General features: G+C 37.0%; 9 protein-coding genes, 6 long non-coding RNA genes and 2 pseudogenes across 23 annotated transcripts; 6 read left to right on the top strand and 11 right to left on the bottom strand.

Annotated features, from left to right (window-relative positions):
* Positions 1-8,808: 8,808 nt before the first annotated feature.
* On the bottom strand, positions 8,809-10,997 carry LOC129440975 (interferon-induced protein 44-like; annotated as a pseudogene).
* Positions 10,998-21,014: 10,017 nt separating this feature from the next.
* Positions 21,015-21,827, bottom strand: LOC141358968 (uncharacterized). Its single transcript, XR_012365546.1, has 2 exons — positions 21,588-21,827; positions 21,015-21,414 (listed from the first exon to the last, which is right to left on the bottom strand). It is a non-coding gene; the product is annotated as an uncharacterized lncRNA (long non-coding RNA).
* Positions 21,828-21,830: 3 nt separating this feature from the next.
* LOC141358965 (uncharacterized) lies at positions 21,831-22,852 on the bottom strand. The gene is made up of 3 exons (XR_012365544.1): positions 22,803-22,852; positions 22,593-22,692; positions 21,831-22,506 (listed from the first exon to the last, which is right to left on the bottom strand). It is a non-coding gene; the product is annotated as an uncharacterized lncRNA (long non-coding RNA).
* An 843-nt stretch (positions 22,853-23,695) lies between these two features.
* On the bottom strand, positions 23,696-32,467 carry LOC129440978 (uncharacterized). The gene is made up of 36 exons (XM_073860383.1): positions 32,464-32,467; positions 32,098-32,221; positions 31,891-32,006; positions 31,700-31,800; positions 31,450-31,543; positions 31,007-31,130; positions 30,770-30,894; positions 30,582-30,679; positions 30,332-30,425; positions 29,886-30,003; positions 29,664-29,788; positions 29,473-29,576; positions 29,212-29,318; positions 28,915-29,067; positions 28,175-28,627; positions 27,993-28,062; positions 27,535-27,590; positions 27,318-27,387; positions 27,176-27,231; positions 26,937-27,024; positions 26,797-26,852; positions 26,530-26,647; positions 26,390-26,445; positions 26,157-26,244; positions 26,003-26,058; positions 25,782-25,851; positions 25,586-25,656; positions 25,225-25,486; positions 25,030-25,100; positions 24,879-24,929; positions 24,640-24,724; positions 24,469-24,561; positions 24,331-24,377; positions 24,127-24,220; positions 23,981-24,048; positions 23,696-23,880 (listed from the first exon to the last, which is right to left on the bottom strand). The coding sequence occupies exons 1-36, from the start codon at positions 32,465-32,467 to the stop codon at positions 23,826-23,828; spliced, it is 3,621 nt and encodes a 1,206-aa protein (XP_073716484.1). The 3' UTR covers positions 23,696-23,825.
* Positions 31,897-54,317, bottom strand: LOC141349177 (interferon-induced protein 44-like; annotated as a pseudogene).
* LOC141358967 (uncharacterized) lies at positions 33,783-35,571 on the bottom strand. Its single transcript, XR_012365545.1, has 2 exons — positions 35,437-35,571; positions 33,783-34,289 (listed from the first exon to the last, which is right to left on the bottom strand). It is a non-coding gene; the product is annotated as an uncharacterized lncRNA (long non-coding RNA).
* Positions 44,879-48,928, bottom strand: LOC141358964 (uncharacterized). Its single transcript, XM_073861030.1, has 12 exons — positions 47,936-48,928; positions 47,302-47,425; positions 47,109-47,175; positions 46,761-46,845; positions 46,389-46,441; positions 46,264-46,304; positions 46,050-46,119; positions 45,903-45,958; positions 45,680-45,767; positions 45,259-45,601; positions 45,096-45,146; positions 44,879-44,949 (listed from the first exon to the last, which is right to left on the bottom strand). The coding sequence occupies exons 1-10, from the start codon at positions 48,207-48,209 to the stop codon at positions 45,365-45,367; spliced, it is 1,095 nt and encodes a 364-aa protein (XP_073717131.1). The 5' UTR covers positions 48,210-48,928; the 3' UTR covers positions 44,879-44,949; positions 45,096-45,146; positions 45,259-45,364.
* Positions 54,318-55,366: 1,049 nt separating the features above from the next.
* On the top strand, positions 55,367-65,393 carry ciz1b (cdkn1a interacting zinc finger protein 1b). Of its 2 annotated transcripts, none has more exons than XM_055200600.2 (12): positions 55,367-55,515; positions 57,039-57,196; positions 57,618-57,703; positions 57,854-57,915; positions 60,231-60,410; positions 60,513-60,637; positions 62,150-62,243; positions 62,413-62,526; positions 62,619-62,741; positions 62,813-62,885; positions 64,091-64,212; positions 64,754-65,393. In XM_055200600.2, exons 2-12 carry the CDS (start codon positions 57,099-57,101, stop codon positions 65,111-65,113), a joined length of 1,437 nt encoding a protein of 478 aa, XP_055056575.2. In that variant the 5' UTR covers positions 55,367-55,515; positions 57,039-57,098; the 3' UTR covers positions 65,114-65,393. The 2 variants fall into 2 exon arrangements, with proteins under 2 accessions (XP_055056575.2, XP_055056576.2); XM_055200601.2 differs by having other exon boundaries at positions 55,476-55,630.
* A 566-nt stretch (positions 65,394-65,959) lies between these two features.
* surf4l (surfeit 4, like) lies at positions 65,960-76,347 on the top strand. Its single transcript, XM_055200598.2, has 6 exons — positions 65,960-66,177; positions 70,682-70,868; positions 70,946-71,022; positions 71,789-71,832; positions 72,303-72,489; positions 75,140-76,347. The coding sequence occupies exons 1-6, from the start codon at positions 66,130-66,132 to the stop codon at positions 75,404-75,406; spliced, it is 810 nt and encodes a 269-aa protein (XP_055056573.1). The 5' UTR covers positions 65,960-66,129; the 3' UTR covers positions 75,407-76,347.
* A 25,527-nt stretch (positions 76,348-101,874) lies between these two features.
* Positions 101,875-157,472, bottom strand: LOC141358927 (uncharacterized). 2 transcript variants are annotated; one of them, XR_012365464.1, is made up of 6 exons: positions 157,340-157,472; positions 156,023-156,121; positions 139,700-139,848; positions 127,070-127,181; positions 114,427-114,538; positions 101,875-101,989 (listed from the first exon to the last, which is right to left on the bottom strand). It is a non-coding gene; the product is annotated as an uncharacterized lncRNA (long non-coding RNA). The 2 variants fall into 2 exon arrangements; XR_012365465.1 differs by lacking the exon at positions 139,700-139,848.
* On the top strand, positions 156,717-160,798 carry prdm12b (PR domain containing 12b). Its single transcript, XM_055200596.2, has 5 exons — positions 156,717-157,560; positions 158,765-158,955; positions 159,058-159,213; positions 159,374-159,488; positions 159,630-160,798. The coding sequence occupies exons 1-5, from the start codon at positions 157,341-157,343 to the stop codon at positions 160,052-160,054; spliced, it is 1,107 nt and encodes a 368-aa protein (XP_055056571.1). The 5' UTR covers positions 156,717-157,340; the 3' UTR covers positions 160,055-160,798.
* A 483-nt stretch (positions 160,799-161,281) lies between these two features.
* On the top strand, positions 161,282-198,664 carry c5 (complement component 5). Its single transcript, XM_073860899.1, has 41 exons — positions 161,282-161,439; positions 163,346-163,534; positions 163,615-163,778; positions 164,846-164,916; positions 164,995-165,089; positions 165,253-165,335; positions 165,435-165,525; positions 167,391-167,496; positions 167,595-167,730; positions 170,115-170,230; positions 170,344-170,544; positions 170,721-170,915; positions 173,273-173,479; positions 174,141-174,305; positions 176,967-177,093; positions 177,190-177,258; positions 177,356-177,577; positions 177,677-177,761; positions 177,896-177,978; positions 180,478-180,617; positions 181,485-181,733; positions 182,678-182,738; positions 182,827-182,916; positions 185,923-186,135; positions 187,185-187,263; positions 187,352-187,517; positions 188,094-188,192; positions 191,451-191,622; positions 191,697-191,902; positions 191,980-192,132; positions 192,219-192,281; positions 192,996-193,089; positions 193,170-193,209; positions 194,321-194,423; positions 194,511-194,585; positions 194,834-194,939; positions 195,034-195,114; positions 197,424-197,513; positions 197,826-197,909; positions 198,070-198,211; positions 198,330-198,664. The coding sequence occupies exons 1-41, from the start codon at positions 161,375-161,377 to the stop codon at positions 198,466-198,468; spliced, it is 5,115 nt and encodes a 1,704-aa protein (XP_073717000.1). The 5' UTR covers positions 161,282-161,374; the 3' UTR covers positions 198,469-198,664.
* On the bottom strand, positions 194,837-205,795 carry LOC129440969 (uncharacterized). Its single transcript, XR_008643304.2, has 3 exons — positions 205,697-205,795; positions 198,036-198,063; positions 194,837-195,145 (listed from the first exon to the last, which is right to left on the bottom strand). It is a non-coding gene; the product is annotated as an uncharacterized lncRNA (long non-coding RNA).
* Positions 199,137-200,246, top strand: LOC141358926 (P2X purinoceptor 7-like). The gene is made up of 3 exons (XM_073860898.1): positions 199,137-199,369; positions 199,653-199,880; positions 200,075-200,246. Exons 1-3 carry the CDS (start codon positions 199,167-199,169, stop codon positions 200,244-200,246), a joined length of 603 nt encoding a protein of 200 aa, XP_073716999.1. The 5' UTR covers positions 199,137-199,166.
* On the bottom strand, positions 200,317-205,687 carry LOC129445809 (uncharacterized). Its single transcript, XM_073860897.1, has 12 exons — positions 204,954-205,687; positions 204,399-204,549; positions 203,932-204,133; positions 203,721-203,847; positions 203,303-203,601; positions 203,128-203,218; positions 202,930-203,046; positions 202,757-202,832; positions 202,415-202,672; positions 202,026-202,197; positions 201,225-201,373; positions 200,317-201,132 (listed from the first exon to the last, which is right to left on the bottom strand). Exons 1-12 carry the CDS (start codon positions 205,365-205,367, stop codon positions 200,945-200,947), a joined length of 2,244 nt encoding a protein of 747 aa, XP_073716998.1. The 5' UTR covers positions 205,368-205,687; the 3' UTR covers positions 200,317-200,944.
* Positions 205,796-206,101: 306 nt separating the features above from the next.
* Positions 206,102-246,393, top strand: cntrl (centriolin). 7 transcript variants are annotated; one of them, XM_073860892.1, is made up of 35 exons: positions 206,102-206,595; positions 208,636-208,766; positions 209,307-209,437; positions 209,573-209,714; positions 210,447-210,633; positions 212,200-212,393; positions 215,498-215,617; positions 215,702-215,873; positions 216,415-216,524; positions 216,681-216,875; positions 225,864-226,017; positions 226,319-226,539; positions 226,636-226,812; positions 230,713-230,847; positions 230,961-231,106; positions 231,213-231,393; positions 231,466-231,624; positions 233,251-233,409; positions 237,362-237,469; positions 238,589-238,730; positions 238,812-238,954; positions 239,031-239,202; positions 239,275-239,564; positions 239,665-239,822; positions 239,915-240,077; positions 240,167-240,297; positions 243,203-243,343; positions 243,649-243,775; positions 244,799-244,963; positions 245,039-245,198; positions 245,275-245,390; positions 245,494-245,711; positions 245,797-245,945; positions 246,020-246,084; positions 246,163-246,393. In XM_073860892.1, exons 1-35 carry the CDS (start codon positions 206,448-206,450, stop codon positions 246,367-246,369), a joined length of 5,517 nt encoding a protein of 1,838 aa, XP_073716993.1. In that variant the 5' UTR covers positions 206,102-206,447; the 3' UTR covers positions 246,370-246,393. The 7 variants fall into 7 exon arrangements, with proteins under 7 accessions (XP_073716993.1, XP_073716995.1, XP_073716992.1 ...); XM_073860894.1 differs by having other exon boundaries at positions 215,699-215,873; positions 231,213-231,342; XM_073860891.1 differs by having other exon boundaries at positions 215,699-215,873; positions 231,469-231,624.
* Positions 216,409-217,240, bottom strand: LOC129440970 (uncharacterized). Its single transcript, XR_012365463.1, has 4 exons — positions 217,173-217,240; positions 217,012-217,048; positions 216,679-216,767; positions 216,409-216,586 (listed from the first exon to the last, which is right to left on the bottom strand). It is a non-coding gene; the product is annotated as an uncharacterized lncRNA (long non-coding RNA).
* Positions 246,394-247,540: the final 1,147 nt, after the last annotated feature.

Here is a 247,540-nt window from a genome sequence, read left to right as displayed (position 1 = left end):
ATGGGTCACAAAAGGTCACAAAAACACTGGTATTCCTATCTTTGTGTGGACAATTGCTCCCCATTTCACTCAGTGTTTTTTTTGAACATCAGTCACAGATAATGTTGAACTTATACAGATTACAGGTGAAAATGTATGAACTTACAGGCTTCCTCTGCTGTCGAATCTGGAGGAGGTGGCGTGATCACACTGGATCTCACCGAAGCCTCCGCATCCTGATGCGGACTGCTCGGTTCAATGAGCGCCTCCTCCACGGAGGGCTCGGTGAACTGAGGAGCAGAAACGGCTCTACTGATTGTAACGACGGGCCGATTCTCCTTGAAAAACAGGAGAGTCGACCCGTTGTCCAACTCAGCAAGAAACTCGTCCGCTGAAATACAGCTCCGCGATCCTCGTTGAATAACGATAACGGGATTCATGACAAACACAAAATCCACACGACAAACAACAAACAAACACGCAGAACAAACACCACACAAAAAAGCACGAAAAACGCTGAAAATAGCCTTGGACTTGAAAGTACCAAAACACGCCGAACTGTAAACCCACGAAATAATGAAGGGCTCGCTGACTTTTATAGCCTCTGAAACTCTACGTAATAATCACAGTATTACAGCGTCACCCTTGCGAAAATTAACCATTGTTACTGTAGCGAAACCATGGCAACCACAATAAAAACATATACATTATATATTTTCATTATAATTTTTTGATAATTGCTTTATAAATATTAGTTTTATTATTTAATTGTCTATCTTTTCTATGTCAGATAAAAAGTCTTCAACGGTAAAATTTCTTTCAGTCCATTGATAAGTTTAGTAAACACGAGAATTTAAAGAAGTAATATTTTGAATGCAGCGCCCTTATGTTGATGTAACATTTGAAAAAAAAAAGTATTACATCTTTTAAAATATTATCTTATTTATGTTTAATATTTACACGCCATAAATAACACGCCATGTCATTTATGTGTTTAATATTTACACGCCATGTCAGTTTTATTTGTTGTACTGCTTGCTATTTGTGTTGATTTTAATAAATAAATCGCCATATTTTGTTCGGAAAATTGATGTTTATTAATGTATTAGTGTGCTTGGTTTAAACTTTGAATAAAAATTCGATTCTTAAGAGTTTAAATGTAACATCTTTTAAGGCAAATTTAATTCTCTGGCATTTCATTCATAACAAACTGTGTTAGACATTAACATTTGTTTTTTTCTCAAAGACAAATCCATTTGCAAACTTTAAGTTTAAAATGTTTCGAAATTAATTAAAGGTAAACATAGAGACAAATATTCAAAAGATTTAAACGGGGATCATTGTATATTTTAGTCTGAGCTTTTAAGAAGAATACTTAAAATGTATGTAAAGTTGTCACCAGCTTTTAAATAACTGTAAGTGTTTTAGATGACATACGTGTAATAATATGTACATTACCACCTCATTTAATGCTTGTTTATTATTACACAAAATAACATTTTAAACATTTTTTCTTTTGTGATAATACACAGCGCACACACACACACGATTAAAAACACAAAATCGCATGAACAGAATCAATGAGTAACATTCATTTATTTACATTAAAATAAATAAATACACTTATATTCACATATTTCATTTCAAGCCCTACAAACCGCACTTAATATACAAGTAATTATTAAAAAAAATAAATTAAAACCACAAAAGAAAAGAAGATTAAAATAATAGAAATGATAATAACAACAACAACATATGATAATCATCATAATAAGTAAATAAATAAATTAAGAGGGTGTTATTAAACAGTTTTGGTGTAACCAGTAGGCTACATGTTTTCTGCATTTTCTATTTCACAAAAAGAAATAACACATTCTTTTTTTATATCCTTCGGAGCCGATGGTGTTATTAGTGGACAGCGCTTAGACATGTGGTGCTTTTGCACTTTCGGCGACCCGAGTTCGATTCCTGACTCGTGGTCATTTGCCGTTTCCATACCCCCCTCTCCTCTCTGCCCTCTCCTCTATCATTGTTTAAATAAAAGGTAAAATGGGCAAAAAAAAAATATATATATAAAAAAGAAATGATATCTTTAATATTATTTTTGGTAAATTTTATTTCAGATCACTATTCCTCGTATTAAACATGAACCTTAAGAAATTTAGTAAGTTTGGTGCGATATTGTCTCCTGAACAGACATCATAGCAGTCTCACATAGCTGCCTGCCTGCAGAATTAAGTGACGCCATAGCTTGTAAACCAATCAGAAATGCGGAGCGGAGCCAAAAAGTATTTGCATAAAAGCGGACCTAGTTGAGCACACGCTCATGCAGCGCTGCCAACTTACGTCACTGTTATGAAGTACATGGCAAAAGGCTGAAGATGTGATGATGTTATTTAATAAATATAATTAGATACAACAACTTTAATATTTATTAAATATATTAAATATATTTATTAAAATAATTAAATAAATGTTTAATTTAAACGATGTGCTTTGTACATTTACTAAGAAGTTTATCCATATTTCAGTGTCTACTGTATTAGCATCTGTTTCAAGTTTAAGTTGCATAATTAATAAGAAGTGGTTAAATAAATAATTAACATATAATATTGACGCACATCGACATATAATAGGCCGTGGCCTACACGGTTTTTCACAACTTTATAAATCCAGTTTAATCTAAATTAATTAGCCTATTGTTTCACTTTTATCAACAAGTCTAGTGACAATTATTGATGTTGATGTAATTTGTGAAGTTTTGTTCAAGAGAGAGTAGGCTTGTTCGACTTTCATGCGGCACCGCAAGAACCGACAGCCGGATGACGTCAAAGTTCCGCGAGAGCGATACTCCTCCGTATGATTTCACTAATCGCTCTCGCGGTACTTTGACGTCATCCGGCTGTCGTGACACTTTGAAAATCTTAAAATAAAATCTCACAGCACAAAGAGTTAAACTAAACACAATCATTTAAACGTAACCCGCACCGGCCAGTGGGCGTGCGCATATTGAGCATATCTATGGGTTTCTGTACTTTATGTTTATGTTCTGATCTTGTTTTTGCAATCAATACACTGGAGTGGATTAAATGATGCAGACGGACCGAATAATATTAATATGAACGGCAGTAACGTTACTTACATATCATCTCATAGGTTCTGATTATTTCAGACGAATCCAAGAAACACCAAGGGTCCACTCGTCTAAATGCATCCCACGTTTTAACAAAAAATTGGGGGGGAAATCCCGAACGATCCACCTTTGTTTACATGCGTGCTTCCGGTTAGTATGATCAATCGTGTTGATTTCCAATAAAATATCAATTCTCATCACTGAAAAGTCATGTCTTCCTGCTCCGTTAATTTCTTCCGAGCAAAATAATGACGCCTTTTTCTGTTCTGTCCAATCAGATAAGGTTTAAGAAATTTAAATGTCCAGGGAGCGATTCATTGGGTAGGCTAAAACTAAAAAATGCATTATCGCATTCAACAAATGTAGGTATGAACGGACTTCCGGCCAAGATGGCGCTGCGTTAACAACAATCTAATCGCGCTCTTAATCATTTAATGTGCGGCGCTTAAAGCTTTAAACTTCTATGTTCATTTGTTTTATATAAGTATTTATGGAAGTTCAGCATATTCTTTAATATTGATTTTAACAAGTTTGGGACCCGTTTTCTAGCCTTTTTTAAGTTTTTTTTAAGCCCTGTAAAGCTAGGCTGCTACAAACATGGAGGATGATTATGATGCTGGGTTTGCCGAGGCTTCTGCAAACAACGAAAATCTAAAGGGGCATAATTATGCAAGACGTCTGGAAAATGCATTTGCGGGGTCTCCGGACTCTCCTTGTAAGGCCCCAGCGCAGAAGAAAGCTAAAGCTAACAACCCCGACTCGGTTTCTAATTCCGTGCTACTGTCGGCTATCGAAAAAGTTGGGAAATTACAAGAAGAGTCATTGCTGAAATTGCAGTCTGTTGAAGCATCGGTAAAAGAAAACACATCTTCAATCTGCAAGCTTACCTGCTCACTTGAAGTCATGAACAGACAGGTGGAAGACGTGACTGTGAAGGTACTTTCCCTACAATCAAAAGTTGAATCGTTGGAAAAGGAAAACATAACCCTCAAGGAGAAATGCAGTGGTTTGGATAGCTACAAACGCAGATGGAACCTCCGTGTGGCCGGGATACCTGAACACGAAGGGGAAAACGTCAAAATGGTTGTCATTGATCTATTTAGAAGCCTTTCTCCACTTTCTCCAGAGAAACTTCAGGACATGGTCGACATCGCGCATCGGCTTGGTCCTAAGTCAGGATCCTCCTCAAACCCGAGACGGATCATCGTCCAATTCCTATCCCGTACATGTCGTGATGCAATATGGGCAGCAGCCAAGAGATCTGAACTTTTAAAACAGAAAAAGATTCGGATTCTTGAAGATCTGACGCAGGAAGACAAGGAGGCGAGAAACAAACTCTGGCCACTCGTTGAAAAGGCAAGAAGGGAAGGAAAAAAAGCTGGGTTTGATGGGCCAACTGCCTTCATTAACGGGAAGAAAATCTCCATTTATGACATTTAATATGTCTCTCATCATCATTCCTTTTTCCGTTCCTTTTCTGGGTCCATGACAAATGTGCTGACCTTCCTAAATTTATTTGAGAGGTTTGAGCTTTATGCTCCGCATATCTTCTAAGAAGCCTTTCATTTATTACATCTGTTTTTTTTTCTAGTTGCATTTACCAGTGAGTTCTAATTCTATGTTCAGTTCACAATTTTCTTGTTTTTCTTTGAATGTTCGGGGGCTACGTGACTTAAGCAAACGAAAAGCTGTTTTTTTGTTTTGTAAATCAATGAAAAGGGACGTCTATTTTTTGCAGGAGACACATTCTTGTAAAAACGATGAAAAATTCTGGCGCAACCAATGGGGAAGTTCTATTTCTTTCTGTCATAATTCTAATTCGTCAGGTGGGGTCGCTATCCTACTAAATAGTGGCTTTCAGGGAAAAACTGTAGATACGCTCGTTTCAGGGATAGGAAGATGGATTATCTCAGTTGTTCATTTGGATAGTAATTTCTTTATAATGGTTAACATATACGGATTTAACAATTCTTCAAAAAATGCAATTCTATTTGATGATATAATCTCTAATATAAGACATTTTAAACTTAAATATCCCTCTGCTTTTGTTTTATTTGGTGGTGATTTTAATGAGGCCCCAGATTTTATTGTTGATAGGTTTCCACCCAGAAATGTATCTAATAGCATTAACCCTCTAATAGGAAAGCTTTGTCATCAACTGAACCTGATTGATGCATATAGATATTTAAACCCCGATAGCAACATGTTCACTTGGTTTAAATCAGATTTTTCTCATAAGTCAAGAATAGACCTGTGGCTAATTTCAGACTCCTTAATCTCTTATTTGACATCAGCAAAAATTTCTCCCTCACCTTTAACAGATCATTCAGTAATTGATATTATTTTATCTGATGCTAAGGCGAAGCAAAGAAAAGTAAACCCTGGTTATTGGAAATTAAATTGCTCCTTCCTACTTTGTGACTCATATTGTCAGGAAATTAGAAAAATCGCAGAGAATGTGAGTTCTCAGACTAATAGCTCAGCCATTTCTAAATGGGAACTATTTAAATATGAATGCAGAAAATTTTCTGTTAAATTTGGACGAAATAGAATGTCTTTAAAAAAAAAGGAAATCGCAGATTTAATTATAAAGATTAATCAAATTTTACAGAATCCTAACCTTAAAGAGGATGATATAGAAACACTATATACCTTACAAAGTAATCTGGATGATATGTTTCTAGAGAAAGCAAGGGGGGCGTTTATCAGATCGAGAGTAAAATGGCTTGAATTTGGGGAAAAAAATTCTGCTTATTTTTTCAACCTAGAGAAAAAACGTAGTGGTAATAAAAAAAATTTCCTCCCTATATATTAACAAAAATGTATCTAATGACCCGTCTTCAATCTCTGCTTATGTTTTTAAATTTTATCAAAATTTATACACTTCTTCTTTTGATTTTAATGCCTCATCCTTATTTTTTCACAAGATTCAGTCAGTTATACCTAAAATTGATGACCACAACAGGGAACTTTGCGAGGAACATTTTAGTATAGATGATCTTTATAATGTACTAAAAAGAATGCCATGTAATAAATCACCAGGGCCGGATGGCTTACCCTTTGAATTTTTTAAAGTTTTTTGGGACTCCATTAAGCATCTCCTTTATGAAGCCCTTATTGAGTGTGTAAACAATGGTGAATTGGCTGAATCAATGAAACAGGGTCTTATTTGTCTCATACCTAAGCCTAATAAAGATTCGAAACTTTTGGATAATTGGCGCCCAATTAGCCTTTTAAATTCTGATTATAAATTATTAGCGTCTGTTTACGCAGACAAACTCAAACCCTGTTTAGCAGACATAATTTCAAACTCTCAATCTGGTTTTATAAAAGGTAGACACATATCTAATAACATTAGGTTAATTATAGATATGTTAGATTATTCTGAATTCATAAATAAAGAGGCTTTAATTTTGTTCATCGACTTTTACAAAGCTTTCGATACAGTGGAGCATTCTTTTATCTTTGAAGCCCTCACTCATTTTGGTTTTGGTAGTTCCTTTATCAGTGCCATTCGTACTCTTTATAATGGAATCAATAGTTGTGTCTCCTTAGCTTACGGCACTTCTCCCAGGTTTCAGATGGGCCGGGGCATTCGTCAGGGTTGTCCCATTTCTCCTTTTCTTTTTATACTGGCTGCTGAGTTACTAAGTCTGCATATAAAGCACTCAGGTATTGAAGGCATAAATATTGGGGAGAACTCTTTACTAATTAGTCAATTAGCTGACGATACATGTCTTTTTCTTAAAAATGAGTCACAAGTTTCCTTTGCCTTAAATGAATTGAACACTTTCTCTACAGCTTCAGGTTTGGTAGTAAACCCAAAGAAAAGTGAAATCTTGTATATACACGATTCAGATAAAATTTCTGTTAATGGTATTGATGTTAAAAAGTGTGTCAAATATTTAGGAGTTGATATTTGCAGATCAAATTCAGACCGTCTTCATTACAACTTTCAACCAAGGTTAGATAACATTAAAAATGTTCTATGTTGCTGGCTGCAGAGAGACTTAACAATCTATGGGAGGGTTCTGCTGACTAAGGCTGAAGGTATTTCACGCCTAGTTTATCCTGCTCTCTCCTTATATATTGATCAAAAAACTATTAAATCTATTGACTCTCTGCTTTTCCGCTTCATTTGGAAAAATAAAACAGAAAGAGTTCAGAGGAAATCTCTGGTAAATAGCTACAAGGAGGGTGGTCTTAATGCTTTAGATTTTCAGAACATTAACCAAACATTCAAAATTAATTGGATTAAAAAGTGTTTATCCAGCACGGATTTGCCCTGGTTTTGGATACCCAATCTAATCTTTAAGCATTGTGGTGGTCTTAAATTTTTATTGTCATGTAATTTCAAATGTAATAAATTGCCTATCAAACTCTCAAATTTCCATAAACAGGCTCTAGAATCCTGGAAAATGGCCTTTAAACATAATTTCTCCCCACACACTTGTATTATTTGGAATAATGTAAATATACTGTCTGGTAACAAATCTCTCTTCTTCAAAGAATGGGTAAATCAAAATATTCTTTTTGTTTCTGATTTATTTAATGCTCAAGGGAACCTTTTTTCTTTTCCTGACTTTGTGACTTTAAAAGGTGCAACAATTTCCCAAAAAGATTTTAACAAAGTTATTAAAAGTATCCCTGTTGGTTTAAAAACTTTGTTGAAAGCACATTTAAGTTATGGTGTTTTAAATAATTACATTCCCACCCTTGCAATAAATGGTGTTAATATTTTAGATAAAAAATGCAATAATTTCTTTATTAGAAATGTTCTTTCTTCATCTTCAAGTAGCGGGTGCAAAGCTCAATCTAAATGGAGTTTCTGTTATCCAAATTCTGATGTCAAAAACTTATGGAATTTTTCATACAAGCTTGTTATACCAAACAAAATTAAGGAACTCCAGTTCAAGATTGTACACCGATATTACCCTTGCAATTTACTCTTAAGCAAATTTTTTAACAATGTATCTTCTTTATGTACATTTTGTAATATAGAGGATGAATCTATTTTACACTTGTTTTTTCATTGCCCATTCTCAAAATCCTTTTGGTCAGATGTTACTTTTTTGGTTTTTCTATGCTGTAAAAAAATTGTTGAATTTTCAGAGACTATTATCTTTCTTTCAGATTTTTATTCTAAGGACATTAATCTTGATAACACTATTTTTCTGATTTCTCTTCTTGGAAAATTTCATATTCATAAAGCCAGATCCATTCATTCTAAACCTAATTTTAGAATGTTTGCTACAGACATTAAGTCCCTATACAAAACTTTTGACAATATGACAAAGCCGTTAAATTCAAAAGCTCAAAAAACTTTTAATATCCTTTATTTCTGTTATAAAGTATATTTGATTGTATTGTATGTTTTGTAAATTGTGATGTCCGTCTACCCCCTGTTATCTGTTCATTGTTGTCTTAATTCTGTTAATAAAAAAAAAAAAAAAAAAAAAAACAAAAAAAATGTAGGTATGAACATGCTGATTATTTGATGCCTGCTGTATGATGTTATTATGAATATTCAGTAACAGGATATTAAACTACCTAGATCCATTTACACGTCTTCTTTACAATGCATATGCTGGAGCTTTAGTGTTTAATCTATGTATTATTTGTTACATTTAATAAATCAATAAAAGCAAGTGTTACCTTAAAAATTAACAAGCGGAACGTGTTTTTTGTAAACAATTTTAATTAGTGATTTTGTTTGAGTAATACCACCAATAAAACAATTTGAATCCTGTAATGGATATTATTGAAATGTGATATTAATAAGCACTTAATGATATTGGCATCCATAGTTTGCTTTACCCAGTACCCACGTTAAGTTTATTTTCATTACTTAAATATAATAAAACAAATGAAATACACATTTATAGGTGCCATTTCAGACACATATTCTGGAAATAACATATTTATCGGTCATTCACAACTTACAGCACTTAAATTATATACAATTTTAATTATGTATCTTTAAATTACAATTTGACAGTGAATCTTTTTGTCTTCTAAAACTGAAATGAAGGCATTGAAATGTAATTTAATGAACTATCAGCTTTCTGTTGAAGCAAACTCAAGTTCACAGGTGATCTGGGCATTGTGTCTGAATGGCAATGATGTACCTGGACAGTAATGGTATTACAAAAATAATAATGATTACATTACAAAGTCCTGTAAATGTACAATACAAGTTAACAACAAAAAAATTTACATACATTTAACTTTATAACTTTAAGCAACATTGGCATCAACATCATCCAAATAATCTTCAGCATAGTTGAGCATCTGCTGTGAGAAGCAGGAGATCACAACTGAGGTTCAGTTCAAGCTCCTGACTGTAGTTCTTCACAGGTAACTTTACAGGTAACACACAAGACACAGGAACACCCAGTCGAGAGCTGACCTCCTGTACCTGTAGAGTCAATACAAATCTCTCAGTCCATCTGTCACACTTTCAGCTCCATATGACACAGTTTCAGCTCTGTAAGATCTCACCTTTGTCTTAATGTAGGAACTGACATAAACCTTTAGAAGATCTTTCTCCACCAGAGGACACGCCTCATCTACTTAAGTCATCAAGACGATCTGAGGAGCACCTGAAAATTGATCAGTAAAGCAATATTGAGATATGTATCAACAGCTTTATATGCAACACACATTTTGAAGATGCTTAAAGATCTTCCTATGATACAACAAATCCAGAATCATGTGTTTTATAAACAAACTTACTCAGCGAGTTCACTTTTTTGCGTATGGCTGCAAGTTTGTCCTCCAGTTTGCTGGACCTGAGGGAGATTTTTGTGGCGTCTATCACAAACACCACCAATGGATCCTCTCCTGTAGAGATGAAGGTCTGTAGGACTTTTGCTCGTCAGGATGAAATGTTGCTAGGGGCTTGAACTTAGGCAATGTAAATAATGATTAAGTACATAAAAACATATATTTCAGCTAGTTCGTTTGGATACAACCGTATCATCTTAATGTTCATCTCTTACTTGATCTGTTCTAGATGTATGTGTGTAAGATGCTGATGTGTTAACACTTGTCCTCAACCTCGATCAGAATGTTATTGTATGATGCAATAATAAATTGTCCACGACATCTATAGCTCAAACTGCCTTATTTATTCTAGCAAAATCCACTTGAATCATGTTCAGTCATTTACATTCTTTTCTGTGTGGTTTCTGAAATACAACAAATAATAGATGCATTTAACATAAATTTACAATGAATACACTAAAGTATACATTTAGACATTGCATACATATAATGAAACAAACCGTCAAATGAAACATATGTAGAACTGGGTGAAATATTCACAGATGGCCGCTAGACAACGCTATTACCTCAGCAATAACCCAAATACCATCTAACACAGATTATTGCGATACATCCAATTAAACAGTATAAGTAAATAACGTTTATATGCTTAAATGCTAACATACTAATTTAGCAACAACATATACAAAGGATTGAATATTATGCTATTATTATGGGCGATTGCAACAATAAGCTAACTTAAAACAGTTATGCTTGTCATTACACATGACCGTAGATTAGTACACATATAAACGTGATGCACAATTCTTAATGAACGTAAACAATAGTATAGTGTATCTCCAACATAAAGAAATATAACTTACAGTCTCAAGGACGCACACATCAGAACAAACAATATACTGTCTCGTCCATAGCGACCGAACTATTCAGAACATGTCCGAACTTGCCTGGGCAGGTCCATAACTCCGCCCACATATTACGTCACCCATAAACTAGCAGGGTATTTTATACAATATCGATCTGGTATGAGACCCTAAGGAATGCTGCAGCTGATGTCCTCAATATTCAAACCTGCACCTGTCTGCTCCTCCAGTCCCATAGTGTCACACAACACAAATGGCAATGACTTTCCCTCATGACAATCTTTAAGTGGATATGTGCGAAACTTAAAGAAAACATGTCTCCTCTGGCCGTTTTGCGCTCAGAAAAAGTGGGGACGCTTTGGGTTGCTCGAGACCAATAGGGTCTGTCCGGCAACGAAGATAGTTAGCGAGGGTGCTTATTGTGTGTAGTTATATATGCTGCCATATGCTGGGGGGAATTTAGGAGCGCTGGCCACTTATTCATGTGCATGAGAGCTCCGACGCGCATGGACATTATTATTCGATAACGCGCAGAGCAAAAGACATTCGGTATACTGTGCCCTGTTATGGGGTTATTAAAACATTGATCAGCTAACTCCCACCTGAAGCGTGAACATCTATTCTGTGAACTTGAGAACTGACGATTAACTGTTCCTGAATAACGGAGCCTCTCGGATTAAACCCAATCCTTACCAGGAAGAGTCCATCTGTCCGGTTGACGACCGGCTTGACTGTGCTTCCCATATAAATGTGATCTTTAACTTAATGCATATATTTAAATAAGAGTTTTCTATTTATCTATTTTGGGATTGTTAATAAAGTGATATATATATATATTTTGCGAAAGTTCTGTTGTGTGCAGTGTGTACCTTCTTGTTCTCCATTACTTCTAGTGAACCTCTGTAATATTTAAAATAGAAGGTTCACTACACTGGTGGCAGCGGTTGGATTTAAGTTAGAAAAATGGAGAACGAGGGTATGCCTGCTTCACAATCAGGGGCACATTCATCAGTCCCAAATAGTGATTTGGTAAATGCTCCTTCGAATAGGCTTCAAGTGTCTCGGCCTCTGTTTATGCCTGAAACATTTACTGGGGTGGGACGTGAATGGTCTGATTGGTCCGAACAATTTGAGATGGCAGCACAGGTGAATGGGTGGGACAATGAGCTCAAGTTAAAGTTTATGTCCTTACTATTGTCTGGTCGCGCTAGAGATATTTATGGTGGACTTCCTTGTGAAGCCAAAAATAATGATATGCTTTTGAAAGATGCGATGGGCAAGTGTTTAGAGCCCTGTGAGAGTGCAGATTGGAGTCGTGTGAGTTTTTCCTCCCGAGTTAGGCTCCCTAATAAGACAGCCCGAGAATTTGGAAATGCCTTAAGGCGGTTGATCTATAAAGCATATCCCTCTGCTGATGTTGCGACACAAGATTTATTGGCTCGTGATCATTTTGTTGCACATGTAGGTAATGGTGATATGCGTATACATCTTCATGGTGGAGGAGTTGCGCCAGGAGGTTAAGGCTTTACAAGTTAGTGTAAAGGAGATGCAGACAACGCAGATAAAGAATAGGTCGTCCCCCGCACCAATTGCTCCCAAATTAAGTTTAACAGAACCACCAGTCCGTGCTCGGACTGATGCATGTTGGGAGTGTGGATGCACTAGGCACCTGCGCAGGAATTGTCCATATTTGCAGGGAAAATAGAGGCGGCAGGCACAGTGGGCCAAATGCCTGCCCCCATGTTGACGACTGGGAAATTGGCCTCGGTTTCTGCAAAAGGTGCTGGAGTGTTTGTGACAGGTAAAGTGGGGGGATGTGAAACACGATTATTAATTGACACAGGAGCACAGGTATCTATTGTGCCCAAACAGTTTTGGTTAAATGTAACGAAGGGGGGGTCCAGCTTAGATGGGTATCAAGGCAAAGTAGCTGTCGCCAATGGTGGGGAAATGTCCATTCTGGGCCGTTGGCAGACTGTATGTCAGTTTGAGTCTTTGGCTGTGACGTTACCCCACAAGAATTATTGCTGGGAACAGATTTTTTTATCAAAATTTGGGGCTGTTATTGACTTGGGTGATAATTGTTGCCGGTTAATGGATAAAAAGCTGCCCCTGTTCAGTGAAGATGCTAGTGTCCAGCCTAAAGTTGTAAGGGTACAGAAGGATATCATGCTTCCCCCCCGTACTGAATCCATTTTACCTGGTAAAGTGGATGGGCTCTTCCCACAACATTATGAAGGCATGTTAGAGCCTATTTCCATTATGCTCCCAAATTGTGAGGTGTTGGTAGCTCGAGTGGTGTGTAAGGTGGAGGAGGGAGTAGTGCCTGTGCGAGTGATTAATGTGTCAGAGGATAATTGTTTGCTGAAGCAAAATATGAAGATTGGTACTTTTTACCCTGATGTAGAGGTGAGCGATAGCGCACCGACCACAGATAGTAATGACACGGCTCCTCCTTTTCCTTTGACTGTAGACTGTTTGGTGTCACAGTTTGGGTTAAAGGACCGAGGGTTTGATTCCATCCAAATGCAGGCAGTTGAGGAGTTGCTTTCTCGTAATGCATCTGTGTTTAGTAAAGGTGATACTGATTTGGGGAGAACTCATCTTGCTTTGCATAAGATAGACACAGGGTCTGCCCAACCCATCAAATTGCCTCCTCGTCGTGTCCCTTTGCACCTCCAGCAGGAGGTTACTGAGCATATAAAACAGATGCAAGATAACAACATTATACGCCCCTCATGCAGTCCGTGGGCGGCACCGGTGGTTTTAGTCAGAAAGAAAGACGGTAGTCTTCGGTTTTGCGTAGATTATCGAAAGCTTAATGAGGTTACCAGGAAGGACGCTTATCCACTTCCTAGGATTGATGATGCACTTGATAGCTTAACTAATGCTTGTTGGTTTTCTACCTTGGACTTGGCGAGTGGCTATTGGCAGGTGGAAGTTGATCCTCAGGATAGACCAAAAACTGCCTTTATTACTTGTCAGGGTTTATTTGAATTTAATGTCTTAAGCTTTGGGCTATGTAACTCGCCAAGTACCTTTCAACGCTTAATGGATGTTGTGTTGGCTAATTTGCAATGGACCACTTGTTTAGTGTATCTGGATGATATAATTGTGTTTGGGCGGACATTTCAAGAACATCTGCAGAGACTGGACGAGGTCCTTTGCAAATTGCGTTATGTTAACCTTAAAGTTAAGCCTTCTAAATGTACTTTGTTTGCCTCCCAAGTGAAATATCTGGGCCATGTGATCTCCGCTGATGGAGTGACAGCTGATCCATCTAAAGTAGAGGCCATACGTACCTGGCCTGTCCCTAAAACTCAGACAGAAGTCAGAAGTTTTTTAGGTCTGGCGTCCTATTATAGGAGATTTATTCAAGGGTTTGCTGAGATAGCCCGCCCCTTACATCGTCTGACGGAAAAAGGAAGGAGATTTTGTTGGGGGGAAGAGTGTCAGGAGGCCTTTCAACAGTTAAAAACTAGGCTTATTGTTGCCCCGGTTTTGGCCTACCCAGATCCTAAAAAGCTTTTTATTTTAGACACTGATGCTAGCGATGTAGGAATAGGGGTGGTATTATCCCAAGAGTGTGATGGTTTGGAGCGTGTAGTAGCATATGTCAGCAGAGCATTGACCAAACAGGAGAGGAAATATGCCACCACAAAGAAAGAGCTTCTGAGTATGGTAACCTTTACTAAGCATTTTAAGCATTACTTGCTGGGGAGGGAGTTTTTGCTGCGAACCGATCATAATTCATTGCGTTGGCTACATAATTTTGGTGGGCTGGAAGGACAGTTAGCTCGGTGTGTAGAGCAGCTGGCAAATTTTCAATATAAAATTATTCACAGACCAGGAAAACAGCATGCTAATGCTGATGCTCTTTCGAGGCTCCCAGGAGCTCTGCCTAAAGATGTTGAGGAGGATGGTGATGAGGTTCCAAAGCGGTGTAGCCATGTAACAACTGTTCGAGCAGTAAGTGAGGCTGAAAGACCAGGGAATCCCCTAGAAGGCAGGGCAGATATTGAGGATGAGCTAGTGAAGGCTCAGCAGGGGGATCCAGTTATTCAGGAGCTCATCCAGTTGAAGAGTAGTGAGGTAGGTGGGATAAGCCACACTGATTTGAATCCTGCTCTTGTTAAATATTTGCCAGTGTGGGACCAGTTGCAGGTTCAGAATCAACGTTTGGTGAGGGTACCTCCAGTTAATACTGATGCTGCTGCTGCAATACAGGTGGTTCTACCTAGAAGCTTGATTCCTGAGGTGCTGTCCACGTTGCATAATACACAAACGGGGGGGCATTTGGGTATTCAGAAATTACAAGCTAAGGTGAAGGATCGCTTTTACTGGCCTGGATGGTTTGGGGATGTAAAACAATGGTGTAGAGAATGTCATGACTGTGCATCACGTAAGAGTGGGGGAAAAGCTCCATGTGCCCCACTTCAGATGTCTATTGTGTCTCGCCCATATGAGCGTGTGGCCGTAGACATAATGGGGCCTTTGCCAGAGACGTTAGGCAAAAATTGGTATATTCTAGTTATTGGGGACTATTTTTCAAAATGGACTGAAGCATTTCCTCTTCCTAATCAGGAGGCTCAGTCGGTGGCTAGAGTGTTGGTGGAGGAGTGGGTGTGCCGGTATGGAGTACCTCGGAGCTTGCATTCTGACCAAGGAAGGAATTTTGAGTCCCTTTTGTTTAAGGAATTATGTAGGTTGTTGCAAATAAATAAGTCTCGTACATCGCCTTATCATCCCCAGTCCGATGGGTTGATAGAAAGGTTTAATAGTACATTATTATCAATGCTTTCATTGTTTGTCGATAACAATCAGACAAATTGGGATAAGTTGCTGCCATATGTGATGATGGCTTACCGCAGCAGTCTGCATGCAAGCACTGGGTTTACACCGTATAAGGTATTATTTGGGCAGGAAATGGTTCTCCCTGTGGACATTATGCTGGGGATAGATAATGGGCAAAAGTTTCAGTCAGTAAATGATTATGTGGCTGGACTAGCGGAAAGTCTATCCACAGTAGTAGAAGCAGTGAAAAGGCATCAAAATCAAGCTTCTAATCAACAGAAGACATGTGCTGATTTCCATTACTATGTAGTTGGGGAATTAGTTTGGATTCACAATAAGGCTCGGAAACGGGGTGTGTGCCCCAAGTTGCAGAGGCGCTTTAAAGGGCCCTTTAAAATCCTAGAAAGGGTGTCGGATGTGCTATATAAAGTGCAGCCATCAGAGGGGGGCCCTGAGAGTGTTGTGCATTTTAACCGAATGAAACCTTATGTGGCTTGTTCTGTTTCAGAGCCGGTGGGAGACATTGGAAGTCCTATCCTCCAAGACCAGGTTTTGCCTCAGCCCCGTATAAACAAGGCATACAAGTTTGGATGGGGAGGTCATCAGCCTGCTGAGTCGGAGGCTGCCCAGATGTGGGAGAGAGCTGCTGGTTCTGTTATGGAAGAAAGGAATCAGACACCAGAGCCTGTTATGCTGGATGGTGGGGATAAAGGACCCTTCAGGGAAAATTCATCTTCGGTTGTGGTGGACACTAGATCGAGTCCTACGCAGCAGGTGGCCATGGGCCAGGATGTGGCAGTTAAAGAGTCTGCTTCAGGGAACTCTTCACAAGTGAGCCGGCCTGCACGTGCTCGGAGACCACCAGTTTGGTCTGAGGACTATAACTTGCTGTGACTCGAGGACGAGTCCTTTTTGTCCGACGGAGGGAATAGTGTAATGAACTATAAGGTTTTCTTTGTGTCGGCTGAGAAGTGTGTTGCTGACATTGATCTAGACCTGCGAGTTTGACAGTCTCTGTCTCCTCCCTCAGACTAAATGAGGATGATTGGTGTCACCTGGAGGAGAGGAGATTTAAGAGACCTGATGCAAGGTAAGCGTGTGGGAGAGGACTAAATGTGAATGGCCGTTTTGCGCTCAGAAAGAGTGGGGACGCTTTGGGTTGCTCGAGACCAATAGGGTCTGTCCGGCAACGAAGATAGTTAGCGAGGGTGCTTATTGTGTGTAGTTATATATGCTGGGGGGAATTTAGGAGCGCTGGCCACTTATTCATGTGCATGAGAGCTCCGACGCGCATGAACATTATTTTTCGATAACGCGCAGAGCAAAAGACATTCGGTACTGTGCCCTGTTATGGGGTTATTAAAACATTGATCAGCTAACTCCCACCTGAAGCGTGAACATCTATTCTGTGAACTTGAGAACTGACGATTAACTGTTCCTGAATAACGGAGCCTCTCGGATTAAACCCAATCCTTACCAGGAAGAGTCCATCTGTCCGGTTGACGATGTTGTGGCAAAAAGTCTTAGCTTGAATCTTCATAAGAAAAATACTCAGGAGACAAAGGTTCCAGGTGCCAAACAAAAATTACTTTATTCGCTCGAGCCAACAAAGTGAGACAATCAATACCCCTCAAAGAGGTGCTCAAAGATCATCTGCCCTCCCAACATCTGACTCCATTTTTATACACTAAGATCAAACACTTCTTATCTGAGATGACGTACATTCTTTTCATTGGTCTCGGTCTGCCACAATTAATTTTATTTGTTTGATGTGCAGCTGAATCCTTCTTCATATCTAAAATGATGTATTCTGCTTATTGGTTCTCATGGCCTTGGCCTAGCTTACACAGATACCTTATTGTTAATGTAGCGAAGTACAGCTGGACGAATTCTCTAATCTTAAAATGACGTACTCTGTTTGTCGGTTGTTTCGACCTTGTTTCTCAAAATAATTGTGGGGAGAAAAATCGGGGTATAGTCGTAGGATCGCACCTGGTCTCTTTTAATTAGGAAACTGAGAAAACGAAAGTGAACTAATCTAGAATGACGTCCTCTTGTTTATCGGTTATGTCGACCTTTTCTCATGGCATAATGTAAAAGCAACAGGCCTTAGGCCTAATATAATATTAATATAGTATATGATAAAAAATATACCCAACAAAAACCACTATAACGACCGGCTTGACTGTGCTTCCCTGAGACCCCGGGGCGGGGTCTTGTTGCCTGGAGACAGGGAAGTGTCTTTTAAACATTTGTTTCAATTGTTTGTATGAATGCATGTATGAGTGTATATTGTTATGTGTCATTTTAAAAGTTATATGTAAAGTGAATAGCATTAATGTATGTGCGATCTTGGGGGAAATGCCAGATCTATCACTGTAAAAATTGTGTGTGTCACAATTTTAGTATTGCGGTGGAGTTTTGCAGTGCGAGGTCTTGAGTAACCACTAGAGTGCAGTGTTGTGTGCCATATAAATGTGATCTTTAACTTAATGCATATATTTAAATAAGAGTTTTCTATTTATCTATTTTGGGATTGTTAATAAAGTGATATATATATATATATATTTTGCGAAAGTTCTGTTGTGTGCAGTGTTTACCTTCTTGTTCTCCATTACTTCTAGTGAACCTCTGTAATATTTAAAATAGAAGGTTCATTACAATATGAATCTGATGGATAGAACATAAAAACTAAAAACAAGAAAATAAGATATGTGGGAGAAATATGAGTATTATCAGCAATGCTGAGCATTATAAGCATGAGTTATTTAGCAAACATAAGGCATTTGTAATTATAAATATATATATATGTTCATGTATATTACATCATAGTTTCTAATACAAATAGTTGTATGTCTCTAACTTTTGACTCAAACTAAAATCTTTTTTTGCTGTGTGTGTTATCTTCTCGTGATGTAAAAAGGGCTTCAGCTGACATAGATGAGGACTGCAATCTGGAGTCCATTCCTGAGCGAACACATTCAAAATAAACAAGTATTTTGTTATAATCGGCAAATGTTTTTTTCTGAAATAGTTTCTTCTACATGCTTTGGTGGGCAGAGTAACTTAGTTTTGAATCGATATTGGGCAAAAACGGGATATGCTGTGTCAGGCGCAGCGCAGCACATGAGGGGGATGCAAATTAACTGTGCAAAGATCTTTAAACTTTTTGGAACTTCTTTAACACAGTTATAAATAATGAAAAGTTTTCAAAAACATCATTTGTTAATTATTTTAACTTTCACATGAATCTGAAGTGGAAGTTGTCTGGTCTGGTTGATTTTTTTTTGTGTGTGTGTGGGGGGGGTCGTTTTACCACAAAATTCTGTATGTAATATTGCAGGGGTCTTCAACTACTTTTCTTCAGGGGCCAGATTTTAAAATTATAAATATGACGCGGGCCAAACTTTTACCCCTATTTTTACTTTTGATATATTTTTTACTTTTACCATATATGTGTAAGTTGTTGTCATTTTTGTTACTTTTGTTATAGTATATTTGAAAAAAAAAACATATTACAAACATGCATTTTCAAAAAAATTTGAAATTTGAAAGCCTTTTAATTACTGAAAACTCATATTTTCTTTATTAATATTTTAAAAACAATTGCAGTTTAACATGTAAGAGCCAAATGTTAATAGTAAAAGTGTAAGAGATCAACACTCCTAAAAATATTTTGTTCATAACTGTTTACTTTCATTAATTGTTACATGTCAAGTACCCACAACATATAACCAGTCTTCTCCTAATGACTAAAATTGCACTACATGTTTTCTTTTTTAATATTTTATAGATATGGTAAACAGCCTTTCCATTGTACATTATACAGATATAAATGTCGGGAGTTCGCCCCCTAGTGGCAGTCGTAAAGAAAATGTAGTTTAATCGTAAATCTGTCATAGGAGAGAACCTTTAATCTACGAATATATAGTTAATAATTTACTTACCAGTAATTAGAGTATTCCAGTGTTACTGATAAAGTAAAACAAACAATAATTAATCATTTTAACTTTGCACACAGTTTTGATTAGAACACACTGAAATACATCACTTCCGGTCGCCACGTCACATGCGGTGTAGTCGCATAAGTTTATTTTCTTTAATGCAATTTAATATTTTAATTAATATTTAATATTTTATTTTTTCATGCGCGTCACAGTTATTACGCCACCGTTACGCGCTTGATTCAATCCGGGTGAGGTTTGTTTTTTAAGCCTGATGCAAATGTGCAATTTTACCGATCTTATAAGATTGTGACAGTTTTTTTCTGAATTTGGATTATTGTCACTATTTTTGATAATATAATGAGTGATGTATAAATGAGTGTTAACTGTATCCATCTTTCACCAATGCACATTACTGCTGCTGTGAGGAGGAAGTGCCACATTTAGCCTATATTTAAAAACGTATACACATGTAAATACTTTTTAAATATATAATACATGTATGTGTGTGTATTTATATTATCCATAGTACACACACATAAAAATGATAACAGACTTTAAACTCAGTAAAAGCTTTTAATTCAATTTAATTTAAAAAATGTAATTGCATTTGTAATGCAAACCTTTTTTGCAACAATTCCATGGAGAAAGAGCAAAAAATCCACACTATTATCAAATAAGTTGTTTGGCAAATGGTTATTTTAGTAAAGATCACACATAATGATTTTATTATTTAATAATCAATTAGTGAAATATAATTGTAATAAATAATTTAATAACCACCCCAAGATGCCAACCCTCTATAAACCCTCAAACACCCTCTCCCCCCATTAAATCTCACTCCAAGATAAACTCAAACGTTGTCAGCCCTGTGATATTAGCAGGTTCAGATGTGTTTGATTGGGGTTGAGACTGATTTCTGCCCTCCAGGAACAGAAATGGGAGACCTATGGTTTTTTAAAGTAACTGTACACTTTACAGTCCTTACAGATTTTCAATAATTTTGTGTAATGCTTTTTCAGTACACTACACTAATAATAATTCATTTGCATTGAATAATCTGCTGTGACAGAAGTGAAGAATGGAAATGTTACATTAGTGTCCATAGTAACATAATATGTCATTAATCACTTAATATATCCACATATCTCCATTTCCATTTGGCTCAAAAATGATAGCTCAGGAAAGTAGCTGCAAAAGGCCCATTTCTAAAGAAAAAGACCAATTATAGATCAAATGTACAGAGGACAAGTATAGGTTAAAGTTTCTGGCTCAGTATTGACAATGTATTTACACACACATTTATTATAAATTGAGATCTCATAATATCTAATAAGTAAAAGAGAGCGATGAGTTTGTTTTGAATTGATGTGTAAATGTACTTTATTGTAACATTCAGTAACTGATTGAATTGTAACTTGTGTTTAATTTATGTATCCACTGATATTTGGAGATATATTAATAATAAACATATGTATGTGTATAGTATTCAGTCCAATCACAAACAACAATCCATTTTATTAAAAAATATTTTATTTTCAAAAAGAAAACAGACAGAGATAGACAGCAATTAATATTTGCATCTGTAAATGTAATAAAAGTGCTTTAACATTATAATATAGCACTGCTGAACGCTCATCATAAGTGCACGCATGCGCAGACGTCCTCTGAAGATAAATATCATTAACTAAAATAAACCCTGAAACAGAGTAACAGTGAAGTTGTGTGTGTGTGTTTGTTTAAAGCTGAATTCATGAATTAATCATTGATATGAACATGTAGTGAATTATAAGTTATCAAGAGATAGTGAGATAATGTTTTGTGTGTGTTGCTTGTTCTTGACTCACTCCTCCCGCGGTTCACCTCCAGAGTTAAAGCTGATCTCTCTTTTATAAATCTGATCAAACTAAAGACTCTTCGGGATGAAATATTACTCTATAAATACTCAAGAATAACATGAGATGAACAGAAACACTGTGTGTTCAATAAATCTCAGTTCATTCAGAGCATCACTGGATATTTATCATTTTAAATGACTTTAATAAAACAGTGACTTTATAAAGTAACATTTGTAATAAAATAACTTACCTCTGAAACAGATGAATAAAATGTTGTGCTGCTTTATAGGTCACCTCCTTTATGTGGCCATCAAGATCCCTGAATGCAGTGTGATAAAGAAAACAATGTGAATCATGTGCTATATACAAACATTAACAGTTAACAGCTCGTATACAGATCTCTCTTACAGATGTTTTCACCTTTAGATATTAAATAAAAGATTATTTACTGTATTTATTCAAAACAAACTCTTCAGAAATGATTTATGTTTTCATTGGTCGTCCACGTCATAACCAATCAACTTCAATGTTTGCTTATGATAATAAAAGTTTTTGCTGCAGTCAGAAATCTCTCATATATTATATGTCATAAGCTGTAGAGAGACGTTTGAAAACCTTTTTGATCTTTTAACCTCATAATCAGATTGTTAGAAGGTGTAAAGACCTTGAATTGATTTTAAGTTAGTTAACTGTTTGAACTCATCTGTGATCTGTCTGTTTAGTGTTACTAAAGGAGTTAAAGGAGAACAGAGAAACTTTAGACTAAGTTAACTTTCTCTCTCAGTGATTTCAACCTAACTTGGTTCTTTGTCTTATTAGGTTTACAGTAAGTTTGGCTGTAAGTGCTTTCTAGTGGATGATGGAAATGTTGGTAAAACCTGATCATGATTTTTCCTCTTTTCATTTGATGCGGCTGATAATCGCATTACATTTAAGTTTGACACAATAAATGAACATAATGAATGCGTCACAAACAATCTTTCTCTTTTTTGTTTTTTTCCACTACTCTACTCTGTTTAATATCAAAATATTTTTATTTATTTTCTGCTCATAGGGGTGGGGTTTGAGGAGGTGAAGTTGGGTCTCTTCTTCTTCTTCTTTTTTTTTTTTTAAAGTAACCCATCAAGTCTGGGTCTCTTGGCGTCTGATACCATGCCTTCAGATGCTTCCTGCAAATAAAACAAACAGAGATTTAAGACATCAAATAACTTTTTTAATTGAATTTGTTTTGTTTAGGGCTCTGGTATAAATCTACCTGTGAAGTGGATGGAGCGGGACGCTTAAGAGCACGACGTTTAGGAAGAGAGGCGGGAGGAGACACTTGCCGGATTGGCCGACTGTTATTAGTTGAAGGTCTATAAACATATAAAAGCACTGTGAGAATTCAAACATTCAAGCACTAAAACATCTCAAATAAAAAACTAAATGTAATATAACAAAGGTTAAGGCTGAAATAAAGACTTACTGAGAAACTGAAGAACAGTCGGCCACGGCAGTGTCTGCTTTATTTTGCTGTAAATAAAACAATCAATGATTTAATCAATGAAATGAAATTCTCAATGAAATTGTCACAAATAACATTTAAGTCTTTGGTTAAATCTACCTGAGCGGATGAGGGCGTCTGGGCCGGAGGAGGCGTGACACCAGCCGACAGCCTGTTAAGTTTGGCCCTCTTTGGCGTCGGCTCCATCTCATCCTGAAGATTAAATACACGTATATTAAAACAAAATAAAATGAATATTTAGTTCTGTTAAAGCCTTCGCTTTAAATCTACCTGTGAAGACGGAGCCGGACGCCAAAGACGGCGACAAGAGGCGGGAGGAGGCATATGTCTCTGAGGAGGTGAAAGCCTATAAACACATATAAAAGTACTGTGAGAATTCAAACATTCAAGCGCTAAAACATCTTAAATAAAAAACTAAATGTAGTTTAACAAAGGTTAATGCTGAAATAAAGACTTACTGAGACACAGAAGAGCACTCGACCTCCCCAGCGTCTGCTTTATTTTGCTGTAAATAAAACAATCAAAGATTTAATAAATTAAATTAAATTCTCAATGAAATTGTCACTTAATAACGTTTAGGTCTAAACGGTTAAATTTACCTGAGAGGATGATGGCGTCTGGGCCGGAGGAGGCGTGACCTCAGTCGACAGCCCATTTCGCCTCTCCCTCTTCGGCGTCGGCTCCATCTCCTCCGGATCATCCTGAAGATTAAATACATGTATATTAAAACAAATTAAAATGATCATTAAGTTCTGCTAAAGACTTCAGTTTTAATCTACCTGTAAAGACGCCGGACGCTTGACAGCACGACGCTGAGGAGGTGAGGCGGGAGGAGGCGCTTGTCTGTGAGGAGGTGAAAGTCTACACATACAAATAAAGATACTGTAAGAACTGTTTCTGATAACTTTACTGTAAAAAATGTAAAAACACAGCTAAACGTAATACCAACTGGTTAGGGATGAATTTAAAGAGATTTTGATAAACTTACTGGGCCTGAGGTGGCGTGACATCAGTCAACAGCCTGTGAGGAGATGAATGTCTATAAATACATATAAATATATCGTTAAGAACTGTTTCTGTTAACATTTGTGCAAATAAAAAATGTAAAGTCTAAAACAGACAGACTATGATAAACTTACTGAGCTTTAATATCGGTATTGCACAGCCTGGGCCTCTTTGGCGTCGGCTCCATCTCATCCGGATCATCCTGAAGATTAAATACACGTATATTAAAACAAATTAAAATGATCATTGAGTTCTGCTAAAGACTTCAGTTTTAATCTACCTGTAAAGACGCCGGACGCTTAGGAGCCGGACGCTTACGAGGAGAGGCAGGAGGAGACACTTGCCGGATTGGCCGACTGTTATTAGTTGAAGGTCTATAAACATATAAAAGCACTGTGAGAATTCAAACATTCAAGCGCTAAAATATCTCAAATAAAAAACTAAATGTAATATAACAAAGGTTCATGCTGAAATAAAGACTTACTGAGAAACTGAAGAACAGTCGGCCACGGCAGTGTCTGCTTTATTTTGCTGTAAATAAAACAATCAAAGATTTAATAAAAGAAATGAAATTCTCAATTTAATTGTCACAAATAACATTTAGGTCTTTGGTTAAATCTACCTGAGCAGACGATGGTGTCTGGGCCGGAGGCGGCGTGACCTCAGCCGACAGCCTATTCCGACTGTCCGTCTTTGGCGTCGGCTTCATCTCATCCTGAAGATTAAATACACGTATATTAAAACAAATTAAAATGAATATTGAGTTCTGCTGAAGGCTTCGGCTTAAATCTACCTGTGACGGAGGAGGCGGACGCTTAAAAGCGCGACACTGTGGAGATGAGGCGGGAGGAGGCGCTTGTCTGTGAGGAGGTGAAAGTCTACACATACAAATAAAGATACTGTAAGTTTCTGATAACATTTAACTTTACTGTAAAAAATAAAGTATGTAATATATAAGCATTAATCATTTTAATATAAGTAATACTAGACTGGTTACAGATGAATTTAAAGAGACTTTGACTTTGAACTTACATGGCCTGAGGTGGCGTGACCTCCGCCAACAGCCCGTGAGGAGATGAATGTCTATAAATACATATACATATATTGTTAAGAACTGTTTCTGTAAACATTTGTGCAAATAAAAAATGTAAAGTCTAAAACAGACAGACTATGATAAACTTACTGAGCTTTAATATCAGTTTCTGTGAGCCAGAGTCTGGCCATAATTGACGTCAGCTCCATCTCATTACTTTGCTGTAATTTTAGATTTAAAACACATTTATTAAAACAAATTAAAATTAACACAAGTTCTGCTGAAGACTAATTTACATGAAACAATTTAACATTAAAATTGACACTAATAATGTTCACAATCTACCTGAGAGGATGAAGACGTCTGGGGCTGAGGAGGCGTTTGGGGCTGAGGAGGCGTTTGGGGCTGAGGAGGCGTTTGGGGCTGAGGAGGCGTTTGGGGCTGAGGAGGCGTCTGGGGCTGAGGTGGCGTCTGGGGCTGAGGTGGCGTTTGGGGCTGAGGAGGCGTTTGGGGCTGAGGAGGCGTTTGGGGCTGAGGAGGCGTTTGGGGCTGAGGAGGCGTCTGCGGAGACGCAACCGGAGCGGTTGACCCATCCGGAGGTGAAGGTCTAACACACATTTAAATATATTGTTAAGAACTGTTTCTGTAAACATTTGTGCAAATAAAAAATGTAAAGTCTAAAACAGACAGACTATGATAAACTTACTGAGCTTTAATATCAGTTTCTGTGAGACAGAGTCTGGCCATTATTGATGTCAGCTCCATCTCATTACTTTGCTGTAATTTTAGATTTAAAACACATTTATTAAAACAAATTAAAATTAACAGAAGTTCTGCTAAAGACTAATTTACATGAAACTACTTTATCATTAAAATTGGCACTAATAAAGTTCACAATCTACCTGATAGGACGAAGACGGCTGGGGCTGAGGAGGTGCAACCGGAGCGGTTGACCCATCTGGAGGTGGAGGTCTAAAAACACATTTAAATATATTGTTAAGAACTGTTTCTTCAAACATTTGCGCAATAAAATATTAAGTTTACTGAAGAAGATTTAAAAACAAAGCTAAAGGTAATACTAGACTGGTTAAAGATGAATTTAGAGAAACTTTTATAAACTTACGGAGATGGTAAACTAGTCTCCACCTCCATATCCTCCACCTCATCTGCACTAGTTTGCTGTAAGTAAAACAATTAGAGATTTAAAACATTTACATGAAACTACTTTTTCTTTCACTTTTTCATTAATATTAACACTAATAATGTTCACAACCTACCTGAGAGGATGGAGGCATTTGGGGCTGAGGAGGCGTCTGTGGCTGAGGAGATGCAACCGGAGCAGTTGACCCATCTGGAGATGGAGGTCTAAAAACACATTTAAATATATTGTTAAGAACGGTTTCTGCAAACATTCAAACAATAAAATATTAAGTTTACTGAAGAAGACCTAAAAACAAAGCTAAAGGTAATACTAGACTGGTTACATTTAGAGAAACTTTTATAAACTTACAGAGATGGTAAACTAGTCTCCACCTCCATGTCCTCCACCTTGTCTGCACTAGTTTGCTGTAAGTAAAACAATTAGATTTAAAACATTTACAGGAAACTACTTTTTCATTAATATTGGCACTAATAATGTTCACAATCTACCTGAGAGGACAAAGACGGCTGTGGCTGAGGAGGCGTTTGGGGCTGAGGAGGCGTTTGGGGCTGAGGAGGCGTCTGCGGAGACGCAACCTGAACGGTTGAGCCATCTGGAGGTGAAGGTCTAAAAACACATTTATATATTGTTAAGAACTGTGTCTGCAAACATTCAAACAATAAAATATTAAGTTTACTGTTAAAGATTTAAAAACACAGCTAAATGTAATACTAGACTGGTTACAGATGAATGTAGAGAAACTTTTATAAACTTACAGAGCTGGTAAACTAGCCTCCACCTCCATGTCCTCCACCTCATCTGCTTTATTTTGCTGTAAGTAAAACAATCAGATTTAAAACATTTACATGAAACTTCTTTATCATTAATATTGACACTAATAATGTTCACAATCTACCTGAGAGGATGGAGGCGTTTGGGGCTGAGGAGGCGTTTGGGGCTGAGGAGGTGCAACCGGAGCGGTTGACCCATCCGGAGGTGAAGGTCTAAAAACACATTTATATATATTGTTAAGAATTGTTTCTTCAAACATTTGAGCAATAAAATATTAAGTTTACTGAAGAAGATTTAAAAACAAAGCTAAAGGTAATACTATACTGGTTAGAAATGAATTTAGAGAAACTTTTATAAACTTACGGAGCTGGTAAACTAGTCTCCACCTCCATATCCTCCACCTCATCTGCACTAGTTTGCTGTAAGTAAAACAATTAGAGATTTAAAACATTTACATGAAACTACTTTTTCAATAAAATTGGCACTAATAATGTTCACAATCTACCTGAGAGGATGGAGGCGTTTGGGGCTGAGGAGGTGCAACCGGAGCGGTTGACCCATCAGGAGGTGAAGGTCTAAAAACACATTTATATATATTGTTAAGAACTGTTTCTGCAAATATTTAAACAATAAAATATTAAGTTTACTGTTAAAGATTTAAAAACATAAACATAATACTAGATTGGTTACAGATGAACTTAGAGAGACTTTGACAAACTTACGGAGATGGTAAACTAGTCTCCACCTTCTTATCCTCCACCTTGTCTGCACTGGTTTGCTGTATGTAAAACAATAAAAGGTTTAAAACATTTACATGAAACTACTTTTTCATTATTATTAACACCAATTAGCTTCACGGCTCTCCTGATTTTGCCAAGTGGTTGATGTCCTCAGGACAACATTATGTTGACCCTGGGACAACATTTCAATCAACCAATCAGATTTCAGAAATAAGTTTACAGTTTGTTTTAAGTTTAAGTTTACAACCAGGATTAGCTGTTTCTAGACCATTGTTTTTCACTTATCATGTCCCTCTGATTTTAGGGTTTGGTTATGGTTGGGGTTTGGGGTAGGTTTAGGTTTTATTTAGAAAAATGTTGTCCTTGGGTCAACATAATATGATGCCCTGAGGACATCAGCCACTTGGCAAAATCAGTTTGAGCTTATGTTCACAATCTACCTGAGAGGATGGAGGCGTCTGGGGCTGAGGCGTCTCAACCGGAGCAGTCGATCCATCTGGAGGTGAAGGTCTAAAAACACATTTAAATATTTTTAAGAACTGTTTCTGCAAACATTTACCAGCAGCTTATTGTAATATTATAATAGTAACAGATAAAAAGTGACACAATTTGTTTAACTTACTGAGACACACTAGGGGAGGGTGGAACCCCTGCTGGAGGGTCAGCAGGCGCAGGAGGTGGCGAGGGAAGGATCACTGCTGGAGGGTCAGCAGGAGCAGGAGGTGGCGAGGGAAGGATCACTGCTGGAGGGTCAGCAGGAGCAGGAGGTGGCGAGGGAAGGATCACTGCTGGAGGGTCAGCAGGAGCAGGAGGTGGCGAGGGAAGGAGCACTGCTGGAGGGTCAGCAGGAGCAGGTGCAGGAGGAGGAGAGGGAAGGATCACTGCTGGAGGGTCAGCAGGAGCAGGTGCAGGAGGAGGAGAGGGAAGGATCACTGCTGGAGGGTCAGCAGGAGCAGGGGCAGCAGCAGGTACAACCTCATCAGATTCATCCTCTGAAGAGAGGTCTGAATCATAAAGATCCTCGAGGACCCATGAAGAAAGTTGGCACTTCATGCCAACAAATATCATGGGATACCTAGGAACGCATAGGAAAAACTGTGAGTACCGTTTCTGCAATGATTGTAGTGCTTAAGCAATTGCTGTTTATTTTTGCATACAGACAAAACTAACATATTGTAACTAAACCTATAAGAAATGGAAGAATACATTTGACCAAACTGAATAGATTAATAAGATTCTCTTTAAGCGCAGAATTAATCTAAATTGTATGACTTCTAATGTACTGATTCGCTTTTGTTATCATCATTGTTTGCCAACTGAAAAACATTCTTGACAGATGTGGCAGGAGAAAGATCTTCATACCTCTTTATGAACCTGTAAAGGTGAATCAATTTCTGGGGCGAACTCTCTTCTTTACGAAGACGGAGCATCTCCCGGTCCAAAGTCTTCCTCACGAGACTACATGCCTCCTCAGAGGTCAGGGCAAAGTCCACCAGTGTTCGCCCTACCTTAAATCTGCATGGGAGAAAAATTATCATTGTAAACTATCTCGGCTCTCTAACAATTAATTAGGCATCTGATCAGCGTGACTTAATCGCTGGATGTCAAAACACAAAAATGTTACTGCAACAAAACAACTGAATATCTGTGAGTCCTTACCGGAATTCTGCAGAAACATAACCACATCCGGAGAAACGGACCAAATCAAAGACTAAAATCTCCGCCCTTGCCTTGAGATCTTTAGTCTCGTGGTCCTTGATGTTCTCCTAGAAATCATCATCATCATCATCAGTTAGGTTATGTGTTAGTTACTGTTTAACACTCTGGCTGGTATTGAAATGTGATGTTTTACTTTTGTGATTACATTAATTCCTCTCTATAAAAACTCTCTGAAGATGAGACAAACAGACAGAATCTCACCTGATGTGTGCCGCCTGCACTTGTGGATGGTGGTGTGGTGGTCTCCTTACGAGATGCACTGAAGTCCACCGTGTACCAGAGGTCTTTCCACTCTGGAAAACCTTCTGAGAATAAAGCAAAGAGGTTAAATTAAAAAACTTGATGACAACAAAATTATTTTCACAAATATACTAAATCAAGTGCGTTCACACCTTTCACGGTGGCCGGTGGCTTCATTTCATCTCTGGGGACCACCTCACCGATCCACGGCAGAGACAGCACTGGTTCCATGCTGAGGGGCTCAACCCCACTCCAGTCATCAACAACAGAGGAACTCCTGATCCGACAAATATATCAAAACAATAAGTCAGGTTAGACACATGAGTACAGACATCTATTACAAAGAGTTTTATGCTGTGTAAGTCTTATGTTACCCTTCAGTAAGAGAGCTGGTGACAGAGCCTGAACCAGACACTGGAGAAAGCACATGATCAGATGAAGACGCCTCCTCCTCAGTGTCTTCAACCTTGACCATGGCCTTCTCCTCTGGACCTGTAAGAGAAAAGAACAGATAAGAATTAAGGATTCAAGGATCATCCATTAATCCAGCATATCATCCAGGATTGTCAATCTGAGATTCAGTGTCATATGGTGAAGGACAGCAAAACACTTCAAAACTTCAAATAATTATTATTTTCAAGAAATATAAATAAACTGCAAAAAATAATGATCAGGTTAGACATGGGAATAGTATTAATCATTAAAAAGTCCTTTGGCTAATAGTGTCTCTATCTCTCACACATTTCACTCAGTGTTTTTTGTTTAAACATCAGTCACAGATATTGTTGGACATATTACAGGTGAAAATGTCTGAACTTACAGGCTTCCTCTGCTGTTGATAACGCAGGAGATGGGGGAGCGGCGGCTCGATCAGCTGGTGTCAATTCAGACATCACAGAGCTGAGAGCATCGCCCTAGAAATCACATCATCATCAGTTAGGTTATGTGTTAGTTACTGTTAATAACTCTGGCTGGTATTGAAATGTGATGTTTTAATTTTGCGATTACATAATTCCTCTAGAGTCTCTATAAAAACTCTCTGAAGATGAGATAAGCAGACAGAATCTCACCTGATGTGTGTCGGCTGCCTGTGTCGATGGTGGTGTGGTCTCCTCATGAGCGACATGAAGGTCCACCGTGTCCCCTAGGTCTTTCCAAACTGGAAAACCTTATGGGAACAAAGCAAAGAGGTTAAATTAAACAACTTGATGATAACAAAATAATGTTCACAAATATACTAAATCAAGTGCGTTCACACCTTTCGTGGGAGCTGGTGGCTTCATGTCGTCTCTGGGGACCACCTCACCGACCCAAGGCAGCGACAGCACTGGTGCCATGCTAAGGGGCTCAACCTCACTCCAGTCGGCAACAACAGAGGAACTCCTGACAGATATATCAAAACAATAAGTCAGTAAATTAGAGCTAAAAAATAAAATCTTGCAAATGGACACGCGAGTACAAAAAGAGTTTGTATGCTGTGTAAGTCTTATGTTACCCTTCAGTAAGAGAGCTGGTGACAGAGCCTGAACCAGACACTGGAGAAAGCACATGATCAGGAGAAGACTCTGACGCCTCCTCCTCAGTGTCTTCAACCTCGACCATGGCCTTCTCCTCTGGACCTGTAAATGAAAAAAACAGATAAGAATTAAGGATCATCCTTTAATCCAGCATATCATCCAGGATTGTCAATCTGAGATTCAGTGTCATATGGTGAAGGACAGCAAAACACTTCAAAACTTCAAATAATTATTATTTTAAAAAATGTTCATTAACTGCAAAAAATAATGATCAGGTTACACATGGTAATAGTATTAATCATTAAAAAGTCCTTTGGCTAATAGTGTCTCTATCTCTCACACATTTCACTCAGTGTTTTTTGTTTGAACATCAGTCACAGATATTGTTGGACAGATTACAGGTGAAAATGTCTGAACTTACAGGCTTCCTCTGCTGTTGATAACGCAGGAGATGGGGGAGCGGCGGCTCGATCAGCTGGTGTCAATTCAGACATCACAGAGCTGAGAGCATCGCCCTAGAAATCACATCATCATCAGTTAGGTTATGTTTAAGTTTCTGTTAAACACTCTGGCGGGTATTGAAATGTGATGTTTTAATTTAGCAATTACATAATTCCTCTAGAGTCTCTATAAAAACTCTCTGAAGATGAGATAAGCAGACAGAATCTCACCTGATGTGTGTCGGCTGCCTGAGTGGAGGATGGTGGTGTGGTCTCCTCATGAGCGACATGAAGGTCCACCGTGTCCCCTAGGTCTTTCCAAACTGGAAAACCTTATGGGAACAAAGCAAAGAGGTTAAATTAAACAACTTGATGACAACAAAATAATGTTCACAAATATACTAAATCAAGTGCGTTCACACCTTTCGTGGGAGCTGGTGGCTTCATGTCCTCTATGGGGACCACCTCACCGACCCAAGGCAGCGACAGCACTGGTTGGATGCTGAGTGGAGGCTCGTCGTCCACAACAGAGGAACTCCTGATCCGACAAATATATCAAAACAATAAGTCAGGTTAGACACATGACATCTATTACAAAGAGTTTGTATGCTGTGTAAGTCTTATGTTACCCTTCAGTAAGAGAGCTGGTGACAGAGCCTGAACCAGACACTGGAGAAAGCACATGATCAGGAGAAGACTCTGACGCCTCCTCCTCAGTGTCTTCAACCTTGACCATGGCCTTCTCCTCTGGACCTGTATGTGAAAAGAACAGATAAGAATTAAGGATTCAAGGATCATCTATTAATCCAGCATATCATCCAGGATTGTCAATCTGAGATTCAGTGTCATATGGTGGTGAAGGACAGCAAAACACTTTAAAACTTCAAATAATTATTAAAAAAAGTTAATTTACTGAAAATAAAGATCAGTATTCATAAGGGAATAGTAGTATTAATCATTAAAAAGTCCTTTGGCTAACAGTGTCTCTCTCTCACACATTTCACTTAGTGTTTTTTGTTTGTACATCAGTCACAGATATTGTTGGACTATTACAGAGGTGAATATGTATGAACTTACAGGCTTCCTCTGCTGTAGACAACGGCCTCACCGAAACCTCAGCATCCACTGTGTTTCCCTCATGCGGACTGCCCGGTTCACTGAGCGCCTCCTCCTGTGACACAGGGACGGAGGGCTCAGTGAATTCAGGAGCAGATAGAGGTCTGCTGATTGCAACAACGGGCCGATTCTCCTTAACAAACAGGAGAGTCGACCCGTTATTCAAAGCAGAAGACAGCTCTTCCGCTGAAGGGAATCGTCGTGATCCTCTGTCAATAACAAAGACGGGAAACATGACGAACACCAAAAAAAACAACAACGCAAAGACAAACAAACAACCAGGAAAAACACAGAAAATCGCCTTGGACTTGTGAACAAGAACCAAAACACGCCGAACTGAAAACCCACGAAATAATGAAGCGCGCGCTGACTTTTATAGCCTCTGAAACTTGACGTAATAATCACAGCATTAAAGCGTCACCGTATGAACATTAACCATTGTTAACTGTAGTTAAACCATGGAAACCATAAACACACACACACATATATATATTTTTCCCTAATATCATTTTTTATAATTGCTTTATGAATATCGGGAATTGTCTATCTTTTCTATATCAGATAAAAAGTCTTCAACAATAAAATTCTCTTCAGTCCAATAGTAAACACGGACATTAAAATATTTTGCATAAAGCGCCCTTTAGATATTTTGTTATAACATTTGAAAAGTAAATGATAACATCTTTTTAAATATTATCGTATTAATAATTTAATATTTACACGCCCTTTCAGTATTATTTGCTATTTGTGTTGACTTCAATAAATAAATCGCCATATATTTTGTTCGCAAAAAGGAATGTTTAATATTGTAGGCCTATTAGTGTGCTTGGTTTTAACATTAAATAAAAATTGGATTCTTATGAGTTTAAATGTAACACATTTTAAGCAAATGTCCGTCTATGAATAGATTCTCGCATTTCATTCATTCAAACCGATTCAAACTGTTTTAGACATTACATTTGTTTTTATTATAGACAAATCATTTTACAAACTTTAAAGTTTAAAGTGTTTTGAAATTAATTAAGGTAGCAAACACACAGAGAAATATTGAAAGATTTAAACGGATATCATTGTACATTTTAGTCTGAGCTTTTAAAAAGAATAATTAAAATTTAGGTAAAATTGTCACCAGCTATGCATTTAAATAACTGTATAAATGTTGTAAATGACATACGTGTAATAATATGTACATTACACCTCATTTAATGCTTGTTTATTATGACTTTCGATTTAAAACTTTACACAAATTAACATTTAAAAAATATGTCTTGTGATAATACAAAGCGCACACAAAAGATTAAAAAACATAAAAAAGCATCAACAGAATCAACGAGTAACGTACATTTGTACTTACATTTAAAAAAAGAATTAAAACACACTTACACATATTTCAAGCTCTACAACCGGCAATTAATATAAGTAAACAAATAAAAAATAATTACATTAAAACCACAAAAGAAAATAATATAGCCTACTAATAAAATAATAAAAGTGATAAGAAATAAATATATCAATAAATTAAGAGGGAGTGTTATTAAACAGTTTATTTAGTGCTTCATGGTTTCTGTATTTTCTATTTCACAAAAAGAAATAATTTTTTTTATGTCCGTCGGAGCCGATGAAGTTTTTATTGGGCAGCGCTCCGACATGTGGTGCTTTCGCACTTTGGGCGACCCCTCTCTCCTCCCTGTCCTCTCCTCTATCACTGTTTAAATAAAAGGTAAAATGGGCAAAAATACAAACAAAAAGAGATTATCCTAAATATTATTTTGGTAAACTTTAATTCAGATCACTATATTCCTCGTACTAAACATGAACCTTAAGAAATTGTGTAAGTTTGGTGCGATATTGTCTCCTGAACAGACATCATATCAGTCTCACATAGCTGCCTGCAGAATTAAGTGACGCCATAGTTTGTAAACCAATTAGAAATCCGGGAGCAAAAAGTATTTGAAGGCTGAAGGTGATGTGACAGTTAATGATTTAATAAATTTCATTAGATACATTACTTTAATATTTATTAAATATATTTTATATTAAATTAAATTATTAATAAATGTTTAATTTAAACGATGTGCTTTGTACATTTACTTAAAAGTTTATCAATAGCTTTTCAGTGTCTAATGTCATTATTCGCATCTGTTTCAATTTTAAGTTGCATGATTAATAAGAAATGGTTAAATAAATAATTGACACAATATTGACGCACATTGACATATAATACGCTGTGGTCTTTCACAATTTTACAAATCCAGTTTAATCTAAATTAATTATTGTTTCAATTATATCAGCAAGTCTAGTGACAATTATTGGTGTTGATGTAATTTGTGAATTTTTGTTTAAGAGAGATGCAGTTGAGTGCGCGTGTATGTCATCTTCTCGCGATACTATCTGTGTACTTCAACCCATTCCTAAAATGGTGGCGTGTGCAAAAGCAAACGTCAAATAGAGATCAAGCTTATCTCAGAAAATCTTATAAAAATATTAAAACTGCAAATAACACTTAAAACAAAAGTGAGACACACGCTTTCAGGTTTTATCTCAGGCCAGGTTGTTAAGTCAGTGGATAGCCGGGAAATATTATGCCCAGAGACAACCATCCATGTGTCAGACACACTTTAAAAATCTTAAAATAAATGCTCACAGCATAAATAGTTAACTATGAAACTATTCATTCACAATTATTTGAACGTAACCCGCACAGGCCCGTGGGCGGGCCATAAGGGCATAGGCCATCTATGGGTTTCTGTCCTTCATGTTCATGTTCATATCTTGTTTTTTCATAATACACTGGAGTGGAAAGGATTAAATGAAATGCAGACGGACCGCATATTAATATGGACAATACTTACATATCATCTCAACACCAGTAAGTGTCCACTCTTTAAAATGCATCCCGCAATTTTAATCCAAAACAACGAAAAATAGGGACAAATCCCAAAAGATCCGCCTTTGTTTACATGCGCGCTTCTGGTTAGTATGATCGATCATGTTCATTTTCAATTAAAACAAATTTTCATTTTCAATGAAATATTGATTCTTGAAAAGTCATCTTTTTCTACTCCGTTAATTTCTTTCCCGAAAAAATGACACCGCCTTTTTCTGTTTTGTCCAATCATGTAAGGTTTGAGAATTTAAAATGCCCAGGGAGAGCATCATTGGGTAAGCGAGCTGTCATTTAGCGTTCCTTAGGTGTTGACTGGATGAAGCCAAAATAAAGCCAGCCAATGCCTAGCCAACAAAGTTTTGATTGATGGGGATAGTAACCAATCATAAACGATTACAAGGATTCAGTTTGATTGGTTTGTGTCGGTAAAATGTGCGTCTGCGCAGATCTGCGCAAACACACGTACGCTTGCGCAACCAAATGCTGTTATGCTAGCGGCTATGGCTAGTTATACAGAGCTTAAAGAAACGATAAGGTTTAGATATAAATATCTCCGTTACGGATCGTCGATTGCAGATTACTTTTTTGTTTTGGAGAAGGTGATGAGGAGCACGAGCGAGGTGCAAAAAGACCAGACTCTATCAAAATAAAGACGCGTCACCAGAGATGCATTGAGCAGTGGAGCTGCTGCTCAGATACAGTAAGTTTGTCTTGTTATGTTCATCATGCATTTACAGTTTTTGTTTCATGTTAGCTGTTTTTGATTGTAAAATAAATGACTAAGACACGAGATTTACATGTGTTCATTTTTCCATGACATGTTATGTAAATGCACATTTATGGTGATATGAATCTGAGAACAGAAAAACTAAAAACAAGAAAATAAGATATGTGGGAGAAATATGAGTATTATCAGCAATGCTGAGCATTATAAGCATAAGTTATTTAGCAAACATAAGGCATTTGTAATTATAAATAAATAAATATATATATATATGTTCATGTATATTACATCATAGTTTCTAATACAAATAGTTGTATGTCTCTAACTTTTGACTCAAACTAAAATCTTTTTTTGCTGTGTGTGTTTTCTTCTCGTGATGTAAAAAGGGCTTCAGCTGACATAGATGAGGACTGCAATCTGGAGTCCATTCCTGAGCGACCACATTCAAAATAAACAAGTATTTTGGGTAAAATGCTAAATGTTGGGATGTGTAAATATAAACGGCTCACAGTACAAATAATTCAGCACCAATACGAATAGTCAAATAACAAAAGTCAATAACAGGTTGAAAACCAATAAAAACTACTACAAATGAGCATTATGCTGTGTCGTCTCGTCATCAAGTCTTTTCCCGTCGTGCTTTTAGTCAACGCAGTCGGTGCAGAGCAAATAGTAATTTTAACAACATTCTAACGATATAAATCATCACGAAATTTTCAAGGAATTGTAATAAGGCGCTACAAAGGCTACCCATGAGGATTTTTTTCAGGCAATGGAATTACGCGGGGTCCTAGGGGGACAGAATTGCCAGGGGGCACCTTACCAAAGAGTATAGAAGCACTCTTTGACCTTACTGTCTATGGGGGGCACTCAATTGCTCATGACACCTGCTGCAGAATCCGACGAGCCCATGTTGTAAATAATTTGTTGATATTAATTTTTTAATTCATATATGTAAATATTGTAAAACTTCCCCACGTTTTGTGGTGTACAGTAACATTTTAAAGTCGACGGTTTAAAGGCCATTCTGAATAAATAACTGTTGTATATTTATTGTTACTTCTTTCAGATCCTTTTCTTGGTGTGTCTTGATGTTTTCTATTGGCTAAAGAGTAAGTAAGTATTACTTTGTTCATATTTTACAGCCACCAGAATCAGACTCAAGTCAAGTCCCAAAAGGGAAATAGCATGTTGGTCTCTTTAATGCAATGATAAATAAATTAGTTATAACTAATTAAATAGTCAGATCTTACTTTTACTTGATGTACAGTTTGCTCAAGGTCAGAACACAGCTCATTCAAATCAAATAGTGACACTGGCTATATGTCTGCTTTCTTTTTATAGCAATAAAAGCATAGAGATTATATAAAGCAAAGACAACTATAAGATAATCCTTTAGGAGGCAGTGGAACATCTACAGTTACAGCAGTAAACATTAGGGATCGACCAATATGGATTTTTCAGTGCAGATGCCGATACCGATTTTGGTTTCATCAGCCTTAGCTGATGACCGATACAGGCTTCTGATTTTCTTGAGCCAATATTTGGAGCCGATACTGCTTTTGCTCACTCAATTTACATCATAAAAATGACACAATGATGATGCCAAATGTTAAAAGTCTCAATTTTTAATAAACCCACGAGCGAGCTACTTGCAATTAACTTACCGGCAGATCGCGAGCGACGTGTTGGAGACCCCTGCTGTGTGTGTATTTGCGTGCGCTCGCGTCTCATTGATTATTTCATTCTCATTGATTATTTCATTGCTCATTTCATTGATCATTGACGTGCCCCTTCCACGTTTAATGTATAAAAAAATACGGAGGGTGGGGGAGGCTAATTTACTGGTCACACACTCTCAGATTTTGGTCGCAAAATGCGACCATTTGGTCGCAGTCTGGAGCCCTGTATATTTAACAAAAAGTAAAAACAGGTGAGGGTGCCATGGAACCATCTTTCGATGTTTTCATGGAAAGGTTGGTTGTTTTTAGTCACATGACCTGCAATCGCTTGTGGCTTCCAGCACTCTGTCTGTAAATAATGCCGGAAAAAATCGGCGAACACGGCAGCCACATATTGGCCGATGCCGATACACATAAAACTCGCAAATATCGGCCCGATATATCGGTCTATCACTAGTAAACATACTTGTGATGCGGTAAGAAAAACTAGTAGAGTGTAGATATGAATTATGGTATCTTAAGCACTTCTCTTATTATTGCTTCTGTCTTGACATTAACCTTTTGAGCAACTTGTCCTTCGGACAAGTAAATTTGTGTTTCACTTGTCCATGCACAAAAGTCACTTGTCCGGGTAAAGATTGGAGCCAGGGATTTTTCATAGGGGTGGCCAGGCAGGGTCCAGCAGTTACTCTGGGGTGGCATATAAAATCTCTATCATCCAACCTTAAAATACTTTTAAGTAAGACAGCCCATACCAGATTTTGGATTCCATTTCTCTCTCAGAGGCAGCGATCAGCTTACACCCCAGGGGCCGGTTGCACCAGCTAGACATAAAAAGTTGGGTTAAGCACTAAGTCAGGCTTAACTACATACGAAAAAATGTTACGCCCGTTGCAACATCTAATACTACGACCAAGCTCAGCTACGCTCTCCTTCTAGATGCATGTGTAACGTAAAGACACACCAAATGTGCACGTTAACTAAACAAAAGCCTTTCTCGTTTGCACAAAAGGTATTAATTTGGCGATTAATTCTAACAATTCTGAATAAAAACAAAATAAAATGAAGCTTTTAATAAGTTTTATAGTCTGTCTTTGTAAATATTAAGTATTATATGATATATAAGAATTATTGGTGATTTACTTATCACTGCATGCATGAAAGCCCACTGCTCGCCTCTGCATTGTATGCACCAATGTCTCCTCAATTTAAATATTTTTATTTTGCCATAGAAACAAGTCAAGACTTTATACTTAAGCCTACCTTTGACTAGACGTAAGATTTAGTCTCTGACGTATGCTGTGCCTAGATGGTGCAACAGGTGTAAATTCTACATAGGACATAATGCATATTTTAAGTTCAGATTAGTTTAGCAACCGGCCCAAGATAATTTACAAATCAAGAATTACTCTTGGTCAGAGTGCATGACCTGGTCTGGTATTTTATGGGCTGGATCTCATTGCCTTTGAATGCTGTGCTGGTACTTCAGCATGTACCTGAGGCATTGGTGAGGTATTGGTGTTCTGTTCTTCCACCCTTACAGCCGCAGATGTGGGTACATCTTTTGTGGGCTCTTCACATGGCGAAAGTTTCTGCACTACACTTGACCCTCTGAACTGCAAACATGATGGGATTTTTATGTATTGGCATGGTGAACAACGACAGCTAGTTTCCAAAGGCCATGCTATTGTATGCGAATGAGCTGTCCAGTGTGTAGTTGTGACGTGAACAAGCTGAGCGATAATAATACTTTTTCTGATGCTGGTGTTTACTCCATTGTAGCATGCCTCTGTGAAACTGATCTCGGGTAGGAGCTGCTGGTTTGTGGTTGGCAGTATGGATCTCGGTCTGCGACTCATGAGAGCTGGGCTGGAGACATGAAGAGGTTGTCAACAGGTGTGTTCCTATACTGTACCAAAATGAGATAGGGATCAGTCATGAGGGCCAATGTGTGTGAAAATTAATGTTTTTGCAAAGTCTACAAACTCTTTGTGTTGATATTGTGGACCTTTTAATTTCACTGGTATGCCATGTCTCACGAATGTGACTAAGCTTGCTGATGACAGTGGCAGCCGTAGTAGTGTTGAGTTTGTCTAATTGGAAAAAATGTTTATAGTAATCTACAGTAAATGTATTCTTCATTGTTCCAGGTGAAGAGGTCTGAAGCTAATACCTGCCCGGGTCTGATTGGTATTTCATGAGGAATCATGGGTTCCTTGGTATTTGAATTATGTTGCACCAGGCAAGTACTGCATCTTTCGATCATGTGTTCTATCTGCTAACACATTCTTAGCCAGAATAATATTTCGTGCTCTTAGCTTCTCTGCGTGTGCGCATATCTTTTCTGTGTGAGGTCAGATATGACTATTTTCTTATCTTCACTGGTCAATGAAAGTTTGTCTTAGAAGTCAATAATGTATGTGGGAAATTGTCTCCTCTTTGCAGGCCATCCATTCAAGATCATCTATCTGAGCTGCTGAAAACTGCCTCGGTACGGACAGCTTTGTGTCACTGACTGGTAAGTTTTTATAATTAAGTGAATCTGCATGTACATATCTTTGCTGAGATTGTCATGTTTTGTTGCTATGGACTTTCTGGAGAAGGTGTCTGCCACAGGAATCTCCTTTCCTTTTCCGTGTTTTTAATGTCATATTTCTAGGGCTGTAGAATCATTCTTTAAAGGAGCATTTCACCCGTAGAAACATTAATCTTTATATGAAAGTGCGTCATATTTGTATTAAAAATGTAACAAACATTTCGAATTTGGTGCCTATTTGACAGAGAAAAGGCGTGTTTATAGTCTCTCAACAAAGTTATTGGACTTCCTGCTTTCAATGATGCAAAATGATGATTTTTACATCATTGAAAGATGCAAGTGGAACACTGAAATCTGTATTTCTCCTGTCTCAGCGGAAACTGATGAAATGATGCACGACCATTCAAAAACATGATTGGGGTTCTAATGATACAAAGCTTAATGTAAATGGGTGAAGTGTCCCTTTAAAGCCATGGAGGAGCAGCATCTAGTAGGGCCCTATAAAATCCATTTAACTTTTTTCCCAAACTCAGTTTTATTTTTCTCAAATAATCACACCAAACGCGCTTCAAACGCTTGGAAACGCTTGGAAACGCAAGGCGCGATGCACTGCGTTTTTTTAAAAAGAGCAGTGTGACGCGGCTTTTCATATTGCTAGCAACCAACGAGTCAGCTGTCTTGTCAATCAAATATTGAAGTGTGATATTATTTTGCTATTTACTGTCATATTAGCAGAAACTTTAAAAAGAGGGCGCTTGCTCTGACCTTGTTTGAGGGTGAAAGGTGCACAAACACGCAGGAGAGAGTGAGCGAGTGGAATCCGGTTCTTTTAAGCAACTGTAAGGCCCGCCTCTCCCCTTAGTCTCGCCTCAGTCTTAAAATGAGGATAAACCCTTGGAAAGACATATGAAATAATATAGAAATGTAGCCCTTTTTATAGACGTCTTTTCAATGAACATGAAAAGACGTCTTTCACCTTTCAACCAAATTTAGCCTTTTTTAGACGTCGATTTATAGGCGTCTTTTCAACGACATGAAAAACACGTCACTTTTCAACCAGAATTTCACGTCTTTAAGACGTCTGGAGAAGTCGTCATTTCAACGTCTTTTCAACCAGATTTTGCTGGGTGGGTTGTGAGTGTGACAGTCCCTCTATAAGTACCATCAATCGCAAATCATTACTTTATGCTTCTCCTCTTTCTGGGTGGTTTAACAAAATCAAATCTGCTGGCATCTACAGTTATTACAGAGACCAGTCATTACTTTAAAGAACTTTTGTGGCACTTTTATTAGGGGGGAAAGTAATAGGATGGGATAAAATAATAACAGACTAGTAAAAGCTTTTAATTTAATTAGCATTTGTAATGCAAACCTTTTTTCCCCAACAGGAATGGATCAAATAATCAATTATTATTTAGCATCGTGTGTTTCTATCTGTTACACCCATTTACTCTATAACATTATCACTTAAGTATCACATGTTAAAGTTTCTGGCTCAATAATGACAATGTATTTACACACACATTTATTATAAATTGAGATTAATTTCATATTATCTAATAAGTAAAAGAGAGTGATGAGTTTGTTTATGAATAACAGAATTGATGTGGAAATGTACTTTATTGTAACATTCCTTAACTGATAGAATTGTAACTTGTGTTTAATTTATGCATCCACTGATATTTGGAGATATATTAATAATCAACAAAATTAAATGTATAGTATTCAGTCCAATAACAAATAACAATCAAATTTTTTAAAATATTTTATTTTCAAAAAGAAAACATAAATTTTCTAAGACAGAGATAGACAGCAATTTATATTTGCAACTGTAAATGTAATAAAACTGCTTTATCATTATAATATAGCACAAAATATGTGCTTCCAAGGCTTCTGAACGCTCATCATAAGTGCACACATGCGCAGAAGTCCTCTGAAGATAAATGTCATGAACTAAAATAAACCCTGAAACAGAGTAGCAGCGGAGTTGTGCGTGTGTGTTAAAGCTGGATTTCTTTGAAAAGGGGCGGTCCCAACTGCATCAAATGTCTGTGTTTAGTTGGCAATGGTCGATATGAACATGATGTGAATCATAAGTTATCCAGTAATGGTGGGATGTTTTGTGTGTGTTGCTTGCTCTTGACTCACACCGCCCGCGGTATACCTCCATGGGTACAGCTGATCTGCCTTTAATAAATCTGATCAAACTAAAGACTCTTCGGGATGAAATACTACTCTACTCAAGAATAACACAAGATGAACAGAAACACTGTGTGTTCATGTTTTTATGAATAAATCTCAGTTCATTCAGAGCATCACTGGATGTTTATCATTTCAAATGACTTATAATAATCAAACAGTGATTTATAAAGTAACATTTGTAATAAAACGACTTACCTCTGAAACTGATGAATAAAATGTTGTGCTGCTTTATAGGTCACCTCCTTAATGTGGCCATCAAGATCCCTGCATGCAATGTGATAAAGAAAACAATGTGAATCATGTGCTATAGACAAACATTAACAGTCAACAGTTCATATACAGATCTCTCTTACAGTGTAAACCTTACAGACGTTTTCACCTTTAGATATTAAATAAAAGATTATTGACTGTGTTCATTAAAAACAAACTCTTCAGAAATGATTTACGGTCAAGTTTTCATTAGTCGTCCACGTCATAACCGATCAAGTTCAATGTTTGCTTATGAAAATAAAAATAAGTGTTATGTTTTATAAGTTATTGCTGCAGTCAGAAATATCTCATATATTATACGTCAGCTGTAGAGAGACGTTTGAAAACCTTTTTGATCTTTTAACCTCATAATCAGATTGTTAGAAGATGTAAAGACCTTGAATTGATTTGAAGTTAGTTAACTGTTTAAACTCATCTGTGATCTGTCTGTTTAGTGTTACTATAGGAATTAAAGGAGAACTGAGAAACTTTAGTGAAGTTTCTCTCCGAGTGATTTCAACCTAACTTGGGTCTTTGTCTTATTAGGTTTACAGTCATTTTTGCTATTTTCATTTGATGTGACTGATAATCACATTACATTTAAGTTTGTCGCAATAAATGAACATAATGAGTGCGTCACAAACAATCTTTCTCATTTTTGTTTTCTCCACTACTCTGTTTAATAAAAAAAATCTTTATTTTTTTTTCTCCATATGGTGATGGGGTTTGAGGAGGTAAGGTTTCGTCCCCTCTTCTTGTTTTTGTTTTTTTTAAAGTAACCCATCAAGTTTGGGTTTCTTGGCCTCTGACACCATGCCTTCAGATGCTTCCTGCAAATAAAACAAACAGAGATTTAAGACATTAAATAACTTTTTTATTGAATTTGTTTTGTTCAGGGCTCTGGTTTAAATTGACCTGTGAAGTGCATGGTGCCGGACGCTTGCGCGAGCGAGGCTGAGGAGGAGGAAAGGAGGGAGGAGACACTTGCGGGCTTGGCCGACTGTTATTAGATGAAGGTCTATAAACACATATAAAAGTACTGTGAGAATTCAAACATTCAAGCGCTAAAACATCTCAAATAAAAAACTAAATGTAGGTTCACAAAGGCCAAAGCTGAAATAAAGACTTACTGAGAAACTGAAGAACAGTCGGCCACGGCAGTGTCTGCTTTATTTTGCTGTAAATAAAACAATCAAAGATTTAATAAATGAAATGAAATTCTCAATTAAATTGTCACTAATAACGTTTAGGGCTTTGGTTAAATCTACCTGTGAGGATGATGGTGTCTGGACCCGAGGAGGCGTGACCAGAGCGGACATCCTATTTAGTTTGGGTCTCTTTGGCGTCGGCTCCATCTCATACTGAAGATTAAATACACGTATATTAAAACAAAATGAAATAAACATTGAGTTCTGCTAATGGCTTTGGTTTAAATCTACCTGTGATGAAGGAGCCGGACGCCAAAGACGGCGACGGTGAGGTCGAGAGGCAGGAGGAGATGCTTGACTCTGAGGAGGTGAAAGTCTATAAACACATATAAAAGTACTGTGAGATTTGCATCAGCAAACATTCAAGCGCTAAAACATCTTGAATAAAAAAACTAAATGTAATATAACAAAGTTCAAGGCTGAAATAAAGACTTACTGAGAGAAAGAAGAGCAGTCGACCTCCCCAGCGTCTGCTTTATTTTGCTGAAAATAAAACAATCAAAGATTTAATAAATGAAATTGTCACTAATAACGTTTAAGGCAGGGGTCTTTAACCTTTCTGTGAGCAAGGGCGACCACAATGGATAAAACAATCTGGAGGGCTACTTTGTGATATAGTCTACTTTTACACGTTGGAGACCCCTGGTTTAAGGCTTTGGTTAAATCTACCTGAGAGGAGGATGGCATCCTCTGTAGTTTGGCTCTCTTTGCGGCCGGCTCCATCTCATCCTGAAGATTAAATACACATATATTAAAACAAAATGAAATAAACATTGAGTTCTGCTAAAGGCTTCGTTTTAAATCTACCTGTGATGAAGGAGCCGGACGCTTGAGGGCCCGACGCCGAGGAGGAGGAAAGGCGGGAGGAGGTGAAAGTCTACAAATACAAATAAAGATACTTTAAGAACTGTTTCTGCTAACATTTAAAAAAAAATTAAGTTTACTGTAAAAAATGTAAAAACAAAGCTAAACGTAATACTAGACTGGTTACAGATGAATTTAGAGAGACTTTGATAAACTTACTGGGCCGGAGGTGGCGTGACCTCAGCCAACAGCCCGTGAGGAGATGAATGTCTATAAATACATATAAAAGTACTGTGAGAATTCAAACATTCAAGCGCTAAAACATCTCAAATTAAAAACTAAATGTAGTTTAACAAAGGTTGAGGCTGAAATAAAGACTTACTGAGAGACAGGAGAACAGGGGACCTCCTCAGCGTCTGCTTTACTTCGCTATAAATAAAACAATCAAAGATTTAATAAATGAAATGAAATTCTCAATTAAATTGTCACTAATAACGTTTAGGGCAGAGGTCTCCAAACTTTCTGTGAGCAAGGGCGACCACAATGGATAAAACAATCTGGAGGGCTACTTTTTGATATAGTCTACTTTTACACGTTGGAGTCCCCTGGATTAAGGCTTTGGTTAAATCTACCTGAGAGGAGGATGGCGTCTCGACTGGAGGAGGCGTGACTTCATTCGACATCCTCTGTAGTTTGGCTCTCTTTGCGGCCGGCTCCATCTCATCCTGAAGATTAAATACACGTATATTAAAACAAAATGAAATAAACATTGAGTTCTGCTAAAGGCTTCGGTTTAAATCTACCTGTGATGAAGGAGCCGGACGCTTGAGGGCCCGACGCCGAGGAGGAGGAAAGGTGGGAGGAGGTGCAGGACTGTGAGGAGGTGAAAGTCTACAAATACAAATAAAGATACTTTAAGAACTGTTTCTCATAACATTTAACTTTACTGTAAAAAATGTAAAAACACAGCTAAAAGTAATACTAGACTGGTTACAGATGAATTTAGAAAGACTTTAATAAACTTACGTAGATGGTAAACTTGTCTCCACTTTCATGTCCTCCACATCGTCAGCACTAGTTTGCTGTAAGTAAAACAATTAGAGATTTAAAACATTTACATGAAATTACTTTTTCATTAATTTCATTAATATACAAATTCACTAATAATGCTACCTGAGAGGAGGAAGACGGCTGTGGCTGAGGGGGTGCCACCGGAGCGGTCGACCCATCTGGAAGTGAAGGTCTACAAACACATTTAAATATATTGTTAAGAACGGTTTCTGCAAACATTTAAACAATAAAATATTAAGTTTACTGAAGAAGATTTAAAAACACAGCTATACTAGACTGGTTACAGATGAATTTAGAGAGACTTTGATAAACTTACAGAGATGATAAACTAGCCTCCATCTTGTCTGCGTTATTTTGCTGTAAGTAAAACAATCAGAGATTTAATACATTTACATTACTATTTTTTTATTAATATAAACAATAATAATATTCACTATCTACCTGAGAGGACGCAGACGTCTGGGGCTGAGGCGGCGCAACTGAGGCAGACTGACCTGTAAGTGAAAAGAACAGATAAGAATTAATTAAGGATCCCAGGATCATCCTTTAATCCAGCATACTGTCCAGGATTGTCAATCTGAGATTCAGTGTCATATGGTTAAGGACAGCAAAACACTTCTAATAATTATTCTTTAAAAAAAATGTTCATTAACTGCCAAAAATAACGATCAGTATTCATAAGGGAATATTAATCATTAAAAAGTCATTTGGCTAACAGTGTCTCTATCTCACACATTTCACTCAGTGTTTTTTGTTTGAACATCAGTCACAAATATTGTTGGACAGATAACAGGTGACAATGTATGAACTTACAGGCTTCCTCTGCTGTCTGCAACGCAGGAGATGGGGGAGCGGCGCCTCCATCAGCAGGAGTCAGGTCGGAGCTGTGAGCGTCCTCCTAGAAATCACATCATCATCAGTTAGGTTATGTGTAAGTTTCTGTTAAACACTCTGGAATGTGTTTCCCAAAAGCATCGTTAGCAACTTTGTTGGTTGCAATGCAATTTCCCATTGCCAACCAACGAAGTTGCTGACAGGTTAGCAATGATGCTTTTGGGAAACGCACCCCTGGCTGGTATTGAAATGTGATGTTTTACTTTTGTGATTACATATTTCCTCTTTATAAAAACTCTCTGAAGATGAGCCAAGACAGAATCTCACCTGATGTCTGCCGGCTGCCTCTGTGGATGGCTCAACCCCACTGCAACTGTCCACAACAGAGGAACTCCTGATCAGACAAATATATCTAAGTCAGTAAATTAGACCTAAAAACTAAAATCTTGCAAATGGACAGCTCTGATATAAGACACGTGAGTACAGAAAGAGTTTGTATGCTGTGTAAGTCTTATGTTACCCTTCAGTAAGAGAGCTGGAGTCAGAGCCTGAACCAGACACTGGAGAAAGGTCATGGTCGGATGAAGATCCTGATGCCTCCTCCTCAGGGTCTTCAACCTCGACCATGGCCTTCTCCTCTGGACCTGTAAGTGAAAAGAACAGATAAGAATTAATTAAGGATCCCAGGATCATGCTTAAATCCAGCATATTGTCCAGGATTGTCAATCTGAGATTCAGTGTCAGTGTGGTAAAGGACAGCAAAACACTTCAAAGCTTCAAATAATTGTTATTTTCAGAAAATGTTCACTTATTGTTAATCAATCACATTCTGGTTTCCATGTTTTGTGGGGACATTCCATAGGCGTAATGCATTTTATACCATACAAACTGTATATCCTATTCCCCTTACCTACCCCATTCTCTAACCCCAACCATCACAGAAACCCTTCGCCTACTTCACATTTTCAAGAAACATCATTTTGTTTAATTTATAAGCATGTTTCCTCATGGGTCACAAAAGGTCACAAAAACACTGGTATTCCTATCTTTGTGTGGACAATTGCTCCCCATTTCACTCAGTGTTTTTTTTTTTAACATCAGTCACAGATAATGTTGAACTTATACAGATTACAGGTGAAAATGTATGAACTTACAGGCTTCCTCTGCTGTCGAATCTGAAGGAGGTGGCGTGATCACACTGGATCTCACCGAAGCCTCCGCATCCTGATGCGGACTGCTCGGTTCAATGAGCGCCTCCTCCACGGAGGGCTCGGTGAACTGAGGAGCAGAAACGGTTCTACTGATTGTAACGACGGGCCGATTCTCCTTGAAAAACAGGAGAGTCGACCCGTTGTCCAACTCAGCAAGAAACTCGTCCGCTGAAATACATCTCCGCGATCCTCGTTGAATAACGATAACGGGATTCATGACAAACACAAAATCCACACGACAAACAACAAACAAACACGCAGAACAAACACCACACAAAAAAGCACGAAAAACGCTGAAAATAGCCTTGGACTTGAAAGTACCAAAACACGCCGAACTGTAAACCCACGAAATAATGAAGGGCTCGCTGACTTTTATAGCCTCTGAAACTCTACGTAATAATCACAGTATTACAGCGTCACCCTTGCGAAAATTAACCATTGTTACTGTAGCGAAACCATGGCAACCACAATAAAAACATATACATTATATATTTTCATTATCATTTTTTGATAATTGCTTTATAAATATTAGTTGTATTATTTAATTGTCTATCTTTTCTATGTCAGATAAAAAGTCTTCAACGGTAAAATTTCTTTCAGTCCATTGATAAGTTTAGTAAACACCCCTGACCTATTTTGAATGCAGCGCCCTTATGTTGATGTAACATTTGAAAAAAAAAGTATTACATCTTTTAAAATATTATCTTATTTATGTTTAATATTTACACGCCATAAATAACACGCCATGTCATTTATGTGTTTAATATTTACACGCCATGTCAGTATTATTTGTTGTACTGCTTGCTATTTGTGTTGATTTTAATAAATAAATCGCCATATTTTTTTCGGAAAATTGATGTTTATTAATGTATTAGTGTGCTTGGTTTAAACTTTGAATAAAAATTCGATTCTTAAGAGTTTAAATGTAACATCTTTTAAGGCAAATTTAATTCTCTGGCATTTCATTCATAACAAACTGTGTTAGACATTAACATTTGTTTTTTTCTCAAAGACAAATCCATTTGCAAACTGTAAGTTTAAAATGTTTCGAAATTAATTAAAGGTAAACATAGAGACAAATATTCAAAAGATTTAAACGGGGATCATTGTATATTTTAGTCTGAGCTTTTAAGAAGAATACTTAAAATGTATGTAAAGTTGTCACCAGCTTTTAAATAACTGTAAATGTTTTAGATGACATACGTGTAATAATATGTACATTACCACCTCATTTAATGCTTGTTTATTATTACACAAAATAACATTTTAAACATTTTTTCTTTTGTGATAATACACAGCGCACACACACACACGATTAAAAACACAAAATCGCATGAACAGAATCAATGAGTAACATTCATTTATTTACATTAAAATAAATAAATACACTTATATTCACATATTTCATTTCAAGCCCTACAAACCGCACTTAATATACAAGTAATTATTTTAAAAAATAAATTAAAACCACAAAAGAAAAGAAGATTAAAATAATAGAAATGATAATAACAACAACAACATATGATAATCATCATAATAAGTAAATAAATAAATTAAGAGGGTGTTATTAAACAGTTAATTTGGTGTAACCAGTAGGCTACATGTTTTCTGCATTTTCTATTTCACAAAAAGAAATAACACATTCTTTTTTTATATCCTTCGGAGCCGATGGTGTTATTAGTGGACAGCGCTTAGACATGTGGTGCTTTTGCACTTTCGGCGACCCGAGTTCGATTCCTGACTCGTGGTCATTTGCCGTTTCCATACCCCTCTCTCCTCTCTGTCCTCTCCTCTATCATTGTTTAAATAAAAGGTAAAATGGGCAAAAAAAAAAAAAAAAAAATATATATATATATATATATATATATATATATATATATATATATATAAAAAGAAATGATAAAAAGAAATGATATCTTTAATATTATTTTTGGTAAATTTTATTTCAGATCACTATTCCTCGTATTAAACATGAACCTTAAGAAATTTAGTAAGTTTGGTGCGATATTGTCTCCTGAACAGACATCATAGCAGTCACACATAGCTGCCTGCCTGCAGAAAGTGACGCCATAGCTTGTAAACCAATCAGAAATGCGGAGCGGAGCCAAAAAGTATTTGCATAAAAGCGGACCTAGTTGAGCACACGCTCATGCAGCGCTGCCAACTTACGTCACTGTTATGAAGTACATGGCAAAAGGCTGAAGATGTTATGATGTTATTTAATAAATATAATTAGATACAACAACTTTAATATTTATTAAATATATTAAATATATTAATTAAAATAATTAAATAAATGTTTAATTTAAACGATGTGCTTTGTACATTTACTAAGAAGTTTATCCATAGCTTTTCAGTGTCTACTGTATTAGCATCTGTTTCAAGTTTAAGTTGCATAATTAATAAGAAGTGGTTAAATAAATAATTAACATATAATATTGACGCACATCGACATATAATAGGCCGTGGCCTACACGGTTTTTCACAACTTTATAAATCCAGTTTAATCTAAATTAATTAGCCTATTGTTTCACTTATATCAACAAGTCTAGTGACAATTGTTGATGTAATTTGTGAAGTTTTGTTCAAGAGAGAGTAGGCTTGTTCGACTTTCATGCGGCACCGCAAGAACCGACAGCCGGATGACGTCAAAGTTCCGCGAGAGCGATACTCCTCCGTATGATTTCACTAATCGCTCTCGCGGTACTTTGACGTCATCCGGCTGTCGTGACACTTTGAAAATCTTAAAATAAAATCTCACAGCACAAAGAGTTAAACTAAACACAATCATTTAAACGTAACCCGCACCGGCCAGTGGGCGTGCGCATATTGGGCGTATCTATTGGTTTCTGTACTTTATGTTTATGTTCTGATCTTGTTTTTGCAATCAATACACTGGAGTGGATTAAATGATGCAGACGGACCGAATAATATTAATATGAACGGCAGTAACGTTACTTACATATCATCTTATAGGTTCTGATCATTTCAGACGAATCCAAGAAATACCAAGGGTCCACTCGTCTAAATGCATCCCACGTTTTAACAAAAAATTGGGGGGAAAATCCCGAACGATCCACCTTTGTTTACATGCGTGCTTCCGGTTAGTATGATCGGTCATGTTCATTTTCAATAAAATATCAATTCTCATCACTGAAAAGTCATGTCTTCCTGCTCCGTTAATTTCTTCCGAGCAAAATAATGACGCCTTTTTCTGTTCTGTCCAATCAGATAAGGTTTAAGAAATTTAAATGTCCAGGGAGCGATTCATTGGGTAAGCAAAAACTAAAAAATGCATTATCGCATTTAACAAATGTAGGTATGAACATGCTGATTATTTGATGCCTGCTGTATGATGTTATTATGAATATTCAGTAACAGGATATTAAACTACCTAGATCCTTTTACACGTCTTCTTTACAATGCTCTATGCTGGAGCTTTAGTGTTTAATCTATGTATTATTTGTTACATTTAATAAATCAATAAAAGCAAGTGTTACCTTAAAAATTAACAAGCGGAACGTGTTTTTTGTAAACAATTTTAATTAGTGATTTTGTTTGAGTAATACCACCAATAAAACAAATTGAATCCTGTAATGGATATAATTGAAATGTGATATTAATAAGCACTTAATGATATTGGCATCCATAGTTTGCTTTACCCAGTACCCACGTTAAGTTTATTTTCATTACTTAAATATAATAAAACAAATGAAATACACATTTATAGGTGCCATTTCAAACACATATTCTGGAAATAAAATATTTATCGGTCATTCACAACTTACAGCACTTAAATTATATACAATTTTAATTATGTATCTTTAAATTACAATTTGATCAATAGTGAATCTTTTTGTCTTCTAAAACTGAAATGAAGGCATTGAAATGTAATTTAATGAACTATCAGCTTTCTGTTGAAGCAAACTCAAGTTCACAGGTGATCTGGGCATTGTGTCTGAATGGCAATGATGTACCTGGACAGTAATGGTATTACAAAAATAATAATGATTACATTACAAAGTCCTGTAAATGTACAATACACCTTAACAACAAAAAATTTACATAAATTTAACTTTATAACTTTAAGCAACATTGGTATCAACATCATCCAAATAATCTTCAGCATAGTTGAGCATCTGCTGTACAGTGGTGAGAAGCAGGAGATCACAACTGAGGTTCAGTTCAAGCTCCTGACTGTAGTTCTTCACAGGTAACTTTACAGGTAACACACAAGACACAGGAACACCGAGTCGAGAGCTGACCTCCTGTACCTGTAGAGTCAATACCAATCTCTTAGTCCATCTGTCACACTTTCAGCTCCATATGACACAGTTTCAGCTCTGTAAGATCTCACCTTTGTCTTAATGTAGGAACTGACACAAACATTTTGAAGATCCTTCTCCACCAGAGGACACGCCTCATCTACTTAAGCCATCAAGACGATCTGAGGAACACCTGAAAATTGATCAGTAAAGCAATATTGAGATATGTATCAACAGCTTCATATGCAACACACATTTTGAAGATGCTTAAAGATCTTCCTATGATACAAAAAATCCAAAACCATGTGTTTTATAAACGCACTTAATCAGCAAGTTCACTTTTTTTGCATATGGCTGCAAGGTTGTCCTCCACTTTGCTGGACGTGAGGGAGATTATGGTGGTGTCTATCACAAACACCACCAATGGATCCTCTCCTGTAGAGATGAAGGTCTGTAGGACTTTTGCTCGTCAGGATGAAATGTTGCTAGGGGCTTGAACTTAGGCAATGTAAATAATGATTAAGTACATAAAAACATATATTTCAGCTAGTTCGGATACAACCGTATCATCTTAATGTTCATCTCTTACTTGATATCGATCTGGTATGAGACCCTGAAGAATGCTGCTGATGTCCTCAATATTCAGACCTGCACCTGTCTGCTCCTCAAGTGCCATAGTGTCACACAACACAAATGGCAATGGGTTATCCCTCATGGCAATTTTTCACTGGATATGTGCGAAACTTAAAGAAAACATTGACCTGTTACAGGGACCAATTTGAAGCATGAAGAGTAACACTCTTCTTAATAAAGAAAGCTTTTATTGCACCTGTGTAGTGAGACTGGTGTCTGAGGATCCTGCCATGGCTCATGCGACCCATGAAGATGGAGTTGATGGAGTTGAAGAAACTGGATTTTCCAGCACATACAGGACTGATCATTAGGTTTCGAGCTCGGTTCACAGAGGACACAAGGGGTTTATGATCTTTGATACGCTTCAAGAGGTCTTGTTTTTGCCTATGGAAGCAGTTAAATCTTATTATTTACTGGCTTTTAATAGTTGCATAAAATAAGCAGCATGTTAAAAACAACATTTTGTAAAAACATACCCAGGTATCCACAGAATATTTCTCCATGGCTTCTCTTTGACTGGACCTGCAGTGACCTGTGAGACAACTAGAAGACAAATATTGATTGATGATTTAAATGTGCTGTCAAATATAATAAACAATGTTAATGAAGTCCCAAATTTATTGTTAAACCTAGTTATAAAAACTTTATTCTGACTTACTCTTCTTCACTTTGTACACCTCACATTCTCGGAGCTGAGAGTCGCATCCATACATGGTTAAGGGATCAAAATCTCCATTTCCGGATTTCCCTGCCTCACGTATAAGGTAGGTTGTTATCCATAAAGTACAACTCTTTGCCAAAGTTGGGCACTCCAGAGTCATCAAGACGTGCGTGAATCCCATTTCTTATTTTGATGGAGACAGGGACACCACCATAAATAGGAAAGTTGAACAGGAAAGCCCCGTGATCAGCTATAATCCTACCACACTGATTATAATCTTTACTCGTATATCCACCAAAGATGTAGCCTGAAAAGTTGTAGGCTACGAGTAAAGTTGGACCCTGACGGTCACAGCGCTGGTGAAAAACAGCAGCATTTTATCCTTAACAGACGCTTTGAAGAGAAGAGTCAGATCCACATTACCCAACAAGACACAGAGCTGCTGTTTTTGTTTAGTGGTTAATCTAGGTGTGAGGGAAGCCATATGTCCTCCAAATTCACTGTGTTGATGTTTAACCTCCTCTATTTTGTATCTTAAACAGCATCTTGGTCTGATTTGAACACTAACAGTCACATAAGAAGGTCACCTAATCTGACAAAGCCATTTTACATGATACCAAAATCTGTTACCCTCCTATTTTTCATGCAGAATGAACTTAATTTTCTCCAAATTCACTGTGTTGATGTTTAACCTCCTCTATTTTGTATCTTAAACCGTATCTTGGTCTGATTTGAACACTTACAGTCACAGAAGAGGGTCACCTAATCTGACAAAGCCATATTACATGGTCCGTGTAACGCTTTGCATTTCTTTTTTCAATTTGAACCATCAAAATGAATCAATTGAACCAATTGCTTCGAAAATTGATTCAGTTTTTCGAAGCAGTTCGAAACACCACACACGCTGGCGACCCCTGCTGGTCAAAATAGTGTAAAAGCAGTTATGTCCAAACATTTTACAATTTTTTTTTACAAAATAATAGCAAGATTTTTATTAAAATATGTTAAAAAAAATTAAATGAAGAGAGTATCTTCAATTTTATTGAGCGAATCACACTTCATCGAATTCTTTTTTTAATCAAACTACTTTAGCTCATCGATACACCATTATATGAATAGTACATTTAATATTTGTAAAGATAGACTGTAACAAAATTTGAGCAGTTAATGTAACTAATGTTTTTCGCCTTTCCCCCCGAAAATATTTATAGCAAAATAATATAGGTAGCTAACCTAACCATTAACCTTGGACTTTTTGTAGACAAGCCATTGTAAAAATTCGATATAAGAGCTGCCCAAACTAAAAACGACTTGCACTGACATGTCTTAAAATACATCAGTGGCCATTGCTTGCCTCAAAATGTACACAAGTAATGTTTTTATTACAGCATGTTTGTTCAAACTAGTTTTTTTTTATTAAACTAAGGTCCTTGTTGGGGAAACCACCCCAAAATGTGTTAATATCAAAGAATGTCATCATTAATAATTTAATCAGATTTACCGTTTGACCTTTTTTAATTACAGGACCTTTTCTCCTGAAACTATAAATTTAATTAATTAATTAATGCATGAAAAAATATTTTACATTATATAATTTATGTAGACTACTTAAATTAGTTAAAAAAGTAAGTATTAAAATGAATCAATATCAATTTAACTGTGATATAAAATTGTTGCCAGCCATTTACAACTCATACAATTGACTAATAATCAAATTTACTATGCCTTCACTATATATTAACCAGCCTATGGTATTAAGATGTCAGCTAGAATGTGTCATTTGGCCTTTTGTTTGGGTTCCTTGTATGGACTTTGTGGAGTTTATGACAAGCAATTCTTCTTCCGAACAGGATGAGGGCGCACGTCTGATTATTGATCTTAACTTACACATTGACTACAGCACCAGAGGAAGACTCATCTGGCGATTTAAAAGCTTACGGAAATAATGTTATTCATATCAGAAGGCGAGCTGTTTTAAAGTTGTATTTTTAGGAAAACCTGGCTTTAAATGTTTGCTATGTATTATAAACCTTTACACGGTCTAGTTTTTATCTCGCTTTCGTGCTGCCTGTCATTCAGGTAGGATTTCAATTATTTCAATAGTGTAGTAACCACTGTTTTAGCGGATGGATTACTTACTATATATTTCTTGTTTAACTAAATTAGCATGGTTTTACTGTGCTTGCTAAAGTAATACAATAGTGAATTTTGGTTATTATGGTTTACTACCTAAGCTGGTGAGCTGGTTTTAGCTGTGTTTTGGTTACTTTATAAGATGGACTTATGCTGACACAGCAGCTTGACCAGCTTTGCCATGCAGGGAAGACCAGCTTTGCCATGCTGGGAAGACCAGCTTAAACCAGCTAACAGTTACTGCCATGTAAACCAGCTACTAGCCTTTATTTTAGCTGTTTATTTCGGGAGGGAACCAATTTTGTTAAATTGTGTTAAACAGTGTGTACTTGAAAGTTACCATGGGATATTACCATCCCTGCTGAAAAAAACAGCATCAAACCAGCATGGACCAGCATGGGAATTATGCTGGTCTATGCTGGTTTAGCTGATTGTCACAGCATACCAGCACCAAAACACAACATATGCTGGTATGACCAGCATGTGATGCTGGTGCTAATGCTGGTTTAGATGGTGCTAATGCTGGTTTGTTGCTGGTGCTAATGCTGGTGCTGATGCTGGTGCTGATGCTGGTGCTGATGCTGGTGCTGATGCTGGTTTGATGCTGGTTTAGCTGGTGTTCACTAGCAAACCAGCACCAAAACACAGCATATGCTGGTCTTGCTGGTATGCTGGTTTTTTCAGCAGGGATGCTATTTCAATCTAAAGCTATTACTTTACCACAGTACTTCTATTGTTCTTTATTAAATTGGAACAAACCCAAATATATCAGTAGTTGCTCTGTGCACAAGGGGTTTTCAGAATAATCAGTGGACATTTTGCAAGACTTTTTTAAGATGTCAAATAAGTCTTTGGTGTCCCCAGAGTGCGTATGTAAAGTTCTAGCTTAAAATACCATATAGATTATTTATTATAACATGTTAAAATTGCATGTTTGAAGGTGTGAGCAACAATGGTGTGAGCAACTTCTGACATCACAAGGGGAGCCACATTTCAATGACCTATTTTTCACATGCTTGTAGAGAATGGTTTACCAAAACTATGTTACTGGGTTTATCTTTTTCCCATTTTCTAGGTTAATACAACTGGTGACCCAATTATAGCACTTAAACATAGAAAAAGTCAGATTTTCTTTATAATGTCCCCTTTATAGGTCATCATTCATATTACTTTATTGTGCATTTAACTAATATTAACAGGTTGAACATTTGATTTGACATATTTATGAGAAGGCCTATATGATAAAATGAACATGTACTAAAAAAAATGCTTCTTACTGTTGTAGAAGTTGTTCATTGTTAGTCCATATTAACTTATGTAGGTAACTAATGTTAACAAATGTGCTTTTTTTCAGGACAATCCTGTGTCAATTCTAGACAGAAAAGAGGACATAGGTGGGAAAAATAATGAGCAGATGAGAAATCCAGCACAAATTGGAAAAGGTACCATTGGACAGATTCCTTCTTCATTACCAGAACAAAAAGAGCTTCCTTCGATGCAGAGAGTTCAGAGGTAATCTTTATTGGTTCTCATAACAAAATCAAGAGACTATGGTCACACTTTATATTATGTGGCCTTAACTACTATGTACTAACTTTAAATACCAGTAAGACTACTTGTAGTGAAACTACAAGTTGTTTGGAAATTTGCACTATTTACTGAGTTTGAGATGCTGTATGGTTAAATGTAGGTGTAAGGGCATGGTTAGGATTAGGCTTCAAGTTATTGTAGGGAAAGGGTTGGGTTATGGTTAAGTGTAACATTAACAGTGTTACTATACATATTAATTAAGTGCCTGTATCAAATGGCCAAGTACATTGTAGTTAAGACCACCTGATATAAAGTGTGACCAAGACCATCTCTGCAGATAGAGTCGTTGATGCTGAGGTTATATTTAGGGTTTGTGCAAACCTTAATTTCTTGTACTTGACAGAGGAAATGAGCCAGGGGAGGAGTCGGCAAATAGAGATATACAGCAGTCACCTAAAGCAAACTCTGCAATGATATCAGACTGTAAAGGTATACATTACAAATTCTGTATAACACTCAGTGTTTATTCCTTTAGTCTAATGTTTACTTTTGAATTAATTTGACTTCATCTCTGCTAAATATTAGTACTGTGTGATGCACTATAATGTTATGCTTATATTTCCTTTATAAATGATGCAGAGGATGAAAACACCACCATACGGCTTGAAGACGACCGTGAGGATGAGAGCAGAGCAGCAGAGGTGCAGGGTCTCAGCAGCAATATAATCTCTTTTCCCATTTGTGTCTTTAAGCTCAGTATAGGCACCAGTATTTTTCTGATATTAGTTTTAATAGACCCTTTTACTGTTTGTACACAATGATGACGTGGCAGCGTATGCGCACGCATTTAGGCAACGGAAGTATGGCAAGAATCAGCAGTAAAGCAACACAGACAGAGAAAGATATTTAAAAAAGTTGACTTTATCAACTTTTTCAACACCGCTACAGATCCATGTACTATAGTGGAGTGGATAGAAGACGTTAGCAGATGGCCAAAAATTAAGTTGCCAGATACATATATACGTATATTAGTATATTATATTACTGAAACCAAACGCAACAACCAGACATTTTGATGCTGGGAAACCGTTTTAATAAACTTTCTGAGTTGCTAACATGTTAGAACCAATGGGGAATAACACTACTTCTGTTGCCCAAATGTGCGCGCAAGCTATTTGATCACGTGAGCTGTTAAAGGGTCTATAGCAAGATCGAAACATGACTTATGCAGGTTTTCGTATGTGCATGGGTTTGGTCATGAAATACACAAATGCAACACTTGCATACTAGCTTGTTTAAATCCTGCTAGCATTCGTTCATATACTTGTATAGTATAGAGTCTGTTTCGGCCCATAAGCTTCATTCGGAGCATTTTTGTAATGCTGATGTTTATGACAGGAAAGATTTGTGTTATCCCTCAGTTGTTTTCAAAAGCAAAAATCCTTCAGATCAAATAATAGTTTATTATATGCATGCCACATGTGCTATTACTATAATTACCCTGAAATATATACAGTACTGTGCAAAAGTCTTAGGGCTCAGTCACACCAAAAGCGTTTATGGCAGTTGCAGGGGCCTTTTTTGAATGATATTCTATGGGCAGGGCGCGTTTGCGCGTTGTTTATGCGCGCCGAGCGCCTTGCGGTTTTCTGCCGCCTGCCGCGCACGCGTTTTTGAAGGAGCGCTGAGAGCGGAGGAGCGCCTGACGTCATTCGCGTCTTCCATTGTCCAATCGAATGAGGGGAGAGGCGGGCCTTACGTTGTGGCGAGGGAAGTTTACAGTTGCTTTGAAGAACCGGATTCCACTCGCTCACTCTCTCCTGCGTGTTTGTGCTCCTCTTATCCTCAAACAAGGTCAGAGCAAGCGCCCTCTTTTTAAAGTTTCTGCTAATATGACAGTTAACAGCAAAAGAGCGCTCACGCTTCAATATTTGATTGACAAGACAGCTGACTCGGTGGTTGCTTAGCAATATGAAAAGCCGCGCTGCACTGCTCTTTTTTAAAAAAGGCAGTGCATCGCGCCTTGCGTTTGCAAGCGTTTAAAGCGCTTTTGGTGTGACTGAGCCCTTAGGCTGCAGTCACACCAAAAGCGTTTATGGCAGTTGCAGGCGCCTTTTTTGAATGATATTCTATGGGCAGGGCGCGTTTGCGCGCTGTTTATGCGCGCCGAGCGCCTTGCGGTTTTTTGCCGCCTGCCGCGCACGCGTTTTTGAAGGAGCGCTGAGAGCAGAGAAGCGCCTGACGTCATTCGCGTCTTCCATTGTCCAATCGAATCAGGGGAGAGGCGGGCCTTACGTTGTAGTGAGGGAAGTAGACTCGCTCACTCTCTCCTTCGTGTTTGTGCACCTCTCGTCCTCAAACAAGGTCAGAGCAAGCGCCCTCTTTTTAAAGTTTCTGCTAATATGACAGTTAACAGCAAAAGAGCGTTCACGCTTCAATATTTGATTGACAAGACAGCTGACTCGGTGGTTGCTTAGCAATACGAAAAGCCGCGTCGCACTGCTCTTTTTTAAAAAAGGCAGTGCGTCGCGCCTTGCGTTTGCAAGCGTTTAAAGCGCTTTTGGTGTGACTGGCTCCTTAGGCCACCATGCCAGAATTAGATTTGTTGTTTTTGCAATGTTATAGTGGTCATATATTATCGTTTCTTAGTCTCTTTAATAGAATACATCAAAAAAAAAAAAAAGGAAATGTGTATATAGTATTAAAAACAAGTTTTTAGGGTAAACTCCCCTTCCACTTAAGCAATAGCAGGAAACTGCAGGATCTCTTAAACCTAAATAAAATTAAATCCTAATTTTAAAGAAATTTGTCTTTTTACCTTATTCTGCTCAAAAACGCTCAAGATGTCAATCCCTAAAGAAGACATTTAGTCCTGAAAATTTTTATTTTTTGTACATATTTTCTTTATTTTCTGTTTGTATCTTAATAAAATAGATTGAAAAATAAATATGGATGGACATTAAAACTTGTAAAACAACAAAAAGTTTTTTAAGAATTTATATATTATATTGTACAGGTGCAGGGCGTCGGCACCTCTCTTAAAGTGACCATACAGCGCAGCAGTGAGAGTCGAGCCTTCAGCACTACACCTGAGGAATCGGCTGCAGGTGCGAGCCATGACGGCGAGACAGAGAAACGCAAACTCACAGTCAGACTTATCTGTCACATTTGCAATGTCACCTGTCCTGACTGGAAAGTAAGATATAACCGTACACTACTGAGACAATGTATCATTGTCAATATATGCCACAGGATGAAATGTGTTGTTTAAACATAGTGTATGAATTGACCTCGGCAGGCCTTTCGGATGCATATGGTCAGTTTGGATCATCAGCACCGTATTATGGAAATCCAGCAAGCGGGTAACACCCCCTTGGCCACATTGTTACCCCAAAGCCAGGAGTCCCTGCAAGGCATTAACAGGTGAGTTGTATGGTGCGCGTCTCAAATGTTAAACCAAAAAATTTAAATGATCCCATGATTTACTCACCCTCAAGTCATCTGAGATACATATGTGTAGCATCTTTTAGATAAAGAAAGAAAATTTCCTGGCTTTTCCAAGCTTTAGAGTGGGAGACTTCCAAGCCCAAAAAAGTGCATCCATCCTTCACTGAAGTAAACCACATGGCTCCAGGGGGTTAATAAAGGCCTTCTGAGGGTAATCGATGCGATTCTGTAAGAAAAATATCCGTATTTAAAACTTTATAACTAGCCAATTCGCATTCACCAGAGTTTCAGCGTAGATGAACATGGAGAGACCAAAACAATGCCAGTTACAAATAAAAGTAATCTAAACCAAGGATTTTAAAGAAAATGGCGTAGGATTTTGATATAAGACGAGTGTGTTATCCTGATATTGATATTATGATATGATGATATTACGCAGTGCCTAAAAATAGTCCCCATGGTAACTTTCAATAGCAGATGTCCCGATCTTAGTACACGATGTAACTTGACACGAAGAGTCAAGTTTTAAACAGGAAGAAATTGAAACTTTTTGGTTATTTTTAGCGCGGTGCTGGTGGTCTGGTCAGATTCAGTGGATTATGCTAAGCTATGCTAAAAGTGGTAGCGCCAGACCCAAAGATCAGCTGAATGGATTCCAAAACAGTACAAATCAAATTTTTTACTCTAGGGGAGCTGGAAAATCAGCATATTTTCAAAAAAAGTAATGTGTCCCTTTAACCTGATAAGGAACACTGTGCCGTACACGGTACACCCCCTCCCTTGCACGTGAGGCTGCATTACGTCATTGTATCTTTGAAGCATTAAATCTTCAAAATATACGGTCATGCGGCACATCGTTGTAAAGCTTAGACTTTCGGGATTCCATTAAGTGCACACACAAAGCAGTCATAAAACTGTAATCTAGTTGTTAGTTACCTGAACCGGGCGGCGCCGATTTAGGATATTTACTTACCTTCAAAATCTTCCCTTTATCCGCTTCGGTGAAATTGTCCAAAACAAATTGTTCTTAAATAGTCCAAGGAAATGGAATATACAAGCCTTTTAATCCAAAACGATTTGTTCATTTCACTATTTTGACGTTTCTGAACGAATTACGATATAAATAGTGTATACAATTAGTTCACTAACAGACATTCGTTCGAATCTCACTTTTCATTCACGATTTATAATTAATATATTCGGATGTCACGTTTATTGTGCAACGTCTGAGGAACAAATGCGCCCCCTTGTGGAATTTCAGCTGTTCCATAAGAGGCTACAGTTGTGGACCCTGTTTTCCAGTCATAAAAAGCCAGGACATTTTTAAAATAACTCAAATTCTGTTTGTCTGAAAAATGAATGACATATCTCAGATGCCTTAAGGGTGAGTAAATCAAGGGGTCATTTTCATTTTTCGCTGAACTATCGCTTTAACCATGTTGCCCATACAGTAATTCACAGCTCATTACTTCTCTTTGTTTATAACAGAGCGAGGAAGATGGGCCATCAGCGCTGGTGTCCAAACTGCCAGTGTCATTTCTCTGGTGACGTCATAGAGCACAGGCGAACTACAAAACACAAGGTGCTTATCGCAATACAAACTGAAAGAGCAGCCCACTATAGAGAAATATCTGCATAATTATATGAAATACTTAACAAGTACATATGGGTCACTGTCCATATATTGTATGTTTGAAGAATCAAGGTGTTTGAATCCTTTATATAATAACTCTGTTATGTTGGATCTTCAGCTGGCGAAGGTCTCCTCAAGACCTTTCTGTACGCTGTGTGAACGTCACTTCAGAACTCCTCGTAAGTTTGTGGAGCACATGAATTCTCCAGAGCACAAGCGGAGGGTTGAGGAGGTTTGTTGTGTGTCTTTTAGAAATCCTAAAATAAATGTGCAAAGTTACATTAGATGAAGTGATTTACTTGACTATTTAAACATGCATTACAGGTCAGAAACGAAGGCGACCCAGAAGTCATGGAAGAGTTAATAACAGTGGATGCTGTTGGTTGTTTCGAAGGGGAAGATGATTATGAGGAGGAAAGAAATGAAGACGTTCCCACGGTTGAGAAGGTAACTTTGTGCTCTTTTAAACTTGACATCTGTGTGTGATCTTGCAAGAATACTGATTTTTTTGTTAATAGCAACCTGCTCATAAAGAGATTATTCCTGAGGAAACAATTAAATGTGTGGTGTATGATCCAGAAACACAGTATGGTAAGTGCTGATCTTCAACCACATTTGTGACTTTGGACCACAAAACCAGTCTTAAGTCGCACGGGAATATTTATAGCAATAGCCAACAATAAATTATATGGGTTAAATTTGTGCCAAAAATCATTAGGTTATAAAGTAAAGATCATGTTCCTTGAAGATATTTTGTAAATTTCCTACCATAAATATATATCAAAATGACGTATTTTCTGGACTGTAAGTCGTTCCGGAGTATAAGTCGCATCAGTCAAAAATGTGTTTTGAAGAGGAAAAACATGTATATATATCCAAGCCCAGAAACAGACATTTAATCTTGAAAGGCTGAATAGGCTTTATTAACCTGACAAGCCAAATCAAATTCACCAAGCTCCCGAAGTCATTCAGCATCTCTGGATCCATTGAATTACATAAATACAGGAGCAGCATAGAGCGGACTCTCGCGGCAGTAGACGGTAATGGTTTCTCTTGGATCATATGGATCTGTTTCTTTCTCCCTGTCTCGTCCTCGACCCTGAGGACGGTGAGACGGGCAGACCCAGTTCCTGCAGCTGTGGAGGTCATCACACCACTGCTGCCCGTCCTTTGGCGAGATGCCCAGCCGATGCCTGGCCGGGAACCAGTTTAATTTGCTTACCCGTTCACATACCCCGATAGTATTTATATATATATATAAATATTAAATATATATGTATCTCTCTCAGGGGTTTTTCTCCTCCTAGGAGTTTTACTACTTTACTGTATATGTTACATTATTACTACGCTCGCTTGTCTATGCTTTTTCTACATCTACTGTTGTAAATATATACAATTTAATTGAATTGAATATGAATTAATTTTGACATATAAGTCGCACCTGACTATAAGTCGCAGGACCAGTCAAACTATGAAAAAAAGTGCGACTTATAGTCCGAAAAATAAGGTAATGTGTGTTGCTAAGGACTTTATTTGGAGCACTTTAGATGCAATTTTCTCAATATTTTCCTTTTTTTGCCCCCTCAGATTTTCAAATAGTTGTATCTCGGCCAAATATTGTCCTATCCTAACAAACCACACAGTAATAGAAAGCTTATGTATTCAGCATTCAGATGATGTATAAATCTCAATTTCAAAACATTGACCCTTTTGACTGGTTTTGTGGTCCAGGGTCACAGTTGTAGATTTTTAATGAATGTCTTCTGCTTTTTAACTGTTATGTTTTTAACCTTCAGGCACTAATTTTGTGGTCCCTGTTGCTGGCTTCCTGTGTCAGCTGTGCAATAAATTTTACCAATTTGAGTCTACTGCACTGGAAACCCACTGCAGGTCTTTTATGCACTTTCAGAACTTACAGGTGAGGAAAATAAAATAAAATAAAAACTCTTATAGCAAGACTTTATTTTAAGATACAATTGTGTACCCAGTCACTGAAACTCTTTAAACCTGGCCAAATAACTCTTTTCCTGCCAGCTTTTTTTTTAAGTTGCCAGCCAGCGCCAGCATTTTTTTTATGATTTTCACAAACGTTTAATGGCTTTCAGAAAATGTTCTTTTTTAAAATATATAAAGATACAATATATCAAATGAAAGAACAGACCAAAAAAACGTTTCATACTACCTTCATTTGTTGTCTTTTATCACCTCTCAAATATGGGTAGGTTTTTTGAAGGACTTTTGATAGAGATCAGATTCAGAGTGATGATCAAAACATACACAGAGTTTGAACTGTTTGCCCTTAGAGAAAACTTTAGGTTTATAAGTTGGGTAAGAGCGCCAATTTTTGGATACTTGGTGGACAAATGCGTGTGAATAATGTAAGACCAAACATAATTTTGACCAAGCAGAAAGAGATGCTTTGACCTGTAAAATTCCTACATTTTTTCATTAATTTTCAGAAGTACAATGCTCAGAAGACACAGAAGGAGCTTCCTCATGATAAGGACTATGAAAGTGATGTCTCATGCAGCAGTCCCATGCTGGACACCCGAGAACCGGAGCTCATTGCTGGCTGCTCTAAGATTTCTGACGGTACACGATCAGATCCCAACATATCACGCGTCCATCACTCAAAGAAGAGAAAGCGATCTAAAAGACCTCGAAAATCTATGACTTCAAACTTGAAAAACATTGTAGCTCCACAGAACTTCTCAGAGGTAGTATGTACTTCACATTTCGGTTCGGGGTGCAACCAGGAGTCGTACAACCAAGAAAGCAGAGCGCCAGGAGAGTCCATTGATAAAAAAAACAAGCTCTAATGACCCGAACTATCATCTCGAAGTGAACAAAAATGTGAGCACAACAGAGACAAAGTTTGTGCCATGTTTCACAGTTAAACTCTGAGACTTTTATACAATCAATGGAGTTTAAAGAGACAGCCAGCAAAGACCAAACAAAGCAAACTCATGTTCATAAAAGCCCAGGGAGAACTGTGAAGAAAACGTGAAAGGATGGTGTACACCAGTCTTGCAGTGTTACAAAATAATAAGAATGTACATATTATGTTACATAAAGCTCAATAAATGCTTTATAAACATGCTTAGGTTTTTATCCTACTTGCTTTAGGAGCTCTTCTTTACTCTTATACAGGGGTATCTTAAAAACTTTTTTAGTAACATCAGTCAGATACTAGAGACATTTTGGGGTGGTTTCAAAGACAGGGCTTAAGCGTTGTTTTTCATAAGTCTTAGTTTGTTTGATAAGGCAGATATTAGATATCTGTATTTTTCATCACATCATAAATTAATGGTTAAAATTGACCGAAATGTTCCTGGTGATCTTAAAAATCGTTTAATCTGAGTATGTAAGCTTAAATGTTTGGTGTAAATTATTTTATAGAATATAAAATAATTTTATTATTTTAAATAAAAAATAATTGTGCCAAAACACACATTTCGTTTATCAGAATAAAACTAAAATCTAAACAAACCGTCTCCCACCTACTTTATTTATTTACATCAATTAAATAATTATCTTTTTATTTCTCATATAGGAAATTCTAGTGAATATATATTGTCTGTAAGTGCTGCTTGAGCTCTACTATATTCTGGCTGGACAAGTACACGTGGCATGCAGACGCGCTTGTCTCCTGCAGGGGGCGCATGCGCAGAATGCAGGGCATTATGGGGCGGAGATGGCATTCTAGCGTACGCATACAGACGACGCCAAGGCTTCAGGAAACCTGTAACACATTTGGAAGTGCCCAGCTATATCGATAAACATTACGCAAACACTTAGAAGGAGTCCACAGAAAAGTTTCTTGATTTGTGGTGTCATGGCTCCAAATGATATGATGAGTAACGCGGAGGACGTGGCGGATCAGGTAAGAATTACGAGGCCCAGAAAAATCACTGATGGTTCACTTAAAGCAGCTTGTTGTGTTTTACTATGTGCAAAAGTGTGCTTTATGTCTTGCGCGGGTTATGTTTGTGTTGTTGCAAACGCACCTTGTTTGCCTCAAAGTAATTATGAGAGTCGCATGAGAATGAAAACTACTAACAGTTACTTACGTTAGCGCTGCTATGAAGAAATGTAAAGCAAGTGGGTACGTTAACTTCATAATAATGGTCTCAAATGTTTATGACTCTGTTTAAGTAGGACCCAAACCAAATAATTATGCTCTCTTTGGTTGGTTTCAAGTAGTGTAAGCGGTTATGTTTTAATACGAATATAATACCAGCTGCATCTTCAGACATTGACTGGTCTCTGTTACTTCACGCATCACTGCCGATGAAAAGATCGCGTTATGTTGACCGTGAAATGACAACCAGCCAATAAAATACACTAATGTAAGGTATTTCAATATTTAGTTTGGTCGGATCAGGTTTGTGTCGTTTGCAAAGGCCATCAATGCCATAATCTGTGAACAAGTTGCTTTATCAGAGAATTTCATGAATGTTATTTGGGTTTGTTTTTAGGCATGTTAAAATCATCTCTTTGACATCGTTATTTGTATTATTTCACACTTTATTCATATTGCAATAGAAATCATTATCCAAAAAATTGTGGTTGTTATTTCACTTTTCAGTTTTTTTTATCGTGTAACAGATGTCTTTTATCATAAATCTGTTTATAAATCTGTTCATTTCTTTACTGCTTGGAAACAAAGCCCTCCAGACTGAATGATAATAACTAATAATTTGTTGACACACAGGCAGACATTGGCCCTGAGGTCTCTTCCCATTCATTCAGTTTCGCTTGGTACTTGTTGAATGCTGATTGGCTCGTTCTCTTCTTAGTGCTGATGTGGATTGTCTGTGGGCGGGGCTTAACTGAAGCCTGTGTCACAGCTCACATTAAAGTGAGGTGGAGGTGTTATGATGCATGCCTGCTATGCATTTGGAACAATTTAGTTCAAAATAACTAAAAATAAACCTGTTAGTTTACTGTAGGCGTGTTAGTATCATGTGACCCTGTCTGTGACATCAATGATTAGGTCTCATAATCTAATGATGACATTTGGAGCATCAAAGTTTGATTTCAGTACTTGATTTCACATTGATTTCCATCTTTGACATGACCTTGCTCAGTCAATATTCAAGATATCAAGGTTATATTGTTCTTTACATTATGTAGGATGATTTTATGTAGTAAATCGCAAAAAAACGACTTTAGCTGGGTTTTCACAGGCAGTGTCACTCATTAGGCTGTATTGTACTATAGGTGTATTAGTTTATTTACTTTCATTTTCTATTCAAGCTTTAAAACACTTTTCTACCTTAATTTGGCAATGTATCCCACGGGTTAAACGTGTTTTGCATTTCTTCCCTAACTGTACCGATCTGAACCGTGACTTTTGTGTACTGTTACACCCCTAATAAAACCACATTTAAAATGTGTGAAAGAACAGAACCACTGTAGTGTAAAGTTTTTATTATGGATGTGCATGAATGGTTGAATACTCGATCTGCAATAATAATTTGAATAGAAAAAAATGCTATTTGAATGTTTGTTTATTTTTAATGCGCCAGATTATTTTGGAAATTCAGATTCTTATAAAGTTATTTTGAGTCGTTTATAAAATGAATTTGAAAAAACAACACTCATCAAACATAATCATTATACATATTCTTTATTATCATGAAAACACCTGAAAAGGTTTGAAGAACAACAATATAAATATATCCTTAAGCCACAGGGTTTCCGCAGAAAATGTGATTAGTTAAGGTGGTAGGGTTGGGCAGGTGGGCGTTGCAATCAAAGGGGTGGGGCGTATGCGTCTTGATGAAAATATTTTATTAAAAACACTCAAATAAAACTTAATTTTGAAGAAACTATGACAGAAAATGAACACATACTAGATTATTAATGAATTAAATGTTTTTAACATACCTCTAACAGGAATAGCTGCATGATGAAGTGAAACTAAAGGGTTAATAAACAAACTGAAGCAGATTTGTAGAACGTCTGGCGAACGATGATAGATAGCGTGAAGATTGTAAAAACTGATTTTTCCCACTATTAATTACATTATCTTAAAGGAGTGTAACTACTGTAGCATGTAAATAATGCACATAAATAACGTGAGCAAGAGTGCTCAACAGGTACGTGCAACCTAGCTTTTTTTGGACGACCTAGTTAAGGCGGTAAGGTTTTCCAGCTTAGGCGGGCCGCCTGAACTGCAAAGTGTTGCGGGAAACCCTGAGCCATTTTCTGAGCACCCTCTGGCTTTTGGATATAACGGCATTTCACCGTAATTCATTAGGAAGCATAGCAAACATGATCCTTTACAACAACACCATTTTTGGTGTCCAGAAAACATAAAATTTTTAAGATGGTATTATAAATGTATGTTTTCAAGATAATGCCTATGCCTTGTCATCTCCATTGCATGCGCAAATTAAACAAAAACAACAATAGCGGCCTACAGAACTCCGTTGCTGCTGCTCAATGTATTGAGTTTATGAACAGCTCTCCACAGAAGTTCACGAAGTTTGCCGCTATGTAGTCTAGTGTCACTAAAACCTACATTGTCCGTCTAGACCAGTGGTTCTCAATCCTGGTCCTGGAGGCCCACTGCTCTGCACATTTTGTATGTCTCTCTTATCTGACAGACAATGAGATATCTGTTAATGAGCTGATGATTTGAATCAGCTGTGTTAAACAATGGAGACATACAAAATGTGCAGAGCAGTGGGCCTCCAGGACCAGGATTGAGAACCACTGGTCTAGACCGAGGGGGAACCTTCCGATCTCTATGATGAAGCCAATACGGAAGTGACTTAAACTGCAATGCATCGACTGGCCGCTAGAGGCTTGCTCCAAAAGGAAGTCAATTCCCATAGACCTCCATGTTAAAATGCCTAACTTTGCAGCAAAAAAATATTTTACATCCTGGTACAAAAAGTGTTCTTGGTTTATATAGGTATTTTTTCCCTTCATGGCACGTGTTATGTGTGTGAATTATTTTGTAACTCATTCATTTACATTATTTGAAGCCTTAAAGTTCTGCATAATTAAGGGCGTGGCCACTTGAGTGACGGGTAAACTGCCACGCCTGTCAATAGAGTCAAGCTAGGCCGGTGTGGTTTCAGCAACCAGCCACTTCAGCTTCACCCATGTCCCACCTCTTTACCCATTTTCGGTTATTCACAAGTGACCTGCGGTGACGCGATGCTAAGATGGCGACAACAAGGCCCACCAACTATTGGCTTCAAAAAAGCTCTTGGGTGAGGTCAGAACACTTGTTCATATTTTTTACAGTCTGTGGGCTAAAAAAACTGGTTAATGCTTTGCTGTCTTCATTGTTTGTATTTTGTCCCTCTGTAGAAGAGTGAGCACATGCGTTTAGTGTTTCTTTACAAAGTAACGTCGTCATCTACTGGCCGCCATCTTTTCGCGGATCCGTGTAAATGCGGATATTTTTTACCATGTTGTCGTGTGTAAGTTAATCTTTTTCCGTACCAAAGGTATCATGTTACTGATGCATGCTGCCTGTTTTAGAGTTTTATTTACACTAAACAGCTAGTTATAATAAGCAACCTTGTGTTATGTGTTGGTGGTAGCTGTAGAATATTGTCTATGAATATAGCCTGTCATTACAGTGTCCTTATCCACCCTTGTGCGTCTCAGCTTAACACCTGTTGCATGACGCGGTTAAGAGGTGGCAAAGTTTTATTGCTGGTAGATCACATGGTTTACTGTAATTTAGATGCTGGACATGTAGCCCTTGTGCTCAGAAAACATGGAGAAGTGATAGTCAAATGGTTGAACATTAAACAGCCTTCGGTATTTGCTCGATGTGCTGTCCATGCTAACCAAAACATTTACACTAGGAAGGTCTTTCAAGAGCAAAAACCATCACTTTGCTTCAGTTTGTGTAATAATAGCATTAGATAAATGAGGTCAAAAGCGAAATTAATTATAATAGATTCTTAAAGTGTACCCCAGCTATAAATAAAGTTTCAATAAAGTTTAAAAAAAATCTTTGGGTTCCCCGTTAAAATCTGTTGAGTAAATTGAAATTATGTAATATGTTAACAGTATGTGTCTGTGTATACAAAAAATACTAATTTTAATATCTTTGTAACGTAACCGTCATATTAAAGTATGTAAATGCAGTCTTAATTTGATGCATGTACTGGGGGTCCTTGCTTCATCTCTCTACCCATTAAGGGGTTCTTGGCATAAAAAGGTTGAAGACCTCTGATCTAGGCTTAAGATGCAGAACAGCAGTGTCATTCTATTATTACTGCTCAAAAGTGTTTTTCATGCCAAAGTCTACTGGTTCAAGAAGTAATCAAGTATTTTCTTCTGATAAGCGCCGATACACGGCAAATTCTTTATCAGCTGGGTTTCAATGGGTCTCTTGTTTCATATCTCTTCAGTTCCTTCGGGTGACAAAGCAGTACCTGCCTCACATAGCCCGACTCTGTCTGATCAGTACCTTTCTGGAAGATGGCATCCGGATGTGGTTTCAGTGGAGCGAGCAGAGAGAATACATCGAGACGTCGTGGGGATGCGGCTACTTCCTCGCTTCACTTTTCGTCTTAATCAACTTACTCGGACAGCTGGGTAAGAGCGATGCTGTTTGTGTTTGGTGGTATTGTGAATTTTATATATTTGTAACTTTTTTTATATCTCTTATACAGGTGGCTGTATACTGATCCTTAGCAGAAATTTTGTGCAGTATGCCTGCTTTGGATTATTCGGTATCATCGCTTTGCAGGTGTGAGCTGGGGTTTTCAGTTTCTGTCCTATTAACAGACAAATGCCAACCTGGACCACAACACTAGTTTTAAGGGTCATTTTATTTATTTATTTTGATGCATATGGCAATGTTTGTCTGAGACATACGATTTAAAAATCGCCTATAAAGTTGTCCAAATAAAGTATTTAGCAAAACCTTTTACTAAATGAAAAATTTCATGGAACATTAAAGGTGCAGTGTGTAAATTTTAGCGGCATCTAGTGGTGAGGTTGTGAATTGCAACCAACGGCTCAGTCCACTGCTCACCCCTCGCTTTTTAAACACACAAAAAACTACGGTAGCCACCACCGGACAAACATGTCATCGTCTGAGACAACTTAGTAAAAAAGTTTGTCCGTTAAGGGCTTCTGTAGAAACATGGCGGCCAAAAACTTCCATGTAAGGGGACCCTCTGTGTATGTAGCAAAAAACATCTCATTCTAAGGTAATAAACACATAACGGTTCATTATGAAAGGTCTTTATACACACTTGATAATATAGTTTTGTATATTATTTTACATTTCTGTCAAGAGATCCTTCTAAAAATTACACACTGCACCTTTAATATCCTAAAGATTTTTGGCACAAAAACCTAATTTTGACCCATACAGTGTATTGTTGGCTATTGCTACAAATATACCCGTGTGACAAATGACTGGTTTTCTGGTTCAGGGTCACAAATTAATACAAAGTAATTAAACTTGATGTTTGGATAAATTGTTCAATCGTCTTTATCTCCTTCAGACCATTGCGTATAGCATTCTGTGGGACCCAAAGTTTTTGATGAGGTAAGTTAAATCGGTTCAACCTAACGCTTTTTGGTTTTGGCTCAATCATTAAAAAAATTTGAGTTTGATTAATTATATTTTTACACAAGCAACACACACATCTCTGCTACAAATGAACATTTGAAGTTTGTTTTTAGTACTTACCATTCTTGGACAATTACACCAAACGTGACAGAAGTGCAAACGTTACAACTTACATATGATGAAAAAATTTACTTACATGCCACCAAAACGCTCGTTCATCAATAACTCTCTGGAAAAATATTATACATTTCTAATAATGTGCAGGAGATCATCTATTGGCAGCGTGAAAAAAATACCGTAAATACAAAATACTCAACCATGTGCAACAATGTAAACAGTCCGTGTTACAACTAACCCCGCGTTTAGTTTTTGCCCCATGCACCCCTATATTATTGTTACATTTGTAACGCCCTGATGACATCATCACTGTCTTATCTCTCTATCAGGAATTTGGCACTGGGTGGAGGTCTGTTGCTGCTGTTGGCCGAGTCCCGCTCTGAGGGCAGGAGTATGTTCGCCGGAGTTCCCACTATGAGGGAAAGCTCTCCTAAGCAGTACATGCAACTGGGAGGCAGAGTCCTGCTGGTGCTCATGTTTATGACCCTGCTTCACTTCGATACGAGCTTCCTCTCGGTAAGCAAACAGAACAAAGATTTTAACCCGGAAACCTCTTTATTGGCCCCTGGTTTTAGCTGTTTTCCGGGTTGTTGTGTAATACAGATGGTGTCGGGATTTTGTTGCTCAGGATGTGGGCAGATTTTGTCTGTTGTGTCATGTTGCAAAGCAATGTGTCAGCTTTCTCAGATCAGTGGGTTTATCAATTAAAATAATAAAAAAATGTGTCTGCACAACATACTTTGGCCTTTCAAATATAAACTAAAAGCGTGATATTTACTGATTTCTTAAAATGGTGGTCTTTAAATAATGACCATTCAGAGCTTTTTTTGCAATAAGCCATTTTGTCCACTAGAGGTCAGACTTGGATTTTGTATCCTCACAGTTAATTGGTGATCACTGATTACTTTGGTGGCGACTTGCTTTGTTTCGGTGCTTTCACTTTATTTATTAAAGGATTAGTCCATTTTCTTTAAAAAAATCCAGATAATTTACTCACCACCATGTTATCCAAAATGTTGATGTCTGTCTTTGTTCAGTAGAAAAGAAATTATGTTTTTTGAGGAAAACATTCCAGGATTTTTCTCATTTTTAATGGACTTTAATGGACCTCAATACGTAACAGTTTTAATATTGCAGTTTCAAAGGACTCTAAACGATCTCAAACGAGGCATAAGGGTCTTATCTAGCGAAACGATTGTCATTTTTGACAAGAAAAATAAAAAATATGCACTTTTAAACCACAACTTCTCTGACGCGCCAGCGCGACCTCACAAAATAAGTCATTACGTCAAGAGGTCACGTATGACGTATTGAAACTACGCTTACAAGTGTGGAGAAAGAGGACCGTTCCGATGTTGTTGTATGTGAAATGATACTAATTAATGTCTTTGTGTCAGTTTATTGTTTAAAATGGTCCGCAAATATGCGTTACATATATGTAATACGTGACCTTTCGATGTAACTTTACGCAATTACGTGAGGTCACACTGGCTCGTGACACAGCCGGAGGAAGAAGAGAAGTTGTGGTTTAAAAGTGCATATTTTTTATTTTCTTGCCAAAAATGACAATCCTTTCGCTAGATAAGACTCTTATGCCTCGTTTGAGATCGTATAGGGTCCTTTGAAACTGCAATTTTAAACCGCATTAAAACTGTTAAGTGTTGGGGTCCATTAAAGTCCATTAAAATGAGAAAAATCCTGGAATGTTTTCCTCAAAAAACATAATTTCTTATCGACTAACCAAAGAAAGACATCAACATTTTGGATGACAAGGTGGTAAGTAAATTAAAGAAAATTGACTAATCCTTTAAAGTTGCAAAAAATTTGACCCGGGACCACAAAACCATTCTTGTAGTAATAGCCAACAACACATTGTATACCGGTAGGTCAAAATTATTGATATTAAGTAAAGATGATGTTCCATAAAGATATAAATATCCTACCGTAAAAAAATTATTCATCATTAGTAATATGTGCTGCTTACACTGCAAAAAAATTATGATGAAAATTAAGATTTTTTTTTATTTTAAATAACATTTTTAGGTATTTTTGTCTTGTATTCAGTAGATATATCTAAAAATTCTCAAAATTAAGATGCTTTTTCTTGATGGGCAAAACGACCCAAGAAAATAAGTCTAGTTTTTAGACCAAAAATATCAAATTTAAGTGATATTTGTGCATAAAACAAGCAAAAAATCCGCCAATGGGGCAAGCAAAAAATCTTGAAAATTTTTCTTAAACATTAAATTCAAGAAGAAATCAAGAAACAAGCTTACCCCATTGGCAGATTTTTTTGCTTGTTTTATGCACAAAATCATTTAAATTTGATATTTTTGGTCTAAAAACTAGACACATTTCCTTGGGTCGTTTTGCTCAACAAGAAAAAACATCTAAATTTAAGAATTTTTAGATATTTTTACTGAAAACAAGACAAAAATACAAAAATGTATTTTTCTTGAAAACAATTTTTTGCAGTGTAGGATTTCATTTGGACAACCTTAAAAGTGTTTTCTCAATATCGCAATATCGGATTCTTTAAATAGTTTAATCTAAGCCAAATATTGTCATTTTCTAACAAACTTCATACATCAATGGAAAGCTTTTTTGGTGTTTTTGTGGTTGAAGGTGACATTATCATATTGTTATTCTTTTGGTCATCACCTTCACTGCAAAAAATGACTTTCTTACTTATTATTTTTTTCTTGTTTTCAGTAGATATATCTTAATTCTTAAATTAAGATGCGTTTTCTTGATGAGCAAAATGACCTAAGAAAATAAGTCTAGTTTTTAGACCAAAAATATACAATTAAAGTGAATTTGTGCTTAAAACAAGCAAAAATATCTGCCAGTGGGGTGAGAAAAAATCTTGAAATAACACTTAAACACTTAATTCAAGCAAAATTTTCTCACCCCATTGGCAGATAATTTTGCTTGTTTTAAGCACAAACTCACTTAAATTGTATTTTTTTTTCTTACGCCCTTTTGTTCATCAAGAAAATACATCTTGATTTAAGAATTGTTAGATATTTCTACTGAAAACAAACCAAAATACTAAGTAAGAAAGTCATTTTTTTTGCACTGTTATCATGCATATATAGGGTTTGCACATTTGGTTATCACACATACAGTTTACTAAAGCACACACATGTCTCTGTTTATTTTAAAGATCCTGCAGAACCTGGTGGGTACGGCTCTCATTGTCCTCGTGGCTATTGGTTTCAAGACCAAGCTGGCTGCGCTCACCCTGGTCATATGGCTTCTGGCTATCAACGTATACTTCAACGCTTTTTGGACCATACCAGCCTTCAAGCCCATGCACGACTTCCTCAAGTACGACTTTTTCCAGACCACATCCGTGATCGGAGGCCTTCTGCTTGTAGTAGCGTTAGGTCCGGGCGGCGTATCCATGGATGAGAAAAAGAAGGAGTGGTGAGAGCGGACTGAACTCGAAAGGCTCACTTGCTCGTTCTGTAGTTCATCTTTCGACAAAAGTTTTTTCTGTGCAGTTATCATACAAACCAGGTACACTACTTAGGGAAGAAAGAGCCGATTGAGGCGTGGCCTCATTAACGCCCCAGGACCAACCGAAAGATCCACTTTACACCAAACATGCACTGTCTGCGTTTCCATTCTGCCTGCTTGTTGAATGATGTCTACCAGCACTTTTAGACATTAGTTCATCATATTTATATTCTAAAGTTGTGTTATTTGAAAACCCCCTTGAAAGTCTGGTTTATATTTACGTTATATAAGAGTTAATTGCAAGTATTGAAGATTATTCCCTGTCGTTTCTGTCTGCCTTTTTGTCTGGGTGCCAATTGCAGTCAGCTCACCAAAGACGCTAACCCTCAACTTGTTCATGTCGCACAATCTGTCTTCAAATTTGAATTTGAAGTAAAACATCACACAATGGAAAGTGGAAGTCATTCCAACTTGTGTTTCTATATCAGCATTGTCAATTGCCTAAGGTCGATGTATTGAAATTTTCTGCACACTGGTTATTTTATATGGCTCAACGTGTAAATCTCTGATCTCTCCCTATCAACAGGCCAAAAAAATTAAGTCGCAATAGGACATAAAATTGAAAAAATGAATAGTCTTTAAAAGTTAAAAGCATACAGCTGTAAAGATCTTGTGGCATTGTAATAATTGTTAACTGTATGTTTGTTGTATGTTGTCAGGTCACTTTGAAGTTTACAGAAGGTGAATTCTAGTGTTTCTTGAAATAAGCAGAAAAGTGAGATGACAAAAATGAAAACCTGTGATTTGTCAAACTCAGTGTTTTTTCTCTTTGTACAATAAGAAATAACAGAAAAATATTGTTTTTCTAAGTGTTTTAAAATATTTGTTTTGACATATAAAGGGAAAATATTATGTCATTTGTTGTTGTTGTTTTTACACTTTACAGTTAACTTTTAAGCACTAACCAACAATAAAAATGGTAATGTTATTTAATACAGCGAAATTCCTCTGGTCTAGGTGAATACAAATTTTAAAGGAAGGTATACATTTAATTACATAATCATTCATTTTTGATGACTTCACTGTAAAAAGTTAAAAGTTGGTTCAACTTTAAAAGTTATCTGGTTGCCTTAAAATTCAGTTCATTTAGAGGTACATTTTGTAACTTTTCAAAGGATCTCTTGACAGTGAAATGCAATATAATATACATATATTTTCAGTGGTGTATACATAATAAACTGTATTGTTTTTATTACCTTAGAATGAGCCGTTTTTATCTACATACACCGCAGGTCTCCTTCCATGGAAGTTGCGGTCATGTTTCTACAGTAGCCTGAAACGGACAAACTGTTCGACAGAACGCGTTTCGTCCCTACGTTGTCTCACTACATGTTTGTCCTATGGTAGCGTCCCATTGCATATTGAAATTGTGTTTGGTTGCAATTCGCAAATCTCACTACTAGATGGCGCTAAAAGCATAACTAGTTGAGACAACATGTTTTTTGAGTCAGCTACTATTTTTAAGTTAACATGAATTTATTTGAATTTTTACTTAAGTTGAACCAACAAACATTTTTTACAGTGTTAGACTGCAGTTTTGAAAAAACAAGTTCTGTTATCATGTGGCAAATTCTCATGGTTTGCGTATGTTTATAATTGTACAGGCCTTTACACATTTTGGTGTATTTGCATTTACAAATGGCTGTGTCTCAAAAGAGCAGGGGCCTCATTTATAAAGCGCGTGTAGGCCAGATTTGATCCTAAAGTGTGCGGTCTGAGCAGACGTACGCACTTTTGCTTGTCCGATTGCTGCAGGTTTTTGGCAATATTAGCCATTATTGCTGCTCGAAATTGGGTTTAAACATTGACAAGCGCTCTTTTATACGTCTATGACATTAATTTGGCATCGTTTGAAGGCGGAGGTCTGAAACGGCTCAGCTGCGCACAAGTTCAAGATCATTTGCGATTTATAAATTTCACATCTAAAAGAAAGTTTGGTTTATGAATCACACCCATTTTTGATAAATGATCGTAAGATCAAATGTAGGATGGTTTCGGAGCAGCATTTCATAAATGAGGCCCCTGGGCTATATCTAGACCACTATAATTGTTTGACATATGGAATGAGTACAGCAGGAATTTCATGCTATAAATCAGGACTGGTAGATGACCTACAACTGACTTGGATAAACAGTAAAAAAATTGCTGAACTGGAATCTTAAAAAAGGTCACCAATCATCATGGCAACCAGTATAATACTAAAGTCACTGTATTGTTACAGTAAAACTGATAAATTGCTGTTAGCCAAAACTAAAATCCCAACTAGTGATTCTTTTATGTACACTCACCTAAAGGATTATTAGGAACACCTGTTGGTTGGAGGTGGTGTAATGGTGTGGGAGATGTTTTCTTGGCACACTTTAGGCCCCTTAGTGCTAATTGGGCATTGTTTAAATGCCACAGCCTACCTGAGCATTGTTTTTGACCATGTCCAACCCTTTATGACCACCATGTACCCATCCTCTGATCACCATGTCACAAAGCTCGAATCATTTCAAATTGGTTTCTTGAACATGACAATGAGTTCACTGTATTAAAAAATGGCCCCCACAGTCACCAGATCTCAACCCAATAGAGCATCTTTGAGATGCGCTGGAACGGGAGCTTCGTGCCCTGGATGTGCATCCCACAAATCTCCATCAACTGCAAGATGCTATCCTATCAATATGGGCCAACATTTCTAAAGAATGCTTTTAGCACCTTGTTGAATCAATGCTACGTGGAATTAAGGCAGTTTTGAAGCCGAAAGGGGGTCAATCACAGTATTAGTATGGTGTTCCTTATAATCCTTTAGGTGAGTGTATATGGGAGCCTGCCGGTGAAAACCCAGTTTAAGTAATTTTTTGTGATTTTAAGGTTTTCTACATAAAATCATAATATAAAGAACATTCTGTAAAAATATAACCTTCCTTGATATCTTTAATATTGACTGAGTAAGGTCATGTCAAAGATTGAAATAAATGAGAAAATTCAAACTTTGATGCTCCAAATCTTATAAATAGATTGAGACTTTAGACGTGATTTCACAGACAGGGTCACCTATTTTAATAAGTAGTTTTCAGTAGCAACAATAGTGTATAATGACTATTTTGTTGGGAACTGGATATTTATGACGAGTATTAAATGATTGAAAGTTCTCAGTTCAGTCAGCAGATGGCGCCCCAGGAACTGTTAATGCGTCATCGCTTCAAACTATTTTCTTCAGTGGATCATGTACAGGTTATCATTAATGTCATTTCTCTATCCACAGCAATCTTCAAATAAGGTAATACCTATTTTTGTAAATATATAGGCCTATTTGTACTACGATTAAATATCCATACATAAAGTTGATTTTAACAGTTAACAGTTATACACCAAAATCTAATTTTATAGTGTGCAGTTTTGATTATGAAGATAGTATTAAACGGACACCCGATGTGGCTGGACTTCCTGTCAAAAAATATTTCCATGTTTCCAATACAGTTATTCAAATAAGATATAGTGAAATAAGAAGCAACATGATATGAAGTTTATCAACACAATTTTGTGTATTTTTGCTTAAGACAAGTAAAGTTTACGAGTTGGCTAATTCGTCGTAAAAAAACGTAGCCTATGATTAACATAAAAACAATAGCGAAGCCCCGCCCCTAAACCCAACGTCACAGAGACAAAATTAAATCTTAAATAAATTTATTTTTTAGTAAAAAAATCGTAAAAATCCTATTTTTGGGGATACAAATTAACCACCTCGTAAAATACGTACGAAATGCCACGTGTTAATGTTGGGAAAAACAGAATTTGACACATCTTTTATTTCTTGCCTTTGTTTCTTGTTGCAAAACCATAACAAAACTTTTATTAGATTTCTTTGAAAGATTTTTAGTCTCGAGGGAGTATATCTCGTTACAATGATGCAAAAACGGAGAAGATTTTTTTTTTTGTAGTTTACTACATGGTTTAACTATGTTTTTTATTAAAATGGTAATTTAGTGGTAACCATGGTTTTACTACAGTAATCATGTTTTTTAACTGTAGTAAAAGCATGATTAATTTTAAGCGTAATAAATCCTGGAACTACGTTTTATTTAATTTTCCCAAATAATATCAATAATATTAGGCCTATTTTAATGTTGGCCATGGATGCCCAGCAGCATTAAAGCTGAACACATGCTGTAGTTTTCATTGATAAATCCTCTTCAAATTTTGCATTGGATGGATATCTCTCACAGGTTTGTGGTCTTTGAGGTTTTGGCCCTCTGGCAACATAGGCAGTCGTTATTTTCCCCCTCATCTTTTTGTTTCCCTTCCCTTTTGAGTCCACCATCACTTCCTCTGCCTTAAGCCAAGCGGCGCTTGCTCTGTAAAGAAAACATTATTTATAAACAAATACTGCCTGCTTTCCTGGCCACGGCAGCACAGGTTTGAAAAGATGTTGTGGGTACAGCGGAGTTCAGTCACAGGTCGATGGAGACACACATCGCGGTGCTCGGGCATCCGATCCGAAAGCCTCTCGTCGCCACGTGACCAATGAATTACTCTTCCAGTTAAAGGAAGGGAGTTCAATCTTCCCGTTCGCATATCGAAAATCTCGGAAAACTGTTAAAGATCAATGTAGCACTTAAAGAGAGTCAACCTCAGGCCACGCTTTGAGTCGAGCTCCGTGGGTCACCGTTCTGAAGACGAAGGTGAAGAGGTCGGTCTTTGAGTACTATCAAAAAGACGTTTCTTCCCCGTTTCGGCCTCTCCTTTGACGAGCCGGAACACACAGACAACGATTTGTCACCAGAAGCGCCCGTGATAATTTCCAATTTCATGGGAGCCAGAGAAGAGACCGTGATGGTCAGCCGCAGCTGGACGCGTTCGCGTCCTGTGGACCGGGCCATTGTTGAATGCCCAGCCGCAGGCCACTGTGTGTGTGTTTGTGTGTGTGTGTGGGACACTTTTATCCCCAACCCAGTGACAGCCAAATGTCACCATTAAGCATGCGCTGCAAAATCGAAGGCATTCATGAGCGACGCTCCTCATGAGCCATAAAAAGGGTCATTGGTGAGGGTGACTCAAGTTCAGGAAGTCAAGTTGTGCCCGGATTCAATGGTGTCATGCTTGTTCGGCTCTTTGATGTGACGTGTGTGGAAATGTGGCTTCTTTCTCACACTTGTTAGCGCTGTCAATCATCCCGATGGATGCTCGGGTTAAACAGTTGTCTGTTCTCAATGCTGGCGCTGTGAAATCAATGATTTTGTTGACAGATCGTCAGATAATTTAATCAAGAGTTGATTTGCGAGGGCGATCTGAATGTGCTCCGTTGAACAGTTTAGTCCAGGACATTTTTGACCTTTCCCAAACTATAAAACGGCGTAGTAAATGGTACAGAAGAATCCTTTTTGGTTCCCTTTTTTCTTATCTTTTTATAGTCTCTACAACCTTTATCAATTACAAAATACAGATTGTGAAACAGAAAACCTTTACTTTTAGGAGTTTAGTTGCTTGGGCCCTCACAATTCCAGCTTTCTCAGGTCTCGGTGAATGGTTTCAATCCCTGGAGATCTGTCAACATCAGGCACTCCTGGCTCTAAACACACTTCCTACAGCCCTTTATCCCTGACATATGTAACATTTGCTCTTATTGTCAATGTTGGATAAACACAAGAGGATCTTTGATCATGGCAAGGGGAACCTGTTGATGTTGTGCTGGAGGAGAGGAAAGAGAAGGAGGGGTTGATGCTGGGAATCATCGCCTCACAGGGATGCACAGGAAGTCGGGGCGATCTGCCGGTGGCTTCTTTTGTCTTCTGTTGTTTGATTGACGTGAAGCTCTTGCCTGAGGGATGGTGAGATACTCCATCCTCAAATTTCTTTGGAGTTTATGGGTTAAATCAAGGGTTCTTCGCAGAAATTGTGCTATAGAAGACCATTTTTGGTTCCACAAAGTACCTTTTAGTAAAGAAACCTTGTATTCAATATAAAGGTTCTTTATGGAACCACACAGCATGACCTTTTAGGAACCTTTATTTTTTATAGGGGACATATCATGAAAATCTGACTTTTTCCATGTTTAAATGTTGTAATTGGGTCCCCAGTGCTTCTATCAACCTAGAAAATATAAAAAAAGATCAACCCAGTAACTTAGTTTGGGTAAACCATTTTTTGCAAGCATGTGAATAAATAAGCTGGCTCCCCTTGTGATGTCAGAATACTGCCCCTTAATCGGCACTATCCAACCACAGAACTGCCATTTAGTGCAGAGATCAGCTCATTTGCATTTTAAAGGACACACCCAAAAACTGCAAATTTTTGCTCACACCTACAAAGTGACAATTTTAACATGTTATAATAAATTATCTATGTGGTATTTTGAGCTAGAACTTCACAAATGTAATCTGGGGACACCAAAGATTTATTTGACATCTTGAAAAGTCTTGTGAAATGTCCCTTTAAGGACATATATAAAATGTAACATATATACAATTTTTACACAAAGATTTTATTTTTAAGTGGATGTATGAAGTCGGTTCACTCGAATTTACACAGGCGCCTTAACAAATCACATTAACTGTAGATGAGCTTGACAACCTGAAAGTCTACAAATGCTGAGGTTTGCTATTGTTTTAGCACTATAAACTTTAAAGGAATAGTTCACCCAAAAATGAAAATTCTGTCATCAGAGGCCCCATTGACTTATTATTCCATAGCAGGAAATTATAAATATTTTTATATATAAATTTTTTCTATATAGTAGGAAAAAAGAATTCTATGGAAGTCAAGGGGCTTCTGATCGATATGGTTAATTCAATTCAATTCAATTCAATTCAATTCAATTCAATTAAATTCAATTCAATTCAATTCAATTCAATTCAATTCAATTTTATTTATATAGCGCTTTTCACAATAGTTAATTGTTTCAAAGCAGCTTTACATTAATAGAAGCAGTAAAAGCACAAAAAACGACAGATAGCACAACATAATACACAATAGCATAAGCAGTCAAATTTGCTGCGGCTATGACTCGACATTATAAGCGAGCGTATTACTAATGTAACGTCTAGAAGAGGAAGCTAAGTTAAGCCCAAGAAGGCTGCCTCCCCGGGGTAAAAAAAAACCCTAGGAGAAAAAAAACCCTGGGCTGTTTAGCCAAGTAAATAAAAAAAAGTCCTAGGAGGGAAAAACCCTTGGGAGATATATATGTATATACACACATATAAACGGATAAGGAGATTAAGCGGGTTCTGCCAGTGATCGTTGGTCAGGCATCAGCTGATGCCTGACCATTCCTTAAAATACCTTCCTTAAAATACCTTCCTTCATATTCATCAGAACAAAGAAATTTATACAGGTTTGTAACAACATAAGAGTAAGTAAATGATGGTCTGCGCCGATAGCCCCGTGGTTAGTGCACAAAGATATAGCACCAGTGTGCTCACGGTGACCCGAGTTTGATTCCGGTCTTTTGCCGATCCTGCTCCACTATCTCCACCCAAACACTCTCCTATCTATGGTCCACTATACTGTCTAAACAAAAGCCAAAAAGCACAAAAAACATAACAAAATAAAAAAGTAAGGTAAATGATGACAACGTTTAAATTTTTGGGTGAATTTCCTTTAAGGAAATGTTTTGTTCTGATATTCTGTTATGTACTGATACACATTTTTTCAAATGACAAAGCATCCAAATTCATTTAGTTTTTTGTTACCTTACACTGTTAAAAAAATTATGTGATCAAGTCATGGCAACAAATGAGCAATTCCAGCATTATGGATGGGACATTTTCAGTCAAGATTAAATTACAGTATAATTTCTCAGATAATGTAACCTATTTATTACCAATATATTGAATTATATTGTTTATATTTTCTAAAACACCTGATGAAAATTTGTCTTATGTTTTAGATAAGGACACAAGTTTTGGGAGACAACATACTTTGTAGAAATTCTGTGAATTCCAGAAGCAATATTATCCAACAATTGGAGAAGATGGCTCTTCAAAAAACAAAAATATTTGTTTAATTTTTCGTGTTCGCGTTTATAAGTGTGACTCCCCTGCCGGCGGCGACCTGTTGTATGTGTGTGTTGTCTATTTCTGATTGATAGATTAGAAACACCGCTGCACATTCCTATTTAAATAACGTTGGCAGTTTTGCTGGTGTGTCCGTTCTTGCTTGGACTATTATTTGTCAGAAAAAAAATACTTTTGTAATGTATGTCCATCTTCTCTCTTATTTTGTTGTGAAGCTTGCAAACTAAATAAATGGGGGCTCGTCCGGGATATTATGGATGTGACTCAAAAAAGTTATGGATGTGATAATTTTGAAAATTGCACATATATAACTATTGAAAAAAGTGAAAACTTAAACAAAGACCACCAAATATTGACATCTGACGTATCAATATGGTTAAAAACTTTATTTCATGGTAAGGTTAACATTTGCGTAGAACTGTCAAAATAAGGTATTTCAAATTTTTTAAACATTACAGCAAGTCATCTCTAATCAATATTTAAACTGAAATTTGTACAGCCTTCAAACTTGATTTTTTTAAATGAGTGAGGAAAATGTCAATTTAAGTAAGCTACCATTTCAATCTTTACAGTCTTGCAATATATTCAAGTCAATCTCCTTTCTCCTTCGCTCTCCTTTCCATCCTATCTATCCACATTGCTAACTTTTCCAACCAGCTTCTTTCTGTCCTTCCTTCTTTCCCCTGCCACCAGTTTCTTTTCTCTCTGCTCTTTGGGACTCAATTGAAGGGCAATGAGGCAGCTAATGTGCAGAAAGATAGAAATTTACTTGCTTTAAGTTCATGCTGCAGACCTCTCTGAAAGAGAGCATTCAACTGCCCGCCGCTCCACAATGAGAAGCGATTGAATAAAGCCTGCAAGCAGGTTCTTAGCGGCTACATGATGGTTCAGTTCACGGCCCATTTGCCTCCAATACTCTCTTCTTTCTCCCCTGCATATTTTTATCTTTTCGCTTCTCGCCGAATGACATCTTTCGGCCGGACCCCCTGCTGGGGAGGTTTAAATGAAATGCATTGATACGGCCACAAGAAGCAATTTGTCTTTTGAACTGTTTCAAGGATTTAAAGAGAGTCAGAGAGAGGGAAAGTGAGAGAGCGATTGAGAAGGTTGTGCGTGACGTGCCTGCCGTACCAAGAGATAACCGGACATAAAGGATTTGTTGATTTTTTTAAACAAACATTAAGAATGAATATGCTGAACAACAAGTATTGTCATGTGATTTTTTTTTTATAAGGAGTCACGCTTTTGCACAAGTGGCAGGTGCATATACTTGTAAAGAACATCTTTTTTTCAAGATGAAACACTTCACGACAGCTCCAGGGACACGTATCTTGGAGCAGAAAATGAGTTTTTTTTTTATCACTCGCTTTCGTGGTAAATACATTTTGAAATAGAATACTCTTCAATGAAATACAACAATTGCTTTATTAAATGGACAGAAATACATTTCTTACATGTTCTCATCAGATCACGTATAGGTGACCTCACAAACTAAGTGGCACAAAGCAGTATTTAACCTCTATAGACCATCTCTGTCTACATGTCAAGCGTTCTTTCGCTCTCATTTACCCTTTCTCACCCCATCTCTCTCTCTTTCTCACCTCCAGCTGTGAATGTTTGTTCAGGTTGGGTGAAACCATCAAGGCAAGAAAATATCATTGCTCTTCTATGCTTGTTTGATCCCCACCGCCCTGCAATTCGGTTTTCTGTGACTTTTTGTCTTGATCTGCTTTTCAAGAATAGTCTCTGTACATCACACTCACATGCTATCAAACTGTGCAACATTTGGACAGCAAGACCCAAAGTATAGGACCACACAAAAAATCTGGGTTTAAACGGATCAAAGATTGAATTTTTAGTAATTTTTTTAGTCATCCTGTTGTTCTAAACCTGTATGAGTTTCTTTATTCATTTGAAAACAAAAGAAGATATTGTGATAAATGATCGTACCACACAGTTGATTGTACTTATTGACTTCCGTAGTAGGAAAAAATAAGTCGAACATGATGGTGAGTAAATGATGACCGAATTTTAATTTTTGCGTGAAGTATCCCTTTAAATAAGCAAAAGGTAGAAGAGGCTGTGCTGTATTGGAAATAATTCATAACTGAAGGGCGTTGTTAGGCACGACACAATACAGCACAGTCTCAAGTACCTTATTGCTTTTATGCTCACGAAATGCGTAAAAATAGCACGCAGTTGAAAAGTTGTGCAATACATACACCAAATTCCAATTTTGCGTGCATACAGGTATGATACACCAGTCCTTCCTGTTCACTTATATGGCGCATCTTATTGTGTCGTTTTATTTATTGGTTTCTCTTTTTTTTCCACTTTTTTTTACCATTAAAGAGTTCACACTTACAAATAAGTCAGATAGAATTAATGATATGCGTATTTGGCGTGCTGTCCGAGGAGAGGGCTCTGAGCTCGGCATTTGGCCCGAGCCCGGAGCACTCCTCAACAAAGAGAGGGCTCCTGGGTCTGTATTAGGCCCGAACCCAGAACACCCCCCCGTATTCAGGTTAGGAAGTAACCAAGTAAGTGTGAGGAGACGGGGTGGTGGAGGGATGCTAAGAACTATCGAAGAATGTAGGTGAGTTGGCTGCATGTTTATATATGCTTCCACTGATGCCGATCAGGTGGACGCCTGATTGCTGATTGTTGACAGCTGGTCGTAATTACTAGATCGATTGGCAGATTATTTGAACGTGCTCCTCTCTAACTTTGTTAATAAAACATCATTTGTTGCTTGGGTTTGGGGTTAGAGCAAGTTTTTCTTACATAAAATTACATCCTAACCCAAACTCCATAGACAAAACATGAAAAACCTTAAAGGACAAGTTTGGTATTTTACACTTACGTATTTTGCAGCGATTTTTGTGTGAGCATACCAGTGACCACCCCTGACCACTCGGTGAGTTTCACGTCTTTGTAAACGAAAGTTTAATGCATTTTAGGAAGGATTGTTCCAGTGCACCATTAAACACATTGTAGAGGTGGGAGGTGAAACACAAACACCCGAAAATTCTCTGGCCAGCTGCATATGTCGAAATTTCAGTCAAAACCGTTCTATTTCATCATAAACAATCTGAAAATAGGGCTTTAAGTGTAAAATACCGAACTTGTCCTTTAAATTACATCCTAAAGCAAATCCTAAATCTAACCCCAAACCTAAGCGACAATGGTTTAAAACCAGAAAACAAATGAGAAACCAATAAATAAAACGACACAAAAAGATGCGCCATACGGTTTCAGCAGTAACAACATAAACAAATGGCTTTCATGGAACAAACGTAACTTTCAGTAAACTCTGCTAAGAATAAATAACAACAAAGTCCTTTTAGAGTAGTTAATTTTCAAATCAAAAATAGAAAATGCATTTCCGGAGGAACTGCGAAAGTGTGCTTGTTATAAAATCCTTCTAGTAACTTTTGTGAGGCTTGGTCCAAAGATCGTGTACGTCCAGTTTTGTGAAGTTCGGACAAAATTTGTGACCTGTGAATCTTTTTTTGGGTTTTCTGTTCAATCCAATATGGCGGAAGAACGACATGAATCCGTGACATCATGTCCTCGTGCAACTTACACCGGCACTGCCCGAACGTTTTAAAGTTTGAACGGGGTCTCTGTGTCATACGGCCTAGTCGCAGGAGCTGGCAAAAAATTAGGCATAATAGGAATAATAATAATAAGAAAACTTATGAAGAACAATAAGTGTGCTTTTTGAAAGCACACATAATAAACAAGTAGATTACCCTAGTTCAAATTTTCATAACTAAAGCGTATAAAAAAACGACACTGACCTAACGTTGCTGTGTAAAATGTGTACTATATAATGTATACAATTTTAACTACAAACCAGCTGCCAAACCTCCCTCCACATAGTGGTGATCCATGATTGCTGTCTCCCCCTGTCTTTAGGAAAACAAAACATTTGTTATTTTTGATGAGGTATTTGTTGCAGGGTTCATTTTAGCCACTAGTCAGACCATTAAACGAACCAGAAACATAACCGCGACAATGCATGTGCCTCCGATGAAACCGTCTGTAAGTGAACGGGAATGACTGGCGTATCATATGCACGCAAAATTGGAATTTACGTATGTATTGCACAACTTTTCAATTGCGTGCTATTTATACACGTTTCATGAGAATGGGTTGGATACACAGAGTCGTTGGAGCGGTCATATCAGTGTTTCATCATTAAACAAAGCTGTTGCCCAATCAGAATCCAGGACTGAAACTAACCACTTTATAAAGTCTGTTTAAACAAGAAATTAACAAAGTTTTACAATTTAGAGAATTTTAAGATCAATTGTTGTGCACTTGATTTGTCAAAAATGGTCCCAATCTGTCACTGGTGCAGGATCCTTTAAAAAAGTCCTAATATTTAGATACAGATACGTATACATTGGTACCAGTATGTATCGTTGAGTTACTATGTACTCTGAGATACTAAAATGAAGTCTTTAGGTGCAACGGTGTACTTTTTGAAAGGGTACTGGCCCAGTGACCATTTTTCCCATAGATTTTTTGACAGTCAAAGACAACACTCATATTTTATTTTACTACAAATTATACATTGGTTAAAAGCAATCTGGTTGAAAGCAATCTGAGGCGGGCTGTTTTTCAATGGTTTTAGGAAGAACTGTAGACTCAGTCGTAGAGTCATAACCAATCAACACTAGAAAATTTCAGTATTTGTCTGTTTTTATTGGTTGAAAGCAACGTCACCCTACTAGGGCTGCATAACGATTAATCGCGACTAATCGTTTGCAGAATAAAACTTTTTGTTTACATTATATAAGTGTGTGTACTGTGTATAATAATTATGTATATATATAAATACACACACATTTATGTATAACTTTAAGAAAAATATATATTTATATGTAAGGTATTTATATTTATATATAATATTAATTATAAATATAAAAATGTATACTATATACATGTAAATATTTCTTAAATATATACATGCATGTGTGTGTATTTATATATACATTATTATTGTACACAGTACACACACTTATATATTGTAAACAAAAACTTTTATTCTGCAAACGATTAGTCGCGATTAATCGTTATGCAGCCCTACACCCTACACTCACGACTCATGAAGCAGGCGGCCTCTGACTGTAGCCGAGAATCTCTGACTGACGTGACACGAGATTTAAAAGCAGAATTATTTGTGTGCAATGTTTAGCTTTTAGCCTGTTGTTTCCGATGATTCTTAAAAAACTCCACAGCTCCCGTTTTGGAAATAAATCCGTGCTTCTCGGCTCTCCTGATTTTGGCAAGTGGTTGATGTTCTCAGGGCAACATTATGTTGACCCTGGGACAACATTTTAATCAACCAATCAAGATTTCAGAAACAAGTTTAAAGTTTGTTTCAAGTTTAAGCTTACAACTACACTGTAAAAAATACTTTGCCGCCTTAAATTTTTTTTGTTGAATCAACTGGGATTTACAAGTCATTTCAACTTTCTATTATTTATCTTGACTTGAGATGAGTTGTTATACCTATAGGTGAGTTGTTATAACTTATAAAATTAAGTTGACTTTTCTCAACTATATTTTATAAGTTGTGACAACTCACCTCTGTTGACACGACTTGTAAATCTGAGGTGATTCAACAAAAGATTTTAAGGCAGCAAAGTATCTTTTACAGTGTAGGATTAGCTGATTCAAGATCATAATTTCCCCTTAGATCTTAGTGTTCAGTTATGTTTAGGGTTGAGGTTTAGTTTTACAAAAATGTTGCTCTGAAGACATCAACCACTTGGCAAAATCAGGTTGAGCGTATTTCTCCACCTCAATTCCCCAAAATCATGTTACAGGACTTGACTTAAAGGGATAGTTCGGCCAAAAACGATATTAAACCCATGATTTACTCACCCCCAAGCTGTCCGAGTTGCATATGTCCATTGTTTTTCAGACAAACACATTTTCGGATATTTTAGAAAATATTTTAGATCTTTCTGTTGATTAAATGTAATGTTACGGGGTCCAGCAATAGTCCACGACCCCCAAGTCCAAAAAAAGTGCGTCCATCCCCCACAAATCAAATCCAAACGGCTCCAGGATGACAAACAAAGGTCCTCCGAGGGCAATCCGCGCGGTGTTGTTGTAGAAATATCCATATTTAAAATTTTATTAACGTAATTAACTACCTTCCGGTAGCGCCGCCATCTTAGTATCATACGCATTCAGGATGAGCGCTTACGCAGCGTACAGAGGTTTCTCTGCTGCTGCTCTGTCCCCCCGCCCTCCGAATTTGTCATACGTCACTAAGAAAAGTGCGTACACTACGCTAATACTCTCTCCTGAGTCTAAGATGGCGGCGCTACCGGAAGGTAGTTAATTACGTTAATAAAATTTTTGGTGTCCCCAGAGTACGTATGTGAAGTTCTAGCTTTTTGGGTGTGTCCTTTAAAATGCAAATGAGTTGATCTCTGAACTAAATGGCAGTGCCGTGGTTGGATAGTGCAGATTAAGGGGCGGTACTATCCCCTTATGACATCAGAATTTATTTTATCACATGCTTTCAGAGAATGGTTTACCAAAACTAAGTTACTGGGTTGATCTTTTTCACATTTTCTAGTTTGATAGAAGCACTGGGGACCCAATTATATTACTTGAAAAAAGTCAGATTTTCATGATTTGTCCCCTTTAATGTTTGATAGTCTGTTTGCGTCTCATGGTCGGTAATTACTGAGGGCTTTGGGCCAGCATACAACCAAAGGCAATTTCCCCTAAATTCAAGACAAGGGGCAAACATGACCCTTTACAATTAAACAAAAAATGTATTACTGTCATGATCTAAATAAATGTGAAAATATAGACAAGCATCAATGACAACATTACATTTTAATCTATTCACGATGCATCAGGTTACTTTTATGTTATTTTTGCAGTATTATATAACCAATTACAGTTGTGCCAGTTGAGCGGATATGTGTTGGCTTTAAATGAGTTTCAGTGCAATTTGGTTAAAACATGTCGCGCATTCAATAAATTAATCATAAACAATAGTGTGCACATGCAAACAAAGATTCATTGTACTTTAAAGTCCGACTTATTATTATGTAGCAGCAGAAGAGAGTTATAGGCTGTTTCAGTGTTTATTGATCGCTTTTTTATATTTTTTTGGAGTTTGATTAATCATTCATTCATGAAACAGCAATATAACAATTCATAAACTTTCTCAGCTTGTTAATATGCTGTGCATTGTTTTTAAATGTATTCTTGTGCAATTACATTAATCTCAATGGCAAGAACCCTGATCTAAACTCTTTACTACATATTCAATTTGCTTGCTTTAAGTAAAGCACACAAGATGCATTTTGAAGCACAAACTAAGCATAAACTTCTGATTCTGTGTCAGCTCAAATGCAATAAATAAATAAATAAATAATTATCTTCATCCAACTTTTCACTCATGTTGCTATGCTGCCTGTAATTTATACAGAAAAACATTTCAGTTTCTAAGCTGGCTATAGAAACCACTCGATTTCATTTGAAGTTTGAAGGTTTTCCTTTTGATACAAAAAAAATAGTTATGAGAAACATTTGCTGGAATGCATGATAATGTACCAAACATCATCCTTTATAAATAAAAGCAGGAAAGAGATGCATTTTATTCTGAAAAGGCTTATGTATTATTTTCTCTTTTGCGTTTTTGTTTCTCACTTAACCTTACTGTACGTCTCAGCCGTAATGAGCAAACACAGCCCATTTGAATAGGTATTAGAGCCGCCATTTAACCACATAAACGGCTATGCAATTCCCTCGCTCTTCTTTCTTAGAAAGGCCATGAATTCTTCGTGCTGGAACGAAAGGATGCACGGCTATAATATTTCTTCATGGCTGCATCTGTGGCGGCATTGTGCGATCGTGGCGATCCGCATCGAGACAGATTGCATGTAGCCAGACTATGCGTGGCGCATTCACGTCGCCACTTCATTTATTTGAAGTTTTAATCTAATTATTAACTATTTTGGGGGATAATAAGCTTTGCGGCTGTAATAGGCCAATTGTACGCCTGAGCTCTTGTGCCGATGAGAGCGCCGGTACAGAGGCCAATTTGTGGCGAAGGGGGGTGAGCCCGCCGACAAAAGCGCTTGTCCAAAAATATTTTGTCAAGTCTTTTACGCGCCATTCTAACAGGGCTTACATTGGAGCGCTGAATGAGGATGAGAGTAACGCCTTTAGGGGTTTGATTGGCAACTGCAAGCACACTAAATGCTAATGAAGCCCAGATGGATTGAAGATTAGCACCATGGCGTTTTCTGTGTCCACAAAAGTTTCTCTCTGTCTCGGCGAAGCCCCCCTCCCTCGTTCACCTCTGCAGTCTGCCACCCCTGTTCCCACTCCTAAGCCTTTTTATTGCTCATTTCATACTATTAATAACCCGTCCGGTGCCCCCCCTTCGGGCGGAGAGGCGGACAGTAATTAATTCATGGGATCCGGCCCCTTGATCTGGCCAGAGGAGGGGTCTTTGTGGTGGGCCTGAGACTGAGGGCCGAAGTGTGTGCAGGTGGGGAAACTGTCTTGCACCCATAGCTCGGCTAAACTTCAGTTTTTGCTCATCACGCTTACAATCTCGGTTATATAATTCGGACACTTTTAGACCTTACACCAGAACACATTTTTCGGTCGCATGCACGCACACACATCGGGCCTCTCCCTCCTATTCGGACCCTGCTGCTGCATAGAGCTGGTGGGACAGAAGGTGCAGTGTGACGGGACAAAGCAAGGCATGAAATTCAATTAAGAAAGGGTCTGCTCAAGATTTCACAGACTTCACGGAAGAGAATAGCTTTTGATATATTGGTACTCCCATTTACAGCCCATCTAGGCATTGCTCTCATTAGCAATCACCCCACCTCTCTCTCCTTCTCTCTTTATATCTTTCTCGATCTTTCTCTCCTTCTCTTAGACATTTCTGCTGTGCTAGTTGAGATAAAAAAATATTTTTATGTTATAATAAAAGACCCACATGGTATTCAAACTCAAATCGTTTCAAAAACAACCATATTTTATTAATGTTTATGTTAATTATATATATATATATATATATATAAAATTATTAGTAATATTGCGAATTGTGCTTTAATGCTAGGTGCTCGCTCAAGTAGCATTTTTGGGAAGCTGATCCAGAGACAGCGGTTACAATTAAAAGTGGGCGTGTCGACTGGCTAGTTAGTGCTGACAAATGAGTCTCTCTTAAGAAAGCTCTGTGAAGTTATGATCCCCCAGCCCACTCTTTTGTTGTCCAGGGCCCATTGGGTAACTGATGACTGGGAAGTAATTAGTCCAGGCTTGAATGTTGGCAGGTACGGGCAGCTGTCCTTTGTATAGCCGTGCGTGGACGGTAAAGGGAGAGAGTTTGTATACATTTGCTCGTGGGGGGGCTCGTGGAGGGCGAAGGGCAGTCTGAGCCCATCTGTTTGAGCGAAACCCCCGCAGCTGCTGAAAAACCAGAAGGGTGTCGCGGGGTCCCACCTCACGCTTCTGCCCTTATGTGCAAACAGTGAAGTGTAATTGTTACCGATGTAATTGAAATCAAATGGATCAGGGGCTGTGATCTCTTTTGGTCACGGCTTGTAAAGATTTGAATATTAGAAATATGATTTTAGTCATTGTTTCTGTTGTACACTTTTTGTATTAAGGTATGTCAATAGATATAAATGCGTGTTAACATTGTCAGGAAAAAGGTACAAACTGTACCTTTTCTGTCGCTTCTGCTTTGTACCTTTACAACACTGCATAATGCAATGTTTTTGGGTACACTACTTTGCCTTAAGGACCTATTGTGTACCTTTAAGGGTACAGTCAAAAGTTTGTACCGCTAACCAATGGCTGCCGGTGACTTCTTTTTCGAGGGCGCACGATGCAAAGCTCGTCGAAATATTTAAGCCCGTCATGTGTGTGGCTTGTCATGTCAAAATATGTGTTCAGCACATCACGTGAACCTATGTGCATAATAGACTGCAAAAAAGATGGACGACGCCTGTTCGCTCTCTTCCATTGGTGAAAAGTGAAGCCGCCAGTTGCCTGATATGGTGCTGACATCTTGGGTCTTGAGTCTGCGCAATAGCGATTTCGGGACCAGTCATGCGCAGTAGTGAGCAGGAAGGGAAGGCGCGAAGTCAAAACCCCGCCCTCGCTCTCGTAGAATGCGCATATACACCTAACAGTTTTTTCATTGGTGTTTCAAAGGACTATAAACAATTCCAAACGAGGCATCAGGATCTTATCTAGCGAAACAATTGTCATTTTTGACAAGAAAAATAAAAAATATGCTTTTTTAAACCACAACTTTTCATCTAGGTCCGGTCCAGCGCGACCTAACGTAAATGCGTAGTGACGTAGGGAGGTCAAGTGTTACATATATAAAACGCACATTTGCGGACCATTGTAAACAATAAACTGAAACAAAGACATTAATTAGTATCAGTTGACATACAACAACGTAGGAACGGTCCTCTTTCTCAACACTTGTAAACACTGGGGCGTTTCGCGTTCGTCTTCTGTGACCTCTTGACGTCATGACGTATTGCGTGGGGTCACCTGGCGCATCACGACCAGATCTAGACGAGAAGTTGTGCTTAAAAAGTGTATATTTGTTATTTTTCTTGTCAAAAATGACAACCGTTTTGCTAGATAAGACACTTATGCCTCGTTTGGGATTGTTTATAGTCCTTTGAAACTCCGTTGAAAAAACTGTTATGTGTTGAGTTAAGTGTTAAAGTGTTAATTGTTGGTGTCTATTAAAGTCCATTAAAATTAGAAAAATCCTGCAATGTTTTCCTCAAAAAACATAATTTCTTCTCGACTGAACAAAGAAAGACATCAACATTTTGGATGACATGGTGGTGAGTAAATTATCTGGATTTTTCTTTTAAGAAAATGGAATATTCCTTTAAGTCACTTCCGTATTGGCTTCATCAGAGAGATCGTAAGGTTGCCCCTCGATTTCAATGTGTTTTTCCCATAAAAGTACAAAAATGAACCTTTAAGGGTACCACCACCCCAGTGACAGAAAAGTTCTTAAACCTTTTTTCTGACAGAGGCATTGGAAGCTGTACTTGTGGTGTACATTTCTGAAATAAAGTTTTAAATGACATAAAGATGAGTAATTCCTGACAGAAATTAAGCCACTTTTTTAAATTACATAAACATTTAGATTTAGATATTTAGTAGACACTTTTATTCAAAGCGACCTACAACCACAAGGATAATAATAATGTGATTCATCGTAGGAAGACGAAGAAATATGAGAAGTGCAATACAAAGTAATAAAGTTTCAACAAACTAGACAGAATACTTATTAAAGGAGAAAGAGAAAGAAGAAGAAAAGGTATTTATACCACTTTAAGACCTTGCTTGCATGTATTTTCAAAAATAAAGGTTTTTACCAATGCCAGAACATTTGAAGAACATTTTTGTTGCACAAAAGGTTAATTTGTAAAAAAATTAAGAAAGAAATGGTTTTTCTAATATCCTTGACCGAATGGTTCGAGGAACCAAAAATGGTTCTTCTATGTCATCGCTGTGTACCTTTAACCTCCTAAGACCCGAGCTTTGGTTTGGCTTGCATTTTTGATTTCTTTCAGCTATTTGGGGTTAGGAAAAACCAAGAAATATAATAACCAAATATTTTTTTCTTTGAACATGAAGCAGTGTAATTGTCCACGTTTGTGTCCAACAGGTTCCAGATCCACAGAATTAAATATTATGATGCAAACAACAAAATATGTGATGTCCACGTAGGTTAAAGCAACGTTATTTTTTAAAGTGTATGAGGGTCTTCAAAGGCAACGCCTTATTAAAATGAAAAAGCTTAAAGTGAACCTATTTCATTGCTAAGAACAACGTTATTTTGTGTATTTGGTATAATACAATGTGTTTGCGTGATTTATGGTTAAAAAACACATTATTTTCCACATATCGTACATTTTTGTAGCTCCAAATTGCACTCTCTTCCTGAAATGCATGGATTTGAAAAGCTCTGTGTCCCTGATTGGCCAGCTAATCTGTACGTTGTGATTGGCCTGAATACCTCTGACGTCAGATCGAAATGTGACGCTCCTTACCATGTTTGAAAGATTTGGTTGCTAACAGGAGTTAACTTATAGGCTATGAGTCCGAAGCGGGAGGAATTATGATAATGTCGGTCTTGTCCACGTCAACAGGCCCAGGAAGTAAACTGTCGCCTACAATCCGTGTGTTTGTTGTAGTCCAAGAAAAGAGATTTTCGTGGGAGACGATAACTCGCATCATTGTTTACTTTGGGGTTTGTACCTTTTGCATATCGTTAACATGTACTAATACACACTAATACACTAAAGGAAATGTAAAAATGTGAATCGGACAATAGGTGCTCTTTAAAAAAATAAACAAAAACTCTTGGCAGTGTCAACTTTATGTCTCTTTCTTCCCAAAAAATAAAATGGAAAATTTAAAAAGTGCACACATTTTGTGTGTCAAAAAGTGCATTTTATTTGAAGTGCATTTTATGTAAACATATTTGATATTTTTCATTTTAAAAACACATCATTTTTTCTTTCCGGACAATCACTTCGACTTTAAACCTTCCCTATAAAACTCAAGCACATGTGAGAACATCTGATTGAAGCATGTCAAATATCTCTTACTGGCTGTCTTACACTGTCTTTATCCCAGCAGAGCAGTTTGACCTGCAGTAAATGGGTTTGAGTAGTCAGACCCTTAAAGCGCGAGTCAGTTGAAAAGACACTTCTGAGTGACGCTTTGAAAACAGATTGAGTATCGCATATCCAACATTAGATCCATTTAAGCACCGGCGAATATCAATAAGAATCTCAATAAATCTCTGAATTATTTACTTCATATCATGTCTTTCACGTCTTTCACTTATAAAAACAATACATCAGCAAACAATAGATTTCATAAACACTTTTTATGTGCTTTATATTGACAATACAGAATGAATCCTCTCTATTGATAAATGAATTCTTTTCATCTCTTTGTGTGGACTGCATGCGACTGTGTTTGTGTCTGGTTTGGTACAAGCGTGTGTAGAGGACCACTCTTTGAGATAGTGACAATAAAACATCGTCCATTATAAGCAATTACACCCAATTAGATGATGTTTTTTTTTTCAATATCTCACAGATTTGGTCATTAGATGTCCTGACTTTAGTGCATACATTAATGCTGCTACTTTACACACTAAAGCATTTTTGTATTAATTATTTTGAGTCCAATTATTGTAATAAATAGTTTGCATGTCATTTATTTAGTGGTTGAACCGCACAAAAATTAAGAAATCTGTTTTGCATGCTAAAGAAAATCAGTTTGCTTGCCTTACTTGATTCCAATTGGTCAATCACAGCATTGTTGTCCTAGATAAAAATCACACATGAAAAAAGTACTTTAGTATTTATTTACTATAGTAAACTAGCAAAATGTTTAGATACTATGGTGTTTTAGGAGCACATAGGCATTGTAAATTTTGAAGTATACTATAATATTTACTATAATTTTTCAAATCACTATAGTTAATACTACAGAATAGTATAGTATATATTAACAAAGTGATTTGTTACTGTACTTAAGCACAGTTCTAAAGTACAGTATTTACTCAAGTTTATGAATTCACTATATATAGTTTACCACAGTGTCCTACAATTTACTGCAGTTACTATAGTAAATACTAAAGTACACTATAGTATTTACTAAAGTTTATCAATTCACTATCGTTACAGTTGTATACATTAACGAAGGGTAGTAATTTACTACAGTAAATACTAAAGTATACTATAGTATTTACTACAGTTGATCAATTCTATAGTTACAGTTGTATACATTAACAAAGCGTAGTAATAACTATAAAATACTAAAGTGTACTACAATTTACTTCAGTTTACTATAGTAAATACAAACGCATACTAAAGTATTTACTACAGTTTATCAATCCACTACAGTTACAGTTGTATACATTAACAAAGGGTAGTAATTACTTTAAAGGTATAGCAGAGGATTTTCTCGAATTTTAGAAAAGAACCGCCTACTCCACTTTTTTTAAAAATGCAATTGCTCAACACTCCTGATTGACAACTAGGAGGACCAATAGTCTTGATGATCCACCCGGAAAAAGAAAATCCTCCGCAATACCTTTAATATACTACAGTGTACTACAATTTTCTGCAGTTACTATACTAACGTATACTATAGTATTTACTACAGTTTATCAATTCACTATACAGTTGCATACATTAACAAAGGGGAGTAATTAATATAATATACTACAGTGTACTACAATTTACTGCATTTACTATAGTAAATACTAACACATACTATAGTATTTGCTACAATTCATTCATTCACAATAAAGTTGTATACATTAACAAAGGGTAGTAATTACTATAATATACTACAGTGTACTACAATTTACTGCAGTTACTATAGTAAATACTAAAGCATACTATAGTATTTGCTACAGTTTATCCATTTATTATAGTTACAGTTGTATATATTAAAAAAGGGTAGTAATTACTATAATATACTACAGTGTACTACAATTTACTGCAGTTACTATAGTAAATACTAACACATACTATAGTATTTGCTACAATTCATTCATTCACAATAAAGTTGTATACATTAACAAAGGGTAGTAATTACTATAATATACTACAGTGTACTACAATTTACTGCAGTTACTATAGTAAATACTAAAGCATACTATAGTATTTGCTACAGTTTATCCATTTATTATAGTTACAGTTGTATATATTAAAAAAGGGTAGTAATTACTATAATATACTACAGTGTACTACAATTTACTGCAGTTACTATAGTAAATACTAAAGTATACTAAAGTATTTAATACAGTTTATTAATTCAGAATATTTACAGTTGTATACATTAACAAAGGATAGTAATTACTATAATATACTACAGTACTAAAATGTACTGCAGTTACTATAGTAAATACTTAAGTATACTATAGCATTTACTACAGTTTACCAATTCACTATACAGTTTATACATTAACAAAGGATATGAATTACTATAATATACTACAGTGTACTACAATTTACTGCAGATACTATAGTAAATACTGAAATATACTAGAGTATTTACTACATTTTATCAATTCACTGTAGTTACAGTTGTATACATTATCAAAGGATAGTAATTACTATAATATACTACAGTAGTACAATTTACTGCAGATACTATAGTAAATACTGAAGCATACCACAGTACTTACTACAGTTTATCAATTCATTATAGTTACAGTTGTATACATTAACAAAGGGTAGTAATTACTATAATATACTACAGTGTACTACAATTTACTGCAGTTACTATAGTGAATACTAATGTATACTATAGTATTTACTACAGTTCATCAATTCACTACAGTTACAGTTGTATTTATTATCAAAGGATAGTAATTACTATAATATACTACAGTGTCCTACAATTTACTGCAGATATTATAGTAAATACTGAAATATAATAGAGTATTTACTACATTTTATCAATTCACTGTAGTTACAGTTGTATACATTAACAAAGGATAGTAATTACTATAATATACTACAGTAGTACAATTTACTGCAAATACTATAGTAAATACTGAAGCATACTACAGTACTTACTACAGTTTATCAATTCATTATAGTTACAGTTGTATACATTAACAAAGGATAGTAATTACTATAATATACTACAGTGTCCTACAATTTACTGCAGATATTATAGTAAATACTGAAATATACTAGAGTATTTGCTACAATTCATCCATTCACAATACAGTTGTATACATTAACAAAGGATAGTAATTACTATAATATACTACAGTGTACTACGAATATACTGCAGTTACTATAGTAAATACTAACACATACTATAGTATTTACTACATTTTATCAATTCACTGTAGTTACAGTTGTATACATTAACAAAGGGTAGTAATTACTATAATATACTACAGTGTACTACAATTTACTGCAGATACTATAGTAAATACTGAAGCATACCACAGTACTTACTACAGTTTATCAATTCATTATAGTTACAGTTGTATACATTAACAAAGGGTAGTAATTACTATAATATACTACAGTGTACTACAATTTACTGCAGTTACTATAGTGAATACTAAAGTATACTATAGTATTTACTACAGTTCATCAATTCACTACAGTTACAGTTGTATACATTAACAACGGGTAGTATTACTATAATATACTACAGTACTAAAATTTACTGAAGTTACTCAATTAATTCATTAACAATAAAGTTGTATACATTAACAAAGGATAGTAATTACTATAATATACTACAGTGTCCTACAATTTACTGCAGATATTATAGTAAATACTGAAATATACTAGAGTATTTACTACATTTTATCAATTCACTGTACTTACAGTTGTATATATTAACAAAGGGTAGTAAAAACTGTAATATACTACAGTAGTACAATTTACTGCAAATACTATAGTAAATACTGAAGCATACTACAGTATTTACTACAGTTTATCAATTCACTGTAGTTACAGTTGTATACATTAACAAAGGGTAGTAATTACTATAATATACTACAGTGTACTACAAACACATAGAGTACTTATAAAATGTAAAAATTGTAAAGATGTCACCCATTTTAAAGTTAAGCAAGAGTTCTTTAGGTGCACCCTGGTTAACACAGTGCAGAAATGAAGTCCTTTCCCCTTCGTAGATGAGCCGAACCTAATTACTGGTTTAAGTTTCCCTCTCAGGTTCCCTCTATCCCTCCTCTTCTGACAGAGTCTCTCTGTCAGATCCACCCCAGCTGACTGAGCATGTGACGGACGAGGTGCTATTAGGAGAGGTGCAACTCACAGATAATCAGATCAGATTAGGAGCACCTAACACACACACACCTGTGGAAGAACCGGTACCCTCCCTCCTCCTATTCGTCTCTCGGTTTCTTCCCTGTGCTTTTCACGCTACTGCAGCTACGTCGTGTGGCCTGCTGCTATTTCACCATGTAAAGCAAAGCCGGTCCTAGGGTGAGGTCAAAGGTGACCGCAAAGGCCCTGCGCCTCAAGGTTTAGATGTGCCGTCCTGTCCTGAAGTTTTAACTTTGTGGCCCTGAGGTTACGAAGGCTGCTCTCAAAGGCCATAAGGCTGTGCAGTCCATGAGATGAGACATGTAATGAAGTGGATAATGGATCTGAAGTGTCCTGGACAATGCCACCCATTACGACCCTGAGAGCTGATCCTCGTCGCTACGTCGCATAAATGAAGAGCACGTTAGTGCACTTAGCTCAGTAATTGTGGATAAAACGTTAGATCGGCGGTCCAAAAATGACATACGGCTCACGCAGGAGTTTGTTGGCGGATGGAAACTGATTTTTCATTTTGCAGAGACTTTGTAAGTGTGCACTTAATCATTTTTTTCCTCTTTTAAAACGTTTTACCCATAAAGAAATGAAGGATGATTTTGAAAAATATGTTTTAAATCATATAATCGCATGAGATGAAGGGTACAGTCATATTAGTTGCCCAATAAAAGATTATTTATTTTATACTTTATGGCAGCTGACCAGATCTAGAGATCAATTGTACACCAAACGAATGTTGTGTGCTGGTAATTTTACTACGTAAAACAAAATTTTAGTTAAAGTCATCCAGGACTGATATATCAATGTTTAAAGGAATAGTTCACCCAAATAGGAACATTTTGGGCACATTGTTAATGTTGAATCTCAATAATCATATTCAACTTTATGCAACGCTGTGCAGACCCATCTGGTGGCTCGCTTGAAGCAATGCATGTGGATAGAAATTTTGTCCGACTTGAGCTAGCGCTGAAGGGATGTGACTGTGACGTATGGTTGTAAAGTGTGCATATCATGAAAATCTGTCTTTTTCCATGTTTAAGTGCTTTAATTGGGTCCCCAGTGCTTCTATCAATCTAGGCAATGTGAAAAAGAACAACCCAGTAACTTAGTTTTGATAAACAATTCTTTTCAAGCATGTGAAAAATAGGTAATTGAAATTTTGCTCCCCTTGTGATGTCAGAAGGGGATAAAACTGCCCCTTAATCTGCACTATTTAACCACAGCACTGTCATTTAGTGCAGAGATCAGCTCATTTGCATTTAAAGGATACACCCAAAAACGGCACATTTTTGCTCACACAAAGTGGCAATTTTTTATCTATATGATATTTTTTGGCTAGAAGTTCACATACGTACTCTGGGGACACCAAAGATTTATTTGACAACTTTAGAAAGTCTTTTGAAATGTCCCCTTTAAAGTATCGCGAGGTAAAACAGGTAAAACTCTTTAATGTAACCTTAATATGTTATATTGTACCATGTAAAAAAATAACCACGGCAAGCAGCAGGTGTCCGATTTGACGGCTCTGTCTTCAATTTCTCCCTCGACTGCAAGCGCCAAAGCTCGACGATCGGTCTACACAATGCCACATGAATTTGAACACACCTATTGGTGAACGAAACACACACATGAGACAGTCAGAAACCAATCAGATTTGATGTTGCACAGTAAAAAGTGAAAGTTGGATTAACTTAAAAATTACATCATTTGGTAACACATACATTTTTTTTTGCTTTTTTCAACTTGAAAATTTACATTTTCTTACTTAAGTTTAAAAAGTTCTTTTAGGTGCTACAAATTGAAGTAATTTTAAAAAGTTGTTTCACCTTAAATTTTTTTCGTAATTTTTTTAAGCAGATCCAAATTTCACTTTTTACAGTGTATTGGCGTGCCGCCATATTTGAATTTACCATGGTGGTCTTAATGTTTGTGTTTGACTTTATGCAGCGCCATAAGAACCGACAGGTGAATGACATAAAAATACCGTCAGTATATTTTCGTATTTTTATATCATTTACCCCATGAGGTCGAACAAACCTTGTGTTTTCACGGATACATTGCTAATCTCGAAATATTACACCTCGAAATCTCGAAATATTATAGCAATATTAAAAAAAGAAAGAAACAAGAAATATTAAAAGGACAGTATGTAAGAAATGTATATCAATTAATCATAAAATGGCCCTGATGTGTCACTAGACAGTAAATAATAATTTTTATTTCAAATACTTATATCACTGACAACAGTAGTCAAAAAGTGGAGTTGCAGCCCTCAACTGATGTTTATGTTGTCATTTTGTGTATTGGCCACCAGTTGTGTGATTGCAGTACCAGTTTTAGCCACAAGTTGTGTGATTGCAATACCAGTTTTGGCCACAATCCTGCATACTGTTCCTTTAATTCTAGAATCTGCAGACTTTTTTAATTTTTAAAAATGTTTAATAGAGATTTTAAGCTGTAAATAAACTGCATGTAAAAGAATTACTTTTTTATAGGCTTACAATGAAAATAAATACACCAAACCGATGAGTCCTTTAAATTAAACTGTACCAACATGAACCAGATAATGTGCATGTCAAGATAGAATTATATTTTGTATATAAAATTACATATATTATTGTTTATAGTGTTATATTTTATAGCAAAATAAAAAAACGTGTTAATACATTCTCATTATGAATTATTTAGCACGTATCAAGTTAATTTAATCATTTTTACAACGCAATGTAAACTTTACATTGAACATGACAAGAGCATTCGTCTTGTAAACAGATTTAAAATGATCATGCGCTAGGTGCTGACTGTTGCTTCACATACATGACAGAGTCATGTAAGAACTCAGCGTTAAGTTTTATTTAATTTCAAATATCAAATGGTTTGTGCTCTTTATCATTAAAAACGATCACAGCAAACAGCACGCACAGGGTTTATGTATTCATTATCAATGACAGCTCACACACTTGCGGGATGTATGTGTACTTGTTGTCAATGACGGTTACTGGTCACAAACATGTTCAAGCACAGGGTATGTGTGCTTGTCAATGACAGGCATTAAATCCGCGGAATTCCACTGAGTTTTCCGCGGAAATCTGAGGGCGCGGATTCCGTTAGGGCCTGACTTTTGCGCAGCTAACAAACAAAGCTACAATAACACATGTTGAACTTCATATAAGAAGTGAAATGTCTGGGATGATGTGAGGGTGAGTAAATTATGAGAAAATGTTCATATTTGGGTTAACAACTCCAACCCGATCTCACAAGAATTTGTACGTATTTTACGAGTTGGCTAATTCGTATCACACATAGAAAGTGAATCATAAAAAAACAATAACGAAACCCTATCCCCAACGTTACAGGGGCAAAAGCAAATCGTACAAAAATGTACAAATGTGATAGCGTTGACTATTCCTTTAAGGTTGCATTTTAGCTTAGCTCTTCTCAATTGCATTTATTTCTAATAAATAATGCAAAGTCGCAAAAGATACAAAATGACGCTCTGTGCTTCTTTTCTATTCATAAACAAACACGGCTCTTCTCTTACTTATTCTGGTATTGATATCCATCATACAATTACATTTACAAGAGCATGCGCTTTCGTTAGCCGGTACATTAGCATCTTAATATGACCGCCTTTATTTTGGCAGTCGGCTGCTGTATGGACGCACACAGTTGCGTCCACCTTGAAACAAATGCAAAGAATGTTTCTTCTTTGTCTCCTTGTTTTCCTGTCTATTTGTCAAGGAAATAATGATCCCGGTGTCTGTCAAATAAAGGAAAGTAAAATTCGCCTGTGCCGTTTGCATATCGCACGTGGCGTAATCAAAACAAGCGTTACAATCGACCGAATTTAGATAAGCACAAAGACATTAACGCATCAAGGTAACCGAAAGCAGAGAATTGTTTGTCGCTCAAATAAAAAAACATTCATTACGATTTTTTCCGAACGCTCCTCCTTGTGCAACAACACAGAACGTTCAATGAATCAGCCTTAGAAACGTCTCTCTTTTCAGGCCTCTGTATGTGTGCCTAACAAATAAAGCGACAGCGATTTGAAAGAATTGTCATTTTAATGAGGGCGATTAATTATGGCAGATAAAGGAAGGTTTGCTTCACAAACATCAGAGCTGTGGGGATGGGTGAGTTTTTTAGACTCTATACAATATCAAATACATTCATCTGCTGTATTCACAGGAACAATACACCTTATACAGTCTCTTCTTACGCGGGCCGACACCATACGGTGTCTAGTGCTATGAATGATTGAGTTGGTGACCTTGGATAGAATCATAATAAAGGCAACATTAAATACTTGATGTATGGCTTATTTAGCAGCCTACCTCGTATTCACTTATTCATTTGGTAATAATGAAAGAAAAATGTAAGAATAAACATAATTGACCTGCGAGCACAAACGCAGCCAAAGAAAAAAAAATGTCAATGGGTACGAAAAGAAACCGGTGATGTGTCATAAGGTGAAGAGCATTTGTAGATGTTGTTTTATAAAGATATCAGGATAGCATCGGTCTAATCTTCACTACCAGTTTAAAGAAATGCAAGCTGTTGAACTTTATAGAAATGTTTGATAGCTGCAGACCTTTCTATCTTATCCTTTGCTTCCTTTTGGCCCCCCTTCCCTATTAAATGATCCTCTAAGTCCCAGGAGGAGGGCCGATTAGGAGGCTGAATGTCAGACGCATGCACTTCTGCATGGCTGTGTATGAGTGAATAAACATGAAGACATTCCTGCGGGTGCGTGTCTATTACCCTTTAATAAGCTTCAGTGTATCACTTATCAGCTGATCTACTGCTCTGTTAAAATAAAGGTTCTCGTAAAGGTGATCCCATACAGTAGAATAACTATTTTTGGTTCTCCAAAAAACTTTTTAGTGAAAGAAAAGAACTGGTAACACTTTACTTGAAGGGGTGTGCATAAGACTGACACGACACCTTCATATTCATGACATGACACATGAAGGTGATTTTATGCACATTTATTACAACTTATGTAATTTTTAATGCAAAGATGACATTGTCTGAGATGTCTCTTTGTTATGACAACTTGATATAAACTAATACATCATGACTTGTCTTACATCTGTCATAAACATGACATAGCAGAATAATGATCAAACTTAAAAAAAAATACATAGCTTTATGGGTTAACATTACATTAAATTGTCATTAAAATGTCATTAAGTGTTAATACTGTTAACTAGTTTTATAACAGCATCCTGAATATTTTTCTTGACCTCAACTACAGTGGTACAAATTTAATTTAATGTACTGAACTGTTTTCCAGCGATATGGACCCAACGCTGCATGGCTTAACCCATTATTGTACTATTTTCATTTAATTTTAGGTGAATCGGTCTCCAATTGCAATAAAATATAATTTTATCAATTTGAATTGTTATTATTGGGTGATTGATTTTAAACAAAAAAACAACAACAAATGATTATGAAATAAAGAATATTCATGACGCTGTTATAAAACTATATGACAGAGTATTAACACTTAATGAGATTTTAATGATAAATTATATTTGTATCACTGTAGTTGAGGTCAAGAAAAATATTTATGATGCTGTTATAAACCTATATGACAGAGTATTAACACTTAATGACATTTTAATGACAAATTCAATTTGTATCACTGGTAAAAAGTGGTCAGCTATGTTGTCTTGGCAATGTCAAGTTGTCATGACAAGTTATGATGTATTGGTTTATGTCAAGTTGTCTTCATAAAGACATCTCAAACAATATCATCTTTGCATTAAAAGTGACATAAAGACACTTAATGACAGTTGTCATAAACGTGCATAAAATCTCATTCATGTTTGTGGCATGTGTCATGTCATGATTGTGAGGGTGTCATGTCAGTCTTATGAACACCCCTTTATGTAAAGTGTTACCAAATAACCTTTAAAAGAGCCATTTCTTTCTTACCTTTTCATAGTCTGTAGAATATTTTTCACTCTAAAGAACCTTTTTTTGAACCATGCACCTCGACAAAGCTTTTGGGAATCTTTATTTTTATATGTTCACTCTTAAAAATAAAGGCTCACACCGATACCATAGAAGAACCATTTTTTGGTTCCTCAAAGAACCATCAAAGCTTTTTTAAAGACTCTGAAGTACCTTTTTTCACCACAAGGAACCTTTTGGGAAACAGAATGGTACTTTGGATGTTGAAGGTTCTTTATAGAACCAGTTAGACAAAAAAGGTTCTTCTATGGGATTGTGAAGCAATCCATTTAGCTTTAAAGTGTACATTCTTAAAATTAAAGCCTTTTGAACCATTTTGATTCTGCAAAAAAAAAAAAATGGGTACTGTCATAGGTTCTTAAAATAACCATTTTATATACAGAAAGGTTCTATGGATGTTAAAGACCATCCAAAGACCATTTTGTAAAACCGTTATTTGAAAGAGTGCACAGAACCTCTCTTATTCACAAAAGGTTTCTAGACTATTAAAGACTATTCTACAGACTATAAAAAATTTACAAAAGAAATGGAAAGAAAAAGTAATTTTTTACTTAAAAGGTTCTTTGGAGAACTAAAAATGGTTATTATACACTTTTTTTTAATATCAAAAAGCTAAGCCATGCCATAGAGGAACAATGTTGTCTCTATGGTTTTTTAACATAAAAAAATGTTTTATTTCACAAAAGGTTCTTTTATGGTGGAATAGAGTTCTTTAAACTAACAGTTACTGTACGTTCACACCACCGCTGGCGAGAGTGTCAAAAAAACAGTTGGGACGCACATTTAGAAAGAAATGGTTCTTCTAAGAACCTTTTGACCTTAAAGGTTCTCATAGACTCTTAAAAATAAAGGTGCTACACTTGGCCAGAAGAACCATTTTTTGGTTGTACTGTTCCATAAAGAACCTTTAACATCTGAAGAACACTTTTTGTAGTGTGGCTCCTTGTCTTTTTTAGAATGTAAAAAAATAAGAAAGAAATGGACCTTTTGAAAATCTTTGACTTTAAAAGTTCTTTGAAGAACCAAAATGGTTCTCTTACACTTGTACACAAAATAAATGTGCTACACAATACCATAAAAACATTTTTGGCTGCATGTTTTTTTATAACATTTGAAGAAGCTTTCTGTTTCACACAAGGTTATATTATAGTGGAAAACACTCTTTAGAGTATAAAACAGTAAGAAAGAAATGGTTCTTCAAAAACATTTTGAAGTTAAAGGTTCTCCTACTCTATTTTTAGTTGTACGGCTTCATAAAAAACTTTTAACATCTGAAGAACCCATACGTTTCACAAAATGGTATTTTTAGTGAAGAAAAATATTAGTATTGTATTAGGTTGTACAAAAATAAGAAAGAAACTGATTTTTTAAAAGTCTTTGACTTAAAAGGTTCTTTGGAATACCCAAAATGGTTCTCCTACACTTGTACACAAAATAAATGTGCTACCAGTAATTCTTAAAGTGTGGACCCCCCAGTGGTCCGCCAAAAGATGACCTAAACTAGGCAAGTGTTTATACAATCGTCACTTGATATCAGTTCTTGCCATTCTGTTTTAATAACGTAAAAATGGATCGGTGGCTAAACCAAAGAGGAGTCAAAAGAAAAGATCAAGCTGAAAGCATCTAAAATCCACAGATCTATTAGTTTTGTAATGTACTTGTTTTTGTTTCATGTGTAAAATCCCTGTAATTTCAGTGATTTTGGACATTTAAGGGGAATAGTTATAGTTATAGTTACAACCATACACTTCATATACCCACCACCTCAGTTTTAAACTAATGGCTCTTTGGAATGACATTAAGTGGGACCTAGGCTGTTATAGTATGTTTAATTGCAGTTTTTTTCCACATGTGCAGTTTTTGTTCATATTAAGCTGCAACTCATTTTACATTAACTTTTTCAATGAAATAAAATTCATATAATAATTTCTGAACATAGCATTGCATTAGTTTTTGACTTGTAACAGTTGCATATTAAACTTAAATTTAGCTTATCCTTCCTATTTTGTTTTTTTTTGGGGGGGTGTTAGAGTGGGATTCTGTTAGGTGGTCCTCAGAAAATAATTGGAAGATAAAGTGGTCCTTGTGCTGAAAAAGTTTGAGAAACACTGTGCTACACTATGCCACAGAAGAACCATATTGGCTGTGAGTTTTTTTTATACATCTGAATAACCTTTCGGTTTTACAAAAGGTTATTTTATGGTGGAAAAAAGTTCTTTAAAGTACAAAACTGTAAGAAATGATTCTACTAAGAACCTTTGACTTTATAGGTTCTCCTACACTGAAAAATAAAGGTGCTACAAGATACCATAGAACAGTGGTTCTCAATTCCAGTCCTCAGCCCCCCCTCGCAGAACATTTTTGATGTCTCCATATATAAAAACACCTGATTCAGTTCATCAGCTTGTTAGTGTGTTAATTAAGGAGCCTGATGAGTGAAATCAGGTGTTTCATATAAGGAGACATCTAGAACATTCTGGGAGGGGGGGCTTGAGGACTGGAATTGGGAACCACTGCTGAAGAATCATTTTTGGCTGTAAAAACTGTAAAATGTAAGAAAAACTGTTCTTTTAAGAACGTTTGGAGTTCATTTGTCAAAAGCACAATTCTGGCATTCTGTAAATTCGTCATGTAAACTTAAATAAAGACGCATCATTTGTATTTACCAGACGTGTCTTCTTTTTAATCTGTCTATTTGCTGGTTCCATATAACAACTCCTAATGAGGACATTATAGCGCAGTGAATCAGTGCATGTGTGTGTTTAGTTGTTTTGTATAGTGTGTGTCTTTGTGTGTGTGTGTGAGAGAGAGAATCAGAGAAGCATGACAGACTCCCCCTGCGCAACACAACACACTGATTGGCAAATTGCCAAGCATATCCGCTGCAACCTGAGCTGCGAGTGGCAGGTAGAAATTGAAAAATGTGAAGCGTACTTTTCCGCTGATTGCTCGAAAGATTGCCGTCTCTCTCTCTCTGTGGCTCCTTGTCTTGTTCCACATCAGGTTATTTTCCACTCCTTCCTTTCTATATAAACGCAGTAAATACATAACTAGCTGTAAGTAGTGCGAGGTGACAGGCGCTCTATTGAACTTGAAGGCAGAGCAGAGATGCTCGGTGGAGAGCGTGTCATATTTGTCACCGTGTTTTCACGTGTATGATGGGTGGAGAGAATACAGAATGCAGCTGTTGTCATCCGCCGTGTCAGTCTCTAAATCTAGCCATCCACGTCTATCCGACAGACGATCCGTCCCTCCATTGATCTTGTCACTCAAGTGTTGGTTTATTTGTCTCGGTGTGACGTTCAAGCACCTAACGGATTGAAAATCACCCGGGTCTTCATCAGACTCCAGATCTTCACTATTGTGCGGACGGCTGTCAGCCGCTAAGCCCACAGAGGCCTCTGTGGACATTGGCAGCCCCTAATTTACCGAGATGGGCCTGCGAGAGTGCCGGCTTTCTCCGCAGCGGGTCTACCTTTTCTCACTCTATTAAAATTCTCCCCCTAATAAAAGCAAATTTGATAAACGCCTTTTCTACCTGTTCCATTACGGAGTCCCCGCTGTGCAGTCACACAAGAGGCTGAAAAGAGCCGTCTCCCAGTGAGTCAAACCACCAAGAGAGCAATTAAATGAGGTACACTTACCTTACTAGCGCCCTTAAACGCTCATTTCAAAAGCACATGCTGCTATTTCTTAGTTACAGGAATGGAGAGAAAATGTCTGCCCCCGTGTGCAACTTTTCTTAAAGGGGGGCTTTATAACCAGAACCGGGTGAAAATGTTATTGCTCAGTGGTTGCTCTTAGCTCTGGAGATTTGATGAAGTTCTCGGTTGTGGTTCACGATTCTAAGTAAAATAATCTGAATTTGTAGATTATAAAGAGAAAATATGATGTATTTGTAAATTGTATAGGTAAAATATTCTTGATTTGTAGATAATATAGGAAAAATATTCTAAATTTGTAGATTATATGTGTAAAAAATCTGCATTTGTAGATTATAAACAGAAAATATGCTGTATTTGTACATTTGTATAGGTAAAATATTCTGGATTTGTGGATTATATGGGTAAAATATTCTGGATTTGTAGATTATATGGGAAAATATTCTGGATTTGTAGATTTTATAAGTAAAATATTCTGGATTTGTGGATTATATGGGTAAAATATTCTGGATTTGTAGATTATATAGGTAAAATATTCTGGATTTGTAGATTATATAGGAAAAATATTCTGAATTTGTAGATTATATGTGTAAAAAATCTGAATTTGTAGATTATAAGGAGAAATATGCTGTATTTGTACATTTGTATAAGAAAAATATTCTGGATTTGTAGATTATATGTGTAAAAAAATCTGCATTTGTAGATTATAAACAGAAAATATGCTGTATTTGTACATTTGTATAGGTAAAATATTCTGGATTTGTGGATTATATGGGTAAAATATTCTGGATTTGTAGATTATATGGGTAAAATACTCTGGATTTGTAGATTTTATGAGTAAAATATTCTGGATTTGTGGATTATATGGGTCAAATATTCTGGATTTGTAGATTATATAGGAAAAATATTCTGAATTTGTAGATTATATGTGTAAAAAATCTGGATTTGTAGATTATAAGGAGAAATATGCTGTATTTGTACATTTGTATAAGAAAAATATTCTGGATTTGTAGATTATATGAGTAAAATATTCTGGATTTGTAGATTACATGAGTAAAATATTCTGGATTTGTAGATTATATGGGTAAAATATGCTGTATTTGTACATTTGTATAGGAAAAATATTCTGGATTTGTGGATTATATGAGTAGAAATATTCTGGATTTGTAGATTATAAGGAGAAAATATGCTGTATTTGTACATTTGTATAAGAAAAATATTCTGAATTTGTAGATTATATGTGTAAAAAAATCTGGATTTGTAGATTATAAGGAGAAAATATGCTGTATTTGTACATTTGTATAGGTAAAATATTCTGGATTTGAGGAATATATGTTCTGGATTTGTAGATTATATGAGTATAAAATTCTGGATTTGTAGATTATATCAGTGAAAATAATCTGGATTTGTAGATTATATGAGAAAATTATTCTGGATTTGTAGATAATATGGGTAAAAATATTCTGGATTTCTAGATTATATGAGTATACAATTTTGAATTTGAAATATGCTGTATTTGTACATTTGTATAGGTAAAATATTCTGGATTTGAGGAATATATGAGTAAAAATATTGTGAATCTGTAGATTTTATGGGTAAAATATTCTGAATTTGTAGATAATATGGGTAAATTATTCTGGATTTGTAGATTATATGAGTAAAATATTCTGGATTTGTAGATTATATGTGTAAAAATCTGGATTTGTAGATTATAAGGGTAAAATATTCTGTATTTCTGGAATATATGAGTAAAAATATTCTGGATCTGTAGATTTTATGGGTAAAATATTCTGAAGTTGTAGATTAAATTAATCAAATATTATGGTTTTGTAGATTATATGGGTAAAATATTCTGGATTTGTAGATTATATGAGTAAAATATTCTGGATTTGTAGATTATATGTGTAAAAATCTGGATTTGTAGATTATAAGGGTAAAATATTCTGTATTTCTGGAATATATGAGTAAAAATATTCTGGATCTGTAGATTTTATGGGTAAAATATTCTGAAGTTGTAGATTAAATTAATCAAATATTATGGTTTTGTAGATTATACGGGTAAAATATTCTGGATTTGTAGATTATATGAGTAAAAATATTCTGAATTTGTAGATTATATCAGTAAAATATTCTGGATTTGTAGATTATATGGGTAAAATATTCTGGATTTGTAGATTATATGAGTAAAAATATTCTGAATTTGTAGATTATATTATGTAAAGCAAGATATGTAGATTAGGTCAAATAATCTGGATCTGAAGATTGCATAGATCAAATAATCTGGATTTCTAGATTGTATAGGTAAAATATTCTGGATTTGTGTGAATTAGATGAAAAATGTATGAGTTCATGTTGAAATTTTGATTGATTGACTTTTGATTGCTGATCATTTGGCAAATCTGAGCTCAGTTTGTGACATTGTTAAGATCTCTTCTGAAACTCTAATGGAGACATTTGTGAGGTATGTGAATGTTTTTCTCAGTAGAAATATTTGAGTCAAAGAGACTAAATTCCATTTGCTCTACATTTAATCTCATCAATGTCTAGGACAAATAATTGAGATATTAAAGAGGTCTCATCTTTTTTTCTCTAATAATCCTGCAGAATCGATTCAGACATAGTACAATCTGCTAAATTGAACAAGTTAGCTAAACAAGGACAAAATGATACTGAAAGCATCATCAATGACAGACATTTCAATTGTGTTTGAGTTTCCCACAGGCTTTTTCGGGCACAGATTCTATATGGAACAGAGCCAGTATGGGCTTGGTGAAAACACATGGTACATATTGCAAAAGTTTAAATTGTTGACAAGGGTGTAATTGATTTACCTAATGGCCATTAAGACTGGCTAATTGATTGACTGATTCACAGTCCAGCCCTTGATTTATTGGTTTATTACTCTGGTGGCACAATGTTGTCTTGGGTTTTTAAACACACACCTCCAGGTGGACCTCCAGGCGTCACTGTCCATGCCTGTTTCTTATCTCTGGGATCTAATGAGGGTCTCTGTTCTCCTTCATAGACCCTGGGCCCCTGAGAGCAAAACGGATGGATTGTTTGAAGACCCTCCATGTGGAACCAACTAGTGCAGAAATTGTTTGTTTTCTGCTTGGTTTCAAGTGAATCAGTTACTTGTGTGCCACAACAGAGGATATCATTTTTGGAGGTGTGGTGCAGCGAATTGCTCCCCACTCCACCATCTTACACAAACCCTTTACACTCAACACAATGCACCGAATACACAGCACTTACATCACAACCCCACCTCTTTTAAACCCAACACAGCACTTAGCAGTATTTTAGCTCCAAACGTACAACCACACACACGTTGACCCCGTCTGAGACGCCAACTGTCGACACTATTCAGGCTGGGTGTAAGCGTTGTTGGTAAAGGGAATCATGGAAGTGTTTTTTTCGTGTCCTGTTTTTGGACTCTTTGGCGCAGTTAAAATTTCATTTGATTTACTTTCTCTTTGTATCGTTCCCCTCCTTTAACACTACCCCTCCCCTTCCAGCAGGAGAGGTTTAATTGCAGGGTTACGGCAGCGCGATGCCCCGGGATGCCGCGCGGCCGGACGGGGCCCGACCCTGTCCTTTACTCGCGTCAAGCTCGGCTCAGCCACGGGGAAGCTGGAGATTTTCACGGCGGGTCCCGAGAGTAGAGTGGACTTGTCTGCCCCTCAGCGGGGCCATAATGACAGATGCCTTTTAACGGCTGCACGGGGAGAAGAGGAGGGGGCTGCGGGGGCGCCTGTCAATGTGAAGGGGGATCATTTTTGTCGTGTGACGTTTTTAATCTTTTTCCTGATCTGCTCTCTCTTTTATGAGTTCGTTTGCAACATGAGAGTTCATTTGTGTCTCATTTCAAGCGATTTGTCAACGCAGTGGACAGGGATGAAGTCGGTTTATTTTCGTTCGCTAATAACAGATCATGATTAACTTATCACTGTCACAAGTCCGTGTTTGAAGCCTTGAATCTGCAGTGGTGATCTTTAAATGTAAATTATTGCATTTTTAAAAATGTCACATTATTAAAATGACAATTACATTAGCGTGTTAAATAAAAACTTTTAATAATTAAAAAATATATATTATTACTTTAATAAAAATATTACACTATTTAAAATAATAACAATAAGTTTATTTCAACACAGTATGTGGGCTCTCTTGGAGTCTGGGACCTTTGCGCTGCTAACGCAAATATTATATCGCTGTATAATAATTATTAATATACTTGCGATAAATTAAAGGTTTCAAGGTGTTATATTTGTTTTTATTAACATAATTATGAGTAAAAAGAGCAGTCGTTGTTTGCTTAAAGTTGTTCTTCAGTATAAGCGTGTGCTTTAGGTGCTCGGTTCTCCTCAGGCAGTGTTTGTGGGTAAGACTTACAGAACAGAAGGGGACAGATGGACTCAGTGAAAGTCTCCATTGATAAGTCCTGTCCTCAGGCTCCAGCCCAGCTGTCCGAGAGCACCGAGAGGGAGGGAAAGGTGAGATTCACCTATTTGAAAGGCAGACAAGCAACATATGTGTCAGAATTACTAAGCTTACACAGAGGTGAGTCAGTGTTTGATAGCTGGCAGACCTGCCCCTGTGTAAATGATAGGCAGATTAAAGAACTTAATGACCATCTGATGGGCAGGGGATTATCCTGAAAGGGTCACCAGCATAGTGATTCCCAACCAGGGGTATTTCAAAAGATTTTTGATTGTCTGTCAATAGATAAAGTTGAATAATACATGTTTGTGATTAATGTAAGTTTTTCTTATAAGGTATATAGACCTTTTTTGTGGGCGGAGCCCAACTGGTGGCAGAAAGTGAATGCTTCTCAATAGCTGTGTGAAGTGTTTTAGCGTTAAACTGTGATTTTTTATGGACCCGGTGTTCTGTAGAAATCTTTTTCCCCTATATTTCTCTTAAGTGTAATGTTTCTTATAACATTTTCAAGTTACGTTTATTTTTTAAATAAATTAAAAGTTTAAATGGCTTGGCTACTAATTGTGTGCATGTATGTAATGTATATGTATTGTTATTTATTGGTAAATCAATTATTTTTACAGTATGAATCGCTGAAGTACTTATAAGAGCAATACTATCATGTATTCTGTATCATTTATTAAATATTTCATCATTTCCTGTTTTCAATTTCTTCCTTATATTTTTAGCCTACGTGTTTGTTCTAAAACTATTATGTTTACGTAAAAATTAATTTGTAGGCCTGTTTATATATTATTAACACTTTACATTGTGTGTGTGTGTGTGCTATGTTTATATATTTATTAGTAAACATCATAATTTAGAACAAACAGGAAGAAGACATAGGCTAAGATAGAAGGTAAAAAGAAGTAAAAAAATACGAAAACTTTAATAAATGGTAATATTATTGATATTATGAACTCATTCAAATCTTTAATCTTTCTAAATAAATTATACAAATTATTAAAAGGTTTTCAGATGATTTCATCACTCCAGTCTGTCCGGTTGAGGGCTTATTGCAACCATAAACACCTACGTTTATCTTCAAATGGTGTCTTCGACGAGGGTATACTATAAAAATGAAGGTCATCTATTTTGTCATTCCTATTCTGACACTCAACAGCACAACAAAACATTTTCTAGTGAGTTATATTGTTCGTTTCACTCGTGTCTCATTCATTTCCACTGTTTTTCTGCCACCACATGCGTGCGTGACGTAACTGTGACGTCGACTCGCAAAAGATCTATACCGTGTTCATGTAGCTCAGTTGGCAGAGCATGGTGCTACCAACACAAAGGTCATGGGTTTGAACCCAAAGAACATCCATATGTACTGATAAAAAATGCATAGATTGAATTAACTGTAAGTCACTTTGGATCAGACTGATCTCACGGAAAGTCGTGTTATAGTCACACAAAATTTGATTAATTTATTTGTGTCCTTGACACGAAATGTAGCTTTTTTGTCAATGTGTTTTTTTCGTGTCACTCGCACACATTTCGAATAGTTTTTCATGTCAGTTGCACGACTTTATTTTTCGTTTCATTTTATGTATTGTTTTCTCATAGTTTTTTCCAATTTTCTTACCATTGTCGCTTGGGGTTGGGGTTAGAATCACTTCTGTTACATTTTTAGACATCCTAACCCAAACCCCAACACTAACCCCATGCGAGACTAGTTTAAAAGCGGAAAAAAACATGTAGAAACCAATACATAAAAGTACATCCTAACCAAAACCCCAAATCTACAACAATTCATAAAATGACACGGAAAAGAAAGCGGTGCCACAGACATGAAAAACTTTTTATAGAAATTTGTGCAGGTGACACGAAAAAAGCTGAATTTCATGCCATGGACATGAATAAATTAATCATATTTTGCGTGAATATAACACGACTTTCCATGCAACCCTGTATCACGAAATTATGTACCTATAGTCACGTAATTTTGTGAGTCTTTTACGTGACACTGACACGTTTTTCCGCCTTTTTTGCGTGAACATCTCACGTATTTCTGTTTATGTGTCACTGTCACGTATTTGTTACTCAACTGTTTTGTCATATTTTCAAACCATTGATGCTTCGGTTTAAGGTTAGATTTGGTGTTTGCGTTATGATGTCACTAAGTATTGTTTTTTAACCTTTTTCATGATTTATTTTTTTATATTTTATGATTTTTAAACTATTGTCGCCTGGCATTAGGGTTAGAGTTGGGTTTGGGTAAGGATGTCATTTTATGTAAATCTTAACCTAAACCGAAGCGATAATGGTAAGAAAATAGGACAAAATAGTGAAAATAGAACATAGAAATACGTGCATGTTCACGCAAAAAGCCTTAAAAACGTGTCAGTGTCACGGAAAAGACGCAATTTCGTGATACTGGGTTGTTCCATGAGATCATGTTGCTTTGGATACAAGCGTCTGCCAAATGCGTAAATGTAATTTGACTCATTATTGATTTGGTGTTGATGTTGATGTACTTGGGCCTCACTTAAAGCTACAAAGTTTGGCAAACACTTCCGAATGGCATCCTGATTTATCATGCACGAATAAACAGACATTACAAACGGCTCCAAAGTGTGTTTTTACCTTACTCAAGCTAACTTCCTATCTATCTTTTACTTGTTGTGACACAAAATAACAGGTTGGACTTTAGCAGGGATCACGCGGATTGCGTTCCTTCCCGTTCATTTCGAGAAATCGCTCTCGGATGAACACGGAGTGGCGAACACTCCCCGCACCTTGAAAAGCAGCAGGGACCGAGTTTGCGGGGCGCGGAAGGCCGTTGTCAGGTAGCGTTCAGGTTCCCTCTGTGTTTATCACATCTACTCTCTTCTTTGTCCCTCACACTTCATCTCTGTCTTTTGATTTCTGCTCGGCTGCTCTCCAAAGGCTTTGACTGACGGTGTCACATTAGGCATGGGGAGACACGGGCGCTCGGGAGGGGGGGCGGAGGGGTGGGCGCTCTTTGGCGCAGTAGGTAGAAACTACCGTAATTATAGAGCACAGACACAGTGAGGAGGAGAGAAAGAGCCGAACACGCAGCTCGCATTAAAAAAGAAAAGCGCAAAAATAAAAGCAAGTGTGTTTTCATGCTGAAAGAGAAGAAAAAGGGAAATAAGTGGAGAGCGAGGAAAGTAGGGGTTTGTAATGGGGGAAAGAGCTTAAACCAAAGGAGAATTGCCTGTTTTTGGTGGATGCATGCAACTCTTTGTAGGGACTTTGTTGTCTGGATGCGTGTGTTTGTGGTGATGCGCTTCGGTCAATGATTTACTTCTCTAGGAGTGAATGCTTTCGTTTTGTAAGAGTGAATGTTTTACTGATGTTTCCGGTCCTTTCATTTGTTTTGCTTGTTGTATTTCTCAAAAAAGGTTACTTAATGCACTTGCTAACTTGAACTAGCAATGTATTTCTACAGCATTTGAGGAGTTCAGATGCAAACCCTTTAACTGCGTCTGACATGTTTTCTTGCAAGTGAGCAGGCTTTTTGTTTAGGTTTTGTAATTTCATTGGTAGCCTATTTAACAAATTTGATTGTCTTTCACTGCAAAACCCTCTAAGTGCATGCAATGTTTTTAGCAAAAACCTCCACCTGTTTGGACAAGAAATTGTAAACAGTTGCAAAATCACTAAAGATGCACTAGAAACATTGCAAATTATTAATCTGAACCACACATTAGGGGGCGCTGTGATCCATGTGGCTGCCACATTTGGGTTGTAATGAGGTACACACAAGGGATACACGTTTGATTATCCAATATATTTATTTTAGAGAAAGTAAAATTAAAAATCTGTCATCACTTTTTTATCATCAAGTCACGAGTAGAGAAAATAATACTATGGAACTGAATGGTGCCCCAGATCTGTTTGGTTGTTACATTTTTCAAAATTTCACAATTTGTGTTCAGCAAAACAAAGCAATTTTTACAGGTTTGGAACAACTTGAGAGTAAGTAAATGATGACGGTTGAACCCTCAACCGCTGTGCTGCTAACACAATGCTCTATCAACTGAGCTACAGGACCCGAGAGAGACACCATACACAAGTTCGAATCTGGTCTGAATCATGTCTTTACTTTCCTATGCAATAAAAACCGTAATTTTAAACCGTATAACCTTTGCTATCATTTCTGTCTTATAAAGTGCATGAGCAGTAGTTTAATGGGATGTGATGTACACTACATAATTAAATGAGCAGTCACAAAGTCGCTGTCTATTATATATCAACTGTCTTAGTACGCATCAACACCAGGTCACGCAAAACTCAAGGACGCATAAATGTCCACAAAACATCTTTACAGTATTGATTTAGAAAATTGAGTGGATTGCCGCTACAAAAGAAAGATTTTCTTTAAATGGGAATGAAAACACTCCAATCGTGATGGTTATTGGTATTATTATTGGCTTTAAAAGCCACTCTTTCCACTCGATGCTCAAGAAGTTAATGTGAAGGACATTCTGCGTACATTTACTTCTGCTGCTTTTTGTAGCATTGATTTTGGGTGGTTGCAAAGGCATTGCTACGGTATTATGCACATAGTTGGGTTATTATCGGACAAAAACAATTGTTGGGTTTATTTATAATCCAACGAATGGTTTTGTCCAATACTTTTCGATTATCAAAAGAAAAAATAAGCTCTTTGTTTAACAAAAGTTTATGAAACGTACACAATTTTTCCGACAAGATCATCTTCACAGATGAACACAACTTTTATGAATTTTGTTGGCGTTTAAAGTCCCAGAACAAGTCTGTAGTCCCACGCATAGCAACTTGTTAGCAACCACCCTTGAAAAGAAACATTAACACTATAAAAAGTCATGAGTGTGGAATTACTGGTGTGTTTATATCACAAAATAAAACATAAAATATCTCGGGCTTGTGTTCATAAGACTGACATGACACCTTCATAATCATGACATGACACGTGTCGTGAACATGGAGGAGCTTTTATGCACATTTATGACAACTGTCATTAATTGTCATTTGTTCAATTATGTCATTTTTAATGCAAAGATGACATTGTTTGAGATGTCTTTGTTATGACAATTTGACATTAACAAATACATCATAACTTGTCATGACAAATTGATATTACCAAGACAACATAATTGACCACTTTTTACCAGTGATACAAATTGAATTTGTCATTAAAATGTCATTAAGTGTAAATACACTGTCATATAGTTTTATAACAGCATCGTGAATATTTTTCTTGACCTCAACTACAGTGACACAAATTGAATTTGTCATTAAAAACGTTTAGGAAATAAAATCAATTATCCAATAATAATAATAATAACAATTAAAATTGATAAAATAATATTTTATTGTATTTGGAGACTGATTCTCCTAAAATTAAATAAAACAGTACAATAATGGGTTAATCCATGCAGCGTTGGGTCCATATCACTGGAAAAATAAATGTTATTTACATTAAATTATTAATTTAATTTAATGTTTTGTTGGTTTTTTTTTCTATGTCAGAAAATTTCAGATCCCTCTGTGTGAGGAAGAACAAGTTCTGTTATTGTCAGTTTATTGTGCACATACGTAAAGTATAATCTTATATAGTCTGTTGCATTTTGTTAAGGTATTTAAAATTTAAATTTGACAGAATTAATGCTTAATGAAATTTAAATGACAGTTTAATGTAATGTTAAGCCATAAAGTTAAGAAGTTTCTTAGGTTTGATAATTATTATATCAGATTTATGACAAGTTATGATGTATTGGTTTATGTCAAGTTGTCATAACAAAGACAATTCAAACAAAGTCATCTTTGCATTAAAAATGACATAATTGAACAAATGACACTTAATGACAGCTGTCATAAATGTGCATAAAATCTCACGTGTCATGTCATGATTATGAAGGTGTCATGTCAGTCTTATAAACACCCCTTCAAGTAAAGTGTTACCGAAAAATGCATTGAGTTGGGACATTTTAGCACTGGAAGTGCTAAACTGCTACAACTCACTTCGGGATTTGCCTACAGGCCTTTCTATATACGTGTATGTATTCACAGACAGAAACTATTAGAAAAGCCTTGTTATTATCAAGTGGGGCCTGGTCAGGTGTACGCAATAGAAGAACAGGTATTATCTGCCTGGATGTGACTTTAAAATTTCTTCTACGTGACAACCAATTGTTTCTTTAGAGATGGGAATATATGGTTAAACAAAGCATTGAGGAATCCCAAAAGCAATGAAATGTGACCCTGGACCACAAACCCAGTTACAATTCGCACGTGTATATTTGTAGCAATAGCCAACAATACATTGTATGGGTCAAAATGATAGATGTTTTATGCCAAGAATGCCTTGAAGATATTTTGTACTTTGTTATGTATCTACCATAAATATATCAAAACTTGATTTATCATACAATAAGTGTTGTTAAGGACATCAGCTGGACAACTTTAAAGGCGATTTCTCAATATTTAGTTGTTGTTGTTTTTTTGCATCCTAAGATTCCAGCCAGATCAGCCAAATATTGCCCTTTACGTATAAACCATACATCAATCAAAAGCGTATTGGTTGTTTATTTAGCTTTCAGATGATGTATACATTTCAATTTAGTGGTCCAGGGTCACAAATGTTCTAGAGTCTTGAGGGTTCATCATTACATTCAGCAGAAACAGTACATGTTTCTGTCACACTGGAATGATTAAGGCAACATGATCTCACAAATTACGTGAAATAGTCACAAAATATTTTGTAAATTTTTCCGTGTCATTTTTTACATATTTCCGCCATTTTACGTGTCCGTGCCACAACTTCTTTTTCGTGTCAGTTTCACATATTGGTTACTGAACTGTTTTTCCTCTTTCTAAACCATTTTCGCTTCGGTTTGGGGTTAGATTTGCTGTTTTCGCTAGGATGTCACTTTAAGTATTGCTTTACCGTGGGTTCACACCAGCAGCGTTTGAGGCGTCAAATTCGCGTCTACCGCGTCTAGTTTGACGTTTGAACATTTGGAGTTTACTCGCTTCATTCACGTGTGAAATTCTAGTTATAGAAACATTCACGCGGAAATTCGCGTCATGGGAGGGGCTTCTACTCGTTTTTCCACCAAATTTTTCAACTTGCGCAATCCCCGCGGCAACACTTAATTTGCGCCATTCGCGTGAAATAGACGTGCAAATGTGGTGGAATTGCCCCTACCGCGCCGTGCTACACGCCTCATTCGTGCCAACGTGTCAACGCGTCTTTACATTGACTTAACATTGTAATCACTCGCACTTGACGCCTCTACCTCAGCTGGTCTGAATGCAGCATTATACTATACTACTTCGTATGCTGTTTAAATCATTGTCGCCTGATGTTAGTGTTAGAGTTGGGTTTGGGTAAGGATGTCATTTTATGTAACAGAAAGTCGTTCTAATCCCAAACCGAAGCGACATTGGTAAGAAAATAGGAAAAACAGTTGAGTACCAATAAGTGAAACTGACACCAAAAATAAAGTCGTGAAATGCTTGACAATGACACAGAAAAATTTGCTAAATAATTTGTGACTATTTCACGTAATTTGTGAGACCAGGTTGGATTAAGTCATGTGGTGCAGTTTTGATTTAGTCAGAGTGGGTTTTGAATATAAATATGGTAATACTATAAAAATTGTGTAACAAACATTAGCATTAATACTGTATTTTACTGTACCGCACATCTTGCAGTTACCGTTTTTTATTGTTTTCACGCTCGAAGAGGCAATTGACCTTTTCAGATTGGATTGAGTGAGTGTAGCAGCTTCTGTCATGCCGAAGCCTCTGTTTGTCACATGATGGACAAGGACTTCATTTGACACAACAGTTTGTCCACCTCTTTCAGAGCCTCTGCCCATGACCTCTCACATGAGTCTTTTGTCCACATTGAGTGCTTCATCCATCTGTCTATCCCAATCGAGACAAACTGCAAATTCTCACACAGAAATTTTGTACATTTGTGACCCTGTCTGTGAAATCCATGCTAAAGTCTCATAATCTATTGATGAGATTAGGAGCATCAAAGTTTGCATGACCTTACTCAGTCAATATTAAAGATATCAAAGTTATATTTTCACTTATTATGACTTTAGGACATTATGTAGGATGATTTTATGTAAAAAAACAGCAAAATTACTTTCAGCCAGGATCGCATACTGTATATGTTTGGTTATGTGTCATTTGTCACCTGTAATTTAGATGCTCAAACATTAAATAAAACAAGTGTTGATTCATTTTAATAATTGTTATTGTCATTTAATGTTCAAATGGAAGTCTTATTAAATAACGATTTTAAAATCTAGAGATAGGAGTTTGAACATAGTGCCCAACAGTGCTGGGGTAACACATTACAAGTAACGCGCATTACGCAATAATATTACTTTTCTGAAGTAACGAGTAAAGTAACGCATTACTTTATAAATGTACACAATAATATTTAAGTTACTTTTTAAAAAAAGTAATGCAAGTTACTTTTCAATTTAATTAATTCAATTTAAAAATAAAATAATGTGCTGAATTTAACTAAACAAACATATTAACGTAAAATTACGCAATCTGTGCGCCTGAACAGTTTGAGTCAGAAACGGAGATGGCAGGCCAGAGCTTAACATTTTTGCGATCATAAAAACACCTGCAAGGCCTGAAAGAGATCAAGCCTTAGCCAAGTAAGAAAAAGTATCGCAAAAGTAACTTCAAAGTTACATAAGCATTACTTTCCATGAAAAGTAATGCAATTAGTTACTTTTTTGGGGAGTAACTTAATATTGTAATGCGTTACTTTTAAAAGTAACTTTCCCCAACACTGGTGCCCAAGTGATTTTAAAAAGCGTAACAGAAAGTTCAGGCTACAAACATTTCATAGGTACACTGTCCAAAAAAAGGTCAAAATATATGTACCCAAGCTGTCACTGGGGTCGCACATTTTTATAAAGTACAGCTTTGCATCTAAAATCCATATTTATAGTTCATATAAGTATATACATATATATTTACCTAATGTACTTAACCTACTTTTAAAGCTAGGGTACATATTTTGACAATTTTTCTAACATTTTTCTCAACCTATGTTATATTTATGTATATGTCTAAGTTTGATTTACACCCTTTTGTTACAGTTGTGTTTTGTTAAAGACTGTGAATGTAGTGCAATTGTTGGGTCAAAAATATAAAAAGCAGAAATTTGATTGAGGCTGCGCTTTTTTGTGCTATATTGTGGGTGTTATTTTATCTTTCCATCTCGCACGGGTCCGGGTCACGTTTAAAATATCATCAATTACCACTTCAGCTGAGACTGAAGGTCCACCTCACATAAAAATTAAGTGCTTTGAAACCTGCTACTTTTTCCTCGCACAATTATTGAAATCTTGCTCTCAGCCGTAAATAATAACCATCTCACTTTAGTAATTCACTCCGGAGAGACCCTATCTCTCTCTCTCTCTCGATCGAGGGCATACAAGCAGGTGCGACAGTGGGCAGGAGAAAGCATCGTGTTGCATATATCTTTATGTATAAAGATGTGGGGTCAAGTCTGGTCGATAGGCAATCTCTCAGTTCTAGCGGAAGAGATGGGACTATTTGAAGCTGCAATGGCTCTGTTGTAGTGGAAGGAAAGGCTAATGTGTTGCAGATGGGTTTGGAGCCAGCAGGTGTGCTGGTCAGCTGGTCGTGAGACCTGTGTGGACATGAGGACACAGAGAGAGGGGGCAGGAAGAGGTCTAGATTTTGACACACTCTCACAGTGTTTAAGGATGGGGTCTCACACGTGACACGCGCTATTGTTGAATTGTATTGTAGCATGACTGATATTTTCTTCTGCTCAGATGGATGGTTTTCTCTTGTTCACATGCTTACATTTATATCCAGTGTTTTGCTTATAATATATGTTCTGGCATTTCAAACACCTTACGTACGTTTGGTTTACCTGCTATTTATTCTTCTAATATCATCAATTAGTGTAAGCTTTACAGTAAATGCCTATTTATTTTATATTTTGGCAATCAATAAGGTTGATGTGTTTTTTTATTGCGCTTGGTTTTCAGATATTTTAAAGTTTTGTACTAAATATATATAATATTATATTGCTAAATATAGCATTTTCTGGGTTAATTTAATCCAACAGGTTGGTTTAGCCCCTTTTTGACCCAATGCTGGGTTGAAAATAACCCAGCATTGTTTTGAGAGTATACAAGTGAGTGATGCATATATATACAACATAACAATATCTTACACTCTAAAACATACTGGGTTATTGGGTTAAAATGGGACAAACCCAGCTGTTGGGTTAAATTAACCCAGACAATGTTTTGACCAAACAATTGGTAAAAACAGCACAGCATTTTGTGTTGAAACAACCCAGCATACACTGTAAAATTTTAACCGATAGTTAGGTGACATATGGGCAATTTTTAGGGTTCCTTCACTGAAAAAAATGATTTATTTAATTTACTCAATTAACATCAACATTCAAACAAAAAGTTTTTAGCTTTTTTGTTTAAATGTAGCTTAAAAAAATTGATTGCGACCACTTACCTTAAAAAAAATTGTAAATTGAATTAATCATTTTTTTAGTGTTTCAACCCAAATGTAACCCAGATGGGTTAAAACTAACCCAAAACTGTTTGCATTGTAGTGCAAAATTACACCCATCATTGAGTCAGCTGTTGGGTTAAATTTACCCAGAATTGTTTTATGTTTGAAGGGACACTCTTTGGAATCCATTCAGCCGATCTCCGGTTCTGGCGGTAACACTTTTAGCATAGCTTAGCACAATCCATTGAATCTGATTAGACCATTAGCATCACTCTCAAAAATAACAAAAAATAGTCCTTGATTATTACGCCAGAATAACAAAATAGTTCCTAGCCATATCAACCTAAAAAAAATCACAACTTTATTTTTTCCGTTGGTCTTAGTACACAATGTAACTACAGAAGAGTCAAGTTTTAAATAGGATAACTGATATCGAAACTCTTTGGTTACTTTTTAGTGCGATGCTAATGGTCTAATCAGATTCAATGGATTATGCTAAGCTATGCTAAAAGTGGTAGCGCAAGACCTGGAGATCAGCTGAATGGATTTCAAAACGGTAAAAATCAAATGTTTAACTCTAGGGGAGCTGAAAAATTGGTATATTTAAAAAAAACATGTAGTGTCCCTTTAAATTACAACCATTGGATTTGTCCATATTACCCAACCATAAAAACAACCAAGAATGTCTGAGTGTTAAATAACATAATACTTTCAAAAGTAATGAAATGCAAAACAAGTTTTATTTTGATTGCATTATAAGGTAACTATTTACAAGTTTGTATTTGTTAACATTACACTCTTAAAAATCTTAAATAAAATAATGTTAGTTAATACCAATACGATTGTTAGTTCCTTGTGCATTAACTAATGTTACAATTTTGATTTTAAAAATATATGTAAATCCTAAAATTAACATGAACTTATAAATGTTGCAGAATTATTAAAATAGGTTAAATTGATTTGCATAATTAAGTTGTTTTAACTTCCTGCTGCGTTTTTTACACTGTATAGGTTTAAAAAATGACTGCTTGAAAATAATATTTCATTGTTAGGCTGAAAAACAAACCAAACTGATGAAAGATCAACTATTGTTAAATCCATGTTTGTTATTTTTACCACTTAACTGCAGAAGGATTGCAGGTTTGTCCTAAACCTGGCAGATATTTACTGAAGACAGCTCAGTATAAAGTCGAACGTAGAGTCAAACCTTTCATCCCCTGAGGTCTCCCATCTGGCTAATGAAGCTATAATTAGCTGTCTTCTTCAATCACTTTTAAAACGTATCCCTCCATTTAACCAATCTCTCTCACTTACATCAGTACTATGTTGTTATGAAAATCAGTTAAGCCACAACCCTCTAAATTACTGTGCTAATTTATTGAAATGATCTTATCGTGAACCCAATTCATTAATCGTCACACGCAGCGACTATAGGCTGAATTAAAACAATAAAGACGCCTATTAAACATCTAATATAGAGTTTAAAGCTGAACGTCACTTTTAGTAAAACGATGGAGTCTATGAAGCTGAGCTCAAGCGCTTCAGTTCAATTTCACTCTCCGGTTTCATGTTCGTGAAACGCCAGAGGCCGTAAGAGCTACCTGTCAATGGTGGGAGGTCAAATTAATGATGCTTGACTTGCGTCCATTATATCCCATTAATAACAGTACACGGCCCTCTCAGCCTCCTGTGGGAGCCCTTAGACACTCATTAAGATATTAGCTATTGTTTCAGAGGGAAGTACATTTAAGGTGATACATCATCTCAAATGTAAAGAATATCTAATTGTGCCTACTCACAAGCCACAATATGCTTTAATGTAAAGAACTGTGAAAATATAAACTTTATATCTTTAATATTGACTCATTGAAATCAATGATTGAAATCAAACTTTGATGCTCCGAAATCTCATCATTAGATTATGAGAAAGGGTTGCACATATTTATAATTTATTAAAAAAAAATGTCATCATCTGGAAAGGATTTGCGTTATATAACAATTAATTGCAAATAGAATTCATTCTTATTTATATCATTTTCTACATCACCATTCTCTCGCGCTTCCCGTTTGCCTCCATCTTCTGTCATTCAATCTCCGACACTCGGGTATCCAGGTTCTGGTCCGATGGTCTGCCCACTGCCCGTTAGATTCCAGCATGCCTGCAGAACAATACACGCAGGCGCTCAATTACTAAATGAGGGCAGTAAAGTGTTTGTCTAGTGTAACTTAAGACCTGGACCTGTGTCGGTCTTCCTGGTAAAAGCACGGGAGGATTGTGATTTCGAGTTAGACATTAGTCACACTCTCTGCTCTTGTGGAACCAAACCTGGGTTTCACAAATCACAAAACAGTGAAATGCTACAACTGCACTAATGATGTATTTAATGATACGGTCACCAAATTAAGACTCACCTGTCCTCATGTAGCTCAAATAACTCTTATTATATATATATATATATATATATATATATATATTTAAGCAATATCGCTCGAGTAGGAGTGTGATATAGCTCAATATCATCACGGCTGTGATTAGGCCAGAGGCACGAACAACAGTTCGACGGCACACGTTTGAAAAGCGAAAACTAGAAAACAACAACGGAGTTATTTTAAAAGCCTCTTTGTTTGAGAACTACTTCTTCCGCCACGGATTTGAGGGCGGCCAGAATGACATGTAACACTTTCGGCTGCTTTGAATCTCATAACAACTCAATGGACGGAAAAGCCGTTACTTTATATTACCGTTTCTTGGTCACAAAGTGTAGTTTTAAGATTAATTCAGTCGAGAATGTATATGTATTATATTTAAATCTGCAGTCGATTGAACCCTATATCACGAAATTGCTTGACTATTTCACGCATGCACCAGCGTGACAATGTCACGCTTTGCCGCGTTTGAGCGTGAGCATGTCACGCTTTTCTGTTTGTGTCGCTGTCACGTATTGGTTACTTAACTTTTTTGTCCTATTTTCAAACCATTGTCGCTTCGGTTTAGGGTTAGATTTTGTGCTTGTGTTATATGTCACCTTAAGTATTTGTCACTTTAAGTATTGGTTTATAAAAAAAAGATACAATAATTATTCTTTTATATTTTCTAAACTTTAACCAATTGTCACCTGACGTTGGGGTTAGAGTTTGTTTAGGTAAGGGTGTCATTTTATGTAAATCTAACCCGAAACCGAAGCGACAATGGTAAGAAATTAGGACAAAAAAGTTGAGTAACCAATACGTGACAGCGACACAAACAGAAAGCGTGACATGCTCGCGCTCAAACGCGGCAAAGCGTGACATTGTCACGCTGGTCCATGCGTGAAATAGTCACGCAATTTCGTGATACTGGGTTGGTCGATTAGTAAAGATAGCGCCTGTTTGAACGTTTGCTTAGTGAGATTCGGTACAAATGAGAACCAAAGCATGAGCGGACGTCAGTGTTCACTCGCCCCGCTGACCACCGCCCTCTCTGGGCTACATCTCTGACAGGGATTCCCTGACTCTCATGTTGGCCTTGTTTGTTTATGATCGTCAAAATGAGATCAAATCAGCAGTATTTGGTGTCATGATCAAACTACTTGTTTTTTTATTCATATTTAGTGTCTTTTGTGTTGTTATTGTTTTGGCGCGAGGTAAAAGTTAATAAAACTATACTTGTATAACGTTACTATTGCTTTCTCATTTATTCTTAACGCGATACGAGCACTCGATTATTATTATTAAACTTTGTTCTTGTCAGTACTATATAAAACGGTTTTTTATAAGTGCCAGAGAGATGTTTTTGCATGCTGCTTATAAATATATCAGTGGCGATATCTCGTAACATGCTTTAATAGTCACGTCACGATAAAGTAAATGATCAATGTCCACATTTAAAAGCTGCGGTGCTTACCTGCAGTTCCACGGTGTTTTCCCGTTCTGATAAGAGATATAGCTCCAGAAAAAAACGAGTGTTTATATTCCTCTTTCCAAGTGTTAATCGTCCACACGATGTGACAAGACATTACTCCCATTAACTTTAACGTAACATCCAAGAGCGCTGATCTTTGACGGAATAATAACTTCCGATTGGGGATTAACAGACTGATTTATGAGCTAGTTAACTAATGAGACACACGGAGAGTGTTTAAAAACAGGGCGTCTGTGTTTTTCCATTCAGAGATTTTTTTTTTTGTTACAAACCTGTATAAATTTTGTTGTTTTGATGAACACGAAGGAAGGTATGGCAACCAAACCATTCGTGGACCACATTTACCTCCATAGTATTTTTTACCATGGAAGTGAATGGGGTCCACGAACAGTTTGATTACAAACATTTCTCAAAATATCTTCGTGTTTACAAAACAAAGAAATGTATGTGGGTTTGTAACAACGTGAGAGTTAATAAATAATGACAGAATTTTCATTTTTGGGTGAACTATCCCTTTAAGTCACTTTCTTAGTAACACTTTACAATAAGGTTGTATTTGTTAACATTATTTAATGCATTCACTATATGAACTAACAGTGAACAATACTTGAACAACATTTGTTAATTTTAGCATTTATTTGTACCATTATAAAAAGTTAACATTATAGTTAATGCACACTGAACATGAACAAATGTATTGGCATTAACTAACATTTTAGCTAATGCATTTATTAATGTTAACAAATACCTTATTGTAAAGTTTTATCTTTGTTTTCTGAAAGATAAGTGTTTAGACAGCTTCTTTAAAAACTTTTTTCTTTTTTGTTTGTCTCTTTGTTTTGTTTAGGGATGCAGTAATTAAACACTTCAATTATTTATTTTCTACATGTACAGTAATCACATTTTGGCTCAACAAAGAAAAACAATCAATTTCCACCTCGCCAGGAAACTTTAGCAATAAAAGCATGCAGAATGGTTAAAATGGATTAACTGGGGGTTATTGTTACAGGCCATGTTTAGCTTTGCATTTTTACGAAAGGAAGTGCATTACTGTGCATTATCAGATATGATATGATGAATACAAACACTGTCTGTTTAATGGCGCTCCAAGAGTTCCTGAAATATTCATAACTACCAAATTACCAGAAAGGAGAGAAATGTATAAAGTGCTTCATCCTGTGTAAATTATATTTGTTATATAATTTATAGTAGTGCAAAGTCCTTGTTGCACTTAGATTTTTACGTTTTTTTACAGTGTGGCCATAACTGATTTACTGTGGTGGGGGGATTTGTACAATATTTGCCTTTAATGCCCTCTCAGGTTAGATTAAACCATCAAAATATGAAGTGAAGGGTACCAAATGGACAAAACACTAAACCTTTAAGGTATTTATTGGACAAAATAATTTGGAAAAAAGAATCTGGGTTTATTCTTACATACAAAAAAATGCACAGATAAAACAAAATGCTCACAAGTTAAGCATACCTTAACTAAACTTTTATTTGTTATTAATATTTGTAGATACTCTTTTGTGGTAATATTTGTAGTCATTGTCCTGAGACATGTCTTTATAAACTTTATAAAAAAAATTCTCAAGCCATTTTAAAGGGAAAATATTCACAAAGTTGATGGTACCAATTGACTCCCATAGTAGAAAAAACAAATACTATGGGAGTCAATAGGTACTGTCAACTGTGTGCTTAGTTCTTTAAAGGTTGCATACACAACACAACCATAAAAACACATTAAAATACTTAAAATGTGTGTATAATGTGTATATTCAATGTGTATGTATATATGAAGAGTTTGGTTCCAAAATGCAATAAATCCATTTTGACTTATTTGGGTAAAAAAAACACTATTTTCTGTTACAAACTTTCACATAGCATCTTTAGGTTAAAATAACATAAAAAATTCAAATCCATAATTTGATTTTTAAAGATTTCTTATAAAAACTGATTATTTTTTCCGCAAAATGCTATAAATCTATTGAATCAATATAAAAATGTGCATTCATCTTTGCCATGTTATATTCATTTAGTTGACTAGTGGTTATACTGATAAAAAAAATAAACATTAATGGCATTAATCAAAACACTTGCTTTGTCATATTAAGAACACTGTCATTGTTGCTGTCATCCTTAGAACGTCGTCGCTGAACTTTTTTGACAGCGATCAGCTGTAAAATATTTTGGCCCTGCTCGATTTTCATTGACTTCGAGTAAAATAATGGAAAGTTTTTCATAAGATCCCCTGGGGTCAGTGTGTTAACATGATAGAAGCTTGATGCTGTCCTATGAGAACAAGCAACAGACGACATTTTTCCTTATGTTTCTTCCCAGCCACAGAAAACCACCACAGGTTTATCAATGCCATCAAAAGTATAATTTTGTTTTTGTTTGTTTGTTGATCATGAAGTACAAAGTAGATGAAAAAAACTCAGATTCCGTGTGTATTCAAAGCGTCGCCATTGTTGTTTACAATGCGTGGAATGGTGCGCTGTGATTTGTTGAGCGGATTTATTGTGTTCTGCAGAGAAGGAGTGGCGTTTATCGCGTTTTTGGAAAAACGGAGAAAAGATGTCCGAATAACACAGGGATTTGGATTTTGCGTAAAATTAAGAATTTACTTTTTAATAGGGATGCACCATATATCGGCCGACATATTGTTATCGATAACTGTTTATTTTTAATATTATCGGTTATCGGTCTGATAGCAAAATTAGGCCGATAAATGAAAGCCGATAAATGATGGATTATTTTGGTTTGTTGAACCACTTCACTTGCTCATTGCTGGCCATGTGGAGTTTTGATTGGTGCTTTCTGTGCGGGCTTAAGAAGAGTATGCTAGTCTAGCGCAAAGACAAGATGTCCGCGGTCTGCGAGTTTTTCATTGTGAAAAAATATGAATATTTATCGGCCTATAGATATCGGTTATCGGCCCCCAAATTTAAAGAGTTATCGGTTATCGGTATCGGACAAAATTTCCATATCGATGGATCCCTACTTTTTAAAACTGACCTGATACAATACTGATTTTGGTGGTAACTAATTTTTAAAAAATGGCATTTATCGCATTTTGGAACAAAACTATTCATATGTACAGGGATGCAGCAATACAAAATGTTTGTGCCAATACCGATATTCGATTACTTAGAATGACTTCTACCGATACCGATAGATACACTGTAAAAACTTCTTTGATGCCTTAAATGTTTTTTATTTAACTCAGATTTACAAGTCATTTTAACTTAATTTTAGAAGTCATTTTATTTATCTTGACTAGAGATTATTTGTTATAACTTATTAAATATAGTTGAAACTTCATTTTATAAGTTCATTTATCTCTAATCAAGATAAATAATAGTAAGTTTAAATGACTTGTAAATCTGAGTCAGATAAACTTTAAGACCTCAAAGAAGTTTTTACAGCGTTTCGATAGTTTTGCTTTTAACTCCTTGTTTCAAATGATTGTGTCGTAAAACCCTAGAAGTGCCAAGGGTACAAACTGCAATTCTGTTGTCATTGTCACCCAAATTTGGATTCATCTCACTCTTTACATTCAAAACTGCACCGGCGACCTAAATCTCTCTGATTCCAGAGTAATGATCTACTTATCAATCTTATAGGAGACGTTAAAGCTTTAGTCCACACTTTCCCCCCTGCCGGGACTTAATCTCAGCATCGACACGGTCGCAGAGACCCCTTATAAACACCGGAGTGTAAGTCCAGTGTCAAGTATTGACTAGATGGTGAATAGAGATGAGTGCGTGAAGGGTGGCTAACCTTTCACCAGCTGCTTGCCTGTTCAATCGCTTTGGTCTCGGTAACACCGCGGGGTAGCAATAATGCAACAGCAGCTTATCCCGATCAATACATTCATCTGACTTTTGGGGGCTTTACTGCAGATTCCCCAGAGTGCACTCGTATGTTTGCAAGCACAATTGTGAAGATGTTTGATCTGTTTTTGATGTTGTTTGTCCCGCTGAGGGTAAAACGTTTGCAAAACAGTACTTATGTGCACTTGTGTGATCATATATGAATATGTTTATATCCCTACTTGTGTACAGTACTTGAAAATGATTATTAGATCAAGTAAATAAATAGATAGATTTACACTGTAAAAATTGAAAAGTTGGACCAACTTTTTACAATTATTTCAGTTGGTAACACCTAAAAAAGCATTTGTTTTTCAACTTAATTTTTTTACTTGTGTTTTTCATTTAAAGGGGACATTTGAAAAGACTTTTTAAAGATATAAAATAAATCTTTGATGTCCCCAGAGTATGTATATGAAGTTTTAGCTCAAAATACCATAGGGTATAGATAATTTATTATAACATAATTTGTACACTCTAAAAAGGATGTGTTCATTTTAACACATTTCATGTTGATTTTAAGTTCAAATAAATAAAAGGAACAACACAAGATGTGTTAAAACAACACAAAATGTGTAACACAGTCAGAGATGGGTTAAGTTAAGGACAACGCATTAGATGTGTTTTCCTTAACTAGACACAAGATGTGTTATTTTAACACATTTGTTTTAAGAGTGTAGGTGTCAGCAAAAATGTGCCGTTTTTGGGTGTGTCCTTTAAGATGCAAATGAGCTGATCTCTGTACTAAATGGCAGTGCCATAGTTGGATAGTACAGATTAAGGTATGGCATTATTATAATAAGATCCCCTTCTGACATCACAAGGGGAGCCAAATTTCAATGACCTATTTTTTTGCACATGCTTGCAGAGAATGGTTTACCAAAACTAAGTTACTGGGTTGATCTTTTTCACATTTTCTAGGTTGATACAAGCACTGGGCACCCAATTATAGCACTAAAACATAGAAAAAGTCATATTTTCATGATATGTCCCATTTATGTTACCAATTTTTTTAATTGATCCAATATTTCACTTTTTACAGTGTAGGTTTTGTTTGTTTGTTACTAAGTACAAAAAACAATGCATTATTCAAATAATGCAGCTTCATTTCAAAATATGTAAATAGAGGATAAAAGTCATTATTACAATGACATCATTATTATTATTATCAACATTGTTTTTAGGTTTTTCTCAAGGTAAAATGTAACTGTTTTACAAGCGCTGCAATTTTACATGACTTAACAGAAATGTACGATTATTAAAGCCTATACCCAAGATTAATGGAGCGAAGATCGTACTGAAACGTAGATGAGATGTACGAATTACAATAGTTATGAATTCTCGTGATATTGTGTTAAATCTCATGCAGTAAATAAATACTCTGTTTGTTATCTGCCTGAGATATTAAGGATTTACTTATGCTCGCCATCGTTTGTGCAATTGTTTATCTAACCGTGCGAATATACGCCAATGACATATTTCTATGCAAGACTCAATCCGTGACCCCCTGCCCCTCTCCTAATTGTGCCGTTGTGTGTAAAGAGGCCTCGGCAAGTGGAAAAACATGGCCACTGGAGAGCTCTCCACACAAAACACAAGCATAAGAGCGCCTGAGAATGCCACGCAGGTCACATATGACATCAGCCTCGTATCTGCGCTTTACCGTAACCTCTGTTCTCATCGTCTTCCTCGCTGTGGCCTGAAACAATCACGGCCAATAAGAAATGCAAGCGTGTCCTTAATGGCTACAGGCTTTTAAGGATTCATGCATTTCCAGATGGGACTCAAGACCGTCGATCTGCTAAAGTCAAACGGTTTGCCGAGGCCGAGCACGTCAAGTATGCACATTCTCGGGTGCCGGGCATATGTGTAAATATCAGAGATTTCAAAGAGACAATGGTAAGCCAATTACGGCAAACAAACTCTCGAGGCAAAGATGCATAATGACTCCACTAAAACGCCATTTCTTTCGAAAATGGACTGACTGTTGCGGAACATATTGTGAACGCTTAAGTTCAAGGATGAAAAGACCTCCATTAATAGAAACAGATGGGAAAACTAAGGATGTTAATAGTCTGAAAAGAATTAGTTGAGTGTTCAAAATAAGAGATGCAAAGCATTCAAGAATAAATGGAGTATCCACTTGGATTTAATTGCCGAGGAGCAAAACAAATAAAGCAATATGTGACCGGTGCAACACGTAACAGAAAAGTTCAGGAGCAGTTTGATGAGCGTTTATTTTAATTGTGACCATTATTATAAAAAACGGAATATTTTTTGTCATGTCGTTTTTTCTTTTGGTCTCTCTCACTGTGGACTTTATGATCTTTGTGCAGTTTTTGCAACAGATGGAGCAGAGAATAGAGAGGAAAAAGCAGACCCGGAGAGATGGAGTGGGTGGGGGAGGAGTATGGGTACACTAAGGTCTCCTGTGCACCATTCCCAAAAAAGGAAACACAGGGGAAACATATGTAATTTTCACCACAGGGTTCTGTGTAATTGAGTCATTTAAAATACAGATACATAGATGAATAAAAGCTAAGGGGGAGCGTAATAAGACAGAAGAGGACCCTCGGAGATCCAATTGAGGATTTCTTACAAGAACTGAAACTGTTTTCTTTCTTCTCCTCCGCCGAGCTTTTATGTGTTGTCATTTTAGCCGGATACCTACCTGAAGTAATTTTGTTTTCATTTGGATCCTTTTGTAATGCTTTCCTTTAGTAAAAATGAAGGCAATTTGTCTCCGATGGCCTCTTGCCTTTTAAAGACAGATTTCACTTAGTGAATGCAAGTGAGATGTGGATTTTTCTTCTAAAAGGAAATCTCATCTTGGGACGTTTCTCGCCTCGAGATGGTTTGATAATTTACCAAATGAGTCTGCAGACTGGCGTCACTATTGTTGCAGGTTATTTTCGAATAGTAGTTCTTGATTTTATTGTTTTATTTGACCTCCTTTTAAAATCCTTTCGGCACTCACTTTAAAGTTATGTGCGAACCAATCTTTAAGATACAACCATATAACTGATCAAATGGTATAAAAGCCGTTTTTTTAGAAATCAATGTCATCGAGTCTTTTCAACACAATCTGACGACAATTTGTATTTTATGGTGTATTTTAAGCGGTGGCTAATTTGTATGAATTCATACCATCTCATTCGTACATTTTGGTACGATCTGGGATTTCCCAGTGACGTTAAGTTTAGGGGCGGGGCTTCATGCTTGCCTTTTTCCAACAATCGTATATGTTCACATTCGTTTCATATGATTGCACCACTTTGTAAAGTTCCATGAGATCCGGTCTTTCCACCTAGACTACAACATAATAATGTTAAGTTGTTTGTTTGTTTCATATAATTAATATTGTATTTTACGCGGTGGCTAATTTGTATAAATTCAAACGATCTCGAAGTATAGATATATCATCACATCACTGTGAATGGTAAATACAGATGTAAGAATAAATACCGCACAATTTCAATAAAAAATTTGTGGTATTTATTAAGGATGGGACGGTATGAAAATTTCATATCATGATTATAGTGACCTAAATTATCACGGTTATCAATGTTATCATGATTTTGTTAAAATGAGATGGAAATGTTAAAAAAAAACTGATACACACACTGAAAACATATGAACAATTTTTTTTCCGAAAATCACAATTTAATATTTCATGTCCCTGAAATTGTTTCTGTGGTAAAAAAATAAATCTGTCTAATAAGTTTACCGTGAATGAATACAATACATTTTCCCTTAAATGCCTTCTTGTGCAAAAAAACTATGTTGCATGTGCGCGCCTGCGTCAAACTGATTCTGGCTGGACAGGATTTACAGCGAGTTTTTTTAAATCACGATAATCAAACACGGTTGTAATGATAATTAATTTTTAAACGATAATACTAACCGTCAGGACATTTTAATGTGGTTAATCGTGAAACCGGTAATCGTCCCATCCCTAGTATTTATTTTGGTACGATCTGGGTTTCCCCGGTTGGTTTCCCCTAGTGATGTTGAGTTTGAGGTGGGGCTTCAATTCGTGTTTTTTTCCAACAATTGTATGTGCATATTGTATGATTTCATACGAATGAGCCACTTTGTAAATTGCTACGAAATTCCAATGAGATCGCGTTGGCCTTTCCACTTTAGACGACAACATGATAATGTTAAGTTGTTTGTTTATTTCATATAATTAATATCGTATTTTACGCTGTGGCTAATTTGAATAAATTTATACGATCTCAGTTGTACGTTTTGGTACGATCTGTGTTCGCCCAGTGATGTTGAGTTTAGGGGCGGGGCTTCATTCTTGGGTTTTCCAACAAACATACCTTCACGTTGTATGATTTCATAAAAACTAGCCTCATTGTAAATACCTTTGAATTTCCACGAGATCCAGCTGGGCTTTCTACTTTAGACGACAACATGACAATGTTAAGATGTTTGTTTGTTTCATAAAATGAATATAGTTTTTCACGCTGTGGCTAATTTGTATTAATTCATATGATCTCATTCATACATTTTGGTACGATCTGGGTTTCCCCAGTGATGTTGAGTTTAGGGGCGGGGATTCATTCTTGCGTTTTTCAACAAACGTATACATTCACATTGAGTGATTTCATACAAATGAGCCACTTTGTAAATTGCTACGAAATTCCCATGAGATCACATTGGCCTTTCCTAGGGTGACCATACGTGCCATTCTTCCCGGACGCGTCCTGTCCAGGATTTCGGGTGCATCTTCCGGAAGTCGTATTTGTCGACCGCATACATTATAGAGGATTATTATTATTACAGAAAAGCAACCGTTACATTTTAAGGTAAGAATGAAACTACGATTGTATGTCTTATGTTTTTAACTGAATGGCGTACGCGGTCAAAAAAAATCCGACTTCCGGTAGACGCACCGAAATCCTGGATAGGACGTGTCCGGGAAGAATGGCAGGTATGGTCACCCTAGCCTTTCCACTTTAGACGACAACATGATAATGTTAAGTTGTTTGTTTATTTCATATAATTAATATCGTATTTTATGCTGTGGCTAATTTGAATAAATTCATACGATCTCAGTTGTACGTTTTGGTACGATCTGTGTTCGCCCAGTGATGTTGAGTTTAGGGGCGGGGCTTCATTCTTGGCTTTTCCAACAAACATACCTTCACGTTGTATGATTTCATAAAAATTTGCCTCATTGAAAATACCTTTGAATTTCCACGAGATCCAGCTGGGCTTTCTACTTTAGACGACAACATGACAATGTTAAAATGTTTGTTTGTTTCATAAAATTAATATAGTTTTTCACGCTGTGGCTAATTTGTATAAATTCATATGATCTCATTCATACATTTTGGTACGATCTGGGTTTCCCCAGTGATGTTGAGTTAAGGGGCGGGGATTCATATCTGCGTTTTCCAACAATCGTATATGTTCACATTTATGATTTCATACGAATTATCCACTTTCTAAATTGCTACGAAATTCCCATAAGATCGCGTTGGCCTTTCCACCTACACTACAACATGATAATGTTAAGTTGTTCGTTTGTTTCATTTAAGTAATATCGTATTTTACGCAATGGCTAATTTGTATAAATTCATACGATCTCATTTGTACGTTTTGGTACGATCTGTGTTCGCCCAGTGATGTTGAGTTTAGGGGCGGGGCTTCATTCTTGGCTTTTCCAACAAACATACCTTCACGCTGTATGATTTCATACAAATGAGCCACTTTGTAAATTGCTACGAGTTCCCATGAGATCGCGTTGGCTTTTCCACCTAGACTACAACATGATAATGTTCAGTTGTTTGTTTGTTTCATATAATTAATTTTTATTTTACACAGTGGCTGATTTGTATAAATTCTTACGATCTCGCTTTCCACTTTAGACACAAATTGACAATGTTAAGATGTTCGTTTGTTTCAAATAATATTTTTTTACACTGTGGCTAATTTAAATAAATTCATATGATCTCATTCGTTCATTTTGGTACGATCTGTGTTCGCCCAGTGACGTTGAGTTTAGGGGCGGGGATTTATTCTTACGTTTTCCAACATTCGTATACATTCACATTGAGTGATTTCATACAAATGAGCCACTTTGTAAACTGCTACGAATTCCCATAAGATCCAGCTGGCTTTTCCATTTAGACTACTTAGACTTGCGTTATTTGTTTGTTTCGTATAATTAATATCACAGCATTTTATTGAAATTGTCTGGTATTTATTCTCACATCTGTATATACCATTTACAATGATGTGATGATATATCTATACTCATACAACCTAGAGGAACGAAGTTTTAGTGAATCATACTGTAGTGATGGCCCTGATAACATCAGAAGTTGCTTGTTTAAGGTTGCGATTAGCTCAACAGGCCAACCATGAAAACATTTACTTTGATGTTTCCACCTGTAGGTGTGGCCACTGGTGGACGGCTGTGATGTCATAGGGTGTAAGAAAATGCTTGTTTTCACACTGTACGATGTGTTGGTGTAGCTTAAATGCATTTGCAATGCAAAGAGCATGCGTTCAAACCCACAAAGGGATACTGGGACTGATAAATGTATATATTGTGATGCACTTATCTTGAGTCGCTTTGAATAAAAGTAGATCACTTTCATCTAAAATCATCCTTTATAATGTAAAAAAAGATTGAAATTAATGTGATTATAAGGCTTTACCCTGGATTTCACAGACAGGCTCACATATTTGTAAATTTTTGTGAAAACAGCCACACAAGCTCCTGTTTACTCCAGCAATCTCACTCCCACTATATAGATAAGTCATCATCAGCATGCGACAGAGGGTAATGTGGTATTCCACACAACCTCACACATGCCGCTACAGTAAGAATGCATCTCTTATCTATCTTATCGCTCCAATCAGTGCCATCTGGACCTACAGGCCAGGTGTGTGACCAGGGCAGCTCCTGGGTCACCTCTGTCACTCGGAGGGGTCAGCGGAGGAGATGCATTGGCTTCATTCACTTCGGTTCAGGGGTTGGATTTCGGAGCGTTAGGGTGCGAGTCAGGCTTCCTCCTTGAGGATCACCTATCAGACAAGCAGAGAAGGGCATTGTGTAAGTGAAAGTGAATTCCATCCCCCCGAAATAGAAATTAGGAGTACGAACGCAGTGATTATTGAGGAGTTGCTCTGGTATTTAAGCCCGAGGCTAAATGTTTAGGCTTCGTTTTGGTTATGTAGAAATATCAGCCTATACAGTAAAAGCTGATGTATCACAAACTGTCGAGATATAAAATATAAATTGAATTGAATGTCTGGGTTGTTTCGAATCATGGTTAAATATGTAAAAAATTGCAGCATGAAGTTTAAACAACCTAAATATGCAAGTCAATTCAAACGACTTTTTTGAGTTTCGATTTCGAATTAAAACTTAAAAATAAAGTTGAAATTGTTTAACTTAATTTGTTAAGTTAAAGTAACAGAATATGACATCCTTTTTACTGTGTTGGGTTAAATGAAACACAAGGATAAAAATAAAGGTGTTTTAAATGCTCTTCATAGAAGAATCAGTTTTGGTTCCTCAAAGAACCATATAGACCGGTTTATCGGGCGCACGTGCGGTGACACGATAAGCGTCTGGTCCGAATTTTACATCAGGTTTCTGTTTGTTTAATGGTCTGACTAGTTGCTAAAACGGAACTCTTAAACAAATACCTCGCTGAAAATAACAAATATTTTGGGTTCCTATGTAATCTACGTGTTGTTTATTTAGCTTGTTATATAAATAAACTACTTTTAAAGGACTTGTTACTTATTCTTTGCAGAGTTTACCTGATGTTACGTGATGACCACGAAAGCTGCATGTTTATGTTGTTACTGCTGAAACCTGCTATAGTCAAAGACATGGGCGAGGCTAGCCCCTTTTTAGGGGTGCTTCAGCACCCCTAAAAAGGGGCTCAGCACCCCTAAAACTTGAAGTAAGAAATGTTGATATTCTAAAAAAAAAATCGTATTTGAAAAGGTTAAATAATGTCCAAAACTCCGTGGTTTGTGGGTTTTAAATGTATAGGATGAAAATGAAAAATAAAAGTTTTAATTGTGTAGTTTGTTTAGTGTGTTGTGATGCGACAGCATCTTAGCTTAGCAGAGCCGTTTAAGCTTAGCTGGCGACTGACGTATTCCTATGGGCGGAGTTTACTCAAAAACTGTTCTAGTGACATCATTAAAGCAGGAAGTAGAGGGCTGCAGTCCAAACCGGCCGTTCGCTGTAGGCTTTGAAAGGTGAATTCTATTAAAGAAAATATATCACTTGACATTGAACTTTGAGCTTTATCATTTTACAGGTATTATTTATACTTTTATAGCAACATAACACAGTAACTAAAATTTGAAAAATGGGATCAGTGAAAACGGGACGTTTAAATATGAAAACATAGGATGTGAGTCAGAAGCGGACAGAATTATGATAATGACCGTCGTGTCCACGTCAACCGGCCCAGGAAGTAAATTGTTGCCTACAATCCATGTGTCGGATGTAATCCAAGAAAACAGATTAATGTTAAACCGTAACTCCTGTCATTGTTTACTTTGGGATTTGTACCTTTTGCATATCGTTAACATGTACACACTTACACACCAAAGGGAATGTAAAATCGCGAATCGGATAATTGGTGTTCTTTAATGCATCTTTAATAAATTATCCAAATAAAAAGCAATCTCAATTGAGCAAAATTAAAAATCACTTTTTGCCCCTATACTGTATATTCTCAGATAGTGACAATATATATATATATTTATGAGAATGTAATATTCACTTAAATTTAAAGGAGCATCTTTTTCGCATGTGCTTAAATGTCAAGAGCTTTCATTGTGAAGCAGTACGTTTGAAAAGAAAACCGTCATCATTCACCTGGAGGCTGTAAAAGCAACATTCTCTGCCGAACTAAACCCGCAAGACATTGATATAGACAGGTGGAAAGAAGTGTCACAGTTTTAACACAATAAGCCTGACATTATAGCTACAACATTAAATGCAGGGAAAGTTTGAATGGTTTGTCCACTTATTAAATTCCTGCATTTCAACTACTAGTCTTGTGTCCTGCCTCAATAGCTTTGCACATAAATATAATAAATGGAAAACTGGCATAAAACTACTCCACTTAAGTACTTATAAACCACTGGTATTTTCGGCTTACCAGCAATCCAAATATTACACATTCTACGTTAGGCACTCATAGATCAAAAGTAAAACATAAAGGGACAGTCGCTATTCATAAATGGCTTATTTGTCGGCCCATCCATTAAGCCTCAGCCATGCTGGAGTCTTTTCAGCATAGATGCAGAAAGGGACCTTGAAATGGCAAACAGTTGGGGAATGGAGATTTGAGCTGTTTTGGGGAATGCTTTAGCCAGCTCTCCCAGCCTCTCCTGGCTCTTTTGCTTAACGCTAGTCCTGTTGGAGATCTTAACCATCCTTATAGAAATGGAAAGAGGCTTTAGATTTGGCAGTGAGTGGCATACACTATTGTGCGGTGCGATGCCACTGTCCAACTGTTGAGCTAACAGTCATCTTTTCATCTATTATGATCCCCAGGCCTTGAATTATTTCCCATTGTAGGTAAATAGACTCCATGCCCGAGGGAGGTAAATAAGGAGCTGTAATGTGCTTGAATGTTTGGGGAGGAATCTGCTGGATTACCTTTAGCCTCAGCTCAGTTTGAGAACAAAAATTTTAAAGTCGCGACGAGGGAAACACGGCAGGTTTCAAAGGCGAGATTATACATGTCGCCGAATCCTGCGATTCAGAGTCGTCTACTCTTAAACAGCAAGTGTCTTCTGTTAAAAAGTTCTCCTGAAGACATATTTACATATTTTTACAAGCCTTGTTAAAATGAATGTTTAAAGAGTGAAAGCTAAAAAAGCTTTGATACAACTGACTTGCTGTCGCAAAGTAATGCCGACTCGTCCTACGTTTTAACAAGCAAAGTTCATCAATGTTGATGTTTATGCTCTTAAAATGTAGTAATGTATTATTACATATTGCCATCTGGACTTTTATTGCAAGTGGATTTTTATCAACACGTTTGTTTTTACAAACCGTAAACTGTAAAAAAAATCCTTGTTGCACTTTATTTTTTTAAGTTGAATCAATTTGAATTTACAATTTTCTTACAAAATATGCAAAATAGTCACGCATTATTTTGTTCAGTTTTGCGTGGCAATGTCATCTATTTCCACTGTTTTACGTGCCCGTGCCACGCATTTTTTTCCGTGTCAGTTTCACGTACTGTTTATGTGTCATTGTCACGTATTGGTTACTCAACTGCTTTTTCCTATTTTCAAATCATTTTCGCTTTGGTTTAGGGTAAGATTTGGTGTTTGTGTTAGGATGTCACTTTAAGTATTGGTTTATATTATTTTTTATGATTTATTTTTTTATATTTTCTAAATTTTAAAACATTGTCGCCTGGCGTTAGGGTTATGCTGCGTTTACACCAACCGCGTTTGAGGCGTCAAAATCGCATATACCGCGCCTAGTTTGCCGCTTGAACAGTTTGAATGCATTCGCGCGTCTAGATCGAAGTAGGCAAAATCCGCTTCTTGTGGGAGGGGCAAGTGCTATGCGGTTGTCTGTTTGCAAGATGGCTGATGTTGATTGTGCATTTATCTAGAGAGTTGCCGATTTGTATTTGGTCACCTTACTATAGGGGGAAAATAAACGGCGCGGGTCGATAAATGTCACATGACTCAAAAGTGAAATGTGTATTTACAACTTACCAGGTTGCCCAATGTCCTCACTGACACTCTTCCAAGCGAGGTCCTTTTTATTCCTGTCTATATAGAAATAAGAACTTGTGTCGTATAGCTCCGGGTGACTGCTTACGGACAATATCAAGCGTTCCCTCATGTTGAATGAGTGACTCCGGGCAGGGCTGCCGCCACAGCAGCAAGCAGGCTCCTGATAGGTTAACGCGACGCGAAAATCCGCCAAAGTTCAAATGTTTCAACTCGGGCGTCAGCCGCAAATTTGCGTCAAACGCAAAATGCACAAAAAGCACCATTCGCATGTATCGCGTCAGACACTCAATTCACACGAACTAGATGCGCGAATGAGGCGGAAATGCGTGTACTGCGCCAGACGCCTCATCCACGCAGCAAGACCTTCAGACGCGCGTCAATGCGTCTTCACATTGACTTAACATTGAAATCACTCTACCGCGGCTGGTGTAAATGCAGCATTAGAGTTGGGTTTGGGTAAGGATGTCATTTTATGTAAATCTAAGCCTTAACCAAAGCGACAATGGTAAGAAAATAGGACAAAACAGTTGAGTAACCAATACCTGACAATGACACAAACAGAAATTCGTGATACGATCACAAAAATCTGGGAAATTTGTGACAGTATCACGAAAAAGAATAAAAAAATTACGTAACTATAGAAACCAGACTGGGCTGGTTTAAAAATAGGAAAACAGTTAAGTAACCAATATGTCAAACTAACACGGAAAAGAAATGCGTGGCACGGGCATGTAAAATGGTGGAAATAAGTGACAATGACACGCAAAAAGTGATGCGTGACTATTTCAGGGAATTTTGTGAGATCAGGTTGAATTTTTGACTGGCGAGGAGTTGCTTTAAATTATAAAAAATAAAGTTAAATTAGCTTAAGTTTTTTTACTTTATTTTTTTTAATAATTTATAGCAACTCATTACTAGTCAAGAAAGTTGAAATTAATTATAATAACAAATTGAGTCTACACTGTGAATTTTTCACAGTGTAGAGTGACTTAAAATAGTTTTCGACAGCATGCCAGTGATACTGAATTTTTTTTACTGTTAATAAATAATCAATTCACATTATTCTGACATACCGAGGAAAGTATTTCATATTAGGATAATCGTGTTTGTTTTGTTGGCACCTGGTAGCATTTTAATTAATTTTTATGCTAACATTTTCCTTTCACGTGCATCTTTGGCACATTCTCTCGTGTATTGTACGTTGGTTCATTTTAATATGCAAAAAATGTATTACCCGCTACTGAGAATGAAAGACAGGGAGGTTTAATATATTATCAGCTCGGCTCATTGATCTACAAGCCTTGAAGTGTTGGCTCCCACCTTAAAACCTGCGAAGGCCTATCGTGTATTCTGAAGCAATCGCTTCAGCAAGCGCCCAGTCGTGAGTCTGTTATAGAAAGTATTGACGTAGCTATTTCATTCCATTTTCATCAGATCATTACACGTTCAATTTGGTTCCTTAGCCATACATTTGTTTTTGTATTAAATTTTGTAATAGAGATAAAATGTTGGCGATATCTTCCAATCTCTTCACAGTGGGTAACCAGTTTGACTTGATGGTATAACGATAAATGACATCTACTCGGTTTTCGCACTGTGTACAGCGGTTTTGATAATTTTATGAATTCTTATCCCTCGTTCATCCTGCAATGTGTTTTGTACTAAAATTATTTTCTAAGCTGACCCTTAATGTGTTTTTAAAATTCTCATAGCGATGTTTGCACATTCGTCCTTTATCAATATTGTAAGATCGCTGTTTTGGAGGTCAGGCTCTTTCATTTCCAAGTAACATTTTAATAACGTCAACTTTTCTAATATTAAGCACAATGAAAAGGTTTCATTATGTTAATTCTTCCAGTAGTGCTTTAATATTTTCCTAGTTTAGCTTTTAGAAAGGAAGTCATTTTAAGGGTTATAATGGGATCTGTACACCTGGGTGGCCAGTGTGGGAGAGTGTGTGTCTCTTTATCTCTCTCTCTCTCTCTTTCTGACTTTTATTCTTCTTCTCTCCACTCATGTATATATGGCTTTTAAAAGTACCATTTGCTCCCTACGTAAAGTGCTTAATGAAGGGGATAATGCATGTAAAGTAATGTGACATTAATTGTTTGAGGTTGATAATAACAGCACTCAATCATCTGGAAGATTGCTTCGGGCTTTAAATGAAAGCCGTTTTCAAGGCGATGGACTCGAATGAGTGAATGACAGAGTCAAATTAGCTGATTTGCCATTCACGTACACTCTATTGCCTGCTATTTAAAAGTCATTGACCATTTAGGGACGGGCCGTTGGTCGCAGTGAGTGTGCGATGAGCACCGGTGGCCGTGTTTGTGTTGGAGGGCAGGGATGGATGGATGGCCAGCAGCGACTATGATAGTTAAGAAGAAAAAGGCGAGCAATAGAAATGTCAAGTGCCTTGTGTGTGCAAGTGAATGGGACAAATAGACCTGGTTTTTAGAGGGCCCCATCCTTGCATTAACATAAGAAACAGGCCAATATGGCTGGAAGTCAGCCGGTCTGGGCGCTGTCAGGGGATCTTTTTGCCGGGGTGATTAATGTCTTTACGATACCGCACGCACGATACCGCACCGGCGTGCTTCTCGGATACCCTAGCGTAGCATGGGAGATCCTCTGCGACTGGTTTGCAAGAGAAGTTAAGCACATGGTGACGTTTTCGGTGGTTTTACATATGAATGCCATTCTGTTACAGCACCAAGCAGAGCACATCCGACTCATTCAAGTTCTTAAAGTATATTTTGCATCGTTGAGGCAAGCACAACGACAATTTCGCTTCAGCAGCTCAACTGGTATAACATCATGCCAAACAATAATGCCAAGGTCGTTTCGATAATCATTTGAAATAAAAGCACCTGGCAGGTTCACAAAAGCGAACGCTTTCGAAAGTTCTACGGGAATCGGCCGATTTTGCGGCTTAGCCGTTTGTGTGACATTCCTTCACACAGCTGTCCGCCCAGCCTCCCTACTCTTCTGGCACCCCTAACCTGCTTCATTGAGACTCTCTTATTATGTCCTCTTGCCAAGGCCCACTCTATGAATTGAATAGTCAGTGTCTTTATTTCTCTCATTCTCTGACTGTAGACCTCATAATGGCTTCATTAATGCAGAAGTTGCATTTGGTTGACAATGGGTTAATGGCCCGAGGGTAGTCTATTGGCACTGGGAGAAGGCCAACAGGAGGAGGCGGCTTTTTTTACAGCCCTTTCAGTGTAAGTTCACCCCGGGTCAACCGTGTGTCCCCCAAAAGTGAACAAACATGTAATTGATGTTCGGACATCTCTGGCCGGCTCTTTTTGAGCGCGGCCCATAGAAGAGGGTGCTGTCTGGTCTCTGAGGGCATTTTTTCTGCAGAAAGGGGAAACCGATTCGTGAATACGCGCAATCTGCCACGCCGAAGAAAGGGGTGGGAGGGGGTTCTCCTGGATTTTTCCCTTTATAACCCCTGCTGAATCGGGTCTGTTTTGCTTGTTGTTGAAATGCAACCCCCGCACATAGGTCGTGATGGGGGTGGCTGCCGCTGCTGGTGTTCCTCAAATGGTCTTTCTCCTCTTGGCTGGGAGCGCTGTCTGTTTTTGTCTCTGATTTTCATGGATGTTAGCAGAAAATGTCGAGAGGAGTCGCAGGCCTTTTATCGGGCCATGTTGGAGCAGGAACGCTCTGCTGCCTTTTCATATTCACCTTTGCATAACAACCGGCAGCAATTTGTAGAATGGAGGAATACATTCTAATGAATGCCAAAAGGATGTCCAAATGACTCTTTCAGGAAGACTGTTGGGATATAAGAAAAAACGACCAGTGTAACCACTTCTGTGTTTGATTTCACACAAATCAAACACGTTTCCTGAAACACCACCCGCCATCCATTGGCTGAGCAATTTTTTAATAGCGCCACAAAGTCATGTTTACACCTATTATCAGATAAATGGCTTGCTGTCTATATGCAAATATAAACCGTGATTGGTAAAAGTAATTTGACTTAAAAGAATAGTTCATCCAAATATGAAAATTCTCTATGACTTTCTTTCTTCAGTTAAACACAATCATTTATATTAAAGTCCCACTGTTTTTATATGTTTATGTGGTAATTTTGATATTAATTTAAACATGGCTTACATCTTTCTCTCCATAAAATTCTCATTAAAATCACCTTGGTTTCCATGGTCACAAACATGTAATCAATCATATCAAAACTGTTGAATGCGTGGATCAGTAGTTCGAGTTATAGATATATTATGCATGGATGCCACATAGACTCAGCCCTGAAACAACTGCAGCACAACTGCAAATGGTGATTGCTGTAACCGGTTAACATTAGCGCTAAAAACATTAGTGCTGCAAACGCCTCACGTATGCATTGTGTGAAACCGAGCAGTTGTCTGTCTAAAATTGACGAATGTAGCATCTATTTACATATATATCTATGGTCAAAGGTGGTGCAAATGAGTAGAGGCGGAGAGTTGTGTACTAGTGCCTGGAGAAGTGGGTATACTCTTAATTTATGCCCACCCATTTTTTTAAAGTATAAGTGGGTATACCCCATGCCATCTTATAAAGAAGTGGGTACACTTCGTATACCTGCGTATACCCTGCACTACACCACTGGTGGAGACTAATTTGCATATTTATATCTATGGTCCTAGCCTATCATCTTTTGTGCCAAGTGCTGTCAAAATTTTAAATGATAATGGTTAATGTGTTTTTTTCTTCTTTTTTATATCTTATGTGTTGTTCTATTGTGAAGCCAGAGACCAATATCAAGTAAAGTACATTTAAAGTAAAGACCTGTGCGAGGCAGGGGCTAATTTGCATATTCCAACGCTATCTCATGCGAGGTGGCTTATTCGTATTAATTTGTACGACCACATTCGTACATTTTTTAACAATTTGCTTTGACCCTTGTGACGTTGGGGGTAGGGGCGGGGTTAGGGGCAGGGTTTCGGTATTGTTTTTTTTTATGAAAATGTTTGCACTATTAACTTCGTACTAATTCATACGAATTAGCTAACTCATAAAATATGTACAAATTCTCGTGAGATCAGGCTACATATTGTTATATCCGCATATACTAAATGAGACAAGGGTGTAGAGTTACATTCAAGCTGTTTTAAAGGGGACATATAAAAATCGGACTTTTCCATGTTTAAGTGCTATAATGTCCCCAGTGCTTCTATCAACCTAGAAAATGTGACAAAAAACAACCCAGTCATTTAGTTTTGGTAAACCATTATCTGCAAGCATGTAAAAAAATAAGTCAATTACATTTTTTCTCCGCTTGTGATGTCAGAAGGGGATCTTATTATAATAAAACCGCCCCTTAATCTGCACTATCCAACCACGGCACTAACATTTAGTGCAGAGATCAGCTCATTTGCCTTTTAAAGGACACACCCAAAAATTCATACGCATTAGTCAACTCCTAAAATATGTACGAATTCTCGTGAGATCAGGCTGCATATTTAGGTATCCGCATATACTAAATGAGACAAGGGTGTAGAGTTACATTCAAGCTGTTTTAAAGGGGACATATCATAAAAATCTGACTTTTTTCATGTTTAAGTGCTATAATTGGGTCCCCAGTGCTTCTATCAACCTAGAAAATGTGACAAAAACAAGCTAGTAACTTTGTTTTGGTAAACCATTATCTGCAAGCATGTGAAAAAATACGTAATTGAAATTTGGCTCCGCTTGTGCTGTCAGAAGGGGATCTTATTATAATAATACCGCCCCTTAATCTGCACTATCCAACCACGGCACTGCCATTTAGTGCAGAGATCTGCTAATTTACATTTTAAAGGATACACCCCAAAATGGCACATTTTTGCTCACCCCTACAAAGTTTTGCAATTTTAACATGCTATAATAAATTATCTATATGACATTTTGAGCTAAAACTTCACATACGTACCCTGGGGACACCAAAGATGTATTTGACATCTTTAAAAGTCCCTTTAAAGCATGAAGAAAAACTTTTGCATGTGCTATTTTGATGCTCCGATAAAATTCTTGACTACAGGGAGATCCCTTACGAAAATTAACCATGGTTTAATTTTCACAATTTAATCACAATCACAATTTAATATTTCACGTCCCTGAAATTATTTCTGTGGTAAAAAAAAATTAATCTGTCTAATAAGTTTACCGTGAATGAATACAATACATTTTCCCTTAAATGCCTTCTTGTGCAAAAAACTATGTTGCATGTGCGCGCCTGCGTCAAACTGATTCTGGCTGGACAGGATTTACATCGAGTTTTTTTAAAATCACGGTAATCAAACACGGTTGTAAATTCTTTATATTGCAAACATTTTGAAAAAACACGGTGAGAACGCGAGCTTCAATAAATGGCTGAAGCCGTAGCCCATCACACATATACATACGAACCTAGGGACGAGCACGTACGACGGCCTTACGTAAACATATCATCAGAATGATTGACAACTGGGATGACCAATAGTCTTGATGATCCACCCGGAAAAAGAAATCTTCCGCTATACCTTTAATTTACGTAAGGGACTTTAAATAGAGGGTATGCACGTGACGTCACCTTCGGTGAAAGTGACAGCGGTTGAGCCCACTGAGTGGCAAAAGACAGAGCTTCAGCATTTGTGTACAGTGTGAAATCAGCGAAAACATGGGGAAAACACGTCTAAATGGGAAAAAGCTGTTGTGTGATATACTAACAGATTTCACAAGAATTCGGAGCTATTGTTTTACAGACTGCCAAAAAACACCGAAAGGGGAAGTAAATTAATCGTTCATGCCAACGTCCAGACCACAGGTGGGTTGACAAGTTGGTAGGGTCACTATCAAGCAGAGTTTTAACTTTCTACTTAAAAGTGTTTTTTCAAGTATTTGTATTTTATCCGTGTTTTTCTTGGAAAAACATACATTTCAAAGCATATTATCATAATGAAGTAAAAGTACACAATTTTAATGTAATTAGGTGTTAAATAAATTTTAATATGCAATATTAAAGAATACACAGTTTGATGCTTTGTGGTGAAGTAAAGTTTTTCCAAAGACAAACATCCTAAAGCAATGTAACTAAGTATTGTCCACCTCTGCTATCAAGTCCAACTAAATTCAATTTAAGCTGATACACTGTAAAAAAATTCCGTATAAATTACAATGTTATTGCAGCTGGGTTGCCGGTAACCTACCGTAGATTTAAATTTATGTTTATGTTATGTTTACTGGCAAGAGTTTGTTCAAAGTTAAATACATTTTAAATATTAACAAGTCTTTATCTTTACAGAATAAAACTATACAATAACAGCCTCATGCAAAGCATTCTGGGAACCAGAAATCTTCATCAACCTTTTTCTGTTTTTTTTGCTTCAGATTTTGTTTCCCAGAATGTTTTGCTTGATGCTGTTTTTTTGGTTTTGCTCTGTGGAGACAAAGACTTGTGGATGTTTGGTGTTTATTTGGCTTTGAACAAAATGTTGCCAGTAAATAACATAAATTTAAATCTACGGTAAGTTACCGGCAACCAGCTGCAGTTTCTACAGAATGTTTTACAGTGAGTCAGTTTTACTGTCATTTTCGCAGCAGCAGCTATGAAAACCAGCCATTTTGTTGAATGTTTGCCACTCAGCAGGGCGAGTACCGGCGTGGTCACGTGGAAAAGTGACGTCAATGCATACCCTCTATAATGCCAGGTTATCTTGCATGAAAAAGTTCCAAAATCAAATCCATCCATCAATTAAAGTAATCCAAATGACTCCAGTAGGTTAATAAATGTTTTGTGAAACAAATCATGTGTTTGTGAGAGAAAACGATTCTTATTTCGATATTCTTTAGCGATCAGCACGTCACATTTCCATGGCAACATACGCAGCAGCGCGGTAAATTTAAATGTGGCGGCACAACTACACAGTAAAAAAATTCTGTAGAAATTACAGTAGGCTATTTCTGGGTATTACTAGCAACTAGCTGCCAGTAACTTACTGTAGATTTTACATGTAACTAGCTGCCAGTAACTTACTGTAGATTTTACATGTATGTTATTTACTGGCAACAGTTTGTTCAAAGAAACATTTTCACTCTTTGTTTTTTACAGTAAGTTACTGGCAACCAGCTGCATAATTACAGCTATTTTTTTGCGTGCCTCGGGTCTTGTTGTCAAATGCGTGTTTTGAGTTGAGACATTACCAAATTAGAATTTTACACGCCGTATTTGAATATACCACTATTAATAAAAAAATGACACTTCAGATAACAGAATATACATTTTTTTTCTCTGAAGATATTTTGATAGGCTATATATGGTAACGAAAAAAATAAAATTGAAAAGCATCTGACTATATAAGAGTTGGTGAAATGCATCCTTTCAAGCTGCACTAGAGTTATGGAACACACAAGCATCCCATAAACGCAGCCGATTAGCTCATTGTCTACTACGACGCACCTTCTTCTCCTACACCACACCACACTCTCTAATCTGCGGTCAAGCCGACGATGATGTAAGCCATAAGTCTTTACCAGTAATTACACATCAGATGACAACAACTTAAAATTGATGCCCTATACGCGCGAGCTCTAAGTGGCCATTTGAAAAGTTTGAGACAGGAAGCCGTGTTATGGGGGTGTCAGCATGGGAATTGATAGGGCAGCTGTACTGTACGCGCTCCGCAGTAATAGACGCGCGCAGCCCGGTGCCAAAAGCACATTTGGCATCAGTAGCAAATGAGTAATTATTGGGTAATGACCCAGAAGGTGTCCCCTAATTGAATAGTGAATGTAGGGAGAGTGGTGCCACACTGTAATAAAGGCAGATGGATTATTTCAGGAAATATTCTCTTAAGTGGAAGGGTAAATACTGATGAGCCTGCATTTATTTCTCTGACCTTTAGATAGATAACCACTGATTAAAAATTTAGGCTCTAGTGGGAAAAGAGGTTTTTGCTTTTACTTTTTGCCGTTTTTTTCTTTCCGACCATAATAGACCGCTATTCGCATTCAGTCTTAATTCATAAATGCATTAGTCACTCACAAAATTGACTTGTGCCGCGAGAGAGAAAGAAAAAGAAGTTTTGGAAAAGCCGTAAAGTGGACTACTATTGTGCACACTAAGAGGTCTTTTGTTTTGAGATCATTTGATGCGGGCGGTGACGGTTTTCCCCGTAAAATGTCAAGATTGCAAGAGGTTTATGCTACTTTCTCATTTTTTCCTAAATGAAAGGTGAATTATGTAAATGCGAGCATCATATTTACCTTTTACAAGCATTAATCTTTTCTTTTAATGCACTTATCTCTCAAAGGAAATTGCTAGTTGATGCCATCACTTATCTGCAAGAATAATGCGGGTCTTGTTTTATTGCCATCGCATCTACATGTTTCCGATGTCTTCTGCTTTTTACCGCTGCTTATCCTTGTACTCTCACCTTGAGTTTTGTAACTGTGCCAGGGTTCTGTATCAAATGTATCAAATAGATCCTTCAGAATTGAGAACAGTACACGGGGGTTACCTCTATCGTTAATGTTTGGGAGCCCTCTATAACCCGCTATACAATACTTATAAAACAAGCTTTTGCTCCATTATCAGAGGATTGACTTAATAATGGGCATAAATAGACAGATTTTTTCTCTTCTTAACCGCTTCAGTGGCGCATCTGCTAATACGTGCACTTCTTGTTAAGCAACCTGCAGGCCACTCAAATGCTCATTTAAAAAAGAAAGATGTATCATATTTTAAATATTGCAGTGATGCATGATGTGACTAAAAATAAAGTTAATATTGAAGAGACTGTCAATATCCTTCCATGCATTTTTTGCTTTTCTTGCATTTCAACAAGTTTAATATTTCTTCTTTCAAGTCTGCTCCGGTTGGTGTCACACGGATTTGCCAAATCCGATGTGTTTGTATATTGTGGTCTCCACCCACCGGGACACTTGTCTCTGTCTCCCACTGACTCTAACAGCAGCTGTTTTCAAATTTTGCTCCTTTTCCCATCATCCCCTGCTTTGCTGCTATTACAGATGAGCTTCTGAATTCGTGAAGATCAATTATCAAAAAAATTAATTAATAAACTTGATATAACTAGTTAGGACCTATATGATCTTTGCGTGCTTTCACAGAATATGGATCTATAAATGCAAAATGAAATTATGCTTTAGTGGAAAAGTAGGCCTACTGAAAATATTACACAATTTCAAATTTGACTAATTGTCTCTCAGTTTACCCACAAGTAATTAGTGGACATCTATTAAACCAGCTTGACAGAAACTGAGAACTTGAGCTGTAGATTTTTTAAATGCATTGCATGTTTAAGTGAATGCTGCTTGTGTGACTGCAAGCTAAATTTTTTTTAAATAATATAATAATAATAAATGCAATAATTATTTCTGCCACCTGTCTGTCACCTGTGGAACTTACTTAAGAAAACTCTTAAAGCTTCGTGCAGCATTTTGAAGATCATAATCTTAATTATTATCTAAAGATAATAAAAACATTGTTATGTTTGTATTAAATATTTTTCACATTTAAATGTCTCTGAACATATTTATATTTAGTGTCTAATAATTTACAACTTATGCAAATATATGAAATTCAGAAGGCTGATGAACTGTTTACTTGATGCGACTTTAACATGATATGCAGAGACATAAATAAGTGAATATAATATTTGCAGCGCACTCTTCTCAATTTTGAAATGCAATGGTAAGAAAGGCGCATTGAAACGCTTTTATTATTTAAATGCTTGTGCAATTATACTAAAATATAAATAAGTATATTTTCGTATACAACTAATTAATATTCTTAATTGATTGGTTGTATAATTATTGGCAAGTTATGACCAAAAAAAATACATTATATTGTTAGCCCAAATTAGGCTATATACGAGGGGCATAAATATGTTTTTGACTCAAAACAGATATTCCAGCATTTAAATAATGTTTTTGATAAAACACAGTGGTTGTCAATCTACAGTATTCAAACGCTCCAGTCAGGTCGTCTCTTAAATCTCTCCAAATTGCGCACGTGCTGCAGCAAAATCCATAGCGTATTCAAAGCTTTGATCGCATTGAAGTCTCCGTTTCACTGTACTACGAACACAGACGACTAATATGCACAATACTCGCGTGATATTGCTTTCTGCTCTTGGTTTTCTTCCACCATTTGGGCACATTCCCATGAGCACTCGTGTGATGTCGCACCCCTTTCCGACGCGGCTTTTTAGCGTTTTCTGTTCCCCCTCCGGTCTCTCTGCTCTATTCACGTCCCAGTCTCAGCTGGTCTAAGTGGGCCAAACCTGGAGAAACCTCTATTTTTGTTTTGTCCTCTCTTTCTTTCAAATAATCAGCCGTGTGCCAAAAGTGTCCCTCTTGTTTTTACGCGTGCCAGTCACCTGCCGTCTGCCTCGCTCCATCCTTTTCTCAAAGCTTGCTTTTCTCTCTCCAGTTCTTTTGACTTTCTGCGGTCTGGATCCCCAATGAGATTCAGATTGGGTACATATTGAGTCCCCTATTGTCCTTCAAGGGCTGTAGTACGCTAATTAAATTTTATCCAGCCATATAAAAACCATTTCTCTCCTCCACGCTCCCAATTCAGCATTCTAGCCCAACTCTTCTATTTTTCCTAGGCCTAAAAATCCAGTGTTCATTGAGTCAAATCAATAGAAAAACATTTGCAAATCTCTATTATTCTGGGATTTTTGTCTCCTTTCTCTTCTGATAAAAGCACCGCGCAACAGCTTGCAGCTTTGTGCAACCGAGACGCGCGGGACAGACGAAGGCCATGAATGTAAAAGACATTACGCGCGGCAGCCAGTTTCTTTATCATCCTGTTATGCAGCCCGAACTCATATTTGCATCTGATTATTTGATTGAAATTTAATTCATTGTCCGTTAATTAACACTGCGTGGTTTTATTTAAAAAACGCCGCTTCTGATACGCAACTTTTACAGTAGTTGCATAAGACGCAAGAATTCTCTTTCAGTCTAATAATTATGTAACGATTGTTTTTACTGTTTTATAAATCAAAAAGTTATCTTTTGTACACACGCCTTTATATCTATGTAACTTCTAAATATTTAATATTCTATTCGATTTGTTTGTAAACTGTCTTAAAATAGCCTATTTGTTAAAGCCCAGTTATGTTTAACTAATCATATTTAGTAGTTTTTATTTGTTTAAATTTAAATTGAAGTGCTTTATATTATTTTTTTTGTAAAGTATTTATTTTTCTTTTCCGAAATGAATACAGTCTTGCTACAATAAAACCTATCGTCCCCATGTTTTGCTTACATCTATCACCCCAGGCTACAGTTTGCCCCTATTTATGAAACTAATAATAGCGCAATAAAAACAAATCAATCTCTACTTGTGAAAATCCAATTGAAAAGGGAGGGTCAAATCCTAAAGAAAACGAAAACCGAGAAGGGGGGTTATCCCCCAAAGCAGCTGTTGAGTCTTAATCTTTTTTCTTGCCCTATCACTCACCTATATTCTCCTCTGCGCTCTCCTCGCATCTCTCTTTGGAAGTTCTCGCCAGACCCCATCCTTGTCCAGATTTTTTCGGGCCATCCCCTTGTACTTATCCTAAAGAAAAGAAGAGTGCATGGATGTCAAATTGCCCTCAAAAACACCATGAAAGATTGATTTGCGGCACTTTTCATTCAGCCCGCATTATTTTGAAGAGAGCTGAATAGGAAACCCGCAAGCCGGGGAAGGAATAAAGATGTCCTCCCTGTTGGAAAGGGGGGAAACTGCCCATTTTGTCTCAGTCCATCAACCCTGGAGAAAGAGAGGGAAAGGCAAAGGGCTATTCATAAAAAAGCCCATATACACCTCGCACAATACTAAAAGACTTTAAATTAACATCCATGAATATTAAATTACTTCGGCCTGAAAAAGATTGAATAAAAGATATACTTGACCCAGACGACTTTGCATATTTTTGTACTCCATAGCACATCATTAAAACCTATTCAGTTTGTTTATGCGATTTTAATTTCGATATGATCACCGAGTCCTAAATAAATAATTATTTAGGCTAATTCAAAATAAGAAAAAGTTTGTGATATGAAATAAAGCAATCATTAATTATTCAATAGTGCATAACTGTAACAGTTTTATGAAGAATATAGCACAAAATATTTTCTACTAAATTAGTTTTTTTCTTCTGGATAAAAGAAATATACAGGGCAAAATATAACAGACAAAATCCAATGATTGTAAATATTATTTGTCATGATGCGCAATGTGATAAAAGTGACTAACGTGCAATATAACTTGCAGTCTTTATCAAAATTAAATAAATCAGCTGGCATTAATTTTAAACACGATCCTTTACTCGTCTTTATGCTAAAAATTTGTTTTGTTTCAAGTTTGCATAGCTTTTCCATGCCAAAAGCGCCGTGCGCCTCTCAGACGAACAAACCGCTGGAGCGGAGCGCACAGCGGAGATGCACGGGGGCTTGTTATTTTAGCCAAAACGTGGTTGTTGGATCCTGAACGTCAACACACACACATGCTCCCCCTTCTTCCCCCACCCCCCTCAGGAGTAGCCACTCAATAAAGAGTGTGGCGTTTTTTCCTCTGGTTGAACAAATCTAAAGAACACAAGGGGAGGGTCATTAATAACTAATTACCGTGGGTCAGACCTGACGCATATAAAGCCCACCGGGACCGTGGAAAGGAGAACATTCTCTCGACACTTAGCAAAGAAGAGAGTGTTGATATTGCACTTGGCACAGACATTTTGTCTAATTTTAACAGCGAGGGAATATTTGCGTAGGGATAAGAGTTTTGGATCACCATGGGTTCAGTGTTGCCTGCAGATGCTTTGGTTCTGAAGGCTGGATTTAAGCAGCAGAGTTTGGCCCTGTCCGACATCATCACCTCAGACATCCTTCACAGTTTCCTGTACGGCCGCTGGAGGAACGTACTGGGCGAACACCTGTTCGAGGAGAAGACAACCACCGTCAGCCCCAAAACCGCCTTCACCGCAGAGGTCCTGGCGCAGTCCTTTTCTGGAGGTGAGTACACGTGATTTACAACACTGTATTTGTTGTTAATTATTTGTTTGAAAGTGTTTTGGATAACTCATTTTAAAATTGTCAAAATTTGATAACTCTCCAAGACGCATTAATGTATATGAAGCAGGTTTTACGCATTGTGCACTAAAATATATTTTATAATTAATATATGATGGAATAGCGTAGATTCTCAAAAATTGAAGTTTATAAAATGTTCTTAAACAACGTTTATAATCCACAAACCTTTCTGTTGCGCAAAAAGGTTAATTGTAGTAAAAATAGCTTAATGAAAAAGTAAAAAAACAAACGATGCCGTAGAAGTAACTTTTTAAAGTGTTATTTATTTATTTATTATTATTATTATTTAGTGTTAGTATCAGAATTATTTTATTTCTGAAAGCTTTCTATTGCAAACCAAGACTTACCTGCAATTCCTATACAGTGAGTAACTACAGGCTTAGAGTTTATTTAAATAAGGCCAAATAAAATTATGAGGGTAACGTTGTGCTTGACCTGGGAAAGTTGCCAATGAATCCAGTAGGGTTGGATAAAGAAAAGGCTGTCATTCATCAGGCCGGGACAGTCTCCACACCCCCGCTTTGACACTTTTCTTCCCTCGGTCACATTTAAAGTTTCCCGTCCCGCTGTTAATATGCCGTGAAAGCTAATTCGTGCGCTATTCACACCATGTCAAGCAGCTAATCTCCTTTTCTGCGTTTTGTCAGAAATGCCTGGGCCGTTTAAAGAAAAATCTCGTTTCTTTCAGCGCTCATTTTGTGCTACAAAGTTGCTGAAAGGATAATGAATACGGAATAAGCTGTTGCCTATGAATATATAGCTCGTCACATTTAAAGCGTGGAAAATTGCTGGATTCTTAGGCTTGAAAGGCATTTGACATTTATTTGAGTATCGCCATTTGAAGTTATTCTGACGCGCAGACTGCGCATTCCTTTATACGGGCCTTCAGTAAGAGGACAGTTTGAAATATAAAATAAAAAGTCTGAATAAATTGTATTATCATTTATTATTATTATTATTATTTGTTGTGCGTTTTCCCACTTCTCTTTCTTTAAACATTATTTTAAACAAGCTACATTCGTAAAATTATTATTGGTTATTTATTATAATTTGTTTGCAAGTTTTTTAAAAGTTCCAAAACTAAGTCAAGCAGTCCACTTACTTTATTTGCCGCTTTCCCTTTCAGAGGTCCAAAAACTCTCCAGCTTGGTGCTGCCAAGTGAAGTAATCATCGCGCAGAGCTCCATTCCAGGGGAAGGTCTTGGCATCTTTTCCAAAACCTGGATTAAAGCTGGCACCGAGATGGGTCCGTTCACTGGCAGGGTCATTTCACCCGAACATGTGGATCTCTTCAAGAACAACAATCTCATGTGGGAGGTGCGTGCAACAGGTGTCGCGGGTGCAACTGCGCTGTTGTTGATTTTAGCATGTTAGTTATGGCTAATCAGAGATTCACGAAAATACTTTTTTTGTTCTTAGGTTTTCAATGAAGATGGCACGGTGCGCTATTTCATCGATGCCAGTCAAGAGGATCATCGGAGTTGGATGACTTACATCAAATGCGCGCGCAACGAGCAAGAACAAAATCTTGAGGTCGTGCAGATTGGAAGCAGCATATTTTACAAAGCAGTAGAGGTGAGTTAATAAGTAAAGCTATGTTTTTAAAAAGTTTTTAAAAACTGTCAAGGAGGACGTTCCTGTTTCTATGTACGATACATTAAACACATGCAGATATCCAGATTTTATAAAAAAAAAGTAAATGGTTTAGTAAATATTTAATTTATTTAATTGACAGACAATACCTCCAGACCAAGAACTGCTCGTGTGGTATGGAAACTCCCACAATACCTTCCTTGGCATCCCGGGTGTCCCCGGCATAGAGGATGAGCAGCAAAAGAAAGCTAAAACTGGTACGTAATTCATTTGCTTAAGGGCTATGGGTGGGTTTCATACCACTGAGATAAGATAGATCTTTATCTTATCCTTACAATAGCCCTAGTTAAAACTCCATTAGCATGTCTATAAAGTATTTGAACCCTCTCTCCTCACAGATGAATTCCACCTGTGCGAGAGCATCTCCGCCGGCAGCCTCTCCAACGCCAGCCGCATGCGCTGCGTCATTTGCCACCGCGGGTTCAACTCCCGCAGTAACCTGCGCTCCCACATGCGCATCCACACGCTGGACAAACCCTTCGTCTGCCGTTTCTGTAATCGACGTTTCAGTCAGTCTTCCACCCTGCGCAACCACGTGCGCCTCCACACGGGCGAGCGGCCCTACAAGTGCCACGTCTGCCAGAGCGCGTACTCACAGCTGGCAGGCCTACGGGCGCACCAGAAGAGTGCAAGGCACCGGCCACCCAGCACAGGGGCCGTCGTGGGGTTGCAGGCCCACTCACCCCCACCTCCCCCTCCTCAGCTGGCACAGGTTCCTCACCCGGCCTCCCTGGTGCATCACATACCCACCATGGTGCTTTGAGAGCGCATGACAAACTGAGTCTTCTCAGATGTTTGCAGTCTACAGGCTGTTGGCTCATGTGTGTCTACAGTACGCCGGTCCTGTTGAGTACTCTCACTGCTTTGTGGTTTGCCTTCCCGGTCCTCCTGTAAAGAAAAAGCAGTGATCAAACAAGGCGAACAGGGCCTGCACAACTCGGCAGAACTAAAATTGGCCATTGATGGGCCGTTTTTGTACGTTCATGTTGAATATCATCGCCGGAACAACACACAGATGGCTCTTTAGAGATTATTTCCTAGATATTCATATGTGCATGCAACTGTACTGTTTTCTCTCATCTTCTCTCAGATCACCATTTTTGTACACTGTAGCTACAAAGATAAATGCAAAGGCAAATAATAAGGCATACAAGTGAATAAGACACCTGTATGGCATTGGCAACTCCTGATTTGTTTATCACATAACATATCAGGGAATACACTGGGATCGAGCGCCACTTAGTGTCCAATTTGTGTCACCACGTCCCAGTCAGAGAAGTGGAAGCTGAAAGCATGTGATTGTGAATGAACAAAATGAAGTATGTAAAAGAATGTATATATGATTTGAAGATTTACTTCCAAAAATATGAAATAGTCACTTTATCTGAGTATGTATGTAAAGCTTAAAGTATTATTACAAAACTTGGTTCTATTATATTATGTATACTATGTTTACTTATATAAAATTATTTGGGTATTCACTGTGTATGCTCAATAAATCATCAACAAATAAGCGTTGTCACTTTTGTAATTGTTTGGTTGTTTTTGTGAGTTTTATTTTTGGTTGGTTGGTCAGTTATGTAATGATTGGTTATACATATACAAATTGAATGCAAACATGATCTATGAGACTCTCATTTGAATGCGTTTCACCCATAAAGCCCAGAATCAATAACAAAATTCCTGTTTCCCGAAAGAGTCAAACTGCTGTCCAAATGTTAAACTCTCTTGCACAATAACAAAAAACCCCATTGCAAAGCAAATATCTCCAGATTCTTTTTTTTCGTGATAAATAGATCTATAATTGCTTGGACTGCAAGCATTGCCCAATCAAATGTACTTTTCTAACAGAAAATGGAAAGCAAACACAATTATTATAATTTTTCTTTATAATTCTAAGTATTTTTCCCCACTTGCAGTTTTGGTCTGCGTTTGCCTCCTGACAATTTTCAAATGTTGTATGGGTTCATTTTCAAACTTTTTAAGATAGTTGAGCTAATAATTAACTTAAAACAAGCACAGCAGACCGTGATTTGACACAAAAACTACGACCTAGGACTGACTTGTTGTTAAGCAGCAAGCAATGGCACGCTTAATTTTGTTCTGCATATTTCATCTCTTCGTTTGCATTTGTGCTCAGGATAAAGCGTAAGTTGGAATTTTCTTTGCAAATTTGCAATAATATTGAACTGTATTGTTGGGAAGAAAATCTATCGTTTTCAAACGATATTTAACAAGCTTTAGCATTTTACGCATTTGGCCAGTGAATTACAGGCATTACAAGGCACACTTTTTTTATCAGTATGTGCGTTGGTTCGAACCCATTCGCTTTTGTCATGCTAATGCAATGCGCTTTAACCTCAAGACCTGGTGTGTCCACATACGTTGACATTAGATTTTTTGTTGTATAATACTTAATAATTTCTTACCATTTTCGCTTCGGTTTAGAGTTAGATTTACATAAAATGACATCCTTACCCAAATCCAACTCTAACCCTAACAGCAGGCGACAATGGTTTAAAATTTAGAAAATATAAAAAAATAAATCTGAAAAAATAGTATTAACCAATACTTAAAGTGACATCCTAATGCAAACACCAAATCTAACCCTAAACCGAAGCGAAAATGGTTTGAAAATAGGAAAAAAAGTTGAGTAGCCCAATAGGTGACAATGACACATAAACAGAAATTCGTGATAGGAGCACGATAAACGCGGAAATTCGTGACAGTATCACGAAAAAAAATACGTGACTATATACATCATTTTTTGAGACTTAACTGGAACCTGTTGTACACAAACGTGGACAATTACACTGCTTCATGTTCAAAGAAAAACATTTGGTTATTATACACTGAAAAATGACTCAGGTTGCAATCAATTTATTTAAGCTACATTTAAACAAAAGTTATTTATTTTGTTATTTTACTAATTTGTTTTGTTTAAATGCAGCTTAAATAAATTTCATTGCAACCACTTATCTTAAAAAAAATTAAGTAAATTGAATGAATCCTTTTTTTCATTGAATTTATTGGTTGTTCCTAACCATCTAAAATACAAGCCAAACCAAAGCTTGGGTCTTAGGAGGTTAAACAATGAAGTAAACATTACTTAATATTTTGTGTTTTGGACATATACTTAAAAAAACTTTTAAGCGTACAAAATTCACACTGAAAAAATGATTCATTCAATTTACTAAATTTTTAAGGTAATTGGTTGCAATTAATTTATGTAATCTACATTTTAAACAAAAAAAAATTAAAAATAATATAAAAAAACTTTTGTTTAAATGTAGCTTAAATAAATTGATTGCAGCCACTTACCTTAAAAAAAATTAGTAAATTGAATGAATCTTTTTTTTCAGTGCATTAAACTAAAATATTCAAGTGAAATGAACTTAAAATTAGCAGTACATTTAGGAAAGAATACCCTTAATCCTTTGTGCATTAATCTTTTGATTATTTATGCTTTATCACAGAATAAGAACTAGTAAGAACTACTTAAATATTTCTTAATAAAATGTCATCGAGGTTTAAGCTTTTATATTATTAATGCTGTCTTGTAAATTATAATTTTGTGAAATCCCCATTCAGGTGATTTACTTAATGAACCGTGTTAATTTTATTGTAGTTCTTTCCACAGGACAATGATTTTCAAAAAGTTTTGTGTTTTTTTTTGTGGAGAATCAAGTTTATTCTTATAGAATATCATTTATAACACCAACAGTAATATAAATGAATAAAAAATCTAGTGGATATGTTGGACAGAGCAATTGATATTACAATTTATTTCAAGTTAAATTAAATTAGTTTACTGAACTTTCTGAATTATGTTGGAATTACTAGAAATGTTAAGTTAAATGTACTCTTGTTTAAGTTTACATTACTTAATTTTTAGGCAAACAACTTTCCTGCAATTTTTAAGTAAATTCAACTTGTCCGGGTTTACAGTGATACATTTGTCTGAAATCATGCTTTTACAATACATTTAAAATGTTTGTAATTTGTTTTATTTCATGTAAGACTTTCTGGATTCAAGTTTTGTCTTGTTTTTCAGATTTTTAATCACTGCACCGAAACTCCTGCGACTCGATGCTTCAGAAAATGTGATGGTGCAGTTGTTCGGTTATGACCAGGATACCACCGTGGATCTTTACCTTAAGAAATCACTGGCAGCAGGAGACAAAACATATGCATTTCATTCCTTAAAACTGAATTCTCAGAACAATTATCAATCTGTGGCTACTTTACGGGTAAAACTGCAAATTTAGGACCTTACTGGAGAATATTTGTGTATGAATGCTCGGCTTAAACCTCTCTTTTGCTTTTACGGATCATGCCTAATGATTTTCCGAAGGGGGAAACACATGTCTACCTCCAGGCTATATCTACTGGGGGTTTCAGTAAACATGAAAGAATCCCAGTCACTACTGTTAATGGTTTTCTCTTTATCCAGACTGACAAACCACTATACACACCTGATCAGGAAGGTCAGTTCGATAGGAATCATTAAAGGAAAGGTTTACTCAAAAATGTATTTACCCTCATATTATTACAAACTTGTTTAAATGTCTTTGTTCTGCTGAACACAAAGGAAGATATTTAATGTTTGTAACAAAGCAGATCTGGGGCACCATTGACTTTCATAGCAGAAAAAAATCCATGGAAGTCAATGGTGCCCCAGATCTGTTTGGTTACAAACGTTTTTCAAAATATCTTCCTGTGTTCAACAGAATAAATAAACTCATACAAGTTTAGAACAACATGAGGATGAGTAAATAATAGGGATGCACCGATACCACTTTTTTGGAATAAGAGTACGAGTACTTGCATTTCAGTACTTGCCGATACCGATACCGAGTACTTAATAAAAAAACATGATTTAAATTTACAGGTAACAGCTTTAGTCATATAATTTAACAAAAAAAAAAAAAAACAAGGGACTAGTTTGGAATTAAGAACATTTATTTAAAATGAAAAGCATGTTTTATGCAACATATTACAGAATAAATAATTATAAAAAAAAATTAAACAGTGACAGTGCAACTCATGTTTTTTTTTTCAGTTTGTTGTAAACTCTGCCTCTTTGGACAACACGAGGAATTAACCCCTTACACGCTGCTCAAACATAGATATTTCTCAAACCGTGGTATTGATCCCCGGTATCGGGGGACTTTTAACGAGTACTTTAGAAAATGTGGTATCAAGACAGTATCGGTATCGGTGCATCCCTAGTAAATAATGACACATTTTTCATTTTAGGGTGAACTATCTCTTTAAGAATCACTTAATCGTTTTCTAAAACAAAAGTGTGCCTACTAAATCTGACTAAAATGACTTCTGTAGAAATGTGGGATGTAGTGAATCATTTTTGAAAATGCAGTGTTATCTGTTAGGGTTAGTTTTGAAGTCTTAACAATCAGCTGTATGTAAAAGCAATAGAGGTCTATATGGTATGTACCAACTTAATTAGTTACAAGTAACTGATAACAGATAGCTAAATGTATGTGCAAGTAAGTAAATGAAAGAAACACTTTGATCTTCCATTGGTTCACAGTACAAGTCCGTGTTTACTCCTTCAACGAAGAGCTGAGGAAATCTAGACGTACCGTGACCCTTACATTTGTGGTAAGGATCAAAGCCTCATGTTTAAATGAAGCCGCAATATCTATATGTGAACCTTATTGATTCAAGCCTTTTTTTTAGGACCCCAATGGTATCAAGGTAGAAATGATTGATATGACAGACATCAATGGAGCAAAGCCACTTCTACCTCCTTTCAAAATACCCCTTAAGCCAACGTGAGATATATTTATTATATTTAATATATTTTGATTGATCTGAGGTTTTGGTTTAGATTATTTTTACAAGACAGTGAGAAAAGTCCAACATCCAAAACATCCATAATGAAGGCTTGTTTACCAACATAATGTTTCATCTGATTGTTTCTTAAAATGTCACCAGTTTTGGAATCTGGAAAATTGAGGCCACTTATGCAGAGACTTTTGAAACCACTGCCACAGCTGAATTTGAAGTCAAAGAATACGGTAAGACTATGGTTTTAATGGTATTACAAAGTGTTAAAGTATGTAGACATTTGTTTGTTTGTTTATGTATTTAATCATGTTATATTGTATGTGTCTCAGTCCTGCCCAGCATTTTTGTCCACATTGAGCCTGGAGCAAACTACGTCAGTGTCGACAACTTCGACTTTTTTCCACTGAAGATTACGGCCAAGTAGGTTTTCCCTACCTTGGATAAATTTTTGGATCAAAATTACTTCAATTGGTAACACTTAAAAAATGTAATTTAGTTTCAACTTACATTTTTACGGAGCCCCTAAGGGGACATGGAGTAAAAATTAAATACAGTTAATTTCGCATGAGCAAGTGAAACTACAGCGTTTAGTTTTGCGTGCTCACATGAAACTTTAGCGTGTGGCGCGATAGTTTCACGTGCGTGCGCGATAGTTTACGTGAGCATGCAAAACTAAACTTTAAAAAATTCTGCACATGAAGGTTTTGCGTGAGCACATGAAATTTTCACGCGAGCACATGAAACTAAACTTTAGATTTTTTTACTCCAATGTCACCTTAGGGGCTCGGAAAATTTTTCCCTTAATTTTTTTACTTAAAGATGTTGAAAAAAGTACATTTACATAACGTTACCAATTGAAGTAATTTTTTATGTTGATCCAACTTTTCACCTTTTTACAACGTAAAAGGGGTTTGTAAAATCTGAGACCCCATTTCAAATCAGGTTTACAGTAAATGCTTTTGTTATTTAGCTATGGGAACATATTTTGAATAGTGTTGTTATTTATTTAATGCTGAAAATAGGAAGAAAGATTTAAGATTTTGCTAAATGTAAAACAAAGAAAAATAATATTTAAGATTCTGCACTTTCTTTAGATCAATAATCAGAAATGAGTAAAGCCATGTTGACGCCTTTCTGAAGAGATTTTCTATAGCACACAAGATGATCGTGTTTTACACAAATTCATATGCATACTGTCACGAAAAGTAAAGGGGAACATGCCCAATACTTAAAAATTCCATAAGTGCACTTTTTCCTGAAATCATTAAAAATTATTATAATAATTAGCAAATTACAACTATTTTAACTAACACTGTAAAAAATGAAACAGGTCAATTCAACGTACTATTTTAATCTTTGACTCGTAATAATTTGACACAAATTATAAAAACAAGTTGAAATTGATTAACTTAATTTGTTAAGTTGAAGTAACAGAAATATATGTTGATTTGACATCAGTTTTTGCAGTGTACTTGTTATTCCAGATCCTTGGAATCCACTGTCTATATAAAGACTAGTTTCTGCGATTAATCGCATACAAAATAAAGTGAGTTTTGCATAATATATGTGTGTAATTATTATGTTTATTTAACAACACACCCACATAAATGTTTACATTTCAGAAAATACACATGTATTTTACATGTATAAATACACATGTAAATGTTTCTTAAATACATATTTGTATGCGATTAATCTTTGCCCAGCACTAGTTTAAGCATAATTATATATTTAAAGATTTAGTTACAGTTGCAGCTGGTGACTGCTCTTCCGAGGGGCGCAAATTCAAAATATGTGTTTGGAGTGTCATGTGTGTTGCTTGTGTTTTCAAAATATGTGTTTGTAGCGTCATGTGAACCATGTGCATCATGTGTTTTGTCAAAATAAGCGCCTGCTGCACACACGTGGAAACCGTTTATAATAAAAGAGACGCTCACGTTCACAAAATACACGCAAGACACTCACATAACAGTAAACTCTGATTACGTATGAGATTATGCGAGTATCTGGCAAACGCGAGCGTCTCTTTTATCATAAACCCTTTGGATGTGTCTGCAGCAGGCACTTTTTTTGTTTTGACAAGACACGTGATGCACATAAGTTCACTCGACGTGCCGAACACATATTTTGAAATTATACATATGACGGGCTACATCCATGACATGTTGTGACGAACTTCGCATCGTGCGCCCTCGAAAAAATAAGTCAATGGCCGTCACTGGTTATAAATGAAATTCAAAGTGAAAACTGTTATCTAAATGTCTTTTGTACATTTGCATTGAAAGGTATGCACATGGTACACCGGTTACCGATGCCGATGTGTTTGTGAGGTTTGGTTACAGTTCTCCAGATGAAACAGTCATGATCCCAACAACAATTAAAAACCATCAGGTACAGTCAGTGTTGCACTGATCGAAACGCACATTTTAATGCGTTTAATGCAAATGAACAGTCTTAAATCCAGATTGGGTTTATTTTTCACCTTCTAGATGACAGATGGAAACCTGGATGTCAATCTAAACATCAAGTCAGCTCTGTCCACCATGCCTGACGGACCTCAACACTTGCATGAAATGAAGACAAACACATTTCTTCGCGTCATAGTTTTGGTGCAAGAGTCAACTGGTAGGTCTAGTTATTATTTGTTTCTAGTTCAAGAGACACTCTTTTTAGGAAAGTAGTTTATTTTTGATGTGTACATGTGTCTCTGGCAGAAGATTGAACTATACGAGCTCATAAGACGGAGTCTGTGAGTGGTTATGGTTGGGGTGTAAACAACGTGACATCACATTGTTAGGGGATTGCCAACATCCTGTTTTGTGTGACTGTTGTGGTTTAAAAGAGATTACACAAAGAAGAATAGATGGATTTGTAAATTTTAAGTAAATTTGTTTTACCTTTTTATAGTGTGTGTGCACAATAAATACAGTACGTATTACATGCTATTTTCTTATCCAACTACAAAGTTTTTGAAAACACCTTATTTAAAGTACAATAAACCAGTGGCGAGGCTACCTAAGGGCCAGGGTGGCACTGGCCCACTCAGATTGACGGCTGGCCCATCCAGTTAGGAGAGACACAAATTTTTTTTTGGGAAAGCAGAAGAAATCACGCATAAATGATAATAATCTCTTGAATAATAATTGCTCAAATACGCATAATTCAGGAGTAAATACATTTTTTTATAGAAAGTTTATTATTTGCATGAATTTCTAAACCTCGCATATGTTAACATTCAAGCCATTTTAAATAATTTGTGCAAAGAAGATGGACATGCACTTATAAGCACACGTAGCCTACGGAGACACGCGTTTCAAAATGCACACAAACACAAAATCTCTATGCCCTTGACAGGACTCATACGCGTAAATTATCTTGAAATAATACAGTTTTGGCAACTATTCTCATAAAAACAGTCAGTTATGTCTTAGAATAACCGCAAACAGTTCAGAAAGAAATCAGATGTGGGTCAATATGGATCCATGCTTATTTGGTATTAAAGTGGCAGCACCCTCAAGAAATCTGCTTATGTTTATGTTATTATGTTAATCAAACAACAGAAGACTTATGTGGCGTTCACACCAGCCGCGGTAGAGGCGTCAAAAACGCGCTATTTGCGCCTAGTTGGACGCTTGTACATTTTGAGTTTACTTGCATCATTCGCACGTGAAATTCTAATCATTTGAGACATTCACGCGGAAATTCGCATCATGGAAGGGGCTTCTGCGACTCTGCTCGCTCCCCATAATCACGTAACTACTAGAGCAAGCTCCTGATTTTTCAACTCGCGCATTTCCCGTGGCAATGCTCAATTCGTGCAGAACGTGGCATCCGCGCCTTTCGCCTATTCTGCGTCATTCGCGCCACGGGATGCCTATTCGCGTCTTTGCATTGACTTAACATGTAAATCACTCACGCTTGCCGCCTCTTCTGCGTCTGGTTTGAATGCCACATTATACTTTATATTTTGTAATATTTGTAACTTTGCTCTTTTCTATTTCCTATTGCTTTCATTTCTTGATTTGTTTTTATTTTATTTATTTCCATTTTTGCTGATCCGAAAAATTATTCGACCCATGACTAAAAAAAACATTTACCATTTTGTAAAATGTTATAATTTGAGAGTAGACATTAGCCTCTTTCACACAGTAATTCTGGTAAATTACCATGAATTTACCAGAATGAATTTACCAGTAAATACAAAAATGTGCTGTTCACACACGCAGTGGCGTTCCGTTATTTTACCAGTAAGACATCATTCACACATCAGTATCAAAATACCGGTAAATTCGTTGAGAAAGCGGAAGTACCTGTAGCACGCGGCGAGCTCGGTGTTGTATTTGTAAACAATCCACGTCGTTCATACCATGGTCCGTATTTTGTTGTTTTCACGTCTGTGGTAAACAGTCGCGAAGTTGCTCAAGACCAAACAACATTGAATAAGACGACGTCAAACCGAAAATGCGTTTTTAACAACAGTTTGCACTTTAGGCTTCACAGAGGGCGTGCTAAGGACGTCGGCAATTCGGCGGTAAGCTGTTTTAAACAATTTTGGTGAAGAAATGTGGACGTAAACTTCAGGTGTGCTCAACTTTCAAGCAGCATGTGTGTGGAAACGTCAGTAAACACTGCGGGGGTAAACGCGTCATCTGTACTAAAACGCTATGATTGGCCCGAAGCTGTCAGCACGGTCTGACGTCGTCCGTTCTAAATGCCGGTAATCCTATAATTTTCGTTCACACACAGCGCTTACCGGTAAATTACTGGTAATCTTACAACCTGTCTTACTGGTAAATTGGGAGCACTGATTTACCGGAAAGGTTCTGTTCACACATGACATGTTAACGGCAATTTACCAGTAAATTACCAGTAAAGACTGTATGTGTGAAAGGGACTATTGAGGTCCACCCTATGTCAGAGAGGTCAACTCAGCTTAAAATTTCAGGCCTCGCCACTGCAATAAACACTATTGTTACTATTAAAAATAATAAGCTCATCCTCATTTTTAGGTGGGATCTCCGAGCAGGCAGTGCTCTCACATGTGAAGTTTGCAGAATCTCCATTTAACCTACAAGTGGTTGCAACTCCTCCATTCATCAAGCCTAATTTACCATACACTATTAGAGTAAGATACCGGCATTTACTGTTACTGTTAAACATTTAAGATATTTGAATGAAACTACATTAATGTGCCTGGTCTGTATACTGTAAATGTGATGACCATTCTTCCTAATGTAGGTATTGGTGACAGATCCTTTGGGTGAACCACAAAAAGGAGTGAAAGTCCAGGTAAAGGCAACAACAAGAAATGTCAACAAGGAAACAGAGACGCTTAGGTTTGATGGACACATGGAGACAACTACAGCAATAAGTACGAGGGATGGAATTGCGTACTTCATACCTAATATACCCAAAGATGTGGAAAAAGCTGAATTTACTGTAAGTAAAACTGTTTTTTAGCATATAAAAGTCTGAACAGTTTTAATGAGAGACTAAAGAGCGAATAAACTGGTGTGGCCAGAGAAAAGTAGATAAAAAAATAGAAAGATAATTTAATTTGTTATTTGACATTATAATGTGTCATATATGCTAAATATTTTTACATTGTTTCTTAGTTCAACACAGCAGATGATCCTTGGAATCAAGCCCAAGTCACATTTACTGCAGAATCCTATGTCTCTCCCAATCACCGATACTTGTACATTAATTTACCATCGGAATCTTCAGAGTTTAAAGTTGGCCAGTACACAAACATTGAAGTTCACTTTGAATATCGTGAATATCTTTCCTTGAAGACCTTCAGCTACCAGGTAAAAATATTTAAACTGACTTTAATCATTTAAAGTAAATACCACATGCGCTAGACACAGGAAGATTACTGTACAGTTACAGGTTACGGTTACTGTGAAATACAGGTCAGTTGTAATGCTGTTATCTTTAGCTACGCTGTCGTTACTGACAAACTTTCAACAATTTGTTGTTTCCCGAAACCATAGTTCAAAAGAACATTCACAACCTGCATCGCAAACTTGTGTGGTTTAAACGACAGCTCTTCACTTGTCGTTTGAAGCATAGTTTCTTGTTATTATAATATTTAGACTTACATTGATCATGCTTTGAACAAAATAAGCAAAATTCATTATTCTAAATATATACAAATTTTATTTTACATCTTTAAAGGGACACTCCACTTTTTTAAATATTCTCATTTAGCTCCCCTAGAGTTAAATATTTGATTTTTACCATTTTGGAATCCATTCAGCTGATCTCCGGGTCTGGCGGTACCATTTTTAGCACAGCTTAGCACAATCCATTGAATCTTGATTGGACCATTTAGCATAGTGCACAAAAATTTTATTATGCAGCAATGATATTACGCAGCAGCCAAAAATAGTCCCCTTAGTAACTTTCAATAGCAGGAGACTATATTCGGGCACTGCGAAAATATCATTGCGCCTGCTGCAGCCATGTTACGGCAGCAAAGTCCTTGATTATTACGCCAGTATGAGAGTATAGTTCATAGCCATATCTGCCAATCACAACTTTTAATTTTCCGTCGGTCTTAGCACACGATGTAACTACAGAAGAGTCAAGTTTTAAATATGAAAAATATCAGAACGCTTTGGTTATTTTTGAGTGCAATGCTGAATGGCCTAATCAGATTCAAGAGATTATGCTAAGCTATGTTTAAAAGTGACACCGCCAGACCCGGAGATCGGCTGAATGGATTCCAAAACGGTAAAAATCAAATGTTTGTCTCTAGGGGAGCAGGAAAATGAGAATATTTTCAAAGATGTGGAGTGTCCCTTTAAGGTAACCAGGTAACTTACTTTTTTAAGTTGAACCAACAAATGGTTTTTCCAGTGTACTGCACTTCATAACTTGATTAAACCTAGTAGTACTTTTATATATCCAGTAGTTATCATATTAGTCACAAATACTTTATCCATCTTGCATGTCGTCATGCCTTGGATATCATTTTTTATTTTAACACACTATGTAACTGACATTGGGTGTCTGTCTTTTTTAATCCTTTGGTCATTTTTGCACGTATTGTTTATCACGTATACTAAATACACCCTCAACAACACTAATATCTTATTGTCTACCAAAATGTATATTTTTACATTAATTTAATTTAATCTATGTACTGTATATGGTGTTGTGTGAAGTGATTACCTTTGTATTGTAAGCAAACCTAAATGGCAAGCAAACATGTTACATAACCAAGCTTTGTTACACAGAAAAAAATTATTTATTCAGTTTACTCATTTTTTTTGGGGTGGGTGGTGGCAATCAATTTGATTAAGCTACATTTAAACAAAAAAATTGAAAAACAAAACAAAAAACTTTTGTTTAAATGTAGCTTAAAGGATAATTCCGGTATTTAACACGTTGAGTCTCATTTCTGGTTTGTTTTGGATGAACTACAGTGATGGACACTGAAATTTTGACAATGGGTCGTGTCTTGACTTTTTGACTTGTTTAGAAGCGTCTCTTGACTGCTTCAGAATGGAAGTCAATGGCCATGCACAAACATGTCATTAAAACAACACTTAACGTTCATTTTCAAAACTGTGCTACTCACCGAGTGGTTCGTGGTGTTTGTTGATAATTAAAAACAAATATATCGCCGTAATGTATGATTTCAATCCGTGTTATTTGCTATAGTGGATCTATTTTTTCAGATACCTCACAACCGCGTATATACTTCCACTTTATATTTGGGTCTTACAAAATGCCAAATAAAACACGACAGAAACTGTGTTTCGCTACACTACTTGTTTTTAATCATCAACAAACACCACAAACCACTCGGTGAGCAGTTTTGAAAATGAACGTTAAGTGTTGTTTTAATGACATGTTTGTGCATGGCCATTGACTTCCATTCTGAAGCAGTCAAGAGACGCTTCTAAACAAGTCAAAAAGTCAAGACACGACCCATTGTCAAAATTTCAGTGTCCATCACTGTAGTTCATCCAAAACAAAACAGAAATGAGACTCAAAGTGTTAAATACCGGAATTATCCTTTAAATAAATTGATTTCAACCACTTACCTTGAAAAGGTTTAGGAAATTGAATTAATTATATTTTTTCAGTGTATACTCAGCACTAGACTTTTTAAATGTTACATGAATTTAACATGACACAATCTTTCTCATCTTAGATCATCTCTAAAGGGAAGGTGGTGAAGTATGCAACAGTTAATCGTATAAATGAAAGGAGTCAGAATCTGAACATTCAGATAACCCATGACATGGTGCCATCTGCACGACTGCTGGTTTATTACATCCTGACCGGAGAGGGCACAGCTGAACTGGTGGCAGATTCAGTGTGGTTTGATGTTACGGCGACTTGTGTCAATAATTTAAATGTAATGTTTCTTTTTTCATTATTCGTTATGTTCTGCTTTATTTTGTTTACAGTCAAAAAAATGCTGGGTTAGAGTTGGGTCAAAAAGGGACTAGCACGTTTTCTTAAAAAATGCGATGGTATATGCAGGATATTTATGCAAGTGTATGCAATGAAATTGCGGGAACTTGCAAAAATTGCGGGAACTTGCAAAAACGGCGGGACCTTGCAAAAACTCTTTGCAGCTTTTCAATGATGTTCACGTCACATATTCACGTCACTTCATAACGTTCCCATGGCAACAGGGCACATGGCGCTTGTGTGAAGTAAATGCAACATTTTTCAACTTTAAGATATGTGATTTTTGCTACGAAAATGCGGGCCCCGCATATTTTGCGCACGGAAATCTGCAATTTATGCTGGGAAAGTGCGGCGTATTTGAAAAATGCCCCCCCCACATAAATATGCGGACTTTGGCTGATTACGTGTTAAATCATGCGATCGCATTATCACGTTTTTCTGGAGGGACTGAATAACAGGATGTTTCTGCACACACACTGGCAGCTCATTTGCTGATAGAACATTTTTTTTAAATGCATTTTTTAGATTAGGGGGGCTTTAACATAGCATTGTACATTCAGTATGTGTCATGTGCATCCTGACCATGTATGGTTATATTTCAGGTGGATCTCTCAACTCTCAACTCACAGACACTCTACAAGCCCAAAGATGAGCTCAATTTAAAGGTGTCAACTAAAACCATTCAGGAGGATTCACTGGTGGCGCTGTCTGTTGTAGACACAGCCCTATACACCCTCAGATCTGACACTACAAACCCTCTAAAAAAGGTAAAACAGTGGGTTGATTGGAAAAGATGTTAAAGGGAGAGTTCACAGAGGTTCAATCTTCATTTTGTAAAGTGAGGAGAATAATTTCTGTGCGCAAATAAAACAAAAGAACCACTTTACTCCACATTTTCCGCCGTGCATCTACATGGGTGTTGTGAATAATGACATACATCATGATGCACATAGACATAATTAATGCCTAGATAGGTCATTGAGCGCTTTGATCTGTTCCCAGCAAGCAAAAACTGAGATGTTGAAATGACGGCTAACTATAGACCCAATGTAGTCTAGCTATGAGTAACCCACTTCTACCCTACATAACGTTGAATTTGAATACATGCAATTTTTGCCAAAATATCATACTTGAAGATGTATGATATTCCAACACGTAAGCAAAGTCAACAGTTGTTCAAGGTCTTTGCTTTCATTTCTTTTAAAAGTATACGCATTGTCTATTTTTGGGCTATGGTAAGACGTCTATTAGACTTTCACCGGCAGCCCAAATTTAGCCTTGTTTTAGCCAAACATGCTTGCTGGCATGTAACTTTTAAAAGTAAAACTTACTCCCCAAAAAAGTAACTAATTGCATTACTTTTCATGGAAAGTAATACTTATGTTACTTTTAAGTTACTTTTAAGTTACTTTTAAGTTACTTTTTCTTACTGGGCTGAGGCTTGATCTCTTTCAGGACATGCAGCTCTATCCTACCATCTTCGTTTCTGACTCAAACTCAATATGTAATTTAGCTTTTTTGCACAGAAACCGCACTTCCCCTATTCAGATGTATGTGTTTATGGAGCACTCATGCTCGAACCAATGTGGCGGCACCTGTCAATTCAAGCGCATGCATTGTTGTCAGTGCCACGCGCACGTGTTGTTATGCTATAAGCGCGCATCACAGACTGACACTGAATGAAGTCGTGTTTTTGTTTTATTTTCGCATAGAATGTATTCTCGTCGCTTCATGAAATTAATATTGAAAAGTTGCAGGTACATGGATAATTTCAACAATGTCTTTACTGTCTGTCTGAGCCTTAAAGGAATAGTCTACTCATTTTCAATATTAAACTATGTTATTACCTTAACTAAGAATTGTTGATACATCCCTCTATCATCTGTGTGCGTGCACGTAAGCGCTGGAGCGCGCTGCGACACTTCGATAGCATTTAGCTTAGCCCCATTCATTCAATGGTACCATTTAGAGATAAAGTTAGAAGTGACCAAACACATCAACGTTTTTCCTATTTAAGAGGAGTAGTTATACGAGCAAGTTTGGTGGTACAAAATAAAACGTAGCGCATTTTAAAGCGGATTTAAAAGAGGAACTATATTTTATGGCGTAATAGCACTTTTGGGAGTACTTCGACTCGCCTGAAAAGTCTGCTCCCCTTCTCCCTCTCATAATGGGAGAGGGAGGGTGTTACTGCGCCGAGTCGAAGTACTCCCAAAAGTGCTATTACGCCATAAAATATAGTTCCTCTTTTAAATCCGCTTAGAAAAGCACTACGTTTTATTTTGTACCACCAAACTTGCTCGTATAACTACTTGTCTTAAATAGGAAAAACGTTGATGTGTTTGGTCACTTTTAACTTTATCTCTGATTGGTACCATTGAATGAATGGGGCTAAGCTAAATGCTATCGAAGTGTCGCAGCGCGCTCCAGCGCTTACGTGCACGCACACAGATGATAGAGGGATGTATCAACAATTCTTAGTTAAGGTAATAACATAGTTTAATATTGAAAATGAGTAGACTATTCCTTTAAAGCAAAAGTTCAAGATTTATTCACCCTCAAGCCATCCAAGATACATATGTTACGCCAAAAATCGTGCAATGATTGCACGACTTTTTGGCTGTCCCAGACGAAAGATTGCCATCATGAAACAATCATCACGATTTCAATTATCGTGGCTTCAAAACACAATCTGAATTGTTTCGAAAATGTCCTAGCTCTTCCAAACTTTATAACGGTAGAAAACAGGGTCCACGACTTTCAAGCCCAAAAAACTGAAGTAATAAAAAAATACAAAAGTAATCAACACAGCTCCAGGGGGTTAAAAAAGGCTTTCTGATGGTAATTGATGCAGTTTTGTAGGAAAAATATCCATATTTAAAATTTTATAAACTATAATAACTAGCTTCCAGTAGCAGCCAATAACCAACCAAGTCGTGGACCCTGTTTTCTACCGTAATATAGCTTGATAAAGCCAGGTCATTTTCTAAAAAAAAATCAAACTGTATTTGTCTGATAGATGATGGACATATGCATTTCGGAGGGCATGAGGGTGAGTAAAGTAGAAAAGAGGCTGCATTATGAATAAATACTTTATTTGCATTATTGTATTAATGAGGGCGAGTAAATCATGGTAGTTCCCTAAATGTGGTAGTTGCATTGCTGTCATTTGGGGGGTCAGAAAGATTTTGGTTTTCATAAAAAAATATCATAATTTGTGTTGCAAAGATTAACATAGAACTTACGAGTGTAGAACAACATGAAGGCGAGTATTTAATGAGAGGGGCGAACTATCCCTTTAAATAAGATGAGTGATTTAGCCTTATCTTCATTACTGGTGATGCTATTGATGATGCTCATGGTGATCGACAAAATAACAATCTACAACGAGAAAATGTCATTTTTAACGGCAATGGGTTTTGTTTAAGGTGCTGGCACATATTGAGCGAAGTGACTTGGGTTGTGGAAGAGGGGCTGGCAAAAACAACGCTGACGTGTTTGACCGTGCCGGGCTTATGATCATCACCAATGCAAATGCCAAGACCTCCAGTGAAGGTGACTGTTTCATGTTTTTATTTCATGTAAACGTGGAGCACTGATGTTCTTCTTTAACATTTCAGTAAAACCTCTCACACGCATTTTGTTTTATAGGGACGGCTTGCCAGTCTACGGCTAGGCCAAAGCGTTCGATTGACCTGAGCATTAAACTCGATGAACAAGGTTTGTTTCTCATCACTGCTTGTTCAAAACAGTCACCATTTGTAGTAATCTTTTTAGAGCAACAACATCATTAAAATTCAAAATATTTACTCCATAGCGAACAAGTTTGGGATGTTCAAGAACTGCTGCTTAGCTGGGACAAGCAGTAGCCCGACCCTTGAAACCTGTAGAGATCGTACTAGGAATCTACAGGTGCCCGCTGATATAAAGAAGAACCCTAATTATGAGAAACAGTGTAAGGGCGCCTTTTACAAATGCTGTGAATTTGCAATAAAGCTCCGTCATGACAGTGAGAAAAAGATCATTTTGTGTCGCGCAGGTATGTTTGCAACTTACATGGCATTGTCAACATATTATACTTTTACAAATCAAAATGTAAAAAAATGCAGCACATGACGGCCTCCTTTACTGGACACAGGAATTGACTTTATGTTGGATTTGGCACCATCGGTTCGGAGCTACTTCCCTGAGAGTTGGTTATGGGAGGAAAAGACAATTGGCAGGTAAGACCACAATCCATTCAACTTGTTTGATAATGCTCATTAAATAATTTTGGAGCGTTATTTGCTTGATAAATTGAAATATTCCTTGAAATATCCAGTTGTTATTATACAGTTGTCATTTTTATCTGTTTTAGATCTGGATCAGTAAGCATCAACAAAAATATTCCAGATTCGCTGACTACATGGGAAGTGAAAGCAGTTGGGGTTTTCAGTGAGGGTGAGTGAAATCACTTGTTTTAGTATCATCTAGTGGCTATAAAGGTAAGTATATGTAAGAAAAGTATGCTGCTTCCTAGGTCGCTTGTACTATGCACTAAAATATTGTGATCTGTAATGGTTTTTCATTGCCAAATCTATCCACACCATAATTTATATCACGCTCAGTGACATTTTCAAATTGCAATCTCTATTTTGACACATTTAAAGGGGTCATATGATGTGATTTAATGATTTTCTTTGTCTTTTGGAGTTAAAAGCTGTTTGTGCATATAGAACATAGGAGATCTGTAAATTTGCAAAGATTCAAGTCTCAAACCCAAATAGATATTTTTACAAAAAGTGAAGGCTTATCCACACTTTCCTAAAATGCCTCATTCAAAAACGCCACCACACATCTACGTCAATATGTGGGAAGATTTGCATAAAGAAAGAAGGCGTAACTTTTATTCTCGCTGTAATATTGTTGCCGGCGCTGCCATGTCGTAGAGACGCTGTGCCTTGGAAGCTGATATTCCAAATATGGCAGCGTTTCTCAAAGTGTGGGGCGGGCCCCACTAGTGGGGAATGGAAACGTTCCAAGTGGGGCGCGGAATGACGGTTGTCAAATTATGAAAAATATAAAGTACAGTACAAACTCGCCCAGCAAGATGTCTTCAAGTTCGTGCGAAAGTAAACTGCTGCGCTATTTGCGGGGAGGCAACTGATATCAGCAATGTCCCGTTGGCTTGGGAATATGAGGCAAGATATTCTCTCTTGGTCACTCAAGGTTGCAGAAAAGTATTAATCTATGTTACAAGTATATGTTAGATTCTTTCGTTTAAAAACATGGTTTGGGGCGGCAGTGGCTCAGTGGTTCATGTAGGTTGTCTACAAACCGGAAGGTTGGTGGTCCAATCCCCGGCTCCACCAGACCAAGTGTCGAAGTGTCCTTGAGCAAGACCCCTAACCCTAGCTGCTCCCGACGAGCTGGCTGGCGCCTTGCATGGCTGACACTGCCGTCAGTGTATGAATGTGCGTGTGAATTGGTGAATGTGAGGCGATATGTAAAGCACTTTGGATGGCCATAGGTCTGTAAAAAGCACTATATAAATGCAGTCCATTTACCATTTACCATTTACAAGTACACAATCAGAACGCAGCGCAGTTTTCAGCGCAGGTGGAAATATCATATCCCCAAAAAGATTTCTCACTTGAAAAGTGTTGTTTTACAGATGAAAGTGCTACAGCACGCACATATAGGCGCCGGTCCCATGATGGCCAAGCACATATTCTCAATTGCTTCATATTTCACATATAAAACCACGCAAAAAAACGTAATTGCGCCTTTTCCTCTTTCTTTTAAAATCGTGTGGGCACTCCAGAGTGGGGCTCGAAACCCTTCCCTACCTCCAAAGCGGGGAATGGCAGAAAAAGTTTGAGAAACACTGAAATATGGTAAGGGGCGTAACATTTACATCACACGCATGAGGCATTCTGCCAATCACAACACACTGGATAGCTGGTAAATCGGAGCACAACACGCTTTTCACAACAATGAGCTTCGTAAAAATCGCCACGTTTCAGAAAGGCAGGGCATAGAGGAGAAACAATAATGTACCGTATGTTGAAAATAATGTATTTTTACAACCTTACCAACCTGATCTCACGAATTTCCGTGTTATAGTCACGGAATATTTTGCTCATTTAACCATTTCATTGTCACGGATGCATTTTTCCGTGTCCGTACCACAAACTTTCTTTTCCGTGTCAGTTTCACGTATTGGTTACTCAATTGTTTTTCCTATTTTCTTACCATTTTCGCGTGGGTTTGGGGTTAGAGCGACTTTCTCTAACATAAAAAGACATCCTAACCCAAACCCAACTCTAACCCTAACGTCAGGCTACAAATGTTTAAAAATCCGGAAAAAAATAGTATAAACCAATATTTAAAGTGACATCCTAACCCAAACCCCAAATCTAACCACAAACCCACGCGAAAATGGTTTAGAAATAGGAAAAACAAAAAAGTAACAAATATACGTGAAAATGACACGAAAAAGAAAGTGAGGAAAAATGCGGAGATCCGTGACAATGACACAAATAAATGAGCAAAATATTCCGTGACTATACCATGGAACTTTGTGAGATCATATTGAACCTCACATAGTGTTAACACATTGCATTATAACAAATAAACAAAATGAAACAAAATTATTTTTAGCAGCTTTATATGACCCCTTTAATTGGACCTTTATGTACAAAACTATATAAAAAATGCAAATAAACTTACGTACGATGTGATAATAAGGTCACATGACAACACATAGTGCAACTCCATTTAAAATGTTTATCATTGTATAATGCATATTGTACAAAAATACTAGCATAAAGTGTCACTTTTTAAAGTACTAGTGTTAAGTCCATAGTATTAAACTTAAGATATAAGGCTTTATGCACAGTTTAATTTTTTTGGTTTAAATTCAGTCATTTTAGGGCTCTCCTATTTGTCTGCTCATAGGTATATGCATGGCAAATCCTTTAAAGATTCAAGTGTCTCAGGAAGTTAGTATAAATATCCCGTTGCCGTATTCAATGGTACGCGGAGAGCAGATTGAGCTCAAGGGTTCAGTCTACAACCAGCGTTCTACAAGTATTATGGTGAGATTCTGAGATCTAAATCAGAAATAAATTTTTTTTTTATATATATATATTATATAACTTGCACAAACGTTCAAAGGTTTGGGGTCACTTGACTGAAATGTATTCATAATCTTTGATTTGAAGGCATATGTCTGAACAACACCATCTCATGGCAATTTGTACGTATTTTACAAGGTGGCTAATTCGTATTAATTCGTATGACCACATTTATGTTTTTGTACAATTTGCTTTTGCCCCTGTAACTTTAGGATTAGGGTGGGGTTTTATTATTTTTTTTTCTAATAATCGCATGTTTTTGTACGATTCACGTTGTATTAATTTATACGAATTTGCCAACTCAACAAATACACAGATTCCCATGAGATTATGCTGGTCTGACAGTTTGAACTGACAGTATACAGGAAAAAATATATTTGTGCCCATATGTAAAGTTTAGTGCGCGCGCGAAAGTTTCACGTGAGCACGCGAAACTTAACTTAAAAAAAAAAAACTGCACATGAAAGTTTCGCATGAGCACATGAAAGTTTCACGTGAGCACATGAAAGTTTCGCGTGAGCACATGAAAGTTTCGCGTGAGCACATGAAACTAAACTTTTTTTTTACTCCAATGTCACCTTAGGGGCTCTGTACATAGTAAAATAACAATATTTATTTAGTTATTTATTTATTTATTTTTGTTACATTTGTGTCTTTGATGAGTTTAGTATAATTCTAAAAGAAAAAAATATTAGTAAAAGAATGAGTAAATGACCCTAAACTTTTGACTGGTACTGTATATGTTGTGATATCTTTATGTTTGTCACGTCATTTTAATAAACAGTTGTCTTTTCTCTGTATCTCTACATATCTCATACACACGAATAGTTCAGTGTTTCACTGACAGCACCGGATGGAGTATGCGTGTTTCGTGGTGTTCTGCAGGGGAAAAATGACCAACCACATGAAAACAGTGGGACAGTAGATGCCAATTCAATAGCCTTGGTCAAGTTCTACATCATGGCTTTGGAAGCAGGAACGCATACACTTACTTTCACTTTACAAACATGGTTGGGGCCGAGGGTGACGAGGGGGAATAAGAGGACTGAGATTTTGATCAAGAAGTTGAGAGTTGTGGTAAGAGCTGATGTCATCTGTAAGCATAGAGCTTGGTAAAAAACATATTTAGAAGCATATACAGGAAAAAACATTTGAGCTGACCATATTCAAAATTATATAGTATTTGTTAACATTAGTTAATGCACATGAATTAACAATGAACAATATTTCTACAGCATTTATTATTATCTTAGTTCATGTTAATTTTAGCATTTATTAATACATTTTTTAAATCAAAAGTTGTAACTGTTAAGGTTAGTTAATGCACAATGAACTAACATGAACAACTGTTTTGGCATTAACTAATACTAAAGGTATAGTTTACCAAAAAATGAAAATTCTGTCATCCTTTACCCATCCTCAAACCTTTACATTTCTTTGTTCTGCTGAAGATGTTTTGAAAGAGAATATATTTTGAAAAAATGTTAATAACTAAACAGATCTGAGGCCCTTCACTTCCATTGAATTATTTTTCCTACTATAGATTAGTCAATGGTGCCCCAGATCTGGTTATAAACATTCTTTAAAATATCTTCATTTGTTTTAAGCAGAACAAAGATAATTGTACAGGTTTGGAAAAACTTGAGGGTGAGTAAATGATGACAGATTTTTTTATTTTTGGGTACCCTACAACCTTATTGTATTTACCTAGACTTTCTCTGCTGTAAAGAGGTTATATTTTGTATTAATTAATCTCAGGTATTTGTGTTTTAAAACTCCTATACAAAAGCCAACTGAAAAAGAAACAACAAATTTGGGTTTGCTGTTGGGTCTCAAATAGTTCACTGATCCACTCTTAAAACATTGTGCTCTTTCAGTGTATAGTCATGTCCCATTTGAACTCAACCTATCAACCTTCTGAAAAAACCTTTATGTCTTAAGTTATAGTAGTATAGTACAAACCTCTCATATTTCTGTTCAGTATGCTTCAATGTTTCACTAATTTTTTTGGTACTTCACAGCCAGAGGGAATTAGGACAGAGTTATCAACCGGAGGAAGGATAGATCCACGAGGCGTTTTTGGTAAAAAAAAAGAATAGCAGAATAGCAGCATGCTATCTGCTCATTTCACAATTGTGTTTCACACATCATTTCTTTATTTTTTTCGTAGGTACTCCAATCCGAAAACTTGAGCTAAAAAACTCCATTCCTCCAAAAATTGTGCCCAAGTCAACCGTGGAACGGTCATTATTGGTTAACGGTATGATGCCTCTTACGTTTGAATGGATTTGTGCAGATGTAACTATATGGACTAAACAGTAAAATTTGTACCAGTTAGGTACAAATATAAAACTTTGAGGTATCAAAATGTATATTTGAGATACCAATATGTACATTTGAGGTACTAATATGCACTACTTAGGTTTTTACAAAGATACTGCCACAGTGACAGCACTTTTATTTCTGAGAATGTGAAGAAGAAAGGCAATATTTTCAACATGAGTAGGAAACTAAGGGCCCTATCATATACCCAGCGCAATGCAGCACCACGTTGTTTAAATAGCAAATGCATTTGCGCCCAATTTTGCGCTCATGGGCGATCTGGTCTGAAAACGAGGCATGTTCAGGTGCATTGTTGGCCCATTGCTATTTTGAGGCAACTAAAATAGACTACGCCATTGGCCAACTAAAACCTGGTCTAAAGTCAAAGGTGCAATATTGTTTTTGTTATTTAAAGAGCGCGTTAGTAATATGCGCCTATAAACAGGACGACAACGCGCGTTTGCTTATCACACACACATGGATGCGCAGCAGCACACAAGCGTTTTTAAACATGAAAAATTGGAGGATTCAATTTGTAAAACCCCCAAAGATTTATTATATATGATGACTTTGTTCCTGTGGATATGATGAGATGAGAACCTTTTTAAGTAATGCTTTACTAGTCTCGCGTAGCCAGACCTTCAATACTGAAGGTCTGGTGTTTTTCGCTGCTTTTTCTGGACAAAGCCCGCCCGCGAGGTGTTTGACCGACATGTCAAACAACCAATCACAGTTTGTTTCGTCTAGCGTCACGTTTCGGACTCCCCACAATAACGAGTCGGCTTGCAACAAGTCAGTTATTGAAATAACCAGCCACAACCGAATAGCATCTAAACAACATTACTCACCATAGAACAACATTGTGCACTTCATCAACAGCCACACCAATGAGATGCTCCCGTTAAACGTCTGTTTGAAGCATATCTCTTCACTTTGTAACACCTACAATTCAGGAGGACCAAACTTTTTGACTCCACTAACTGCCTCAAATAAAACTCTTGGACGTCTTTTAGAGAGTCTATGCCGCGAACTTTGCATATTTTTTAGAATCCAATGTTTAGCTGATCATGATAACTGCTCATTATTATCCACGTGGACACGATTGATTCTCTTCCTCAATGGAACGTCAGAGCTTTGTTTTCCAGGGACCGAAATTAATCGCGACACTCGCGTCTCGTGGAAATCCGGTTTATTTCAACCAATCAAAACGACTTTGAGATTCTCACAGGGTTTCCAGAAAAGTGTACGAAAAACATCAGACGTTTAGCCAACAGTCTGTGGGCGTGACGTCTGAGGCTGAGACTAATGCTTTATTAAACACTCATGGAGCTGTCCGAGTGCTGAAACGTTTCGGCTCTCCACATGTTTGTAAATTTTTTATCTCCTGTTTGTTACAAACATAAAGTATTTTTAGAGTACTAACCTTTTCTTACATATTTGTAAATTATTCTTTGAGATTACATTGCAGTAAATGTATGGATAGCATACATGATCAATAAAAAGCCTGCTAATTTTATTTCCACGCCTGAAAGAAAAAGACTTTTCAAAGTTTTAATACAAAAAAGTAACAATTTCAATACAAATAAAAACAACGCAAACTGGTGGTTTGTCTTCCTCCGCTTAGTTTTTTAGTTTACAAATTCCACCATCTAGAGAGGGAATCGGCATGGCATGAGCACAACTGGCTTTTAAGGAAATGAGAGCTGAGACTCTAATTGGTTTATTGCACGTTACGCCCAAAACACACCCATTACTTATTACGAGAATAGGAAAAATCCTTTTAGACTGTATGCTTGGGGCACAAACCATTTTTCCATCATTAAATTAGCAAAAGTTGATTCGGACACACCTGTTTAGCGCTGTGCGCTTTAGACCATGTGCATAGATTGTTAAAATAGAGCCCTAACTGTGGGTTCAGACCAGACGCAAGTTCAACGTTTTGCGTGAGTAGATTACATACAAAGTCAATGCAAAGACGCGATCAGATGACGCGATATGGGCAACGTGTTTGCCGCGAAAACACACGCTATTCGCCTCAAACGCGTCTTCACCCAAGTTGAAAATATTCAACTTGAGCGAAAAATTAGCATGACACGAAGTTACATCCGCGAGTAATCTAGAGCAAGTAAAGTGATGGCCCGTGTTTGGTGTGTACGTAGCATAAGATTAGCACAATGCCTAAACTAAGACCCATCCTACAAGGTGGGGAATAAATATGATATACTGTACGACAAAGGTAAATGACAACAGGACGACTACATATACACAAATGAACAAGATCAGACACAGCAACACACTACACTACTACAACACTGGAAATTCCTTTAAATGGCTCTAAAATTACTTAAATTGAATCAACTTAAGATAATTTCAACATTTTTGATTAGTGAGGAGCTATAAATTATAAAAATATAGTTAAATTACTAGCTTAAGTTATTAAGTCATAATTTCTTATAAAGAAAGGTGAAATTAATTGTAAATTCAAGATGATTAAGCTTAAAAATGTAAGTGCAACAAGGAATTTTTACAGTTTAATAATATATAACATATTTAGAGAAATTAACTCAAATTCATTTGAATTAGCCAATACTCGTAAAATTCCTATCCTCGTACAAATTTCTGTGATATCAGGCTGAAAGAACTCATAACACACAACATAAAATAAAACATAAAGAGCCTCATTCATAAACACTCTAATGCAGGGTTCACACCAGCCGTGTTTGAGGCGTCAAATTCGCGTCTACCGCACCTAGTTTGCCGCTTGATCATTTTGAGTTTACTCGCCTCATTCGCACATGAAAGCCCCGCATGAAATTCTAGTCATCGAGACATTCATGTGGAAATTCGCATCATGGCAGGGGCTTCTGCGACTCTGCTCGCTTCCTGTAATCAAATGTCAAATTTTTCAACTTTTTTAATTTTGTTTTTTTAACTTTTATTACAGGAGAAGTGCTGGGAGAACTCCTGTCAATCATAAACAACCCACAGGGTTTAAAGCAGTTGACTACACTACCACGGGGCTCAGCTGAGGTGGAGCTCATGGGTCTTCTTCCAATCTTCTATGTCTACCACTATCTAGAAAGCACAGAAAATTGGGACATTTTGGGGAAAGAGGCGGCTGCGAGTAACATGGAATTGAAGAGAAAAATGAAAGATGGTAAGATGCAACCACAAGGACATCGGTATGAATGAATTAAACCCAGAAATGTAAAGCCTGTATGCACCATGTTTTGAATAACAGCATCTTAAATGTCTTGCCATCACCTTTTTTGTACCTTTTTTGTTGAATTTTTTATTTAAACATTTTATTGTATCTTTTATTGTTATATTATTACAATATTACTACACACATTATTATTACACACATTAATATTGTATTATTCCTCATTGTATTGTATTATTGTATCCTTTACTACTACTACTACTACTACTACTACTATGAAAATGTATTAATAATTAATAGTATTAATATTTATTATTATTTCTATCCAGTAATAAGTAGGAAAAACTATTAAATATTAATATCTTTTTTTGTGATATTATCACAGATTTCCGCATTTTTTTGTGATCGTATAACGAATTCCTGTTATTGTGTGATTATCACGTATTGGTTACTCAACTGCTTTGTCCTATTTTCAAACCATTGTCGCTTCGGTTTAGGGTTAGATTTGGTGCTTGCATTAGAATGCCACTTTATGTATTGGTTTATACTATTTTTTCTGATTTTTTTTTATGTGTCGCCTGGCGTTAGGGTTAGAGTTGGGTTTGGGTAGAGATGTAATTTTACGTAAATCTAACCCTAAACCAACGTGACAATGGTAAGAAAACAGGACAAAACAGTTGAAAGTAACCAATACGTGACAATTACACAAAAACATGAATTTTGTTATACGAACACAAAAAAACACGGAAATTCGTGATAATATCAAAAAAAGGAATCAAAAATTAACGTGACTATATAACAAAATTTCGTGAGACTGGGCTGGGATAGATCAACCAATAGTTTTTGTGTGAACTATGTTCATTTTTGTGTGAACTATCCCTTTAATATTACTATTATGTTAATACTACAGAGACATATAGGTATACTACATGGTATTTGGACACCCCTTTCAATTAACAGCTATTTCTGTTATTGCTATGATTAACAACGAATTACAGTAAAGTAGCTTACAGAGTATAAAGTAATATTTCTGTTTCTTCTAGGCATCACCAGCATCCTGTCCTTTAAGTTAAAACGAGAATATGCCTTCAGCATGTGGTCAAATGAGGATAAAACAGCCAGCACCTGGTAAACAACTGCATAACTTTTTTCCCTCAGTGTTTCTCCATGGTATCTGAATTGAGTAAATCTGATGTGCTTTTTCGATACCCACCTGGGTGACCGCTCTTGTCGTCAAGACTTTCGCTGATATGCACGACTATGTCGCTGTGGAGTCCAAGGTTCTGAGCAACACCATCTCTTGGCTGATCAAACAATGTCAAAAGCCAGACGGCTCCTTTGTTGAACAATCTGAAACCAAACCAGTTAAACTTATGGTATGAAAGAACAAAGAGTAAAGCATATTTTAATATCATACATTATATGCATATAAAGAGTTTGGTTCCAAAACGCAATACATCCATTTTGACTAATTTTCGGTAAATGCTTTAAATCTATGGAATCAATATATAAATGTGCATTCATCTTTGCCATGTTATAAATATATATGTTTTTGTTTGTTTGTTTATCACAAAGTACAAAGTAGATGAGGAAAACTACGATTCTGTGTGTATTCAACGCGCCGCCATTGTTATTTACAATGCGTGGAATGGTGCGCTGTGATTTGTTGAGTGGATTTATTGCATTTTGCAGAAAAGGAGGACTGACGTTTATCGCGCTTTGGAAAAAAAGGAACAAAAGATGACAGAATTACACGGCGGATATTGGATTTTGCGTAAAATTAATTAAGAGTTTACTTTTTAATACTGTCCTGATACAATACTGATTTTGGTGGTAACTCGTTTTTTTAAAAATGGCATTTATTGCGTTTTGGAACCAAACTCTTCATATATACATTCAGGTTGTGTATAGAACGGATTTGATCTTTTTGATGATCCATTTTGTTTTTTTAGGGTGCTGGAGCAGATGTTACTGAACAGACTGTTTTCCTCACATCTTATGTCATGATTGGAATTAAAAGGGCTATGTTGATCAAAACTCTTAACTTGGAGGTATGACTGCTAGTAAAATAACTTCTTTTAGATGCTACAAACAGTTGCAGTATTATAAGGATAGTTTTACCCAATTTTTTATCAGATTTTCTTTCTTTAACAAAATACAAAAACATTTTGAAGAACGATTGGCAACTCTGGCCCTCATACTATTGTATGGAAAAAAAACACAAAGACATTCCTTAAAATAATGTTGAGAGACTTTTTTTTATGGGTGAACTATCCCTTTAATACTTGTGTAAGTATTAAAGGGGACATATCATAAAAATCTGATTTTCCATGTTTAAGTGCTATAATTGGGTTCCCAGTGCTTCTATCAACCTAGAAAATGTGAAAAAGAACGACCCAGTAACTTAGTTTTGGTAAACCATTCTCTGCAATTTGGCTCCCCTTGTGATGTCAGAAGGGGATAATACGGCCCTTGATCTGCACTATCCAACCACGGCACTGACATTTAGTGCAGAGATCAACTCATTTGAATTTAAATGTAATCTTCACTCCTAAGGTTTATGGAGATCTGGGGCCTCATTTATAAAGTGTGCATATGCATATATTTGACGTGCGTATGCAAAAATTCACAGCAATGTTGATATTTATTGTCTTTGATGTGGACAAGTACTTGTTAAGATCTGAGCAGACGTTTGCACTTTTGCTTTTCCAAGTGCTGCAGCACCAGGTTTATAAAAATATAAGTCATTCATGTCACTCGTGAAGGATTTGGACAATGACATGTGCTCTTTAATATGTCAGTGACATTAAAGGGTACCTATTATGCCTATTTTTACAAGATGTTATATAAGTCTAAGGTGTGCGCAGAATGTGTCTGCGACTTTCAGCTCAAAATACCCCACAGATCATTTATTATAGCATGTCCAAAATGACCCTTTTTGGATTGGAGCAAAAACACGCTGTTTTGTGTCTGTGCCTTTAAATGCAAAGCATTTTTAGGCTATGTTTACATTAATGCGTTTATGCTTTAAAACGCGTTACTTTTGCTATGTTTACGCCTTTCATCTACACTACATCACCGTTTTCGACCCTCATAAACGGATTGGTTCGCAAACGCTGAAGACCCTGTTTTAGTTTGAGAACTCAGACGTTGCTCTGAGTGTAAATGAACGTAGACGGAGTCTTATGTAAACGAACAGCTGATATTAACGTGACAGCGCATCATTTTCAAAGTAAAAATTATTTTATTGATGTAAATGTGGGTTTGCAATGGAGGTTTTGCCAAAAATAGTAAACATCTACCAACCAGCTATTATAAACGCTATATCGGATTGTTTTAACATGTATCCTTGATAATGTCTGTTTTATATTAATGTTTGAGTATTATTGGGTTTAATGTGTTTATGTTTTGTTTAAATTTAGTTAGCTTACGAAAGATAGACTGTAATTTTATACGCCATATAGGCGTTGCAAAGGCCAATATGAAGGGAGAATTGTAATGGGTCAGACATTATTTTCCAGTTTAATGTAAGTTTTGTTTGCTACTTTAAAATGAATTTCGTTTCAGATAATTGGTCTCTTAATTTTAATCGATGTTTTGTTGATAAGTTTTGTGAATATAAATTAATAAAAACAATAAACTCAACTTCATTAATATAATGCTTGTTTAGGCGCTTGGCTTTTAGCTATTTGTGTGTTGCTAGCGGAGGACGTGCACGGACCTCGCACACTTTAAAAAATTAATGCAATAAGCATTTCTGGTAGGCTAAAGCAATACTTCACTTCTTACTATATGTTTGATTGAAGTTTGCATTTGCTGAAATGTATTTTTGCTTCAAGTTTGCTACTGTTTAGAATGCTTTCTTTTTAAATCATAAAGACCTTTCTGTTTAATTATAAAATCAAAATTAACCTATTAATCATATTAATATGTTGTAGGGGGAGCTAGAACAGTATAAGTGTTTATGTTTTGTTTAAATTTAGATAGCTTACGAAAGATAGACTGTAATTTTAAACGCAATATAGGCGTTGTAAAGGCCAATATGAAGGGAGAATTGTAATGGGTCAGACATTATTTTCCAGTTTAATGTAAGTTTTGTTTGCTACTTTAAAATGAATTTCGTTTCAGATAATTCGTCTCTTAATTTTAATTGATGTTTTGTTGATAAGTTTTGTGAATATAAATTAATAAAAACAATCAACTCAACGTCATTAATATAATGCTCGTTTAGGCGCTTGCGCTTTTAGCTATTTGTGTGTTGCTAGCGGAGGACGTGCACGGACCTCGCACACTTTAAAAAAAATAATGCAATAAGCATTTCTGGTAGGCTAAAGCAATACTTCACCTCTTACTATGTTTGATTGAAGTTTGCATTTGCTGACATTTATTTTTGCTTCAAGTTCGCTACTGTAAAGTACTGTTCACTTGAATGCTTTCTTTTTAAATCATAAAGACCTTTCTGTTTAGTTATAAAATCAAAATTAACCTATTAATCATATTAATATGTTGTAGGGGGGAGATAGAACAGTATAAGACTTTCCCAAACACATTTTTATAGGTTCAAAAATAGTGTCTGTTATAGTTGCCAGCAAAGGACCCATGTATGACTTTTTGTCAATATCGCACACCCCTAGGCTGCATAAACGTGCAAAGGTAAGCTATTATTAGAGTAATAAGTTATTTTACACTTATATGTGCATGCCCAGTTACGTGATTGGTCATGTTTCATGCGTTTATGGTGGTGTATAGTGTGGATGAAGATTCTTTTAAAAATGCCAGTATAAACGAGGATCGTTTTCATTTTAAAATGCCGTTTTAAAACGCAAATGCTCTAATGTAAACATGGCCTGAGTTAACATAGATCTAATTCCTGTGCATACAGTCTGAGACAATAGTATCTCTTTACTGAGATATGACAGCGTACAACTCACTGAGGGCGATAACTATGGTAATACATGAATGTCAGTCAGTGGCCATGGGCAGAGCTTTATTAGTGTGACGTCACATTAACAAGAAAATCAAAACAGCATGTCTAATGAAACTGCTTTGGTTAATGGGAATTAAAAAGGAGAAGGTGGACCTAATAGGTGCCTTTTAATTAGGCATCGTTTTCAAGACGGAGAGTCCTAAAAGTGTTCAACTTCCAGATCATTTGTTATTTATAGATTTCACATCTGAAATAAAGGCACACGTTCATAAATCAGAAATGATCATAAGATCAAATTTAGTACGATTTCTACATAGCATGTTATAAATGAGGCCCTTGGTTAGAATCCCGTCATTGGTTAACTCCACATTTATTCCTCCAGGAGTATAAAACGGCTTTAAATCGTGCAGCAAGCTACGTGTCCTCTCAGTCGAAGAAGCTTGGAAATTTGTATGTTAGAGCCATCTCATCGTATGCCTTAACACTGGTAGACTTGCATAGTATTCCTGCAGTCGAACTTTATGAGGGACTCAAGAGAAAGGCTCAAGTCAAAGGTAACTTATTTGAGGCGTATGCTTTTTAAAGAAAACTAAGGTACTGTTTGTTAGCTCTCATGTCACATTTTCAGGAAACCCTGTCACGGTTCGTTTCTGGGAAGAAACTCAACCAAGCAAGGATCCATTGAAACCCAGTAAAACAACAGCAAGGACCGTGGAAACAACTGCTTACGTCCTGCTTAATGCATTACATAGAGGCGATACCTACTATGCAAAACCCATTATGAACTGGCTAACACAAGATCAGAGATATGGAGGAGGCGTCCATTCTACACAGGTTAAATCATCCATCAATCTTACATTATTGCGTCTTTGAATTTTTGCCATTTCTCTTTGATCTGTAATTTTTCCCAGGACACTATTGTCACTTTGGAAGCCCTGTCCAGGTACAGCATCTTAGCCCAAAAAATCGTCTTAGACATGGTGGTCAACATTGAATACAGGAATAAAGGTGACATCAGCAGCATCAAACTAACACAACAGAAGCCGATGGCTAAACCAATAGAGGTAATATTAAATATGTGAATCAACGATTGATTTAAATAATCACAATGGTTTAAAACAAAATGTAAATTATTTTTTTCTTTAAAAAGGTGACTCAGAATGATGATGTCATTGTCAAAACAGCAATGACCAACGGAGTGTCGTTTGCCACAGTAAGTGAGCATTATCATGTCAAAGAGGTCAAAGTCCTAGATATTACAGGCATGCAAGACTAAAGTCCTATCTACTGTACTAGAATGGGAAAAGACAGCTATCTCCAAAATTGTGTGCTAAAAGTATCACAATTAGACAACATACAGTATTTCTGACCAATAATAAAACCTGACATCAGCTGTATTGTTTGTTTCTTAAGCTCAAGTTGTGCTAAAAAGCACCTTTATTCCTTATAAATATTATTTATAAGTTGTAAAGAGCCCCTCCTCCAGAGCATCGTCAGTCTTTATCGATTGATGGTTGGTTTCTTTAAATAATTTTAAATAAGAAAAATATGGAAACTCTTTGGTTATTTTTAAGCAATGCTAATGGTCTAATCGGATTCAATGGATTATTCTAAGCTATGCTAAAAGTGTTAGCGCCAGACCCGGAAATCGGCTGAATGGATTTCAAAACTGTAAAAATCAGCTCTAGGGGAGCTGGAAAATTAGCCTATTTTCCAAAAAAGTGGAGTGTCCCTTTAAACTGAAAGGCGGGACTTCAGTCACCAGAGTGGCCATATTGATTGTTGCATTGTCCACTATTCATAGTGATAAGAATTATCAATCTTGTTAAACCCAAAGTCTTTGCAGAGGATCATTTTTACTTAATTTATGAACACAATGTCTTTAAACATTTGCATGCATAAAACAAACCTTCAAATTTTTCGGCAGCTCCGAACGGTGTACTACGAAATGTCAGAAAGCAATGAAAAGTGCAATTTTGATATCTCAATCGACATGCCTCTGCGGGACCCAAATTCAAACGGTAAGTTGTACAGATCTGCTTCGCTCTGTTCTGTATTCTTTCATTATCAGCTACAGTTAAACTTTTTTTTTTTTGAGCAGATCCCATGCTTTTGTCACCACGGATTGTGGCTTGTGCAAAGTAAGTTGCTGCATATATTTTTGTACTCTGTCATCAGTACGGGTCTCCTGTGGTCCCCCTGTGGTGACAATCAGGTTTTTATTGTTGTTCATATGTATATGTGGTGTTTTTAATATGTTTTAAGACAAACAATGCCTCAATCACATCAACACAGTTGAACGCATGGATCAGTAACTCAAGTCATAGATACAGTATATTATGCATGGATGCCACATGCACTCTGCACTGAAAATATGGGCGCACGGCGCAAGTGCACATAGAGCTACCCAGTCTCACGAGGTTTCGTGATACAGTCACATATTTTTTTGATTCTTTTTTCGTGATATTATCACGAATTTTTGCGTTTTTTTCGTGATCGTATAACGAATTCCTGTTTTCATGTGATTGTCACGTGTTGGTTATGGTTGCTCAACTGTTTTTTCTATTTTTAAACCATTGTCGCTTTGGTTTAGGGTTAGATTTGGTGCTTGCATTAGAACGTCACTTTATATATTGTTTATACTATTTTTTCTGATTTATTTTTTTATATGTCGCCTGCCGTTAGGGTTAGAGTTGGGTTTTGGTAGGAATGTCATTTTATGTAAATCTGGCCCTAAACCGAGGCGACAATGGTAAGAAAATAGGACAAAACAGTTGAGTAACCAATACGTGCTAATCACATGAAAACAGGAATTTGTTATACGATCACGAAAAAACGCAGAAATTCGTGATAATATCGCGAAGGGAGAATAAAAAAAATATGTGACTATACAATGAAATTTCATGAGACTGGGCTGCATAGAGCATGTCCAAATCCACTTTTGCTAGTTTAACGACGTAAAAAATGGTCTATGCGCCTGGTGCACAGCCTAAAAGGGGTGTTTCTATTTTCTTAATGAGTAATGGGTGTGTTTTGGGTGTAACGTGCAATAAACCAATGAGAGTCTCATTCCCAAGGCAAATAGCCAGTTACATGGCGGAGTGTGTAGGTGGAAAAACTGTAAGCAGAGGAAGGCGGCCACCAGTTTAGATTGATGTTAATAACATTGCTTTTTATTTTTATGAAAACAAAAGGCGTTTTTATGCAGATTTAGTTTTTTTAACTCATAAGAATTTTCTGTTTTACATGAAGATACAAGCCACATGAAAATTCTGTTGAAATGGAGTCTGGACTTACTGTGATGGAAATTAATTTGCCGACTGGAGTGAGCCCAATACAAGAGGATCTAGATATGGTAAGAAACTAAATATTCTTTAGAGGTATTTCCATCTACTGTTTCTGTAAACTGTGGTGATTCTTTTTACTCTTCTGCATTTTACAGTATCAGAATGGAATGGAGTCTCGATTTTCCAACTATGAAATCATTGGTGACCAAGTCATCCTTCAAATAGAGTCGGTGAGCACAAAACAAATATATTCTTATTGCACATTTCTGCATTACAATTTTGTGACCCTATCTGTGAATTTCTGGCTAAAGTCTCATAATCTAATGATGAGATTAGTTTGATTTCACATTGATTTCAATCTTTGACATGACCTTACTAGTTCAATAATAGTAAGGTCAAGGTTATATTGACAGTTTTCACAGACTGTCCCATTTGGTGTGCACATACATACTTCTAACATGCATTGCTTACCGTGCAGATACCATCAGACAGTCCCTACTGCGTGGGTTTCCGTATTCAACAAGAATTTGAAGTGGGCACAGCCAGCGCCTCTGTATTTAAAGTTTATGAGTTTAATGCTCCAGGTGTTGTGTTTCCTGCTTGCAAAATAAAGATACAGTGAATAATGTCAGATTAATATGTTATGCAAGTCTTCCTCACCTGACTTTCTGACTTTAGATTATCAGTGTATGAAATACTACAGCCAAAGTCAGAGGCTGTTACGACTCTGTGATGGAGACCAGTGCCAGTGTATGGCAGGTAAACCACACACACAGCAGGCCAGATCAATCTGTAAAAAAACATAGAGATATTAAATATTACAGATAAATCATTTAGAGCAAAAAGTATTAATTTAGGCACATATTTTATGTAATGATGCTTCCCTGATGAGTTTGTATGACAATCTATATTTCCGCTAATCTATATTTCCTACGTGGTGCTCTTACCCAACTTATAAAACACTTAAAGGGATAGTTCACCCAAAAATGAAAATAATGTAATTAATGACTCGTTTCAGACTCGTAAGACCTCCGTTTATCTTTGGAACACAGTTTAAGATGTTTTATATTTAAGCCGAGAGCTTGTTGACCCTTCATTAAAAATCTTTGTATGGTATACTGTCCACGTCCAGAAAGGTAATAAAAACATCATCAAAGTACATCAGTGGGTCAGTCAGAATGTGCCGAAGCATCGAAAATACATTTTGGTCCAAAAATAACAAAAAAATTACGACTTTATTCAGCAGTGTCTTCTCCGCATCTGTTGTGAAGCGCATGCGTGAGATTAAAGTCACGTGACTGCAGTGACGTACGACGCGGCTGACGTGTTATCTGGTAACCCTGCTGTTTTTTTTGTGCGCCCGGGCTTCGTTTACAGTCTGAGGGAGACGCACGCTGTAAGTTTGAAAAAAAAAACTTCGCAAACATGTCTGAGGATAACACGTCATCTGCGTCGCTGCAGTCACATGACTTTAGTCTTGCACATGCGTTTCACAACAGACGCGGAAGACGATGCTGAATAAAGTCGTAATTTTTGTTATTTTTGGACCAAAATGTATTTTCGATGCTTCAACACATTTTAACTGACCCACTGATGTCACATGGACGACTTTGATGATGTATTTATTACCTTTCTGTACATGGACAGTATACCGGACGTTGATTTTCAATGAAGGGTCAGCAAGCTCTCGGCTTAAATATAAAACATTTTAAAATGTGTTCCGAAGATGAACGGAGGTATTACGAGTTTGGAACGACATGAGGGTGAGTCATTAATGACATTATTTTCATTTTTGGGTAACTATCCCTTTAAGCATCCACTGATTCAAAAACAATTAAAACTCTGTGTATGTTTTGATTATCATTCTAAATCTGAAACGTCCTTTACAGAAATGCAATACAAAGACGTGAAACTCCCCGAGTGGTCAGGGGTGTTCACTGATATGCTCACACAAAAATCGCCGCAAAAGACGCTTTCCAACAGGTGTTTTAGCATTCGTTGTTAACTTGTGGAGCTATTTTTCCAAACGCCTCACACCCGTACATTCTTCTGACGAGAGCTTGAATAATAGACACTCCAGCACAGGTGGTGGTGCTAATCCGCCATTGCCAATTGCAAGAATAGAAACAAGCGGAGTAATACCGTACCTCACAGCACATCTAATACAAGTCAATGGAGTTGGCAAAAACTACAATAAAACCTGTTGGAATGAGTATTTTGCAGCAATTTTTGTGTGGGCGTACCAGTGAACACCCCTGACCACTTGGTGAGTTTCACGTCTTTGTAACATAAGTTTAATGCATTTTAGGAAGGATTGTTCCAGTGCACCTATAAATCCATTATAGAGGTGGGAGGTGAAACACAAACACCCGAAAATTCTCGGGGCAGCCGCATATGTCGAAATTTCAGTCAAAACCGTTCTATTTCATCATAAACAATCTGAAAATAGGGCTTTAAGTGTAAAATACTGAACTTGTCCTTTAAGGTAAGTGGTTGCAATCAGTTTATTTAAGTTACATTTAAACAAAAAGATTAGTAAAATAAAATATAAACTTTTGTTTAAACTTTTGTTTAAATTGCTTAAATAAATTGATTGCAACCACTTACCTTAAAAAATGTATTAAATTCAATGAATCATTTTTTTCAGTGTATTATTTATGCTATTATAGCAACATTACACACTAACTAGGGTTTTAAAAAAATGTGATCAAAAAGACGTGACCTTTAAAAAAAATCTGGTGGGAAAAAAGTTAAAGGGAGTCTACACTGTCAGAAAAATGGTCAAAAATGATCCCTAGCTGTAACTGGGGTAATAAAATAGGATTTCATATTAGTACCTCAATTGGTACCAAATGTGTACATATTAGGACCTTTATAAAGGGTACTGACCTTGGGTTTCTGACCTTGGGCCATGTTCCCTCCCTACAACAGACATATTTATGCCACTCCTGTGCCATTTGCACTTTAAATGTTTGTAGTGTAAACACAATAAAAAGTGTAAAGATTGCAAACCATAAGTGATCCATTTAATATGTATAAGAATTTATTGGTATTTTTCTTTAAATTAGCGGAATGCTGCAACTTCAAATCTACCATTGATCCCAGTATCACGGCTGATCAGCTCAAAAAGGATGTGTGCAGAGAAAACATTAAATATGGTAAATGTCTATCTTCACAATTCTGTCTCACAGTTTCATGTGACCAAGTCTGTGAAAACACAGCTAAAGAAATTTTTTGTGATTTAGTGTTTTCTACATAAAATCATCTTATATATTAAAGTAGAGAACATTCTGTAAAAATATAACCTTGATATCTTTAACTGTGTAAAGTCATGTTTAAAATCAATGTGAAATCAAACTTAAATGCTCCTTATCTTATAGTTAGATTATGATATTTTAGTCTAAACTGGTTCACAATATAAGAAATCAATAAAGTTATTAGTCTTAAATTCTAATGTTTGTGTTTTGCAGCTTTCAAAGTGTTAATAAGCTCATCTGAGACAGCAGGTGATTTTGTGATCTACAAAGCAATAGTTAAACAAGTCCTCAAAAAAGGCAAGAGTATATCAATATGATTTTTCTCAATACATTATGAAAGTCTATCTTGACGTAAAATCAAATATATACATTTATATGTTAATGTAACATAAGCAATGAATATTATTTTCCAAAATGGCTTACCAACACATGCATCCTCTAAATGTGTTTTCTGCAGAACAAACAGATGACATAAAAACAGACTCTGAGATTGAACTTGTTAGAAGGGTGACTTGCAGTTCAACAAACATTGAAGTTGACAAACATTATTTGATTCAAACTGCTGAAAGTATACAGACACGAGTGGGTCGTGTTTACAAGTAAGTTCTTATCTGTACCCCTGCTAAGCCAATAAGGCCGTCTTTCTCGTGTTTATTGTATGCATTAAATTCTCTATAAGCAGGTATTGACTAATATTTTCTTGCCATGACGTTTTAGGTATAAATTTCCTTTGGACTCGCAAGCTTGGGTGGAGTGGTGGCCAACCGAAACTGATGTATGCACAGATGCTGCCTGTGGTCAATATATTAACGTTTTGGGTGATTTTGAATTTGATTTTTTGATTTCTGGCTGTTAAGATACCTAATGTTATAAGAACTGATGTCTGTTGTTGTTCTATAACAACATCTGCTGTAATTGTTTGAGATTTTGTTTTAACAAAATAAAAATGTTTATGTCCACATATAATGTAATTGATGTGAGAATGTACAATTAAGAGTTATAGGTTTTTTTTATAACTTTATTAAAACATGTAAACAACATTTCAAAATATATATATGGGTACAGTGTTGTGATTGGGCAATATTAATGTGTCTTTTCCAAATACTTTTTAAATTGGAATATTAAAAAATGTTTTGAATACTTATTCAGAATAACTTCAGCAAATGTGCACCATTTTGTTTTTATTACATTGTGTATTCATAATTCAAAATTTTACTTTTTCATTGTGACAAGCTAAAGTTAGGGATATTTTCAACAGACACTTTTAGCAAGCATAACGTTATACCCATCTAAGATTACTAATTTAATCAATTTGAACAAAACTGAATACTTTCTCGTCTTAGAAATTAAAAGTTTAACTTAAAGAGCAACTTGAAAGTTAAACCACCCATTCACTCAAAGTACAGAAAAATACTGTAGGAAATAGATTTAAAAAAAAAAAAAATTCTAAATGCACTAATTAGGCTTCTGGGGTCATTTTTGTAAGAAAATTTTAGACCCGCCTCTAAAAACCGCCAAACCGGAAGTGACATCACGAGAGGCGCACGCCGCACGATGGATCGCAATGACAGTTTTTCGGATGCTGAGGAAGTAGTAAATGTTTATTCTTACTCATATGACGGACCACAGCCTTACAATTATGAGCCAGTTATGCAGCCAAGAGAGCAGGGACAAGCCAGGATTAGACAGGTCGGTCAAAGGAGACAAATTGAGTTGTGGTGTGAGGAGAACCAGTGGAGAACTGGGCAGGTTTCATGGTGAGAGATCAGTGTTTATAGATTCATACACGTCAGGTAACGAGATGTAATATGTGCTCAGATCATAAAATTGGACAGATTATCATCATTAATCATGCAATAGCAAAGAAAGTACTGGTCATCTAGTGTTGCTACCTATCAGTAACATAAACTAGTAAGGGTTGAGCAGGTGTAATGTCATTCGTTAATATCCCTCCCCACTTACGTTACGTGATGCAGCGGTTTCTCATCACAGCAGGAGAGGGACAGGAGCATTTACCCGAAACCCGTTCTTGTTTAATAGGTGCTTGTGTGGGAAATGTGTGCCTATGGTCACAGCTGAGGAAAGTCAGTGCTGCAGGGAGTTGGATGCATACTGGGCATTGGTGGAAAACATCACGCCCAGACTTCAAGTACAGTGCCTGACTCTGCATCCGGGCTTTGAGGCGTGTTGTCTAAATCCATATGTGCTACAGATAGCCTACATGCACTTTAGACAGGAACATGGACCTCTCCATGCCAGCAGAAATGAGTAGGTTTAGGGCAGAGATAATGTTTTACTATTACCAATTTATGTAGTACCTATGTGTGTAAGGGATAGTAAATTTAACTAATTTGAATATTAAAACAATCTGAATGAATTTGTTTTAATTACAAGTTGTGTATATCACACTTTTGATGCCACTGTTATAAGACAATAATTACATATTTTGTCCCCATCTCCAGACAGTACCGCTACACAGCATACAGGCAGGTTGTCCGCTGGGCCTATGGTGTTCTGGGCAGACACATCAGAAAGCCATTACCTGCATGTGTTGTGTCCGCTATTAGAAGCCAGTTTCCGGAGGAAGGTGGTCTTTATAAAGGCTTTGAATGGCCCCATTTTGGTGATGAATAAAACAAAGAAATTACTATTTGTCTTAATTTACCATAGTTTACATCAAATATATACCAAGCAGATCTGCATGTGTGGTAAATTAAATGCAGTTTTTATTTATGTAGCACCTAGAGAGAAATACACCATCTCATCCGTTTAAAAGCATTTCATAATTGTTCAGTAACTTCAGTAATTTGGGAGATTATCACAGCAATGCGTTAAGGCAGTGGTTCTCAAACTTTGTTGGCATCTCTTCGTGCCCCCCCAAAGAAAGTGTATAACACAAAACATTGCGAAACTTAAAATTTGAAGTAAACAAAACATTACATTACACACACACTGTAGTGGTATTGGTTAGTAGCCTTATTTTTCTGAGGTTTAATTACACAGGATTTATGATGTTTTTGGGGCGGTTTCCCAGACCATGATTACCTTAATCCAGGACTAGGCCTTAGTTTAATTAGGAAATATAACTAGTTTTAACAAACATGCCTTACTAAAAACAGTACTTGTGTGCATTTTGAGGTAAAACAAAGGGCCCTGATGTATTTTAAGATATGTAAGTGCAAGTTGTTTTCAGTTTGGAGAGCTCTTAAAAGTGTTTAAGTATAGAACTAGTCTAATCCTTGTCCGGGAAACCGCCCCGTTATTTTATAAGAAGGCATTAACCTGGGGCCCCCTGGTACCACCTCAGTGCCCCCAGTTTGAGAACCACTGCGTTATAGTATGTTGAATCTTGAATGCTGTGCTTTATATAAGCCAACAGCCTCATCCTTGTCAATCCTCTGGTAGGAGCTGGAGAGGGGTGCAGGTGCATTTAAAAACAGAACAGTGCTGGATTCTCGTAGACTCTGTGGTGACCTTGAATATTCCACTCTAAGAGACTCCATGAGGGATGATGCATATGCTGGGGGAAGGAGGCACAAGTTTAGATCAGTCATTGCAGACTCGTGGTCTGATTTACTTAATTATATTTAAGAACTAACTGAAACTGCTTACTGTATGATGGCTTTTCCTTAACAGGACGGACTACCCAGCCACCTTTGCGGAACCTAGGGTAGCGAACAGCATAACGCGCCTCACCATCACTGGTTTGAGCATCTTGTCTGTCGGAGTTGTGGTTAAAGTGCAGGGCCGCAAGGAGAAGTCTGTAAAAAAAGTATAATTTCTACCCATTACAAGTTGTACATATGTGAATAAACCCAGAAGAAAAAACAACACACAGAAAATGTGGAAAACACTTATATATAGTGAGACAATATGTAAGGAATAATTGACGACGGGCCATTGAATTATAAGAAAATATACACACCAAGGTGGTAATGCGGCACGACGCAAAGCGGATGTGCATCATTTTTTTAATAATTCAAAGGACCGGAGTCAATTATTCCGCTTATACTACGGTTACCACAAACATTGCTCTTTTAAGACATTTGAAAAGTTAGGTGTGCGGTTTACAGAAAAATAATCAACACCCATAGAACATTTCTCAGCCAATCAGAATGCAGCATTCAACTGACTCGTGGTATAATAAAATATAAAACATTCCTACTACCTGTTCATAGGGTACAACAAGATAATGCAGTTTTGAAAAAATTTGGATTGCCAAGGTTTTAATTTCTTTGTTCAAGCCCTTTGAAGTGGTGGTGATTCAAATTTATTTTATTTTTTGAGAGCTTTATGCAATGCTGTTGTTCAGACATAAATAAGCTTGTAATCATTTGCTGCAAATTTAATGAAAGATGGGCTGGCATGCATTAGTTTCAGAGGGTGCTCATTCTTTCATCATAACATACTAACCGGCTGTACATTCCAAGGAAGGAGAACCCAGTGTGTTTTGGTGCAAAGTGCAGCATGAGAGAGTGAAATGCCTCTAGTGAAAAGGTCTGATGCTGTGGGGACAACTGACGAACATCCTTCACCAGCGCTGTTCTAGAGGCTATACTCTCCAGTTTAACTGCTACAGTTGATCCTACAGAAACACACATTTTGTTTTTACAATGAAATTATGTTAAAATGAGTATCTAGTGCACTTACACTGGATAATGTGAATGTTGAGTATGCAAGAAATAACCAGATGTATTTTAGACTTAGGTCTCTGAAATGTCAAACAGCCGTTATTTAGAAAACAAGCACAATGATGTTTCTCTATAAATTTGCGGTCACATAATGAACCTAGTAGGTTGTACCTGGTTCCAGCCACGCCTTGTTTCTTGTTTCCCCCTCTAGAGGTAGATGTGCACAGCAGGGAAACGTAGGAGTGTCATGTACGTGGATGTCCTGAACATGGTTGACCATACTTTTCCACTTAGCCTCCATCACATCTGCATCTCCATTAGGAGTGGAAGCTGCAGTCCAGTAGAGATGGTTAATTACAGCTGGCCTCCACAGCTTCAGATCTTCACAATCCCTGTCCTTTGCAGCAGCATCCAAAGCTTTCCCTACACCTGTTTCAGAACAGACACATACAAAATGTTAAAAAAGTAAAATGTAATTATAGGCAACCTAAAATAAAACACGTACACACTTACTTTTGCCAATATGCCATATGTCAAAGAAATGGTTGGTTCCCTTTGAACACAACTCCTCCCGCACCCATTTGGCAACCTAAAACATGGGACACAACACATAGATAACAAAAAAATTTAAGCTGTAAATATAGTCAGCAGAATAATATTTTGTGTGTACATGTGCGTGTCTTTACCTGCCGATTTCTGTCTGTGATGAGGGCTGACACTTGCATATTTTGCTCAGTCAGAAACCTTATGCTGCGCTTTAGACCCTCTAACTCACACCAGCTGCTACTTGGGACTTCTGAGCTCTGTATAAAAACATTTCACCATGTCACTATGTTACATGAGATGGGTGATACTGATATGTGTGTTTCATAACATGAACTTACCTGTACAAGCTGAACATCTAAAACCTTGTTTATTCGGTCTTCGATCAAAGAATATGTGCCGTACTTTGCACAATGGCCAGGAGAATCTGACCTACGAATGGCAAGAACAGTTTAATTAAGTATTTAAGCACAAAAATAATACATTGAACAATATTAAGCTATATAAGTGTGCAACCTGCAGTCACCAGACAGGATCAGTCCCCCACTCATCTCCTTCAGATCTCTTATTATTCCTGCCTGTTCATTCTGCCACGCCTTAATGACAGTAGGAATTGTATACAATCGCTGATGGCGGAAGAAGGTGTTGACAGTGATGCACTGAAGCCCAAAGAGTTTCAACATCCTGATGGTTTGGGTAGCCATGCAACCTGAAAAGTGTATTGCCCCGCTCAGTAAGAGGTTGCATGCTGGCATATTGCGATGCAGCATTGGCTGGTTCTGCCAGAAACGCTGGTACCCACATGCTGCACAGACCTAAGAAATGTATAAAAAGGGGAAAAAATTACTATACCATAAAAACATAAATGTATGTAAAGAAAATAAAAAATACAAGTTTGGGAAGTTTTTTTTACATAATAATAAACAGCCCTTACCTGCTTTACTTTTAAAAAAGTTCCCTCCTGCTTCTCAACATTTCCTTGCGTTTTTCCAGAACAGGCTGGGCAAATTGTAAAGAGAGACATCAGCTGGCTTCGGCACACAATGAACTTGTCAGCAGCACTGAATAAAAGAAGGACATTATTTTTTGACTTGACATAATTTGGTTAATACAGATAATCTAAAGTTAAAATAATAAATTCTTACATGTGATCAGGGGGAGTTTCCTGCAGTGTTTCCTCCTCAGATGAATCACTTGTCTTTTCACCTTCTGGTGTCCACAACACATCATCAGGTTCGTCCATGAAAAGAGAGGATGAATCATCATCGCTGTGCACAGGACTGGTAGATGGAGCGGATGTTTTTGTCTGAGTCCCCACACTAACCATCTTGGGCTGTGCCTGAACAGCTATAACAAAAACAGGTCCAGCTTTATAGAAAAACAGGTCTACCTTATAAAAAATGTGTAACAGCATATCACTGCTTAGGTACCGCTGTCAAATCCAACAACAACTCTGTCACACAATCTAAATGTGTTAATTTAGTGGTTTCAAAATGAAAATGAGAAAAAGTGCATCATACAGAAATATTTTACTATGTATTTGCCCTTGTGCATTTTGTAAACAGATGGTGTCATGTACAACTACTTTTAGATATGACTACTGGTAATGTACCTGATGAACGATGTAAAGGTCTCAGGTTACACTGTGAGCCAAAGTCATGCACTGATGACACAGGGACCAGTGGAGAGAAAGCCTCCTCCTCTGGGTCAGCAAGCACTGCAGCACTGGCTGTCGACGGATTACCTTCCAAGTCTCCCAACAACTTATTAACAAAACCACATGAAAATACATTATGAATTAGTTGTAGAACGTAACTAAACTGTAACTACACGTTATAATATTGTCAAACTGAAAGTACAAGAATGATTTCAATAATTAGATGAAACGTGATGTGGATAACTTGTTAAGCACGACCGCGACTGTGAACGTGATTTCAGAAATTATGATGTGATCCGGGATCAACATCATTGTTGGTAACGTTAATAAGTCTTGGTTGGTAATTTGAGGGTTTAAAATAGGGTTTGAGTTAAGGGTACGATTTGGTATGTCTGATTAAAACGTCGATCCAGGATCACATTTTTACTTGGTGAAATCACGGTGACCACGCAGCTACACATCACGTTTTATCTAATTATTATAATAATAATGTTTAAAAACAAGACTTACTGTGCACAGTGTGCGTTTTCGTTCAGCTGCACCTCTGACAGACCCATTATCATCCTTTTTCCCGCCGGCGCCATCACCACATGCTGACGACGACGGACCGGGCGGACTTGATGGACGTGCTGCGTGCACCGAAGGAACCGCACCAACTCTGAGTCTCACGAAGTTTTTGCTTCGGTAGCCCATGTTGAGCTCCATCATATCGCTGTCATTATAATCCTCCGGCCTAAAGTGAACGCTGCACACTACCGCGTTTTTCGATACAGATGCAGAAGTGAAATCCCGTCTCCTCATCTGCACAAAACGCACCCAGGCACGGAAGACACCGCCGTCCTTGGTCTTTTTCGGAAACCTAAAGACGCGATGTCCTGACAGACTGGAGTTTGTGCAACCTCCACAAACACAACGATTTACCATGACGATGATAAACAGAAAACCAAAAACCAAAACTATCGAGAACACACCAAATTGCGACTGCTTTCACTGAAAACCAACCTACTCTGCACTGAGCCAGGGTACAGCCTGTCAGACACTGCGCCTCTGATTACGTAATATGACGCGTTGTTGAAAAAAACCGGGATTTTGAGAACTGTCTTAGAAACAGTCACCTTTTTTATAAAATTTATGCGCTCAGAGTCTTGTTAAAAATTTTTACTTTCGCATTTAATTTTTATATGGTACTTTCATACAAGGTTATATATTTATCTCACAAAAAATGTTACTTTCAAGTTGCACTTTAACATTACCTCAAAATCGATCAGTCAAACCGTCTTCTCACAATGGGTCATCAAATGCCTCGTGACATTTTAACAGCGTTAAAAATAATGAAACATTTTTGCCGCTTTTAAACTACAAAGTTTTAAATTGTTGTGTTCAAGTGACTCTTTAAAATTTAAAGTACAATCAAGCTAAATTTTAAATTATTAAACACGTAAAAATATAAATAAATAAAGCGGACAGATGATTTTTGCACAAGACTCTTATTTTGAAGTATGTGTGGCTAGGTCACGTGATCCAAACATCACCGCGAATCGTTTAAGTGCTTTAGCGCCTGATTGAAATCTCTCTTTTAACATTTAAACGCATGAACCGAAAATTAAATAGCTGTGACATTAGCAAAGATCAGATTCATGTATTTATTTATTCTGTCAAATGTTTAATGAATACCTCCAATGAACGTGATAAATCTGACGGTCTCTAGCTTATTGGAGTATTACACGGTCGCCATGGAAACTGGACTAACAAAAGTTGACTAGTCTTTATAAACCAGTGAAAGACCATGCAGTAAGGTGAAAAAACTCTGTTTTAATAAAATTAATATATATACAGTTATTTTGGTGTTATGCATCGTATCTTTAAAAAATAGTACAGTATTGTGTAATTTGTTCATACGTATATAACGTAAGGCTGATTCAGGATGAATGATGTAAGTGCTGGTATTCACGAATCAAATTAAAAAGCCTCTGAGGATCAAGATCCTAGTTTCGTGAGAGAAAAATGAATAAAGGGGGTCAGACTCGAAAAGGATCACCACCGGGAGGATTTAAATCGTCCAAGAGCCTTCAGAGCAAATCTGCGTCTGCCAACGCCATCTCATGGTCAGAGACTGAAGATGGATGTTTTAAGAATAAAAACAGTGATGATGGTAAATAAGTTTATTTTTGTTTAAACATATCATTCAGTAATCTCACCTAACTGTTATCTGTATAAGGGATCCAGAAATGTTAAACATTCAGCCCTCCATATGATTCCACACATTTTTTTCATCCAGAGATTATAAAGGGATTCTTCATCCAGAATTTAAAGTTCTGGCATCGTTTACTCACCCTCAAATTGTCTCAGACTTATACATTTCTTTGTTCGGCCAAACACAAATGAAGATATTTAGAAAAATATTTGCAACAGCAGATCAGGGGCACCACTGACTTTCATTGTAGGAAAAAATAATACTATGGAAGTCAATGGCGCCCGAGATCTGTTTTGTTACAAACATTTTTCTAAATATCTTAATTTGTGTTTAGCAGAAATATGAAATTTATACAGGTTTGGAACAAGCTAAATTTTCATTTTTGGGTGAGCTATCCCTTTAAGTATACAGGCATTACTCGAATGCGTTTCATGTCCATGGTCATTGACAGCGCTCTAAATGCCTTTTACTAAGTTTAGACGGTAACAATGGTAAACAACCACAGTGAAGAAAAAAAAAACACTGTGGTGAGTGATTATGTTAACCATTCAGATCCTGGGCCACTGCTATTTACTAAATTTAACTAAACCTACAGTATACAGGTGCTGGTCATATAATTAGAATATCATCAAAAAGTTTATTTATTTGACTAATTCCATTCAAAAAGGGAAACTTTCTTCATTACACACAGACTGATTTATTTCAAATGTTTATTTCTTTTAATTTTGATGATTATAACCGACAACTAAGGAAAATCCCCAATTCAGTATCTCAGAAAATTAGAATATTACTTAGACCAATACAAAAAAGGATTTTTAGTAATCTGGGCCAACTGAAAAGTATGAACATGAAAAGTATGAGCATGTACAGCACTCAATACTTAGTTGGGGCTCCTTTTGCCTAAATTACTGCAGCAATGTGGCGTGGCATGGAGTCGATCAGTCTGTGGCACAGCTTAGGTGTTATGAGAGCCCAGGTTGCTCTGATAGTGGCCTTCAGCTCTTCTGCATTGTTGTGTCTGGCATATCGCATCTTCCTCTTCACAATACCCCATAGATTTTCTATGAGGTTAAGGTCAGGCGAGTTTGCTGGCCAATTAAGAACAGTGATACCATGGTCCTTAAACCAGGTACTTGTAGCTTTAGCACTGTGTGCAGGTTCCAAGTCCTGTTGGAAAACGAAACCTGCATCTCCATAAAGTTGATCAGTAGCAGGAAGCATGAAGTGCTCTACAACTTCAATGTATGGCTGCATTGATCTTGGACCTCAGAAAACACAATGGACCAATACCAGCAGATTACATGGCACCCCAAACCATCACTGATTGTGGAAACTTTGGAAACCTCCTCTCTTCCTCCAGACACTGGGACCCTGATTTCCACGGGAACTGTAAAATTTACTTTCATCAGAGAACATAACTTTGAACCGCTCAGCAGCAGTCCAGTCATTTTTGAAGGCAAGACGCTTTTGATACTGTCTGTTGTTTAAGAGTGGCTTGACACAAGGAATGCGACAGCTGAAACCCATGTCTAGCATACGTCTAGCATTCCACTCTTTGTGAATCTCCCCCACAGTTTTGAATGGGTAATGTTTACAATCCTCTCCAGGGTGCGATTATCTCTACACTTTTTTCTACCACATCTTTTCCTTCCCTTCGCCTCTCTTGGACACAGAGCTTTGTGAACAGCCAGCCTCTTTTGCAATGACCTTTTGTGTCTTGCCCTCCTTGTGCAAGGTGTCAATGGTCATTTTTTGTCAAGTCTTCCCCATGATTGTGTAGCCTACAGAACTAGACTGAGAGACCATTTAAAGGCCTTTGTAGGTGTTTTGAGTTAATTAGCTGATTAGAATGTGGCACCAGGTGTCTTCAAAATTGAACCTTTTCACAATATTCTAATTTTCTGAGATATGACCAGCACCTGTATGTCAGCACAGCAGCCCAAATCTCTAACCATTAGTATGTGAGATCTGCTCATATGCATTTACTTTTGCTTATAGACAAAAGAAAACACAAGGGAACCAGATACATCACAGAAGATCTAATCAGGAGATTGACTAAATGTGACAATTTAGCCCTCGTGCAGACTCTGGATCTGTCTACGTCTATGACTAATGACAAACACTTTAGGGTAAGATTTAATTATAACCTTAAAGGGACACTCCACTTTTTTAAATATACTAATTTTCCAGCTCCCCTAGAGTTAAACATTTGATTTTTACCGTTTTGGAATCCATTCAGCTGATCTTCGGGTCTGTCGCTGCCACTTTTAGCATAGCTTAGCACAATCCATTAAATCTTAGCATCGCGCTAAAATAACCAAAGAGTTTGGATATTTTTCCTATTTAAAACTTGACTCTTCTGTAGTTACATTGTGTACTAAGACCGACAGAAAATTAAAAGTTGTGATTTTCTCGGCAGATATGGCTAGGACTATAGCGCCATGCTAATGGTCTAATCAGATTCAATGGATTATGCTAAGCTATGCTAAAAGTGGTAGCGCCAGACCCGGAGATCGGCTGAATGGATCCCAAAACAGTAAAAATCAATTGTTTAACTCTAGGGGAGCCGGAAAATGAGTATATTTAAAAAAAAAAGTGCAGTGTCCCTATAACTGTACATAATTTCATACAGCATTAATATTGAACCCTGTCCCTTTAACTTTTTTCAGTATATTGAAAACTTGGACAAGTGTGAACATCTGCAGGTTCTAAACCTCAGTAACAATGGGATCGAACGAATCGAGAAACTTGAAAAACTATGCAAATTACGAGAACTCCACCTTTCCAATAATGCAATACAGTAAGAGGCTGTGACACTTGTCTTTTATAAATACTGTACAATAGTACTCAATGGTTGTTCATAGAGTGCTGTAGTTGTTAATCGTTTTATTTTGTGCTTGTTAATCGATTTATTTTATTTTTTATTTCACTGCAGAAAAATTGAAGGTCTAGAGCACATGCCATGTCTTCAGATTCTGAATTTGGCCTTCAACAACATTGACCATCTACCGATGTGGTTGGCAAAGAAGCTTAGATCCCTTCATACTATAAATCTACAGGGCAACAAGATATTCTCGGTAGGTTCAGTTTCTCATAAAAGTTGTTCTGCCTTATCCAGCTACTAAAGAGATAGTTCAGCCAAAAATGAAAACTACCCCATGATTTACTCACTCTTAAGCCATCCTCGATGTATATGATTATCTTTTATCAAACAAACACAATCAAAGCTATATTAGAAAAAAATATTTCGAGTTTTATAATGATAGTAAATGGTGCTTTTGATTTGAAGCCCAAAAAGTCCACCCAGTCCCAGCCTTAACAGAAGCACTCTGTAACATTCACTAGAGAGTGCCTTTCCAGCATATGACGTAGGATGTAGCGTACGAGATGTAGTGGAGTTGAGATGAGATGAGAAGCTACATCATACACTGCAAACGCACTCTCTTGTGATGTGAACGCCCGTTGGTCGTTACCGGAAGCTAGTTATTTTAGTTTGTATGTAAAGTTTTAAATATTATTATCCCCCTGGAGCCAGAAGTGGATTATTTCTGTGAAGGATCGATAGACTTTTTGGGGCTTCATATCACAAGCACCATTTACTACCATATTAAAGCTTGGAACAACCAGGAAATTTTCATTACATAACTCAGATTGTGTTCGTCTGAAAAAAGATAATTATATACTTTGAGGATGGCTTGAGGGGGAATTAATCATGGGGTAATTTTAATTTTTGGCTGAACTATCCCTTTAAATGTCACATCCTAAAGTGTCTTAGGTAAAAGACTAATAGTGAGTTCTTTGTGATCTAGCTTCACGAGATGGCTAAACTGAAGCTTTTGAAGAACCTGACGAGTCTTACAATAGCAGAGAACCCTGTTGCAGGCTTGCCCCACTATCACCTCTTCCTAATCTTTCATCTGAGGTCGCTGGAGATACTAGACGGACAGCCAATCAGTGCACAGGAAAGAGAGGAGGCCAATCGGCGTTTTCACATGGGTACAACATCTCACCTTTAAAGCAACACTATGGGCTCTATCTTACACCCGGCGCAATGCAGCGCAATGCGCGACGCAAGTGTCTTTCGCTAGTTTCCACCCTAATTTTCACGTTTAGCGCCGCGTTGTTTAAATAGCAAATGCATTTGCGCCCCCTTTGCGCCCATGGGCGTTCTGGTCTGAAAAACGAGGTGTGTTCAGGCACATTGTTGGCGCGTTGCTATTTTGAGGCAACTAAAATAGACTACGCCATTGACCAACAAAAACCTGGTCTACAGTCTAAAGTCAATGGCGCAATATGTTTTATGTTATTTAAAGAGCGCATTAGGAATATGCGCCTATAAACGGGAGGACAACGCGGGTTTGCTTATCACAAAGTACATGAATGCGCAGCAGCACAAAAATGCTTTAAAATATGAAAGATTAAATGATTGAATGTAAAAGATTATTATTGAGTCTCTTGGACATAAATGAGGACTAATTATGAGACGTTAGAAGGCGCAAAGAGCTGCTTCACCTGCAGCCTGGTAAGTAAATAAATGCTTTGCTTTAAACAAATGCATCTGTTTTTAAATGTTTTTTTTTTTTTAATGCTACCTCACGGATTTATTGTATATGATGACTCTGTACCTGTGGATATGGTGAGATGAGAAACATTTTTAAGTAATGCTAAAAAGAACTCTGCTAAAAAAACGCTGTCCAAAGTGCTGAAACGTGCGGAGAGCCGTTTCTTTATCTCCTGTTTGTTACAAATAAAGTATTTTTAGAGTACAAACCTTATCTTACATACTTGTAAATTATTTTTTGATGATATTGGATAGCCATACATTTAAAGCAATTAAAAGCCTGCTTTTTTACTTCCATGACTAAAAGAAAACGGGTTTTAAAGGTTTTAATAAAAAATTAACAATTTCAATACAAGTGAAAAACAACAAAATTTTTTTAACATTAATCTTAAACTGGGGATCTTCTTCCTCCGCTTAGTTTTTCAGTTTACAAAGTCCGTCATCTAAATAGGGATTAGACATAGCGCCAGCGCAACAGGCTTTTAAAGGGGAGGAGAGCTGAGACTCTCATTGGTTTATCGAACGTTACGCCCAAAATACTCCCATTACAATAGGACCAACCCTTTTCGACCATGCGCTCGGCGCACAAACCATTTTTCACGTCGTTAAATTAGCCAAAGTGGATTCGGACACGCCCATTTAGACGTTGCGCTGTGCGCTTTAGACAATGCGCTTAGATCGTTAAAATAGGGCCCTATGTAGTTTCCATATTAAAATGACTTACAGCTCCCCCATGTGGTTGAAAAGCGCAACAGTGCCTGGTATCAGACACTCTTCTGCAGGCAGTGTTTCCTACCCTCCACCGCCACTTTCAGAGTGTGCTTGTAGCAGCTAGGAGGCTGCTCAGGTTGCAGCAACAGTACAATTTGTCCAGTTAAAAGTTGTTCTATCACTGAAATAATTGTATTTAAAGGTAAAAAACATACATAGTGTTGCTTTAACACAGCCTACACATATTTGTACATAGTTGTTCAAATCTGAGCCTCTTGCTGTCCTCACAGAGGAGGTGGAGCATCTGGAACAAGAGCTTGAGTTGAAGGCTGAGGAGATTTCCAGGTTGCAGAGAGAGCAGACAGCAGCACTGGAAGAATTGGAGAGGCAGGAAAGAGCCAATCAAAACCTGCGACAGAAAAACCAAGAGCAGGAGCGCAGCTATGAAGAGCTCAGGAGAGAACTGGACACTAATTCTGAATTGGTGGGTGCTGTAGTCTTTGTTGAGATCAATGATAGTGTGAGCAGGGATGAAATGGCCTCAAAGCTTGAGGACTGGGTAATACAGTATGTGACCCTGGACCACAAAAGCAGTTGTAAGTCACACAGGTTTATTCGTAGCAATAGCCAACAATGCAATGGGTCAAAATTATCAATTTTTTCATGTTATTAAGTAAAGATTATGTTCTATGAAGATATATTGTAAATTTCATTCTGTAAATATATTAAATTATTATTTATCATTAGTAATATGTGTTGCTAAGCACTTTATTTGGACAACTTTAAAGCGTAACTAAACCCCTGTTCAGAGCCTGACTCCACCCACTGTTAATATTTGAAAAAATGCAAGAAAAGTGGGCAGATCCCAACGGAGATAGAGGGGACGAACTAACCTCACACCAAGTGTGTGGTGAGATCGTAACAAGGGCGTGGTGAGCTTGAACCTGCTTACGTCACGAGTTACTTTTTGGACCCAACATCCAATAGGTAAATTCAACTGCAGTAGCCACCGTTCAACCTGAAGAGGGCAGCACTCAGACGTTTTTACACCATATATTGTAGTATTGAAACACTTTATATCCAAATGTCAAAAAACTGACTAAAATCAATGAACAGCACTAATAAAGCATCATTTTTGCAGATCAGTAACTAAAAAAAGTTGGTTTAGGGTTTAGTTACTCTTTAAAGCGATTTTTTTTTAAACCCTCCTCTCGGCCAAATATTGTCTTATCCTAACAACACATATCCTAACATACATCAATGGAAAGATTATTATAAATTATGTATGAACCTCAATTTCCAAAAATGACCTTATGGTTTTGTGGTCCAGGGTCATATATAGTGAATGGGCCGTTCCTCTTGTCATTTGAAAACACGTTTTAGTTTCAGTGGAACACAAGAGGAGTTTTTGAAAAACTGTGACCCTGTTCTTTTTTGTACAATGAAAAGTAAATGGGAACCGAGGTTGTTAGTCACTTACATTCTGTTTCACATAGCCTGTTGTATATAGTGAGTAAATAGTAGGGATGCACGAATACATAATTTCAGTGCCAATACCGATATTCTATTACTTATTCTAGAAGTGCAGAGCGTACAAACTGCAATTCTGTTGTTACCCAATTCAAAATAATCACTCGAGTTCTTATGTATTTTTATGCCCCATTTGATTGCTAATACATAATCTGCCCTGATCAACAGCTGTTTTTAAATAATTGGCCGATGTCCGATAGTGGGGAAAATGCTAGTTTGAAACTTAAAATACAAAACTATTAAAGGGATAGTTCACTCAATGGCAACATAATAATTTACTTGGCTGTGAATGGCAAAAATGGCAGCCAGTTACATAAAATAATGTTTTACACTAATTATTAAAAGTTTTCTTGAAGGGATATCAGTTATCATTTACTCACTCTCAATTTGTTTCAGACTTGTATACATTTCTTTGTTCTGCTGAACACAAATAAAGATATTTAAAAAGAAAAATTGTAACCAAGCAGATCTGGGGCACCATTGACTTTCATAGTACTACTCTACTATTTAAGTTAATGGTGCCCCAGATCTGTTTGGTTACAGACATTTTTCAGACAATCTTTATTTATGGTCAAAAGAACAAAGAAATTAATACAGGTTTGTAACAACTTCAGGGAAAGTCAATTATTACATAATTTTGAACAATCCCTTTAACTCTTTCCCTGCCAGCATTTAGAAAATTATTATTTTTCACAAAAGTTTAATGCCTTGCAGGAAATGTTCTTCTTTAAATATATACACATACAATATATCAAATGAAAGAACGAAAAATGCTTTTTATCCTACCTTTATTTGTTCTCTTTTTATCACCTTTCAAATATGGGTAGGCTTCTTATAAAATAACACATTTTGAGCAAAAAGCTGAGATAATTGCGTTTTTGTGAAAGACTTTTGATCAGATTTAGAGCGATGATCAAAACATACACGGAGTTTGAACTGTTTGCCCAAAGTGGATACTTCCAGGTTTTATTAGCTGGTTAAGAGTGCCACCTGATGGATAATAGTGAAAATACAGATTGCCGGAAAAACTCAGCATTGGCAGCATTAGCGTTTTCTCTTAATTGACGAGTTAACTCGTCAATGGCAAGGAAATAGTTAAGATATAAAAATAATTTTATGTAATTGGCTGCCATCTTTAAATTATTATGTCATCTTGATAAATACATTTTATTTTAGAGCATTTCCTTATGAACCATCTTCGAAAGTTAAATCTTATTTCATTTCCAAATCTCTTGAGCTTGCCCCCTCAGTATTCAATGGGCACTTAAGTATGAGACTTTCCCAACTTTCCTTCCTGTCTGTTTTCAGCCAGCTCTCTCTTCTTACTCCACATGTTATTCAGCTGCTCTTAAGGTACCTGGTGAATGGTGCTGAAAGGTTTTTGTGTTGCATTATTCATCCAATAAACTAACCACTTTTAAAATTTTTAAAGGCACAGTAGATTTTTGCAATAAATATAATTGATCCACACAGAGCCGTAGGCAGAAGTGGTACTTGTAGTATCTAGCATTCAACTCTGTTGTTGCTTCTATTAAAACACATTCTGGGCTTACATTATAATTTATAAAACTTTATTTCAATTGTGCCTTTAAATATCTTCCCTCAGTTTAGCTTCCACCCATGTTGATTTTTTGCACTTTTCTGCACCTGTGCTCTTGATTAAACTGTCTGCATGTCTTTCTTCACCTTTGCTCCTCAATCTCAGCTTCCACTTCACACTCCTCTGCTGGATTCTCTGTGTCAGGTATCCATATAGTCTGTTACCCATAAGCCACCCTGATCACTGTATGATGTCCACGTTGTTTTCTGTGCTTGCAGGTGCACTTTAAGTTGTCCTGTGCTAGACAGTGATGTTGATGGTATGGCGATGCCATGATATTAAGCATGTTTTTGCATGTACAAATGTTGATGTGTGCATGAGTATGGACAGTATCATGATATACTTTATCCTCCGAATAAGTGCATATAAAATGTTATTTTATGATGAGAGGTTTGTAGTAGAGTGTTGATGATTAATTTTGTGGTACAATATTAAATGACCTTGTTTGCGTTGTGCAGCTAAAGCAGAAGACAGTGGAGTTGACCCGAGCCTGTCAGAAACACTATGAGCTGGAGCAGGAATTGGCCTTTCATAAAATAGACGCCAAGTTTGAGCCTCTTCCATTTTCTCCAGACCCTGTAAGTTGATCAATGCCAGTTTTCTGAGTCAAATAATCCATTGCATTATTGCTGTTATTCCAGATTCTCCATGTTTTTTAGCAGGTGGAGATGGTGAACCTGTCTAGCGAGAGTCCTTACATAGGAAAGGCTTGTCAGAAAAGGAATAAATTGAATATTGCTTTAGAGGAGAGAGGTGCACAAGACCAAAAGCAGCACCTGACAGAAATAGATGCCCCACGACAGGATGGCGTGTCCAGAAATGCCCAGCTCAGAGGTATATAGAATTGAGTTTATATATTTATGCATTTGGCAGACGCTTTTATCCAAAGCAACTTACAGTGCATTACAAGCTATACATTTTTATCAGTGTGTGTGTTCCCTGGGTTCAAACCCATGACCTTTTGCGCTGCAAACGCAATGCCCTACCAATGAGATATACAGGAACACCACAAATATATTTAGAATATTTTTGGTATCTATGGCAAGGATTATCAAACTGGGGTCCGGGAACCCAATGGAGCCTCCAGGACGTTCTAGGGGCTCCCCAGAAAAGTTAAGAGAAAAAAGCCAAAGAAAATTTGTAACATTTATTTATTAGGGGTTTATTTCTAATTTCTTGGTACATCCATTTCAGAATAATGTATATTTTAGTCTTACTTTTTTATGTATGGTTCCACACAAAAGGTTCATCATATTTGGGGGTCCTTAGCACCATAAAGTTTGAAAACCCCTTAAGTGCCTTAAGTGTCGAAACACCTTTTGCAGTATTCATAATGTTTACATCTCTGCACTTTTCCTAACATATATGTTTTTAGCTGAGGAGCGATTGAAGCAATTACATGAAGAAATCGAAGAAAAAGAACAGCAAATTCTCAAAGTCAGCGAGGAGCTTCGGCAGCTGGAGGAAACTGTTTCTCAAAGACGGGTGAGATGTTGCCCTTTAACACATCTTCTGTGAACTGTGAATTGCCTCGTCATGGGTAAACCCTATAATGGGGGAGTACAAGTTAACATCTTTGATTAAATATGATCTGCCCATATATACAGTATCATTTAATTTTAAGGTGTCATTTTCACACAGATCGTTGAGGCGGAGAAGGATCAGCTCAGGCAGGAGCTTCAGAGGAGGATACAGAGGCTGGGAGCTCTGAGAGAAGAGATGAAGATCCTGGAGAAACAACAAGACAGACAGAACACAGAGAAGAATCAAGCCCAGGATGAAATGGAAGAGCTGCAGAGTGTTTTACAAGGCCTGGATCCCAGTGACCCCAGATATGTCAGTTCCAGTCATTTCTATACATTATCTTGCTGCCTTTATGCTATTAAAAGCACACACTTTACACAATTTTCAATGTAAACACTCTTTTATTTTTTTCTGGGGAGAAAATACATGAATTTAGTGTGGCATGTACCTTTAGCTACAGGAAGATTGTGAACAAATGGTTCCTCCTTAAAGCAATAGATCATCAATAAATTGAGTTCTCTTATCATTTTGCCAGGGTTTACTAAACAGAACCCAGGCACAGAAAACATTACTTAACACAAAATTTGATTGATAAACAGAAAAACCCACATGGGGACAAACCAGCTGAAACTTTACAAATCCATATCTAAACAGGGTAAGATGCAGATCTGTCCAATAGAAACAAGCTCAGGACCACAAACACAAGGGTATTAAATAGAGGAACAAATAATGAAGGCAACAGGTGAGGGGAATGAAACAATAATGAGATAATTAATGTGGAGACGAGGGGGTGGGGTCTTGACAGGAGACCGGAGAGCATATGGCACGCCAAAACAGACAATGGCCATGTGCCTCCACACAAAACATGGGACTGCCATGATCCTGACACAAAACTAGAAAAAGTGAGGCATGTTTTGTGTGGAAGCACATGGCCACTGTCTAGTGGTGGGCAGAGCAAGGCTTCGTGAAACACTAAAACAGTTGAATCAATTGTGCCGTACGTTTCGGAGCTTCGAAACACCAATCCGAAACCGCCTCCACAGTGACACCTAGCGGTCGTTTGCATGTCTTTACATGAAGCAGCCTTGACAAGATTTTAGACGAGCGCTGACAAATTGTATCCCACATGTTGTTTGATAGACACACAAGTGATAGAATGGGAGAATGGATAGTGCTCTCGACTCTCATGCGTAACTTAGATCTTAGGATCGAACCCGGGAAATGCATGCGCTGCACAATCATAATAAAGTGCTTTTTGTTGTTGTTTGACAACTACATGAGCTTTTACTCTCACAATTGTCGATAACTATAGGCTATTCGGGTCTATTTAATAAAAAAAAATAGAATAGAGATATACCAAATAATAAGAGATTCATAAAATATATCAAGCCATAATATGCCACATTGTTTACATATAAAGATCTTTATTTACATATATAAATCGTTGATAATGTGTTGATAAACTCAACCAGCTTCTTTTTTACATATAATTTCTCCAGCCTTTGAAAACATTCTCACACAAGGGACACTTGTTGCTGGCATGCATTTTTTGTAAGTAGCCTAAGTGTTACATACCTATGAGGAAAAATTACTTCTTTTCAGTAATTTATAGTATTTGATCTGGCCAAAAACGCATCTATGAGGTATTGTCAGATTTGTTTCATACCCTGTCAGTTTAAGATTCGACGCAGATTCGACAGGTACGCCACCTTTCGAAATACTTGTGAAATGCACCGTTTGGTGTTTCGAATCACTTCATCACGTGACATTGGTGTTTCGAATCACATTTCGGAGCAGTGTTTCGAAACATTTACGCTTCGGGATCTCGACACAGTGTCGAAACGTAGTTTCGCGGGAGCCATCCCTACCACTGTCTGTTTTGGAGTGCCATGTATCATACTCACCCTTTTGCCATTCTAGGTGTATATTATGTCTTTTATTCAGGCAAACACAATCAAAGTTAGATATAGTTAAATATTATCCTGGAACTTCCTAATGCGTTGAATTGTGCCTGCTTTTGAAGCTCCAAAAATGTATGCTTCCATAATGAAAGTAACCAATACAATTCCAGTGGGTTCATATATGCATTCTGATGCAAAACCGATACATTTATGAAAGAAATCAATTCATAATTTGAGCTTGTTTAGTAATCGTTAGCATATGCATGCTTCATCTATGGTAAAATCACAATAATGCACTGCCTCAGTGGCTTAGGCCCTGTGTTCACCTGAGGCCTGTGTTTTTGTTTTTGTTTCCAATGGAAGCACTGCGTTTTAAAAATGGTGCGGGACAAAGACCACACCAACCAACCGTGCATCGTACAATGACTGGTAAAGAAAACAGCAAAGCACTTATGAGGGGAACACCAAATGCGAATTCAACGATTTGCCCCATTAGATTACATGCAAAGTCAATGAATAGATGCAAACTCATGCAGGCGATGCGAATGACACGAATTGGGCGGCACAATTGCCACGAAAACATCCACTATTCACTTCAAACGCATCTTCGAGCAAGTTGAAAATATTCAACTAAAAAAATTGCATGACACGAAGTTAAATCCCACAAGTAATCTAGAGCGAGAAACGCGATGCTTTGCTTTTGGTGTGTACGCAGCATTAAACTAGAATTATAGTTCCGTTTTTATGATTATGCGAGGGTCCGTAGGGCAATCGTGCGGTTTGCCCGTGAAAAAAAAAACAAGTAAAAAAAACTAGAGTCCTGGCTTTAGCTGAAGAAACACTGGCAAGTGCCTACATTTGTCTTTTTTTTAAGAGCTCATTGTGTTTTTAGTCTGTTTAAACACTTTGGAGAACACAGGGTCTTATTGTTTTGAAAAAAATGTCAGTAACACTAATATAAAACTGAAACAAATGTTCAGTAATCATATTAATATTTATACTTATAATAATTATAATAAAATTATGATGATAATTATACATATTTTCACCATGAACCGTAGGCTGATTATAGTTGCCAGGCAACTTGAGGTATACTATTTAAATACACTTAATGGGATGTGCAGTCACTGGTGTGTGATAGGTCATTTAAATATGGATTATTGAAACAAATTAATAATATATCAAATGCCATAATGTTGTCCTCTTGAAGAAAGCATGCGTGTGCATAAATTATGAGAGAATTTTCATGTGTGGGTGTAAACTATTCCTTTAATCAGTCCTTCCAGTAAAAAAATCACATGATTTTACGCATAATCAGCCAAAGTTCACATATTTATGTGGGGGCCAAATTTTTTAAAATACGCCGCACTTTCGCAGCATAAATTGCAGACTTCCGTGCGCAAAATATGCAGGGCTTGCATGATTTCATAACCTCCGCATTTTTTTAGCAAAAATCACAAGTGGAAAAATGTTGCATTTACTACACACAAGCGCCATGGAAACGTTATGAAGTGACGTGATTAAGCTTTTTGCAAGTTCCTGCAATTTCATCGCATAAATTGTATAAATATCCTGCATATTCCATCACATTTTTTTAAAAAAAACGTGCCGCAAGATCAAGGATTTTTGCCTGCAACAATCACAAAAAAACTCTGCGTTTTTCTGGAAGGACTGTTTAATACAACTTAACCATGCTAAAATACACAATAAGCACAAAGCTATGATGCAAACATGCACAGCCTACATAAAGGGGATCTCTTTAACCTAGTTTGCATGTTGAGAAGGATGGCATTTAGTTATTTAGCTTAATTAAATAATATTTGAATGAAAATATGTGGTTTTAAAAATGTTTTTAAAAGCAATAACGCTCCCTGCTGTGTTGTAAATATAGTCAGCATGCATGGATGAATGTTTCATTGTTTCTTGCAGGAAAAGACATGTTTTTGAACAGTTTGTTACTTTTAACACCCAAGTGTGATCACTCACTTAAATTAAAGTTTCTGCTTACTATACAGTATCATTTATATCAAAAGCCATAACAAGTCGCTAAACTATATTTTATTCAGATTGAATTTAATTTGTTATATAACAATAAGGGCATTTCTTTCTAAAAACAAATAATGAATTTGTTTGGCATTTAAATAGTGTAGTGTTGTGGTACCTCCCTAACAACAAGGGTGACAATAATAAGATGACGTTCCCTATGGAGTTAATCGCTTCTATCCCATGATGCGCAGGATTAAAGAGACCACTGATTACAAGCATAAGACATTAAAGCGCTGTCCCTTTAAGAAACAAAGCAGCACTTCTGTCTTTAGGGGAAGCCTGTTGATGCTGTGGGCGGAGCCAGAGAAGTTCCTCACTCCCTGCCGGTCATGGCCTCAGACACTGATTGGCTGAAGGGAAAAGTTTCCTGTGTTGATTCAAAGAGCGGAGTCGAAGGGAGAATGGGAATAGTGCAGGCATAGAGAAGGAGGGGGTGGGGAATGATGTCCAAAGGAGGGGGCTATAGTTTAGTGATAGTTGGACTCTGAAGACGAAAGCTTTAATGTTTAAAGTAGAGAACAAACCTTAAAGAAATAGGAAATGCTTCCCTGTTACATCTCTGAGGGGCAACAGTAGAGGAAAACTGGAAATGTAGAGATAGAAAGCGAAAGAGATGGCAGCTGTACCGCTATAGTAAGTACCCCACTGGGGCAAAGGAGGGGCTCATGGTTGGCTGCTGTCATACTACAGTTTAGGGCTGTCGAAGTTGTTTTTAGAAATTATTATTGCTATCTAACTTCATACACTTTTCATTATTGAACTTCATTGCAGTATGATATATCTGGATTTTGAGATTTGTATGTTCATTTTTTTTTACAGGAAATTGCAATGGAATTATGTCATGATATGCTCGCTTACATATTTTACATGCTTTTATTATGTTTGAAAGCTGTTCGCGTAACAAAAATGCTCAGCATTCTTTAACCCTTTTTCAATAAATACTAGGCTTGGAGTGTGCAAATGAGTATGTAAATAATACATTATGTGTAAATAATGCTAAATGAAAATGTTACGCTATAACTGTTTCCAGGAGTGAGATAAACTGCCAGGATAGGAAGGGGAAGTGGAGGAGCGGAGAAAGTAAAGAATGCAGAAGTCCACAACTGCTTATCTGTTTTATACAGTGTGCATAAAGAGTTGAATAAAAGCAACTGAACGATTCATTTAAGTGTTACCACATTAAAAACACAATATTTTTTATAGATCAGATCTGCATAGCTTTGAGTTGAACAGACTTGCATCTTTAATTCTGAAGGTGTATGTTTGAATGTTTAAAATGATTTTTGTAGACAAAAATATACAAATTAATGATTTATTATACCATAGGGCTGCTAAATGCTTTATTCTGATTGGTTGACAAATGTTCTAAAGGTGTGCATTATTTTTCAGGAAACGCACACCTATGAAGTAGTTCCAGGTCTGCATTACAGTTCCATACCACTACGCCAAAATACTAGATTTATTTAGTTTCAAGAAATAAAGCCTAAATATGTGTGGTAGCGAAGGAAATCAATTAAAAACAATTAATAAAATTATAAAACAAATAAATAAACACTGATTGCCTGCTTTTACAGTTTTCATGGTCAACACGCAACTTCCGGTAAACTTAGCTAAGAATAAATAATAACAAAGTACTTTAAACGTAGTTTATTTATATAACAAGCAAAATAAACAACACGTAGATTACATAGGAAACCAAAACATTTGTTATTTTTCTACAAGGTATTTGTTCAAGAGTTCAGTTTAGCAACTAGTCAGACCATTAAAAAAACTGAAACCGGAAGTAAAGTTCGGACCAGGCGCGTATCGCGTCACCGCACGTGCGTCTGATGAAACCGCCTATTAAGCTAGAACAAATTAATCCATAAATACCGGAAAAAAATATTAAAGGCGGAGTCCACGATGTTTGAAAAACGCTTTGGAAAAGGAGACGGGCCGACTACCAAAACACATTTATAGCCAATCAGCAGTAAGGAGGGTGTCTACTAACCGACATTCTTGCAGGGTTGCGTATGTGTGGGGCGGATCTATCAACAGAAGGTCCAGATTCTATTGGGGTAGGGGCGTGTTTGTTTAGCCGATTTCAAATATCAACATTGGCTTTCAAACATCGTGGACTCCGCCTTTAATATTGATAGTTCACATTTTTCTCAATAAAGCAAACACAAGTGAAATGCTCTCAGACAGCAAATGTAGTGAGTTTGATAACTTCTTCTCTGAGAAAATCAATAATATCAGAAAGGTGATCAGCACATCCTTGAGCTGCGCTGGGGTCAGACAAGTCAGACCACAATCAGAAAGTAGCTACGATGTCTGATTTCGAAGCAGTTGATGGTAAAATTTTGGAAGAAACAGTACAGCATCTTAAAACATCAACCTGTGCCCTTGACACACTCCCAACATCTTTTTTCAAAAGTGTCTTTAACTGTTTAGAAGCAGATCTCCTAAAAGTGGTAAATTCATCACTTCACTCTGGGACTTTTCCAAAGTCCCTTAAAACTGCAGTTGTTAAGCCCCTCCTGAAAAAGAGCAACCTAGATAACACTGTATTGAGCAACTACAGACCAATCTCAAATCTTCCTTTCATAGGCAAGATCATTGAAAAAGTTGTTTTCAATCAGCTGAACAAATTCTTAATTTCTAATGGTTACTTTGACATTTTTCAATCTGGTTTCAGACCACACCACAGTACAGAGACAGCGCTCATAAAGATAATAAATGATATTCGCCTCAACACAGACACAGGCAAACTATCAGTGCTGGTGCTACTCGACCTCAGTGCTGCTTTTGACACTGTCGATCACAACATACTTCTTGACAGGCTGGAAAACTGGGTCGGACTTTCTGGGGTGGTCCTGAAATGGTTCAAGTCATACTTAGAAGGGAGAGGTTATTATGTAAGTATAGGTGGCCATAAATCTGAGTGGACATCCATGACATGCGGAGTCCCGCAAGGCTCAATTCTTGCGCCACTCCTGTTCAACCTGTATATGCTCCCACTAAGCCAAATAATGAGAGAGAACAAAATTGCCTATCACAGTTATGCAGACGACACCCAGATCTACTTAGCTCTATCCCCTAACGACTATAGCCCCATTGACTCCCTGTGCAAATGCATTGATGAAGTTAACAGTTGGATGTGCCAAAACTTTCTTCAGTTAAACAAAGAGAAAACTGAAGTCATTGCGTTTGGAAACAAAGATGAAGTTCTCAAGGTGAATGCAAACCTTGACGCTAGGGGTCAAACAACTAAAAATCAAGTCAGGACTCTTGGTGTGATTCTGGAGTCTGACCTTAGTTTCAGAAGTCATGTCAAAGCAATAACTAAATCAGAATACTATCATCTCAAAAATATAGCAAGAATTAGATGCTTTGTTTCCAGACAAGACTTAGAGAAACTTGTGCATGCTTTCATCACCAGAAGGGTGGATTATTGTACTGGCCTCCTCACTGGCCTTCCCAAAAAGACCATTATACAGCTCCAGCTCATTCAGAACGCTGCTGCCAGGATTCTGAGCAGAACCAGAAAATATGAACATATCACACCAGTCCTCAGGTCGCTACACTGGCTACCAGTTACATTTAGGATTGATTTTAAAGTATTATTAATGGTATATAAATCACTCATTGGACTAGGACCTCAATACATTGCTGATATGCTCATTGAATACAAACCTATCAGATCACTCAGATCATTAGGATCACATCAGCTAGAAATACCAAGGGTTCACTCAAAGCAAGGAGAGTCAGCTTTTAGCTATTATGCCAGTCGCAGCTGGAACCAGCTTCCAGAAGAGATCAGATGTGCTCCAACAGTAGCCACATTCAAATCCAGACTCAAAACACATCTGTTTAGCTATGCATTTACTGAATGAGCACTATGCTGCGTCCGAACTGATTGCACTATATTATATATGCACTATTTTAATTATTTTCTATTTCTCTTGTTTTTATTCTTATTTTTAACTGTTTTATACTTAAATTCCTGTTTTATTCTTTTTCAAACATTAAAACAGTTTTTATTAAAATCACATTTATTTTATTTAAATAGATATATCAAATTGATGTATCTATGATTTTTGTTTTCTCATTTCTATGTAAAGCACTTTGAATGACCTTTGTGTATGAAATGTGCTATACAAATAAACTTTGCCTTGCCTTGCCTTGCCTTGCCAGTGCCTCAACAGCATTGTAAGAAGAAAATCCTGTGAAATGTCTTGAAATAAAACACCTGAAAAATGTCTTATGGTGTGGTAAACGTCGTATAAGCAGGATAATTGACTGCTCTGTTGAATTATTTGAAAATAATGCACACCAGCAGGGTGTGACTTATTTAGAAAATTAAAATTGTATTTTTAAATAATTTTGAAATTAATTATTTAGACCAAATACTATAAAAAAGCAGCAAATGAGCGCAGAATAGACAGAATGAAAATTTCTTCAATATTGTTTAACAGCATCCCAGATTAAGACCTCAACAAGCTGCTTGATAAAATGCCAATTTTGCTAATTCTAGATGAAGCGTAACTACTTTGAAGGTGCTAAAATATAACATAGTTTTGATGTTTTTTGGATGCTTCTAGTCATAACATAATTCCCAGTAGTTTTGATAAGTTTACCATTACTATGAATAAGAAATGCTTTTACGGTTTAAAAATGTTACACTGTTGTACTTTCTGAAGAATTCAGCACTTTTATAACAGGCATATTACATCAGAAGAATTTATATATGAAGAGTTTCGTTGCAAAATGAGATAAATCCATTTTTTAACATTTTTGTCAAAACATGTTTATTATTATGTTATCATGTTATTATTTTGTTTTATGGTGCTACTTAGCTGTATTTTTTAAGTTATGAAGGTTTTAAATCAAAACAAACCAACTGCAGTTGCATTGAAATGGAGCATTGGAATGCACAACCAAAAAACGCGATTTCTGAACAATTTAAAAAACGGTGGTTATCTCGTTTTGCAACGAAACTCTTCATATATGCTGCTAAGTTCAGGTGAAAAGACTGATGAAAGAATGGAGAAAGTTGTAATTGTAGAAGTTTATCTATTGATTTTGCACATCAAGGGTCTCATTTATAAAGCGCGCATACGCACAAAACGGGTCTGGAAACTTGATGGGAAAATGGGCGTGCAGGGTGGCAACTGAGGATGATTTATGTCCGCACACTTGCAGGTGATCTGTGATTTATAAAGGGAACAGTGCCTTGTTTATAAGTCTTAATATTTTTTGGCATATGCCATTTTTGTCTTTTGTGACTTTTAGTAAGGATCCTACGCACAGTTTTATAAATGAGACCCCAGGTAAATTCCTCCTCTCTTTCTTTCTGTCTTTACACATTTAGGACCATGTGAAGGCACGGCTGTCTAAGACGAAACAGCTGCTGGCCATCATGAGCAGAAAACACCAGGAGCTGGAGAGCAGGTTGGATGATATGATCACACGCATCCACAATGAAACTCAGGAAATTAAAGAATTGGAGCAACAACTTACTGATGGTGAGGAACTTTGTATACTGTCTATTATCTATCATTGTTTCTTGAAATTCATGAAGAATAAGTTCAGAAACTTAGAACTGATTTATGAAAGATGACGATATACACAGTGAGAAGTATTTGGGTGGTCATGTGGACCTCGTCATGCCTGTCCACATGAGTCTGCAAACTTTATTTAAAGTTAAACTGTTTTTTCCTATGCCTCTGATATGAATCATTTGTGATCATTTTAACCAAAAGTGCTTTGATTTCTTTAGAATCCATATGTTAGGAAATAATTTTTTAAACGTCTCCATTTCTTCAGGTCAAATAGCAGCTAATGAGGCGCTCAAGCGTGACCTTGAGGGCATCATCTCAGGGCTCCAGGAGTATCTGCAGGGAGTTAAGGACCAAGCACGAAGGGCCCAGTCCCAATGCAGGCATCTGCAGAGGGAAAATGAGGCTCTACAGCGCCTCCTTCGTGAGAAGGAGCTACTGTGCACGCAACTGGAGACAGAAGCACTGAATGCCGAGAGCTCCCAGAAGGTCTAAATCAGTTTTGAAGCTAAATGAAATGTTCACATGGCATAATTTTGTGACACGTTTTATTCTGTAAACTGGAATTTGTGGATTTTTTGGTAGGAGCTTAAGCATCAGCAGCAGGAGTTGGAGGGTCTGAGGAAGGAGAATGAGGAGCTCAGGCGGGCTCAGGGGCAGGTCAGTGAATATGAGACAGAACTGGAGAGACAGTGGCAGGAGAGAAATAGTAAGGCCACACAACTGCAGGAGGAGCTGGACAGACTGCGTCGACTCAGTCAGGTAGGAAATCTCTTTATGACTTGCACAGGGTTCAAACATTCACCAAGTGCCGAATGCAAGTAAAAATTTGCTGCCCAGTTGAGGTTTGAATATTTAAGGAATTGCAACAAACTGCATGGTTTAAATTGGCGTGAAAGAATGAAATCAGAAAGGTTGAAATAAAGAAGTTTTATTACTGTCTCATGCTTTAACAACTTTGACCTTGTTTGAAAATTTACCATCAGATGTTAAAGCTCCACTGTGTACTTTTTTGAGTTAATTCTTAGCAAAAACCCATGTTTTCTTTCAAAAGTATGTGCTCATTCATGTGTAATTACTTCCACCCCACTAATTAAAGTATTCTCGTAAGTGTAGAATCTGCTATTTAAAATACATACGGTCAAGTCGCTCAACTGGCTGAATCCATGTTGTGCCTCCATCTTTGAAATACATTCGCCGACGAGGGACATTCCTGAAATTCAAGCTCCGCCTTTCGCGCTTTCAGACTACACTCATGTTGGCTGCTAGCTGAAGCCTCCGGAGGTTGCATGTGTAGGCGGTAAACGTCATCGAGACAGTCTTATTTCAGAATATTATAATATTTATAATATTATAAAGTTAATTGTAAATTGATGTAATATGCTTATGACTTGCGAATGTAATGCTCAGTTAATTTAAATAAACCAGGCTTGATGACGTATGCAGCCCGGATATGCGACCTACGTAGACTGAATCCTTCGGATTTTACAACAGCCGCACACCGTGATGATCCCGCGATCTAATGCTTTGATTTGAGGCAGATTTGAAAGCCTGTTGAAGAACTATTCTCGAGGACATTAAAACACGTCGCCAAGGAAGCTAAACCGGGATTTAAAACGACAACGCGTCAGGAAAAACATCAAGACCAAAGTCAATATTGGAGTAAGTTAATGTTAGTTTACCAAGATCATGAGGCTCAAGGGACACAGAAGTTGCATACTTTCTTTCTTCTCCACAGGTAATTCAGCATATTCGTTTACATCTATATACAGTCTATGTTGTAAACTTGAAGTTTTATAGTTCTTTGTCTAACTATAGCATTGTTATGCATAACTCTTGTTGTATGTGGTTTAATGTGTTCGAACAGCCACACACCATCTCTCCGCCCTTTTATGTAATCTGAGGTACTGAGATAAATGTTTTTCATCTTTTCTGACCTCTAACACAAACACACGGTGTACAGTGCTATTTTAGCCTTTCATTGATAAAAGCGTCTGATCTGCGCGTCTTTCGTTTCATTTACAAGCATGTGAAAGTTGAGCGATCTTATTTCACCAATATCAGAGAAAGCTCTTACATATACACTGACATGTAACATGTTTACTTAAAACAAGCATTGGACGCTGACATAATATTGTCCATTAAACCCGTCATTACTCCCACTCATGATTAAATGACAGGAGAGGGACTCGTCCACAGACCATCTCCTCAGTAATCTGGAGAGAAGCGGTCGAAAATGGACAAAAAGAGACGGATTTAAACACCAAGTGTAAACGTGATGTGTCTCTCTCGTCCACTTTTGATCTGATCGACAAAAACACATCTTAATACCAAGTTTAACAGCCCGTGTGATATTTTTCCTCGCGTCAATGAAAAAGGAGTGTCTAAGCTACGTTTATGGTTGCTTTTTGTTTGTGATTTTAAGCGGACATATCATGACAATCAGACTTTTTCCATGTAAAACATAAATCTGTGTGCTTTGATGGATCACAGGCAAAGGACATTGCAAATTGTTCATCTTTTTTCATTGCTTTGTAATGCGTGACTTTTCGATGTGCTTATGCATTACGTAAGGTCGCGCTGGTGCATCACACGGCTGGTGCAAGACGAGAAGTTTAAAAGTTTTTAAACTTTAAAAGTGCGTTTTTTTTTTCTTGCCAAAAATTATGATGGGTTTGCTAGATAAGACCCTTATGCCTCGTTTGTGATAATTTAGTTTGCAGTTTAAAACTGCATTTAAACTGTTGGGGTCCAATAAAGTCTTAAATTAAGAAAAATCATGGAATGTTTTCCTCAAAAAACTTAATTTCTTCTCGACTGAACAAAGAAAGACATCAACATTATGGATTACAAGGGGGTGAGTAAATGATCGGGTTTTTTTTAAGAAAGTGGAGTAAACCTTTAAAGCTGCAGTCTGTGACATGTTATAAATGAACAAAAATCATTTATTGAGAAAGTATTACCAAGTCTGTGTTTAAAACTATCTCCTTACCTTACCCCCAATTCACAATGGTAAGCTTACAATAATGGTTTATAATTAGAGAGGCTGGGTCTGTTTTTTTGGTTAAAAGTTTAAAAAAAGTAATTCATATTTGCATAATTACATCACAGCAATGCAGTGATCACAGACATCAGATTCATCTGCGCAGAGTAGCGGGGCGAAGCACAATGTACGTACAAAAAATTACTCTGCAAATAATCAGCAATTTTGTTGTTCAAACAGAGATGGCGATAGAGAGGCCAAAACTACAGACTGCAGCTTTAGGTGCGGTTCACATTTCACGTCTTTTGCACGCACAAATATGTTATTTTGAATGTAAACGCACAGAATGCATGCAGTGCGACACGCTTCTTTTTTCTCCTTTTTGAAAATACTTAAATTTTTCAGAATGGCGCATCGAAAGTGCGTTGGTAAGAAGGAGGAAACTGGCATGGTTGTGTTTCCGTGCTGCTTTAGATGCGAAATGTGAACTGCGCCTTAAACCTTCTAGGAGCTCTACTTTTTTGCATATATTGGAAAATGTATACTTTGAATACAATAAAGGGTTAGTTTACCCCAAAACAGGGAGGCTTGTGACTGTCCCATAGACTTCAGTTTGATTTTCAAAATTATTTTTCCAGAAAATAATGAAAGACATTGCCAAAAAGGTCCATGTGCCATCAGTAGTAGAAAACAAAAAGAACACATTTTATTAAACGATTTGTTCTCCTCCTGGTCATTCAGTGCCCGTTCACAAGCAGACTACGGCAAACTGTTAAATAAAATCGTTCGTTTTGTTTTATTTGCACACAAAAGTGTTCTCGTTGCTTCTTAATATTATTATTGAACTACTGATGGCACATGGACCTTTTTGGCAATGTCTTTCATTATTTTCTGGGAAAAGAATTGTGAAAATCAAACTGAAGTCTATGGGACAGTCACAAGCCTCCCAGTTTTCATCAAAAATATCTAAAAATGTGTTCTGAAGACAATCGGTGGACTTGGTGGTGTGGAAAGACACAGGGGTAAGTGATTTCTGATAAAATTGTCATTTTGGGGTAAACTATCCATTTAAGTCACAGCATCTTGAAAATGCATAATGCCCAAATGCAATAGTTGAGCAAGTTAAAGGAATATTCAATTTTCTTAAAAGAAAAATCCAGATAATTTACTCACCACCATGTCATCCAAAATGTTATTGTCTTTCTTTGTTCAGTCGAGAAGAAATTATGTTTTTTTGAGGAAAACATTGCAGGATTTTTCTCATTTTAATGGACTTGAGTTAAGTGTTAATTGTTGGTGTCTATTGAAGTCCATTGGAATTAGAGAAGTCCTGCAGTGTTTTCCTCGGAAAACATAGTTTCTTCTCGACTGAGCAAGGAGGGACATCGGCATTTTGGATGACATGGTGGTGAGTGAATTATCTGGATTTTTCTTTTAAGAAAATGGAATATTCCTTTAAAATTTTATTCCATGTTATGTTACAAGATACATTTTTTTTCTTGTTTTTACAAACTTAGAGATGATGATACTGATAATCAAGAGCATGATCAGGTCAACAGAGTTTAACACAACATTTCTTTAGTGTTGGACCTATTTCATATAGCCCGCTATACTGCATCATTCACTGCAGTGACTGTGTAATTCAAATTGGTATAGTTGTTGGTTCTCTGTATGTACAGATGGAGCACTCTGCACTGCAAGCAGAGCTTCAAAAGGAACGGCAGGCTAAAGAGAACGCTTTAACACGGATGCAAATGGCTGCCGACAGAGAACTGGAGAACGGGGAACTACTGCAACAGGTCAACGCTCTACAGGTGTGTTTATACAAGGATCATGTGTGCACTTATTGTTACTCTTATTGTAGGGTCACAATATTTTTTAAAATTAAAAACCACTCTACAAATTGACTCTAAACGTGGCTGCACAGGAGGAGAAAGACTTCCTTAAAGAGAAGGTAGTTGCACTTCAGAGTGAATTGGAGCAGGCCAGGGCCAAACTGCTGTGTCCAGTCCGTTTGACGAAAGATCTCGAAGAGCTGAAGAGCAGCATATCTGCAGGACAGGAGGAACTGAGGTACAGTTTGATGTCCTTATTGTATATATCATCAAGGTTGTCTGGCTACAGGTGTATCCATCAGATGGTGAAATGAATAGCTTTGTCTTCCATCCTGTTGCACCAGGTTTGAAGACCTTGGAGAAGCAGTGAACAAGAGTTTCATGGAGCTGCAACAGGAAATCCATTGTGTGGTATCAGCAGCCCAGAGAGACAGAGATGAAGCTCAGCAGAGCCAAGACGTGCTCACTGGAGAGGTGAGATCTCTCCGAGAGAGACTCAGGAGATACCAGGTGGAGCAGACTCAGGTGAGGGCCATAACCAACAAACTGCATTCTTGTTGTCTAAGTTGAATGTGATGCTGATCTTCCTGACTCCAGCAGGCAGCAGAGAGGCAGAATGAGGAGGCGGAGCTCCAAAGATTGAGGGAGGAGCTAGAAGATGCCCATGAGCAGCAGTACTTGATGCTGCAGCGCCTAGAGGACACAGAGATTGAAAGGGACCGCCTGCTTGCCGAATTAGAGGAGCAAGATAAACAGGTGCCATAGTAGCTGGGATTAAATTCATAAGAAAATGTTTTCTAGTCTTTTCAAATGTTAAGGCGGGTGTAGGCAGGTTCTGTCCTACAGAGCCGCAGTCCTGCAGAGTTTAGTTCCAACCCTAATCAAACACACCTGAACAAGCTAATCAATGTCTTTAGGATTTAGACATCAGGTTAGATTATCAGTGCTTAGGCTAAAATATGCAGGACTGCGGCTCTCTAGGACCGAACTTGCCTACCCCTGTGTTAAGGGATAGTTCAGCCAAAAATTAAAATTACTGCATGATTTACTCACCCTCAAGCCATCCTCAATGTATATGATTATCTTTTTTTTAGATGAGCACAATCAGAGTTATATTAGAAAAGCTTTATAATAGTAGTAAATGGTGCTTCTGATTTGAAGCTCAAAAACGACCAACGTTCATTCAAAATAGTGCGTTTGCAGCGTAAGACGTAACGTCACATATCTTTCGTGTTATGTCCACTATGTCTCGTCGCTACGTCATACGCTGGAAAACGCACTCTCTCGTAAACGTGTGTCGTCGTTACCAGAAACTATTATTGTAGATTATAACGTTTTAAAGAAATACTCCACTTTCTTAAAAAAAATCCAGATAATTTACTCACCCACATGTCATCCAAAATGTCTTTCTTTGTTCAGTCAAGAAGAAATTAAGTTTTTTTGAGGAAAATATTCCAGGATTTTTTTTAATTTAGGAGACTTTATTGGACCCCAACAGTTTCAATGCAGCTTTAAAGGGCTCTAAATGATCCCAAACGAGGCATAAGGTTCTTATCTAGCAAAACTATTGTCATTTTATTTCGTCAAGAAAAAAAAGCACTTTTAAACCACAACTTCTCGTCTTGCACTACATGTGTGGCGCGCCAGTGATGCGTAAGCAGGTCGAAAGGTCACGTTTGACGTATGCGAAACTACCACTTCAGTGTTTACAAGTGTGGAGAAAGAGGACCATTCAGACGTTGTTGTATGTGGAATGATACAAATTAATGTCTTTGTGTCAGTTTATTGTTTAAAATGGTTCACAAGTGTGTGTTTCACATTTGTGACGCGTGACCTTTCGACGACATTACGTATTACGTGAGGTCGCGCCGGCTTGGTGCAAGAATTTGTGGTTTAAAATTGCGTATTTTTTATTTTTCCTGCCAAAAATGACAATAGTTTTGCTAGATAAGACCCTTATGCCTCGTTTGGGATCATTTAGAGTCCTTTGAAGCTGCTTGAAACTGCAATTTTGAACTGCATTGAAACTGTAAACTGTTGGGGTCCAATAAAGTCTATTAAATTGATAAAAAACCTGGAATGTTTTCCTCAAAAACTTTCTTCTTGACTGAACAAAGAAAGACATCAACACTTTGGATGACATGGGGGTAAATTATCAGGATTTTTATTTTAAGAAAGTGGATTAATCCTTTAAATATTGAAATTTTCTTACAAAATCACATCGATTGCCCTCAGAAGGTCTTTATTAACCCACTTGAGCCTTGTGAATTACTTCTGTAAAGGATGGATGGACTTTTGAGCTTCAATCATTATTTTTATAACAAATGTAAATTTATAGGGAAGTATCAGCAGCTCCGTATTAATGTTTTTCGGGTTCTTTAGATGAAGGCTGAGGAGAGCCAGACTCAAGAGCAGTTTGAGAAGCTCAGAAGATCATTCACCACGGCTGACAGAATGGCTGCTCAACAACTCAACGCCGCCAAAGACAAACTTCACTCTCTCCACAGCACTATAGAGAAGATACATCTGGAGAGAACAGAGGTAAGACACAGTACTGTAGGTATGTTTACATGTAGGGTTGCCAACTTTCTCAGTCTGAAATACAGGACAAAGATGCCCTGTCGTGGACAAATAAATTAGGCTCAAAATACAGGACATCCCGGCTAATACGTGAGAGTTGGCAACCCTATTTACATGCAACTAAATAATCAGTTTGTAATCGTACATTCTGCAGCGTTTATACTTTCATAATAATATTACATAAAGCAATAAAATAGCGTTGTGGCTTTCGAAAGGTGTGTTTTTATTGCCTTCATGTGAAAAAATTTTAAGAACAACTTTCCCCAACTCAACTTTGACTTTATACATTTATCCAAGTAAAGCAAGAACTGCTTTTTGGCAGGGTTGAGATTTGGGCTACTTTTAAATGTACTTTTTTTGAAAATAGGCTAATTTTCCAGCTCCCCTAGAGTTAAATACTTGATTTTTATCGTTTAAGAATCCATTCAGCCGATCTCCGGGTCTGGCGGTACCCCTTTAGCATAATCCATAGAATCTGATTAGACCATTAGCATCGCGCTCAAAAATGACCAAAGAGTTTAGTTTAAATATTTTTCCTATTTTAAACTTGACTTTTCTGTAGTTACATCATGTACTAAGACCGACATAAAATTAAAAGTTGTGATTTTCTAGGCCGATATGACTAGGAACTGCAGCAGGTGCAATGATATAACTCTGCACCCGATAATAGTCCGCTTGGTAACTTTCAATAGCAGGGGACTATTTTCGGGCACTGCGTAATATCTTTGCGCCTGCTGCAGCCATGTTACAGCAGCAAAGTCCTTAAAGGTGCAATTTGTAAGATATTTGCAGTAAAATATCCAAAAACCACTAGGCCAGTGTTGTATATTTTGTTCAACTGATTACTATCAATATCTATAATGTTTTCAACTACTTGTAAATCGTGAGAAAATTGCCATTTAAAACATTGACACGGGTCTCCTGTCAATGACGTTAATATCCACATGACCCTTTGTTACCGCCTTTACTGACGTAAAAAGCACATGACAACAGTGTTGTGTACAAATGCATGCGTTAGCGCCTGTCGGGCTGCACGCTTGTTTATGGACTAAGATTATTCTTTACCGTCTGCCGCTGGTTGTGTCAGCAAAGACAGCTCCCATATGGGCCAACCAAACGACCCAAGAAGAGTTTGGAACAAGACGAGAGAAAGAATGAGGATTAATATGGGTGTTGCATTATCTGGATAGAGAGAGCTTCGCGGCAACATTTAACTAGACAGAGATGCTGATCTTGCTTGTGTTAAACGGGACGGGTGAGTTGTTTTGATTCTTAACTCTTTAAAAATCGTATGCTATTATATCGATCACAAGACGATATAATGAACATCAAGTATTGTACAACAATAAGACACTTACTAATAGAGTAAAGTTTGGTACTGTACAGTCTATCATAATTTTACATCATAACCTCACAATAAAATCTGTACTGTCAATACATTATGTGAAAAATCATTTTAGATTGTAAGTTTGAACACTTAATTCTGTGCTGTGTTAACACACGAATTTGGACTCATACTGTAACATCTATGACTAACAATTTCGTTTTAAACATCAAATATAACATTTTATATTGAAATAAAACGATGTCATCAAACGTAACATTTATAAGACTTAGGGCCCTATTTTAACGATCTAAGCGCATTGTCTAAAGCGCACAGCGCAACGTAAATGGGCGTGTCCGAATCCACTTTTGCTAATTTAACGACGGGAAAAAAAAATTTGCGCCGAGCGCATGGTCGAAAAGGGTAGGTCCTATTGTAATGGGAGTAATTTGGGCGTAACGTGCAGTAAACCAATGAGAGTCACAGCTCTCATTCCCTTTAAAAGCAAGTTGCGCTGGCGCTATGTCTAATCCCTATTTAGATGACGGATTTTGTAAACTGAAAAACTAAGCGGAGGTAGAAGATCCCCAGTTTAAGATTAATGTTAAATAATTGTGTTGTTTTTCACTTGTATTGAAATTATTTTTTTTTATTAAAACCTTTAAAACCCGTTTTCTTTTAGTCATGGAAGTAAAAAGCTGGCTTGTAATTGCTTTAAATGTATGGCTATCCAATATCATCAAAACATAATTTACAAGTATGTAAGTAAAGGTTTGTACTCTAAAAATACTTTATTTGTAACAAACAGAAGATAAAGAAATTACAAACGGCTCTCCTCACGTTTCAGCACTTTGGACAGCGTTTTTTTTTAGCAAAGAGTTTTTTTTAAGCATTACTTAAAATTGTTTCTCATCTCACCATATCCACACAGGTACATCATATACAATAAATCCATGAGGTAGCATTAAAAAAAACATTTAAAAACAAACGCATTTGTTCAAAGCAAAGCATTTATTTACTTACCAGGCTGCAGGTGAAGCAGCTCTTTGCGCCTTCTAACATCTCATAATTAGTCCTCATTTATGTCCAAGAGACTCAATAATAATCTTTTACATTCAATCCTTTAATCTTTCAAATTTAAAAGCATTTTGGTGCTGCTGCGCATTCATGTACTTTGTAATAAGCAAGCCCGCGTTGTCCTCCCGTTTATAGGCGCATTTTACTAATGCGCTCTTAAAATAACATAAAATACATTGCGCCATTGACTTTAGACTCGGTTTTTGTTGGTCAATGGCGTAGTCTATTTTAGTTGCCTCAAAATAGCAACGCGCCAACAATGCGCCTGAACACGCCTCGTTTTCAGACCAGAACGCCCCTGGGCGCAAAAGGGGAGCAAATGCATTTGCTATTTAATCTACGCGGAGCTAATCGTGAAAATTAGGGTGGAAAGTAGCGAAAGACACTTGAGTCGCGCATTGCGCTGCATTGCGCCGGGTGTAAGATAGTGCCCTTAATTAACTTATCCGTCAACGTGATTTCTCGTTCGCGTCTGATTAATGGCCATCAGCGGTTGAGTTGAAGACTACAAATCCGATAATTCCACGCTGCTTCAGAGCGTCATTAATCAACGTCATTTGTTGTTATTGCCGTTTTGGCGCCATCTAGTGGCGAATTCTACGTATTCTATCTTTAATTATTACGCCAGAATGAGACTGTAGTTCCTAGCTATATTGGCCTAGAAAATCGCAACTTTAAATTTTCCATCAGTCTTAGTACGCGGTGTAACTATAGAAGAGTCAAGTTTTAAAAAGGAAAAATATCAAAACTCTTTGGTTATTTTTGAGAGGTATGCTAATGGTCTAATCGGATTCAATGGATTATGCTAAGCTATGCTAAAAGTGGTACAGCCAGACCCGGAGATCAGCTGAATGGATTCCAAAACGGTAAAAATCAAATGTTAACCTCTAGGGGAGCTGGAAAATTAGCATATTTTTTTAAAAAAGTGGAGTGTCTCTTTAAACTGTTGATTTTTTCTGCAGGTTAAAGATAAAAGGATTTTGTTTATTAGTTATTGGTATTTGGGCTGTGAATAGTCAATGGGATGCTTTTGGGCTAGTTTTGAATGTCCATTGGGCTGGTTTTATTTGCAAATTTGCCAACCCTGGATGTGCGCTTGCGCAGACATTAGTTTTGATTATATGTGTAAACGAACATTTTAATCAAATTAATCTAAATAAATTCAGTCTGTTGACAAAAATTTTGTACATGTAAACATAGATAATGTTGAGGGAACTGTTGTAGTTAACAATAGAAACGTGGCAGCTCAAAATGGCGACTTCCATGTAAGGGGACCCGCGTTGTATGTAATAAAAAAAGGTTCATTTTGTACGGCCTTTATACACCACTGAAAGTGTAGTTATCTTACAGTATAATGCATTTCTGTCAATAGATCCTCCTAAAATGTACACACTCCACCTTTAATTGAGGTCAAAGTTTTGTGAAGAGAAAATATTATTGGTTTGGTAAAAAAAGACTACATTTTATGTGATGGCCTTAGTAATGTGGTGAAACAAACTTGTGTGTGTTTAGAATGAAGAGGAGCTCGAGAGCACCAAAATTCAGGCTGCTCAAGCCATTCAAGGCTTGACTAATGCTGAAGCAGAGATCCAGGTTCTCCAGAAGCTTCTGAGAGATAGGGTAACGTATAGTAACGGTCTTGGTTTGGTTATTTTCTGTCAGGTTCCTCGCTGCCATATAGAGACAGAGCGCAGTTATGCTAATTTGAGGGCCACGCCCACTGGGGGCGAGCGGTCCGGCCGTCTCCGTTGACTTTGTGTTGCGAGAGGCCGCTTCCTTGTCATTTCTGGCTTATAACAAAAAACAGAATGATGCGTGAAACTGCTGTGTGACAAGATGTACAGCTAACAAGCCAAAAAAGTTTTTCAAAAGCTGTCGAATCGTAAAACCAAGCCGTTAAGGAGAAAAAAGTGGATCGCCGACTACGTTTCCCTCTAGTGGGTGCAGTCACTATGAAAAGTTGCCTGTTTCCACTTTTGTCTCCAAAAACGCTCGTTTTTTGGGGTCGACAGCTTATAAAAACTTATTTCTGTTTTTTTTGGCTTGTTAGCTGTATATCCTGTCACACAGCAGCTTTTAGGCATTATTCTGTTTTTGTTATAAGCCAGAAATGAGAAGGAGGGAGCCCCTCGCAATACAAAGTCAATGAAAACGGATGGATTGTCCCCCCCCCGGTGGGCGTGGTTTTCATGTTATGACGCGGTGCGCTCCATAGATATGTATATAAAGGCTAGATGGCTCAAGGCGGAGTCCCTAACGGCATCACCTGGCGGCCATCTTACGACAGGGCGCTCGCTCACTCGTAGCATTGAGTTTAATGGTGCAGGTACTTTTAAATGACCATAACTTGCTTAATTTTCTACCGATTTTCAAACGGTTTGGGTTTTTACAAACGTTATTAACGTGGCTATAATTCTGGATGCTTTAACATGTTTCATGAATTTATTTTTTATTTTTAGTATAGGTATGCAGTGTCATAGGTCCATCTTTGACGTTTATAACAAACCAAACCGTTTGAAAATCGGTAAAAAATTAAGCAAGTTATGGTCATTTAAAAGTACCTGCATCATTAAAACTCAATGCTACGAGTGAGCGAGCGCCCTGTCGTAAGATGGCCGCCAAAATGCGGACGTTGCACTCAATTGGCCAGCAGCGCGGACGAGCCATCTAGCCTTTATATACATATCTATGGTGCGCTCTGTCTCTATGTTCATGCTTTCTGGTTTCTCTTGTTCGTAGCTTCACGAGATGGATGGAAGCCCCCGCAACGTCTCAAACTCTAACTTTCGACAGCAAGAATTGGACAGATTAAACCAAAGCCTGAAAAAACAACAAGCCCAGACCAAACGCCTCAGAGGTCAACTTGCTCAAGCCAACGAAGGTTTGCATGCATTTTAGTTTTATTATAAAAAAGAAACACAGAAAATGTCAACATTTATTGGTGTATATTGTGTTTGTGTAGCTAACAATGAAAATCTGCAAGAGCTTCTGGAAGAGATCGGAGCTCTGCGGGAAAAACTGCTGCAGCAGAATAACTACCTGTCCAGTTTAGGACATCCCAGACCCAACACTGGATACTGGTACTATGTACCGTCAAACCAAAATGTAAGATTTGTGACTTTAGCATTAGCAATGCAATCCTTCCTTTGCCATTTTTAAGCCACACCTTGTTCATCCCCAGGCTCCTAGTCTGGGATCTTTAGGCACACAGGACTCAGGATTAGATTCTGTTCACCATCATTCCCCAGAAAAAGGTCGGCGGTCCAGTCACAGAGCACACAGGGATAAAAGACCACCTGTTAATGGTGGATACTGGGTTTATTCCCCACATCCACACACTCGTGCCAGAAGAGGTAAGTTCCCTTTTTTTTCAGATTAATGACCTTCACACAAACATGTAATTTCGATGTTTTCGTGTTTCACAGATGCTCAGATGTTCAGAGACAGTGGAAGAGAGAGCGATGGGGAGGGTGTGTCTCCTGTCGCGGGCACTGCTGGGTTTACTGTCCCTGATGGTGCCGCTCCTCTACCTCCTTCTAGCTCAGTTATGTACAATCACACTTTACCTGGCTTTCCCATTGGATCAAGTACGGTTCTGTACGGGCCGCCCCCTGATGGAGCCAGGCTTGTATACGGGCCTCCTCCCAGCAATCTTACTATTCCTCTGGTGCCCAATGGAACGCTGCACTGTAATGTGCCTGGACATCAGGATTTGGTGAGCATGCAATGTTATACTTGTATAAAATAGTTTTAGACAGGGTGGCTGTATTGAATGAATCCATAAATAAACAATAATAGTTGTTTGTTTGGTGCAGGAGCGAGATCTTAAAAACGCAGAGCACAGACTGAGAGATGAACATGCTGATAGACTTCACAGTGAGAAAGCACAGCTCGCGCTGCGGGAGAAAACAGCAGATCTGCAGAGGGAAATCAAACGTCTGCGCAGAACTGTCCACACACTAAAGCACCACATGTAAGTCAGCGCTACATCTATAAAGTCCGGTACTATACTGTTATGCATTTGGTCTCAATCCAAATGTGACTTTTAATTGTTTGGTTCATCAGGAGTGGGCCGGAAAGCTCTGCATCTCACGCAGAGGAGGAGCAGTGCTTGTCGGGAGAGGTGGAGTGCGTGGAGAAGACACTTTTGAAGCGCAGAGCCGAGCTCAGGGAGGCTGACAGACTGCTGCTTGAGGCCGAGACAGAGCTCAGAGACGCCAGAGCCAAAGTCTGACATCAGTGTTTACATAATAACCACCTTATATGCATGAACTTCCTGTTAGGAGAATGCTATCTGATGCACGTGTCCTTTTGTAGACTAAAGAAAATCTGCAGCGTTACAATGAGGCCAGGAGACAAGCGGAAGAGACAGAACGAGAGCTGGTGGAGATGGAACGGAGAGCTCGAGACAGCGCTACAAAGCTGGTACACGGCAAACAACGGCTCAGGTAACATTATAGTGCTGCATTACATTTACAACTGGATGTGGAAGATTCTTTCACCCTTTGAGTCTTACTGTGGGTTCCTCAAAGATCATTTATTATAGCATATCCAAAATGTCCCTATTTGGATGGAAGCAAAAAATGATTAAAAAAGGATTTTTTTCATTGTAGGGGGGTTTTGTTCACACACTGGCAAAACACATTTATGTCCTTGTAAAAGTGGATTTTGCATAATAAGTGCCCTTCAAAAGAATATTCCACTTTCTTTAAAAAATCCTAACAATTTACTCAACCCATGTCATCCAAAATGTTGATGTCTTTCTGTCTTTGTTCAGTCAAGAAGAAATAAGGTTTTTTGAGGAAAACATTCCAGGATTTTTCTCAATTTAATAGACTTTATTGGACCTCAACAGTTTACAATTTTAATGCAGTTAAATCGCAGTCAACGCAGCTTCAAAAGGCTCTAAACGATCCCAAACAAGGCATAAGGGTCTTATCTAGCAATACGATTGTCATTTTCAGCAAGAAAAATTTGCACTTTTAAACCACAACCAAAGAGTATAGAAGAACAAGAGGGGAGACTCTGATTTGTTTTTGGCAACAGCCACTAGGTGGCGCTTCAGTAGCGCGGCCGCCATTTTGGAATGAAAATTCTCACAGCCAATTCATTCTCAATTCACAGTGTTGCCAACTTGGCGACTTTGTCGCTAGATTTAGCGACTTTTCAGACCCCTTTAGCGACTTATTTTCAAAAAAGCGACTAGCGACAAATCTAGCGGCTTTTTCTGGCGTTGTTGGCGACTTTTGGAGAATTTTTACGTGACATTCACTCTTCTCAATGAGCAGCTCCTGCAAAATGGTCTTTGAATAAAATGAATCAATGTACACAAATAAATGTATTTGAGTAAGCTGAGCAGCAGCACATTCAGAACAGACAAATTGTACGGAGCTGACGCGTTAATGAGTTATGTACCTACAAAACAACGTTTCCCATCAGTTATTAGCGTATGTTTTGAAACTGGACTGTTTGGCCATATAAACATGAACATACACACATTTCGTTTTATGAGAACATAAGCAGATAAACAAACGAGAAAACATTTTTAGGGATTCATGTGTAATAAAATAAAAATTCAGAGAGAGAGAAACGTAAAAACAGTAGTAAGTAGTAAGAATGCAAATGCGACGTGATGACGTCACTGTTATGCTAATGACGTAATAACGTAATCTAGCGACATTTAGCGACTTTCCAAGCAAGCTTTAGCTACTTTCCATTGGAAATAGTTGGCAACACTGTCAATTCATTCTCAGCGAATCTCACAGCCAAATCAGAAGCGCAATAGTAAGTTTCTTGAATTAAAATTTTGTTCACTTGCTACACCTACACGACACACTGTATTGTCTTGTATGTATGTATTGTGTTGTTGTTTTTGTTTTCAGTTGTGGAATCCAATCATTAAATAGATACACATTTGAAGTAGTGTTTTTCTTGCTTTATTATTTTATTCTAATTTATGCTACTTTACACATTTACTATTATTTTTAGTTACCAACTCCACTAGAAATATATTTTGTACATATTAATCCCCTGGATCCCGCTACAAACATGATAATCTTATAGAACATGATGCATTGCTCTGTCTGTTATCCTACAATTGCCACTTTTGGACAGTGGCTGTTTTTTTTTCTTACTTAATCCATTTCAAGCAATTCAGATGTATATGTGTGTATATGTGTATGTATATGGAGCCAAAATAGTATGTGTGGATGAGTTTATGTCGGTATGTATGTAAAGTTAGCCTGTATAAAAGTGGAAGACTTGGTTAATGATCACTGGTCTAATTGTATGTTATTCTGTGTTATCATCATTCAGTTTGAATTTGATCTTCTACTGTACAAAGTAGCTGATATTGCCATCACTTCTAGTTGACTCCTGAGTCGCTCTCATTCCAAAATGGAGGATTCGTAGGGCTGCTGCTGGGCGCTGGTGTTGCAATGGAACATTCTATTGACTTTCACTTCTTGTCAATATAAGTTCTTTGCCACAACTTCTCGTCTTGAACCAGCCGTGTGACGAGCCAGCGCGATCTCACGCAATTGCGCAATGACGTCGAAAGGTCACGTGTTACATATATGAAACGCACATTTGTGGACCATTATAAACAATAAACTGACACAAAGACATTAATTAGTATCATTCCACATACAACAACGTCGGAATGGTCCTCTTTCTCCACACTTGTAAACACTGGGGCAGTAGTTTTGCATATGTCATGCATGACCTTTCGACGTCATGACGCATCACGTGGTCGCACTGGCGCGTCACACGTCTACTGCAAGACGAGAAGTTGTGGTTTAAAAGTGCATATTTTTTATTTGTCTTGCCGAAAATGACAATCATTTTGCTAGATAAGACCCTTATGCCTTGTTTGGGATTGTTTAGAGACATTTAAAGCTGCGCTGAAACTGCAATTTTAAACTGCATTAAAACTGTAAACTGTTGAGGTCCAATAAAGTCTATAATTTTTTAGAAAAATCCTTAAATGTTTTTATCGAAAAACTAAATTTCTTCTCGACTGAACAAAGAAAGACATCAACATTTTGGATGACATGGCGGTGAGTAAAATATTACAATTTTTTTTTAAATTTGAGTATTTCTTTAAGAGACTTCCAGGTTAAATAAAATTCGAATGAATCCTCCTGCAATCTGATTTCAAGTACCATACTGTTAAACTTTTCCAAGTAGTTAGAAATTACGACATTCTGAGTTGAAGGGAGCACCGCAAGAAAACCTACTTTCATTTTTTTGATACTTCCAGAGTAAGTTTATGCCATTTTTGGTGTACTGTGAGCATCCAATTGTTTCGGCTGAAGACTTTGCTAGTTGAAAACCTGTGCATGTTGACTGCAGGAATCTTCAAGAGGAAGTTCTGGAGCTACAGAAAAGGAAACAGGAACATGAACACACCCTACAAGATGTGGAGGAGATAATCACATGTCGAAATGCAAAGTTTCAAGAAGTCGACAGAAAGCTGGAACGAGCGACTGACAGGTGATCCAACATTTCGTTTCAGTTAATCACTGAATGCAGAGCCAATTGCATTAATTGCGTAAACTAGTCTTACAAGTTAGATTTTTTTCAAGACTGGTCATAACTTTTTAAGTAACATAAAAAGTAGATGGGTCAAATCTGAATCTGTAAATTAAGACTGATTAGCCCTAACTATTTGCTAGTTAATCACACTAGTTGTTGACTTAGCGGCTAGGTTTATACAGTTGCCCCCAAGAATAAAAATAGGACTGAACTCTCTCATCTCTTATCTCTCCTCATTGAAATATCTGGGTTTTTTATTTTAGACTGGAGGCCGTACAGAATGAGCTGAATGAGAGCCAGAACCTCGAGGCCAAACTTCTTCAAAGCTGCAGGGAGGCGGAGAACAACCTAACACAACGGCAAACACAACTGGACATGATCAGCACACAGGTAACATACACAGCCAATAAAGACATGACTCAATACACATAGTTTAAAGGGCACCTATTATGCAAAATCCACATCAACAAGGTACATACATTTGTGTTGAACAATAAAAAACACCCACTCCTCCTTTTTTAATCCCCATTAAACCAAAGCAGTCTCATTAGACATGCCGTGTTGATTCTCTTGTTAATGTGACATCACACTGATAAAGCCCCGCCCAGCGCGACCTCATGTAATACGTTATCACACCGAAAGGTAGCGGATGACATATGCGAAACTACGCCCCAGTGTTTACAAGTGTGGAGAAAGAGGACCTTTCCTACGTTGTTGTATGTTGTGTGATACTAATTAATGTCTTTGTGTCAGTTTATTGTTTTAAATGGTCCGCAAGTGTGCATTTCATATATGTAACACGTGACCTTTCCAAGGCATTACGCAATTATGTGAGGTTGCGCTGGCACGTCACAGGACCGGAGATAGATGAGAAGTTGCACTAAAAGTGCAGATTTTTTATTTTTCTTGTCAAAAATGACAATCGTTTCGTTAGATAAGACCCTTATGCCTCGTTTGGGATCGTTTAGAGTCCTTTGAAACTCTGTTGAAACTGCAATTTTAAACTGTTACGTGTTGGGGTCCATTAAAGTCCATTAAAATGAGAAAAATCCTGGAATAGTTTCCTCAAAAAACACAATTTCTTCTCGAGTGAACAAAGAAAGACTTCAACATTTTGGATGACATGGTGGTGAGTAAATTATCTGGATTTTTTAAAAGAAAATGAACTAATCCTTTAAAGCATAATAACCAATAAAAAAATAATCAGAACGCCCAATGCGTTTACAGCAGAAATCCAAGTTATATGAGTAAAATGAAAAGTGTGCCAACCCTTGTGTAGCTCCTATCAGTGTTTAAATGAGCAACGAGTGCCTGAAATTCATCTTAAAAAACAGTACAATTTATTTATCTTAATGACATCAATATATGTATTATCATGGTGATGATAATGTAAGGCCGTTGTGTGGGCTACAGGTGGAGTTACGGCAGGAGGAGCTTTCGTTGCTGGATAGGAAGCTGGAGCAATGGAAACAAGAAGAGGAGGTGCTAAGGGTTAATGTGGAGCAGCACAGGCAAGGACTGTTAGATGTGCTCAGACAGGGAGAGGAGGACGTCCAAACCTTACACCAGCGCATTCAGGTCTGTATCACTTAATCTCAATGTTTCAAAACTTAGGAAGCACGCGTAGTAAACTTGCATGAACTGTAAGTGTAGGAGCTACGTGTGGATGTGCAGACTTTGGCCGTCCAGAAGGGAGAGCTGGACTCTCAGCTGACCGAGGGGAGGAACAGACTGACGCGGTATAAGAAAGATCAGCAAGATGAAGAGGAAACCCTGCAGAACCTCAGATCAACTGTCAGCAAACATAAAGCAGGTCTGTTACAAAAACATATTGAATCCATACTGTAGGTCTGATTCATCTTAAGATATGTATTATGTTGTGTGTCTAGAGCTGAAGCACGTGATGGAAATGGTCCAGTTGGCGACTGAGGAATTAGAGGATGTAAAGATGCAACAGGACCAAAAACTGGACCAGCTTGAGAAGGGCCAAGAAACTCTCCTTCAGGTCAGTCTAGCAAACTGAAAAAACAGAAAAAGGTCTGTAGGTTCTGTACAAGGTCTGTTTTGATCTTTAAAGCTATGCTAATGTACAAGCACATGCTTCTCAGGTCAGTGCAGAGCTCCAGCGTGTCCAACAAGAGTTGAAAGAGCAGTATGGAGAGACTGAAAGACAGATGAACCTGCTGGAGAAAGAGAGAGCGGATCTTCACGCGCTCCAACAACAGAGTCTTGAACTACAACGGCAAACAGAGACGGCAGTCAGAGACCGGAGCAGCTTGCAGGAACAGTGCAAAAACCTGGAAGCCAGACGTATGCATGCGCAGAGGTAACATATATCATATTTAGCAGTTCTGGGTGGTCTCCGTGTATTTGGTGGTGCTGAAGTGCATTTTTTTCTGGTATGGTTTGAGGTGTTTGGAGGCTGTGGAGAAGAAGGTGAGAACAGCAGAGACAGAGCTCCTCGAAAGAAAGGCAGAGCTCGACAGACTGCAGCAGGACCGGAAACATGCACACGAACTCCAGCAGGAGATCAGCAGAGATGCCGCAGCCAAGCTCGAGGGTCCGTGCTATTCAACATAATAAATATCACAATGACAATAACTCTTGTCCTCAAATGCTTGTTTATACCCACAGAAGAGGTGAACAGATTAAAGAAACAGCTGGTTGAATCTCAAACTCAGTTGGATGAGATCAAAGAAGTAAGTTGATTGTAAAGCTCTGTAGTTTTAGGGAAGTTTTTGTGCTATGGAATAAAATATGCTGTCGTACTTGCAAAGGAGGTGAAGGTCGCAAAGAAGCAGCGAGATGATCTTGTGAAGCAGCAGAAGGATCGAAAGGCTGAACTGCTGGAGAAGGAGGAGAAGATCAGTAGAAGAAAACAAACACTGGACAAACTGGGCCATCAGTTACGGGAGCTAAAGGCAGAAGTAGCCGAGAAACAGACACAGCTTGAAGAATGTGAAAAGGTGACCCACTGTGTATAAATATAAACATTCTGTATAGAGACAGAGCGCAGCGCGTCATAACCTGAAAACCACGCCCACAGGGGGGGGGAAGCGATCCATCCGTCTCCGTTGACTTTGTGTTGCGAGGGGCCGCCTCCTTGTCATTTCTGGCTTATAACAAAAAACAGAATAATGCCTAAAAGCTGCTGTGTGACAATATGTACAGCTAACAAGCCAAAGAAACCAGAAATAAGTTTTTATAAGCTGTCGAGCCGTAAAACCCAGTCTTTAAGGAGAATAAAGTGGATCATCGACTACGTTTCCCCCTAGTGGACGCAGTTCTACTAATAGAAGTACTATGAAAAGTTGCCTGTTTCCATTTCTGTGTCTTTTTATTTTTGTCCATTAGAAAAATCCTGCAATGTTTTCCTCAAAAAACATAATTTCTTCTGGACTGAACAAAGAAAGACATCAACATTTTGGATGACATGGTGGTGAGTAAATTATCTGGATTTTTCTTTTAAGAAAATGGAATATTCTTTTAAATTACACATTAAATTAAGTGCAATTTTCTTACAATGCTAAAAACAACGTTGTGACTGCTAAGTTAGCGCTATATGCTAGTTAATGCTGTAAGCTAGCGTTTAGGCTGAAGTTCTACTATTGACGTTACAGTTACGTTTTGCAGGTCCATACTGAAAAAAAACACAAACTTACCACACAGAAACATCTATTAAAGGGATAGTTCACTTTAAAATGAAAATTTCATTTTAGTGAACTATCCCTTTAACAATCTCCAAACAATTCATTATTCCTCAAATTCTGTATCTTCGTCTGATACAGGCTAAAACATAAGGTCTGTTTGCATACACACAGAGCTACTGAAATGAGCTGCTCTGTGCACCCGCCAATCAGAGCAGAGCTCAACATTATTAATCATGACCCTTTCAAATAAGGTAATAATAGACCTTTTTATTCTGGGGGCAAATCCTATGGTTGTAAATGGACATGTAAAAACTTTTCTGGATATTTTTGCACTTAATAAAGCCGCATACCTTTTGTGTAGATATTTCAGAACAATTTAACAGATTGTTTCAATGCATTGTTTGGCACCTTTAATCGATTCTGCATTTGAAGAGTTTTGTTGCAAAACGAGATAAATCCATTTTTTTACATTTTTGTCAAAACATGTTTATGTTATCATGTTATT

Source organism: Misgurnus anguillicaudatus, chromosome 22 (genome assembly GCF_027580225.2).
Source record: "Misgurnus anguillicaudatus chromosome 22, ASM2758022v2, whole genome shotgun sequence".
NCBI lineage: Eukaryota > Metazoa > Chordata > Actinopteri > Cypriniformes > Cobitidae > Misgurnus > Misgurnus anguillicaudatus.
The sequence above is the reverse complement of the archived record's forward strand: the minus strand, read 5'-3'. Positions and strand labels throughout refer to the sequence as shown.

Coding starts and splice junctions, on each gene's coding strand:
- LOC129440978 (XM_073860383.1), bottom strand. Junction 29,789..29,885: donor ACCAGCTCTCTTACTGAAGG/GTAACATAAGAC, acceptor TTGTCGGATCAG/GAGTTCCTCTGTTGTTGATG. Junction 29,577..29,663: donor GCCACCGGCCACCGTGAAAG/GTGTGAACGCAC, acceptor CTTTATTCTCAG/AAGGTTTTCCAGAGTGGAAA.
- LOC141358964 (XM_073861030.1), bottom strand. CDS start 48,209: ATGAATCCCGTTATCGTTATTCAACGAGGATCGCGGAGATGTATTTCA. Junction 47,176..47,301: donor TCCAGCTCTCTTACTGAAGG/GTAACATAAGAC, acceptor TTGTCTGATCAG/GAGTTCCTCTGTTGTGGACA. Junction 46,846..47,108: donor AGGCAGCCGGCAGACATCAG/GTGAGATTCTGT, acceptor TGTGATTTCTAG/GAGGACGCTCACAGCTCCGA.
- ciz1b (XM_055200600.2), top strand. CDS start 57,099: ATGAGAAATCCAGCACAAATTGGAAAAGGTACCATTGGACAGATTCCT. Junction 62,886..64,090: donor TGATCCAGAAACACAGTATG/GTAAGTGCTGAT, acceptor TTTAACCTTCAG/GCACTAATTTTGTGGTCCCT. Junction 64,213..64,753: donor TGCACTTTCAGAACTTACAG/GTGAGGAAAATA, acceptor ATTAATTTTCAG/AAGTACAATGCTCAGAAGAC.
- surf4l (XM_055200598.2), top strand. CDS start 66,130: ATGGCTCCAAATGATATGATGAGTAACGCGGAGGACGTGGCGGATCAG. Junction 66,178..70,681: donor CGGAGGACGTGGCGGATCAG/GTAAGAATTACG, acceptor ATATCTCTTCAG/TTCCTTCGGGTGACAAAGCA. Junction 71,833..72,302: donor GACCCAAAGTTTTTGATGAG/GTAAGTTAAATC, acceptor TCTCTCTATCAG/GAATTTGGCACTGGGTGGAG.
- prdm12b (XM_055200596.2), top strand. CDS start 157,341: ATGGGTTCAGTGTTGCCTGCAGATGCTTTGGTTCTGAAGGCTGGATTT. Junction 159,214..159,373: donor TATTTTACAAAGCAGTAGAG/GTGAGTTAATAA, acceptor TTTAATTGACAG/ACAATACCTCCAGACCAAGA. Junction 159,489..159,629: donor GCAAAAGAAAGCTAAAACTG/GTACGTAATTCA, acceptor CTCTCCTCACAG/ATGAATTCCACCTGTGCGAG.
- c5 (XM_073860899.1), top strand. CDS start 161,375: ATGGCACGCTTAATTTTGTTCTGCATATTTCATCTCTTCGTTTGCATT. Junction 187,518..188,093: donor CCAAACCAGTTAAACTTATG/GTATGAAAGAAC, acceptor TTGTTTTTTTAG/GGTGCTGGAGCAGATGTTAC. Junction 188,193..191,450: donor TCAAAACTCTTAACTTGGAG/GTATGACTGCTA, acceptor TTATTCCTCCAG/GAGTATAAAACGGCTTTAAA.
- LOC141358926 (XM_073860898.1), top strand. CDS start 199,167: ATGGATCGCAATGACAGTTTTTCGGATGCTGAGGAAGTAGTAAATGTT. Junction 199,370..199,652: donor AGAACTGGGCAGGTTTCATG/GTGAGAGATCAG, acceptor CTTGTTTAATAG/GTGCTTGTGTGGGAAATGTG. Junction 199,881..200,074: donor CTCCATGCCAGCAGAAATGA/GTAGGTTTAGGG, acceptor CCCCATCTCCAG/ACAGTACCGCTACACAGCAT.
- LOC129445809 (XM_073860897.1), bottom strand. CDS start 205,367: ATGGTAAATCGTTGTGTTTGTGGAGGTTGCACAAACTCCAGTCTGTCA. Junction 204,550..204,953: donor GAAAACGCACACTGTGCACA/GTAAGTCTTGTT, acceptor TTTGTTAATAAG/TTGTTGGGAGACTTGGAAGG. Junction 203,848..203,931: donor GAAACTCCCCCTGATCACAT/GTAAGAATTTAT, acceptor TCTTTTATTCAG/TGCTGCTGACAAGTTCATTG.
- cntrl (XM_073860890.1), top strand. CDS start 206,448: ATGAATAAAGGGGGTCAGACTCGAAAAGGATCACCACCGGGAGGATTT. Junction 230,848..230,960: donor AACAGGTCAACGCTCTACAG/GTGTGTTTATAC, acceptor GTGGCTGCACAG/GAGGAGAAAGACTTCCTTAA. Junction 238,955..239,030: donor ATGTACCGTCAAACCAAAAT/GTAAGATTTGTG, acceptor GTTCATCCCCAG/GCTCCTAGTCTGGGATCTTT.